A 286007-nucleotide genomic window follows, 5' to 3' on the forward strand; every position below is an offset into this window, starting at 1 on the left:
TATAATATTCAAAATATACGATTGCGCATAATTCTTATAATATAATTCGACGTCATTTGATACGCGGATGACATACCGGTAATATCCGATAAAAGAGGAGCGATCTTAAAAATGGAGAACGATTAACATCTTGTTTCTACATCAGATTTCGCAAGATCAATCTGCGAAGAAAAGTTAAGTGATCCATTGAACGTCGGCAACTTCACTGTAGGAGAGAACGAATCCCGGATCTTCCGGACTATTCCCAATAGCAATGATTTCAGTAATAAATCAACGACAATTCCCTCGTCATTACCTTCAATTCACGAAATTGATATGCACGTCAGAAAACATGTTCTTTCATTATTAAGAAATATATTTCTTTATTGAAAATTAAATGGATATAACGATTTTTTTATAGCAATGTGATTACGAACGATTATATTTATAAATAATAAAATTCATGCATCATTGGAGTTTGTGTTAAATGTGCGAACACAATAATTTTGGGGTACCGTTTGCGCGCGCGAGACGAATCGAACCCGATAACAGCAAGATTTAAAAAATTTCAATTCGAATAGTGTGCAAAATAAAATAAATCAAATAATTTTAAATATATAATTAATTCTAGATTAATTCTCTAGATTCTTGTTCTTATAATGTTTAAATTAATAATTTTTTTTCTTTTAATCAATATCTTGCTGATATAGGAGTACCCATTCGATTCGTCTCAAAATTTTTAAGTATTCGCACATTTTATGTAACATTCATGTATAATTTCGCGTATATATAATATATAATATTAATAAAAATTATAAAAATATTTTGGATACGTTAATTTGTGCATGTATTTTATTATACATATATATAACATGGTATATATCTAAAAACTAATATTCTAAAATGGCGATGGATGTCCAATACCTGCAAATAGTTTCTTAAAAGAAACTAATATTAATATCCCCAGTACCTAGAAATAATTAATAATTAATAATAAAATATATTCGTTCGTAATCATTTTTATCAAACAGTTAATAAAAACTATTACAATATGAAATTACTTGAAAAATAAAAATTTATACACAACGCTATATCCATATTTAATCTACTATTAAATTTTTCTGGCATTAGACAATAATAATACCAATCCTAATAATGACAGAACATTTTTAACGAGAAGAAAAAAATAGATGCATTTTCTCTCACATCTAAATATATATTATTTAAATTAATTCGACTTTAAAGAAGCGTATGGCGTTCGTCGTTGAATGACTACCGAAATCATTGCTGTCGGAAATTGCCAGGAAAACCTGGGATTAGTTCCAATCTTACAATAAAAATTCCCAATTTTTAACGGGGCACCGAACTAGACGTCGCGAATGGATCTTACAAAAACCAATAAGAAATAATTCTCCATGATGAAAATCGTTTCGACTCCTCGGTGGTACGAGCCACGCAACTTTCATTAACGTTTACCTAACGAAAAGAACAACGATAACTCTTTTATTAAAACGATAAAAACTCGTTTAAAAACGCGAAAAAAACGAGGGAAAAACACGGTGTTTTCGCAACCGTAATTTATTAATTTATTTATGAATATTTTCCGATACGAAATTCGTGAATACACAAATATAACCGAAGAAACAAATTATTAAATTTATAATAATTAACTCGCGATTCTATAATATCGAAGGTGATCGTTTAATTTTATGAAGCTAATATTTAATCGTTGACTTAACACATCGAATCTTCACACTCTTATTCCATGATTCTTTTATTTAATTAGCGCAATATTCAGGAATATTATTTCACGAAAGGGACAGCGATAAGTTCCTTTATTAAAATGGCAATTTCGTCTAAGAACGCGAAAAGAACGAGAGAAAAACACGGTGTTTTCGCAACCGTAATTTATTAATTTATTAATAAATATTTTCCGGCACGAAATTCGTAAATGTACCAATATAATAACTGAAAAAATAAATTATTAAATTCATAATAATTAACTCGCGATTCTATAATATCGAAGGCGATCGTTAAATTTTGTGAAGCTAATACTTAATCGCTAACTTAACATCGACTCTTTATACTCTTATTCGATATTTTTTTATTTTTAATTAGCAATATTTAAGAATATTATTTGAGAGGGGCAATAAGATCCTTTATTAAAACGGCAATCTCGTCTAAAAACGCGAAAAGAACGCGGAAAGAGCACGGTATTTTCACTATCATAATTTATTTCATGAATATTCAGTTCCGCGCGATATGGAATTCATAAATAGATAAATCTAACGAAAAGCGTATCATTAAATTTATAATAATTGAGCCGCGATTCTATAACGAAAGCGTTCGTCAAATTTTGTGAAACTTATATTTAATCATTAATTTAACATCGAATTTTTACATTTTTACATTTTTTTTTATTTAATACCGACACGAAAATTAGCAATATTTGTAAAGTTTCTAATCAAATATTTATGAAATTTGAAATATATAAAATTATACATATATATCTAAAATTTATATATAAAAATTTTTCGAATTTATTAATGACTCTTTGATATGAAAATACAAGCAGTTACTCTTTTATGATTATTTCAAAAAATATATAGAATCAAATATATTAATTTAATGAATTACTATTATATAATTATTATACGTATACTTTGGATCATTTTTCGTGTAATTTACACAAGAATTCATGTAAATATATTCATGTAATTTATAATTGTAAAATACAATTTCACGTAATATAATTATAGTTAAATTAATTATAGTTTAGTTTATAATTATATTGTATTTTACAATTATAATATCAATATTATAATTAAAATATAATTATAACTATTTACAATATAAATATGTTATGATATTTCTTAAATACTAATAATTATCCAGTTTTTTAATATTTCTGAAAAAAAATAAAAATAATTTTAATAATTTAAATTTCATTTTTAAAACGGTTTTAAATATAAGTTCAATTTAATTTCTTAAACTGAAATAAAGCCAAATTATAAATTTCTATATATTGTATTAGACTGCTAACACGGTCATATCTCATATGATAAAATGTAAAACAAAGGCAAACGTTTATAATTGGGCAGAATTTATGCCGAGTATTACAGAATTTAACATAACACTGTCACTTTCGAAAGATGCAATTGTAATTTATATGATTATTGCTTGTATATTTTATGCTTCTTATTTTAATAATTGCTGGTTATAGCTTATATTTATTTTAATACTATATTTTAATATTTTATAACTGCTTATATTTATTTTTAATTGAATTTATATTTATTTTTAATTTTGTCATTATCTTGTAGCAGTTCATATTTATTTTAATAAATGCCGGCAAATTGAAATATGACACAATATGTATATGTTAATCTAATCTGTATATCCTGCCCAATTGTAAATGATTATCCTGGCTTCAGCTATTAGCAGCCTAGTATAATATATAAAATTCTGATAATATAAAAGCCTCTGTCCAGATTACCAATAAAAATTGATTGATATTATAATAATATATATAAATAATAAATTTTTATAGTAATACATAATTTATAATAAAATATAAAATTAATATGTGTATAATATTAATCATATTATATTTATCATATTACAAGTTATTTCATAAATGATTCATTTGGCTTTATATTAAGCTTAAACAATATCTACAACAAATTCTATAATGAATGAGCTATAAGATATTAGAAATAAGATAAGTGAATAAGATAAATGCGTGTTATAAGAATAAATTAGAATCAGATGTAATTGATAAATTTTTAGTATTCTTTTCAATAAATTAGATAAAATTTATACAAAAATAATCTTTTCTCGATCTTCTTTCTTTATAATTAAAATACTGCAATATATTTTTTTCGCGATGGATGCAATATATTTCGAACGAATTTATTAAAAGTTATTTAATTTAATCTATTCTAACTCATCCATTTTAAGGCAACGGATTTATCTACAATCTCTATGAATCCGTCACTTTAAAATTAAATAAAAGTTTTTATTACTTACCGGAGCATTGATGTGCCACATCGGAGTTGTCATTATCGAAGCTACGTTGTCTGTAACATACAAATATAAAATTCATTTATAACAAAGCTCAAAATACATTCAATATTTAAAAAAATTATTATTGTGCGGAATTTCATATCCGGTGTGTAAAATAATAAGCAGATATAAACACGGGAAGATTTTATAAATTTTAAAATTACATTTTAAATAGAAATTTTTATATATGATTTTTATAAAAATCTTTCTCTCTAATTTTCTCTTTAATTCCTTTAAATTATAAGAATGAATTATTGTGCGTACGATTTATAACAATTGATATACAAATAATAAATATTCACCATCAGGTTGCTTCGCCGATGCAAGATGCCTCTCCCAGGCCTCCTCCTCCTCTCACAATAGTTTGTTGGTCTGTAACACACAAAGAAGATTCAAATTGTAGTCACGGTCAAAAAATTATTATTATATGCATTTAATTTTATATCCGACGCACATAAATAATAAGCAGATAAACAATTTTATAAATTTTGAAAAAAATTCTACAAATAAGTAATAATTTAATAATTCTATTAAAAGCTATTCGAACGTGGAAACTTTTAAATTACAGATTTTATGTAAAAATTTCTCTCTTTTTCTCTTGTTTAAGTCATGTATATAAAAAATCAAATTACGCGATTAATTACTTAATTTAAATCGCGCGTACGCAATTAATAAATAATTATATATAAGCGAAAATTTATTTACCATAGAGTTGCTTCACAGGTGCCTGATGCCTCTCCCAGGCCTCCTCCTCCTCTCATGTTGTTGACGCGCGATACTTTCAACGGCACTCCCGCACTCACGAGCGATATTTTTATATCGCTATTTTCGCTATTTTACGCGCGATACTTAACGATTTCCGCACTATTTCGATGCGATTAAAAATTTTATATTTGATCGCGCGATGTATATACTTAATATGTATACCTATACATTAGACGGCACTCCCGGTTTCGGTACGAGCGAAAATCCCATTTCACTTATGAGAATCAACTTCGAGTCAACCGGTCGGGATTGCAACGATACAACGAGTAAGGACTAAGCCCAAACCGGAAAGAAGACGAAACGATTGACGGAAACAGAGGAAAATGAAGTTCACCAATTCTTTTTCGCGCATAATTATCCTATCTCGTATCGAACCTGGACCCGCTAAGCACGATTTCAGGTGCTCCGCCCGGACATATTATGCCTCCCGCGGTTGCTATATGCTACACCAGGCTAGTAGACGGCAAAAGAAGAGGATACCCACATTTTTTAAATGCTTACATTCAGCAATTTAGAAAATGGGGAGGCAACCCCTTTTACCGAGCGAAAATCGTGCCTAGGGGAATCCACTCGACTCCTCGACAGGGTTAACACACGCAGTGCGTGTGGCTGTAGACGAGCAAAGAGAAGGGACCCATTCACGACCATTCCGAGCAATCGATCGAGTTCTAACTAATTCGGGCCGAATCACTTGACGAAGCACGAAGCAAGAGTGTACGTTGCATAGCAACGTGTGCAAACTCGAAACATCCCAGTTAGTTGGCATCGGAAGTAGAGACTCGTGACAATAAATGAAATTGGGATTTTATATGAAAAGTCCAATAGTTCCGCAAAAACGCGACGACGCGAGAATACTACAACGCGAAAACGCGGTAACGAAGTGCTTGCCGTTCGCGGCACGTTGACGGCACCGACGACGCGAAAGGGTACTTAGCTTCCCATTCAGGCACCTTAAGATTTATCATAAATAGAAAAATTTAAGAAAAACCTCAAGGCACCATCCAAGTACTAAGCCCTCCCACCGCGACAAGGTGTACCCCATGGGAGGGTTATATCATATATAATTTTATATATAATATAATATATAATTTATTTTGTAATATACTATTTGAATTTTAATTTGCAAATATAAACGATAAATAAAAATATAAAAGATAAGAGAAAATCTATTATATAAAACAATGTTCAAAATAATTGATTTTAAAACTAATTATTGCGCGCAATTAATTTTTATTTTTAAATAGATATATTTTAATGTTATAAATCGTAATTACAAAATAATTTATATTTCTTAGATATAAACTTTTAAAAATATGATAAATCAAAAAATTTCTATTTTTTTCTATTTTTTCTGCGTTACAATTTGAAATTACTATTGAATCACAATTAAAGAAATAAAACCAAACGAGAAATATATTTTAAATACTATTTATATACTATTGATAAATAATTTATATATTGTTGCGTCCGCGGAACGATATATATCGAACACGCGCGACACAATCGATCGGCACACGCTGACGATCGCGCAGTAAATAATAACGCGGTTTATATATAAGGTACACAAGAACTTTAATAAACCACGAGTAACATACAAGAATTCAGAATAATCGTAAAACGGATCACAAATAGACGCACGTCCGCACAACTTGACAGCTGGGCTTAGACTCTCTGACAGTCGTTGTTATAACAATATCTTGACAACGCGCGCGAAAACGATCTTCTTCGAAAGAATTCAACGGGTGACGAATACATTCAGCGGGACGGGACGCGGGGACGCAACAATATAATAAATAATGAATGTGATAAATAATTTATATTAATGACTTACATCATATCTTATTGATCCATCCACTTCCAAACCTTCTTTTTTCTTTTGCTTCCTTCGCTCTTTTCTCGTGGCACTTTAATCCTCGTTGCACTTACACTTATTCACGAAAAGTTCCTCGTTGCACTTGCAATTGTGTTTAGAGAAAGAATTTGATAATATATGAACCGTCTCACATCACTACTTCACTGCTCAAGAGCCACTGAGCGAATGATTGTAAGTCAAGAACATTACCGCGGTACTGTTTATATCGCCAGGGTCGACTATGTAACGAAAGAATTTGATAATATATGAAACGTCACTACTTTATTGCTCAAGGTTCCTGTGCGAATGATAATAAAGCCGTGTAACGTATTAACAATAGCGCGATACTGTTTATCAAGGTCGAACACGGTGTTATTGATAATTCTCTCGTTGCCGAAATATTTTCTATAATATAAAATATTCGTGCGCGGAATATTAAATTATAGAAGTATTTTAATTTATTGATTAAGATTAATTGATTATTTATTAAACTACTCGTCATGAAGTCTTTCGTTATTATAATTATTTGCATTTATAATTCGATTGTTTTATTTCGTGTTCCCTGATAATCCAAATTATGTTTAGATTGTCAAGTAAAATGATAAAGTAACACGGATGAAATATATTTGACTTTAAGTATTAAAATAATAATTATTGCCCGTAAAGATCGCAATAATCGAAATGATTATTTGATATTTTGGATTTGTATCACTTAATCGATTCTCGATTAAATTGTATACATCGTGAAATATGCATTTTGAGATCTATCGTCGCGACGTAATTTTACGTATTATTTAACATATATGAAATTAAGTGTTAACCATATCAAATTATTTTTCAATGTACTATTTTTCAATGTACTTATCAAATCAATCGCGTTTAGAAAAGGAATTTGACGGAGCTTCTCGCGTCATTTTTCTGCTCAAATATCATTGCGCGAATGATAAGAACCATAACACTTTTAAATATCAATGCATTATATGTTGCAAAGATCGAACGCGGTATTATTATTAATTTGTTGCAAAAATATTTTATATATTATGACATATATATCTACGCGATATATTAAACTAATGTAGAGAAGTATTTTAAATTATTAATTTATTATACGATTGATGTATCACGAATCTTTTTGTTAATTACTCGATCATGCGATTTCACTGTCGGGCTAAAGAAACGATAACGAAATAAATGCATTTAGTCAAGTTAATAATTTTTGATTAATAATTTTTTTCTGTGTATAATATATGTCTTAATTATTATATAAGATAAAAGATTAAAATGAATTTTTTTAAGGGTGAGAGAGAGAGAGAGAGAGGAAGAGAGAATTATATATTAAAATAATTTTAAGTACTGTATTATATAGTATCAATTACTAACAATATTTAGCCGTAAATTGAGCTTTGATGTTCATCAATTTTTTTAAATAATTAGATTTTAATTAGTAATGCATATATAGAATTTGTCAAAATGATTCTTCTGAGGTATCAGTGTATAAAGATCCAAAAATGCTCCAAAAATGCTCCAAAAATGCTCCAAAAATACAGACATTGCAAAATATCTCAAATGCTTTTTCCTTTATATAAGATTTGTTTTCGAAAGTTTCACTCTATATAGCAAACATGTTTTATAATATTTTACTATAGTTTCTATAATAGAAAAATATTACTAAATTATAAAATGTAACATAATTATAAAATATTATTATTAACGGATCGTATATAATTGCAAGCTGTTTTTTCGTTCTTACTGTGCATTTTTATCCAACGCATTCTCTTCTTTGAATCTTTAGATTGTTATGGATTGTTGCATTCTCAAGACCATAGGCACTTGTCGCGTTTCTTCCTTCTTATGATGTTTATCGTGATGATTTTTATCTTTTAGCCATTTATAGTCAGGAATGCTTAAAAAGTGTTCAAATCACACAAAAACTTTTTTCTACTTTCTCAATTGCTATTTCTTTTATTTCTGATTTATTTAAAAATATTATATATAATATATATGTATTTTTGTGTATCTCTCTTAGTCTGACTCTTCCCCTTCGACCTGTCCGGCTTGGATGACCCTACCGGTAACTACGGCCGATATTCATAATTCACTCTTATAATTAAGACCATCTTCAATAAGTTGGAAAATGTTGTACAACTATTTTAATAACTGAACGAAATCTTAAAACGCAATCTAAGAATATATTTAAAATGATATAATAAAATATATTTAAAATGATCTTAAATATGTATAAGAATAATCTATATGAATATCGGCGTACATTACCGCCGGCATAGGTCTCAGGTTCACGAGAGTACGCAAACCTCCTCACCCGGCAAATGCCTTCGTTAAGGTAGAGATACATCGAGGAGGAAAAATTTTTTTTATTTTTTTATTTTAATTTAATTTTAATTTAATTTTAATTTTCTTTTAATACAGAGTTTCCAAACAGAAAATATAATACATATATAAAATATATATTACATAATTATAATATATACAACGTAAATTACAATTAATTTGCAATTACATAAAAAACACATTACAAAATATTAAATTATTAACTAACATAAAAAATATTAACATAAACCTACTAACATACTAACATAAACATATTAAATTATTAATTAACATAAAAATACTTACATTACAAATATATGTATTACAAAATATATGACAAAATATAATACAAATTTAATATAAAATATAATTTGAAACTTAATACAAAATAAAATTTATTACACGAAAGTGTTCAAAGTATACGTCTAATATAAAATTTATTAAGAATTTTTACATAGACCAGACTAGACTGATTAGTGATGATTAATTACGCGATATTTATTATTAATAATCACATACAATAATAAAATTTAATTAGTTTTATATAAATAACGTATAAACGTAAATAATCATGATCAAAAAAAGTCATTAATAAAATTGATCGTTTCTTCGATTGTCAAAGAAAATATTTGAATTATTGGTGCATTTTGTGCAGACTATCTAAAAGAAATATTCAAAACGCATAAAGATAGAGCAAGCTTCGATGTAAATCAAAGATTAAATTAAATAATTTAATAAATTTAAGACAAAATAAATCACGATTTAAAATTTGCGAGAAAACACGACGAATAAATAAATCGACAATATTCGTTTGCGATTAATACACAATTTTATATAAATGTCGTGATTGAGAAAATACATATTGAAAATACATATTGTATTTCGCGTATGATTAGTTAAATAAAATAAAATAAATCTTAAAACTTTACAATTCTAAATATAATTAAAATATAATTAATATATAATTAAAAAATTGCATTATCGCCATGTTTAATAGAAAATAACGAATGATTTTATCAAAATCCCCCTAAAAATCGATATAATAATTACAGTTTAATAAAGTTTATATAATGTAAATAATTGCAATTAAAACAGTCATTATTAAAATTATCGATCGTCTTTTAAATAGTAAAAAAAATATTTGCATTACTATTAAAGACTAAAGCGCAGACTATTAAAGATAATATATTCGATTTATTCAAATATTTAATAACATAAATAATTTGATATTGAGATAGCATTAACACATTTGGATTTAATATTATTAAACTTAATACGCATATATTTTTAATTCTTGAAATAAAATATAACATGTTAAGATATAAACATTAATAATTATGCAATTTCTTTAATATTTCTGAAAATAATTTTAATAATTTAAATTTCATTTTTAAAACATTTTTATTTTTAAAACATCTTACAATTGTATTGTATTTCATAATGATAATATCAATATTAAATTATATTTAAGATACAATTATAACTATTTACAAGTTTATGATGCTATCAATATCAAATAAATATATTCAATTTATTCAAATGTTTAATAACATAAATAATTTGATATTGACAGCAGTAACATTTGGATTTAATATTATTTAACTTAATACACATATATTTTTAATATATTTTTAAAATAAAATATAACATGTTAAGATATTTCTTAAACATTAATAATTATGCAATTTCTTTAATATTCCTGAAAATTTTGAAAATTTAAATAATTTTATTTTTAAAACATTTTTATTTTTATTTTTAACATGTTATATTTATTTTTACAACATTTTTAAAAATAAATTCAATTTAATTTTTTAAAATAATTTTAATTTATACCTAGGATTATTGGAATATTAAAAGAATTGAAAGAAATAATGATCTTAACAACCTTATAAGTCCTAACAACCCTATGATCTTAACAACCCTATGAATCCTAACAACCCTACTTCCTGATTAACGAAAATTATTCGAGATTTGGGGAACCTATCTCTAATCATATATATTTTAATCAATACCCTAATTACATTCCCTAACCGCGTGCGAGCTTTTCTTCAGGCCAGTTGACCCTACCTTTCGTTGATCCTGACCACTTTCTCGCTCGATCTCTAATCAGAGATCGAAAAAGAAGATAAAAACTCCTTCTTTTGCCGGTTAATTACCGTAATAGCGTAAATGTTTCACGCTCATCGTAACGATCGTTCGATTTTACGATCGTTCGTATATTTAAATATAACTTTATTTTGACTAAAATAAAGCCAAAAAATTTCAATAACAAATTTCTATATATTATATGAAATTGCTAACACGGCTATATGGTAAGTTATTTATTATCATGTTACAAGTTATTTAATGAATTAATCATTTGGCTTTATATTAAGTTAAAGTAAAGTTTAAAACTAATAAAACAAATTCTACAAATTCTACAAACAAATTCTACGATGGATGAGCTAAGAAATTAGAATAAGTTAAATGCGCGTATAAAAATAAAGTAGCATCAGAAATTGATAAAATTGATAGAATTATTAATGCGTGTTTTTTATTTAATAAATTAGACAACATCTTTATAAAAAAACTTTTCTTGATCTTCTTTTTTTAATTAATACTTCAATATATTTTTGCAATAGATGCAAAGCATCTCGAAAGAACTTATTAAAAGTTATTTAATTTAATCTATCCTAGCTCATCCATTTTAAGGCAACGGATTTATCTACAATCTACATTCTACAATCTACAATCTATATCTACATCTACATCTACAATCTCTACAAATCCGTTACCTTAAAGTTAAATAAAAGTTTTTCTCACTCACCGGCACTGATGCGCAACAGCGGAGTTATCGAAGCTACGTTGTCTATAACATACAAATATAAAATTCATTTATAATAATGCTCAAAATGCAATCAATATTTAAAAAAAATTTTATTGTAAGGAATTTTATATCCGATGTGTAAAATAATAAGCAGAGATAAACACGTCTGGAAAAATTTTATAAATTTTGAAACTGTTTTTAAATAAAAACTTTTATATAATTTTTATAAAAATCATTCTCTCTCTAAGTTTTTCTTTAATTCATTTAAATAATAAGATCGGATTATTGTTCGTTTATAACAATTTATAACAATTGATATACAAATAATAGATACTCACCATCAGGTTGCTCCGCCGATGCAAGATGCCTCTCCCAGGCCTCCTCCTCCTCTCACAATAGTTCATTGATCTGTAACATACAAAGAAGATTCCAATTGTAGTCACGGTCAAAAAATTAACATTTCAAAAAATTATTATTATATGCATTTAATTTTATATCCGACTCATATAACAATAAGCAGATAAACAATTTTATAAATTTTGAAAAAGATTCTACTAAAGATTTAACTAATAATTTAATATTTCTATTAATAAGTTTATAATTATAATTCTATTAATAAATTATAATTCTTTTTAATAAGTTTAATGATTTAATAATTCTATTAAAAGCTATTCGAAAGTAAAAACTTTTAGATTACAGTTTTCATGTAAAAATTTCTCACTTTTTCTCTTGTTTAAGTCATGTAAATAAAAAGTTAAATTACGCGATTAATTACTTACTTTAAATCTCGCGTACGCAATTAATAAATTATATATAAGCGATAATTTATTTACCATAGAATTGCTTTACCGGTGCCTGATGTTTCTCCCAGGCCTCCTCCTTCTCTGATGTTGTTAACGCGCGATACTTTCAACGGCACTCCCGCACTCACGAGCGATATTTTTATATCGCTATTTTCGCTATTTTACGCGCGATACTTAACGGTGTCCGCACTATTTCGATGCGATTAAAAATTTTATATTTGATCGCGCGATGTATATACTTAATATGTATATACTTTGAACGGCACTCCCGGTTTCGGTACGAGCGAAAATCCCATTTCACTTACGAGATTCAGCTTCGAGTCAACAGGTCGGGAATGCAACGATACAACGAGCAAGGACTAGGCCCAAACCGGAAAGAAGACGAAACGATTGACGGAAATAGAGGAAAATGAAGTTCACCAGCTCTTTTTCGCGCATAATTATCCTATCTCGTATCGAACCTGGACCCGCTAAGCACGATTTCAGGTGACCCGCACGGATGCTATATCACTAGCGCAGTACACAAGGCTGGTAGACGGTAAAAGAAGAGGATACCCACATTTTTTAAATGCTAACATTCAGCAATTTAGAAAATGGGGAGGCAACCCCTTTTACCGAGCGAAAATCGTGCCTAGGGGAATCCACTCGACTCCTCGACAGGGTTAACACACGCTGGGCGTGTGGCTGTAGACGAGCAAAGAGAAGGGACCCATTAACGACCATTCCGAACAATCGATCGAGTCCTAGACAATTCGGGCCGAATCACTTGACGAAGTAGAGCGTGACCATCACTAAGCCGATCGAGCGCGAAGCTCGAACCCGCGCGCCCATGTACATTTTGTACTGGACATACGTTCTGCGCGGCCGGCATCACCAAGTGCCGCGATGCACAAGGCGCGAGTGTACGTTGCATAGCAACGTGTGCAAACTCGGTGAAACATCCCAGTTAATTGGCATCGGAAGTAGAGACTCGTGACAATAAATGAAATTGGGATTTTTATATGAAAAAGTCCAAAAGTTCCGCGAAAACGCGACGACGCGAGATACCTACTACAACGCGAAAACGCGACGCGTTGACGAAGCGCTTGCCGTCCGCGGCACGTTGACGGCACCGATGACGCGAAAGGGTACTTAGCTTCCCATTCAGGCACCTTAAGATTTATCATAAATAGAAAAATTTAAGATAAACCTCAAGGCACCATCCAAGTACTAAGCCCTCCCACCGCGACAAGGTGTACCCCATGGGAGGGTTATATCATATATAATTTTATATATAATATAATATATAATTTATTTTGTAATATACTATTTGAATTTTAATTTGCAAATATAAACGATAAATAAAAATATAAAAGATAAGAGAAAATCTATTATATAAAACAATGTTCAAAATAATTGATTTTAAAACTAATTATTGCGCGCAATTAATTTTTATTTTTAAATAGATATATTTTAATGTTATAAATCGTAATTACAAAATAATTTATATTTCTTAGATATAAACTTTTAAAAATATGATAAATCAAAAAATTTCTATTTTTTTCTATTTTTTCTGCGTTACAATTTAAAATTACTATTGAATCACAATTAAAGAAATAAAACCAAACGAGAAATATATTTTAAATACTATTTATATACTATTGATAAATAATTTATATATTGTTGCGTCCGCGGAACGATATATATCGAACACGCGCGACACAATCGATCGGCACACGCTGACGATCGCGCAGTAAATAATAACGCGGTTTATATATAAGGTACACAAGAACTTTAATAAACCACGAGTAACATACAAGAATTCAGAATAATCGTAAAACGGATCACAAATAGACGCACGTCCGCACAACTTGACAGCTGGGCTTAGACTCTCTGACAGTCGTTGTTATAACAATATCTTGACAACGCGCGCGAAAACGATCTTCTTCGAAAGAATTCAACGGGTGACGAATACATTCAGCGGGACGGGACGCGGGGACGCAACAATATAATAAATAATGAATGTGATAAATAATTTATATTAATGACTTACATCATATCTTATTGATCCATCCACTTCCAAACCTTCTTTTTTCTTTTGCTTCCTTCGCTCTTTTCTCGTGGCACTTTAATCCTCGTTGCACTTACACTTATTCACGAAAAGTTCCTCGTTGCACTTGCAATTGTGTTTAGAGAAAGAATTTGATAATATATGAACCGTCTCACATCACTACTTCACTGCTCAAGAGCCACTGAGCGAATGATTGTAAGTCAAGAACATTACCGCGGTACTGTTTATATCGCCAGGGTCGACTATGTAACGAAAGAATTTGATAATATATGAAACGTCACTACTTTATTGCTCAAGGTTCCTGTGCGAATGATAATAAAGCCGTGTAACGTATTAACAATAGCGCGATACTGTTTATCAAGGTCGAACACGGTGTTATTGATAATTCTCTCGTTGCCGAAATATTTTCTATAATATAAAATATTCGTGCGCGGAATATTAAATTATAGAAGTATTTTAATTTATTGATTAAGATTAATTGATTATTTATTAAACTACTCGTCATGAAGTCTTTCGTTATTATAATTATTTGCATTTATAATTCGATTGTTTTATTTCGTGTTCCCTGATAATCCAAATTATGTTTAGATTGTCAAGTAAAATGATAAAGTAACACGGATGAAATATATTTGACTTTAAGTATTAAAATAATAATTATTGCCCGTAAAGATCGCAATAATCGAAATGATTATTTGATATTTTGGATTTGTATCACTTAATCGATTCTCGATTAAATTGTATACATCGTGAAATATGCATTTTGAGATCTATCGTCGCGACGTAATTTTACGTATTATTTAACATATATGAAATTAAGTGTTAACCATATCAAATTATTTTTCAATGTACTATTTTTCAATGTACTTATCAAATCAATCGCGTTTAGAAAAGGAATTTGACGGAGCTTCTCGCGTCATTTTTCTGCTCAAATATCATTGCGCGAATGATAAGAACCATAACACTTTTAAATATCAATGCATTATATGTTGCAAAGATCGAACGCGGTATTATTATTAATTTGTTGCAAAAATATTTTATATATTATGACATATATATCTACGCGATATATTAAACTAATGTAGAGAAGTATTTTAAATTATTAATTTATTATACGATTGATGTATCACGAATCTTTTTGTTAATTACTCGATCATGCGATTTCACTGTCGGGCTAAAGAAACGATAACGAAATAAATGCATTTAGTCAAGTTAATAATTTTTGATTAATAATTTTTTTCTGTGTATAATATATGTCTTAATTATTATATAAGATAAAAGATTAAAATGAATTTTTTTAAGGGTGAGAGAGAGAGAGAGAGAGGAAGAGAGAATTATATATTAAAATAATTTTAAGTACTGTATTATATAGTATCAATTACTAACAATATTTAGCCGTAAATTGAGCTTTGATGTTCATCAATTTTTTTAAATAATTAGATTTTAATTAGTAATGCATATATAGAATTTGTCAAAATGATTCTTCTGAGGTATCAGTGTATAAAGATCCAAAAATGCTCCAAAAATGCTCCAAAAATGCTCCAAAAATACAGACATTGCAAAATATCTCAAATGCTTTTTCCTTTATATAAGATTTGTTTTCGAAAGTTTCACTCTATATAGCAAACATGTTTTATAATATTTTACTATAGTTTCTATAATAGAAAAATATTACTAAATTATAAAATGTAACATAATTATAAAATATTATTATTAACGGATCGTATATAATTGCAAGCTGTTTTTTCGTTCTTACTGTGCATTTTTATCCAACGCATTCTCTTCTTTGAATCTTTAGATTGTTATGGATTGTTGCATTCTCAAGACCATAGGCACTTGTCGCGTTTCTTCCTTCTTATGATGTTTATCGTGATGATTTTTATCTTTTAGCCATTTATAGTCAGGAATGCTTAAAAAGTGTTCAAATCACACAAAAACTTTTTTCTACTCTCTCAATTGCTATTTCTTTTATTTCTGATTTATTTAAAAATATTATATATAATATATATGTATTTTTGTGTATCTCTCTTAGTCTGACTCTTCCCCTTCGACCTGTCCGGCTTGGATGACCCTACCGGTAACTACGGCCGATATTCATAATTCACTCTTATAATTAAGACCATCTTCAATAAGTTGGAAAATGTTGTACAACTATTTTAATAACTGAACGAAATCTTAAAACGCAATCTAAGAATATATTTAAAATGATATAATAAAATATATTTAAAATGATCTTAAATATGTATAAGAATAATCTATATGAATATCGGCGTACATTACCGCCGGCATAGGTCTCAGGTTCACGAGAGTACGCAAACCTCCTCACCCGGCAAATGCCTTCGTTAAGGTAGAGATACATCGAGGAGGAAAAATTTTTTTTATTTTTTTATTTTAATTTAATTTTAATTTAATTTTAATTTTCTTTTAATACAGAGTTTCCAAACAGAAAATATAATACATATATAAAATATATATTACATAATTATAATATATACAACGTAAATTACAATTAATTTGCAATTACATAAAAAACACATTACAAAATATTAAATTATTAACTAACATAAAAAATATTAACATAAACCTACTAACATACTAACATAAACATATTAAATTATTAATTAACATAAAAATACTTACATTACAAATATATGTATTACAAAATATATGACAAAATATAATACAAATTTAATATAAAATATAATTTGAAACTTAATACAAAATAAAATTTATTACACGAAAGTGTTCAAAGTATACGTCTAATATAAAATTTATTAAGAATTTTTACATAGACCAGACTAGACTGATTAGTGATGATTAATTACGCGATATTTATTATTAATAATCACATACAATAATAAAATTTAATTAGTTTTATATAAATAACGTATAAACGTAAATAATCATGATCAAAAAAAGTCATTAATAAAATTGATCGTTTCTTCGATTGTCAAAGAAAATATTTGAATTATTGGTGCATTTTGTGCAGACTATCTAAAAGAAATATTCAAAACGCATAAAGATAGAGCAAGCTTCGATGTAAATCAAAGATTAAATTAAATAATTTAATAAATTTAAGACAAAATAAATCACGATTTAAAATTTGCGAGAAAACACGACGAATAAATAAATCGACAATATTCGTTTGCGATTAATACACAATTTTATATAAATGTCGTGATTGAGAAAATACATATTGAAAATACATATTGTATTTCGCGTATGATTAGTTAAATAAAATAAAATAAATCTTAAAACTTTACAATTCTAAATATAATTAAAATATAATTAATATATAATTAAAAAATTGCATTATCGCCATGTTTAATAGAAAATAACGAATGATTTTATCAAAATCCCCCTAAAAATCGATATAATAATTACAGTTTAATAAAGTTTATATAATGTAAATAATTGCAATTAAAACAGTCATTATTAAAATTATCGATCGTCTTTTAAATAGTAAAAAAAATATTTGCATTACTATTAAAGACTAAAGCGCAGACTATTAAAGATAATATATTCGATTTATTCAAATATTTAATAACATAAATAATTTGATATTGAGATAGCATTAACACATTTGGATTTAATATTATTAAACTTAATACGCATATATTTTTAATTCTTGAAATAAAATATAACATGTTAAGATATAAACATTAATAATTATGCAATTTCTTTAATATTTCTGAAAATAATTTTAATAATTTAAATTTCATTTTTAAAACATTTTTATTTTTAAAACATCTTACAATTGTATTGTATTTCATAATGATAATATCAATATTAAATTATATTTAAGATACAATTATAACTATTTACAAGTTTATGATGCTATCAATATCAAATAAATATATTCAATTTATTCAAATGTTTAATAACATAAATAATTTGATATTGACAGCAGTAACATTTGGATTTAATATTATTTAACTTAATACACATATATTTTTAATATATTTTTAAAATAAAATATAACATGTTAAGATATTTCTTAAACATTAATAATTATGCAATTTCTTTAATATTCCTGAAAATTTTGAAAATTTAAATAATTTTATTTTTAAAACATTTTTATTTTTATTTTTAACATGTTATATTTATTTTTACAACATTTTTAAAAATAAATTCAATTTAATTTTTTAAAATAATTTTAATTTATACCTAGGATTATTGGAATATTAAAAGAATTGAAAGAAATAATGATCTTAACAACCTTATAAGTCCTAACAACCCTATGATCTTAACAACCCTATGAATCCTAACAACCCTACTTCCTGATTAACGAAAATTATTCGAGATTTGGGGAACCTATCTCTAATCATATATATTTTAATCAATACCCTAATTACATTCCCTAACCGCGTGCGAGCTTTTCTTCAGGCCAGTTGACCCTACCTTTCGTTGATCCTGACCACTTTCTCGCTCGATCTCTAATCAGAGATCGAAAAAGAAGATAAAAACTCCTTCTTTTGCCGGTTAATTACCGTAATAGCGTAAATGTTTCACGCTCATCGTAACGATCGTTCGATTTTACGATCGTTCGTATATTTAAATATAACTTTATTTTGACTAAAATAAAGCCAAAAAATTTCAATAACAAATTTCTATATATTATATGAAATTGCTAACACGGCTATATGGTAAGTTATTTATTATCATGTTACAAGTTATTTAATGAATTAATCATTTGGCTTTATATTAAGTTAAAGTAAAGTTTAAAACTAATAAAACAAATTCTACAAATTCTACAAACAAATTCTACGATGGATGAGCTAAGAAATTAGAATAAGTTAAATGCGCGTATAAAAATAAAGTAGCATCAGAAATTGATAAAATTGATAGAATTATTAATGCGTGTTTTTTATTTAATAAATTAGACAACATCTTTATAAAAAAACTTTTCTTGATCTTCTTTTTTTAATTAATACTTCAATATATTTTTGCAATAGATGCAAAGCATCTCGAAAGAACTTATTAAAAGTTATTTAATTTAATCTATCCTAGCTCATCCATTTTAAGGCAACGGATTTATCTACAATCTACATTCTACAATCTACAATCTATATCTACATCTACATCTACAATCTCTACAAATCCGTTACCTTAAAGTTAAATAAAAGTTTTTCTCACTCACCGGCACTGATGCGCAACAGCGGAGTTATCGAAGCTACGTTGTCTATAACATACAAATATAAAATTCATTTATAATAATGCTCAAAATGCAATCAATATTTAAAAAAAATTTTATTGTAAGGAATTTTATATCCGATGTGTAAAATAATAAGCAGAGATAAACACGTCTGGAAAAATTTTATAAATTTTGAAACTGTTTTTAAATAAAAACTTTTATATAATTTTTATAAAAATCATTCTCTCTCTAAGTTTTTCTTTAATTCATTTAAATAATAAGATCGGATTATTGTTCGTTTATAACAATTTATAACAATTGATATACAAATAATAGATACTCACCATCAGGTTGCTCCGCCGATGCAAGATGCCTCTCCCAGGCCTCCTCCTCCTCTCACAATAGTTCATTGATCTGTAACATACAAAGAAGATTCCAATTGTAGTCACGGTCAAAAAATTAACATTTCAAAAAATTATTATTATATGCATTTAATTTTATATCCGACTCATATAACAATAAGCAGATAAACAATTTTATAAATTTTGAAAAAGATTCTACTAAAGATTTAACTAATAATTTAATATTTCTATTAATAAGTTTATAATTATAATTCTATTAATAAATTATAATTCTTTTTAATAAGTTTAATGATTTAATAATTCTATTAAAAGCTATTCGAAAGTAAAAACTTTTAGATTACAGTTTTCATGTAAAAATTTCTCACTTTTTCTCTTGTTTAAGTCATGTAAATAAAAAGTTAAATTACGCGATTAATTACTTACTTTAAATCTCGCGTACGCAATTAATAAATTATATATAAGCGATAATTTATTTACCATAGAATTGCTTTACCGGTGCCTGATGTTTCTCCCAGGCCTCCTCCTTCTCTGATGTTGTTAACGCGCGATACTTTCAACGGCACTCCCGCACTCACGAGCGATATTTTTATATCGCTATTTTCGCTATTTTACGCGCGATACTTAACGGTGTCCGCACTATTTCGATGCGATTAAAAATTTTATATTTGATCGCGCGATGTATATACTTAATATGTATATACTTTGAACGGCACTCCCGGTTTCGGTACGAGCGAAAATCCCATTTCACTTACGAGATTCAGCTTCGAGTCAACAGGTCGGGAATGCAACGATACAACGAGCAAGGACTAGGCCCAAACCGGAAAGAAGACGAAACGATTGACGGAAATAGAGGAAAATGAAGTTCACCAGCTCTTTTTCGCGCATAATTATCCTATCTCGTATCGAACCTGGACCCGCTAAGCACGATTTCAGGTGACCCGCACGGATGCTATATCACTAGCGCAGTACACAAGGCTGGTAGACGGTAAAAGAAGAGGATACCCACATTTTTTAAATGCTAACATTCAGCAATTTAGAAAATGGGGAGGCAACCCCTTTTACCGAGCGAAAATCGTGCCTAGGGGAATCCACTCGACTCCTCGACAGGGTTAACACACGCTGGGCGTGTGGCTGTAGACGAGCAAAGAGAAGGGACCCATTAACGACCATTCCGAACAATCGATCGAGTCCTAGACAATTCGGGCCGAATCACTTGACGAAGTAGAGCGTGACCATCACTAAGCCGATCGAGCGCGAAGCTCGAACCCGCGCGCCCATGTACATTTTGTACTGGACATACGTTCTGCGCGGCCGGCATCACCAAGTGCCGCGATGCACAAGGCGCGAGTGTACGTTGCATAGCAACGTGTGCAAACTCGGTGAAACATCCCAGTTAATTGGCATCGGAAGTAGAGACTCGTGACAATAAATGAAATTGGGATTTTTATATGAAAAAGTCCAAAAGTTCCGCGAAAACGCGACGACGCGAGATACCTACTACAACGCGAAAACGCGACGCGTTGACGAAGCGCTTGCCGTCCGCGGCACGTTGACGGCACCGATGACGCGAAAGGGTACTTAGCTTCCCATTCAGGCACCTTAAGATTTATCATAAATAGAAAAATTTAAGATAAACCTCAAGGCACCATCCAAGTACTAAGCCCTCCCACCGCGACAAGGTGTACCCCATGGGAGGGTTATATCATATATAATTTTATATATAATATAATATATAATTTATTTTGTAATATACTATTTGAATTTTAATTTGCAAATATAAACGATAAATAAAAATATAAAAGATAAGAGAAAATCTATTATATAAAACAATGTTCAAAATAATTGATTTTAAAACTAATTATTGCGCGCAATTAATTTTTATTTTTAAATAGATATATTTTAATGTTATAAATCGTAATTACAAAATAATTTATATTTCTTAGATATAAACTTTTAAAAATATGATAAATCAAAAAATTTCTATTTTTTTCTATTTTTTCTGCGTTACAATTTAAAATTACTATTGAATCACAATTAAAGAAATAAAACCAAACGAGAAATATATTTTAAATACTATTTATATACTATTGATAAATAATTTATATATTGTTGCGTCCGCGGAACGATATATATCGAACACGCGCGACACAATCGATCGGCACACGCTGACGATCGCGCAGTAAATAATAACGCGGTTTATATATAAGGTACACAAGAACTTTAATAAACCACGAGTAACATACAAGAATTCAGAATAATCGTAAAACGGATCACAAATAGACGCACGTCCGCACAACTTGACAGCTGGGCTTAGACTCTCTGACAGTCGTTGTTATAACAATATCTTGACAACGCGCGCGAAAACGATCTTCTTCGAAAGAATTCAACGGGTGACGAATACATTCAGCGGGACGGGACGCGGGGACGCAACAATATAATAAATAATGAATGTGATAAATAATTTATATTAATGACTTACATCATATCTTATTGATCCATCCACTTCCAAACCTTCTTTTTTCTTTTGCTTCCTTCGCTCTTTTCTCGTGGCACTTTAATCCTCGTTGCACTTACACTTATTCACGAAAAGTTCCTCGTTGCACTTGCAATTGTGTTTAGAGAAAGAATTTGATAATATATGAACCGTCTCACATCACTACTTCACTGCTCAAGAGCCACTGAGCGAATGATTGTAAGTCAAGAACATTACCGCGGTACTGTTTATATCGCCAGGGTCGACTATGTAACGAAAGAATTTGATAATATATGAAACGTCACTACTTTATTGCTCAAGGTTCCTGTGCGAATGATAATAAAGCCGTGTAACGTATTAACAATAGCGCGATACTGTTTATCAAGGTCGAACACGGTGTTATTGATAATTCTCTCGTTGCCGAAATATTTTCTATAATATAAAATATTCGTGCGCGGAATATTAAATTATAGAAGTATTTTAATTTATTGATTAAGATTAATTGATTATTTATTAAACTACTCGTCATGAAGTCTTTCGTTATTATAATTATTTGCATTTATAATTCGATTGTTTTATTTCGTGTTCCCTGATAATCCAAATTATGTTTAGATTGTCAAGTAAAATGATAAAGTAACACGGATGAAATATATTTGACTTTAAGTATTAAAATAATAATTATTGCCCGTAAAGATCGCAATAATCGAAATGATTATTTGATATTTTGGATTTGTATCACTTAATCGATTCTCGATTAAATTGTATACATCGTGAAATATGCATTTTGAGATCTATCGTCGCGACGTAATTTTACGTATTATTTAACATATATGAAATTAAGTGTTAACCATATCAAATTATTTTTCAATGTACTATTTTTCAATGTACTTATCAAATCAATCGCGTTTAGAAAAGGAATTTGACGGAGCTTCTCGCGTCATTTTTCTGCTCAAATATCATTGCGCGAATGATAAGAACCATAACACTTTTAAATATCAATGCATTATATGTTGCAAAGATCGAACGCGGTATTATTATTAATTTGTTGCAAAAATATTTTATATATTATGACATATATATCTACGCGATATATTAAACTAATGTAGAGAAGTATTTTAAATTATTAATTTATTATACGATTGATGTATCACGAATCTTTTTGTTAATTACTCGATCATGCGATTTCACTGTCGGGCTAAAGAAACGATAACGAAATAAATGCATTTAGTCAAGTTAATAATTTTTGATTAATAATTTTTTTCTGTGTATAATATATGTCTTAATTATTATATAAGATAAAAGATTAAAATGAATTTTTTTAAGGGTGAGAGAGAGAGAGAGAGAGGAAGAGAGAATTATATATTAAAATAATTTTAAGTACTGTATTATATAGTATCAATTACTAACAATATTTAGCCGTAAATTGAGCTTTGATGTTCATCAATTTTTTTAAATAATTAGATTTTAATTAGTAATGTATATATAGAATTTGTCAAAATGATTCTTCTGAGGTATCAGTGTATAAAGATCCAAAAATGCTCCAAAAATGCTCCAAAAATGCTCCAAAAATACAGACATTGCAAAATATCTCAAATGCTTTTTCCTTTATATAAGATTTGTTTTCGAAAGTTTCACTCTATATAGCAAACATGTTTTATAATATTTTACTATAGTTTCTATAATAGAAAAATATTACTAAATTATAAAATGTAACATAATTATAAAATATTATTATTAACGGATCGTATATAATTGCAAGCTGTTTTTTCGTTCTTACTGTGCATTTTTATCCAACGCATTCTCTTCTTTGAATCTTTAGATTGTTATGGATTGTTGCATTCTCAAGACCATAGGCACTTGTCGCGTTTCTTCCTTCTTATGATGTTTATCGTGATGATTTTTATCTTTTAGCCATTTATAGTCAGGAATGCTTAAAAAGTGTTCAAATCACACAAAAACTTTTTTCTACTCTCTCAATTGCTATTTCTTTTATTTCTGATTTATTTAAAAATATTATATATAATATATATGTATTTTTGTGTATCTCTCTTAGTCTGACTCTTCCCCTTCGACCTGTCCGGCTTGGATGACCCTACCGGTAACTACGGCCGATATTCATAATTCACTCTTATAATTAAGACCATCTTCAATAAGTTGGAAAATGTTGTACAACTATTTTAATAACTGAACGAAATCTTAAAACGCAATCTAAGAATATATTTAAAATGATATAATAAAATATATTTAAAATGATCTTAAATATGTATAAGAATAATCTATATGAATATCGGCGTACATTACCGCCGGCATAGGTCTCAGGTTCACGAGAGTACGCAAACCTCCTCACCCGGCAAATGCCTTCGTTAAGGTAGAGATACATCGAGGAGGAAAAATTTTTTTTATTTTTTTATTTTAATTTAATTTTAATTTAATTTTAATTTTCTTTTAATACAGAGTTTCCAAACAGAAAATATAATACATATATAAAATATATATTACATAATTATAATATATACAACGTAAATTACAATTAATTTGCAATTACATAAAAAACACATTACAAAATATTAAATTATTAACTAACATAAAAAATATTAACATAAACCTACTAACATACTAACATAAACATATTAAATTATTAATTAACATAAAAATACTTACATTACAAATATATGTATTACAAAATATATGACAAAATATAATACAAATTTAATATAAAATATAATTTGAAACTTAATACAAAATAAAATTTATTACACGAAAGTGTTCAAAGTATACGTCTAATATAAAATTTATTAAGAATTTTTACATAGACCAGACTAGACTGATTAGTGATGATTAATTACGCGATATTTATTATTAATAATCACATACAATAATAAAATTTAATTAGTTTTATATAAATAACGTATAAACGTAAATAATCATGATCAAAAAAAGTCATTAATAAAATTGATCGTTTCTTCGATTGTCAAAGAAAATATTTGAATTATTGGTGCATTTTGTGCAGACTATCTAAAAGAAATATTCAAAACGCATAAAGATAGAGCAAGCTTCGATGTAAATCAAAGATTAAATTAAATAATTTAATAAATTTAAGACAAAATAAATCACGATTTAAAATTTGCGAGAAAACACGACGAATAAATAAATCGACAATATTCGTTTGCGATTAATACACAATTTTATATAAATGTCGTGATTGAGAAAATACATATTGAAAATACATATTGTATTTCGCGTATGATTAGTTAAATAAAATAAAATAAATCTTAAAACTTTACAATTCTAAATACAATTAAAATATAATTAATATATAATTAAAAAATTGCATTATCGCCATGTTTAATAGAAAATAACGAATGATTTTATCAAAATCTCCCTAAAAATCGATATAATAATTACAGTTTAATAAAGTTTATATAATGTAAATAATTGCAATTAAAACAGTCATTATTAAAATTATCGATCGTCTTTTAAATAGTAAAAAAAATATTTGCATTACTATTAAAGACTAAAGCGCAGACTATTAAAGATAATATATTCGATTTATTCAAATATTTAATAACATAAATAATTTGATATTGAGATAGCATTAACACATTTGGATTTAATATTATTAAACTTAATACGCATATATTTTTAATTCTTGAAATAAAATATAACATGTTAAGATATAAACATTAATAATTATGCAATTTCTTTAATATTTCTGAAAATAATTTTAATAATTTAAATTTCATTTTTAAAACATTTTTATTTTTAAAACATCTTACAATTGTATTGTATTTCATAATGATAATATCAATATTAAATTATATTTAAGATACAATTATAACTATTTACAAGTTTATGATGCTGTCAATATCAAATAAATATATTCAATTTATTCAAATGTTTAATAACATAAATAATTTGATATTGACAGCAGTAACATTTGGATTTAATATTATTTAACTTAATACACATATATTTTTAATATATTTTTAAAATAAAATATAACATGTTAAGATATTTCTTAAACATTAATAATTATGCAATTTCTTTAATATTCCTGAAAATTTTGAAAATTTAAATAATTTTATTTTTAAAACATTTTTATTTTTATTTTTAACATGTTATATTTATTTTTACAACATTTTTAAAAATAAATTCAATTTAATTTTTTAAAATAATTTTAATTTATACCTAGGATTATTGGAATATTAAAAGAATTGAAAGAAATAATGATCTTAACAACCTTATAAGTCCTAACAACCCTATGATCTTAACAACCCTATGAATCCTAACAACCCTACTTCCTGATTAACGAAAATTATTCGAGATTTGGGGAACCTATCTCTAATCATATATATTTTAATCAATACCCTAATTACATTCCCTAACCGCGTGCGAGCTTTTCTTCAGGCCAGTTGACCCTACCTTTCGTTGATCCTGACCACTTTCTCGCTCGATCTCTAATCAGAGATCGAAAAAGAAGATAAAAACTCCTTCTTTTGCCGGTTAATTACCGTAATAGCGTAAATGTTTCACGCTCATCGTAACGATCGTTCGATTTTACGATCGTTCGTATATTTAAATATAACTTTATTTTGACTAAAATAAAGCCAAAAAATTTCAATAACAAATTTCTATATATTATATGAAATTGCTAACACGGCTATATGGTAAGTTATTTATTATCATGTTACAAGCTATTTAATGAATTAATCATTTGGCTTTATATTAAGTTAAAGTAAAGTTTAAAACTAATAAAACAAATTCTACAAATTCTACAAACAAATTCTACGATGGATGAGCTAAGAAATTAGAATAAGTTAAATGTGCGTATAAAAATAAAGTAGCATCAGAAATTGATAAAATTGATAGAATTATTAATGCGTGTTTTTTATTTAATAAATTAGACAACATCTTTATAAAAAAACTTTTCTTGATCTTCTTTTTTTAATTAATACTTCAATATATTTTTGCAATAGATGCAAAGCATCTCGAAAGAACTTATTAAAAGTTATTTAATTTAATCTATCCTAGCTCATCCATTTTAAGGCAACGGATTTATCTACAATCTACATTCTACAATCTACAATCTATATCTACATCTACATCTACAATCTCTACAAATCCGTTACCTTAAAGTTAAATAAAAGTTTTTCTCACTCACCGGCACTGATGCGCAACAGCGGAGTTATCGAAGCTACGTTGTCTATAACATACAAATATAAAATTCATTTATAATAATGCTCAAAATGCAATCAATATTTAAAAAAAATTTTATTGTAAGGAATTTTATATCCGATGTGTAAAATAATAAGCAGAGATAAACACGTCTGGAAAAATTTTATAAATTTTGAAACTGTTTTTAAATAAAAACTTTTATATAATTTTTATAAAAATCATTCTCTCTCTAAGTTTTTCTTTAATTCATTTAAATAATAAGATCGGATTATTGTTCGTTTATAACAATTTATAACAATTGATATACAAATAATAGATACTCACCATCAGGTTGCTCCGCCGATGCAAGATGCCTCTCCCAGGCCTCCTCCTCCTCTCACAATAGTTCATTGATCTGTAACATACAAAGAAGATTCCAATTGTAGTCACGGTCAAAAAATTAACATTTCAAAAAATTATTATTATATGCATTTAATTTTATATCCGACTCATATAACAATAAGCAGATAAACAATTTTATAAATTTTGAAAAAGATTCTACTAAAGATTTAACTAATAATTTAATATTTCTATTAATAAGTTTATAATTATAATTCTATTAATAAATTATAATTCTTTTTAATAAGTTTAATGATTTAATAATTCTATTAAAAGCTATTCGAAAGTAAAAACTTTTAGATTACAGTTTTCATGTAAAAATTTCTCACTTTTTCTCTTGTTTAAGTCATGTAAATAAAAAGTTAAATTACGCGATTAATTACTTACTTTAAATCTCGCGTACGCAATTAATAAATTATATATAAGCGATAATTTATTTACCATAGAATTGCTTTACCGGTGCCTGATGTTTCTCCCAGGCCTCCTCCTTCTCTGATGTTGTTAACGCGCGATACTTTCAACGGCACTCCCGCACTCACGAGCGATATTTTTATATCGCTATTTTCGCTATTTTACGCGCGATACTTAACGGTGTCCGCACTATTTCGATGCGATTAAAAATTTTATATTTGATCGCGCGATGTATATACTTAATATGTATATACTTTGAACGGCACTCCCGGTTTCGGTACGAGCGAAAATCCCATTTCACTTACGAGATTCAGCTTCGAGTCAACAGGTCGGGAATGCAACGATACAACGAGCAAGGACTAGGCCCAAACCGGAAAGAAGACGAAACGATTGACGGAAATAGAGGAAAATGAAGTTCACCAGCTCTTTTTCGCGCATAATTATCCTATCTCGTATCGAACCTGGACCCGCTAAGCACGATTTCAGGTGACCCGCACGGATGCTATATCACTAGCGCAGTACACAAGGCTGGTAGACGGTAAAAGAAGAGGATACCCACATTTTTTAAATGCTAACATTCAGCAATTTAGAAAATGGGGAGGCAACCCCTTTTACCGAGCGAAAATCGTGCCTAGGGGAATCCACTCGACTCCTCGACAGGGTTAACACACGCTGGGCGTGTGGCTGTAGACGAGCAAAGAGAAGGGACCCATTAACGACCATTCCGAACAATCGATCGAGTCCTAGACAATTCGGGCCGAATCACTTGACGAAGTAGAGCGTGACCATCACTAAGCCGATCGAGCGCGAAGCTCGAACCCGCGCGCCCATGTACATTTTGTACTGGACATACGTTCTGCGCGGCCGGCATCACCAAGTGCCGCGATGCACAAGGCGCGAGTGTACGTTGCATAGCAACGTGTGCAAACTCGGTGAAACATCCCAGTTAATTGGCATCGGAAGTAGAGACTCGTGACAATAAATGAAATTGGGATTTTTATATGAAAAAGTCCAAAAGTTCCGCGAAAACGCGACGACGCGAGATACCTACTACAACGCGAAAACGCGACGCGTTGACGAAGCGCTTGCCGTCCGCGGCACGTTGACGGCACCGATGACGCGAAAGGGTACTTAGCTTCCCATTCAGGCACCTTAAGATTTATCATAAATAGAAAAATTTAAGATAAACCTCAAGGCACCATCCAAGTACTAAGCCCTCCCACCGCGACAAGGTGTACCCCATGGGAGGGTTATATCATATATAATTTTATATATAATATAATATATAATTTATTTTGTAATATACTATTTGAATTTTAATTTGCAAATATAAACGATAAATAAAAATATAAAAGATAAGAGAAAATCTATTATATAAAACAATGTTCAAAATAATTGATTTTAAAACTAATTATTGCGCGCAATTAATTTTTATTTTTAAATAGATATATTTTAATGTTATAAATCGTAATTACAAAATAATTTATATTTCTTAGATATAAACTTTTAAAAATATGATAAATCAAAAAATTTCTATTTTTTTCTATTTTTTCTGCGTTACAATTTAAAATTACTATTGAATCACAATTAAAGAAATAAAACCAAACGAGAAATATATTTTAAATACTATTTATATACTATTGATAAATAATTTATATATTGTTGCGTCCGCGGAACGATATATATCGAACACGCGCGACACAATCGATCGGCACACGCTGACGATCGCGCAGTAAATAATAACGCGGTTTATATATAAGGTACACAAGAACTTTAATAAACCACGAGTAACATACAAGAATTCAGAATAATCGTAAAACGGATCACAAATAGACGCACGTCCGCACAACTTGACAGCTGGGCTTAGACTCTCTGACAGTCGTTGTTATAACAATATCTTGACAACGCGCGCGAAAACGATCTTCTTCGAAAGAATTCAACGGGTGACGAATACATTCAGCGGGACGGGACGCGGGGACGCAACAATATAATAAATAATGAATGTGATAAATAATTTATATTAATGACTTACATCATATCTTATTGATCCATCCACTTCCAAACCTTCTTTTTTCTTTTGCTTCCTTCGCTCTTTTCTCGTGGCACTTTAATCCTCGTTGCACTTACACTTATTCACGAAAAGTTCCTCGTTGCACTTGCAATTGTGTTTAGAGAAAGAATTTGATAATATATGAACCGTCTCACATCACTACTTCACTGCTCAAGAGCCACTGAGCGAATGATTGTAAGTCAAGAACATTACCGCGGTACTGTTTATATCGCCAGGGTCGACTATGTAACGAAAGAATTTGATAATATATGAAACGTCACTACTTTATTGCTCAAGGTTCCTGTGCGAATGATAATAAAGCCGTGTAACGTATTAACAATAGCGCGATACTGTTTATCAAGGTCGAACACGGTGTTATTGATAATTCTCTCGTTGCCGAAATATTTTCTATAATATAAAATATTCGTGCGCGGAATATTAAATTATAGAAGTATTTTAATTTATTGATTAAGATTAATTGATTATTTATTAAACTACTCGTCATGAAGTCTTTCGTTATTATAATTATTTGCATTTATAATTCGATTGTTTTATTTCGTGTTCCCTGATAATCCAAATTATGTTTAGATTGTCAAGTAAAATGATAAAGTAACACGGATGAAATATATTTGACTTTAAGTATTAAAATAATAATTATTGCCCGTAAAGATCGCAATAATCGAAATGATTATTTGATATTTTGGATTTGTATCACTTAATCGATTCTCGATTAAATTGTATACATCGTGAAATATGCATTTTGAGATCTATCGTCGCGACGTAATTTTACGTATTATTTAACATATATGAAATTAAGTGTTAACCATATCAAATTATTTTTCAATGTACTATTTTTCAATGTACTTATCAAATCAATCGCGTTTAGAAAAGGAATTTGACGGAGCTTCTCGCGTCATTTTTCTGCTCAAATATCATTGCGCGAATGATAAGAACCATAACACTTTTAAATATCAATGCATTATATGTTGCAAAGATCGAACGCGGTATTATTATTAATTTGTTGCAAAAATATTTTATATATTATGACATATATATCTACGCGATATATTAAACTAATGTAGAGAAGTATTTTAAATTATTAATTTATTATACGATTGATGTATCACGAATCTTTTTGTTAATTACTCGATCATGCGATTTCACTGTCGGGCTAAAGAAACGATAACGAAATAAATGCATTTAGTCAAGTTAATAATTTTTGATTAATAATTTTTTTCTGTGTATAATATATGTCTTAATTATTATATAAGATAAAAGATTAAAATGAATTTTTTTAAGGGTGAGAGAGAGAGAGAGAGAGGAAGAGAGAATTATATATTAAAATAATTTTAAGTACTGTATTATATAGTATCAATTACTAACAATATTTAGCCGTAAATTGAGCTTTGATGTTCATCAATTTTTTTAAATAATTAGATTTTAATTAGTAATGCATATATAGAATTTGTCAAAATGATTCTTCTGAGGTATCAGTGTATAAAGATCCAAAAATGCTCCAAAAATGCTCCAAAAATGCTCCAAAAATACAGACATTGCAAAATATCTCAAATGCTTTTTCCTTTATATAAGATTTGTTTTCGAAAGTTTCACTCTATATAGCAAACATGTTTTATAATATTTTACTATAGTTTCTATAATAGAAAAATATTACTAAATTATAAAATGTAACATAATTATAAAATATTATTATTAACGGATCGTATATAATTGCAAGCTGTTTTTTCGTTCTTACTGTGCATTTTTATCCAACGCATTCTCTTCTTTGAATCTTTAGATTGTTATGGATTGTTGCATTCTCAAGACCATAGGCACTTGTCGCGTTTCTTCCTTCTTATGATGTTTATCGTGATGATTTTTATCTTTTAGCCATTTATAGTCAGGAATGCTTAAAAAGTGTTCAAATCACACAAAAACTTTTTTCTACTCTCTCAATTGCTATTTCTTTTATTTCTGATTTATTTAAAAATATTATATATAATATATATGTATTTTTGTGTATCTCTCTTAGTCTGACTCTTCCCCTTCGACCTGTCCGGCTTGGATGACCCTACCGGTAACTACGGCCGATATTCATAATTCACTCTTATAATTAAGACCATCTTCAATAAGTTGGAAAATGTTGTACAACTATTTTAATAACTGAACGAAATCTTAAAACGCAATCTAAGAATATATTTAAAATGATATAATAAAATATATTTAAAATGATCTTAAATATGTATAAGAATAATCTATATGAATATCGGCGTACATTACCGCCGGCATAGGTCTCAGGTTCACGAGAGTACGCAAACCTCCTCACCCGGCAAATGCCTTCGTTAAGGTAGAGATACATCGAGGAGGAAAAATTTTTTTTATTTTTTTATTTTAATTTAATTTTAATTTAATTTTAATTTTCTTTTAATACAGAGTTTCCAAACAGAAAATATAATACATATATAAAATATATATTACATAATTATAATATATACAACGTAAATTACAATTAATTTGCAATTACATAAAAAACACATTACAAAATATTAAATTATTAACTAACATAAAAAATATTAACATAAACCTACTAACATACTAACATAAACATATTAAATTATTAATTAACATAAAAATACTTACATTACAAATATATGTATTACAAAATATATGACAAAATATAATACAAATTTAATATAAAATATAATTTGAAACTTAATACAAAATAAAATTTATTACACGAAAGTGTTCAAAGTATACGTCTAATATAAAATTTATTAAGAATTTTTACATAGACCAGACTAGACTGATTAGTGATGATTAATTACGCGATATTTATTATTAATAATCACATACAATAATAAAATTTAATTAGTTTTATATAAATAACGTATAAACGTAAATAATCATGATCAAAAAAAGTCATTAATAAAATTGATCGTTTCTTCGATTGTCAAAGAAAATATTTGAATTATTGGTGCATTTTGTGCAGACTATCTAAAAGAAATATTCAAAACGCATAAAGATAGAGCAAGCTTCGATGTAAATCAAAGATTAAATTAAATAATTTAATAAATTTAAGACAAAATAAATCACGATTTAAAATTTGCGAGAAAACACGACGAATAAATAAATCGACAATATTCGTTTGCGATTAATACACAATTTTATATAAATGTCGTGATTGAGAAAATACATATTGAAAATACATATTGTATTTCGCGTATGATTAGTTAAATAAAATAAAATAAATCTTAAAACTTTACAATTCTAAATATAATTAAAATATAATTAATATATAATTAAAAAATTGCATTATCGCCATGTTTAATAGAAAATAACGAATGATTTTATCAAAATCCCCCTAAAAATCGATATAATAATTACAGTTTAATAAAGTTTATATAATGTAAATAATTGCAATTAAAACAGTCATTATTAAAATTATCGATCGTCTTTTAAATAGTAAAAAAAATATTTGCATTACTATTAAAGACTAAAGCGCAGACTATTAAAGATAATATATTCGATTTATTCAAATATTTAATAACATAAATAATTTGATATTGAGATAGCATTAACACATTTGGATTTAATATTATTAAACTTAATACGCATATATTTTTAATTCTTGAAATAAAATATAACATGTTAAGATATAAACATTAATAATTATGCAATTTCTTTAATATTTCTGAAAATAATTTTAATAATTTAAATTTCATTTTTAAAACATTTTTATTTTTAAAACATCTTACAATTGTATTGTATTTCATAATGATAATATCAATATTAAATTATATTTAAGATACAATTATAACTATTTACAAGTTTATGATGCTATCAATATCAAATAAATATATTCAATTTATTCAAATGTTTAATAACATAAATAATTTGATATTGACAGCAGTAACATTTGGATTTAATATTATTTAACTTAATACACATATATTTTTAATATATTTTTAAAATAAAATATAACATGTTAAGATATTTCTTAAACATTAATAATTATGCAATTTCTTTAATATTCCTGAAAATTTTGAAAATTTAAATAATTTTATTTTTAAAACATTTTTATTTTTATTTTTAACATGTTATATTTATTTTTACAACATTTTTAAAAATAAATTCAATTTAATTTTTTAAAATAATTTTAATTTATACCTAGGATTATTGGAATATTAAAAGAATTGAAAGAAATAATGATCTTAACAACCTTATAAGTCCTAACAACCCTATGATCTTAACAACCCTATGAATCCTAACAACCCTACTTCCTGATTAACGAAAATTATTCGAGATTTGGGGAACCTATCTCTAATCATATATATTTTAATCAATACCCTAATTACATTCCCTAACCGCGTGCGAGCTTTTCTTCAGGCCAGTTGACCCTACCTTTCGTTGATCCTGACCACTTTCTCGCTCGATCTCTAATCAGAGATCGAAAAAGAAGATAAAAACTCCTTCTTTTGCCGGTTAATTACCGTAATAGCGTAAATGTTTCACGCTCATCGTAACGATCGTTCGATTTTACGATCGTTCGTATATTTAAATATAACTTTATTTTGACTAAAATAAAGCCAAAAAATTTCAATAACAAATTTCTATATATTATATGAAATTGCTAACACGGCTATATGGTAAGTTATTTATTATCATGTTACAAGTTATTTAATGAATTAATCATTTGGCTTTATATTAAGTTAAAGTAAAGTTTAAAACTAATAAAACAAATTCTACAAATTCTACAAACAAATTCTACGATGGATGAGCTAAGAAATTAGAATAAGTTAAATGCGCGTATAAAAATAAAGTAGCATCAGAAATTGATAAAATTGATAGAATTATTAATGCGTGTTTTTTATTTAATAAATTAGACAACATCTTTATAAAAAAACTTTTCTTGATCTTCTTTTTTTAATTAATACTTCAATATATTTTTGCAATAGATGCAAAGCATCTCGAAAGAACTTATTAAAAGTTATTTAATTTAATCTATCCTAGCTCATCCATTTTAAGGCAACGGATTTATCTACAATCTACATTCTACAATCTACAATCTATATCTACATCTACATCTACAATCTCTACAAATCCGTTACCTTAAAGTTAAATAAAAGTTTTTCTCACTCACCGGCACTGATGCGCAACAGCGGAGTTATCGAAGCTACGTTGTCTATAACATACAAATATAAAATTCATTTATAATAATGCTCAAAATGCAATCAATATTTAAAAAAAATTTTATTGTAAGGAATTTTATATCCGATGTGTAAAATAATAAGCAGAGATAAACACGTCTGGAAAAATTTTATAAATTTTGAAACTGTTTTTAAATAAAAACTTTTATATAATTTTTATAAAAATCATTCTCTCTCTAAGTTTTTCTTTAATTCATTTAAATAATAAGATCGGATTATTGTTCGTTTATAACAATTTATAACAATTGATATACAAATAATAGATACTCACCATCAGGTTGCTCCGCCGATGCAAGATGCCTCTCCCAGGCCTCCTCCTCCTCTCACAATAGTTCATTGATCTGTAACATACAAAGAAGATTCCAATTGTAGTCACGGTCAAAAAATTAACATTTCAAAAAATTATTATTATATGCATTTAATTTTATATCCGACTCATATAACAATAAGCAGATAAACAATTTTATAAATTTTGAAAAAGATTCTACTAAAGATTTAACTAATAATTTAATATTTCTATTAATAAGTTTATAATTATAATTCTATTAATAAATTATAATTCTTTTTAATAAGTTTAATGATTTAATAATTCTATTAAAAGCTATTCGAAAGTAAAAACTTTTAGATTACAGTTTTCATGTAAAAATTTCTCACTTTTTCTCTTGTTTAAGTCATGTAAATAAAAAGTTAAATTACGCGATTAATTACTTACTTTAAATCTCGCGTACGCAATTAATAAATTATATATAAGCGATAATTTATTTACCATAGAATTGCTTTACCGGTGCCTGATGTTTCTCCCAGGCCTCCTCCTTCTCTGATGTTGTTAACGCGCGATACTTTCAACGGCACTCCCGCACTCACGAGCGATATTTTTATATCGCTATTTTCGCTATTTTACGCGCGATACTTAACGGTGTCCGCACTATTTCGATGCGATTAAAAATTTTATATTTGATCGCGCGATGTATATACTTAATATGTATATACTTTGAACGGCACTCCCGGTTTCGGTACGAGCGAAAATCCCATTTCACTTACGAGATTCAGCTTCGAGTCAACAGGTCGGGAATGCAACGATACAACGAGCAAGGACTAGGCCCAAACCGGAAAGAAGACGAAACGATTGACGGAAATAGAGGAAAATGAAGTTCACCAGCTCTTTTTCGCGCATAATTATCCTATCTCGTATCGAACCTGGACCCGCTAAGCACGATTTCAGGTGACCCGCACGGATGCTATATCACTAGCGCAGTACACAAGGCTGGTAGACGGTAAAAGAAGAGGATACCCACATTTTTTAAATGCTAACATTCAGCAATTTAGAAAATGGGGAGGCAACCCCTTTTACCGAGCGAAAATCGTGCCTAGGGGAATCCACTCGACTCCTCGACAGGGTTAACACACGCTGGGCGTGTGGCTGTAGACGAGCAAAGAGAAGGGACCCATTAACGACCATTCCGAACAATCGATCGAGTCCTAGACAATTCGGGCCGAATCACTTGACGAAGTAGAGCGTGACCATCACTAAGCCGATCGAGCGCGAAGCTCGAACCCGCGCGCCCATGTACATTTTGTACTGGACATACGTTCTGCGCGGCCGGCATCACCAAGTGCCGCGATGCACAAGGCGCGAGTGTACGTTGCATAGCAACGTGTGCAAACTCGGTGAAACATCCCAGTTAATTGGCATCGGAAGTAGAGACTCGTGACAATAAATGAAATTGGGATTTTTATATGAAAAAGTCCAAAAGTTCCGCGAAAACGCGACGACGCGAGATACCTACTACAACGCGAAAACGCGACGCGTTGACGAAGCGCTTGCCGTCCGCGGCACGTTGACGGCACCGATGACGCGAAAGGGTACTTAGCTTCCCATTCAGGCACCTTAAGATTTATCATAAATAGAAAAATTTAAGATAAACCTCAAGGCACCATCCAAGTACTAAGCCCTCCCACCGCGACAAGGTGTACCCCATGGGAGGGTTATATCATATATAATTTTATATATAATATAATATATAATTTATTTTGTAATATACTATTTGAATTTTAATTTGCAAATATAAACGATAAATAAAAATATAAAAGATAAGAGAAAATCTATTATATAAAACAATGTTCAAAATAATTGATTTTAAAACTAATTATTGCGCGCAATTAATTTTTATTTTTAAATAGATATATTTTAATGTTATAAATCGTAATTACAAAATAATTTATATTTCTTAGATATAAACTTTTAAAAATATGATAAATCAAAAAATTTCTATTTTTTTCTATTTTTTCTGCGTTACAATTTAAAATTACTATTGAATCACAATTAAAGAAATAAAACCAAACGAGAAATATATTTTAAATACTATTTATATACTATTGATAAATAATTTATATATTGTTGCGTCCGCGGAACGATATATATCGAACACGCGCGACACAATCGATCGGCACACGCTGACGATCGCGCAGTAAATAATAACGCGGTTTATATATAAGGTACACAAGAACTTTAATAAACCACGAGTAACATACAAGAATTCAGAATAATCGTAAAACGGATCACAAATAGACGCACGTCCGCACAACTTGACAGCTGGGCTTAGACTCTCTGACAGTCGTTGTTATAACAATATCTTGACAACGCGCGCGAAAACGATCTTCTTCGAAAGAATTCAACGGGTGACGAATACATTCAGCGGGACGGGACGCGGGGACGCAACAATATAATAAATAATGAATGTGATAAATAATTTATATTAATGACTTACATCATATCTTATTGATCCATCCACTTCCAAACCTTCTTTTTTCTTTTGCTTCCTTCGCTCTTTTCTCGTGGCACTTTAATCCTCGTTGCACTTACACTTATTCACGAAAAGTTCCTCGTTGCACTTGCAATTGTGTTTAGAGAAAGAATTTGATAATATATGAACCGTCTCACATCACTACTTCACTGCTCAAGAGCCACTGAGCGAATGATTGTAAGTCAAGAACATTACCGCGGTACTGTTTATATCGCCAGGGTCGACTATGTAACGAAAGAATTTGATAATATATGAAACGTCACTACTTTATTGCTCAAGGTTCCTGTGCGAATGATAATAAAGCCGTGTAACGTATTAACAATAGCGCGATACTGTTTATCAAGGTCGAACACGGTGTTATTGATAATTCTCTCGTTGCCGAAATATTTTCTATAATATAAAATATTCGTGCGCGGAATATTAAATTATAGAAGTATTTTAATTTATTGATTAAGATTAATTGATTATTTATTAAACTACTCGTCATGAAGTCTTTCGTTATTATAATTATTTGCATTTATAATTCGATTGTTTTATTTCGTGTTCCCTGATAATCCAAATTATGTTTAGATTGTCAAGTAAAATGATAAAGTAACACGGATGAAATATATTTGACTTTAAGTATTAAAATAATAATTATTGCCCGTAAAGATCGCAATAATCGAAATGATTATTTGATATTTTGGATTTGTATCACTTAATCGATTCTCGATTAAATTGTATACATCGTGAAATATGCATTTTGAGATCTATCGTCGCGACGTAATTTTACGTATTATTTAACATATATGAAATTAAGTGTTAACCATATCAAATTATTTTTCAATGTACTATTTTTCAATGTACTTATCAAATCAATCGCGTTTAGAAAAGGAATTTGACGGAGCTTCTCGCGTCATTTTTCTGCTCAAATATCATTGCGCGAATGATAAGAACCATAACACTTTTAAATATCAATGCATTATATGTTGCAAAGATCGAACGCGGTATTATTATTAATTTGTTGCAAAAATATTTTATATATTATGACATATATATCTACGCGATATATTAAACTAATGTAGAGAAGTATTTTAAATTATTAATTTATTATACGATTGATGTATCACGAATCTTTTTGTTAATTACTCGATCATGCGATTTCACTGTCGGGCTAAAGAAACGATAACGAAATAAATGCATTTAGTCAAGTTAATAATTTTTGATTAATAATTTTTTTCTGTGTATAATATATGTCTTAATTATTATATAAGATAAAAGATTAAAATGAATTTTTTTAAGGGTGAGAGAGAGAGAGAGAGAGGAAGAGAGAATTATATATTAAAATAATTTTAAGTACTGTATTATATAGTATCAATTACTAACAATATTTAGCCGTAAATTGAGCTTTGATGTTCATCAATTTTTTTAAATAATTAGATTTTAATTAGTAATGCATATATAGAATTTGTCAAAATGATTCTTCTGAGGTATCAGTGTATAAAGATCCAAAAATGCTCCAAAAATGCTCCAAAAATGCTCCAAAAATACAGACATTGCAAAATATCTCAAATGCTTTTTCCTTTATATAAGATTTGTTTTCGAAAGTTTCACTCTATATAGCAAACATGTTTTATAATATTTTACTATAGTTTCTATAATAGAAAAATATTACTAAATTATAAAATGTAACATAATTATAAAATATTATTATTAACGGATCGTATATAATTGCAAGCTGTTTTTTCGTTCTTACTGTGCATTTTTATCCAACGCATTCTCTTCTTTGAATCTTTAGATTGTTATGGATTGTTGCATTCTCAAGACCATAGGCACTTGTCGCGTTTCTTCCTTCTTATGATGTTTATCGTGATGATTTTTATCTTTTAGCCATTTATAGTCAGGAATGCTTAAAAAGTGTTCAAATCACACAAAAACTTTTTTCTACTCTCTCAATTGCTATTTCTTTTATTTCTGATTTATTTAAAAATATTATATATAATATATATGTATTTTTGTGTATCTCTCTTAGTCTGACTCTTCCCCTTCGACCTGTCCGGCTTGGATGACCCTACCGGTAACTACGGCCGATATTCATAATTCACTCTTATAATTAAGACCATCTTCAATAAGTTGGAAAATGTTGTACAACTATTTTAATAACTGAACGAAATCTTAAAACGCAATCTAAGAATATATTTAAAATGATATAATAAAATATATTTAAAATGATCTTAAATATGTATAAGAATAATCTATATGAATATCGGCGTACATTACCGCCGGCATAGGTCTCAGGTTCACGAGAGTACGCAAACCTCCTCACCCGGCAAATGCCTTCGTTAAGGTAGAGATACATCGAGGAGGAAAAATTTTTTTTATTTTTTTATTTTAATTTAATTTTAATTTAATTTTAATTTTCTTTTAATACAGAGTTTCCAAACAGAAAATATAATACATATATAAAATATATATTACATAATTATAATATATACAACGTAAATTACAATTAATTTGCAATTACATAAAAAACACATTACAAAATATTAAATTATTAACTAACATAAAAAATATTAACATAAACCTACTAACATACTAACATAAACATATTAAATTATTAATTAACATAAAAATACTTACATTACAAATATATGTATTACAAAATATATGACAAAATATAATACAAATTTAATATAAAATATAATTTGAAACTTAATACAAAATAAAATTTATTACACGAAAGTGTTCAAAGTATACGTCTAATATAAAATTTATTAAGAATTTTTACATAGACCAGACTAGACTGATTAGTGATGATTAATTACGCGATATTTATTATTAATAATCACATACAATAATAAAATTTAATTAGTTTTATATAAATAACGTATAAACGTAAATAATCATGATCAAAAAAAGTCATTAATAAAATTGATCGTTTCTTCGATTGTCAAAGAAAATATTTGAATTATTGGTGCATTTTGTGCAGACTATCTAAAAGAAATATTCAAAACGCATAAAGATAGAGCAAGCTTCGATGTAAATCAAAGATTAAATTAAATAATTTAATAAATTTAAGACAAAATAAATCACGATTTAAAATTTGCGAGAAAACACGACGAATAAATAAATCGACAATATTCGTTTGCGATTAATACACAATTTTATATAAATGTCGTGATTGAGAAAATACATATTGAAAATACATATTGTATTTCGCGTATGATTAGTTAAATAAAATAAAATAAATCTTAAAACTTTACAATTCTAAATATAATTAAAATATAATTAATATATAATTAAAAAATTGCATTATCGCCATGTTTAATAGAAAATAACGAATGATTTTATCAAAATCCCCCTAAAAATCGATATAATAATTACAGTTTAATAAAGTTTATATAATGTAAATAATTGCAATTAAAACAGTCATTATTAAAATTATCGATCGTCTTTTAAATAGTAAAAAAAATATTTGCATTACTATTAAAGACTAAAGCGCAGACTATTAAAGATAATATATTCGATTTATTCAAATATTTAATAACATAAATAATTTGATATTGAGATAGCATTAACACATTTGGATTTAATATTATTAAACTTAATACGCATATATTTTTAATTCTTGAAATAAAATATAACATGTTAAGATATAAACATTAATAATTATGCAATTTCTTTAATATTTCTGAAAATAATTTTAATAATTTAAATTTCATTTTTAAAACATTTTTATTTTTAAAACATCTTACAATTGTATTGTATTTCATAATGATAATATCAATATTAAATTATATTTAAGATACAATTATAACTATTTACAAGTTTATGATGCTATCAATATCAAATAAATATATTCAATTTATTCAAATGTTTAATAACATAAATAATTTGATATTGACAGCAGTAACATTTGGATTTAATATTATTTAACTTAATACACATATATTTTTAATATATTTTTAAAATAAAATATAACATGTTAAGATATTTCTTAAACATTAATAATTATGCAATTTCTTTAATATTCCTGAAAATTTTGAAAATTTAAATAATTTTATTTTTAAAACATTTTTATTTTTATTTTTAACATGTTATATTTATTTTTACAACATTTTTAAAAATAAATTCAATTTAATTTTTTAAAATAATTTTAATTTATACCTAGGATTATTGGAATATTAAAAGAATTGAAAGAAATAATGATCTTAACAACCTTATAAGTCCTAACAACCCTATGATCTTAACAACCCTATGAATCCTAACAACCCTACTTCCTGATTAACGAAAATTATTCGAGATTTGGGGAACCTATCTCTAATCATATATATTTTAATCAATACCCTAATTACATTCCCTAACCGCGTGCGAGCTTTTCTTCAGGCCAGTTGACCCTACCTTTCGTTGATCCTGACCACTTTCTCGCTCGATCTCTAATCAGAGATCGAAAAAGAAGATAAAAACTCCTTCTTTTGCCGGTTAATTACCGTAATAGCGTAAATGTTTCACGCTCATCGTAACGATCGTTCGTATATTTAAATATAACTTTATTTTGACTAAAATAAAGCCAAAAAATTTCAATAACAAATTTCTATATATTATATGAAATTGCTAACACGGCTATATGGTAAGTTATTTATTATCATGTTACAAGTTATTTAATGAATTAATCATTTGGCTTTATATTAAGTTAAAGTAAAGTTTAAAACTAATAAAACAAATTCTACAAATTCTACAAACAAATTCTACGATGGATGAGCTAAGAAATTAGAATAAGTTAAATGCGCGTATAAAAATAAAGTAGCATCAGAAATTGATAAAATTGATAGAATTATTAATGCGTGTTTTTTATTTAATAAATTAGACAACATCTTTATAAAAAAACTTTTCTTGATCTTCTTTTTTTAATTAATACTTCAATATATTTTTGCAATAGATGCAAAGCATCTCGAAAGAACTTATTAAAAGTTATTTAATTTAATCTATCCTAGCTCATCCATTTTAAGGCAACGGATTTATCTACAATCTACATTCTACAATCTACAATCTATATCTACATCTACATCTACAATCTCTACAAATCCGTTACCTTAAAGTTAAATAAAAGTTTTTCTCACTCACCGGCACTGATGCGCAACAGCGGAGTTATCGAAGCTACGTTGTCTATAACATACAAATATAAAATTCATTTATAATAATGCTCAAAATGCAATCAATATTTAAAAAAAATTTTATTGTAAGGAATTTTATATCCGATGTGTAAAATAATAAGCAGAGATAAACACGTCTGGAAAAATTTTATAAATTTTGAAACTGTTTTTAAATAAAAACTTTTATATAATTTTTATAAAAATCATTCTCTCTCTAAGTTTTTCTTTAATTCATTTAAATAATAAGATCGGATTATTGTTCGTTTATAACAATTTATAACAATTGATATACAAATAATAGATACTCACCATCAGGTTGCTCCGCCGATGCAAGATGCCTCTCCCAGGCCTCCTCCTCCTCTCACAATAGTTCATTGATCTGTAACATACAAAGAAGATTCCAATTGTAGTCACGGTCAAAAAATTAACATTTCAAAAAATTATTATTATATGCATTTAATTTTATATCCGACTCATATAACAATAAGCAGATAAACAATTTTATAAATTTTGAAAAAGATTCTACTAAAGATTTAACTAATAATTTAATATTTCTATTAATAAGTTTATAATTATAATTCTATTAATAAATTATAATTCTTTTTAATAAGTTTAATGATTTAATAATTCTATTAAAAGCTATTCGAAAGTAAAAACTTTTAGATTACAGTTTTCATGTAAAAATTTCTCACTTTTTCTCTTGTTTAAGTCATGTAAATAAAAAGTTAAATTACGCGATTAATTACTTACTTTAAATCTCGCGTACGCAATTAATAAATTATATATAAGCGATAATTTATTTACCATAGAATTGCTTTACCGGTGCCTGATGTTTCTCCCAGGCCTCCTCCTTCTCTGATGTTGTTAACGCGCGATACTTTCAACGGCACTCCCGCACTCACGAGCGATATTTTTATATCGCTATTTTCGCTATTTTACGCGCGATACTTAACGGTGTCCGCACTATTTCGATGCGATTAAAAATTTTATATTTGATCGCGCGATGTATATACTTAATATGTATATACTTTGAACGGCACTCCCGGTTTCGGTACGAGCGAAAATCCCATTTCACTTACGAGATTCAGCTTCGAGTCAACAGGTCGGGAATGCAACGATACAACGAGCAAGGACTAGGCCCAAACCGGAAAGAAGACGAAACGATTGACGGAAATAGAGGAAAATGAAGTTCACCAGCTCTTTTTCGCGCATAATTATCCTATCTCGTATCGAACCTGGACCCGCTAAGCACGATTTCAGGTGACCCGCACGGATGCTATATCACTAGCGCAGTACACAAGGCTGGTAGACGGTAAAAGAAGAGGATACCCACATTTTTTAAATGCTAACATTCAGCAATTTAGAAAATGGGGAGGCAACCCCTTTTACCGAGCGAAAATCGTGCCTAGGGGAATCCACTCGACTCCTCGACAGGGTTAACACACGCTGGGCGTGTGGCTGTAGACGAGCAAAGAGAAGGGACCCATTAACGACCATTCCGAACAATCGATCGAGTCCTAGACAATTCGGGCCGAATCACTTGACGAAGTAGAGCGTGACCATCACTAAGCCGATCGAGCGCGAAGCTCGAACCCGCGCGCCCATGTACATTTTGTACTGGACATACGTTCTGCGCGGCCGGCATCACCAAGTGCCGCGATGCACAAGGCGCGAGTGTACGTTGCATAGCAACGTGTGCAAACTCGGTGAAACATCCCAGTTAATTGGCATCGGAAGTAGAGACTCGTGACAATAAATGAAATTGGGATTTTTATATGAAAAAGTCCAAAAGTTCCGCGAAAACGCGACGACGCGAGATACCTACTACAACGCGAAAACGCGACGCGTTGACGAAGCGCTTGCCGTCCGCGGCACGTTGACGGCACCGATGACGCGAAAGGGTACTTAGCTTCCCATTCAGGCACCTTAAGATTTATCATAAATAGAAAAATTTAAGATAAACCTCAAGGCACCATCCAAGTACTAAGCCCTCCCACCGCGACAAGGTGTACCCCATGGGAGGGTTATATCATATATAATTTTATATATAATATAATATATAATTTATTTTGTAATATACTATTTGAATTTTAATTTGCAAATATAAACGATAAATAAAAATATAAAAGATAAGAGAAAATCTATTATATAAAACAATGTTCAAAATAATTGATTTTAAAACTAATTATTGCGCGCAATTAATTTTTATTTTTAAATAGATATATTTTAATGTTATAAATCGTAATTACAAAATAATTTATATTTCTTAGATATAAACTTTTAAAAATATGATAAATCAAAAAATTTCTATTTTTTTCTATTTTTTCTGCGTTACAATTTAAAATTACTATTGAATCACAATTAAAGAAATAAAACCAAACGAGAAATATATTTTAAATACTATTTATATACTATTGATAAATAATTTATATATTGTTGCGTCCGCGGAACGATATATATCGAACACGCGCGACACAATCGATCGGCACACGCTGACGATCGCGCAGTAAATAATAACGCGGTTTATATATAAGGTACACAAGAACTTTAATAAACCACGAGTAACATACAAGAATTCAGAATAATCGTAAAACGGATCACGGATAGACGCGCGTTCGCATAGTTTGACAGCTGGGCTCAGACTCTCTGACAGTCGTTGTTTATAACAATATCTTGACAACGCGCGCGGAAACGATCTTCTTCGAAAGAATTCAACGGGTGACAAATACATTCAGCGGGACGGGACGCGGGGACGCAACAATATAATAAATAATGAATGTGATAAATAATTTATATTAATGACTTACATCATATCTTATTGATCCATCCACTTCCAAACCTTCTTTTTTCTTTTGCTTCCTTCGCTCTTTTCTCGTGGCACTTTAATCCTCGTTGCACTTACACTTATTCACGAAAAGTTCCTCGTTGCACTTGCAATTGTGTTTAGAGAAAGAATTTGATAATATATGAACCGTCTCACATCACTACTTCACTGCTCAAGAGCCACTGAGCGAATGATTGTAAGTCAAGAACATTACCGCGGTACTGTTTATATCGCCAGGGTCGACTATGTAACGAAAGAATTTGATAATATATGAAACGTCACTACTTTATTGCTCAAGGTTCCTGTGCGAATGATAATAAAGCCATGTAACGTATTAACAATAGCGCGATACTGTTTATCAAGGTCGAACACGGTGTTATTGATAATTCTCTCGTTGCCGAAATATTTTCTGTAATATAAAATATTCGCGCGCGGAATATTAAATTATAGAAGTATTTTAATTTATTGAAGATATTATAGAATACAGAATTATAGAATATAGAATATAGAATATATTATAGAATTATAGAAGTATTTAAATTGATTATTTTTTAACAATTTATCACGGAGCCTTTCGTTATGCTATTTATTTGCATCTATAATTCGATTGTTTTACTTTGTATTCTCTCATAATCCAAATTATTTTTAGATTTTCAAGTAGAACGATAAAGTAACACGGATGAAATATATTTGTGATTCTAGGTATTGAAATAATAATTATTGTCCGTAAAAATCGTAACGATCGAAGCAATTATTTAACATTTTGGATTCTTATCATTTAATCGATTCTCGATTAAATTGTACATTGTTTAATTAACAAGGATTGTTAAAATTTAAGGTATTGGATGAAATATAATTAATTCTAATATTGTTAATGAAATATAATAAGCATCAATGATCGAAAGTTCATAACATAATTAAGTCTCTTATCCCCTTTTATGTATATTTTGTTTCAATTTTTAATCACGGTAATGAATGATTGCGATTCGATAAAGATTTATAGTTGCGATACAGTTTCATGTCGTGAATTAATTTTTAATTAATTAATTTATATTAATATTCAAAGCAAATTATGTTTCGATACTAATCGTAATCGTGTTTAGTAAAAAAATTACAATACAATACGAAACGTTTCTCACCACTATCTTATTACTGGAGAGTCACCGTGCGAATGATGACAAAGCCGAAACATAGCGCGCTACTGTTTATATTTTATATTGCCAAAGTCGAACACCGTGTTATCAATAATTCGTTGCCAAAATATTTTATATATTATAAAATGTACATTAACGCGGAATATTAAATTAATGGAGTATTTTAATTTATTGATTAAAATTGATTATTTATTAAACAATTTATCCTTTCATTATGCTAATTATTTGCATCTATAATTCGATTGATTTACTTCGTGTTCTCTCACAATCCAAATTACATTTAGATTGTCAAATAGAACGATAAAGTAACACGGATGAAATATATTTGTGACTCTAAATATTATAATAATTATTATTGTCCGTAAAAATCGCAACGATTGAAGTAATTATTTAATATTTTGGATTTCTATCATTTAATCAATTTTCGATTAAATTGTATATTGTTTAATAAGAAGGATTGAGAAAATTTAAAGCATTGGTCAAAATATGGTTAATTCTAATATTAAAGCTTTAACATAGCGCGCTACTGTTTATTTTTTGTATTGCCAAAGTCGAACACCGTGTTATCGATAATTCGTTGCCGAAATATTTTATATATTATAAAATATACGCTAACGCGGAATATTAAATTATAGAAGTATTTTAATTTATTGATTAAAAGTGATTATTTATTAAACAATTTATCACGGAGCCTTTCGTTATGCTAATTATTTGCATCTGTAATTCGATTGTTTTATTTCGTGTTCTCTCATAATTCAAATTATATTTAGATTATCAAGTAGAACGAATAATACGGATAAAATATATTTGTAACTCTAAGTTTAATTTATGCCCGTATTTTAATTTGAAACATCGGATTTGAAATATACTTTACTCGAGCAAGTATTGTTAGAGAAACGATTATAATAAGGATCGATAATTGAAGGATTACAACGAAATTTATGGTTTCGTCCTCTTTACTTTAATTTTTATTTGTGATAATAAATGATTTCATAAAAATATATCGTCAGAATAGTTTCGTGTTGTTCAAGAGTTTAATAATCATTAATTATAATAATTAGGATATTAATTGTGTTTCCATATTAATTACAATCGCGTTTAGAAAAGAACCGCGAAGCGTTTGGCGTTATTATTTTAACTCTTCGAGTGTCTTCGTACGAATGACAGCGAGACGGTAAAATGTAAACAATAACGTGTTTCTGTTTAAGTTACCAAGGCTGAATATGTTAGTGGCAATTCGTTGCCGAAATATTCGACGTATTATAAAATATACACGCGAAATATTAAATTATAGAAGAATTTTAATTTATAGATTACTTAATTGATTATGTAAGAAACAATTAATTAATTAATTCATTATTTTGAAAATAATATATAAATATGATAAATAATTTTTATGAATTACTTTTAATTTCTGAAACAGAAGTTTGTATTTCTTGAAACATTCGATCTATTAATAATCTGTCAATTAATATTACGATTAGAATAGAAAGAAAAATGTCGAAACATTAAAGCATGAAAACGTTCACAATAAATATAATAAGAAATATTTTTATATAAATACAATTTTTACATATATAGTAATTTAAATTAAAATAACACTTTTTTATAACAATATAATATAAGAAATTTTGTACATATGAGTTTATACTTTTCGAATCAGATACATTAATCATTAATAAATAAAAGCTTTGCAAACGAGCAGTAGAGGGAATAAACTCCATAATTTAATTTTTTCTGCATTATTTTGATACCATTCGGCGAACAATGCTGAAACAAAATGAAAAATTCCTATTTTTACAAGGTACACTTTGCGCTTTTCTTGAATGGTATATTCAAGTATCATTAGATAAGTATTAATTTGATCGAACCTCTGTCATCGTGATTCGTGATCCAGCCGATCACAGGCTGCATCTTATTTTGTCGTTTTAACCACGCATTTAAAGGCTCAAAATATTTGAGCATGGCACCAGCGTCTATCCTATTTGCTCTACCTCTTGTCATTTGCCTGATAACATCTTGCCATGGTCTAGAAGATCCCATTGATAGAACATCTCTGTAAATATAGAAACATAGTTTTAGTGATAAAATATTTATTTCCAATAAAAATAATTTAATTGAAGCACTTTTGTAAACTTCACATACGATAATAATCGACCTGCTTCCCGGGATCTGTAAATATCACAGGTATGCAAGTCGCCTGTGTGGCCAGAAATCTCACACAGTGACTGGAACAATTGAAATTGTAAGGCAATGCTTACAAAATATCTAAAAATATAAAAGATATATTTTTCTCTAAATGCTAATTGCAATATAATAATAAACATTTATTATATATCTACTTGACGTAAAGACTGTCCGCTGGGATATGATACTTTGCTGCCGGATCGAAATTCCTTTCGGATCTAGGCATAGGTGGAACAATACCCTGATATTGCAATCTTAATTCCCACCAACGTGCTGTCATATCTTCCACACCATCGCTAAAAATGTGCCATCTCCACTTGAAAAAAATAAATGCATGCAATTTATATATGATTATATGTGAATTTTAAGTTACTTCTTTCTATATGATAAAAAAACATTTCTTGCTTAAAATATTATGTCATAAAAAACTTACGTAAACATAGAATGTAACTGTTATACATATGCAGATTATGCATTAAATCTAATTATTTATTTATTCGTTATTAGTTACCTGATCAACTATATAAGCAAACGGCATATAAGCCACTTTACGAAGAGCCATTAGCATCAAAAAATTTATACTGCTATCATAATCATCTGTTAAATTCTTGTACAATCCGATTTTATGCAAATGCTGTGGAGTAAAAACAGATAAACCAATCGCATCGCTAACAGCTTCGTAGAATCCTGATTAAAAAACAATTATAATTAGAACACAATATCAAGTTTCACAATATGTGTGAAAAAAAATATACCCGGCATTGCCTCGTTTCGGAATAATAATGGATGATCCTTATATTGCAAATAATATTGCAAATGTGTCATTTCGTAATGCGTCGATAACAAATCCTCCATTGTATCTCTGGTACATTGTTTTATTCTGCAATTACATAAGAAGTACAATTTAAAAAAAATTGCTAACTTTTTCATTTAATATAATATACACATATAATATACATATATGCATGTATATTATATATATACATATTATATATTACATAAACACACAGAAAGCTAACTCAAAATTGAATAAGAAATTAGCTTATGATAAAGAAAATTTGGAGCAATAACAAAAAAGAGACCTGTAATCGATTCTGTTGCAAAAGTCCCACGCACTGGGAGTGCATTTAACTTCTCTGTCAATGGGCTTTTCAAATATAGAAAATTTCCAAAATTCCGGCGGCATCGGTTTCATTCCAAGTGAAGTGAAAAACTCCTCCGCTATTTGGAACATCCTTTTTACCATAAAAACATTCTCTCATAACATTGTTCATTTTGCTTATACAAGGAAGTATGTATCGTGCGCTTCGAGAATATAATACCTCATTGGAGTGATACTCTGAATCATTATATCCACAGTCACATCGAGTTTTCTGCTCGCAGGAAAAGGTTGCACCAAATCGAACAGACTTTCCCAATTTTGAGCCCACATATTTCCCAAAACATGCGCCGGTAAAGGTCCGTCCTCTCGTATCCTGTCGCCGTATCTTTCAATCAGTTTTGATCGCACGTAAGTAAAAAGATTCTTGTATAGCGGAGAGATGGCTGACATCACTTCTGCTATATTTTGCTGGAAATATTCATCTTCGAACAACTCCCTCATCTGATCGCTAGCATCAGCAAAACCTAGAAAAACAAATTTCCGTGAACTACAAATATATTCTTATAGAAAGTAGTGTCTTATATACACGATCAAGCTACATTTTTGTAATCCAAGCCTGTTACCATTTAATTTAGCTGCTCGATTAGCTAATTGGACATATCTCAAATATTTATTTTGAAGTTGTGGACCAGTTGCTTCATGCCAAGCATGCCAATAATACAATAATTCGTCATAGTCTTTTGATTGTGCCATTATTTTATTAATATCTAAAAATAAATATAAAAGTTATATCTATTATATTATGTATATTTACCTCTCTGTAACACTTTAAAGTGAATGACAAACCGTAATCTAGATTCAAATTACATTCTCCATTCAATTCAATTTGTTTGTACGGACAAACTCTGGCTTTAATATAAATCTCTTTCATCTCGGTTATTAAACGGTGTATCTGGAAATTAAATAGACATATAATGCATAAATGAATGCGATTATATGAATAGAATCGCAAGAATATTCATTTAACTTATCATTTAATGTTTAACAGCAATTTAAATAAATTATATTAATTAATATTAAACATTTTTAAATAAAGTTATATCAATTAAAAAGTTAAAAAATAACATTTTTTAATATTTCAAGATATTTATTTACCTCATTAAATTTATCATCTGTCAAGGAATTCCGACCTTTTGTAACAATCATTTTAAGTTCCTTTCTTGCTAAAGGATCCGGTATTCGACTCCAAGCAAAAGTGATTGCTTTCCGCCAGGATGCTCTTTCAAATTTTAATTTTAATGTTTGTTCGTCTATCTAATAAAAATTATATATAAATGTTATAAAATACTTGTAAATTATTTCTTAATTATTAATATGTACTGTTATTTGTCACTTTAAAATTAAAAAAGTCTGTTACACCATTCTCTGATGATTTGCATCGGTAACGTTTGTCGCGAAATTCCATTGGGCCATCGTCACTCTCGTACACATTAATGAAGCTGCACTATCATATTCTCTCAAAAATAAAAGAGCATCTCCTAAGTTTACATTGAGACCCTTTAAGTGATACATAAAAAGGAGAAAAGAATATTTAGGAATAAAATATAATATTTGAATATAATGTGCTATAATTGCTTAAATTTATTAGTGTTATTTAAATGTGTGTGTATTATCTATTTATTTATAAAATAATCAAAGAAAATATGTACCCTCTTGACATAATGTAATTGAGGATAATTATGAATAAATGTATATTTCCAGTAACCTACATATTAAGCACATAGTGTAGCATAAAACGGCAATTACAATTGTAAATAAGTATGTAAATAAGTATAAGTTAATTGATGTGTTTTGGAGAACAATAGCTATGATTTTCCGAGCGTGACGGGAGATATAATTTTAAAAGATTGTAATCAATTCGGAACCTTACCTCCAAATATTTTCCATTCGCTTCGCTTCGTAATACAATAACCCAGAAAACAATGAGATTACGAATTCCCACTGTCACCATTCTTGATTGCAAGTTTATCGCTGCATTAACAAGTGACATAATGAGCTTTGTCGTATACGCGTTAAAATGTCTTTCATTCTCAAGAAGAATCTTGATCACAATGCAAACGAACAAGTACAATGATGACTTAACAATGCGCTCATAAATAATTATATTTTTAAATCGTATGTGTTAGTCGTTGTCGTTATATCGTTTTCTTGGTGAAGACTAAGCCATAATTCAAATCCAAGTCGGATAATGTCGTTAAAAATTTGAACGAAGTAGAATTATCATGAATGATATCCCATCATATATAAATCGACAATGTTCTTTAAATTTGTATACTTTAAAACTATCGATCACGTCGTCATCACTCGGCAACTGATTGAAGAACCAGCGGCTCGATGTCGTCGCGGCAAAACTGAATCATGGCAGAAAAAGAGACGGGTCTTTCCGGGACGGATATTCCACGGGCGAAAAGAGGAAGGGACAGGCACTATCGGTGCGTGAAGCGTAACCACCCAACGCATCGCGGCACACGCCAAAATCTTCCTACGTCGCTTTAATTTCGCAATTGCTCCATTAAATGTTTCGTAATGGTTAATTCATAAAAATCTTCGATATTTTATTTTTATAATCTCATATTTATTATATCGAAGCGAAGCAATATCTCTTGCATTTTCCTTCGTTAAACTTCATAGCTGTGTCTCGTTGAAAAGAGTTATATTTTATATATAAAAGAAATTTGTGCACTTTATTGTTTTTCTAAATATTAATTAAAAAAGGGGTTTATTAAAATGATGCATTTTATATGCAGAAAAGTATATAGCCGAACTTTTTCTTCATCCTGTGGACAAATACCGTAACTTTAATTATCCGGTGGCGTAACCAGTGACAGCATGATCATACGATAGATACTGTACAAGATTGTCTCTTATGCCTTAAGTAATATCAAATCTGATGCTTTTTACTCTTAATAAATAAATAATATAATATATTAAGAATAATCAAATCTATAAATTTTATCTATAATTTTATTAAGAATAATCAAATCTATAAATATTCTATATTGCACTAATATTTTGAATCAATTCTATTTTTATAATAAAAAAGTGAAACGATATATATTTTAAATTTATTCCTACATAATTCCAGCATAGCTCCAAATGCATAAATATAATTTTAGCATATTTACAATATAACCAACTATTAAATGGGGTTGAGAAATATATCTTTTCAATGTAAGCTCGCGAAACAAGTTACGATTCGCTGCTTATAAGTATCTATCCAGAACAACACATATTTCCTACAACGGTAAATCTATTTTCTACGGTAGGAAAACAGAGATACATTGTATCTTCGTGATTTCACATAACTATGTTCGCTATTACATACAATTTATATTGCATAATTGCGGATATTTTGATCCTCTTGAAATATAAAAGAATAGAAGAATCAAAAATTATCAAAATGTTTATGTCAAATAACATAAAACATAATTTTAACTTTTATATATTCTTAATAATTACATATAATATTGCCGTGAAATCTTGAGATACATCTTGTAATTATTATCTGTTAGAATTGAATTTTATTTGTTGAATATTTTTTTGCCTGCTTAATTGTTTGTGAATTTTACGTAATTCTTGGAGTTCTATACGCATTTTAATGAAATCTATGACATCAGGAACCTGCATTATAAAATCTTTTATGAAATAAGTAATTTTATAAGTTTATAAGTACATATATGTATACTTTCAACTTTTTAAGCCTTTAATATCTTATCGCAAAAAAATAAAACAATTGTAAAGAAAAATTATTTGTCAAATAAGTTTCCAATACGATAAAATATAAAAGTATTACATCAAAGTCATCCATTAATGCCATCACCGATTGAAGCTGTTTTTCCGCTTTCTTTATTTCAACCTGCATAGCTACTTTTTCCGATTGCAGTTTTACGATTTCCTGTTTTTTAAAAGCAATTTTACTTCTCATATCATTCACGATAGACATCAGGCTATTTAATTTTTCCTTGTGTTTAGTCAATGCAATGCTATGGCGACCTGCATCAAATGCAACGATTTATCTTTTTGCGAAGAAATCGCAGAATCTTTTTCTTACCCACGATTTTTTTCATTTCGAGCAGATACCGATTTTTCTTGTCGATTTCTCGTATGCAAACTTGATTCTCTATATTCAATTGTTCGAAATCTACAGGGCGTAGAGCCTCGCCGAGTTCTTTCCTGTGCTGCAACTGCAACTTGACTTTCCTTATCTGAGACTTTATGGTAGTCATCTTCAATCTGATTTGTTCTATTGTGGAATCGATTGTTTTCAACCATTCTTCTATAAACCTACACATCAAACTCGAATCTACTGTCGATTTAATATGCTTACACATAATGATCAATAATGTATAATCGAGATGTTTATTACACCTGATAAATTTCTCAGCCGCTATTTTTCCCGTAATGCTATCTATACCCTTCTCTACAACTTTCTCTTCAAATTCCTCCCTAGTTTTACAAGTTTCGCGAATGCCCATCTCATTTTCTTCCATTTGTGCTCGCATATATTTTTTTTTCTTCGTCGACGTTTGTTCGAGTTTTATTAATTCTTTCTGCAATTCCCGAATTTCAGTGTTCACCATTTCGATGCGACACGCATACGTGATTCTACGATTCGACAATTGACCGAAATATTCTATATAATCAAAGCCAGTAACAAAAGTTATGACACTCGACGGACTAACTTTGTTCCTACTCTTGGCGTTCTGCTTGTTAAGAGGCTTGGCGTGACGCGCTGACTTCCGGATTGGATGCTGACGACACTTTCTGTGTCTCCGTCGCGAACATTCATAAAACTTCCGCTTACGCTCATAACGGGTGACACGCGGCCATGAGGTTGAGGCGCAATTTTTTGTACGCGTTTAGCGGTTTCTAAGATTTGCGCTATTGCTGAGTAAAGTAATAAAAGCGTTAAAATAATCGAATTAAGATTAATATTTTTGTGAAAACATCAGTCTAAGCAATTTAAAAAAAATGGAATAAATATAAATTAAATGAGAAAATTACTTTGAAGATTTTCAGGATCTCGACGTGCGAGATATCGCTCGAAAACATCATTTTCTAACTTCAACAAGAGATTTGAACGAGCAATATTTTCGAGTGTCTGTTGTAATTCTGTTTCTGTCATATCTGAAAGACGAATTAATCTTTCTGTGATTTTTAAGAATATAATTCAATTATACAGATATAATAATAATTACATAACTTTACATCAATACAATTATTATATAGATTTCTCTTTACCTTCATAATAACACAAATCTTCTTGTTTAGAGGTTAACATAAGACTTCCGATACTAAAGGCACTTTTTCGTTGTCGCGCCATTTTTATTCTCCAAAAATTTAATGTTCTTCAACAGATTATTTAAAATTTTACACTCTATAGAGAATATATAATATTATACACAATATAATACGTGTATTTATACAATTATTTCATATTTCACATTTTACAACTTTTACATGTCATCTGAACAAGGATATGCATTCTTTCCAGCTATTTTCAAGTAATTCTCAACAAGTATTTTTAAGCGAGCCAAAGTAAATAAATTCACATCATATTGTGTGTGTGTGCATTCAATAATTTTATTACATTTATCATAGTTTTAAAAATATACACAAAATTGCATGGCACATTTAATTGATATTGATCAAATTGAACATTCCATAAGAACAGCTTTGTAAAAAATATGTGTCACATTTGTGTAATTATTTAATAATATAATTTATAACTAATAACAATGTATATTCAGTGTATAATAATTTAATGTTAAATGTAAAATTCGAATTATAAATAGATTGAAATACATTTTAATTAGGATAGTTTTTCCAATAGAACTTCTTGCTGTATTTCAATATTATCAATGTATAAACTGTACGCTATACCAATCTCTTTTTGTTCTGAACTGTATGATCTAATCGCAGCTTGTAAATCTCCAACAGAGAAAAGAATCTCTGCACCACCATCCATGAATTCGTTCTATGTACAGAATGTTGTCCAATTTATAATTTTTGATATAGTATAATTAAAATATGTTTAAAATCGTACAACATAATAAAATTTTATTATAAAGTTTGAATAATAATATGATATAATTGTTTAATAAAAATTTTATATTTACCTCAACTTCCACCTCTTGTCCATTTACCCAAACACTATGAGCTTGTTTATCTATAAAAGGCACAAAAAAGGAGTTAAGTATTCAATAAAAAAAGAATATATATATTGTTTTATTATAATTACCTAACACGATTCTATATTCCTCGTTCCCAACTTTAGCTAACCAAGTCTCTAATATCTTTGTTTGTGATTGAACAAATTGTTTGTAACTTTTTCCATTCACCCACAACGAGTAAGAATATTTCAGACCTATTCAAATAATTGTCATGATGAAATAATAAAACATTAATCGAAGATGCATAAAACGATGAGATTCTACCTGGCATCGGATCGACTCTAATCACGAACTTGGTGTTATTGAACATAAAGACTTCATCACCAACCAGACGAAACATCCAATCTCTGTGAACTATTTGTTCGCCATCGACTTTTACTATACGTCGGCCTGTTGCTGTACCATGTTCAAATTCCACTACATGATTCCCATCGCTCAAAGGAACGGTCCACTTGGCAGTAGGTTCATTTGCCGAACTTTCCAAATTATGTAAACTTCTGAAGAAATGTAAAAAAAATAAAAGTAATATAAAAAAGTATAAAAAATAAAACACAGAAATAATATTAAGAAAATAATGTAATATATTGCAGAACCTTTTTATATGAAACTTAATTAATACACAACGAAATTATATTATATAATAATTTTCAATTTATTTTCTTAAAATAAATTAGATAATAATGAGCAAACACAAACGTGTGTGCATATTAAAAAATGATAATACATTCCTTGTAATATTCTTCCATCTCTTTAATGAAACTAATTTTGATGTATACTTATAAATTCTTTTTAGCCAACAGTAGGCAGCCCACTTGATTGTCAAGCATATTGATTGCCTACTGTTGGCTATGAAGGCATTAATCAAAATTAATTTTATTAAAGATATGAAGATTTATGTATTTGCTCTTATTGTATTAAAATTATATTATTAAATAAATAGCAATAGTTCATATATCAATCAATATATCATTTTTGAAACTTTTAATTTGACAATAATTGAACATAATATTAAAAACGTAATAAAAGAAAAATGCATACACAACGTGCATATATAAATATTTAAATACGTAATACAACTAAAAAAAATAATTTTTATATATAATATTAAATATAATATTAATATATAATATTTATGATATAATAATTTATGATATGATAATTAAATTAATATTATATTCTTTAGTGTTGTAACGAAACCACTACTGTCCAGAAATGCAAGTTAAACTTACACAAATACATCTTGACATTACACTTGACACAATTCATATTTGTAGAAGTAAAATAACTACGATGGTAATTACGTGGTACTAATTAGTAACTATGGTAATGTGATTGAGTAATTTATATGCGTTGAGCAATCTTTTATAAATATTTTCCAAATATAATTTGACTCACCGAAGTAGAACACCTGCCATTTCTTCTGACTACACCTGTACTGGCTTCCTTATTGATCGCCCTTACTATGACTATTCTCTCGATCAATAATCAAATTATGTGTTTTACGTTATATCACACAATACTATTCATTTAAGCGCGTAGTAAATACCATTTAGTTTTAAATATAAGTCATTTTATATACATCACAAAACAACGTAAATTATTATAATTATAGTAATAAATATATAATTACTTAGCAATAAATAATTATTTTATAAGAATAATTAACTTTTTAGAGTAATAAATAATGCAATAGCAAAACATAATTTACATCTCCATTACAGTATTTTAATAGAGAACGTATTATTTAATATGCAAATACATAATATATATAAAATTGCATTTTATTAAATATTTATTCTTGTACAGTTTTAATCTACACATTATTTTTTCAAATCTCGCCCACAAAAAATTATAACAAAAGTATATAAGTAGTAAAAAATTACGTACTAAATTACGTACTCAATTGCAAATATAAGATATAAGAAAAAACAAAATATGTGTAAACTGTTTTATATATTAAGTTCACTCGGCGGTAATAATTTACCCGCACATGATCCGAAACCAATTTTATAGCCATCGCCGACGCAATAACCTTAAAAACAATACCTTTAAGAATCACGATTTATAATTGCAAATTTATAATAAGTAATTTATTTTTCTTACCACGAAGTATTACTTCATCACCATCTTGAAGGAATTTTCTTACGGTACCATCTTTTAATACAATGCTACGTGTGCCTTTCCAAGAAAATTCTAACAGACAACCGAGAGAGTCCGAAGTCTACAAAAAATGAATATCACATTAAATGAATATCATATTATCAAAATTGCATAATAAAATCATAATTTGCTTCTTGTAGGAAAAACAAATATAAGATCTTATAAAAATACAAATGTACAAAAAACATGACACTTAGCATTAAATAATAATTAAATTAAATAATATCTCCTAAAAACAGCGAAATTTTAAACGTACTTCTCCACTTATAGTGCCAGAGCCCATTAAATCACCAGGATTAATGTTACATCCAGTCACAGTATGATGCGCTAATTGCTGTCGCGGAGTCCAATACATATATTTGAAATTACTTCGGCATATAGTCGTGACCGTGTTAGCTGAAGCTACAAAAACATGTTGGTAAGTTGTAAACAACTGATATAAAAAATGATGTAAGAAGAAACACAAAAAAACTTATAAGAAAATATTAACTCACTTTTTAAGTCAACTTCTAATTTAATGTCAAAATTACAAGATTCGTCATGTTGTAAATACGGAAATGGTGTTGGATCCTGAATCATATTGGGTACCTTGAAAGGTTCTAGAGCTTCCATTGTAACTATCCATGGAGAAATGGAAGTTCCTAAATTTTTTGAACCGAATGGACCCAATGGCATATATTCCCACTTTTGGATATCACGTGCTACAAAAAAATGAAATAATTAAAATAAATATTTTTTATAACAATAATGATATATATTTTAACCATTTTAAAACTTGCAAGATATTAATTAATTATAATATTCTGTTTAATTATATTTAATCATACCACTCCAATCATTCATTAAGACAATTCCAAAGATATGATCGTAAGCCTTCGAAGCTGGGACGATATCACCGAGATTTGTAGGTGGTCCACCAACAAAGATACCAACTTCAAGCTCAAAATCCATTAATCTACTGGGGCCAAAGACTGGCGCTGCGTCCTCAACTGGAAGTGTTTGACCATGTGGTCGTCTTATATCCGTTCCCGACACGACGACGGAACTTGCTCTACCATGATAAGCGACTGGCAAATATTTCCTATAATCATATTATTTTACAGATATTTTTTAAATAATCCGCATACAATAATACATTTAAAAAATTACCAATTCGGCATCAATGGATTTTCCTTGCCACGAAACATGATGCCGACATTTGTCGCATGATTAAGAGATGAGTAAAAATCAGTGTAATCGCCAATCTTTGCTGGCAAGTGCATTATCGCATCCTTCTGTGCAACAAAAATTCTAAAAAAAGAGATTTTAAAAGATTATTCAAAAATCCTTACAACATTATATTTATAACAGTATATTTAAATATTAATGTTCATTTATTTGTTTCTCACTTTGAGCGGATTTCCGGATCTTGCAAAGTATGATTGCTGGCAGAAAGCAGTTCTTGAAGTTTCAATCTTGCTTCTAGCCATGCTGGTCTTCCAAGAGACATGAAATCATTTAGACAATCACGGCGGAATACATCTTGTTTATTCTTTAACAGTGGTCCATCGAAATAATTCGCGATAGCACTCAAGTCCAAAATGTCATCACCGATTGCTACGCCTATTCTTTTTTCTGGCTAAAATATTTTATACAAATATTCTTATATATATATATTACATTTATTATTATTCTAATATATTAATAAATATAAATAAAATTAATATGAGTCTCATGTTTTAATTTAATAAATCTGGCAATTTTTTAATATATATACTTTATTAGCGGAAATTTATAGACAAAATATATTGAATTATCGAATGATAGTAATGTACCAGTCGATGGTATCACTTATTAGAAAGAACTAGACGAAACTGCTTATATAATAAGATATTGGTGATAGATAAGTGCTAATCTATAAAGTAACGTAGGTAAATAATAATCTAAAAATATAATTCATTAATATTCTTAATCATATAATTCTTTAACATTCTTAAAATATTTTATAACAAATATATATACATAAACACAAAATATGTTACATTTTACCTGGATATAACTTATGATTCTCTAAATCACGTAAAATTAGATATGTCGATATATCTATCTATCTATATACAATTATTTTGAGATTAAATTATGGCGTGATATCTATGTTTGCGATATATTTTGTCTGACTCACCTTATTTTTAGTAGAAAATATCCCGTATGGCAAATTCTCGATCGGAAAATCACAATCTTCAGCCGAATACTTCACAAAGGATTTCATGATTACTGCTGTTACGAACGACTGTCTCCGTCGACTGGCGTCCCGCGAGTTACGACGATCTGATAGTATTCGTCCGCTATCTCACCAAGGTCTGACCGACAAGTTAATATATACACCTATTTACGATTCTCGACGCTGAGCCGAGCCTCTGGTTTAACTAGTTTCATATATTAATGCAATTAAAATTGTTCTTTATTTAGCTCTGTTTTCTTTGCTGTTATCTTGCTTTGAATGTTGATTATTTAAACTCGCCAGATAACAATGAAATGATTATTGTTACGTAATATATATCATAATTCATTATCAATTTTATTCCTATTTTCTTCTATTGAAAAAATCTTTGATGATAAATTAGAATAAATCTTTTAATAGAAACATTACATTTAATTTTTGAAATAAAAATTTTATGATCCAAAATTTATTCCATCTCCATCTTTTACGCAATAAATCTAAAAAAAAGTATTAATGACAAAATGCATACAAATTATATAAACTTATTAGTACATTATGACTATTTGAGGTAACAGCGCTTTATTAGACATTGATATACAGTGGATAATAAGGGTAATTAGGTGAGTAGGTGGTATTCGAACAACATGGTTACGTGTCAGCATACAATCATCCTTATCTCATCGCCGCATATTTTCTCAACTTTCACTTCTCATTCACGTATCAACGAAGTTTTACTCACACGCATATACATATATGTTTTCTCTATGTGTGCATTTATAAATGTATTTCTCATTAGTTACAGTATACAAGGACAGCTTTCTCCTCGAAGATGTTTCGAGGCTTTTTCGCTAAACACTAATCGATACTCTCATCGTTTGGAAGACTTGGGACTTTGTTGTTGCTTACCTTGCTTCGTTACCAACTTAGACTAATAATAAAGATTAATAATTAACGAGAATAAGATCAAGGATTTTCAAGGTGGACGCTATAAATTGTCAGTAAAGGAAATATTAATTGTATTAGTGACTCGAGAAGATGATTTCCTATTTCGTTAACATAATCGAAGTAAGAGATTTATTCGATTACATACACACGTATTTCTCGTCGATGTAGACTATCGAAGAAAGTAATAAATGTACTGATAAATGTTATTAGCGTAATGTGTTTAATGCAATAAGATGTCTAAAATTTAATATGCAACACGATGTGATAAATAATAACATTTGCAATAATGTTATAAATAATAGACAAAATACATAAGAGATAGTGCATAATAAGAATGCATTATACAAAAATGTGATTTGTGCAGTGCATTTTCGAAAATGTGCATGATACTTAGTAATGTATACATAATCGATTAGAATTAAATATAAAATTTATAAATCATATCACTTCATATTAGAAAATTTTATATTTAATTCCATTTCTTTTATATTTAATTTAATAAGTAAAGTATTCATACGCATTAAAGTGGTACTTTATATACAAACTTTTATAATACGGTTCACTAATTATCTACAAAAAAATTGGCATAACAGTTCTAAAAATTGTAATTATATAAATATTATATAATTTCTAATAAGTCGCTACATTTTTTAAAATATTAATGCTATGTTAGTTCTATTGCTAAGATTCGTCATGTTGGCCGCATATATGTAAAGATTCTTTACATTCTGAAGGAAAAAATATGCGGCATTGAACATCTCAATATATCTTTTAATTACACGCAAATTAAATAACCGGGAGTCTACAGGGACGAGTATACTCTTTCCATATAAATATATCACTCTTTCCTTTAAAAAACCATCATTTTACACGGGAATTAGTAAGATGTGTATAATCACGAGAGAGATTCGTTTATGAATAGCATTGATCGCTATGTTGGCAGTGCCAACGACTATGACTAAAAAAACTCGCAACGCCGATAGAATTATGAATAATAATTAACAACGGTTCGATAAAATGCCTCTTTGCAGGTATCGGTTTGCTGGTCAGATGAATTGTTTAATTCATTTTTCTTTCGAAAAATACATTTTGTCTCCCCTTTGACGCATATAATGATTACAAATAAATTGTTTTTGAACTCTGGATCAATAAATACTATTTGTTCTTGTGAATAATATTTCAAATTGGCATTTACGATATAAACTGGAAATCGTTTAAAAGCTGCTATATCAAAATATTTGATATTTTTTCCACGCGATTACGTAACAATATTATGATTTTAAAAAATGTGTGTCTCTTTGTCATTTCAAACAAATAAGAATAAAAGTTTTCATTGTAGTTTTTCATGTAAAAATATGAATAAAAATGAATATATTTTAAGAAGAATATGATATTCAAAAAAGTGTGAATATTTAATATTTTAAAGATATTACTTTCTCCTTAATAAATTATCTTTTCGTTTCTAATTTCTAGTTTTATTTGTCTCATTGATGCAGAGTTCAGCATATAACGCGCTCTATGTTTTATACATTACATACGTTTCATAGAATTGACATTGCCTGCTATAATCCGTCAGCCAAGCGCAGTCATTTAAATACGTACAATAAACATCTTTGGCATTAAATTACAAGATATATCGATATTCTCTACTTCGATTAATCTCCTCATTAATTTCCTGGCACTAATTGCGGCACCTCTTCTAAATGTATTCCTCTAAATATGACTTAAGCTATTTGTCACGACGGCATGGCAGTCGTCGACGGAGAAGAAACGCGCGATGAGTGCACCGAAGATGTACATAAATACACTCATATTTCTTTGTATACACCTAGGTATTTTATGTTATTTAGTATCTTTTTTTTTGTTATTTCGTATTGGCGAGTTGAGTGAGTTGAAATCTATAGAGTCGTTCGGTTGTATCGTCGAACAGATTGAAATATTTGTCATCATAGTGAGAAATTTACTGTATTTAGTAATACACATATGTTATGTATATATATAAAATTACTGAAATAAACTGAGCACAAACGTAAGATAAAGTGCATTAATCAATAATCAAAATTAGATCAAAAAATTATTTACAAGACATACTTTACCTTTTCTAGAAAATTATTACGAGATCTTTGATATTGAAAATTACGTTAATTCATTGTGACAAATCACTAATACAATCATTAACTACAATATTGTATTGATGAAAAATAAATAAAATTTTAATAGCATCGACGAATCAAGTGACAACCGTTCGCATCAATATTTGAAAAAGCATGTACTTTCATGGGTTTTTTGTGTTTTGTATTCTTAAAATCTCAACACTAAATATATATAATATATAATGCTTCATTATGTATATATATGTATACATATATATATATATATATATATATATATATATATATATATATATTAAATAGTATTCTTCGTTCGATTAAAACTGTTTAACAGTAAATTAATAATATACATATATTTTTGTGTATATATATAATAGATGCAGTCCATCTCATGTGTCAACGTTATCTTTGCAAACAATCGATAAATTATAAATTCAATACTTCAACAGAGAATAATGCACAGCATTAAATCTATTTTCTATAATGGAAAGAACAATGTCAATTTATGTTATGCATCTATAGCATCACGGCGATAGAAAATTTCTATTCCGAAGCTATTCGATGACAATTTGTTGCAATGCGTACAACAGAGATAGAATAACGCTTAGAATCAGAAAGTTGCTTTCTTACAAGTTACATTTTAGACATATTTTTACACTACTCGAAAATAGCGTTGCCTTCGTTCCAATGCGTTATGAAAAAAATCACAAAAATTCTGATTAAATTGCAATAAATATTTTCATTCGAATTTGTGGAGAATCTCTTGTTTTTGTATATAAATTTAATTTACTTTCACATAATTTATTTTTAAATAAAAACTTTAAACAATTTTAATTTCATAATTAAAATTATAAAGATTCACAGAGATAGTTTATCAATAGACAAGAAGAAGGATTAAGAAAAGTTAAAAATGTTAAAAATGTAAATGATTTATATAATCTTATCTAATAAACTATATAAAATCGCTAACAAATTGAATATATATATTTAATTTAATATATTTATAAATATGTAATTATTTACATAAATCGCGATATCTATATATAAATATTTCAAAATTAACTAAATAAAGATTTTATTCAAAATTAGTATATTTATAAAAATAATTAGTGAAGTATAAATTCTAAAGAACATTCTTTCGCAATCCATATTTCAAGATAAAAGATTTTATCCGAATATTTTGAAAAGCGAATATATATATAGGTATTAATATTGCTTTGATTAAGAGAGATTGATAGTTTTATAACACGCATGTATATTATCATGCATCGAGTAGTGAAAAATAACAAATCTGCATAATTTACGGCCGGAAGCATCTTTAACTCTGTAACTTTGTCCTTCGTTTCTCGGAGATATGCTGTGTGTTTCGTTTAAATCTAGAAAACTTATGTACTACTAATATATCTCTCTCTCTTTCTCTCCTCCTCTCTTTCGACATTTAGATTTCACTGCGAACTGGTCGCAGGATAAAGAAGCATTTAACTACACATTGACTTTTCATTAAAATTATCGTCTTTTTCATCCAATAAAAAAAAAACTCATGTTAAATTAAATTATTTCTCTGTTCATTCATGATTATATACATACATATATGTATATATCGATTGATTTAGATTGTTATGAAACGATGAAAAAATATAAAAAACAAAATTTTTCTCTAATCTTTTTTCTTCCCATTTAAAATTTAAACACAAAATTAATTAATCGGTATCGTTGCCACTAGTATTTAAAGAATAATATTAACATGTCTCAATGGAAAAGTTAATTAAACAAAATAAATGATACACATTACTAAAAAATAATGTAAATTCTCAAAAAATTACAACAATAAAATCAAGAATATGTTTAAAATCAAACATACCTTCGCATATTTTACATTTCATACTGATGATTTTGAATTTTGATCTGAGCTTCAAATTCATCGCATACATATCTTTCCTGAATATGTTGCGAAGAATATGTTGAGATAAATCATGCGGCAAATACGATTGCCGCCAATGTTAAAACGCTCAATCGTTTAACCACTGCATATTGTATGATTAATGCCTATGTGTGGACAGATTTCTTACAAGTCATGACCCAATCGGTCCATCTCGGCCAAGAGGAAATCGACATCAGCTTCCGTTACGGCGGCACTGGAGATAATATTCCTGAAGAAATTGGGCCGCCGATCGTCCGGCTGATAACCAACCATCAGTGTACCAGCTTGCATCATGCGGCCCTTCAAGATTGGACAAATCTAAAAGCATATTAATAGATTTCTTTAATTCCGAGATTTTTTAAAAAAGAAATCGGAAAATTATTATTTTATTATTAAAAAATCTAGAGCTAGATCTTTAGATGTGTCAGATATTGCTTGTATTTCTATAAAATGTCTTTGATTCATCAAACGCACCTCGGCTAAAATTTTTATTCTCTCCGCGGTATGTGGCATGTTTCGCACGCGCGTGGGCAGGTACCAAAAACAGACGTTCACCAATTCAGGCTCGAGAATCAGATAATATTTGTCAGGCATTTGTTTAATTCTTCTAACCATATACTCCGTCAGCTCCATCAACCGATCCATGTGTTTCTCGAAACCTTCTGTGCCCTGATAGTAAAATATTAAATTTATCTCAGTAAAAATTGATAAATCACCGTAGAATAATGCTGCTTATAATGTTCCTTGAGAGAGGAACAGAGTCGATGAATAACGAGGAAACATAAAGGCAGCTCTCTAACAATGTAATGGATTTTGTACCTTGGCGCGCCATTGCAACCAAAGCTTGAAAACGTCATTGTGACGTCCGCATTGAATGACCTTATCGCCAGTGTCGTACCTCACGTCGTATAACTTGTCTGTCATAAACAGGTATTCCGCGGACATTTGGTTACAGCTGATCAGTAGCCCCTGCAAAGTGAAAACAGCTCTCGCTTTCAAAATCGGTGAGAGACGGTTGCGTATTTTTCCGATAACGGAACGCTTCCAGAATTGTCTCGCGGTTTCCGATTGACAGGCCGTTGGAAGGAGGAGGAAGAGGGTGAGTCTGTCTGGGTCGATACGACATTTCAACACATGCGCACGAGGGAGAAAATTCAGGATATTGAATTTACAAAATGGCGGATATGCCACACTGATGTTGCGCTCTATTATTAGAGACCATTGTTTTCAAGTTTTAAGATTATCCTTTTTAAAATTTATTTCTTCAGACTTTAATATTTATAAATTTCTGCATCATATAGGAAAAGAACATGTAACATCGATTTTGATAACGCTGATGAATATTCCATTTTAAACTGAAAAAAAATTCTTTACGATTTAATTACCATTTATGTATTTTCAACAATTATTATTATTTTTAATATTAATATTTGACAAATTGTAAGAATTGGATATTTAATTACATATTATATGTAGCCAATAAATTAAAAATAGATTAGTATTTCTTCATAATTCTCAATTTGTAAATGTGTATTTAAAAAACAATACGATTGTCAATGTTAATGAAAACGTGGACATCGCTCTTCAACGTCAACAACAACGCGGCCTGACAAAAGCATGGCGCAGTCTCCCCCGGATATCTCGCGGCAGCCGGTGCACGGAATTTTAATATCCGAAGGGGAAGTACGGAGTTAGCAATAACTGAGTCGCGCGGGGGGATGAACCCTCCCTAGCGGCGTGCTGCAAGAGGGGGAACGGCAACATATGTTATCTCTTAGTTTAATTAAATTCCTGTAGTGCCGCGCACCCTGGCACGTAGATCTACCCCTTGGAATGCGGCTAGTTGTGTCGTTGGCCTTGCGCGATGCAGGAATTTCAGTATGTTCAGAAACAGGCAGGGGAACTTCCAAAAGTGTAATGTCTTGGACATATCGCAACGTCAACTTTTATTCGTCGAGGAATATTCTTTTTTCGAGATTTTTATTTGTCAGCGTTTTTTAATCGTGTTGAAATAAAATAGTCTAAAGTAAAAACGGATAAAATGTCATAACTCGGGTAAAACGTCACTCGAAAAGCAAAAACAATTAGTTTAAGAAAGACAATGTGATGAAATCTTTTCATTAATTTATCAATATTTTTATAATGTATAGATAGATTATATATATATATATATATATATATATATATAATGTATAGATAGATTTGTTTATGATAATGAAAATATATCTAATAATTAATCACACGCATATTTAATATAAATCATAACTTACGTCTTCCTTAAAGTGAATGGTGGAACATTGAAGCAGGGCTCCCATAAGTTTATGAGGATTCCATGTCACCGAGTCAGCCCTGAAAAATCATATGTTGTTAGAATTACATAAAAAATTTTAATTTGCTTCAAAACATAATTTCTAATTTTTAGGAAGTAATTAAAAAATAATTAGAAAGTAATTTAAAATTAATAAACAAATGAAGGTAAAGTATTTTGATTATTATTATTCCTACACAGAAGCATTATTAAATCTTTTTTGTAAAAAATTCTTTTTTCTCTATATATTATTATTAATTCTTATCCTGCATATTTTTTATGGATTAAAATTGTCTGCAGTAACATTGCATTTCATATAAACCAAAATCACTTTATAGATGATATGGAAGAATTATTCTTCCTCTTATCTTCTGTCTTATCAGTAACCTGTCGAAACGAACCGCATCGAGCCGCATCGAGCTGACTGAAAAAGCCAGCCGACCTCAGCTGGTCGTCAAACTCTTATCCACTCCCACGGGAACCAATAGGGGATAAAATATGAGTTATCTTTCTGCTGTGCCATGAGAAAAGGTCTATCAATTCAAGAGAAGAGCTATTAATACAGCCACAGGACCGGATTTAGCCCCCTGGTCCTCTGGGACTCACTCCGGTGATAAAAACCTTTAACCCTTCTTAATCCTTGAAGAAGTATTATGAAATGTGAGAATCTACGTTCACATTCTTCAACATAAATTTGTGGTGTATTTTAGATATTTTAGCAGTAAAATAACATTAAAAAAATTTTAAAAAAGAATAAAAAAAGAAGAAAACTAAATCTGATAAGACACAATAATAAATAGCAAAATGATATTGAGCGAATATAATAATTGTTAAAAATATTTATTTTTTTGTAAAATTACAATTTAATTGAAAATTGAAAAAGTTGCATGTTATTTTTTTTCTAATTGTAAAACTTCAGCTTTAAGTATATATACGTCGTGTGCTATATGATAAATGTTAGACTTGGCAAGTGACATGTTTATCGTGACACTGGTCCAGCGTGTCGGTTGAATGCTCCGTGGATGATACGAGGGTACTCTTGAAGCACCCTTGAAGCACGATTCGTGTCGTTAACAGATGCTATCCATTATTTAATCGTGTGCATCTTCCTCTATGTTGCAGATTGTCATTTTCATTTTACTCTAAATTTCGTGCAATATTTTTTTTTCATTCATAATATTCTATATATTAATTTTAATTTGCACTTATTTATTTTTGTGTTTTATAAAAATGGACAGCATATTATTTAAAATGTATTTATATAAAATTATCGATGTTTTTCAGTATATAAAATATTTTGGTGGACAAAATATTAGAGTTAAGACATTTTTTTATATTTAAACATATCGGTATATTAAATTTTAAAGTTGTCTAATCTATGCAAGAAAAAGATTGCATTTGCAATGCATTGCATTGCATTTGTTCAAATTATTTCATAATTTACCATAATTTATAATTAAAAATAGAATAGATAGAATTATATCTGCAATTTTACATTATCCTAAATTTTCCACGATAAATTTATGAATAATAATTTAATAAAGAAGTAAGATAGGAAATGTTCTTCGTACATAAGATTTCGCCAAGTTCGTATAGAGATTGTACTTGAAAAGCGTGTATAAAGTGCGAGTGATTAATGCGATTCGCAGCTGGAGCTGGCGCGCGTGGCACCCTTCCATACGCTTTTAAATTTATCCGAGGTGCCAACCTCAAAAGCCGCGCGATATATATTACAGGAAATGTTAATTACCCGCACCCTTAAGTGTGATATGCGTAGACTACGTGCAAAAGTTCTATAATGCGAACTTTACGCCTCTGACTCAGTAATGATAAAAAAAAAATGTTGATGGAGTTTAATTCCTATCGGGACATTATATGTTTTCGTATTGCAAAGATAGATTTTATATAGAAACCCAATCCCCCCTCCCCCCTCTCTCTCTTTCAAAGAATTTTTTTAAAGAATAGATTAAAAAATATCTTTGTAATAATAAGAATTAAATAACAATTAATTTCTTCGAGAAATTAATGATAAGATAAAAACTTATAATTAGGAACTTAAGGTTTCTCTGATTTGAAGAAAGTTGAGCAAGTGGTCTGATATCTCTTCCTAAATGAGTTGAACCGTACATTTCGAATTTCCCGTTATACTCGCGATTTTCAACAATTTTCCTTTTATATCGATCATTTTCGAACAATTTTAACCGAGAAGGTAAAATCACGGCATCCATTCTTGGTTTTACGCAATCCAAAACGGGAATGCGACGAGAACGGGGAGTAAAGAGGACCGTTCAGAGGATGAGGGAGGCAGTTCTCTTTGTACGAGTTTAATCCGGCATTGTCAAGGCACCGGCTTTTATTTCAGCCTTGCGGAGGGAAGACGCAGTGGTGGCACGACGTCGCTGTAAAAGGAGAATTCTGTTCCACAAATGTGCTCCAGGGAACTGATCCAGCTGTTGCTCGTGCGTCGGATCTTTCTCGGCGTGCCATTCGTTTGCCATTTTAATCAAGACTTCCAGGAAGGAAGTACCCATCGCGGTACAGTCCGCGTAAAAAAAATAAAAAAAATCGCGAATATGTACTATCTGTCATCGATATAATAGGAAAAATAATTCATTTTATGATAATTTTCAAATAAATTTTAAATATTCTTGTAAAATATACATTGGAAAAATTCCGTAAAATAAATAGAAGATGAGAAATGTTTTAATAATAAAATATAAAATTGTTACAATTTAAAAAACATCATAGCCATCTTCATATCCTTATTTATTATGAATAAAAAATGTATTTTATCTATTATTCATAATAAGATAAAATATATTTTTTTACTTATCAACGTCTTCGAAATATAGTGACGATTGATAGATGGCTTGCTATCTCTTTTTATACATAAATCATTCCCGAGAGACTTCTCGCACCGATTTTCAGGTCAGGGATTGTGTGTTGTCGAATCGAGGGAGCAGATGCGCCTGGATGCAAATCGTGGATTAATCTCGCCAACCCCATACGTGCCTCGTCCGTATCCCTGACCCCTATCACAGCTCGGAGGGTTCCATTGCGTTCGCGTTCATAGATATAGTAGGTGAATCAGAAATCGTGGATTTTCTCCCGCATAAATGTAGATTTTTGATGGAAAATTTAAAATTAATGTTTCTTATTCAAATATTCAATTGAATATTATATTGAATATCATATTTTTTTAAATTTTAATATTACAACTAAATTTCAAAAGTTATAATTCTATTTAAAATATTTTTATACATTTATAATATGTAAAAAGTACATGCTATTCGCTTTTCGATAATTGTTTAAAATTTTTGTATTGCTAATGCAAGAAATCATTCTAAAGCAATCTGGTGCCAGCCCCTAGTAGCATCCTAATCGCGGTTTATGCGAGCAATACATTACGGGCTGACTGCCTTCGACCATTCTCATGTAAAATCATTTTCAGCCCAGCGTTCGAATCGCAGTTACCTCGTAAAGGGACGTATTGATTTTATTCCACATATACAATATACATTGAGTAGAAGGCGTTTTTTAAAGAAGTCCATCATAACTAAGCCCAACTAAGCTCCCCGACAAACTATAAAATATACGAATTAAATCTCTTTCCCCCCTCCATATACGATATTCTGACTGAATCACGGAAGTAAATAGAATTACACATTACGTAATTACGATAATAATATATAAAAATACATTATAAGAACAATAAGCATATAAAACAATAACAATTTAATTTAATAGTAATGGAAAAACACTTTCATCAAAAAATTATTAACGGGATTTATAATTTTTTTTATAATAATTCAGTTGTCTCTCGCTCGGTATGCAAAGAAAATAAATCAAAATCAATTTTAATATTTATATTAACACTCACCGTTCGATGCCAGATAATCTCGGGTGCCTGTACTTTCTCGACAGAAGCAGTCCACCACCCCAAGCCGCCTGGAACAAAAATATAGAAAATTGAGAATGCAATATTTGATGATGAAATGCAAGCAAGCAATTAATTTGAAAGACAAGATAATAAATAAGCAAAATGCAGAATTTCGTGTTAAGCACTTCTTAATCTTTGACTTAGACTTTCCCTACAGTTTGCTGTTGTATTGGAACTTCTGCCGCTTCCCGCATTTATTATTTATGTTAAGGCTCTTACGCATTTGGCATTTACAGCTTAAACTGTGTTTGGATGGACTTGATTGCATAAGCGCATCTAATTTAAAAGGGATCTTAAGTGAGAATATCCCTTAAAACTATTTAAATATTCTCTCTCTTTTATTAATCATTATATTTATTATTTCATTCCAATTTTTAATTAAATCGGTATTTATTATTTTAGTTAAATATAAAAAAATTATATTACTTGATAATTATATTTTTATATATTAATGAGATTAATATGCAGGGAAAATTTGCTTATGATTTAAAATAAGTATTATTTACTTAAAAACTTTTTAATTGTCTAAAGGTATTAATGCTTAATATCTCCTGATATTAATGTTATTTAAATTTATATTTGATATTCAGCACATAAATATACATGTTTCCACATTTTTCGAAAAGAGCATTACTTACGTCGACATGCAGCCAGAGCTTATATTTTTGACAGATATCAGCGATTTCCGGGATCGGGTCGAATGCACCAATAACCGTTGTTCCCGCAGTGGCATTCACGAAGAACGGTATGTGACCTTTGGCCTTACGCTCGAGAATTGATTCTTCCAACTTCGATGGAATAATGCGACCGCGTTCGTCGCTAGGCACCATCACGCAGTTATCCGTTCCGAGGCCGCAAACGGAAGCGCATGATTTCACAGAATAATGGCACTGCAGACATTAATAATCCATGCAAATCGTAAACAACCTAATCAGTTTTTTGCTTCTCATGTATATAAATAATACAACTCTACTTACATTTAATAAAAATTAATTTAATTTCTCAACGAAAAATTTACAAGTTTGTAATTAATAATTTTAATACGATATATAACAATTTATATAATTCTATACTTTTTTAAATAATTTTTTCAATTTTTAGACAATAAAGTTCTTCTCCGAAAGTTGAATCTTATTAATTAAAAAATTAAAGAGTTCGCGAAAATAAAGCAGAATACAATTTTTATTAAACATTCTCTTAAATTTAACATACCTGATCGGACGTAAACATAACCAACTGCCCTCCAATAGCAGAGAGTCCTTTCTCTTTATAGTATGGGAACATTTTATGCCTGGCCGCAAGAAAGGCGTAAAGATTGCTAATAGATCCTCCTGGAGCGAGAATGGAATCGCCGCAATTCCAGCCTATAAGCTCGCGCATTTTTTGCAAAACGAAATGTTCCATCAGAATAAACACAGGAGCGATCTCGTAGGTAAACATGTTCGTGTTCGCTGTCGCGGTTAGCCATTCACCGGCCATGGATATTAAATCGAGGCCGCATGATAGTTGATTGAAGAAGTGTGGATGTCCTAAAAAATGAGAGAAAAAGATTTCCTTAAAGATGTTGTAGTCTGATTTTATAAAATTTCTGGCTTAACGAAAAATATATATGTATTCTTGTTAAAAATTATGCAAATGCAACGAAGAATTAATTACTGATTGGTCACTGACAATAATTAATAAATCATTCTGCCTCGAATGTGGCTACACTGATTGTTGACAAGTGGCTCTTAATAGCAAAGTAATTAATAACACTGACGTGGCACGTGTTCGAGTATTATTATGCCACACGCGACCTCGTCATAACGCGTAAGCCAAAGGCACGCTAGAGAAAAGGCGCCTAGAGAGAGAGTTTTAAGCTCTTCCAGAGTACGTTGTCATCCGCTCGGCTGAACATCGCGCGAGGATCAAGCCTAATGCTTCTGTTCGATGGGATCTCAGCCTTCTGATGCAACTAGGGGAGCGAGTATTTTATTTTCCCTCTCTTTCTGACATAAATGCGTAGCTATGTCAGCCTTCTAATCCGTTATTTGCGTTACGCATTAAACGTATTTACTTTAAATCAATATAAGTAGGTTCATAAAAAATTTTTTATATAAATTATAAAATACAAAGGAAATGATAAGGAAAGAATATGTGACCATCGAAATTTAAGAAGAACATTACTTCCCATGTTTCCTCCCATGTTTCATCCGGAAACAATCAATGAAACAGACAGGCACATAGAGGAACCCTTCGAAAGCACTAACACCTTTTGGGATATTGTAAATCTCTTGATCCTTGAAATATGATGGATTCACTTCATTGAATATCCGGTATCGAAAAGACTTTGACCCTTGTGCGTTCGATATATTCTTACACATTTTGCACAATATACCAACGTATCAAGTCATTGTACAAAAATAAGAAATAAAAAGATATAAAAAGGCTTTAAAAGATTTTTAATCTATATAAGAACTACTCGAAATTATTTCATATATATTTATCAAATATATTATATATATTTAAATAAGACGAGCAAAAATTTGTGTTATTTGATGTAGATTTAATGTACGATTTTGTTGCCTATAAATGTATTTTAATTATCTATTTTAAACAATTGGTACGTGGCATCAGTGTTCACCATAAAGTATGGAGTTTCCCTTCATCGACGGCTACTTTGAGCTTGGGATTTGCCATGTGGCAAAGTTGAATCAACGTTAAAAGCCTAGAAGGATAATCTTCGATTCTTGTTAAAGAACTCATGAACATGGACCATGTGTCTCCATTAAAAGAATTCCATTAATAGAGAATAAAATACTTAAGTAAAGTAGTAACAAATATTCTTCAACCTGGATTTTTATCATCACTAAAAATATTGCACATCATTGTGTCCATTAATATGTCCATTTAAATAAAAATAATCTTTAGAATACAAATATGATTTTGCTAATATATATTTTTTTCCATTTTAAAAAATTTGCATTGACTGGAAAAATATTTCAAATATTAGTTTCTCACATTCATCTTGAACAAAGCGTCGACTAATTTTCATAAATAATCATTTTGAATCATCAATTGACGCGAGTATCAATGAATCCGACGCGAAAACGATCTCAGACGCGATACCAGACAGTGATATTTGAGTCGTTTGTCGTACTGTTATTCGCAATTATCTCGGTCCGTGGATCATGGCACGCGTCCGGTCGAGGGGTGTGCGAAAAGACGATCTTTTCTCTTTTTCTCGTCTAGCAGGAGCGACAGAATCGCATTGCGACTAAGGGTGGAGCAGGATTCGATGGTCCGAAGCGCCCGCATTTTGCGCGTCACACGCGTCGCTGCTCGACTAGATTGTTTGCAGAGGCTCTCAAACGCATGCAGCGTCCAAGAAAAACAAACAAAGTGCAGCCAACTGATGCAAAATAAGCCGCTTTTCATTATGTAGATTTGTGTCGCGAGTTCGAAAATGCACGGGCATATTTGGCATTCTTTCGTAAGGCTGTTATTGTTTGTATTATTCTCATCTTGTGCTATCAGTTGATGTATACTTATTGTTTTCTTATTCTTGTAATTATCCATATTGAAAATAAATTTTTAAATGAATAAGATGAATAGTGATTTAAAAATGAATAAGATTAAATGAATAACGATTTTTAAAAATAAATAAAAATGAGAAAAATAGAACAAGAGTTAAGTCTTGTTTTAAATAGGACAAATCAACATTATAGATTTGATTAGATATTAATTTTGAAGAGATATTAACTTTTCAAAATTTTTAAATCTCTCCTTGACAACAACATCCAGAGATAATAAAGATAATTAAGTACGTTGATATATTATACTGCAATTAAAATGCGTTGATATTATAAATTATATTTTTTAGATTACATAATTTTTTATAGTTTCATAGTTTCATTTGATTTCTTATTTTTGCAATCGTATTTGTGCTTATTTAGCTACATGATCTCGACAAGATCTCGATTTTCAGCTGCAACAATAAATGATTTGTCTCAACCGCCAAACGTTCTTCATAGCTATCCAGAGAATCATTTTCCGACTAATTTGCTCCTGCCCTCGCGTAGTCGAGAGAAAGAGAGAATGCAAGGAGAACCTGCTCCAAGCAGGCTGCGGTGATATATTATAGGGCTCGGGATTTGTATGGAGCGAAGTGTGTAACTCGGGTTTAACATTAATACCACGCGATCAATCATACCACTCATAAGGAAGAAAACATTGTGCCTGGCATTGCTGTTATGTTACTCCTATAAAGAATTTTACAAAATTGTGTGTCATAATATGCTACTTTTATGTTATTTCATTTAAGATGTATTATATGATGGTCATTTTCTACATATTTTATTATATTAAAACATGCAAATATTATCTTTGAAAACTAGATACATTTCAGTTTTATTTAAAATATATTTGAAATAGGTACGAAAACATTATATGATTTTAATAAATCTTATAAAATTATTTCTTCCTTTCTTTACCGGATAGCTACCGGAAGTCGAGTGCAATATACTGTTTTATGCCGACAGGCAATCAAATCCGTTGAATGTTTTAAACGCCCGGTATGCTTGATCTTTTTCAACAGGAACTATCATCGCACGAATACCTACGTGATACGGCATTTTTCGCATTCCGTGACGAACCGATTTGCGCATTCCGCGACGAACTATCGATATCAATTTAAATTCCTCCGACGCCGTACCCCGATGCTTTTCCCGCGTTAAAGCTTCGCAAAATACCGCTGCCCCTATATCGCGTAGTATGTATCCTATACCACCCTTTACAGTTTTACTCCCTATTTACTGTTTCCCCTCGACCCTGCCGAGGAAAAATCGTGAAGAAATGGCTCTTAATTACACCAATCCTATTGAATTCGCTACTCACGCAGCAGTGCCACATACATACTTTAACATAGTAGCAAGATGCTTTTTATAATTATAGTTTATAATTATAGTTTATAGTAATTATAGTTTAAATTTGTTTAAATAAAACAATTATTTTTTTAGATTATAATAATTTAGAAAAATCTATTGAATAAATATACTGTATAAATGTGTATTGCTTATACAATAAATTTATAATCGTTTTACAATACAAATAATTGTAAAAGTAATTTAAATTTTAGATTTCTACCTATTATATCTTTTTCATTTCGAAATGTCACTTAAATCCATTATTATTGCGTAGCCGAAAATATTTTTATTTTTGATATGTATTATTGATATTTTTGATATTTATTAGTATAATATTATATTATAATAATATTATAATATTATATTAATATTATAATATTATATCACGACTTTTGTCGACATCTACCGATAGATTTTTCTTCATAATCAGTTTCGCTTCCGTTATTGATATCTTTCAACATACCTCTGATATGTGTCCGCCCTTTCAAAAGCGACTTCTATATCGATACACATCGATTGATATTCTTCAGAGACAGGAAATTTTTCCTGTGGCCGAGGGTAGATCATCCTCCCAAACCCGATACGCGAAGGGTTCTCGAATTTTGTGGCATATAATCTAATAACGAGTTTTTGTCGGCACGTATCGTGCACGCGCCCTTTGGTGACGAGGGGATGATCACGCGGCCCTCGGTTCCTTTTACGTGGACTGTAGACAGACCGGATTCCTCCTGGCCTAAGTTTAGTTAGGTTTGCTCCATTGTGCATTACCATCTATTCAAGCTGGTAATCGAATCCTACCGAGATAGCGAACTTTCGCACGCCGAAAGGGAGATTTGCGGTTGACTTTTGGTATTTCGCCAAGCCGCTATATCACAATCTAGCTGCTTCGACAGATTGACGTTATTACTGCAATATTTCTGCGAATTGAAACTCACCTCGATACCATGAATACATTTATTTTGCACATATATTTTCTCACATTTTATTAGAATGAAATGATTAAAGAGAATCTGAAGGTTTTATTGAATGTATGAATATTGAATATACTGTATACTTTATAGACTTTATGACAAGAAATTTGTGAAATTAATTAGAAAATTTAAATAAGAAAGAATTAAGTTATAAAAAGAATTCAGTTAGAAAAATATATAAATAATAAATATTAAATTATATTTTATATTAAGAAGAGTGATTTATTTCTTTGTATCAATTAATTTAAAATTTTATTAAATGGCGTACATCTCTCACGTTGACACTTGAAAATTAAAATCTTAAAAACTTATAAAATCTTACTTCAATATATTCAATCATCTTTTAAAATCAATTGTATGATGAAAATAACGCGAACGTAGCTTTATCTAAAAAGATGCCTTATAGTATTTCATCTTTAATGATACGAAACATGACATAGCACGTGGCGCAAAACGTGACGCGAAGATATCTTTCAGTTTTGTAGTTACTGCGTATACCCCGATTTATATTATAAATACCACGTCAGTGTGTTTATTTCGAGGGTCGGTCGAGCTCTATTGCCGATGTCTGTCGTCACCTTATCTTTGCTCCTCTGCGAGCGCGTATGCTAAATTGAATATGAAATTATGTGGCTTATCGCCCTCGGGGATAGGGACGCGCGATAGCGCAGTGTTAAAATGCTCCTCCTGACAGGGGTCTGCATTTTTGTAATATTTTTGTTCCACTACCTCAATAGCATTGTGCATCTCGCGTTTTATGTTGATGCGAGTTTTAAAATAATTCTGATTTACAAACTTTTTTGCATTAAAAAAGTGTTTAAAAAAGAATTTATGAAAAATATTTGAAAATATTTAAAATTCCATTACTTTGTATAAAACATTTAAAATTATTTATGATTGAATAAAATATACATCTCTTTTTGCATGAAATATAAATATAAAATTGTTTGAAAAATTACAGAAATAAGATTTCGATAGAAAGACTATATTGGAATGAAATACAATAAGAACTAGATCGATGACAGAATATAAATATTTATGTCGGTATATGTTTACTTCTGTGTAACGGCTGTTACTGAAGTATGTTTCAATTTCGAACCATTTCGAGATATTTCGAACGAATGAGAAGCTTTTCTATTATATGTTTGATATTTAAAATGCTTTATTAATATATAAAATCATGACTTAAAGTAATATAAAGTAATACCAAATTATCTCATAATACTTTTATTATTTTCGGATTTATAAATAGTCTCAAAATGTTAAGAAAAAGAAGAGAGAGAGAGAGAAGAGGAAGAAGAGAAAAATACTCTTTCAAATTTGCCGTTTTCTGTCCTGAGAATTTTGTTACAATTGTTTTTACAATTAGATTTTCGATTAATTTTAACAAGCTTTTCTTTTTTAAAATATATACATCTGATACGTCTTCATTTTACTATTAAAAATAAACTAAAAAGTATAAAAATAATTTATATATATATATATGTATTAGATTAACATCTACGATCTAACTCTTATTGGTTTTTTTCTATTATCGAAATAATTGGAAATTATTATTAATTTATACTTATAAGCATTCTCTCTATTTGTAATATTATTTTTGTTTTAAATACGTATACGTTACGCTTAATACTTGTAAAATATATATTAACAACTGTGACTTATTAGTTATAGAAATTGATTGATATGTAATCGAAAAATATTAGATTGAAATTGCGCATTATTTATTTTAGTATATATAGAAAACAATTCAAGCTCTGTACTTACCTGTTTTCACTTGATACTTTAAGGTCATGGAACAATCTAGTAAGAGCTGTTGAAGAGTCAATCCGGTATCAGGTATTTCAAGATCGAGTAGACGCATCATGTCGGCAGGATGATGAAAATCGAGGACCTTCGCATTTCTATCATTCGTTGCTTTGACGAAGTCTAGCAGGATATCCACTACCTTCATCAAGAACTCTCTAGTGGCCGGATAACCTTCTGCGTTGTTTGGCAGAATGTCTGCGAACAAAATAAGAATATACGAACACGAATCATATATACGAATCGTCTATTTGTTAGATGCTGCGGTATGCAATAATCATCAGTATAAAACATCTAAAAACATCTAAATATTTATACATTTATGTATAAATTTTGATTAGACTGTTTAGATTAATAAAAACATTAATAAGTTTCCAATGTTTCCGAAATAAATTGTGTATCGATATTGTCTTTATGATATCAAAATATCAAGATGTTTTTATATATTTCTTTTTCTTTTTCTTTTTAAGAAACTAATAATAATAATTCATGCACAATACGATACAATAGCTACAATAACTCTCTAATTGTTGGGATCAAGTGAAATCTCTTCTACAGCGATATCGAAAATTAAAATTGTATTGACAAGATTTCCTTTCGGCTGTCATTTCATCGACCTACCATCATGACTTTGACGTCATCCTCGAAGTAACGCGTAATTAGAATGATTTCACCTCATCAAACAATTGAAAGTATAGACCTATATTGACACACTCTCACTTGTTTGGTGGGATGACACCATCTTATTCTTCTTTCTTCTGCTCATAGCAAATTCTTCATGGTATCATAACGCTGTCTAACATTAGTATAATTCATTGCGTGCAAAAATCATGCATTATATAATTATATATATATGATATTCTACAAACATAAATTCAAAAACGAAACAACACACACACACACACACACACACACACACACACACACACATACATACAGGCAAAGATCTAAAAGATAACTTTACACATAAATATATATATAATATTTTATCGAATCTTATAGATACGATACAATGAAGACAGAACGAAGTCGTTACAGCAGAACATTTCAATGTACTCGTGGTAAATCCTTGGCAAATTGAACTGTCCTTCTATCGCGGAACGACCATAAAATACCCCATGGAGTAGACTACCCCTCGTCTCTCATTGCATTAAGGTGATCCCATGGATAAACAGCCAAGCTACTATAAGACTTCGCTTTCAAATTATTATTTAGCATTTTTAAGAAGGGGTACTGAAAACGATACTTCTTAAGAAGATATGAAATTGTCCTTATTTTTTTGTTTTTCTTTCTACATATATGTATTCCTCAGAAAAATACATCAAATATTATTATTTTAAATCACAAGTAACTTTCCCGAACAAAAAAAATATTGATTAAAAATTTGCAAGTTTTACAAACACGCTACTCTGTTATTCTTTAATTTAATAAATTTCCTATTAAATAATAGATATTTGAACGAAAGTATTTCGTGATAATTTAAAAAAATAGATCTGTTATCTGTTCAACAATAGTTTTTTTCCCAACAATTCTTTTTCAATGATCGTAAAGATCGTGCTAAATAAAATCCGAATAAAGAAGGAAGGGCGAAAACTTATAGTGAATCGCCTTGAGCCTACGGTTAGACAAGGGAAATCCCCGGTTCCTAACAGTCAGATCCAGCTAATCCAGCTCCATCAATCTAATGTCTAAAGACCTTCGCTTTCTTCTCAAGGTTTATAACACTTTTCGAGATACGAACAATTTCGAAGCTATTGCAAGATTTAATTACTTAAAATAAATATTATTTAATCTATGAATTATTCCTGTCCAAAATATGCTATGTACTGTAGTATAATATATATATTTCTAGCTAGATAAATAGTTAAATACCTTATTAAAATCTTATTAATTCAAATGTATTTTAATCTTTATGAAATATAAATTATTTCGCAGATTTTGCCGAGTTTATATTGTTCAGTTCGGACTCGATATATCCTGCGTATAGTCATTCGGCACCAGATGTGCCTAGGCCCTCGTATTTCGACTTTAATCAACGCGTCTTCTGGGGATTGTTATATGCGGCAATTAGTCACGCCGATTTATACGCCGGATTACAATCTTAATTTATAGTAATACTGCAGATTTCGCATTGCGATGCATTCTCTAATGAAATTTTTGTAAATGCCTGTATATATTATTTGTATATATTATTATCTTTTTTAAATCACTCGAAGTAAAGATCTATTAAAGTATTCTACGAGCAGCACGTGCATGTCGTTATCGCCCGCTAACACTTCCCAAACGGTGAAGATGACAAACCCTTCCGCATCCCTGCGGCGTGTAATCTGTCCTCAGCCACTCGGCGTCTACCAACCTCTTTGGAATAATTCTAAATCCTCTATTATTATGCACCCTTCCGACCCACAAGCCTCGCGAAATCAGGACAATATTGTGACGCTTGGATTTTGCCCTCGAAAAGCTAAGTCAACGCTTGCGTAATGTAAAATGTACCCATGATATAATTTGTTTTTTTTAAATTTCATATATCACAGCCGAGTGATTCTGATGCGGAAGATTATTATATAGATTATTGAATAATCAAAATTGTGAATAATCAAAGCAGCATCCATGCAGAACACAATCGTTAATTATGTTAAAGAAGCAAAATATTTTTTTTTATATTAAATTCTCTTACACATGCAGTACTCAAATGAAAACTGATTAATTTTAAATCTTTATAATCACTTACCCGAGTACTTCAAGTTGCAATGCTCCTTCGAGAGCGAATAGGTGTTTTCGGAACTCATTAGTCTGGTAGGTGAATGCGTTCGTGCGAAATTCTGAAATCCAAAATAATGAAAACTTTTTTTCTTAAGTTGTCTGCATTTGTATAATATTTGCATTAGTGAATTGATTTTTATAACGGCAAATATTAAAATCGAGTGTTTTATCGAAGACCTTTAATCAATCAACAGAAATTTAATTTTCTTATAAAAATATATAATCGTATTAAATAACATTATAAGTCAATAAATTGTCGCTTGTTGGAAATCAAGAAACTAACACAATTAATCTAAAAATTACTAAATGGAATTACATTAAAGTCATTGACGAAGATTTTGTCGACAATGTTTTCACCAACACTATCTTCGTAAATACTAAATATATTAACTGATATAATCATTCACTGACATATACATTCACCGATTTCTGCATATTATTCTACTCCAAATTTAAAAGAAAATATATATTTATAATTTAAAAATAAAATATTCGCAAAATGGAGAGAATTATTCCCTTAACACAATGATAAATTCATTGCTTACCTGACGAAGTATAAAATGAGGACACAATTAGCACATGTTACCAGAGTAACATTTATACTAATCAAATGAAAATATTTAATGAAGACATTGTCGATGCCGATCTCACTAAACGAACAGATGTAATGAATGATGTGCAATGTGGATGCCTTACATATAAGTATTCCTTGATCGCTGTGATTTTAGTGCCGATCATTTGCACATTGTCCATGTCTCTGCTTGTGTCCCTCGCCTCAACAGTCCCTACAACAATCAACAACAGATTTCCGCTTCAGTCACGACGTACTGCGGCGTCGAGTCTTTGGCGAATTTTAGCGAGATTGCGAAATTGTTAAGCGAGATTGCCATCGCCTTGGCAGCGCGATAGGCTGAGCGACCGAAGAAACATGGACAGAGAGCAGTTTTTCGTCGTCTTTCTTAAATTAATTTCTAAAACACAAAGCATTCTCACATACATTTCACATCTCACTAACATTGAAAAATTGCAAGTTTTTATTAATGTGAAACTAACTTTTTTCTCAATAAAATATGTAAGATTTAGTCATAATATAGAGCAATAATAGTAGTATTTATTAGCAACTTACACATACACAACACATGAAAAATAAATAGAAAATAAATTGTTAATATACAGATAAAAGAAACACGTAGAAAATAAACTGCTAATAAACAGAAAGTATCTAAAAAAACAAAGCATTACAAGATCTAAATCGTAATTAATAGAAAAATAACAAAAAGAAAAAAGAAAAAAGAATTTGGATTATAAAAATGAAAAAAAATATTCACATAAAGAAAAATCTAATTAATAGAAAGTTAAAAATGATAAATATTAACAGAGAATATAAAAAAATTAAGAAACAATAAAATATAAAATAATATATATTAGAAATATTAATAAAATAAGATCTAACACGCAACATACCGTCGAATGAACGACCCTATGCGTAGAAGATAATTAAAGAGACTGCTCTTCAACGTGCTAAAAGAAGTTTAGATTCGTGGCTGAAGGCCAGAAAAACACACGACTATACTTAATTATTTGACAATTATTGCGAGTGAAAATTGATAAGCTCACAAATAAATATAAATATTGCGAACATTAAACGAATAAAAAAAAGAAATTCACACACATACACATACATAGAGCCAGTAAAAGTTAAAAGGAGTTTTAAACTTGCTATTATCTCGCGTTTATAAGATTATATAATTGTAAAATAAGCAAATTTTTATAGATTATCGAACTATCAATCGCACTTTGTGTTCTAAGTAACCAAACAATAATCTTCATAATTTTCTTGAGCAATCGCATCGCTTTGCAGTTTGAGTCAGTAGGGAAATCCTGGGATATAAGAAGCTGAAGAAAACTTGAAAGACGTCCATCAATTGTACAATAATAAAACATGCAGAAGAAAGTATAGAAGAGAGATAGAATGATTATGAGAAACGTGCATGATTAATGAATGCATTCGAAGAAAATATGTTACATTGTGTTGAATGTTGTCATCATCCGCTTTATCAAATCAATGCGTCGAAACTCACGTGTGTAATCTATTTTGGGAGAAATAATTTATTAAAAGAAAAGAAACAGAGATATAGGCATAAAAAATATTGATTAAATAATTTTTGGAAGATTAGTTCAATATATTAACAATAGCATTTTGCATTTCAATTTCCTCTTATACATATGTTTCTCTTAAATATTTACAAATTAAATGATTTTTAACTTAAATTGTATTCAAGAAATTCTTTTTGATCATTTTAACAGCAGATTCAGTCTTCACTTTTCGGAATTTAAAAAAATTTTTCTAAATTTATAAAAATAAACGATTTTCTTCAGTCGTTATTTTTTAAATAAATGATATGTCCTTATATTAAAAAAAAGATATCATATCAAATAAAATACAAAACGAATGAAAATTATAAGATATACTATCATTATGTACTAATTATAGTAAAAATTATATACAAATAGAGTTATTTATAGCTAAAAGTTATTTAAGAATTAATTTTAGAGTTATTTATAGCTAAAACTATAAATTATTTAGAAAAAGTGAATAGATTGATTATCACATGCTAGAAGAAAGACAAAAATTATAAAGTCAGTTAAACATTGAGTTTTAATTATGATTATTTTGCTTCTATATGAATCACATATCCTAAAGTAATATTTTAACAAAATTTAAATTGTTTTATACATATTAAAATTTTGATTATCAACTAATTAAATTATATATTTTGTGATTCCAATCTCTTTAAGAATATTCATTCTATAAATCCTTTCCAAAAATTTACATATTTTAATTCCAATTTTTTTACCGTGACGATTTTTTAAAATACATAGAATTATCAAGTTTTAAGGCATTCTCTAAATATATAATACACATATCAAAAATCAATTTTGAATCGAAGAGAAATAATCTATACTGATACAACCTTCATCTCGTACTTACCTAATCCCGCTGCTTCTTCCGGGTTTTCTTCGTGGCCGGGTGGCTTGATTTGCGGTCTTAACAAGGGCTAGGTTTCGCTTCGGAGCGAGCGTAGGCTTTAAGGGTGGAATGCCGACGAAGTGGCGCAGCAACGACGGGCTTCAGGGTGGTTTCCAAGGGACTGCTTCGTGTCGAAAACGCCTGGACGATTCTCGAGCTTCGGCCTGACTCGGCCTGCCTCGAGTCTGCCTGACCCAGTTTCATTTCAGCACAACCTACGCAATCACCCTCTCCAATGGGGGTGCTTTTACGTAGGCGTGGCTGTATCCGGTCGCAACTGGTGGGAGTTATATAGGGGGATGAAATAGAAGGGTGAAATACAGTGGTGGATAGCAGGGCGTGTCGCTGTACCACCAATCCTGAAACGAACGTCACTTTTGACGTCAGAGAGAAAAAGAGGATGAAAGAAACAGTCAGAGAAAGAGAGAGAGAGAGAGAGAGAGAGAGAGAGAGAGAGAGCAGATATGCCAAATTCTCTTCTTGTTTGTTTTTATGTTTTTAGATTTCTTTTTGTTTATCCTAGCCGCGTATGATTTTCTTGGCAGAACGTATCCACTACCGACTTTTGTATGTTTATTCAATTCGCTATCTCAAAAGATTGTTGAGATAGAAGGAGTCTCTAGAGTTTCGGCGATTGGAAAACGAAAATCCTGGTATCTTTGATGCGCGGAGGTATAGAAAGAGATTGAAGTTTGAGAAAGTTCTAAAGAATGGGATGACACTCTCTCTCTCTGTTTGTAAATTTCAAGATATATATTGGCAAAAAATATATGATAGTTCTTTAGAATTTTTTGCGCTTGAAATGCTCGAAATATTAAACATATAGAATATATAAATGTGTACTAATGACTAAATCTTGTTGAATATTCGATTGCTATATGAAACGACACACAATTATAATACTGTTTCTCCTTATATATATATACACAGATTTATAATATTGAGACATAAACAGCAAATCACATCAGCTAGTTTAACAGCTTCAATCAAGTTCAGCTAACCATGTACATTATAATTTTCTAAAAAAGATAAGAAAAATACTAATCGTATGTAATTACAATTTATCTTTTTTATATAAATTAAAAGTAAACGCAAATGAAATACATCATCGATAAATATAAATAACAATCTTTTCTCGAAATCTTATTATAATATAAATCTAAAATAGTAATCTGCGATTTACATCGATTACGAAGAATGTTGTTAGTGTTAAATTCCAAAAAAATTTATATCATCAAAATATATCTAGAACAAAAACGAAACCCTCATTAGGCTGTGCAACGGGCTATTATAAAAGAATCTAATTGCTCTGACGGTCTCCGATTCTCTTTAGAGAAAAATGTCGCAACGCCTGCGTCGTCTTTCGCCGACTGTGGTGGTCGAGGGCGAAGAACGCGAACAGGTAGGTAAACAGAGACGAGAATATTGAAAGAGGAAAAGACGATTATGGCTACAACGACGGAGGGGTTGAAAGGACAAAATGGACGGCAGCCAATAGGGTGCAGGAACAAAATGGCCGTCGGTGAATTTAATCAATACCGTCCTCCGTCCTTCGTTGTAGGTGGAGGACAGGACGAGACCTAGAAAGGGTCAGGAACGTAACTAGTGTATACCGCACGTATCTCTCTCATTGAAGTCGATATAATCTTCGTCTCATGTAGGCGCGGTAAATCTTCTACGCGGGCGCACCTCTCCGTATAACATGAAGAATTTATTATTTCCGCCGTTGTACCATGCCGTGTCAATGCCTCGCGAACAACGAAAAGAAAAAGTAAAATCTAAAATTGATATCAAAGTTGGAGAGAGAGAGAGAGAGGGGGGGGGGCGGAAGAGGGAGAAAAAGAAAGAGAGAGAGAGAGAGAAAGACAGAATTACTATGTAATATTTCTCTATATTGCAAAGAATTTATATATTGTATTATATGTATTAGAACATTTATAAAAATAAATTGTTATACATTTTTATTTCAAAACTGAAAATTATCGTCCTAATTCAATTACAATTAATTGCATTATATTCGTGTGATTATTTCATCCTCCAAATAATAAATGTACACAGGAATCGCAAAATACATATTACTATTTCGTAACGTTCAAATTGAAAAAAGATTAATCATATTAAATGTATATAATCAGAGAAAATTTTTATTTATTATATAATTTTCACATTTCTTTGCATTGCTAAAATTTTAATTTAGATATTCGATTAACTACATCAATATGTATAAATTATATGATGTATCTAAGTTATCATTTATCTTAAATTAATTCTGATAATAGCTTCAGTTTACTAGCCTTAATATAATAAATGCACATGTTTGTCACAATAAAATTTTTCAATTTTCTAAAGTTTTTGGAGATTAAATGATCTCATTAAAATAATTCATCCAAATATTAAAAGAGATCACATTAAAATATTCATACATATAAAATTGATTCTACTAAATTATAACAAATAAAAATTTGGTCAATTTGGCTGTAAAAAAATTAAAAATTTTTTACGATAAATACTTATGTCTTAAAATTATTTTACGGTTTGCACAAACTCGGATTGTCATAACATATTAGGAAGAAGAGTGTTATCAATACTTATAAAGCTTTAGTATGAAGTTTCCCCGAGTTGTAACTATCAACTTGAGGTGACTGTTTTAAGGAGGTATCCAAGTTATTTTACCATAACTGAAAAAGAGAAAGAGGAGTAGGTCGGTCGATTTAATGGAACCACGGTTGGATAGCATCGATCCCGCATATACCCGTCCTTCCACTCTTCAAGAAAGATAACTCTAAGCTAAGAAGATGCTGACAAATTTCCCATTCTTCATCTTCTAAGAAACTTTAAATCGAATTGACATTTTGCACTCAAAAAGGGATTTGTTACGTGAACATATATTATTAATGAAAATTTGTCGACAATATTTTACTGATCATTACAGTATGTTTTGTTTTCCAATCATTATAGATCCTTCTTGCAGATGAAAATACATTCCAATCTCTGATGATTAATCATTAACGGCTTATATATGTACTAAATTTTATATTTTATAAAGTCTATTAAAAATAGACTTAAAAATTTTATAGTCAAAAATTAAATCCGTATTTTGTAATTAATCAATACCGCTGTTAATAATTTTTATTTTTTTTGCCATCACATGCATATAGGTATAAATCTTACGATATTCTATGTCGTACTTAATTTTACAATTTATTTATTTATAAGTTTACACAAACTCTAATTATATTATTATCATAGAGAATAAAAAGATACATGTGAGAAATATTATATTCTACATGAAATATTGTATTGATAGTATTTTAAGTTTTAAGAGATTATATATATTATATAATAAATGAATGTATTTCTTATACAATTAAACAACATTTACTTCATCATCTATTAAGAAATTTATTACTTGTGGAAATATTTGATAACCTATTAAATGCAAACAATCGAATTATTTTTAATTTATGCAATTTTATTATTATTAATTTATCATACTTGAATGAAAATAAAATGAAAATAAAAATCATATCTGTAGATAATAAATAATAAATATATAAATATATATAAAAATATGAAATATAGAATTTCGATATTTTATAAAATTAAATATAATAATATATATTACATAATATTGCCTTCAGATCTAAATACGTTATTTAATTTTCGAAATTTAATAACTTTTTCGTTACTTAATAATTTTCTTGAAAATTAAATTAAATTTGAAGAAATTTTTACAATAAAAATAAATTTAAGAGAAATCAATATTTTAATCATTATTATATATCATTATTATTTTCTTAAATCATTAATATCTATTACACACAAGCAAAACTAATTTGACAATTATACAATTCAAGCTCGAAGTAAGTATAATAATGATGAAAAAAAAATATGAGAATGAAACTTTGAAGAGATTAATTTTTCTGACATGTTTTAATCTGCATTTATTAAATGTGCTTACCCGGAATTATTTCGTTATTTATTTCTGTAAAATTGTGCATTGTAAGTATTTGTCAATCTCTATATATTGATGTCGAAATTTTTTCTGTACGATATGTACTTAAAATTATAAATCAAAATAAAGTTTAAGTTTTTTAATTTTTTAGATAATATTAAGTATATATTTATGAACTTTTATATATAAGATTCTCATTTTTCGCGTACCTATAATATAGTAGTAATATGATTATATATAATATATAATATATAATACATAATTTCTATTAATAGAAATATGATTATATAAAAATGTTATCACGTTTATACACGATAAGCATAATTTGATTATAATATGATTTATATTAACTAAATATAATTAGATAAGACTTTTTGCATTTAAATTGTATGATTAAAATGTATTATTACAACATAAATATTCAACAATCATTAATATAATCAACAAAATATGCCACAAAACAAATATACGGCACAAATTTAACGTTTAATTTTAAATTTGAATCGAGCGAGCGTGTTGTTGAATATCATATCCAAATAAAAGTGAGTTAGCGCTTTTCGAGCTGTAATATGTTTCTTCACAATTATAAAAAATGAAGATGATAACAAATAATTTATTATATAATAAAATATAATAATAATAGAACAATAATATAATAAATAACATAACTAAATAGACAATATAAATAAGTTATTAAAAATTTTTAAAAATCTGTTTTTTTTTAAATTTATTTTATCATTATCGATAAAATTAAATTGAAAATCAGTATATAAAATGAGGTATATGCATAGATAAAGATGATAAAATTATAGTAACAAGTTATACTATATATATAATTAATAACTAATAACGAAATGTTCCACTATTTCAGTTGAAACATTGTTATTGTCGTCTGATGAAAAATCATTAATTATTTCTACGAAATCATTAATATTATTTTACTGATTGATTAATTCGTACGTACACACTGCTGTAGTATCTTTTCGAATTATTTCCTTTCCGAATTATAAATACTTTTTGTCTATATTAGAGATTTCGATTACAATATTCTCTTTAGCAACTCTTTAAAAAGAGCTTTTAACGTTAAAAAGAAATATCTATTTTCTTTGTATAGAAAAAATGAAAAAGAGTCTTCAATGTAAAATATTAATAATTAGAAAAAGACCAATTATAACCATATGTGATGTAGTTCATAAATATTTTATACTTTCAAAAAATTGTTAATAGATCGTAGTTCTTTCAGACATGTAATAAACATTCTCTTTAAGATTTAATATTCTTTATAATTTCATTTGTCAACTAAACAAAAACTGAATCAAAATATTTAATATTTTTGCGATTATTATTTTAATAATTAATAATATAAAGAATTTAGCATTTTTGCAATTATTATTTCGTTTAACGTATCATTTAAGTATTTATATATCAACAATTCTATTCTATATTTGACTCTTCTCGATCTATCGACATTTTCTTTGTGTTAGCAAGCAATAACAGTACATGTTATGATCAGCCAAATCGAATTGATATCAGTAACGGTTTTTAGGGCTGTGCGAAATTATTCTCGTACTAGGCGCTAACTCAGGGGCGCCGAACTAAGCTAAGATTTTTCTAAAATAAAATAGTTGAATTATATATATCATATTCTATATCTTAATATTATGTAAATAAAATATGATGTATCCATTATTAAAATTTTATACCAATTTTTGTACAAAAATTTGCATCTATTAATTTCTATTTTCTATTAATATCTCAAAAATAATTAATCTTGTCTTGAACATATTATACATATAGTTAGAAAAAAGTATAATAAATTTACTGTTAAAATTATAAACAAATTCATTCAAGCAATTTCAATTTATATGATTTGAACAAAATACAAGTATACCAAAGATTCAGTTTTATTATTTGCATAAATGTTGAAAAGGAAAAAGCATTTTTTCAGTGATATAAGATACATTTCAATATAATTGTTCTTTGTATTTAGCAGCTTAATATTTATGCCATACATAGAAAAGTTAAACTATTGAATCTTAATTAGAAACAATTTGAAACTTTTTCCTCTTATTGGGTAAAGAATATATGTAAAAAAATTATTCGCTATAGATACAAATGTAAGAAGAAAATGCCATATATGTTTTGCGTCGGGTTCTATCAACACTAAAGACGGCACTATTTAACATTGAAACTATAAAAACCATCAACCTGTGTCGGAACAGATATTTGTGTTTCAGACGTCGATGTGAATTGTATATCTCTCTACAGAAGAAAGTCACTTTCAAGCCGAAATCAAGATAGTCTCAAGATCATTCTATTGTGAATATTGGGAATATTTTTTAAATATTTCTAAAATTCTGCTGCAAATAAGAGGCTTTAATTCGAGAAGAAGTTTTCCGGTTTTATCGTATTCCTCTTAATTTCAAGGTTAGTAAAATGCGTTATAAAATTTAGCAATTATATTTTAAAGATACTTATGTAAAACAATATTTATCGATTTTTCTCACACCAAAGAAGTGAAATTATTCTCTATTATAATAATATTTGCAAAATCAGGGAAGAGAGAAATGATCTCTATGTGAAATGAATCTCTAAATGAAATAATCTCTATACGAAATAATTCGATTCTAAAATTATACATTCGATACGCATGATATTCGTCGGCAAGCATTAATTACTCATCGAGAATCCTACAAAACTCTATCCGTCTCCTCGTCTTTATCCTACACAACGGCCTACTGAATCTTGTCTCAACCTCCTTGGATATATACGTGGGAGTGCGGTCAGACTCCAGGAATTCCTTCTTAGCCATGTATGCGCCTATTCCTCCCGACACGCTCGGAACGCAGAATCCTACATTCCCTTCAGAATATTGATTAGCCATCATTTTCAGATGACGCCTACGTTCTGTTGGGTGTTCCTGTTGGCGTTGGTGGGCCGCGCCGCGAGCATACCGCAGCCTCTCGTGGTGGACGCATGCGCCCTTCTCTGCAACCCCGGAGCAGAAACTGAGTCTGAACAAGCGCGGGATCCGGTCCTATATCCTCGATATCCCAAGGTGGACTGCAAGCTCCAGTCCGACTCCGAAGACGATCAGGCGTGGGTTATTTCCAGCCAATGCATGAAACTGTGCAATCGCGAGTTAACAACTACCTTGGAAGTTAATTGTTTCGCTCTGAGATCATCCCTCGGAGCGCACTTAGGATGTTTCTGTGAAGCTTTGACACCCTTGAGCCCGAACACTATGCGCCTTCACGAAAGTTGGAGGCTCAATTACTTAGTAAAGGAGCTGGCGCGTGACATCCTCAACGTAATCACCGACTCACCTCTCGATAAAATCATTCTATGTGAACTTCACAGAGAGTTTTTTAAAGATACTCAGTTGAAAAAAACGCCAAACGGAAAACTTGAGAGCTGCTTTTTGAATTTTACCTCTGAAGAAAAGGGAGAAGAGACCCCTAAACGAGGGACTCGTGATACAGAAAAAATAAAAGATTCCGACTCAATAGTGAATAATGATCTGGTGATCGATCCAGATCTATTAATACCAAGTATACCAAACCTTGGAGACAATGAGCACATTACCGAAATACCAATCGAAACCGAAAAACCAATCGAAACCACAACACTTCCCGCAATGGATATCGATCACAATGACGACAATGATGATATGGATGTTGAGAAAACTTTCTTTGCGGAGTTGCAGCAGGAGAAATTATCAAAGGAGAAAAAGGATTCCAAGCCATACATAGACCAATTATGTACAGATTGTCTAGAATACTGTGAAAGCTCTGGGGTACTGTCTAAAGGTGATTTTTCGAAAGGAAAACTTGGTAAAGACGACATGCCTATATTTTGTAGTAATTGTGAACTCATTAAAACTAGATGTAAGAGCACTTTGTTATATAAATTGAGTCAATAATTTAATATATATATTTCGCGTTAATCGAATCGCGGTAGTACATTATATAAAATCAATTCTAGTCGTAATTAGACCAATTTATAAGAAAAAATGATCATTTAATGCATTCGATTCTCTCTCTTTTCGTTACCTAAATTAAATTCCCTTTTGATGACTTAATATTTGTAAGTAATTCTGATAAGTTACATAAATTAATAAATTATTATTCAGTAATTGTAATCTATAATATTTTATGATATGTGTAATTTTTTAAAAGTTGCATAATTTGTTATTAAATGTTAACACACAATCTTATTCGGTAGCACTATGTAACAATATAATCAGGTCAAATATAATTGCTTCGTACATGTAATTATTTCGTTTTTGTTAAAGAAAGAGAGATTCGCTATTATTATTATTATATATATCTTTTACATTTGTTTTATTTTATATATATACAATTTGTACTTTTTTATTTTTAATATGTATTTATACTTTTATATGTATTTATATGTATTTATATGTATTTATATATTTTTACTATTATTTGCATATAATATATATACATATTAATTTGGATAAAATCAAAATAAAAAATATCTATCAGAAATATATGAGAGAGTAAAATAAATTATACATTACATAAAATCTAAAATAATAAATTGTGCTTATAGCACTCGATATGTTGTAAACTATAATTGTGAAATATTTAGTTAATAATTACCTATAATATGAAAGATAAGATTTCGCTTACTGTTTATCATGGATGTAATCGTTTTAGGCTTAAGAATTCTACACAAGGTTCAGTTCACACGATTCGCATTATGTTTTGTCCCGAAAATAAAAGTCAAATTTTCATCGTTTTCAGTTTCGATTTAAAAAGTGAATATTATACATATGTAATTAAACGCGTTTTATTTATATCTTTTATATATTCAAATTATAAAATGTTAATAAATAGTTAATAATGAAAATAATATAATTGCATTCAAAAAAAATATTACATTTTTTTATCACGTTAAAATACATTACATTCTTATTGTATTTTATATATATATATACACATATATTTTAAACAAAAAAAAGTGTATATTTTACTCATCTGTGAATAGATGATTTTTATAAATAATAAAGAATATGTGTCCGCACGTGATAAAGACTTAACTTATGAAAATTTATATATGTGTGTGTGTGTATATATATATATATATATATATATATATATATATATATATATACATCTTCATAAAATGATATATGTAAAATATATATGTATATGAGAATTAGTTTTTCGAGAGAATTAAATTACATTAGAACGTTACATTAGAAAGATTTGCGACGTGTGAACAGGACATCAATGTGTGATATGTGTATTATGCAATAAAATCTATTTATATGCGCGCACTTTATGCAACGTGCATTATCGCGCTAAATGTAGTTTGCCTAAAACAAATTCGGATAGCTTTTATACAAGAGTAAAATATATTAAATAAGCATATGAATGACGAAACAAAATCCACGTCTTCCATTTTTGTAGTCAAAACAATCTTTGGCGGCACAGTAGTCGCTTTATTTGTATTATATTATAAGCAGAGAGCGATACATATAAAATAATATTCGTTGATTAAATAATTATTAATTGTTTAGTGTAGTAAGTATTGGCATGAATACATCATCGATCGTCTCCGATTGTTTCTGATTAAGCAGCTATCAAATTGCGGGAGAGATTGTAATTAGGTTAATCGTATAGTGATTAATCGGCGATGTGTTTGTTTACATCATGCCGAAAGAAAAAGTTGTGACATGACAATAAGACGTAGATTTTAATATGCCTGTACGATGTTTTTGCAATCGTATCACGCTCTCGATTAACCATCGATATAAACATACAATCTGCATTGTAATTTTGTGGATTTTTTAATATAATATAATGTCTGAGAGTTACTTATTGAATGCTTAAAAAAACGTTGCAATTATAATGTCATTAATATGTATATATATGTATACACACACACACACACACAATAAATATAGGTGTATCTAAGCACAGATACACACATAACGTCGATCGAATATCGAGAGCGTGATTAAAATTTGGCTATAATAAATTTTACATTTATTATCTTACAGTAATATATAAATTATATTAATGTAATTAATATTATATATTTATATAATATTTATATAATCATTTAATTATGTGTAAATAAATATATCAATATAATATTACTATAAATATATATATATATATATATATATAATATACTAAAAATATAACATTTATAAAAATTAATCACTTTTATAGTTATAGCAACATAATAACACGAATAATTAAAAAAATTTTAAGACACAATATACAAGATATGTAAAAAGTTTTCTCATACATCTTAAAGATATATCGATATAAGGCATAGTTTAGCTCTTTTTAAAAATCATGATCTTTCTAATTGTATTTATACTCTATTTATGTTAAGAATATAAATTATGTACATATCATACACAAAAAGTTATACTTGATGCTTTATCACACATAAATAAAATATATAATAAAAACAATATTTATTGTAATAAAAATTTTAAGAATTCTATTATTTTAATATTACTATTTCATTACTAAAAATATTATTTCGTTAATAAAAAGTAAGATATTTTATGAAAATAATGATATAATAAATTTATACAATATTATCAATATTATAACGTTTGAGATCATATTTTCTAAAATATTTTGAAGATATTCGTTTTATCGTACCGTTCATTGAAAGTATAGCAAAATCTTTTATCAACTGATAGTAATGTAAGCATTCAGAGAAAATATAGCAGCAATAGATATATACTCTTTTGAAAAATAGCATTTGTTGGTAACATTTTTAAATAATGAAAAATAAACATTCATCTCATTATTTGTTTATTTAATTATTGTAACCTGTTGTAATAATAACTATTTATAATTTTGTTATCAAAAATAATTAAAAGATACTCCTTTAACTAATCACCTAAATAATATGCAATAAAAAGAGAAATGCTTTATATTCTTTTTTTTTTTATCTCAATATATTACATCTTTACAAGATATATGAGAAAATCGATGTAATAAATAAAATATTATTATGTTAATGGCAATCATTTAATAATTCTATTGTTACCTTCACATTATTTTCTCATAATAAGATAATAAAATGCAAGTCTCTTAATAACATAAACACAATATATTTTGTAGTCAATTATTTCAGTATAATTATTTAATAATCAATATTAAACAGATATTGATTTTATCCTATAATCAATTTTGTTACGATTTTCGCTGCATCTCTCCAAGCAATCTTTATTTCCCTGAAGTAAAAGGCAATCAAAAAGGTCGTCAATTACATTACACTTTCTGATAGCTTATTATCTTTTTTATATCACACACTGCATCTCTATAGCGCAAATATCCTCTTATAAAAGCCAAGCCAAACGTCGAAGCATCATCAGTCGAGTTCCATCCACTCTTCTTGGATACAACTCATTCATTCAGGTGAAAGCACAGACACGCTATTTTTAATTGTAGTAGCTATTGAGAAATACGTTATATCTTTTCTTTCTGTTTCCATATTATATATTTCCTATTTCCGTAGAATGTAAATTCGTGAGTGAACTTACTTATTCAGATTGTGAAAAATATTTTTAACTCCAATAAGTTTTTTTAAATTTTCTAAGTCTTTAATATACGACTTTACATAATTCTCTCGCGCAAACTGGTCACCATCATATATTACGAATTTTGGTATTTTACGACGAATCAATATCCTGTTGGATCAACTCCGTGACGTTATTTGCAAATAATGTAGGTTGACTGCGTTTGATGGAGACATTTGTCTTCGAGTCGTTTCCTCGAGTATAAAAGCTCGCAGCTTTTGCTTCGTTTTTAACATTTAGTGAGCAGCAATCGTCTAAGAATCAAGCAAGTTTCTTCATTCGCAAGTAAGCTTTTTATTTTATATATTATTTTATATACATTTTTTATTTTATAAACATTTATTAAGAATTTTTATGAAATTTGTTATCGCTTATCCTCAACTATAAAACAATAATTATTATTTTCATTACATAAATATATAAACGGAATAATAATTATAAAAGTTTTTATGATGATAATAATTATAAAAATTTACGGTGATAATATAAAATTATTAAAGTTTCCAGAATTATAAATTATCAATGAGAATTCTTTGCTTTTGTTATATTAGGTGGAAATAAATCAAACCGTCGTCATGGTTTCCATCCGTCTTACTTTCACTCTCGCTATTGTTGCGATAATCTTCGCCTTCAGCGTAGATGCTGCCTACAAAAAACCACCTTTTAATGGTAGCATATTCGGAAAACGGTCCAACACTATGACTGGTAAGCATAAATTTCACATTAACAATTCTGTCTTATTGTTAGTGAAATATTTTTGAAAAAATTTAATTTTATAAATTAAAATGTCCTTATAAATAATTTAACATATATTTAATATATATTGTAAAAAATATTATATGTATGTACATGGTTTGTGCAAAGCCAACTCCATCTATGGTTTGCATCCAATTAAGAAAATACCTACTGACAATTTTCTACTATATATTACACCATAAAAAATCTTTTAAGATATATCGGATCTTGTTCTTTAATTTTTTATTCACTGACCTTTGTAATTTTGAAATAAAAATAATAATTATTAAAAATCTCTTACTATTTTTATAATATATTTCTTTGTTTAAAATGATTACAATTTATTAATATCTTGCACTAATTAATTTTAGTATAGAAGTTTCTTGATGCTCAGTTTTTACAATATTTCTTAAAAAATAATAGAGCTCGTAATATTTTCAGATTACGAATTTACCAGCCGTGCTCTGTCAGCTATTTGTGAGGTCGCCAGCGAAACATGTACCGCTTGGATGTCTCGTCAAGAATCCAACTGAGGATGAGTAACCGACCGAGATGATTCACTACTTTCGCCGACTGATCGAATAATGAAATAAAATAATTAATTAAGCTCCTATGAAAGCATTTATAAGCGTGTGCTTGAAAGACATATTCCTCTTCTTTATCAGTTCTTTATCAGCGATAGTTGCATTACGCTCTCCCCCTATATCTAATTATAAATTTATATTTAAACAATATTGTAATTACATTTATGTTGTATTATATTTATTGTATTTACAATTTAAAATTCCATGATTTAGCTATGTTTACTAGAAAGCATTATAAATAAAATATGATGATTTCAGGAGCTAATTAGTATTATTTTAAATACTTTTCCCTTTGATTTTCTCCATTTTACCATTGTTTATGACGATCAATATTAATATTACTTTTTCTTTGATAGACAATAATATGTCCCGACAATTTTTTAATTATTATAAGATATTATCTGCCAGAGAAACAAATATTTAAGATAGAGAATCAAAACAATAATTTATTTAACAGAATCTTTGGTTTGCATAATTTACATCGTAAGAGTTCGTTGAAATCTTTTTAAATGTAGATTAAAAAATTTAGAATGGAAAGCACGTACTATTCACCTGTCTGGATAAGGGTTATTGTCTATTGTCTGTGGCCAAAAAAGACAGATCGACTGGAAAAGTATTGGCATATATTTTATTTAATTGTGCGTATGTTGTAATTTATAACACTTTCAATGTAAAATATACTTTATATTCATACATAAAAATAATCTTTAGTTATATTTACCTAACTGCAATAGTAAATTTTAAGAAAAATCTAGCTTTAATAATATATCTTGAAAATTTTTAATTATTTCATTAATTATTTGATATAGAAGTGTGTAATAATTATACTCAAAAGTAAATCAACATGTATCACATATTAAATGGAATAGAAAATATATAGAATTGTGTATTATTTCATGTACTACACTAAAATATCAGCCATTGAGGACGATAAATCTTCCGCTGATAAAAACAGATCGAGATATATTCTATCGAGGACTACAAGCGTGCGCGTTCATTTACAAGAAATACATGGATGAAATATTTAATTACTTTTTGATCAAGTATAAATATGTGGATCCCTTAATCGAGTTAGTTTAGTACGTCCAAATTATCTGACGGTAAGCAACATTATCCGCAATTATACACGCTAATCTATCTTTTTTATTCTTGTTTTTATAAGAGATCTGCTGATTTTCTAACATTATACCTACGACATTAAATTAGAATATCCGATATCTTTTTGATAGATTTTGAGGTAGAAGAGCAAATATCATATCTGAATATATTCTCTCTGTTATTTTACGAAAAATACTTCGGAAGTTATAATTGAAAAATAAATATTTTTATTCCTATAGTTTAGAACTAAAATAAAACCTGATATGTTATATATACACATATGAAATCATAATTATTTAAAAAAAAATTGTTTTCAAGTTCGAGAGACAATTTTAAAGAGTTTTATTTTTTCTCGCGTATTATCTCGTAACTTTTAACAAGATTGAATTTACATATATACATCAAACCATCTTAATTTCGCATCCAAGACGCATTATCAAGCATGCGTTAGTGATTCCGGAAATTCCGTGTTATTTACTCTTACCCATTCAATAACCGAATGCATCTCAGTATGTCAAACATTTCCCTTAACATCCCACGACATCCATTCTTTAGAATACATTTTACTTGCGACGCGCAGTTAAATATTCTCGCGCGTGTTCCATGCGAGGACAAACAGCGCAGCATGATTCAAATGCAATGAGGTTTCTCGACGTGCAAACTCCTTGTCGATTCTCCCTCGCCCACAATCCTCGAGGATCCACTCTTCACGGTAATGGAACAAGCCGTACATCTCGCGAAAAATCTCTCAGTGTTCACCGAACGCCCGCGAGACGTGCATCTTTCCCGCGGGATTCGGCAGAACTTCTATGGCAGTTGCTTACGCGTCGATTGTGATCGAGAATGCCACGTCGATTGGCACACGCTCATCTGTCGAAATAATTATCGTGATCGATTCTGAGGCGCGTAATCAGTGATGTGCTGTCGTAGGGCGAAGTTCCTTTTGAAGTCTAAACTAAGTTTGATTCATTGCAGGTACTGCAACTTTCTCAGGATGATGCTACGAGGATCTCATACTCGGCGGATCGAAGGTGTCTTCTTTCATGGTAAATTAATTAATATTGTTGTAAGTTCTTGGTTATAAATTTTCGTATATTCAATTCATAAAAATAAAATATTTTTCATTGTGCAATAAGCATAATATATCTAAAGAGTGATCGTTTTATATATTTTTTTCTGTTAAAATGTTTAACATTTTATTTTCGTATGTTTAGCTTCTCTTCTTGGAGTGATCATGATGTTGATTTGTCAAAATGTTGCCAAGGCGGACGAAGTACCAGCCTTTTTCCTCAAGATAGCCAAAATTCCGACACTGCCTAGAGTCGGACGTAGCGGAAGATTCGAAGATTTCTTTTATAAAGCCGAAAAGCATATACCTCGGATTGGTAGAAACATTCAAGTATGGAATCAGTTTCTTTCTTTTTATTAGAATTAATAAGATGATTAGAATCTTTTCTTTTCTGATACATCCTATATATCTTGAAGATTTCATTTAATAATTATATTAAATAATGCTTAATTTCTGCACAAATCAACTAATCATTTACCGCTGCAGGACCAGCAAGATATTCACTACGGTTTAAGTAAAAGACGCATAGATTATCCATTGAAAGGTTAGATCAATTGATTTTTCTTCCTATGTATAACGAATAATTTTTTCATGCATTAATTTTATTTTTAGCGGATGAATGGTCCTGGCAAAACTTTCCATTGGCAATTGAAGGTCCGAAAGAATTGTGGAGAACATTAGCCGGATATTCAAGGGATGGCGATGAGTAAGTTTGATTGTAGGATTATAGGAAATCCGCATTATACGAAAGAAAAATATATTTGATGTTTCTTCAATCGTCATGAGATTTATAATATTTTCAAGAATATTATAACTGTACAAAATATATCTCTTATTTAAAACCATTATTGAAAAAAGAAAATATATTTTTTATTTTATAAAATTATTTTAACACGTTTTGAACAATGTCAAACTAGGTAAACTTAATTATATTAGTATTATATTAATTATATTAGTTGTTTAATAATATTTAATTCATTCAAGTATTGAGAACGAAGTATGGCAGAGGAAGAAAAGAACTGGAACTGGAGCAATCACCAAGCAAGCAAAATAGCATAGATATAGCAATTCTTCATCGCTTTGGGAACGCTAAATGAAAATACTATCGTTATATAGCCTTTGCTAGGATATGTGGTGACGGGAAATAATCAAGAAAAATAAATACTTAAATATAAACTATAGTTTCGCTCTCATTTCTCTTTTTTTTGCGCCAAATTTAGAGAAAATTCATCTGAATAAACAACTAATCTTTTTAATTATGTCAATTTTTTTGGCAATATTGTATTGTAATAAAATATACACAATTTAAAAATTTGTAGAAAATAAATTAGAATTATTGTTTAAAATGCAGATTCTTAAATATGTTTCATATTCAAGCAAATTTATTCTTATCAATGTATAAATATTAGCTAATAATGATGAAATCTAAAAATTTTCTGAAAAATCTGACAATTCGTTTTTTTAATTATATAAATTTTTATTTCTGGCTTTCCTTAATCAAAAAATCCTAAGCTAAATTTCAGATTATGATTAATTTCATTACATATTATCATATATTACATACATATTAAAAAATATTATTTTGAACGCAATTGATACTTTTATTTTTATAATTTGATAAGAGATTATATGCCATTCGGAAAATTCGCAAGCAGCTTTTGCATATACAATTCATGTCTTGTAGTTAAAAGAAAAAAAATTCTAAACTGTTACAACAATATGATATTATATTGATATCCTAAGAAATCGAGAAATTGCAGTACGCAAAGTTATACTGGTTTGAATATTAAAGGAAATCGTTCATCTTTATTTTATTTTCAACTAACATGTTATACACGTTATTTATATATTTCAACTGTTTTATTATTTCAGTTATATTTATTTTATATTAATTATTATATTATTTATAAAGGATATAAAAATTAAAAAATTATAATTTTTTTCAGCAACATTTCTGTTATCAAATCTTTACAAAATTTTTATTTAATAGATGTTATACAGATTTCTAAACCATTCCTTATCAACTTGTGGATAATTTATATATTTTATTTTATATAAGAAAAAAATCTACAATTTCTATTATTTTCATAAGATTACCACTGCAATCGAACCGATACTTATGAGAGACTGGCATTTCGCTGCAAGGCATCTCTCGCGCGACAGTTGTTCGCTGAAATTACAGATGCGAATCCTTCTTCATCACATCGGTTATTACGTGACAAATAACAATTTGCAATAATATTAACGAAAACCGTAACAACTGAAAGAAAATCGATATAAGCGATAATTTAACGGAGTGTATATAATGGAATGTAACAGACAGGTTGGTGTGAGAGATATGGCAATCAATACTGTTCGAGTTAAATATTTCGAAAGCTATCTTTATTTTTTGTAACGTCGACAAACGACATTTGCGTAAAACCTGGTCTGGACACTTTCTTTCAAATGCACGCGACTTTTTGAAACAAAAACTACTGCATGCATGATCTTTTGAGCGATAAAAAGGATTTCTTGCATATTTAAATGAACGAATAAATGTGAAAATATTTTTTTTGCCACATACTTTTATTATATTTATTTATTTATTTATTATTAGCATAAATGTGTATTCATTATCCTTGCTTTTACAATTAAGAAAAAACATTTTTCTTTGTATATTAAATATTTCTTCAAATAACTCAATATATGTCATTATCATATTCAAACATTTATTTCACTATTTTCGATCAAGTATGACGTACAAAATATTGCTAGAATATTTCTGTAATTGATGTCATATATAAACTTTTAAATAACATGAAAAATTGCATATTGATGGAGCGATTGATAACATTTAGCTAATGCAAGAAATATAAATGTGTAATTCTGTATAAACGACGCTGTTCAAAACACATCACGAGATTTTATTTAATGTATACAAGATATTGACTGGGGTTGATGTATGCAACAACTAACATAGATAAATAAGAAAGTGGAAAGTGGATTTATAAGGACGAAACAATGAGGCGTTTTCGCATGAAAGCAAACGCGTGGCCTCCTCCGGTCATCACGATCGCTCCTTATTAGAGCCAACTTAGATCCCGTAAGGGATAGCAGCGGTTATGATAATAAAAGAGTAGAACCTTTCCCGATCATGTGATCATTTCTACCACATTACGATTTGCGCGTAGGTGGACTGAATTACAACGGAAGGTGGAAGATGAAAAAAAAGAGTCGTCCCACATCTCGACTCCCGCGAGATAAATGTTCCTCGCATCTGCCGTCGATAAATTTCCTTGCGGTTCTTGTATTACGAGAAAAATGACATTTTCAGCTTCAAATAAATCGATAGAATTCTCCTGGGAATTTCCGTCATTCTTTTCAGCGCGTCTTATGTGCTAGAAGGAAAAATTATTCTTTTTCTTTCTTTAATACGCGTGTTTTTTATTTATAATATTAAATTAATTGTAAATTTATAAAAAATGTACACTGTCCATATTCTTTTCAACTTTTAGTATTTTAATATTTAGAATTATCTCTAATGAACGTTTTCTCTTTTTAACATTTTTGTTTTACTCAAAATGAGCCAAGTGACATCATGCAAGATGTAAATAAGATAGTTATTATAAAACAGTTATTTCTTTATAATTTATAGTATCTTAAAATATATTTTTTTTTCAATTTTATGTAAAATATCGACATATAGAAATATATTGAGTAGAATGATTGCTAGATTGTCCAACGTTGAAGCCCAAGATGTCGCCAGTCAGATCTATTTGATGTACATATTTGAGGAAGGCATCACTAGGTTGCGCCATGGATCCATCAAATGTAAGCATTCTATACCGTTGGTTGTTTCTCGTAACAATAAATTGTTGTAATTACAATAATTCTTGCCTTTAAAGCGATGCTTTGTGTTTAAGTCCCGCCGCTGCAACCAGTAATTTTAATTCATTATGCGATAACCGCAAGACGATTCACTCTCTTGCCACGGTGACCTAAATCCCAACAAGATTATCGGAAACGGAATTTTTCTCCTCTTCATTCTTCATATCTTTTACAATCTGTCCCTATTGTGTAATGATTGAAAATATTCGCAAAAAAAAAAGAAAAAGAGATTATTGATTATCAATTAATTTCTATGAAAAATATAGACAAATAAACAGAAGCTTAGAGAATATATATATTGTAGATATAAGTATATATCTCTTATAGTTTCATTTTTTAGCTAAATATAGCAACATGTATAGCTCTGTTTACGTTTTAAGGCAAGTATAGCTCTTAACTTCAATTGTTTTGTGATTTGATACAACTATAGGTTCGATTATCTACAGGTAGTAGTTACTCGGTTGTAGAAAGATGTGGATTATTTTCTAGTATATTTCGACAAGTTTCATCAATGATTCGTGCAAAAGACATTTAATTTTTCGTAAAGGTTAATATATAAATAATGACAATGATATAAAAATTGATATGTATAAAAATGATAAATTCCTAAGCACAGTAACCTTTGCATAGGTACCTTCCCTCGCGATAAAGCATTACTCAATTGTAATAATTATTCTCTCCCTCGCTTATAATAGATATATAATTCCCGCGATATCCCTTCTCTCACTGCACGTTATAATTAAACTCGGTGCGCGTCAATAATTCCTTAAAACTGCGACATCGGCGCGCCGACTTTCCAAATAATTATCCCGCGTATTATTTAATTCAGCTAATTGCGCGCCGAGCGTACATTCGCGAGAGCACGAACCCTTTTTAGCGGAACATCCTCGCTCGTTCCCGTATTTTTAGCCAGCGCTTTTTGCACAGTAATCCCGCGCGATGCATAATTCGCACGTGCACGAAACGTCGTTTTCTCCGCCGCTTTCCTCGGCCACGTGCGGTTTCCGTGCGGCCATTTTTCCGCGCTCGCTTTCCCCCGCGGCGCTGCGTGCCTCCTATTTCGCGAGATGCGCATCTCTCGCGGATATACCTATACGATTCCGCCGACACGTCGACGAGTACGTATTATACGTCGTGCGCGACGCGGAGCGGCCGCGGGTTTGCACGTAGCAATTTACGGAAACCGCACGTAACGCGCGCTCCGAGCCGAGTCGAGCCAACACGAGCGAACGTTTCCACGGAGTGTTATGTAACGGATCGACGTTGGATCGACGGCCCGAGTAACTGTATTTTCGAAGAAGCGACCGAGCGAAATCATCGAGCCAAAAGACGATGGGACGATGGAGATATTGGTAGTTCTCATAAAATTATTTTATAAAATTTGTACGATACTTGGAGAATATTTTTTTTTCACTATTTCGGAAATACAAAAATTTTTTTGTTAATAATTAATGTTGTAATTTATTAAGTAAATATTGCAATTTGTCAAGATTCTGATTTGGCTTCCTTTGGCTATTAATATCATGGCCAATTTGATACAATTTAACGTGTTTTAGATTCATTTTCGACAGCGACCGGTAATTGATATATGTTCATGATAATCTAATCTGAATGCGCGTTGCATTATTAATGTAAATGTGTTAATGTTTATGCGTTACTAGAGCGCATATTTTAATAAAATAACAAAAATGTCACGTGGTGACAGTTTTTATATGCAAGTCATCGTTGACTTTAAATCAGCAGTTTGTACAATGTTGCGTGAGAGGCAATTTTCTTAGTCGTATTTAGTAATCTATTCAAATGACCGATTATTACATTTCGGCCTTGATGTTTTGCACCATTCGGGAATGAAAATGATATGTTGGAAACACGATCTTTGCAGGTGGCGAGTGAACGTTGCAGCTATTCTCTCGTTCTATCACATAATTATATTTATGAAAATAATTTATTATTTCGTGTATCATAAAAATGTGTTTCTTTTTGATCGAGAAATTTATTCATCAGTAATATAATAAAGGTTAATTCACGCATAATTATTAGCACTTAAAAGCTACGCAAACTTGCAAGAAGTGGTAGCGAGCATTTCTATTAAAAATTATAATATTTTAAAAGGAGATTAACATGTCAAAAATTAGTATCCTAAGATAGATTTCGCTTGTCTTAACACTCGACACTTTATCTCTACATTATAAATACATATTAATTAAGTAAACTGAATATGACCTTCCAAACGACTATGTCTTTGAAAAAACATTGCAGCACAGGAAGTATATAGAAAAAAATGGAGTTGGTCGCGGAGAAGCGAGTGCTGGCGGAAAAACGACGCGGGGCAAGGGGTCATGCTAGCAGGAAGGTCTTCGAGGCGGAAATTGCATGGCCAGCGCGAACAATGCATGTGTCCCGCGAACGGTCGTTTAATAACCCTGATTTGCCGTTTATACGGGAGGTCGGTGGAGGAGGTGGAGGTGGAGGTGGGCCGCGGGAGACATCGAGGAATGAAGAGAGGAGGCGGAGGGTGCTGATGATGGTACAAGAGGGTGAGCATCGGGATCGCGCGCAACAACCGTACATAATCACGTAATGCGGTTATCATGCCAATTGCGTAAATATTTGAGCCAATTTGTGGCATGCAACGGATTCGCTCTTCTCGATCCGTAGCTTCACGAGAGAGAGACCACCGCCCGATCGGAGCGACCCATTACGTCCAACTTGTTGGCGTTTGCCGACCCATCGTTCCCTCTTTTTCTATCTCGCAATTTTCCCTTATTCTCCATTTCCTTCCCGTTTCTTACTATCTCGCCCATCCGGATGCCGATAGAGGGACAAAGAAGCAACGAGCTGCCACGCGCAGAAACCGCGGCGGAAATGTTCCGCTTGCAGTAGCCTCTGATCGCGGCACTTTTAGTAATTATTTGTTGCATGCATTAAGATTCGAATATTGTAATATTTGAATGTTGCGTGCATTAATATTTGAATATTGGCTCAATTAATTTAATTTAACAGAGTAATGTGTGAAATATCTAAATAAAATTATTGTGCTTCCCGCGGTTTGATACGTGCATATGAACAAATCAAAAGATTTTATACAATCTATCTATTATTATAAATTATGTAACAAGCGTTGAATCGAAAATCTCAATTTTATAGGCTTTTCTGAATGAGACCGGTTTCATTTCCGACGGAATCAAGAGTAAAATACGAGAAAAATATGAGAGAAAGAGGGAAGGGATCGGACGAGAAAGGAACTGGCGCCTCTTCTAAAGCACGTAATCGTTATACGTGGTCGTACGTTGCCGACCAGCCACACAGCCAAGATCCAGTTCCTGGTACTTGGCTTCGACCGTAGATTCGGGCTTCCACTCTTGCGTGTATCCGTTTGTCCGCTAGTCCCTCTGTCCGCGTGCCGCCCTCTCATCCACGCAGGTAGAACAGGCGGGCAGCCGCGGATCAATTAGGCGAGTGCACAAGTCTGGACCTTGTAAGCGTGCAGGAACCGCCGACTTCCTTTCGGATAGACCTATGTGAAAGTCGGGCTGATTCAACGGCACTGTGAGATCCTCCGCTTGTAATCATTTGTACGTTGTGATAAGGGAATTTTATAACGTCCACACATGATAATCTCGTATACATTAAGAAAAGATATCAACTCTTTGAAGATTACATGGTTGCATCATTAATCGAGTATCCTGGATCCTCTTGATTCTTGGCGACTCATCGATTGACTCCAATAGAAACGCGTAAAGAAGGTCGGAAGGTCGCCGTTTCGTATACAGGGTGTCATCCTGCGACGATCATTATGCATCTCAACTGTTGTCTTCTCATCGGCATAACGCGTTCAGGAGCGTGTGAAGAAGACATGGCGCGAGAATAGGGAGCAGAAAAAGTGGCGAGAAGTTGAAGAGCAGGAACAGAGGCGCCTTGTCATGCCGTGTAATGACGGCGGAGATGCACGACGTCCCGTTGGGAGAGAGAGGCAGAAAGCCGATGAGAGAACGGGAAAAAGGAAAAGAATCACCGTCCTTTATCTTCTTGCTGAGATGAAGCCTCCTCAGTTGCAGAATCGAATACCCCTGCTACTGTCGATCTTGTTCTCTTATTGTTCGTACTTGCCGTACTATTATAGAAACATAAATTCCTTCCTTCCCTTTTCCTTCACAAGAGTATCGATTTATAAATATTTGAATATTATAGTTCAATATTTCTTAAATGTTATCAATTCCAATCTGTGAATATTTTTATTGTCTTATAGTTTATTAAAATAAAAAACTAAACAGATTATATAAAAATATAATATTTTATAAAATGTCTGGTAGAGCTCAGATATTTCTGTTACAATAATTTCTTTATCGTTGATTTTACGAGTCTCCGATATTGTACAATTTTTCTATTCTTTCAATTTTCTTCCTCTTTCTTCGAAGCTTTTTGAATCTAAAGATGGCCTTGAAAATGATGACCGAAAGAACGTTATCTGATATTATCGAGTGCGGGCAATTAATGGTTCCGTGAAAAACATGAATGGAAGAAACCAGCGCCTGACTCGGCACATTAGTCGGCAGGAAATGGCTTCGAAGATGACGTTTCCTTCGAGAGAAAAAAAGGAAGAATCTTCGAAAGTCGGTCCCTTTTCTTAAGAGTAATTATTTTGAAGAGGGAGTGGCAATTTAGCGTTGGGATCCTCTTAGAGTTTACTATCGATTTATGTCATTAATTTCGAATTCTCGATGAAAACGTTCGTCTCTCTTTCCAGATTTATTGAAAATTCCACTATCGAGAACCATTCAAAAAGTTTATTTTTTTTAATTCATTATTTATTTAATGATAATTATTTTTTTCAATTTCTTATGTAAAGCAAAAATATATTGTTTCCAAAATTTTATAAAAATAAAATCATAAATTATAATTTTTTCTCCTCAACATTTTATTTTCTTTATTATGATATATAAATCGTTTCTATTTAGAAGATCATAAAATGCTAAAGTATCTGCGTTTCCTAAACACAAGTCATTATCGTTAAAGTAATCGGTCCATCAATTCATAAATTCCTAGGGAGAATGAAGCAGTAGCCGAACTAATTTCTTAATATTACTGAATCTTTGGAAGGTCATATCGTAATTTTTCCAAACGCTTTAGAGTGTCAGATCGCACATTTCTATGATGTCTCTTTAAAGAAAAGGAAGAATATCATCTCACAGAATTTATATCGGGCCCAAATCGATAAAATGGACATTAATGAGGCCATCGAATCGGTTTTTCATTGCTGTGGCGAAAGGAACTATCGGTTGCACCTTTTTTCTTCTCGCTTCTCGTGAGAAATAGCATTCAGTCTTTGCAAGAGAACCGCCCAAAAAAGAATAAAGAGATTGTAGACTTTCAGAGTATGTACTATCTTCACGCCAACTGATCGTATTTTTTGAGTCAAACGAATAATTAAAGAAAGAAATCTAATTGTATTATAAAACAATTTAAAATAAATTATTACTTTTATGATAAAAGATTGCTATATAATTAATTGTATCACGTAAAATTAAATTAAATTAAATTAATTTTTCTTTTTTTTTTCTAAATTATGTCAAAATGAAATGTATTATTACCGTTTGACATTAAAACGTTTCGTATTATTTATCAGATATCGCAAAGAGTGCAATATTCAGCTTAAAAAGTAATAGCTAATTATTTAAAAAAAAAGAATATTTACCAAATTATTTTGAAAAAGAGAGAAAAATGACATTTATAAAAATATATCGAAAAAAATAGGTGATAACCAATGAAAAAAAATAACCGAACTTAGATGAGTACCATTCGATAAATAACCCCTCATAGTGAATGCACAAGATATAGGCATGGGCGTTAAATGAAATTAGCACGGTGTTTAGTTAAGTTAGTCGGTTCGTTTATATATATAGCCGATCCTTTGGGTTATAAATTATTCTGGAATGACTTGCACTGAAGCGAATAGGTGAGAAGGTAAGGAAGAAGAGAGAAACTCTGCTCTCGAATGAATGCCAAGCAAGAAAGAAAAAGACAATACGAGCGAAGACAGTAAAACAATGCAAAACTGTATATTAAGAAACATAATTTATTTCGTCACCCTAATATTTTTATTAATATCCAATACTTTAATCCAAAACTTCATACATATATTATGTATAATATTCTATAAAGTATTTATTTTAATGTATATGGAAGTAAAAAAAATATAAAAAAATAGTTGTTTAGAGGCTTAAAATTGAAGCTAACACGATTGTAAAATATTCGTACATATTTATAAAAACTTCAGCATTGTTTTAATTTACTAATCATTTGCAAAAATATGACTGTTTCGAATTGTATTACATTAACTTCTATTCTTTTGCAATAATTATTCAAACTAAAAAGCTTTACAACATCTAGAATTACAGAGAGTAGACCATCATAACTATAGCTTAAGGAACGAAAAAAAAACGACCGAGAAGGCGTGAAACATTGGCGCCTGGCGCTCGAAAGAGAAAAAGGGGTTCAACATCTCATAAAGGAAGGTAAGACAAGACTTTGAAAACTAAGGGAATCCGTCATTTCTTTGAAAATAAAAAACTAATGACCGAAAAATTTTAATTTCATGAACTTTACAGCAACAGTATCAATAATTTCTATCATTATTATATCAATAATTCGGCACAAAAAAATTCGACATGCAATATTATGGCATTAAAAACGTGATATAATCATACAATGATATACAAGAAAATGTTTATGTAAAAATTACAATAATATTAATAAAATATATAATTAAAAAAGCCTAGCTTTTATTAGATAAAGATTAAAATAGCATTAAAATCTATGATTTTTGCAAATAATTTTTCTTCGTGTGTCTTACCTGGCTCTTTGGCATCTTCTATCATGTAACGGCGATTCATCTTTGCCGAACAAGCGTAACGAAGCCGCGTGGACAGCGGCATCGAGAGCGATCCACCGAGAGGATATCACCGGTCCAAGAACCTCGAAAGCAATTATAACCGAATCCCTAAATACCCATCACCAAGCTACACGGGGTCTTTGTCTCGCGTACCTGTAAGCCGACTTGTTTCACAAACGAGGCTTGGTCGGACTACAAAGGTCGACCGCCGCGAAGAATCGGGGACCGGTTGACCCGCGCGGTGGTGGCTCGAGCTACGTTAAAGGTGGCCCAGGTCCGAGGACCCCGAAGGGAGACATGTTTTTTGTATCAAATATTTACACATTTTTATTGGGTGCTAAACCCATTCGGGATCATTACGTCGCACCCGGATCCTATCTCAAGAATCAGTTACTCGCTCATTAAGAGACTCGCTTGCCTCATTATTTGCCATATGATATTTTCCCTCATGATAGTTTACGACAACTTTCGATGCTCCTATCTATTTACAATATGCTTGTACAATGGTATCAAGAGAAATAAATCTGGATGAACACGCTCGGGCATAAAAATAATTACTAGAGTACTATACAAATATTGATATATACATACAAATAATTAAAAATATCTTGCAAAAAAAAATATTTGTAGTAACGATTCAGAGGAGCATCGTTTAAATTAAAATTTATATTCACGCGAATTTAAATGTACGCTTAAAAATGTATGACTTTTCATGTTACGTTTTATGAAAAAAATATTTAAAAAATTTTATTTTGCTATTATTAAAACTACAAAAAATTTACTCTGTTTAATATAAGTATTTGTATACATTTTCTCTACGTTATATTTTAATTTATATTATTATTATTTTTACTTGATATTTTATTTGATTTACTTGTGTGATATTTTAATTAATATTATTATTATTTATATACGTATAATTATTCATATATGTATATATATTATTCATATAGTAATATATATTGGACGATGTAAAATTATTAGCGCAGAGATAAGGAAACAATTAATATTTTACAAATCGCAAATAAATAAAAAAGATCGTAAATTACTCACCGACAGCTGCTCCTTGGACGATTATCCCCGGATCACCTCCTCTTCTCCTTATCCTTTGCTGCTCCTCGATATTCACTCGCGAAAAACACGATGGAAAAATTACGACGACGCGCATATTAATTATCATAATACGACAAATGCGCGGCACTTTCGAGGTTAATACGCAATACGATTCGAAAATCGTCTCGTTCATTATTCGTACGATAGATTTCGTTCGGATGAATCGTGTAAAGTCCGGCGATGTACAAACTTTTTTACTACGCGATTGACAAATGTGTCAAAATACAGAATTTTGATAAGTTCGTCGAATAACTTTAATATCTCACTTTAATGTTTCACACGCACTTTCACCAACACTAATGCCGTGTCTCCTCTCCAGGCAGTGACGAGAAGGCGCGCGCAGCCTATCCGCGACGCACTTCGCTCCGTATGTGTGTCTGTGACGTAAGCGAGGATACTTCGCGACTGGATATTTCTTTCCGCTCCGCTCCTCTCGCTTCGTGAAGAAATGATCGAGGCTCTATTGTAGTTAAGTATAATAATACGCATTCATTGAACACTATCGCATCGCTCGATTCAAATCTGATTCGCTTTGTACCCGATTAACACGATCAATGGTCGAAAATGGCATCGATAATCTCACTCTGCTATTGCGCGCGATCTGTGCGTCCGAAAATACATACATTCGGCTAGGTTAGATTCACTGCACGCGCGATACACTTCACGTAAGTACGAAATATATATTATTATCGTTAATTGTTGCTTGCAAAAATTGCTCGTAATGGAACGATAACCTATAATTTCTATCTGCCTATGGCTTTGATTTCTACTTGATACAAATTTATAAATTAGACGAAATCGGTATTTGCCTCGAAATAACACGTCTCAGTTTTCGTCACGTTTACGAATCGTACGTCACAAAAATTAAATAGTATCGCGTAGATTGATAATCTTTAAAGAATAATAATATATATATATAGAGAGAGAGAGACAGAGAAAGAGAGAGATAATACGATAATACGCGAAGCGTTCAAGGCATTGCGTAGTGACTGAATGCCGCCGCGCGAATGTCAACAAGGTAACCGCGTAATGTAAACATTAGAGAGCGCGCTACAATTCTATATACCCAAACATAAAAATTCCAAAATAATAGTGGCAGTAAACGCCGCGAAAGCGAATGGTTAACATCGTGTCGCGAAATGTTTTACGCGTTATAAAATTTATGTGGATTATTTCATTTTCTTTATATTTTACATTAATTATTAATAAACATTTAATGTATTACGACTTCTTATAATACTCGCGTCATGTTTTAAATCCGAAAATGATGACCAAGATTATAAATTAACATTATGATATCTCGCAGAAAACGACGACGTGATATGTGAAATTGTTTTTGATCGAGTGATTTGAGAAGTAAAAAGATGTGATATATCAATCGTTAAATAATAATAGATACATATTTTGTGGGACTCTTATATGTTCGAAATATATAAGAGCGTGTAAATTCGACGAATTGCGTCTCGTATAATCTGCAGTAACAATAAAATTATTAATATAATTTTCGATTTTTGATCATTAACCAGGTACAAAACAGATTCCGAATCGATCGTTATAATAGTGTTTATTTAACGTATTATTGTATCTAATTATGAAGTTTTACACGTTTGTCAACCGGGTAATAAAAAGTCAGTTTGTGATTCTCTTTAAAACACTTTACGTGATTTATTACATCGAAATATATCATATAAACAGTCAGCGATTTTCGAATCGTTAGTTCTTACGGGAAATATGTGAATATTAATATCGGGAGTGCCGTGCAAAGTATCGCGCGATTGTCGTACTCTGATAATTAATAAGTGCGCGATCGTTATTAATTATGTTTTCGCGAGTGAGTGTCATCAAGAAGCAGCAACGGATGGATAAGAGAAAAAGAGGAAATCCGGAGGGACACCAAGGGAATAACAATCTCAAGGTATGCAATTTATAACTTATTTATCTCATTATTATTACTTGTAAATTAATTACATACTTGTAATACTTTATTTTATAATTACATTGTGTAATATAATGTATTGGAATGGGGGATGATATGGAGTTTTTCATAGCCAAATTTATATATATATATTTTTTTTTCTATTTCATATGTAGAAAAAATAGAACATAGAAAAAAACTAAAAAAATTTCAAAGAAATTAATATATAAAATTCTATTCTAAATTTTATTGAAAAAAATTCTTAAAATATTTCAATATTTCAAATGTCGCTTTAATAGAATAGAATCTGTAATAGAGTTAGAGTTTTACGTCTTTGTCTTTTAAAAATTAAATATTATATAAGAGAGACAGGGAGAGGGAGAGAGAGAGAAAGAGAGAGCAATAGAAAGTATACAATATCTTTCATAACAGATTTTGATTTATTTAACGTAAAAAAATAATCAGTAAATAAATCCGTTTATATCGCAGTTTTATTCTAATTTTTTATAATCTATCTATTCATCGTAAATAATAATATTGAAACTAGCAATAAAAAAACTTAGTGGACATGTTTAAAATTTTTTTATAATAATGTACATTTCTACGTTATACTATACTACGGATCTCTCTGGTTTGTTTTTTGAATCGGCTTATAATTCAAACGCAAAAGTAGATCCGCGGGCTGATATTTCCGTGCTAGCCAGTTTACTGCCGGAGGGGGTTCGCGTGATCCTGGACGTATCCTAGCTCGACTAGTCAACCCCTCGAAGGGGCTCTGTTTCGAGGAGATCGAGGATGCTCGAGGATACACGGAGGCCCTATCCTGAAATCCGGGACACGCGAGCCTCGCGGGAAATTCTTGGTTTTATATCCGAGCTCTCTGCTTCTCGGTAAAGCAACTCGTAGCCACGAGCGTCGTATTCTCCTCTCGTGTCTCGTGTCCCTATCCAACCTCTCGCTTCTATCAATGGGGATCTTTGTTCGATACATTTAGGCTCATTAATTCCAAGTCGAAAGTTTTTTATTGTAAATCACCTGCTCGCGTTAAAAAAAATAATTTAAATGAAAAGTGATTGAAGTGATGAATGGAAAGTGATTGATTGGATCTCTTGAACTTGTATTTTTTTATTTAATGCAAAATTTTATTAGAACATAATTAAAGGCAGAAAGTTTAACCTGTTTGCATTATATAATTATAAATTCATATAACGTTTAATATTTTATGAAATTGTCTGCAAGGATGGAAATATTGATCCTAAATGATGAAGTTTAGATTCGATTTTTCAGTCAAACGACCCTCGTAAAGTCACATAGAAATGCAAGAGATTTAGATTCTTTTACGTTATTTCGTGATTATATAAGCTATAATCAATCATGTCGTGAGAAATCAGCACGCCGTCTGATTATATGATACACGCGAATTGCGCGTATTCTTGCAATTAAGTGGGCACATTGATTACCGCATAGTAATTAAGAACCTAGTATAATCAGAATTGCATAGGTCAGACATTTAAACAAGGTATAAGATAAATTGAGTAATTATATTCACATTATAAGCATCAGCATCATCGCATAGTTCCATCTATATCAGGTTCACTCGCGACCCATTAATTTTATTTATAAGGCACGATAGCTTCAAAATTTTTGCATACTTTCAAACGTTACTCCGTACTCGATACGCGCTAATATATCGCAGACGGTGGAAAATATAAAACGGTGAGAACGAATAATGTTCCATTTGCACGCAAACAAAGTCAGCGCATGTAATGTTGCAAAATCCCTCAGTTTACGCGATTAGCGGGGCGAGATATCAAAATATCGTTGAAATCTTACGAGAGACCCGGATGCTCGTGACAATGCGATCCGAATCATATCCGACTTGGAAATGCAACACGATGATCGTGGCGAACGTTACGGGGTAAACTTCGGCGGCATTGTAGCGAGCCGAGTGTGATGATAACACGTCTGGCGGTGCTACCGTGTAACTTCGCCCATCGTGTTACAATGCGCGGAAGGGCATGATCGGTGGAGAGTACAAAGATAGCGGGGCGCGCGTGGAGGGTGCGGAGTAAAGCAACCCCTCGAGGGGACACCGGTCGTCTGGCCGCGCGGTGATGTGTGACGTGGCCTGACACGATGTCGGATCCCGGTGGTCGTGTTGGGTACGTCGCGGTCGTACATGATGTATATGGTGCGCGGGAATAGGGGCGGAGCGGAGACAGATGGGCGTGCGGAGGATCCCTTTGAGGCTGCCGCGCGCGGCGCCAGTGCCTCTGCGCCCTGGAAGTTGCTCTTCTTCTTCTATCTCACCTTGTATCCCTTGCCTCCCCCCCTGCCTCCCGTCTTCCCTGCCATCCCGTGCCTCGCCTCTCCTGGACGGAGCTTCGCTTCTACGGCTACGCAATCAAGCCCAGAAGAAGTCGAAGAGCGCCCTCAATCCTTGCCCTGGCGCCACTCTCCAACACCGTCTAAATCATCTCCTTTCTACCGGCGTGAAACAAAAAAATTTTCCTCGAGAGCGAAGCTGCGAATTGTCTGCGATTCATGAAAATTCGATTCACGCTTCTCGCAACTTTTGCGCACTGAACAGTCTTCGTGCTGATCATACGGAATACGACTGTCGGAAGAATTTTCTCTTGAAAATGTTGCAAACAACTAGTGACGTTGTACCCTCTGTACTCGAGTGTCGTATATCGACTCTATAAATAATAGCATTAATCGTAAACTTAGAATGAAAATTATTCCATATGAAAAAAAAAAAATTATATAAAGATCCATAGCAAGAAGTATTCATGTGAATTTAAGATTTTTATGAATGAAGAATCTCTCGCCTCTCATTTTAAAGTATGAAATCTTATTCGCGCTTCGTTATAATTAATGGATTTTTAAGTGGCCAATTTATCAGTATCGCCAGAAGCGAGAATTGAGGTTCGCCGCGGTAAAATAGCGAATTGTGCAAGATCATGCGGTAACAATCGATCGAACGCATCGTTACGAAGGACTTTACGCTCGACTTCCCGGCTCGTTCCTAGGCCTTACAGCTTACTTAGCAGAGTGGGGTAACGGCGTTTAGCCTCCTGACTAATGAACCTGCGGGACCCGAGCACCCGGCAGATTGCCTGAGTTTCGTTTAAACTCCCGTGGAAAGGGTCAACCAGAGAGCTGAGGAAGATGGATGCGGTGATGCTTGGATTATAACGTCGGATTTGAGTATGATCTTCTTTCGACATGACTTTCACATCGCTAATCTAGAAAAAAACGGAGATATTTAGAATTATTACGCAAATATTACGCAATATGATTATTATAATTCTATATCACGCGCAAAAAAGTCACATCATGCGTAAATATCGCGCTTCTTGTTGTATGAAGAAAAGTTAGCGGTGATCATGATGGTCTTTGACCCGAATCGAATCCTTCTCGGAAATTAAAAAAAATAAATCCAAGTCGAGAGATGTCTTATAATTAATCAGGATCTAATTCTATACATTAAAAAAATTATAGCACGTGAAAGGTTTATCTCTTCCACCATCAAAGCGTCGAGAAATCATATCTTTTCTATTTTTATATAAGAGATGATTGCCTTCTCAATCTTTTATTGTACAAAAATAGATATTTTACCGCTTTGTTAAAAATTTAAAAATTAAAAGTTAAATTAAAAATTTAATTTAACAAATTAAAATCAATAAAAAAATACCATGTGCTACACAAATATTCTCTCGCATAAAATATTTGTTCTTTTGCAAAAGTTTTTATTCGACACAATTGATGATGTACGGAAAATGATGTTAGAAAACATCGCGTTCGAGAAGTTGCGCTTTTTATAAAACTGATAAATTTACAAGGAAATCTCTTCGGTGCGTCAGACGTCTTGATTGATTGGACAGTAACTAATGAACCGCGGTTAATTGCGCGCAGTAATATTCGCCAGCAAAAACCAAGCAAAGCATACATAGCTGACCCGTGACTTCCCTAAGATCACAGGACTCCCCACGCCGCTTCCTGGCCACGACCTTCCGCCCGACCTTCCCGATGCCTCCTGCTAATTATTTCGGCTACCCTCTCATCGACTCCGTTTCTGTCTCTTCCGACTGATTCTTCTTTGTTCTCTTGATCTATCTCCTTTGGCGCCCGGCATTCGTCTACAGCAAATCTCGATTGTCTTCGCGTATTGATTGAATCTATAAAGTAGTAAGATACGATCCATTAATCTACAAATTTCAAGATTAAAAAAAAGATTTATTTAATAACCGTGTCTTTGAGAGAAAGATAAAAAATTATTTAATTTATTATTTATTTTATTATCTTATTTAATTTATTATCTTACTTTATTTATTATTTAATTTATTATCTTTGCGACTAATAAAATGATATCAGGTCATTAGAAAGACACACGTTAAATAAATTATAAATTTCAGCATGTAAAGTAGAAATTTCGAGATAAATTTCTACATCACTATGGCTTCTTAAAACAATACGCGGTGATAATATAACTGACGTTAACGGGGATTGTACAAATTTATTGTGGCAAGTATGGGGGGCGCCATATAACGACGTACAGTCACGTTTGCGGCGATTGAGAGGCGAGGGACTTTTATTAGATCAGCAATAAACACCGGCCCCCAGGGTCCTCTGTCGAATATAAACGCCGCCGAAACAGGATTCGCCCACTGACTTCTAGAAATCCCTTCTGGCATCAGACTAGAAAGCAAAGGGGCCAATTACGTTGCGAGGGGGATGAGTGCCGTGTCAATTCTGGTTAGAGACGACGGTATTAATCCTCCACCGAGTCTTTTTAACCCTACAATCCACCGCGACGAATCCTCACGTTCTTCCTTTCTTCGGAAAGGACCACATCTAATTCAAGTAAAAAAGAATCGATAATATGCCGAACTAGACGAAACCGACATAATTTTATTGGCAAACAAACATGAAACCGATGGAAAAATGATCTGGCTATAATGTATGCTTGCATTTAACAAGACATTATATAATTACTAATAATTACAGCTAGTGAAATATTAAAATTAATAAATAATAAAATAATATAAAAATTTTTTTTGTAGAGAAAATTCGCACTTTGTTTTTCATTATTTTCTTAATATTTTTATACGTAATCATATTTTCTTCCAACTCTATTATAAAGATGTAATGAAAAATATTTTATACTTTAACTGAAACTTATCAATATAATTTATAATGTTTATAAATAATAATACTTATACATTTATTGGGATTATGAATCAAACTCTATATTCATAGTAATTACGTGATTTAAATATTTTTTATAAATGTTATCGACAATTTCGTTATATAATTAAACATCATTGTTTATGTTTTATATATTTTTTTAGTTTTCTTTAATAAGACAGTATACTTTCTCTTTAACGTACAAAGATATAACAGTCATCGGCAAAATGGATACATTGTAAGTTACAACCCTTTAACAACCCCTCTTGTAGAAAAAAAAATCAGACATGCTTGCAATAATTTTATACGCGAAATTCAATATGTCATATAAAAATATGTCGATCGCGATTCTGGTTGCGCATGATTGATAAATATAAGTGAAAAAATATGTAAAATATCCGCGTAAAATTAATCTCTCCTTTCGATTGCTCCTATGTCGAGAGAGAATCCAAAGAGACCTTCGTAAAAATTGGACGATGACGATCATAACTCGTCCGCCCTCATCATCGCGTATCGCTCATTCGCGTATCGCTCATTCGCGTATCGCTCATTCGCGTAAGATCGATCTGATTCTCACTCTCTCATGGCTCGCCGATGGCGTGACAGCCGGCTAGGCAGATGCGTGGCAACGAGTTGACATCGAGCGCTGCGGGCTAGCGTGGCTAGAGTTGCTCCTCGCAAACACGCACCCTGGCATTCTGGCGGAGCAAGGGGGCGCGAATAAAAACAAAGAGAGGAAACGAGAGAGAGAGATGACGCGAGAACAAAGAGAGAAGGAGAGAGAAGGAGAGAGATGAGGGGAGCTGGCGAGAGAGAGGCAGTGAAAAAATATAAAAGAAAAAAAACAGAGAGGCTCGCCGAGAGACTCGGACGTGCGCGTGCGCTCGTGCACGCACAGCACGGCCCGTCGCGGCGCAGGCACGCACGCACACTGGCCGGTTTTCTCGTTGCCTATACCCTGGGCCTGATGCGCGACGACGGCCCTCGTCGTCTACTACGACACATAGAATAGTAATGAGGGACAGAGATACAAGGCGGGTCTTCCCGCCGCCACGGGGGAAACCGAGCCGGCCGCGCGTCGTCACGCGAGAACGCAACCAGCTGACGTTCTCTCTCGCTACTCCCCTGCCTTCTCCCTCGCACTCTCTCCTCTCTCGCATAATCTAGTCTTCTTTCTCTCATGCCTGCGTTCTCCTTTTCCTTCTTCACCTCGCCAACTCTTTCGCGCGCATATTTGGATGTTTTCTCTTTTCCCCTTCTGATTGCTTGTGTGTGTCGCATCATTCTGTCTCTCTCTCTTCACCCTCTTGAACATCGATATATAATTCTATCATCAATAAGATAAAATTAGAAAAAATTTTCCTAATTTTAAAATGAAAGATCACTTGCGAGGATTTAATTTTCCGATTTTATCATTCTTTAGATACAAATATGTTTAATATAACTTCAACAAAAGCAACTAACAGTGAAGCGACAAATGTCATAGCTACATTATAAGTAAATGACACATGTGAATATATAAAAAATTATGATATAATTATTATATACGGTCTCCTGAATTTTCTAATATTCTATTTTCTTTTTCGTCGACGTCTTTTTATACAACTTCGATTTCTTCCTTTACATTATTCCCGCGTTGCGTTCTTCGATGATTTTACCCGCCTTCTTGTCTCCTTCCTCTCTCATCATCCATACACCTCGACGGTGATCGTGAACCACCCCTTTTGCAAGAAACCGAGGAACTCCTCGTACAGAGTTTCTTGCTCAATTCCACCCATGTACCCTTCGTGCGAACACTAAGTTCCTTTTATCAACAGTCCATCACGATCGTTTGAGAACTCCAGGTGTTCGTCGCATACATTCGCAATGTCGTGCGTGCGAGCGAGGCCTTTGTGGAAAGTCGCGGAAATTGCGGGCACTCGTGAGATTCGATTAGGTATAAGAAAGAGAATGGGAAACGCATTTATTCCCCTGCTTCTGGTAGTGATATTAGCTATTTTTATAATGGTGAATCAACAAACATTCGACTTTTCTCCTACGACTATAAATTGCTTTCGAATCAGACGGTGCGACAAAAAGTGCGACATTCGATTTTGACGCATTAAATGGAAAACAACATCAAATAATTGATATGCATAGGTGAAAGTAACATACCTTCATTTTTTTCCGCATTTAAATATGAATTCTTTCCTTAGTCATTTTAATCGTGCGCATTTAATTACTATTAATTATATAATATATGGTATTACATTAATCTCATAATATATGATATTAAGTAATTTTTAAATATAAGAAAATAATTCAAAATCTTGAAATAATAATATTTAATGATGGAATAATTTTTTGATGTATAGTGCATATAATATTGCAAGTAAAATTACTTGATGTTTTTTTTTCGATTATTTGATGTTTTCGACAAGATTCTTTTTGTGATGTTTTATTTAAGAGCACTCTTTTTTTCCTCGAATTGAAAATTAATATTTTTTTTTTCGAGAAAGAAGAAAGCGGCGCTCATAAAAAGAAATTGCTCTCTTTTATCGTAAATATACGAGAAAAATGCGCCTAAGAATGTCGCGCGATCGCACCGCGGATTGCACGCGACTGTTGCGTTTTTTTGCTCCTGACACTGACGACCCTTCTGTTATATTTTTCACGCGTGCAAATTGCTGTCTTCTCCATTTCAAAGCTTCACCCTTTTTACGCGGCTCACTGCTCTCAAACGATTATACCTCAAAGTCCCATTGGAGCAAAATTCTCTTCTCGTATGATTGCCGGTCGCGTGAAAAATCTATAACATGTGTGATAAAAAAAAAAGTCGCTTTCCATTTCGCACCTTCGTGAACAGAAAAAACTTAGTCATTTGCCACCTCAAATTGTCTCGGGAATTAAGTGCGATAATTACCGCGTAATAGTAATTTTTAATGCGTTCTGATGACATGCTCCTGATCTTTGCAACATGCTTTTAATTTTCGTTAACGCATGCATGTGTACAATGTTTCAATTCACCAATTTGCCGTCACTTTAACATTCTTACTATATAATTACGCGCATTTAATTTTACAACGTGTAATAAATGTTAAATATTTTACTCGTGATAATTTCATGATAAAAATCGCCTATTAATATGCATTACATATTGTATAATTACACTTTATCCTTAAATATATATAAATATATATATTAAATATATATCTAAAACTGGTCCCTATCAGCACTTGTTGAAACAATTATAGTACATTTACAGGAAGCATATACCGTATATATTTACAAATACGATCATTGTGACACGTATGACCATTAAAGAGCAAGTAGAGCTTCTCACGTAGAAACTTCGACTTTCAATCAAAACCGAAAAGACCGAATATCCGCCGGCGCTCGCAGTCTCTCATTGAAGGAGCTCCCGGTAGAGAACTCGCCACACCCCTCGCGGTCGCATCGTTCCCTCCCTTCCTTCCCTTCGTGTGCATCGCGGCATTCTTTTGTTTCGGGCGTTCATTCAAGCGAGGGCAACTACCTTGAAAGTTAGTTTTTCTTCCTCGTCTGCCTCAGGGAAAAAGACGAAGGGATGTATGGGAATAGGAGAACCAAGTAGACAAACGGTCATACTTAATTGTATGGGGGCGATTGTATGGATATTGTAGGGACCCCGTCGGGCGACACTTCGATGCTTATTTTTCTGGCCAATTTGAAAATGCACCGCGTCAAAAATTAGATACCTGGTGCTTTTGTGAAAATTAAAGCATGGGCTATTATTAGATTCTAACGTAATAACGTGTTTCTTTCATCAATGAGTTAAACTGCTGGATTTTACTCATTCATTCGTAAGAGAAAAAGTTATACTATTTATCACATTTTCAATATAATATTTTTATTCATCACATCGTGGAATAATAAGTTATTTTTAGCATATTAATTCAATCATCTATTGTAGTAAAAGACGTTAAATAATTTTTAGTTTATAAGAAAGAAAGTATAAAATAACAAACATAGTTCATTACTAGCTATTACACTTTGCATTAAAAACTGATCATAGAAAATTATTTGCACTCTTTTCATAATAGATTGAAAATATTATTATTAATATACTTATCAAAAATTGTCTCATAAATCACTAAAAAAAATTTCAGTAAATTAAATTATCATTTTAATAACGCGATTAAATTGTGACGAATTTTCTTCATCAATAATGCTAAAATTTTCTTTAATATATATATACAGTTTTCATATAAGCATTCATAATCCTGTCGTCATTATTCGGTATCTTATTTCGCGAATCCTCTCCCGATATACACGATAATCAATTTCACTACAATGGCGGGCAATTCGGCTTCTCCACAGCATCTCTCGCTCCACGTCGCTAGTAGCCCCATTCATCCGTCCTGAAGGAGCCGCGTCCTCGCCCTCTCGTTTTTCTCGTCGTGGTTCCTCGCTATTCCCTTTGCACGTCCACCTCCCCTTCGGTGTCTTTTTCTTCCTCCTCAGAGGTACTCGTGAAAGTCTCTTTGTTCGAACGACGGCCCGTCCTCGTTCGTCTCGTAAGTCGCCGACTCCTCGAAGGCTTTTGACTCTCGTGATCGAACGACTCACCGTGAGACTCACGAATTCGCTGTCTCTCCCGCCTTTCTAACGTTGCGTTCCTCCGAGCTGTTGCTGCGTGATGCACTTTTCTCAGGATATAAATATACGGTTTTACATTTAAGAAAGACAATTAATCTTGATGTATCAATTTTGAAAATTTATTACATGTATAAATATTTATCTGATTTTCCAATTATAATATAACTATAATATATAATTATAATATAATATAATTATAATCATTTCGTTAAAAAATGTCTAAAAGAATTTTTTTTAAATAGTGACTGAAAATGTTTTTCTATGTTAATAACAAAAATCGATTCAAATACAAACATAATTTTGGGTATTACTAGAATCATATTACGTACATTTACTTTCAATACACATCGATATTTTCGGTAATTATATACATTAGCGATTCCTCACCGATTTCAATGACCTTGAAATATGTTGTCGGGAGCATGATTCTGAACAACTTTTCCTTATACATGTTACCGCCGCTCGGCCTTAGTTTCCGAGATATTTATAAAAATATTTTATGGTTTTGCAATATTGTCATCATTATGAAATAACTTTTTTGCACCATGTATTCAGTTTTTGACAAAGTAATAATGTTTACCAAAAAGAGTTGTAAAGCGAGATCCTACCGGCGGGGTGGTTGCGGGAGGGGGGGCCGAAGGCCCCCCTCGCACCCCCCGCACGTGTGTGTGTGTGTGTGTGTGTACACATACATTTCTGATATTTTTTAATTGTATTAAATTGTATTAAATTCTATACAAATTAAAAAATATCAGAAATGTATGTGTACACACACACACGCGGGGGGTGCAAGGGGGGCCTTCGGCCCCCCCTCCCGCAACCACCCCGCCGGTAGGATCTCGCTTTACAACTCTTTTTGGTAAACATTATTACTTTGTCAAAAACTGAATACATGGTGCAAAAAAGTTATTTCATAATGGTGACAATATTGCAAAACCATAAACCATTTTTATAAATATCTCGGAAGCTAAGGCCGAGCGGCGGTAACATGTATAAGGAAAAGTTGTTCAGAATCATGCTCCCGACAACATATTTCAAGATCATTGAAATCGGTGAGGAATCGCTAATGTATATAATTACCATATTTTCTTGTAAAGTTACATGTGTGTAAGATAAAACTAATCTTTTTCCGGAAGACTTTAATAACAATCGTCGACACGATCGCTCTAGTATCTCCTCGAATTTCGCCATTTTTTCTTGAATAGTGGTACATTTCATCTGAAAAACTACGATACTTTTTTTCTCTCTCTATTACTATGTCATTAAATTCAATATCACTGAAACTCTAATGAGAAGTATGTTTCTGCAATCCTATACATTTGATCTATAATTTCGATATCCGCATAAGCGGATTTATATACATATGTAAAAATGTGTATCCGTAAATCATCGACGCCCAACGATATCGGATTAATGGAATCGATTTCGCGACAATCCTTAAAGTGTTTTCAGCGAAGTGATAGAGGCGCGGTAGATAGATTTCGTGGTCCGCGCACTAAAAATAAAGAATGTTTTCGGAGACGTTAGGAGGCACGGTAATACCGTGTAGAACACAATGTTTGCGGGCAACGCCCACCTATACTCGCTCTGGCTTTTACTGCCGGGCAGTAAAGTACGAAAATTACGATCCAAACTTGTCACTGCTTCGGGCATCTCGAGAAACTCGAAGACCTGCTGCTCTCGTGCTCTCTGTCTTACTTCCTTCTCTGTTTTTTTCCACATGTCATACGTGTTGTGTACCTTAAGCACCGATCACGTGGATATTAGACGTTAGATATGATGGAAAATGCATGATGCATATGAGCAAAGTGCAATGCGATACGCGTATAAAAATATTAAATTGTACAACGCCTGGTAATGAAAGCTTTTCACAGAATGCATGTCCTCATTGATAGTATTTTTCTAATGAAATATAAAAGAATGTGTTAATGATATATATAAATTATTAAATAATTTTTAAAAAGTATACCTATAGCAAATTTTAATAAGATATAATAATAAGGAGATATAGCAAATTTAAACAATTGTAAAATAAAAATTTTGAATGGCAACAAACAGCAACTTTCCGCGTGACAATAATATGTAGCTTCTGTATCCTCTAAATGTATTATTTCTCGCGCTCGGAATACCCTCTGTACTTAAAACGTGACAAGTATTCAAGCCGTCATTAACAGGCACATATAGGATGGTGAAAAAAGAACGCAAAAGTGCGGTATAAGCGGCGCACCGATCGACAGTCACGGAATCTGCGAAACTACGCGAGCGGGAGAAAGTTCTCGCGAGATGCAAGCGCAATTACAGCGAGTGATAAAAGTGCCACTTAGCACTATAATCTGCGAATATTTTTGCGTCCTTTTGATTTGACAGAGAAACGACGGGCAACGAGAAATCGAAATGCCACTTTGCGTCGCAATTTATCCATTCGTTTCCACACCGCGGCATTATTTCTTTTTTCTTTTACGTGTAAACTACTTGAGTTACGAACGCTTCTCTTTTTTCTCTCTCTCTGTCTCGCATTATGTGAAAAACAATTTTTGACGCCACGTGAAATATCGCGAATTCGGGGCAACGAGGTAGAATATATTTCCTTCGCTTATTTGTTAACGTCTTTTTAAATCTGTAGATCTTTTAAATATCTCCCTCATCAAATTCTTAAAATAAAATAAATCTTATTTTCTTACATATTTTAATATTAACAAATTGCTATTTTAAATTCTAAAATAAAATTAACACAAAAATAGTTTAGATAATTTTACCGCGTAAATAATAAATCAGCTGTTTCCTAATCGCATCGAAAACACCTTGTATAAGCGCAAGTACTTGAATTCACTATCGATTAAAATGAACCATTTTATCTAAGAGACCAGATGCATAATTTTTAAAGCGCGCATCTTTGCGCGGCGACGAATCATCCGCTTTAGGAAGACTCCGGCAAAGTGGAGAAAACAACATTGGCGGGTACCGCCAACGCGGTCTTCTCATCGTCTAATTGAATGGCATTTTATTTAGCACAGTTCCCCGCACTCTGGATAGCCGCCATTTACCTCAATTACGTAATTCACCGTACACAACCGACTGCGCAGCTATCCACCATAGGCATCGCATGGATGATGGCGCAGCCGATGGTAGTGGTGGTGGTGCGGTGATGGTGGTGGCGGTCGACTGATGACACGTGTTTGCGCTACTGCCGCCATGCAATTAGCCTCCAATGTAATTTCGCGCCTGTAAGAGCGTGCCACGCTCTTTTGGCCTAGTGCCGTTCCCGCGGGCGCATCGGTACACCGGTATTACGAAGAGGGAAGTGATTTTGTCCAGGACACGTAAGGAAATTCGAGCCTCGTGCCATTCTTGGTATTTTCGTGTCCGGCGCACTTTTGCATATCGCACGTATCGCGCGCCGCAACGTCACGTTTTTGCAATTCAAAGATTTAAAAGTCGTCTTCAAAATTAACACATCTCGTTATAAATAATATTTGTCATGCCAAATTTTGAAAAAAAAAAAGTAAAATTAAACCACGTAGAGTAAAATGAAAGTGCCAAATATGAGTGCTGAAAATAGCGTGAATAGATAAGGAAAAAAAATATCAATATTTATATATCGTGTGTCTTTCCTATTCAAACATATTATTTCAGGGATTATTGAGGGATATTACCGCGATGGGATAGTTTTCATGTGAGCGTACAATTGTAGTTGCATGCAACAAACCTATAGATATTTCAAATTTGACCATAAAACTCTCCGTTATATCTAAAGGGCTGTTATCATGTAACACAAAATAGAGTTTTGCGTATACTTTATTCTCGTACATTAAAAGTTTTATGTCACTCAATATATCTACGTGTTTTCTATTTTCGTTTATAGTTTTGCAGTTTTATTTCTTAAATAATCGGTAAAAATAGATTAAAATTATTGATAATTATTGCATATAAACTAAAGTCATATGCATTTTTCGAAATATCGAAAAAATATTCACGTCATCTTCACTATGACTGGACAATTATTTATCGGTAAAATTGTGTAATTAATATCACGTTTTTCTTAGCGTATCGAAAATAAGTGCTCGCGTAATTAAAACATCGAGTCCGTACACCGACGAAACGTGACGCAATGTTAATAGACGTGGTATTATCTAGCGACTAATATCATTGTAGACGATAACCACGCTCAAGACAGTAATTGTGCTCACTCTGACTGATTAAGTGTAATTATAATCCAGAAAGAAATGTCTCTAGGTCACTGTGCTAGGATGACAATCAACGAGTTCCTGTTTCAATTGTCCCGCGTCATATATATTTCTAAAGTTTTACCGAAATCTCAGAGGCAGATTTACTTCGCGTGTTGTGGAAAAAATTTTTGTTAGATTACATTTATTAGAATGTGAATAAAATTTATATTTAATATTAATAACAAAACGAACAGAATAAAATAGTTAAATATTTTCAAATTCGAATTAATAACATCGACGTATATAATTTTGTTGAAATTAAATTTAATCTATACGCACAACACGATATATTAATTAATATGAAGAAGAGAAAGAATAACTGCAATGAAAATTCATTAGCCAAAGTATATCAATTTTCATGGAAAATGTCGCTCTTACTCATTTATCATCAACCATTCGTAAAAAAAACCTTCAATCAAACGATGCATAATGAAAAGTTATTTATCACTCATCATTTAATTACGAATGTTAAAGAGATGATAGAATGATATATCCACTAATGAAAAAATTTAATTAAATTAATTACACTGATACGTATTACACGGTATTGATAGTCAATGAGTGCATAAGTACAGACGGTTGAGACTACCCATGAACAAGATCTAATCTATCTCTGCTCGTTCACCCGATTCCTAGATACTATCAGTAAAGAGTCTATCTCATTACAAACTGCACTTCATACTAAAGTTAAATATTCTTGCTACCGCTGCATACATTTACGACGCCAAATTGTCCGATAGAAATTCAATCACAAGATTAATGGAATGCAAGATAAATAATTTTTTTTTATGACCGAGTGTTATTTTTATATTGTTTATCTAAAGTTTTCATCGTACTCTTGTTATAATTTTATATTATATAAGTAACTAATAAGTAAATTGTGATATATAAAAGTAAAATTCTAGTTGCTGGATCATTTGAAAGTTAAAAATATAAAATAAATGACACAATAATATTTTCTTCCGGTTTTTATTTGTATGCAAATTTGTAAATCATAGTGTCAATCGACAAAGTGTTTATTACTCAAGCGTGTAATTATTGCGTCGCTAATCTTTGAGATTTAATTAGCAACAACAACACATCACATAACAATCACATTATCGAAACTGTTGCTGCTAAAAGCTATGGCCAATTTGATACAATTGCAACGGTTTATATAACAATAAAAGGAAAGAAAAAAAATTGCACCATTCGCATGACAACTTTGTCTTTATATCTTTACATTCATCGGCGATTCACTTTCTTCGTATCGAGTCGATAAACGGAGTTAAACACGTTTTTTTCAAAGATTGCAATAATATTCATGTGATCAATACTGATAATACAATTGCAAAAACTGTATAACTTGATAAAATGTAAATATCATTCTGGATGAATGACTCGATACAAAAGAATTGAATCATGTGACAGCTCAATAAATGTCACATGTTGCGAACTATAATATCTGGACATATAATATAACACATGATTCTTGTTTTGTCTTTTAACTTAAGCATTAACTTAATATATGTTCCATATTTTTTTATTTATCATTACATTCCCATTTTCAATAAATAATTAGAAATGTAAAAAGTATCACAATTCTTGAAAATAAATGCAATTTTTATGCAACTAATTATCGACAGCTGCCTGAAATTCAAATTGATATAAGAATAATGTGTATGCCGACATGATTTTGATGAGTATAATAATTATTCTTAATGTGTGTGTGACGGGATATAACTACATCATAAATTTAAAATAAACCAACAGATTTGATTATCGGATATAATAAATAAAATGTGTGATGCTTCTACTAAATTTTAATTTCATTAAAGTCTGCGAAGAGAATGCATAAAAAATAATATTTAGCGTATAAATTTGGAGAAACAAAAATTTTGGAGATTGAGAATATTGAAAAAGTCGGATAAAATTCTTTGAGAAATAAAAACCAAACGTTTATTAAAATACTATGTGTCGAGAGGAATATAAACACATGTTTTGCTTGATGATCTCTTAGATACAAAGTAGTTCACGTGAAGTAAATACTGTGTACAATATATAAGTACTAATATAGCTTCTTTCATAGTTTGTTGCCTATCTTTGAGTCAAGAGGACCTAAATAAAAATCGAAACTGACATGATCGAAATCAATATTTGTTAAAAAGAATGAGATAAAAATTACGAGTACTACATCTACTGCAATTATTTTATAGCACATATTATATTGTATCAATAATCAATAATTGGTGTTGCCCCATTTCATCGTTACTAAGATTAATTTATTTGAACAAAACAATCTGAAAGTTGCGATTTGGATCGTAATCTCTGTATTCTCGTGTTTCAGACTGTCAACCTTGGAAGATCGCCCACAAGTAATCCGTCCGAGCTGAACCGAACTCTCTCAAGAATCGAGACGCCGACGATTGGAATGTCACTCGTCCCTCACCTCGCGTCACCTGATAGCGCGCGACTTAACGAATGAATGAAACGAGCTCGCAAGAGAACAACAGACGCGATTCTGCGACGCGCTGGCCTCCTTGGAGTAATATCTCGGACGATATCAGCCGGACCTAATACGCCCGACGAACGAACGGACTTCCCCGGGCAGGCAGGTATACAGAGCACCTCGGCGCATCGTCGGTAGCCCCGAGGGCGACCGGGTAGACGTAGGCGCGGTTGTTCTTCAGCGACACCCATGTGGATACCATAATGGCCTCCGCAACTCCAATCGCCGTTGCAGAGTTTATATACGTTTGGTGGGGTAGAGCGCGACGCGCCAATCGCGAACGCGCCTGGCACCCTTCACAGGCTTCGCCTTGAGTAGCGCCGCTGCGGCGACTCTCGGAAACGGTGAACCAGGCTCCGGGGAGCGGCTCGGGCTTCATTATGTATCATTATACCGGTCCGCGTCGCGCGGTGTGCACTGCAGTTACTGGAACCAGACGCGCGTGTGTGCTCTTCTCTCCTCTTCTATACGCCCTGGTCATCGTCGTCTTCTTCTCTTACTTTCTTCGTCCAGGCGGTACGCGCGCGTATACGTCGGGCGCGCGCGATACGCTCGTCGGGCCAAGTGTAATCGCGGCGCGACGCGCGTAAAAAGCACACCGTCGCCGAGGAGGTGCGCGAGCGGGCGCGCGCGCGGGTCGCCTTGTACACGACGTGCAATTAAATCAAATCGGCGACGGGCGCGAGTGTCGAGTACACCTCGATCTTGGTCTCGGAGTCTATCGTTTTCGGTCATCGTCGATGTGATCGCGGACTGTACCCGAGTGAAGTTGTCGTCGAGCGATCGTTGACGTTTCGCGACTCGTCATCGCTCGTCGCGACGCGGAAGCGCGAGGGACCGATATGTCGACGGCCTGGTCGCGACGTCGCGACGCGTCTCCGTTTGGCAGCCGAGCGACCACGAGCTGACACGAGCACCGGACAGTAGCATCGACCCGGACCCTCTCTCTCTCTCTGCTGGAGAGGCTGGCTTTGTAACAGTGTTTCCGCGAGGATCAGTACGCGTGTGAAGTGGACAAGTGTGACAAGTGGTGTCGGAGCTGAGAAACAAAAACATCCGAGCGACGAGTGAGTGCGACGGCTCACGTGTAAACGAGACTCTGCCAGAAGTGAATATATTCTCTCGACAATCGCGCGCAGTGGAGCAAGGAACGCAACGTCGCGATAGTGCGCGACTCGAGGTGACCTAACCGAGTGCGAACAATCGAACTCCGTTTCTACAAGTGCGAGTTTGGAGGTTTGAAGGTTCAACGAAGCAGGCTACCCGACGGCGGCTGTCAGTCCAGACCGCGCGATCCGATGTCGGCTCGCCGCGCTTGCTCCAACACTCGGTCGTCCTGGTAGTCGTGCGTCCTTCGCTTACCTAGAGTGGCCCCAAGATTCGGGCCCCGTACGGAGGGCGGGCGGCGGCGACGACGTCGTCGGCGAGTCTAGCGAAGATCGTGGGCTGTGGCGGCGGCATCGACGTCGTGTCTAAGGTGGAGCGTCCGGGCAGCACGACGACGCTCAACTTCACGGACCTGGGGAGCCCATTCGGGGCGGGCGACCCCTGTCCGTCGAGTACCCCGACCCCGAATAGCATGTCGGGCGGCGGCGGACCGACCGGCGGCAGCGGCGGGGGCGGCGGGGGAGGCGGCGGCGGCGGCGCCGGTACCGGGGGCGCCAATTCCGACATGGAGCAGCATCTTCATCACGCCGGCCTCGGCTCGGTGACGCCCGGGCCGCCCGGCGGGAACGGCAGCGACAGCACGACGTCCAGCACGCCCGTCTCCCAGAGCGGCAAGTCCGCCTTCATCGAGCTCCAGCACAATAACCTGTACAATCCGGCGAGTCTACGGAGCGGTTACCCGGGCGGCCACAACGTCCCCGGCGCCCATCAGTTCTCGCATCAGGTCGGCTCGCTGGCGGCCCACCAGGGCTCCGGGCCCGGCAGCGGGAACCAGCAGCACGCGGACGCGGGCTTCCCCAGTCCTAGATCCGCGCTGGCCGGATATCCGTTCGCGCCCATGCACCAGCACAACGCCTACGGATATCACCTGGGATCGTACGCCCCCCAGTGCCCCTCGCCGCCCAAGGACGGTGAGTACCCCAACTGTATGTATTCGCAGCCTTTTTACATTTCTATTCTTAGCTCGTAGATCTAGTTTGTTAGATCGCGGATGGCTCTCCGTTCCGTGCGTCGGTGATGACGATGATGATGACGACGTAGCGAGATTAATTTCGTCGGTGTGTATCCTTACGATGGGTCCTACCCAGGTCGGTCAAGTCTTCGCGAGTGCAAAGTGTCGTCATGGAACGGAGATACCATCCCGAAGGGCTCAAGGCGAAAGTGCTTATGCGTAATTGACGACGCGCGCAGCAAAATTGATGATGCTAAGAATTTCTCCCGTTAATTACGATCGAGGAAACGCGTCACGCTCGTAAACAAATTTGCCTTCAATTCGATAATCAATAATCTAGCGTAATAAATCAAAGAGTCTCGTAATGTCATGTGTTCTCGAGAACAGATTGGAAATCACGCGCGCTCTGAATGTTAACTCGAATAGTCATCTTGGGCCTTACACTTTAGATATAGATAGATAAGAGGTTTCTTTTCGGAGTCGTCCATCATCGGTACGCTAATAACTGGACGACTTCAAGTTGCGAATATCGTGCCAGCATCGTAACATTTGTCAAGAATCACCTTGACACGAGGCAGAAATAAGACGGCGACAGGCGTTTCCGGTGGGTCACCTGTATCTCGCGAGCGTTTTGTTATATTACGACTTTATTGTACGGCCGCGGGGGGCGGGAGGGGAAGGGGGGAGGGTTCTTTTATCGTCCCCTCGCGCTCGGTGAACGTCTTAATCCGCGTTCGCGAATTTCCGCGCGACGACAAACGCGAAATGCTTACCTATTTCTTCGCGACGCAATCAGATGCTGCGTTTTGTTCGACGTAAAAAAGAAACTGGCTGCGTTTACCGCGACTCGCGATTCCGTCAGCCCGGTTTTACATCGCTCGTTACCCTTCCCCGTGCGACACTTTAGAAAGTTTACTTTGTATCCTCGCATTATCTTTATAATCTTTATCTCCATTCTATAACGGAGGTTATAAACTGTAAAAAACTCGAAGAAATTGGCCATGAAAGTTTTTTTTAAATAAATAACGGACACATCTCTCTACGTGTGACATTAAAATAGAAATTCGAAACTTTCTTTTTTTCATTTAAATTATATTTAATTTTTAAGTTTATTAATTTCTCACGAATGAGATGGTTAATTTACCGATTCAATTTTTACGTCGCAGGACGTAATTTAAAACGGAGATTCTCGAGGTAAAAATAAAGGTAGAGGAAACGCGGGGCACAAAAAAAATATATTTAGGGTAGCAGGTAGTAGTAGCCGGTCGATGCCCTAGCTATGTCACACGGCACAATGAGACGGAATAAGATATATGACTAAGAATCTTCGGGGCCCAAAAAGTCCCGCGAAGCGGCTAACGAACGAGACAAAAAGATTCGGGACCAAACGGGAGCAGTCACGGCTTCTCCTCTAAAAGTCCCTCGCTCTCGTAGGGGTTTCCTTCCGATCATCTAGTTTCTTCCCTCGTGTTTTTGCTTCTCCGAATCGCATTAGCGCGATGTAATCGCGATTTTTGTCTCGCGCGCGAAATCCCGAGTCACTTAATTGCGATTATTATCGGATTCGCCTCTGCTTTGTTGCGGATCGCGGAATCGCTCGAGACATTTACACGATGACACTACGATACACGAGTATCTTTGTAAATACATTGTCGTTGGAATTGGGAAAAAAATCAAGATAATCGTTCAAGATTCTCAGCGCGAGAAAATAATAACGGAACAGCCACAAATAGCGCAATTAATTGGAATCGCGCGTGTGTGGATAACGTTACAAGTAGTCTTATTGTATTTCATCGAAATTTTTCTCCCATTTGTACGTCTTTCATTTTATTTGTGTGTCACATGCATGGTATACCTTTGACGCATTTCTCCCGTAACATGAGCCTATTGTACACATCGGCATCGCGAAATCGCGTGATCGAGATAACTTATTTCGCTCGGAGAGAAAGTCCGCGTGCCGCGTAGCGACATTTGCGCCGGCTTCTCGGTTCGATTGCATTTTCAAATATAACCCGGGTTACCCTGTCTGGAAATATTCCGCCATAGTCGCAACATTCGGCGAATAATTTATCGCGCGATGTAGAGGGACTCCGTCGGCTCGCGCTCAGAGAAAAGGCCTCTTGCAGAGGCTCGGGAGGACTCGAGAAAGAGAGACCGGGTGGCGACGATAGTTTGCTACCCTCCGTTTACGCCCCATGAATTCGTAACGTCCATCGCAGGGCGATCTCTCTCTCTTTCTCCCTGAAAGTCCTCCCCGTGCATTTCTACGTAATCCTCCTCTCTCTCATGTGTGAGCAATTTTTGCGGCGCCCCTCTCGAAAATTGCTTCAGTGAGCTCTTCCCCAACGCGAAAGCGAGAATCGCGAAAGGGTTTTTCTGCGGAAAAACTTTCTTTTCCCACCGAGCCGGGAGGAATCCGCGAGCCGACGTCGCGGCACGATCGGACGCCGCGTCAGCTGATCGCTCGGCTGTCAGAGGGTTGAATTCTCACGCATGGGAGGGAAACTTGCGTTTCGCCTTTAAATTACCGGTCATTTTCCTCCGCAACTTACTCTCCGCGCGCGGCTCGCTTTTCATAAATCGTACGGTAACGAAACGCATTATTTCCCCGGTCCGCTCCGTAGAAATTTTATCGAAGGGTTCGCATAACTTTAGTATTTCTGCGACGGAAATTTCTCCAGTACAAGAGTACAAGACTCGTCGCATTTCTTCCTAGGTATTATGGGAGCAACGAAAGCGAACGAGCGCGTGATGCGACAATCATCGCCGAATAAATATCGTAGCCATTAACGAGATCGATCGCGCCGATTTAATCGATTGAATGATAAATGCAACATGACAATTGCGATCCGTCTAATTGCTAACGAGCACGCCATTTACTATTTGTGCATTTCGCTCGGACAATAAAAGCGATTCTGTCACTTGTCCATCTGATCACGACGCGCAAAGTTGCGATTATTACCGAGCGATTTTGATTATCCAATTGAAAGAAAGGTGACGCGGTAATTGCGCAAAGTTTACATGCGTATTGCATAATATTAAACGCGCATCCGCATGCGATCGATTCGCGGCACAATTAGTCGCGACACGTTTTTAACGTTGCAATTTGTCGTGTAATTGTGAAAAATTTAATCGAAAAATAGTTGTATGAATATTAAAATTGCTATTGGAAATGAAAATAGAGGCAAAGAAGCGAGGAAAATTTTTAGTATTTGGATTAACGTATTTTAATTAATCAAAGTAATCAATATCGTATTATCGCTCTATTTTGATATCGTATTTTCAATAGAAAAATGTTTGCGATATTTATTCCAATTTGCGAATGTGTCTTATGGTTTAATGATGATGTCTTGAATTTTCTAAATTAAATAATTAGCGCGCAAAGTCTTCGATCGATGAATGATTAATAATAATAATCATCGCGATTCAACAGAAAAACTATCTTTTGTGAAATACAGAGTTCGTGAGCACATCTCGCATCTTATTCGTGGCCCGGATTTTCTGAGAACTTCTAATCTCTCTCGCGCGCAGTCTCTAATTCCTAGAAAGGCACGCTCGACCGAGCATCGCTCGATTTCCGCGAACTCGGTTTGAGAGATAAGAGTTGAACCGAAATATACGATACTTTTGATACTTTTGTGCAACTTGTAGTGATTAAAGTATCGCATAAGAGATAATCGTTTATCCACATGTTCAAACTGTCATCGCATTTCTTATCGTATCGCGCATACGTGCGTTTCATGTCTCAATCTGGGTAACTCGCATAAGTTATTTCGTACATTTTAGTTACTCACATAAGCTCGCGATTATCTAACATCGATGTAATTAATTTTTTCAAAGTCAGTTTATTTTATATCGTCGTTTAGAGATGATGTCGGTTACTCTCGCAGTATTTTTCGATTTTAGAATCTTAATGAAATTAGATTAGATAAACTGAGAGAGGAAAAAAAGAACTGTCAGTGCATGTATGGCGAATATACTGGTGGTATTTTGCGAGTCGACGAATCTTATCGTTGCGTCAAGTGGATCAGCTTGTCATCGCATCCGCATCACGCCCATTGTCTTTTTCTCGAATGAACGAACAAACGTGGTTGAAGCTGGAATCCAATTAACGGGTGCTTCTCTCGTATCAGACAAGGCGCCCGTCGGTATCTCGCATCAGTCACCTGACTTGACGTCCGACTGCCGCCCGACTTAATCCGGAACGGTCGAAAGACAATGCTTACCCGGGCCCGAGTGATGGATTAGGTATTAAATGATTGTTTTCATAAGGATTAGGTAGAGATATACCTGGGGAGCACGCTTGGCACGGCTTGGCTTCTTTGAAATCCTGCCGAACTGTCGGATTTGTACAAGTGTTTTCGTCAGAGATACATTCTCGGATATTATACCTATCAGTTGTGTGCTTTCTTCACAACTTAGAAAATTTAAATAAATGAATCTCGTAGTAAACATGTCGTGGAAAAGCTCGAATAATGCGTATTTTGATGCGCGAATTATTGTCAAAAATAATAATAATTGGCGGCAGAAATCATGACTTGTATCAATATTCTTATTTAGATTAGTAAAAGATATTTTTCACGGATAAATACACAAATAATAAAGTAACTTATAATCACAAAATATCGCATAATAAAATTTATAAATTTTAAATAAATAAATTAAATAAATAAATAAATAAATAAAGCTTTATTAAAAAATGGCGAGTTAGTCCGATTCTAAGATATCTCTCATCTCTTAGACTGAAATACAGTCTTGATTATTTGTTGCGCGCAATGTGGTAGCGATGTAGAAATATAAAATGTCGGTTCGGAGCGACAATGTTGGACAAGTTGCGTTAAGTCCAGCCTAGGGCAGAGAGACGGACACCTTGTAATTTCAAGCTCTTTGGATTGAGAGCCGCGCGCTTACCGTGTGATTATCAACGTCGCATTAATCGCTCGGTGGGCTTATTATCATACGTTCGGTTGGGTTTGATTATGTGACTCTAAAAGAACCTTCCGCGATGCTAGGCGGCTGAATGCGCGCCAAAGTAACACTTTGCGGCGGTCTCTGCCGCTGCCGCGCACTTTGCATACGCCTCGCCGTTAACGACCATAGTCTATCCTCTCTATCGTACCCTTCTCGCGACTTCGTAAACTTTCAGCGAGCGGCGCGAGAGAGGAAAAAAAATGCATCCATAAAACAGTACCTCTCGCTCTTTTCACGTGCGCGTCCGCGTGAACAGGGATACTCCCGCCCCGGTCGACGTCGCGTCGCCTTAACCGGCTGTAATTAACAACGGGAGCTCGTAATCCCTGCTAACGCCTCTATAAAATTTATTGCGCACTACGTTATGTGGCGGTGATACGTCGCGACAATATTAACCGTTGCATCATGATAGGAAAAATATTGGGTGTTGATCGATTGTAAAAAGATATTTTTTCGATAGGAAAATTTATCAAGTACATAGTACTTTTCTAGTCTTTTTATCTCATAATTTTTTCAATCGATCTTACGCTACAATTTTAATTATTCCAACGAGATGTCAAATTTTAATTAATTAGAAAATGTATAAATGAAAAAATTGCAAATAGTTTATACATGAAATTTAATAATTTAGATTAATAATTTAATAATTTAAAATGCGTTTTAGGCGTGAATAATTAAAGAAAAGTATACATTATTTTTTTATAAGAAAAATAAAAGATTAGAATATTCCATTTGATTTACCTTTTGTCATCGCCTGAAGAAGATGTTTATATTATACTTGCATTGTAAAGATTGTACACGCCCGGTATCGTCTCTGAAAATTGCAACAGGGAAGATAAACACGAGCGTAAACACGCGATTGTATCGCCATGGCGAAACGTAAACCTCGCGGACAGAATTTATGGGGGATCATTATTGATCTCTTTTACGCACGATCAAAGTCTCCCTGTTGGCGCTCCATCGATCCCCTCTCGTTCATCGCGACACGCTCATATATAAATCACGTAGAATCACGCCTGCGAACTACACTCGGCGGCTCGCTTCGAGTAAATTATGCACTCTAATTAATACTCGCGTTAATTGTCGCGTCGATTGTGGAAGGGGAGGCCTCTCGCTTGAAATCATCGCGTCGCTTCGTCTCCGAGTCTCTCGACGTCGACGTTTCCCATTTACTCGCGACGTCAATCGCGCATCGGGCCACCCGGGTCGAGGCTTTCCTCTCCGCTCGTGATGAAAATCGGTCGACAAAACGCAGCTATCGTAATATAAAAAATGTCCATGGGGCTGCTCTCTCTCCTGGGAAGAACGTGCGCGCGCGATGAAAACACGCAACATCATAATCGCGATATAAAAATAATGAAACAGATTCCGCGCGAGATAGGCTGGCACGATGCGCGCCTCTATCGAGCTCTACGCTACTTCATTGCATCGCTTTAAGATTGATATATGGCTCCGTAATTAATTATCGCGCCGTTAACGCACCGCAGGGCTTTTTCTCTCGATGTTGCGGCGAGGCCACGCATTTTCTACACACTGTGCTAATTATCTCAATTCGTTGTACGGGAATTGAATAATGCATTTATTTTATCAGATAATTACCCGCGGCTTATCGAATCAAATATTCCGGCTGTGTTTACGCTATTGTTTTCCTTTCGTTCTTCTTTCGAAAAAAAGCGGCGCGTCATTTCCGTTAATTTCGAGTCTCGGTAAACGTCTCTTACTTTTTTTCGCGTATGAAAGTCTCTCAATCAGAAAAAATGTCTTGTGATTAATGCGATGCTTTCGTGTAAAAAACACATCTCGCGCGAGAGATTCATTAAATAATTTAAATTCTTAATTATAAGGTATCATTAATACTTTTTGGATTTTTTCACATCTATATCGACTTTCTATATCGCATTTCTCGATATTTTACGTCGGAATTTGTTTTAATACCGGAATAATTAATGTATATCGCGTTATTGGCTATTATAAATTATGCGGGTTAGGTTTTAGTTTAATTTTATTTTTAGTTTGTACGCAAGCAGTGACGAGGATTCTGAAAGTTGATGTTAGGGTGGTGCATGTTCGCAGACCTCTCGCCACTAGGTGATAAAGGCGGAAGTCTCGTCGACGAGCTGGGCGGCGGCGGCGGCGGTTCCCTGAGGAACGGCAAGGGCAAGAAGATGAGGAAACCGAGGACGATTTACAGCAGCCTGCAATTGCAGCAGCTCAACAGGCGGTTCCAGAGAACGCAGTACCTCGCGCTACCGGAAAGAGCGGAGCTCGCGGCCAGCCTCGGACTCACGCAAACACAGGTCAGTTCTATAGGCGTATTGAAGGAGACTAGAGCGCAAGCTTCCCACGACGCGGTAGCGGCAACGATAAACAGCTCTTATCTCGCGCTACTTGCCGCAAGATAGCGTAAACAAATTACGATAAACGTCGATGCAAAGTATAATATTCGCCGGGGAACTGTAGGGGTATTTTTCAAATATCGCGCATTTTTTTTCCCTTTATTTGTTTTAATTATTTACTTTGGGGTGCTAAAATTACGTTATTTATTTTAGTAGAGTACAGCAATAATTATTCAAGATTATTTAATAATTATTTTTAAATATGGAGAATTATTGCAAGCATTTGAATATTTATGATATAATAGCAAAAACACGTGTAATGCGCCTCTCGTGATGGAGAAATTTTGCTTGAAAATTATTAGTTTATTTATACACGTGACAGTTTTCACCAAGCGATAAAATATCCAGGACATATATTTCCGCGGGCGAAAACAGGTTTTTCACTTTGAGATAAGCATTATCAGGAAATGCTGTCGGAAAGGCCTCTCAAAATTGCGCAAACGAGGCAATTCTGTGAACAACGACACATCGTATCGAAGCCGGTTGTCGTCGGATTAATTACAGAGATCTCGCGTCACGACTGGAATTTTGAATTTTATCGAGACGGCAATACTCCTCCTTGCGATGGATGGATCCGGTTATATACGCGATCCACGGTAACGGGAGCCACCGATAAACGGCATCTGTCAGCATTATCGGCACAAATGACTTAGTAAATCACTGATTCGCCACGCCCTGGACATTGGGGATAGGGTTGCCGCCAGTGTCCAGTGTACCGAGGCAGGGAAAGAGAGCAAAGGAGACAAGTTTGCGAACTAACGAGGCGGCCATAAATTTTCCCCCGGCGATCGCGCGAGTTTTGCGCGAGCTTTCCATGCGGGCGAGCCTTTATGCTCTCGTCGCCCGGTTTCCAATTAACGATTTATTAGAAAGATCGAGCCGCATAATCGGAGAGAAGTTAATTAGGTCTGATCCTATCCGCGTGTATTATAGATTTCTCGAGCCGAAAATCCGAAGCTAATTAAAACGCTCTCGCGATAATTTGAATTTATTCGGATCGACTTGCGTGTCGTATCGGCAGTTTATTAGACAATTGATTAATTAGCCAACATCCTCGTGAATTATACCAGTGTCCTTTTCCTGCCGCGTTGCAATCTAACGAAATTACAAGTTTCTTGTCGCAGAATTATGCGTTTCATTGATCGATGCGAGATGGAGCAATTTTCGCGGTTGCTCTTTGTGCGTTCCTCAACCCTCGAAGAAGCGTGTACAATCGTCGCAATGCGTATGGCGCGGTGCGTAACTGCGTATCACGCGCGTAATCACGGGATAACTGGCTGTCGTAGTCGGTTGATGTCGTTGCAGGGGGTCCCGGACCGGATAATTTCATTAGACGGAGCACCGCGGGAGTTGTTCTCCCCCCTCGTGAGCGAATGAATCGAGCGCGACGCAGCCTGATGAGCGGTCGGCGTCAGGTTGTTTACCAAACATCGTGTGCTCTCTTGAAATCAGCGATGGCCGCGCGAAAGCGAAAGATTAAATTACGAAATCCTGTAAGAGATGATCCATTACACTTTCCGCAATGTTATTAAGACGCATCTGTTATTCAATCATGTTGAAGTGTCGCGAGAGCAAAATCATAAATCTTTTTCGCGCGACCGTAAAAATCTGCGTAGATAGAGCTAATTGGATTTCACGCGTCCAAGGTATTGCGCGCGAAAGTTTTCTCTCTCGCGAGATGGGGAGAGGATGACTTATATCTTTAGCAGAAACACCCGGCGTCTCTCTCGGCGTCGAGTTCGGGAAGAATGTTGGCCGCGCGCGATCGGCGCGGCTCCTCGGCAGGCACCGTGCATAATCCGTAATCGCCCAATCAAGGCGTTCGACCAAGCGCCTCTCTGCCTCTGCCTCTGCCTCTGCACTCTTGGCCCTGCTACCGTCGCGCGCTAGCTTTCTTGTCATCGCCACCAACATGGCGCCTTAGCCTTCGGTCTCTTCCATCTTCTCCTCTTTCCTCGTCTCCTTCCCTCTCCTCTTTGCGCCACGACAGCCGCGTCGTCCCCCCTCGCATTTCCCCACCGGCTTCTCCCCATTCTCTTCCTCCTCTTCCTCCTTTCCCCCTTTGCTCGAATGGCCAAGAGGGAAAGAGAGAGAGAGAAGAAGGGGGGAGGGCAGGAGCGAGATATCGAGGTGAGGCCACGCATCTCTTTTTCTCCGGGGCTTCAATTTGAGGACGTGGTAGCGTTCGTGCCGCCGGTGTACACGAGATACGCGAAGGGGGTGCGAAGGGGGCCCGAAGGAGGCCAGAGGGAAGGAGGGGGCGAGGTGAGGAGAGAGCAGGGAGTAGGGTATACTTGCTCACGCGAAGTACACGGGCAAAGCGCTCTCGCTCGCGTGGATGTATACGTTAGGGACGTGGACACCAGCACGCCTGTCTGCGTTCCTGCCACGTACCTTGGGCGTGGTGCTTCCTTTTTCTTCCTCCTCGCCACGACTAACGTGCCCGATCTCTCCTCATTGGCCCCGGGAATGCGAACACGTCGAAGCGAGATTCGAAAGTCGCGAGAGGGAAGCTCACGAGGACGCGACGTGAATTTCAAATTCCTCCCTGTCATCCCCGGTAGATGCGACGGGGTCAGGCATCTTTGTAGCTTTTGCGACTTTGGGAGGACGAAAACTTGCGAGGCGAGGTATAAGAAATAGATTGAGAGAATATCTCTGTTCATACTTTCGGTAAAAACACTATAAATATGCATCAGCATCTTATATTTGTCTTATATAGATCTTAAGATTTGGAGCAAAAGTGAAATAAATTTCCACAGAAATTTGCTATAAATACCGTAATATTCTGTTTTTAATTTTGTACACACGTTTTAGATCTTCCATTGCTATTGCTGTGAAGCCTTTATGCGAAAATTGTATAGAATTATGTTTAAATGCGGGATACGTGAATACGGATTTGTAAGAACAGACGTCTTTTTGCGGTCGAGCTTCTCTCATTAAATTTCCGAATAAACATAAATTATCGGATGGCTGGCGCGAATCGCGTCCAAGGTCCTCGGAAATCCCTGTCACGAAAACATGCGATACAGTTTTCGCGGAAAAACATCGCACACATCATCAAAAACACCGCTCGTGTAGTAGATGAATGCGCGGATAACTATTATTTATGCATGAATGCGCCTGCGAGAACACGACTACCGGTCGCTACTGTTCGTAGTTGTCTCGGTATGAAATATTTGCGCGAGAATCCACAGAAGTGAAAAAACTATTAGCATAAATGACAAAAAAGAAAACAAAAAACTACGCAATGCATAAATTACACGACAGATTTTCAGAGTGAAAGATTGTCATTAATTGTTCCACAGTTTACGTATCAGTTCAATTTAAATTTATCAGAGTCGATTTTTTTTAATGAGTTTATTTGCATCTTATACATATAATATTTTTCTAAAATATATAATTAAAAAATGTTATAAATATATATATTTGTAATATTTTTCTAAAAGATGTAATTAAAATATATCTTAGAGATACAAAATCATTAGTAGATTAATATTAATATATATCAATTGAAACGTTATTTTATAATTGACAGTTAAAAGAATCTAAATAATGTGTAAATATTTACGTAGAAACTGTCCATATAAATGTCGTTAATTACTTGAATTACAAGATATAAAACAGAAAAATCGAAGTTTGCGGATTTATTGATCCGCAAATATGTCTCGTAATTTAATAATGGTGTCCAAGATTTTTTGAATTAAAAAATAATCCATGCAAAGACAATAATCGTAGTCGCATTCTGATAATCTGATAGAAAAATCATCGCTTGGCAGATTCATTTTAATTCGCGAACACGTCTGACGTCTCAAATTTTCTAAGCTAAATAATAATAATTCACATGAAATCTTCAATGAATAATATTTCAGTCGCTCGATTCGCGATTCAACAAAAAATCGAGATTCACGACTCGTAAACACCTCGCGTCTTATTGATAGCTTGACATTTTTCTCAGAAAGAACTTCTAATCTTTCTCGCACAGTCTCTAATTTCTGGAAAGAAATGGCTCAGCTGAAGATGGTTCGGCTTTCGGAAACTCGATATGCACAGATAAAATTAAATCAAAATTCACTGACACTTTCGACACTTTTGTACGACTTTAAATGATTAAAGTGTTTCATAATCGATTAAAGTATAAGATAATCGTTTCTATCTATAATCTACATCCAAACTATCATCGAATTTCTTCGCGTATACGTGTTTAATGTTTTAATAACTCAAATTATCAAATATAATTATTTCGTAAATTTTAGTTACTCTCACAAGCTCACAATTATAATCGGTGCAATTATAAGCACTTTCTTAAAAGTCAGTTTACTGAAGACATGCTTAACGATCATGTTGGAATTATTGTAGTTGCTCACGGTGTCCTTAGATTTCAAAACTATGAATTCTGATGAAGATTTGACAATACAAATAGAAGCGATTAAATTGTAAAGAGAAAAATTGTTGACGTGGCTGGCCACAACAAATATATTTGACATGTTTTGTGTATCGATCACACTTTATCGTCACGATAAAATAAATCGGTTAAAATTAATCGGCTCGTCGATGCGTCTGTGTCATACCTGTTGTCCTTCTCTCAAACGAAATTATGCTAAATATAGAATCCAATTAGCGAATGTTTGTCTCGCATCGCAAATGATATCTATCGATATCTTGTGTCATCTAATTAGATTGTCATGTAATTAATCCGGAACAATCGAAAAAAAATACCTCGAGCCGGAATGATAAATTTGATATTAAATGACTATTTTTATAGTAATCCTGCCAAATTACTTTTCGGAAGTTGGTTATTAAGTTATATTTTCTTTGGAAAGGCATTTAAAAAGATAGACATATATTAATATCAATTGATATACAGGGTGAGTCAAAAGTATGTTTTAAAAATTTGTGAGCGTGTTCCTGGATAAAAAGGAAGAACAAATGTTCATATGAACATATGGTCGCAAATGCTTTGTTGTCGAGATAATGGACATAAATCAGCAGTATCAAATAATGCTTTATTTGAACGTTTACAATTTTTTTTTTTTTTTGGTTGGTAGTGTGGTTTGGTTTGGTTTTGGTCATGCGGACGTCGTGCTCAAGCATGTGTTGAAAATGATGGAGGACATGTAGAACATCTCTTATAAACAACAATAACAAAATTGTAAACGTTCAAATAAAGCATTATTTGATACTGCTGATTTATGTCCATTATCTCGACAACAAAGCATTTGCGACCATATGTTCATATGAACATTTGTTCTTCCTTTTTATCCAGAAACACGCTCACAAATTTTTAAAACATACTTTTGACTCACCCTGTATATTAGTTTCGATTTCTAAAATTGGAAATCAAGCTTTTCCATATCACAATTTCATTAAAATTAAATTAATCCATAATATATAAATTACAAGATTTCCCAAAGAGAGAAAGAATGTGACTGACTAATTCAATTTACACTTTTTTCAGTTAGATATAAATCTGTCAAACATTGATTTGAATCTTTGTATTTTTGTAATACATATATTATTGCATTCTTGATTAAAACAATTAATGTTTTCAGCGTAAAAAGTAAATGTTTATATATTATTCATGCCCTTTTAACTCTCAGCTATAAAACAATTGACATATAATATCAATTGATATATATTAATTCGATTTCTAGAATTGGAAATCAAGCTTTTCCATATCACTATTCACAATCATTCATTTTATTATTTATATTATTATATTATATTATATTATATTTATAATATTCATATCATTATTCACAATTTCATTAAAATTAAATTAATCCATAATAATTAAAAATAAAAAATTAATAAGAAATTAAAAAATATTAAAATTAGTTTATGACGTAATCAATTTTTAAATCGTTAAAGACGCTACAAATAGACGCTAAAAATAATGCGAATACACGAGATAAGAAACGACGTTAGATCGGATCCATTTCAAGAGAGCGAAAGAGCGGATTAGCCTAGATCAGTTCTTAAGATCCTATCCACTCTCTTGATTAGTTCTCCATATTTCCCTCTCTCTCTCTCTCGCTCCCGATTAAAATCATTACGCGGTTTTTCTCCCTTTTTCCGGCTACCGTCGTAATGTCGACTTGCGAAACGCTCCGTCGTCCTTGTCTTCTGTGGCAAACGTCGATCCACCGATAACCGGCCGTGTGTCTCCGTTTTGCACGTGTATTTCCACTTCTTCCCCTCGTCCACCTTTCCCGCGCATTTATCAGCGTCCATTTATCTGCCTATCATTGCGCTCGCTGTAGACACGTGTACGTATACACGCGCACACGCGCTGATGGCCTCTGTAAGCCTTTCGTTTCGTTATCAGACCAGATGTGTTAGATAGCGGGCACAGTTTCTCGCCGGAGAACAATGAATCGGATAATTAATCACGAATATATGGTGTATCACGGATCACGAGGGTCACTGCCGGCTCTGCAATAAATCGTTCGGTTTATGAAAGTGTTATTTATTGAATAAAATGTGGCAGACACGAGACTCCCGGGTAATTTCTTATGCAGCATGAAAGCAGTGACACCGATATCTTTCGATATACTTTAAATCTATCTCGTTTTCCTGCTACATTTTTGATCCAGTCGATAAACCAATAAATTTCGATTATCAGTCGAAACTTTCAATTCAAATTAGTATGTATCATATATTTGACTTCTCCGATATATAATTCTATATTTTAAAATTAATATATCAAGCACATATCTTTTATTGCATTTATAAAAAATAAAGAGGATGCTATATTTTAGATTGTTATATATCTCATAATTAATATAAATAAAACTATAAATTATCAAATAACTTCTAAATGAATTTGCATGTATAAAATACACGAAACGAGCAGAAAAGAAACGTGGTAGCTTCGTAAGAATTCATAAAGTTATCGATGATCTATAACAGCGTTCTTTCGCGTCGTTACTAGAGCAGATACAAAAGATAGTAGAATCAATTTCTCGTTGGGGAACAATGAGCAAAGTAGTAATTGATGACTTTGTGTGCACGACCGTATAAATCATCGAAAAGAAGGCAGCTTTGATGCCAAAACAATGTCGCGAGGCAATGCTCGAAAGCGTTCTTCAGGGTGCATACATCATGGGCGATCCCTCAGGGGCCGCGATTCGTGTCTGACTATAAATTAATTAGCTCCGTAATTAATTAACCGTTTTAATAAAGTAAGTGTCAACAAGTCTCGCGCATAAATGCGAAATCATTGAAGTCGCTTGGGAATTTAAGGGCTCGCGGGCAAGAATCGATATGAGCGGAGAACAACTTCGTTATTTTAATGACTTTTCGGAACTTGGGAAAATCCGGCAAAACGCATAACGTACTTCATATCACCGTGTAAAGTTTTTAATCGAGATTTACGAACTTCAGCGAAAGGTCTGACTGCGCGTGTTTGACGCGACGTGAAGTTCACTGTGAAAATCCCGACCGTTTTCAGTGAAGTTAATTAAAATACTTTTCTGTTTGCGCTTCGCACCTGTAAAGTTACTTGGAAGCCTAGACATATATATGTACGTATCCAGATTTACATATAGATAATAGATTTATATGAAAATGATAAGTAAATAATAATAATTAAATTCATTAGTGTTGCAATTTTTGTACAATTTTTGTTTAAAAACTATCGGTACATTTCTCTAATATATTTTTTATTTAATCCTCAGAAACAATATGCGACAAACTGTGTTAAAATGTTGCACCATATGTTTTATGGGCTTGTTAATGTTATTTTTTAGATTTCCTTTAGCTATACTTATTCTGACAGACCTCGATTAATAGAACAATAAATCTATTTCTTTTCTCGTGCGCCCTCTCTGCGATCTCTTCGTATTCCAATCGAGTAACCCCGGCATTGATCCCGCTTATCGCGATATCATCTCATCGGCCGACTCGTGCATGTCAAGATAGGGATGTGTCCATCGCGCGCGATCAGCCTCAGCTGTATGTCGCGCACGCTCGCGCTCACACGCGCTTACACCGACATCAGTCCACCCCCGTCATTATCGGCATATACAATGAGACGAATAAAAGTTCGACCGACATGTCGCTATCGGCTTGTATCTGTCAATCGCTAGTCTACCGTCTACGAATGAGAAAGTTTCGCGGCGCACGCGATCCTCGACTCGATACAACTTATTATGTATTCCGACGAGTCATGCGTATGCGTGTTTACGTGTGTACGTTACGATTTTAACAGATTTCTTCACGAATTTCCTCGCTAAAGACCATCCTGGGGTGGATCTTCCGCGTGTGACATCTGAAACAGGGGGACTCGCAATATTACTCGCAAATGCTTTTAAATATGCGTGTATGACGATAAATTTTTGTCCTTTGTTTTAACAAAGTTTCAGTTTTCTTGTGTCGCTCAAGATTTCACGACGGCTTTGCCGATAACAACCGATGGAACTTTCCCTCGTATCCGATGAACCTTGTTTGTAACGCGTCGTACGATTGACGTTTCCGTTGTTTAAGAGAAACGTGATGTATATCGAGTATATCGAGTATATCGTATCTCTGCACTTATGCCCTACACTTTCTTCTGTCACTAGCTAGCAGTATATATACATATCTGATTGCGACTCTGTATAAATCGCCAAAGAACGGTGATTATTCACATACATAGAGTTAAATCTCGTTATAATAAATTTTTAAAAAATTTGAAAATTTGCATTAAATTTGCTATAAAAAATAAAGTTTTTACAACAGTCTATTATACATAATTATATATGATTCATATAAAGAGATTACGGATTCAAATAATTTTATTGCAAATATATATTGACTCGCGAAAAATTATTCCATGCGGAGAAGTCATCGAATTCTGATTCACATTGTAACAAAAAATTGTTTATTGGCTCGCTTGATTGACCTGTTTTCTTGGAAAACACGTGTATTAATATTTTGCAATGGCATATCAAAGAATTTTTTTTCCGATGCAACATTTTAAGATTTATCGGCTTCGCGCGGCTATTTTTTTTTACTCATGCATGATCGATTCTTTGGATCGATATCGGAAATTTGGTGCTAATTTTTCTTTTTCTAAATTTGCACAAAATTTCTAATTAAATGTGTTTACACGTGTCATTCACGTCTGACGCAAGTGTAGCTCGCTATCAGCTGATTTCTTGCGCGATAATAATTAATAGTGTCAAACGCGGCGTGAACAGCAAGAATCCATTGAAAACGTATCGAATCACGATTACATCGACGAGAACACGTGCGACGTAAAGAAATGTTATCCTTGGATCACGTCCAGTAATTTCTATTAAATGAGCGGCCACATTGGCGTGCCTTTGCCCGCCCGACAGCAAGTTTTTGTAACTTTTATCATTTTCTGCGGTAGAGACGATGCGAGAGAGCGACAGGGCTTATTGATTATTTTTCTAATCTACCGGAGACAATGGAGAGGCAAGTCACGACTATGCCCAACAAAAGGCTGTGTCAACCTGTCAACGCGCGTTCATCGCGATCGCGATGCTGGCAGCCTCTTTTCCTCTGCGCGCTATAACTTGTTGCTAGCAATTATGAGACATGATGAGATTGATATTTAAGAGTTACGGGAATATAAAACAATGACCATATTAAAAGAGTCTCTCGTGACTACAAGAATCTGACGTATGATTGAAAAAATATATATAAAAATATTATTATTTTATCGTAAAGTATTTTCGTATTCAAGGTACAGATTCTAAATTCAATAAAACGCAAGTGCTAGGGAATGCTATTTTAACTCGTGGAAATCTCATGTGACAACGGGATATTATCCGCGGTGGAGAAAGGAAAGAAAACCGCGAGCGGAGTACCGGAAACTCGTTCCTTTTTTCCCTCGTCCGCGACATAGCGGCGTCTCATCTCGGCTCTGCCTTCTCGTGACGTTTCTCTGCCGTGCAAACGGAGGCTAATAATTATTTTCACGCACTGACTCGTGTACGTATCCACTTATTCGTGGGACGATGGCGTGCATCGCGATACCTCCCACGGCGCTTCAGATGCCAATAATTATACAGTTCGACGTTTGTAGAAACAACGCGGCGAGTCGCGATTCCGTTACACGTGGACACGAATGCGGATCGAAACGACCGCGTGGAAAAAAAGTCGGAGTCAAAGGGTTTCTCATAGATCGTGATTTCTTCGACACGATTTCTTCGCGCGCGTCTTTGCGGATTCGTGCTCTTTCTCGCCATCCGCTTTCTCCCGTGAAGCTGTGTAAGGATGCGCGTAATGGATCGTTGTGCATCTTAATGATACGTATTCCGTTGATTGTGACATTTAACATCGCACGCATTTAAACGCGACAGTCACGACATTAAATAAGTTATTAGCGGTGTGTGTATCAAAATAAAAATATTTTAAACAGCAGAAAATAGAGAGGATATTTAAATCGATATAATTCATGTCTATCATGTCAAGCATATCTCTATCTTTATAAAACTAAAGATAAATTTTTTACGAGAGAGAAAACAGTTACTATTAGTGCCGGGAAATATTTGAAACACTTGCGCCATAGCTAAGCGGAGAAAGATCGTCCTTGAGGAGAATCACGCGTCGGCAAGTTTCTCGAGAGGAGAACCACGGCCGAGTGTAGAAGAATTCGCGCAAAACAGGCTCGAGGGGTTTTCGAGCGGCGGCAGCAACGGCGGCCTTCCTGCCTCCCTCGTGCGAGGAATCCCTTCACGGCGTAGAGAGAACCCTCCGCCCCGCTCCCCGCACTTTCCTTCCCCCGCGTCGAGAGATCTTTCAGGAAGATCACCGGCGGCGCACGCTGCGCTTGCTTCGGCGCTCGCTCGCACCTGATTTTACCGCACTGACGCCGCGACCCGTATCGCGAATGATGCCGGTAACGTCGTTGTTGAATACCGTATGTCGGCGAGAGAGAAGGAAAGAGAGAGAGAGAGAGAGAGAGTGGGTGGTGAGGAAGAAATAAGGGTGAGAAGGAGGAAGGGGGGCAACAGGGCACCCTCCGCGGCCGATGGGAAGGGATCAGCTGAGAGAAAGGCAGCTCGTGAAGTGCACACATACACGCTCGCGCGCGCATCTACACACACACGCATGCATTATTTCAATGTTGGCAGTAATGCCTGTTATTAAGCGATGATAATGATTGGTATTATCGCGGGTTGGGAGCAGGACTGGTAGCAGCGGATATAAATCATCGTTACTTCCTCCTCGCGCTGGCATCGCCCGGGCTCGGCCGTGGCACCGCGCTCTCTCGCCTTCTCTTCATGCCAAGAAGTTGTAAATAATCCGGCGAGAGTCGCGTTGACGTTCGCACCCGCCGAGAGGCGATTCCGGGGTCTTCGGGCCGACGATTAGACCGTTCCGTTCGACGACACGACGCTCGCGCTGCCCCGGTTTTCCAGGACGAGGTACCAGGTTGCCACGTTGGCAACGGCTCCCAGCGGAAGCGTTGCCGCGGCTTCCGCTCCGAAACACGCACGTCGTTACCAGCCGTATATCGGTGAATAGTTTGACATGAAACGCCTGGTATCATGCTCGCGAGAAACGTGCCTGAAACGTCGCGGGCGATTCTCGGATTCTCTCCGTTTTCTTCCGTTTCTTCCTCCGCTGTAAATCACGGATCAACCGAGCGTAAAAAAAGTATCTCGAGATTCCCACAACGAGACCGCGAGCAATTCCATTACGACTCTTTCTCATCCCGCCGCAAAGTGTCACGCGATCTACCGGTACTCGCGATCGTCGCCGCGGAATTTCGCGCGCTCGTCGAAGGACGAGCAACGAGAATAAGCAACGATGATTCCCACGAATCTTTCACGCCGGCCGGACCCGCCGATTCGGTTTCCCTTCCTTCTCTTGCCTCTTTTTTTCCTCCACCTCGTTCCTTCCTTTTCGCCCGTAAATCATCGTTCGGCGCCAACGATCGAATTCACGATACTCGCGACCCTCGATTCCTAGAACGTGAGAGGAGCGCGAGGGAGGAAGGGGCGAGCGTCCGTCAGGATAAGCGTCTACGTCTGTGATCTTTCTCGATTCTCCACGCGAGTACGTGAGCCGCGTACGGTTCCTCTCGTCTAACTTTAGATTTAGATTTAGGTGGCTCGCTGGAAGGGCTTCTACGCGCGTACGTAAAGACCTAACGGTAAGGTCGACGCCGGAGAAGCAACGGGGTGCAGGAGGATGAAGGAAAGGGGAGGGAGGGGAATGCGGCGAGGCACGCCCATGCGTATCTCGATCTAATAAATTCAACATTTCGCCAGTAAATCCGAACCCTCTCGTACCAGTCGTGCACGGCCGAGGAGAGGAGATGGGGTGCCCAGGATGGGCCGCGGGAGGAAAGACGCGCGGCCGTCTCATCCGACAGTACCTTGTCGTGACGATCTTTAATTTTTGCCTCGGCCTATGGATTTTTTATTTCCGAGAGAACCCGGCTAATACGCGTGCGCCATCGCGAGGGATACTTTATCTATCCATCTAGCTATTCTACTAGAGTTTTATTTCCATACACGTCACGCTGCATCCGTCCGCTTTATCGCTCTTCTGTTATAAATAACCGCGAGTCTCTTGGTCGCGCGAAGAGATTTCGCGTCCTCATGAGAGCTCGAGGAACAGGTCTTTACGCCAGGCTAGGTTTCATCGCGAACGTTTCAATCGAACTTGCCGATGAGTGAACAACTATGGTAATTACCCTCCACTTTGAACTCTCTACACCGGAGCCCGGTGACTAGTTTATTATCCCATATCTTCTCTTTATGGTAGTCTCATCGCGAGCGATCTTCGAGGGAGAGAAACGCCACGCGGTTACCGTCACGACGCAATAAATTGGCTTTGCAATAATTACAACCTTTCGAGCGCGCGGCCGGCCGCAACAATGTCGTGGAGCTTTCTGTTTGCTTTAGCTGCGTCTTAAATACTGCGACAAACCGCGGCCTGCTGAGACCCACCAGGACGACTCGCTCGCTCCTTTCCAAGCGGAAACCCGAAGGAGAACCGGCACAATCGCGCTCTCTCGTGATACGAAAACTATAATTTGCCGGGATTTCTCTCTTCTCCGAAGAAAACCGAGAGGCCCGCCACGTTCGGGCTACTTTATACCCGCGATACGGATTCCGCGTAGCCGGTTACGAGCCGAGGCAGGACTCTGGCGAGGATCCAGAGGGTCCTGCGAGCGGATAACGAGGCGTCCCGCTTCGAAATTCTCGCGCTTTGCACGCGAACGTCCGGACGGGGAGTATCACTTCGCGTTTTGCTTCTACGACTTCGTGGAAACGCGATGAACAGAGGGAAAAGGCACGTGAATCGGAGGAGGCGCGAGAAGAAGCAGCTTCGTGCCGGGATCGGTGGGAACACCGCGAAGAAACCTTAACGACGGCGTAACGATCGAATTATGCGTTTCGCACGAACATACCCAGAAACACGCCCCATTTGTCCGGACATGGGAAAACGCGATGTGTACCCGTGCAAGAATCCCTCTTCTCAGACATGTTTCTTTCGATGAGATTTCTTTAAAGACTCGATCTTGCCCAAAGCTTCTATAAAGAACCCCTCTAGAGCTGTAGCGTCTTTATAAACAAAAGTTATTCGAGCTCTTGGGTGCATTTTAGAAAATAGGAAAATAGGATATGCATACAATTTTCTCATCACGTGATAACATGATTATATCACATTTATTTACTTTATATAGAGTTATCAAATTATCTTATGAAGCAACATGGAGATTTAACATATTATAATTCTGAATCATTTTATTTCAACTTTTAAATGTGAGGAAAATATATTAATATCGATTATCCATGAAACAATCAAAGATTCATCCTTATAAATAATAATGCACTCGGCGCATCCTGAGAGACGCTAAAGTTCTCGAGGTTACCGAACTTGAGCAAAAACTGTGGAATTTGCAAAAATGAACAATTATAGGAATCCAGGGTAGTCTCGTCCCGGATGCTTTCCCGCCGTTTTGCGTCTTTCTCTCGCGCTCTCTTTGTCCCTCTTTGCGTTGTACCGTCTACTCGGTCCTGGTCTACTTCGCCGACACAGGGAGGTATATAGGGAGAGGGGAGGACGCATGCGCGGGCCGTTTGAAGTGGCGGCGTCCCCGTGCTTTTGCTCCCTCGAGTTTCTTACCGTCGCCTTCCTCTTGCCTTCCTCCCTTCGCACCGCGACAGCCACGGCCGGCCCTTTCGGTATTCGTTTGTTTCATGGCGGCTCCCTTCGTGTCTGTTGACGATCCTTCTCCCTCTGCGTATCTCTCTCTCCTTCTCTCCCTTTCGCGAAGCGGCGATCTTCTTTCGCCTTCTCCGGACGAACCTTTCGCGCTCTCGTCTGCGCCTTCCTCTTTTCTCCATCGCGGCCCTACATACGGCATAGTTGCGGCATTGCTCCGAGTCTAGATATCGTTTTACAACCTTGTTCAGCCTTCGCTGGGAGGTACGGACCTCCGAAGGAGGTTCGTCTAGCCTTCCTCCACGAAGGATATTTTTAAAAAAATATTTCGTGTAACGTTTGTAGGGAGGTGTGCCCTTTCCAGATATTTTATTGTACAACTATCTCCCATCTATTACATGGATTTTAATTCTGAAGCTGATACGAGTTAATTTCTAGGAGTTGTAGAATTTATTCCTTCTATATATAGCGCTTGATGCATGCGTCTATTTATACAGATTGTTTGTTGCGACTGTTTGGTACATTGTAGATGGAGGACAGAGGATGGATTACGCAATTTTTCCGCATGACGTTGAATTTAACCGTGAGAATTTCCGCGAGGCGAGGCGAGACCTTGATTAACTAGCCGCATCGATCACTTGTATCAATGTCATGTTTATTCTCATTTTTTCGCGTAAAACGATATATCCGAGCAAATGAGAATTGAACTACGCAGTTGAACTCTTTGAGTTTGCGCCGTTAATCTTGTCGACCTCGACCTCGACCGGAAGGAATGAACGCAAGTCGAATGGATGGAAATCAAAATGCGATGTAAAACGACGAGAGAGTCGGATAAGAGAAAAGAAATCCAAGGAGACGATGCTCGGGGAAAAGAACTCTCTGGTAGACACGCAGTGGTCTCCAGGTAGACGAAGCGGTTCGATTGTGAAAACAGAGAGAGTGTCCTATCGATCTCTCTTTCTCGTTCATTCTCTTCCCAACATTTTTCGCATTCCTCGGAGAACGAAAGATGCAACAAGAATACACAGATCGACATGCTTACCGAGCACGAGATTCATTCAGTCGTACTTGGTGTTTTCAGACATTTCCAACAACCTTCGCGATTTTTTGCTTTGAGCATCTTGTGTAAAATCCACGATATATAAGGGAATATTTATCGGCTTTAATGTATCAAAGTATTTACATGAATTCCTACTTAAAGTTTCGATAAAAAAGATTTATAAATATAATTGGCATAATTTCTTCGCAGTTATCGTTTATAAAGTAAAATTTTAGCGGTAATAATTCGCGGAAATAAGCGGAATTAAGCGGAACGTTCTCATACGACATCTTGACGATGACAACTCAATATTTAGAACACACTAATGAACAAAAAAGATAGATAATTTATTGCATTGTAAAATCCTGCTCATGTTTCTGTCGATGCATTACATCTTGTCAGATTATCTGAAATGAAATATTTTATTGCGATTTAAATATATCAGCTTGTGCAAAGTTTTTACGCGATGATAAGGCTATTCTTCATCGTTACGAGACAAGTTGTTGAGTCGTTGCGGCGTGGATCTTTCCTTAGTGGAAGTCCCGAGGATTTCGTCGCCTCCGGCGAAGAGCGGGTCAGGTGAAGACGACGGGGGTTAGGCGAGGGTTAGCTCGCTATAAAAGTCGAGTGGAAGGCCGAAGATTCATTTCGTATTCCGGCTGCGCATGCGCCAGTTGTCACCGCTGACACATCGTACGTCAATCCGTTTCTGCACACAAAGCTGCGGAAGAATAAAAAGAAGGGTTTCCCTCAGGGACGTCTCAATCGGCATTGCCGATCGATCGCCGACGTCTTCTTCTACCTATTGCCTTCCAGATTCGCGCGGCCGGCTGTTCTCAAAGACGGAATTCGCCTCGCGCAAGCCATTTGTTATTGCTCACATTTGTTGCGCATCCGCGCGTGGGATCCTAAACAAGCCGATGTTGAATAATTCGCCGTGTGTTACAATAAGGCTTCCACAAGACGAATCGAAAGGGGTATATTAATAAGATATTCGCGTCATTAGATTATTAATAATCAACCATACATATTCTAGTTCGTTTCTGCACATCACATTTTTTATCGTAAATTTTGCCCCAGGGGATTCAAAGTTTTATTTATCTAATGCAATATCTGCTAATACGGTATGCAATGTACATATCTTTCTTCGTCGCGTATAGCTTTGTCGTCAATCATTACCGTACGATTAGTAATCATGATTACCCCGCGGCAATCGATACCGCGGCGTCTCCGGTTACAATTGCACGTACGAGAGGAATACCTCCGTGTCACTTTATCGTACATAGTTGCACCGTGATTATAACTCGAGACGCGAAAGAAAGGATTTTAATGCCACGTCAAAATCAGCCACGCTCAGCACAGTTTGCCGATGCTATCAACCAGCTGCCGCGCGAGTTGAGTATGTGCCCACCAAGCACGCACAGTTCCCGAGGCCCCCGCACACACGCACCGTTTTTCTTTTTTATTTATGTAATCTCTAACTCTCATTTGCTGTTTCATGAAAGATGTAACACGTTGATGCGCGCGCGCCTACTATATCTCTAAGTAAGAAGAAGGTGGAAGTCGGAGTGGATCGCCTTGGAGCCCGAAAGGCGCTCCGCCCACCGTCTCGTCTTTGCTCGGAGCCCTTTGCGTTTTGTACTCTTCCTCCAAAACCGTAGGACCGAGAGAGGGAGAGGGGGAGAGGGGCACGTTTAAGCCGGCCTCACACGTTGCCAAAATGCTCGTAAATTTTTATATCATTCTAAATTAATTAAATCTTGTTTCTCTCGGCGATTACAGAATCTCGAGTTTATAATTCACTACGTATATTTTTTAATTGCATGATTTTTCTGAATATCAAAGTTGACACCTGCGTCAGATATTGAAGATAATATAAATATTTTGTTTATATGCGACAAATGACGAAAAATTTTTCTTAATCTTAATTTTTACGACTAAAGTGATAAATAGAAATTATTATTTGACGTAAATTCCTAAGACAAAAAAAATAATGTCAGGTTAATAATTAATAACACGTTAAAATTTTTAAATAATCTCATTTAATTTTCTAAAGTGTTTCTTCTCGTTCTTATCGTATTATTAAAATTAACATGCGGGCAATACTGTGAGCCAGGCTTAAAGGTCTATAGCCTTACACCCCGGTATCATACTATTCGCGTTTGGTGCGCGCGTAAACCGCGCCACAAACCGACCGCGATCCATTCAGCGCAAGATCCTGCGGAGCCTATCAGATGCCCTTTGTCGATCGATCCTCTTTGTAAATCGGCCCGCGGCAGGTACTATCGTGTTACCTTACAAGAGGTACGCGCGGATACGATGACGGCAGAACGCATAGTCCTAATTTGTGTGCCCAAGACGCGGTAGTCTAAATATTACGAATTATGACGCGAAAATAATTACGGCGGTGAATTATTTATATTCATCGAGTCGATTGGCGAATTTGAAGCCTGAACAAAGTGCAGGGAATTCTGCCTCAGTAAATGCACATAAATTTTTTTATACATGACAATTTAAATAATATATAATATTTATACTTTTGTGATACGTCATCATATGACAAATCTTAATTATTGATTTTACAGTTGCTTGTCATTGGTATGTCACATTTTCCAATATAAAATAATTCAACACATTTTTATAATAATCGTTTAATTTCCGCAGCAATCTGTATCAACTGTAAAATGCCAAGTGTAGAGTAAATCGGAAAAATTATGGAACAACGTCCGCATTGGATATCGAGTTCAGTTAAAGCGGCATCGGTTTCACGGATCGTTAATATCGCCGTTACGACACGAGGCTGGTAATGATCGCGTGCAAAAACGTCTCACGGAGAGAATATTTAATTTAGCGTAATTCAACAGTGCTTTCGCGGGATATTGGACAGACGGGGGAAAAAAAGAGATTGGCGATACGACTCGATTGATGTTAAGATCACCTAATATCTTGTTAGGTGGTCTACATTTTCTTTTCTCTTGCGTTTTCTTTCGATTATCGTTATTAGTGGCACAGGCCTCGACGAATAACTCGTAACATTGCTTTCATATCATATCGCTTCGAGCATTATTATAGTATATATATAATATTTTATCGTTCCTCAAAGCGCACCTATTTGCAGCGTTACAAATATAGAAATATGAATAATGAAATATAATACTGCCAGTATTATTTCAGTTATATCGTTACACTCGTGTAACGTGATGTCAGACAGTATATGACGTCAGACGTATGTCGTATGTCTTTGACCGATGCAATTTGCGTTACCTTGTACGCCGGAGCTTGATACGCATTACTCCAGAAAATACTCGGGATGATAAAAATATCTCTAATTTATATTGCACCCCAAACGTAAATTTTATTCCGATCACATGTACTTCCTGTCATGCCTTGAGTGTGTGTGATACGCGTCTTTTCCTACTATAGTTTTATAACTTTTCCAATATTTCTCTGCGATCCTACACTCGCTATAGACGACTGGTATAACTTTTTCACTTCCACGAATTTTTTTCTGGATAGATAATAAATATCTCTGAAAAGTGTATTAAGGAGATTCGAATTTAATTTGATTGAAAAGTTAAAAATATGATTTAGAGATTTCTCGACTTGCTGGATGATCACACGACGAATCGTAAATTGCAACTGTACAAACTAGAGCACACAGATTTTTTTTTCTTCGTAAATTTCGGTTTTTTGTAAAACCGAAGGGGGAATTGAAATTTACCTCGGATCTTTTCTCAGGGAATGTGGGCATAGATACCTGCCTGCGAAGTTAATCGACGATTCAAATAGAAAGGTTTTGCCGAGGATCGATATCTCGGCGGTTGACGATTAGAACTTTCTTTCATTGCAACCCTTGCGTACCAACGTGGCGTGCGAAACGCGCGAGGCCCCAGATTCTTTGTTATTATTAACCCGTGCAATACCAGGTCGATACACCGACCATATCAGACTTTAAAAACCGCGTGCCGATCCTTTGTGATTGGTAATGGCGTGTACACGCAAATGTTTCTGCGTATAGAATTTTGCTTTTGCAAGGGAAACATATCTACTATTTTATTTTTACTTCATAATGTTTCACAAAATTGATCTAAATGTTTGCAAAATGTTTTAAGACAAAATATTAGATATTCAATCATTTAAAACATGTCTCGCAAACATGGCCATTTTACTTTCGGAAATATTTTTATCTAATAAATATTTCGCAGACACCCCTCTCTTCTGTGCAATTTTTGATCCGCATAATATTATTTACATACGTGCAATGAAATTGTCGATATGTAACAGCATCAACAACAGAAAAATACAGATGCAAAGAGAGAGAAAGAAAGAGGAGAAAAGAAGGACGCTCACAAAGGAAAGATGCCGCCGGCGTGCGGCCTACGTACAACACGATAGCCCAACTTGGCTTTCATATTTGCCCTCACCCGCACACTTGGCACCGACTCTCCTTGAACACGTACGTACGTCTATGCAATTGAACCTTTTTGCAACGCGCTCGAAAGGGTTGGACGAAGAGACAGAAATCCTCACGCATAGCTGTCTCCCTTCCTCCCTCGACTTTGCACAATACAGTATAATACTCGCGTACCTTGGTTGGTAAAGAGAAATACCACAGTTCTTGACCGTGGCGACCGCCGCAGCCGCCGTTAACCCCCGAGGTAATTTCGCTGTTTTGTCAAGACGACGGACACGACAGGTTGTACGCGGGGCCCTTCGAGGAATCTCCTTCCTTCCTCTTCTCGATGGTACCATGGCCGACCCCTCTTGGTCGGGGTTAGCCTAGCGGAACCGTAGAAACATACGGCGGCTGTGGGAAATAATGACAGGGGCCCCTCGCGCGCCCGCTCGTTCGCTCGTCCTCAACGGGCTTGACAAGCAGATCCGGAAGCGAGGCGAAAATTTTTCATCACGGAATCACCTCGTCTCTCTCTCTGCTAACGCACGGTCGCACGCCTCGCAGCCATTCGGGGGACCAGGCCCGTCGACTTCCTGTCGAGTCGGTCAAGAGTCGCCTGAAGACTGCGCCCAGCCGACTGAACCATGAAGTCGCGACTCGAAACGGCAGTGCGGGGTCTCTACGTGAGACAGAGAAAAAGAAGAGAGAGAGAGAGGGAGGGAGGATAAATGGGACCGGAAGAAATGAACTTTCTTTTTGGGGAACCGCTCACGATTCTCCGACTTGTGCGAATCGTTAGGAGCTCGCTTTCGTGAGAATCTTTTTGTTATCGAACTGTAGGTCGAGATGGCAAAGAGAGAGCATCGCGAAATTATCGCTCTCCATAATTTTGTCTTTGATATTTCCTCGCGACAATGGTTGTTTACGTGGAAACGAGATTCGCGAGGGATGGACATCTTCCTTCCGCCCCTGTTGAGGCGATCTGCGCGGTATTAGATTACAAACCGCATAAATATTCATAGGATACCGGACTCGGGGTGAATCCAAAAGGTGAGAGAGCGAGAGGAGAACGCGAGATCCGAAACAAGGGACCAGAAAGAGAGAGAGGGACGAAAGGAGCAACACGAGAGGAAGAATGGGCACGGCCGTGCGGTGGAATGGAGCTAGACATGAGAATGATAGAGCGAGAAGGAGGTGACGGGGGAGAAGAAAAGGGAGAGAGTAAGATTGAGAACGGGCGGGCAATATTAACGGGAAGTTTAATCGTCGGCCGGTCCGGTCTGTCAGCTCGGACGCGCGCCGGGTCAGTCGGGCCCCCGAGGTCAATTAGTGCTGCTCAACACTCTCCTCTCTCTCCGACCTCCGAAAACGAGGCGAGTCTAACGCGAGTCTCTGCTGACGACGCCGTCGATCTTTTCGCCCCGCAACCGCGGCAGGTGTCTCTGAATCGCGATCCCTGACGATACGATTCCCGAGGGAATCGAGGAGGCTTCTACCGAGATGTAGTTTCTCCTCAAATAAATTTAAACGTTGTTGATTTTTTGCTTTGAATTAGTTTTCTACTGGTAATGAAAAGGTCTCCTGCGATCTCAAATTATATGCAATTTTGCCATCACAGGTGTAATATTATCTCGCTAAAATATCATAATATTAATCCGCATCGATAACTAGTTATCAAGTGATCTGGCCCGATGACTTTATTATAAAATATTAATTATATGGCAGCTACCACCACATATTTCTTTTGTACTAGTCGAACGTGCATAAATCATAACGTGTCGCGACGTTATAGCCAGGAGTCTATTTTTCACGGTAAAAAGTGTGTGCCGCGAAAACTCGAGTATCGATAAGAAGCAAATGATCCGTCGCCTCGGCGCGGAAAGTACAGGCGTAATCTCGATGCTCAACGAGGCTTAACCGCGTTTCTCGCGTTGAACGAGAGGAGGATAGCTCGTGTGTCGCGATGTGTGCATCCGAGTTCCCTTTCTTTTCGATACACACGGCATCGTTTTCCCGGAATTTTTCGATGTGGAATCGTGATCGACGCGCTACGCCGAGGTTCGACGCAATTCTTTTTCCTTGGCCTCCATGGCGAATCACCGTTCCGTCTTTTCATGGGAAGAAAAAAACTCGCACGAGCGCGCACATTATGCGGTGCATTATGCAGATTCCTCGCGCTGTGCTCGAGGCACTATTTGATCGAATCTTTCGCGTTTCGCGCTGAATAAATAACATATCAATAGACTAATATATATAATATATCAATAGTAATATAATAGTAACATAATATAATATTTTTAATACCTGGACCGGTAGCAGAATATCGATAGAAATTTTATTACTACTAAAGAGCTTGCATCGAATATCTTTTTATTACACCATTTTAATAAAAATAAAAATAAAAATTCGAACTCTCTTTCTCTCATGATCTCTCGATATGGGGAACGTGGAGAGCATACGATGCTCGATCGATCGATTCATAATTACCGAGGCTTCGCAATACAGCGCGTCACGACACATTATCTTTCCGTGAGAAGAAAACTCTCTCGTAGAGGAGCGTGCGTAGACGCTGGGTGCGCGTATGCAACGCGCGACTGCACACACGTTGCATCGCCGTGGCCTTCGGGCGTCATTCACTTGCAGCGGCCGTGCCGCCGGTCGCCATCCACTTTCATTATGTGCGCGCTCGCGCTTGCGCGCGCGCGCGCCTTTAATTACATTTTTGCATCGCAACTGCCGAGAGAAAGAAAGACGGGTCGGGCGGAGAGGAGAAGGAGGAGGAGAAGGAGGAGGAAGAAGAAGAAGAGGGATACGCACACGGGCGATCCACCTGAGAAACTGTTGCGCGGGCATGACTGACGAAGAGTCCAGTCGGTGCAGGAAGATCGCGCGCTCTAATTTTATTACTTGGAAATCGCTGAGGTTGAACGGAGCGGTCGATCGCTCACGTTTTTCTTACCAGACTCCCGGGCTCTCCTCGTGTATAAACAGATCGTCGGTCGATGAACCGATTAATTGCGCCGCGATTATTTCATGTAATTTCCACGCCGCTCGGAAACTGTCGCTGAAGGAGGATATCGATATTAAAATGATGATTAATTCCTCTATCAGATTGCACGTGTCAGTATTGAACGATGAAAGTAAGTGATCGCAAATGCTAGATACGTATTTAATTAACGGCGATTGAGAGATTGGGAGAAGTAATCAGCGTACACCGTACAATGAAGATTTAATAAGACAACGGCAGCAAAACTGCTTGATTAGACTGTAGTCTAATGATATTTATAGATCCGCTCGAGTAATTGTAACTCGAGTTAAAGAACACAACACTATGGAAAAACGTGGAAAACCTGAAATTTCTTTATAAAATCAGAGAGAATTCTCATGTTATTTTATTAAAATTATAAGGAATTTTTCTAAGAAATCTTCTGATAATTTTATTCTTGTATTGTAAATAGTTGACACACAAGCCAAGTAAATTATATATTTAAAATATATTATAAATATATATCTATTTCTTTGTTTATATATTCAGTATCTTATTTGTTAAATAACAATAAAATACGGTAGATATTCTTTATTATATTACTTTTAATGATAAAGAAAATGAAAATTCTATGCAAATGAAAAATAGTTATTTTATGTGATTATTCAGGTTTTTTTCAGTACATTTATAAATCTAGAAACTTGAGAAGTTCTATATTTTTTTTCGTGTGAGTGAAAAACACACATTAGAAAATGCGATAAAAAATTTATTTTAAAAAATTGCACTATAATAAATATTTTTTAAAATATTTCCTCTACTTGGAATTTTGAACAAAATTACCTGGAAAATCAGGAATTTTTTAAAAATCAAATTTGCATAGATACTTCATAACATTTCTCAAACTTTGAAAGAGTATATAGTCCACTTTGGCGTATTACAAATTACGTTCTTGCAATTATTACGGAAATATTTGCAAACAAGCGCGGGACCCCCGTGTAAATGTGCTGTAATGATTAATCGTCCGCGGTAGCTGTTTGCGCCAGCTGTGCCAGGCGAGAAATTATCTTGAGCGATTCTTCGACAGTTCGTTAGTCCGTGCGGCTACTTCGCGGAATTGGCTGCTTTTACCTGGCGACTTCCTTTCTCTTTATGCTCCGAAGGCGAATGTGCAGCTTAATCGCATCGCGATGAGATCGCGCGCGATCCATGAAGCTACCACTCGAGATCGAGGCGATTCTTTCGCGGGAAAAATTCTACGAACCGCTTATCGGCTACCGATCGCGAGATCGATACACCGTTTACTACGTCGATATAAGATGCGACTTCCGTGTAACAGACGAAAATGATTAATGAACCGAGGCGGTCTTGTAGCGTTGATGAGATGGATTCCTTAGCCTGACTGATCTTTTAAACAATTTCTTTTAAACAATTTTTCTCTCGAATGTGTATGCATTTTTTACGTGCAATGCTACAAAAATGCTATAACAAGTCGAGATACTTGTAATATTTTAAGTTACATATATGAAATTCTTTCTAGAAATGAAATTTTAATTTTATTCAAAATACTTTGATGAAAATAAAACTTAAAGGGAAATTCTTTGCGATGCAAATGCATTCTAGTTGAATAATACGGATATTGTTAAATGAGTGAAAGGTAATCAACTTCCGGTGTGACCTATTGTTATTAGTGCATACATCCCTTTTTGGGACAGGATAATGCATCATTAGCCTTCATTAATGATCATGTACGCGTGCTTCTTTGTGTTAAATGCTTATTAACTCTAACTAGGCAGTACTGCAGAAACCAGTGTATTAATTCATGTAATTTGCAATCCTAGCGTGCCGTCAGGTTTGTTTGTGTCCGAGGTACAATGTTAGAAAGTGTTACGATCACTATAGGATTCCACCTCCGCAAAGTTCTTTCGTCATTTACTTAAGCTCGACGTGATAATAAAATCCAAAGCAAGAAATTAATATATGATTGAAGATTACCAATTAATATAATTATATGTATAAATTAATTGATAATTGATAAATAATGAATTGATCGAATAATTCTTAGACGAACTCACAGCTTCCTGCAAATACATCTCACAATTCAATAAAGCACTGGAAGTTACATGAAAATTTATTCTGCAAAAATAGTGTATTAATTTGCGAATTATTTTTTTAATTAATATCGTTTATTAATTAGAATTTATTTATTAGATTAATTGAATTATATTTTTAATTAATATTATTTTTTTAATTAATTATGACAGGAAACAGCAACAAAAGAGTGCGGACAAAATGTTGCTCAAAATTTTCTTAATTCGAGATTAACTTCATTAGCATTACCATTTAATTTTCACTCTTGTAAAAATTTTAATTTTCACCCTTACAAGAAATACTTATTTTATCAGCCATTTTCTTTAAAACGCTAATTTGGTTCCTCTGAAAACTTGCATATTCGTAATCTATGCGTTATAAACTTTATTTTAAGCTGAAAATAAACTTCAATCTCAATTGAGAAAATTTTGAATACTTGTCCACACTTTTTACGGAAAAAAATAGTCTCCTTCGCATGCTATGTTCAACTGTCAGTTCGCCCGAAGGTGCGAGATCGATCGATGCAAGTAATCAATAAAGTCATCAGCCGGGATCCGCACGACGCATTTTCCATCGATCGGCAATTCTCGTTCGCCAGATGCGATTCATGCTCGGCCGTTTGGAATATAAGTCGCGAATAAATCCTATAGCGAGCCCCCGATGGACGACGATCGCCGTTCCATTGATCGCTGTTTACATTCGACCGTAAACAAGCTATTATGTAATCCCTCCTCTCTTCCCCGTGAGTACATTCTCATACATAATTTACAAGCGCAGCTTCGCGTCCTTTCCCCACCAGCCGATGTGCTGCTCATATCCGCTCGCCCCTCCGCGCGATGCCACGGCGATTGCATTCTTCGCCGCGTGTCCTCGAACTGCCTGTACTACCCTTAAGGCGGTGTCACATCAGCCGAGACATCAAATGAAAAAAATTACTTTATGTATTTTTAATGTTTTTTTTTATTTATTTTTTAGATAAGAATTTTAAAAATTATCATTAAAAAATTAAATTTTTTTTTACTTACAAATGAAAGATAAAAGGATTTTAATTATTATCATAGTATATCGGTACTAGATTAATCGACAATAATGTAAATTTACGAATTTTCGGGGTAGTGGAACTGAATTGAGAGATAATTTTGCAAGGACGTTATCGTCGATTTGGCTTTGTGGCATTCTTGCTGGCACCGCTACCGAATGCGGCCGTGAGAAATGCAGCGTACGCGGTTGGACGAGATTGCGGCTCGTCGAAATACGCGGCGGCGCCGTTTGACCGACGATCTGTTTCAGTGAAAAGTAGCGAGCGGGGCCTCATTCGCGCGGCCCTGAAGTACTGCCCACCTGACGTCATGCACCTGTTCTCTCTTTCTCTCTTTCTCCCCGTGGTTCGTCCTGAGAACCCACCCGACCCATTATAAGGCACCGTAGGTTTTCTCTCGTCGCGGCGATTTCATGCCACGAGATTCGCGCCTCGTATAAGGCAGCTTCTCCTTCCTTCCTCGACCGAGATTCACCGAGATCGTGTGCCGGGCTCGTCCCGAAAGTAATCTCGATCGGTGCTGCCGATCGTGGATAAATGTGTCTGAGAAAATAACTTACAATTATAACACCGACTATCTTTCTTACACTCGCATTAATATCTTTAATGTGATTTACTTCTGCGTTACATTAAATTCCACATTTCAAGATCTCGGCTTTCCAGGATCTCTCTCGTAACCTCCTCCGTCCCCAAGAGAATACGAGACATAGTAATAACTACATATCGTTATTTGGCGTTAATAATATCTATTTATCGTGTTTCTCGACGCCGCGCGATGTATTGCTGAGTAATCGCCGTTCTTCGTACAACTGGATGACGATGACGAATACGACGACAACAACGACGACACTTGGAACAGACGACAGGCATGAAGGTAACAATAACGCGAAGCGAGAGAGGTGCCGCGTGCGAGCGTTGCGTAAGAGCGCAATTGCGGATGCGACGCGTCAGACGCTCCCTCGAGCGTGTCGGTCCATCTTAGCTCCGCAGGTAGATTTTTCGCGTAATCACACAGTGCCACCTACGTCTTCCACGGATTTTCCTCCTCGCAGCCTCCGCGGCCCTCGGAAGATACGCGGAGTCACGCCTGTCTTCCTTCGGCCTTCGGTCCTCCCTCCACCCGTCTCTCCTCGCTGCAAATTCTTCAAGTTGGGAAACTCGCGGAATTACCTCAGCCATTCGCTACATTGTTTCTCCTCAAATATATTTGTGATACGAGATCGATTGTACTTCATCTTGAGAAAAGTCATTTCTCAGAATTTATTATTATTATAATTAATAAATTAGTGATGTAATAATTTTACAGCCATGAAACTTCAAATAATGAAAACACAGAAACGCTATGGAAGCTTTACTCGAAGATTGACTGATAAGAGCGTCTATATTTATCTAACGCGTGTCAGATGCCGCAAATTCTTTTTTATAATATTGTAATATCCTTATTCGTGAGGTACAAAATGAGGGCATTATCTACCATCATTCATCAAACATACAGATGCCGATATCCTATAAAGTCGATCATGCCCGCAGCTTTGAAGATATTAAAACCGGAAAAGTCATTTTTTCTTTTATTAGCGCACGGCGGTCGGATATGATCGATCTTAAGGAATGAAGCGGTATATTGGTAGTTTGAACGGCAAAGATACAACGGTTGCACCTGCCGGAGTTGAACGATTCTCAAGCCAACGTAGTTGCGTTTTATTCGACACATTGAAAGCCGGTTCGACCAAGATAGACGGTGTTATCAGACTCAATAACGCGCGAGCAGGCGCGTTGTTATTAACGACATTGCGTGTCACGATGCCAGAGAACATGAACGGAGCATGTGGAAGGACTACCAGCAGCTACAGGTGGTTCTGGTTTTTAGAGCGTGTTACATCTCCGTCTCGGCTACCGAGATCGCGTTGCTTTTTTCTCTCATATACAAATTATTTCCCTGTATTTATATATATTTAAATATATATACATGTTACTACGTAAATTCGCCATTTTTTTGCTTTGGACAAATTGTTCGAAAATGAAATTAAAACAAGAGTGAGCGCAATGTTTGAATCCAGACATGATTAGCTTCGAGTGATGAGACAGAAAGAGATTAAAAAAACGCATATTAACATTGATGAATATTTATACTTAATTAATCCAACATATCGTCTAACACGACTCCCGTGCGAAAGGAAAAGATGTTTTAGCTCTTTGCAGTGTATCGATAGATCACTTTTTGCGCATACATTCTTATATGCCTTGGAATAATTGTAAGTGAGACTTGTAGAAGCGGGATTCTTCTGCGAGAATAACTCCCAGACGAGGTTTAAAAAACACAGAATAATGCGGCGGCATTGTATGTGGTATAAATTCCTGACTGGAATCCTGATACGGTCATCGGATTCACCGAATGATGGAAAGCTAAGAGAATCCGTACGTGTTCTTTTAAGAATCGCGTAGGATATGCTAGTCATATGCGGTAATTCTTGGTGATTCGAAACGTCAACGACTGATTAATGTATTGTCACTCTCATACGATTAAAGTCTCTCGCGCTATAAATTTCTTTACTTAATCATACTTGATATTCAGAGAATATACTCGTATTCTAAAACAAGTAGGCGTGAATTATTCCAAACAAACATATTGCGATATCGAATATAGCCAGCAGAAGTTCAATTACATACACTAAAATGTCTAGAATTAAAAAATAATTTTAATTAAATAAGGTATTTCTTATTATAAATATTTTTAAAAGAGAAATACACATTTTGCATACAAATGTCAGATATCAACTTTATAATATCTTCAAACTAAATCATTAGAATACAAGCATTTTAATTGTAGCTCTGCAAGAGGTATAATTAAAAAATATTCCGCTTATAAAAAATACTGGCGGTGTCTCTAGTAATCGACAGAGAGATCGCTTCCACATTTTGCTGTCCAAAATGACGTAATAAGTTCGTGGCATAAAAGCGGCGAACGCGTTAACGAAGCAGTTGTCAGATTTCTGCGAAATAATGGATCCGCAAAGAGTCATGCGTCTTCGGCGATACGCGCGTGTGCGTGCATCCTGCACGCGTGCATGCGTGTTGTACGCACACGAGCTCGCCCGGGCCGGAGAAGAAGAAATTACGTAAGTCCTAAGATCCCCGCTTCCACTACGATACGTAGTCTCTATTCCGTTCCGTCCTCTGCGGTTTCCTCGTCTTTCTATAGTCGACTCGTCCCTCGATTCGAATCGATGATACGCGAGCAAAGGCGTGCGATCGTGTGCGTGCGAACACGTTATATACGTTATATAGTTGCGTAAGGTCGCGAGCGAACGAAGCATCCGGTTCTTTCGACTCGTCGGATAGGAAGGACCGGAAGTCCTTTGACCGGATCGGTTGTTCGGAAAGGAGCGACTGATTAACGCGGCGGTAGTTTTGTCGATTCTAATTGATCCGATCGCAAGATCTGATTGCGGAACAATCGTGCGGATTTCATTTGGTTACCTAACCGAATAGACAAGTTATATCGATACGTTATATCCGGGGGAACCGTCAGACTCTTATTATTATTAAGTATGTTAATATTTTTTTGTGTAATGATAAATTGAAATTATTCATGGAAGCAGAGAAAGAACGCATATATCGAGAGGACTGCGTGCTACGCATAACGAATCGGCTTCTACGCGAATGCACGTGGGCAACGGTGCATTTGCGCGTCACTTCCTGAGAGTTCCCGCTCGATCCGCATCGGCACGCGGATTATCATTTATCTCGTCAGCATCTCGAGTTTATGCAGAGGGGGATGTTAAAGCGGATTTTAAATCACATCTTTCTAATCGTTTTAAAGTGTTAAAGCGATTTTTCTCGCTGTCTTTTCTATGACTTTTCAACATCCGTTGCCTGTTACGTCTGGCAATCTTGACATAAATCTCGACTGATTCCTCAGAGTCTGATATCAACCAGATGAACAAATAGTTTATCATACTTTATAGCGGAATCATTTATAGTAGATATAAAACGATTAAATCATGGCCCGATGAAACGTCAAAATTTTAATAACAGACATGACAAAGCTTGCTTTGAATAATATATTAAGCAGATATTTTTTTCATTATTTGATTATAAATTTATCAGAGTTGTCATTTAATGTCTTTTATAATAGAAATATTTTTGAGTATTTTCGAGATGATTATTTAAACACGCAACACGTCCAGCAACGCTTGCGTTCCGTTCGTTTATATTGAATTCAAATCATGATGAGACAAGAAAGTACATTACACGGAGTGAAGCATATATAATGTCGTGGATGAAAAACGCGTGGAATCAATCGCGCGCAGAAAAATGCGCATAATGAACGAATGCGGCGATCATCTATTGCTGATGCATCCGTCGCAATAAAGTGCACACACGTTGTTTATTACGTAAGTACTGAGTAAGTCGAGTCGCTACCTATTGATCTCGGCTCAGTTGTAATTAATGAGTGACATTCCACCGGGAATCTTTTTTTTTTTTTTCGTCTTTTTCTTGCCCGTCTTCTCGCAGACGGAAATTGGCACGATGTAAAATATGTGTGAGAGCGAAAAGTCTCCTAAGATTATTATGTATAATGTAATAGGATATTTATGCTTGACAAGAGATTAGTAAATGCAAGGTATTATGCAGATTCATATATAAGTCATGTAACTGACCCACAATTGACAGGCATGTGTTTAGCGTAGAGAAAAAAAACTGATTTTGAAACATCATCTCGTTTTCCTCGCGCATTTTTATGCGTGTTAGCTTTATTAATCATCAAAGTAATTGACGGATTTAGAGAAACTAATGTTTAATGGCAATATAATATCTGTGAATAATTGCACTTATTTTTTTTGCGCGAGATAAATGTTTGGATTAATGTGTAATTAAATTGTTTACGTGAAATTAGCAAAATTGCATTTTTTACAAATCGCAAATATGCTGTAACTTTTAAACCGTGCAATTACAAATTTTGAATCGATATATCAACCATTTTTTTATCATAAGGTAAATAATAATTTTTTTTTTCAAAATCAACTGTATTTTGTTATGACTTTAATAACGAAATTATTATTATTACGAATAATTAGAAATATTTTTATTTTTGTGTTGAAAACTTAATTTATTAAAAGTAGAGTGCCAAGTTCATAGAAGTTGCAGCATCCTCGGGCAGCTAATTAAACCATTGACTATCGCGATTAATCCATCGACGTTTCGGGTCACTGGTTTCTTCGTCTCGTGTCCTTCTCTCTTCCAAGTAAGATCCAATGTAACCGCGCTTCATTAACGAGAGCACACTCGAATAATTCATGGATGATTAAATGATAATTGCATAATAAACAATTATTATGATAATAGAGAACACGATGATTTCATGCGTGTCGCGTAGGAAAAGAGAGAACGAAGAGGAAGAGAGAAAGCGGAGCGAGAGCGGCTCGTATCGACTAGACGAGAGCTTAAAGTGTATATCCATGCGCGCGAGCCGCAGATATAGAGACGCAGAAGCGACTAGGAGGTAAGATCCTTCGTTGGTTTTCTACCGATGTGTTAGACACGCTTCTCTTGCACATGTGTTGCGCACGTCGAGCGTGAATATTTATGCCCGGCCTCTCTCTCTCTTTCTCTCTCTCGCGTTGCACCGCGATCGCTGCGAGCCAAGAAATCCGCCGCATTCTGGAAAAGAGATATGAATTGTTCTGATTTATAGTCGCGCGAATTCTCTCAACCAGTGCCGTTCAATTGGCCGGATACGCGCGCGATTTCCATCGATTATAATCGACAACCCAGAATGAATGCGATGAAATATGTGATAGGATGATGGAAAGAACTCAATAAATATTAATGTCTAATTCTCATCAAATTACAGAAATAGCAATGTGACGATGAATACTCTCTCATCTTTATTCGCTCGTATACGAAGCATTTGTAATTTTAAATACGCATTTGTTAAGTTCCATAGAACTCGCAAAAAATAGATAAAGTGTCTGACGATGAAATTTAGCATGATAATGCTTGAATAATGGGAAACATTTTTCACAAGAGCGCAGATTTGTTCCATCGGATGCTATCTGCATGCATGAATCACACATTTCGCTTCCAGTTATATGTCTGTATTTGTTCATTAACTAGTATATGCGAAATTATAGTTACCTCAATTTACATACTACATACATTCCATATTCGTATTCAATCCCGTAAACTGTAAAGTTATTCTCTCATTGTTTCTCAGAAATCGATTTCTCAGATATTTAATTAATATCAGATATTTAATTATTAGATTTAATGACAATAAGATAAAGATTTGTTCAATAATTTTTTTATAGCGCATTAAATTTTGCGATATGCTAATGTGATGATGAAAAAGTTGAATAATTGTGTTTAGTCATCAAAACATTGGAAACACGGATGATGTAATCATACACTTTTATTGGTTTGCACGCGGTATATTATTTTATAAAACTATATAAATTAGCGATCCATTAATATGTCGTTTGCTGTGATCATTTACGAGAACCACTTCAATATTACAAGAAGACGTAAAAATAGTTCTAATTAATGTATGCAATATAATATTTTATTTCGTAATCTCGTTTTTTATATAACTAAATAACCTGTATATTTAATAGAAAAAGAATACACATACACAGAGACGTTAATAATAGAAGAATAACATATTAAATAATCTTTTAGAATTGTACAAAGATATAATATAATATGCATTTATATACATACATGTGCGAGGGTGTATATGTAACTGCAATTGAGTTATCAAAGGAGATAGAGGAGGTTAATACACTTTGGTAAAACTACATTGCATCGGCATGAACAAAGGCGGACGGTGAAAATATGTTGCCGGTGTTGGTGTGCAAAGGAAACAAACTGCTGGCCTAATGTGTGTCGGGATACCGCTGATTTATACAAGCGAATCGATTGGAATCAGTGCCGCTCAATCGGCCGATACCTACCCTAATCCGCGTTTGATCGGCATCGGGTCAACTGCGATGCAATTTACACGTTTTTCCTACAACTCCTCCCCGTCTCTCTCTCGCATTCGCGTACTGTCCTTGTCTTTTATATAATTCGCACCGCCGGTTTTTCCTGCAACGCGTGGTGCTAAACCGGTACAAGCGTGAATTATAATTATGTTTTTAGCCAACTCGTTAAAACGCGATATTAATAATAATGATAGTAATATATATTAAGAGATTGAAAATTGCGCGGGGAGAGTTATTTGAATCGCGCGTACCAGGCAAACGTGTATCGAATGATACGAAACGATAGAACTTATTCGCGTTTTATAGAATACGTGTTATAATGAAAAATCTGGGCAGAATCTTGCAGGGTCGAAAAAGTGGCGCGCAGCTAAATGCCGTTAAATCATACAACGTTGAAACAGGAATTTCAAGTTCCAAGTGCCGCGAACGCATGCACTTGCGATACGTGGTAGAATGCGGCGCAAAATTATGCAAAAAAATGTAGGTTCTGACAGGTTTCGTTATCGTCCGCATTTTTCCGCTCCTAGCGTCTGTAGGCGCGTCGTCGTCGATCATTGAGTCTCGCTGAGTCGCGAATGACTCCGGCTCGCGGACACGCGCTCTATTTTGGTCACTGTAGAGGCACTCGCATTATCTTACTGCTAGGTGTATCTTTTGTTAAGTCCGTTGAATAAAGCATGGCCGTAGTGACGGAAGAGTATCGATTTAGTGTCGCGCGATAGCGTCCAGGCCGTGTACGTCGCAGGTCATATCGTTCCATTTGAAATACCGATTTTTATCCGGGGAAATAAAATTACGCTTTTATTTCGCCGCGCTGACAATAGTAACTATTCCAATATTATCATATTATCATACGCTTCTCTCCCCCCCCCGATGGTATTTATAAAATAAACCTATATTTCATTGATCCATCTTGTTCGATTTATATAAAACTCACTATTAAAATTATGCGCGAATAGTCAAAACAAGCGCGGCCGAAATAACTTTCGGGCACGCGAAATTCGGGTTTGCCTTAGCGAGAGAGCCGGCGATCTGATAGCGTTGCAGGAAATTATGCGGGAACGAGCGATGCGTCGTGCTCCTCTTTCGTTGGGTGAAAGCCACTCTGGTCCTCGAGAGGCGAAACACTTGGCGGCACGCCTACGTTCTCCGGGTTATACACGCGAGTTCCTTTTCTACTTGGTTGCGGTACTTCGTGCACGTTCGCATGCTTCCTTGTTTCGTCGCGGCCGGATATGAACTTTTACCGGGCGGAGAGTAAAAGCAGCGTGTCTCGTTCCCTGGTACGTGTCATGACGATTAAATCCTATAAATCCTTCGGCGAAACAAGGACTATCCACCTCGCGACAATCGTGTTATTAGAAAGTAGCGTACAAGCCCTCAATTGATCGCTCAGCGTCGACAACGATCTTTCTTGGAACGAGAGTTCCTATTATTGAACAAATAATGGAATATTGTAGTTTTCAGAAAATTGTTATTTTCTCCATAAGATGGAACAAAGAATCATAAATTTACTATAAAAGTAACTTTAAAAATAAGTTGCCCTGGATAAGTTTGCTCATTTTATGATGCCCATAATTTCTTTAATTAATAAACAAAATAATTTGCTTTCGTGATGAATTAATAGATACCTAGGATAAGAATGATTTCTTACATACATACACACATTTTAAAAATAAATTTTGCGACTTGGCGAAAGTCAAAAGCAATAATTGCCGAAGATTCGACATATCGCAATGAGTTTAACGAGCCGTTTATTAGACACTTGTTTAATTACGAGAGCTGCCAATATAACGCTACACATTAACGACTCAATACGCCGAGACTTTGTAGTTTTAGTTGATTCGCTACGAAATAGGCAACGCCGACCAGTACTGGTTTCCTAGATTAACTTTTTCTCTATACTCTAGGGAACGATCTGTAGCGATCATGCGTAAGCAAACCTTTCCGGGAATACGTTAATTCAATTCCAATATATCTCTCTTATAGAGTCGGGTAAAAGTAGCAAGACATACATTCTTTTCAATAATCGCTATTATTAATAATAAAATGCAAAACGTATATTTAAAAAATACGAAAAAATATATGTCTTGTGTATTAATGTAGCTAATCGGTTTGATGAAATTAAGACAGCGTAGAATGATAAAATTGTAAATTTTTCCTAATTTATAAGGTGTGATACAGGCGTAACGCATGTATTTTTTGGGTTGAACGGCGACGATATTCCTATTTTTATCACCTAATAACAGCGGTTTTTGCCACATTCACGTCCTAATAGAAAATTAGTATCGTCTTACTGCGGCAGTTTTGGGCACTGGCGAGGCCGCAGGACTGCGCCTAAGCACGAAAAGCGAATAGCAGTATATAATGTCTATAGGTATATGGGATGTACCAAGGTACGCCCACAATGGTCCTGCCAGTGTTTCTCAATTCGTGTCGACTTTGCATAGCTACGTTTTATTCCGTATATACGATTAAGTATATCGCTATCACATTGAATTTTTACTTTTGAATAATTTATTAGATTAGATTGTACAATTCTTTGCTCAGAAACAGCTGTTTTCCATTTGTGCTATTTTTCCTGGATCATATTTCTTTTAATTCTTGAATTATAAATCGTATTTTGATTTTAAATAATATTCCATTCACATTCTATAATATTAAAAATTTCCAAGTTAATTGATTTTATATTCGCAACTATAATAACTCAATTAATGTAAATACTCGTGTTTTTGTGTCTTGCTAATAATTGCTTAATTATCTACAATCTTTCACTAATTTCATTAATCATATGATAAAATAGAAGTATTGAAATATATATTATAGTCCGGAAATATTCAATTAACATTAAATTAATATTTTGTATTTTTTTGCATGTCAATAATTATCTCTTGTTGCATATGCAATCGATTGAAGTTTTTGCTACTCGAATTACAATCCAAGTTTAATATTCTTCAAGAACTTTTCTCATGACAGATTCATTTATATATCATTTTTAATCCATCCGTTATTTATTCGAAATATCATAGAATCTGTAGAAGTATATACCTTTGCATGCATATATACATGCAACTCACACATCATATATATATATATAATGTCTAAGACTAAAGACAACTTGTAGAATCCATGTGGACTGTGAAAATAGTATATTATGTCATATCGAAACCTTGGAGAAAGGCAATATGTCGGCGGCGAAGCAATTAATATAGGGAGAAAATTTGCGATTTCTCATCAGGCAAGTCAAATGCGTTAAGTACCACTGTGCTGCGCGAATTTACCGGACAGAGTCTTGATGCACAACCTGATTTTTGGCAAGAAGGGACCTCCTCCTTCGTCATCGGTACAAGTTTTAATGCGTTTTACGGTCCCGACTAAAAACCCATTAAGGGCCCGTCGGCGGGTGGGAGGACAAATGCCCCCTTCCTCAAGGACGCGTTGAAAATTATTTCCTCGCCCTCCCTGCGAGAGAATGAAACTTGGCGTTCGTAGGAGCCTGGCTCGTAGCGATCCAGCTGACGTTCCAAAGTCTCATCTCCCTCGTCTTCTTCGTTTTCCAGACGAAATAAAAGAAGAAATTTAAATTGCGACAGGCGGCTTTTAAAGACCTAACGAGTAAAACGTTACTTGCGCGAAATTTCTAATGAAGCTGCCGAAGCGATTACAGTCTCACATATAAGATGTACCAAAGGCCATTGCGTTCGCCTTTTCAGCTAAATCGTGCTGTTATTACCTTAAAATAATGATGTCTAATTTGTCGCCATTATTTATAAATATCTTAACCATTTAAACGGTCGATATTGCATTAAATTCCACGCGAATTAGAAGCGAATCGGACAATGGACGCCGATCAGCGTCATGGCGGATGTGCAGCTACAGTTATCGGCTTTTCATCGGCGGTGCCGGCTGATGCCCGCACTTTTCGTCCTCGTAAATTTCCGTGAAAATACCAGTTGCGTGTTCAGCCACGCAATTTGCACGCACGACATCAACGCCCTGTGAGTAATGATGCCTCGTATCGGAATACGATCATAATGATTCATAAAGATTCGCAACGCGAAGTGCGTCTCACTTGCATCGTATCAATTATAATTAAATACACATATATAACAATTCGAAGGCGCTATGAAATGGTGCGTTTTCATTAGCAAGAATGTAATGGGAAAAGTGAAACATATGCAAATATATCTTATTAATTTTCTAAATAACATGTTATTTAGAAAATTAATAAGATATATCTGCATATCAACAATATATTAAGTTATATAAATTCAAACGTGTACAACAAATGTAAATATTATTTTATTAATTGAATTATCGCAGATTTAATCTGTATATATTATTACATATCAATATATAATATCACAATTCTGACTAATATAATCTGTCTAATAAGATACTTAATTTGTTTTTTGCAGAAATGCATGCGATATACAATTCATACAGGAAACTTTTTATTCTAATGCAATTTGAATATTTGTCAGGACCATTATTATCATTCAAGCGCACAAATACTTCCATTTGTTGAGTACATTACTACTATTTCTACAAATATTGTGTGTATGTTAATTAAATATGTGAGTTATTAATTGTTTTGTATCTAAAAATAATTAGTATAACTTTTCGTTATTGGAGGATGGAACACGTCATATATAGCGCTAAATACATCATTCCTTTCCATGCTTATTAAATGTGTTATCGCGCGATAAACATCGATGCAATAACGTAAACCTGGGTACCTTGCATTTAACAACAAGTGTGTAAAGTAAACATTAAAAATCATCATTCCGATGATTGATGCCACCAGCGCGTCTACTCCAAGGAAACTGTCAAAAAGCGCGGCAAGAGAACCTCCTGTCGCCATTTGCATGAGATCGAACTCCTGACTATCGATTCTATTATCGTTAAGAATTACGTGCGCCTCTTGAATTATACATGGTCCCCCCTCCGCATCGCGCAACGCGATGCCGGACGGACGCATACGAGAGAGACGGGAGAGCAGGACGAGACGAGAGCAAAAAAAGCGAGGGGGGGAAGGGAGGGGGACAGATAGGAGAAGAAGTACGGGCACGATATTGATGCATAAAACGTGCATATTTACGAAGCCTGTTTTCACGGATGTGAACACCCGGTATGCGCGCGGTACACGGGAAAGAAGAGAGAGGCAGAGCGAGAGAAGGGAGAAGCGGGGGGGTGGGAAGGGATTCCGCGCGGAGAAGACCGCATCGCGCCGCGTAACGCTATTTATTTATTTTACCCCGGCGGATGGATGTAGAGAGAACTCGTTTGCGCGATACCTACTTAACGGGGGCACGTACATGCGATGCGGAAAGCGCAGATCCTCCTCGTCGTAATGAACGACGACGGCATCACCGCTGGCTTTAAGAGCCCTGGCCCGCCGCTACCGTTCGCCGATTTTTCCAGAAATGCACCCCGCGGAACACGCGAGATTACCAACCCCGGATCCGCGAAATTACGGAGGACGGCGATCGCACCGAGGCTAATTCGCCGAGTTTAAGGCGAGAGAACCGGGCAAGGGAATGCGGAGGAGGAGGAAAAGAGATTGTGCGGCAGGTTTACTACCGCAGGAAGACGTATTACGGAAAATGAATACTTTGTCGATGATAGCGTACGAGTAGTGTGCGCTGAAATTAATATCGGACTGCCCAAGTACCGAGAAGCTCGCGCCTCGGTTAATTATGCACGAGAGCTTAGTCTCTCGATTAGCTCCAGTCGCGATTAATTAAATCTTCCTTTATATTCTCTGTATTATGATTACACAATGCTAGTGCATTTCAAGAAAAAGTCGGAGATTTTTTAAACATTAATTTAAACATTTGTTAAGACATTAATTTTAAATTAAGACAAAAATTAAAAATTAAAAAGAAAACATATTCTTTTAATTGTTGTAATTATTATTATTATGGTGAAAAATTATTTAAATATTTTATTTTATATATTGTGTATAATGTATAAAATAAAATATCATTTTTAATATAATAATAATATAGATAACTTATATTGGGATAATAATATAGATAACTTGTATCGTTTGCGAGTCATTTAACACGAGAGAAGAAAATTTGCATTGCATTTCTAAGATAAAATCAAGGATTTTTTTGTTCTTTGCAAATAAATCTTGTTATGCTCGTGTGTGATAAGTGCTACAGTTGTGGATTAATTTATACAATATATTAATCTTTTCTTACGCAATAAGTTATATTTATACACAACGATACACGTGCTAATATTATTACATAAGTCATACTACAAGAATATATTATTCACATATATTTTACAATAATATTTGTAAATATATATATTTGTAGAAATTGATTATATAACAATCTACTTGATAAATTTTTTGGCATTTCAGAAAAAGATTCATATTTCCAGCAAGAAACATATATTTTTTCCTATTTTTCTTCGTCTTTTATATGTTAGAAATGATACCGATCGACAAGAGTGACTTCCTGCCGGAACATGCAATCTAAGGAACGGTGTATTGCGAAACCCCGACCTATCAAGAATCTAATAAAATAACAGTGGTATTATACCGAAATTTTATGCACGCGGGGACGCTGCGCTACGACCAGTATTGCATCCGCGCGGCTTGCTTTGAGATCCGTCTTCGTCTCGCGTGCGATAACTATTCATAAGCGACGTTACACCGAAAACGACGTTACATCAGCCCCGCGGTAACCGTGTTTCTGTCAAACAGTGTCGACAAGCCACTTAAAACGCGCGGAGGAACGCCCGGGCGAAACGGCGAGAGTAAACTAGATATTAATGCGGACGCGTCGGACGTCGGGAGGGGGAGCGGACCATTATGAATTACTCGCCCATGTATATGTATGAGAGTAGCCCTATGCATATTCATAAAATAATCCTCTTGACCCCGCGAGATCGGAGGCAGATTGTCGGGGTAACGCTGAAAGTGCTCCGAGGGCGGCGCGGCGGAGGGTCGGACGAGGCGGTGCGGTACAAATCAAGATGCAGCGTTGCATTGAAGGATGCGCGTTTCCTACGCCACGGTGGACGTGCACGATTCCGGGCGATGCATACCCTGCGAGTGCATCTGCGGTGGGCGGCAAGTGGGCATGAATGAAAAAAAGTCTCCGATAAAAGGAACACGAGCGAAAGACGATTGCAATAGTGAAAGGACGGAGATTTTATACGGGCGAGATTGGCGAGATGATATATTTCTGGGAAAAGAAATCCGTCATATGTCGTACATCTGCGCAACTTTGACGTAAAGTTCATTGCTGGCTGTAAGAAGTTTAAGGCCAAACTTTCCGGAGGACAAAACGGAAATGAAGCGAGCAATCTCGGAAAGCCAGGACTTTTTCCCGTTGTTTCGCGTTACAAATCGCTTTTCTTAACTCAATTACAATGCCCCTGCTTTTAATGACGCCCGTAATTACAGCGGCAATGTCAAAGTTAATTAAAGTTGTCGGATCGCTATCTTACTTTCATGTCGAGGCCCGCGTAGCGCAACGGCGTTTTCCAGTCATCATCGTGGCAGAAACTTTCAGTGGGCTACAAAGATGTTTGGCCCGTATATTAGAGGCCGAAATGACACGTGACTTGATACCCTACATAAATAAATTCAGAGATTAAGATTTGTTAAAGTGATGCTTTTATAACACGAATAAATATAAAATTCAATTTAAATATTTAATTAATTTACATAACTTAATTAATCAAATAAATCGCTGCAAATCTTGCAAATATCGTTGAGCCGCGATTCCCTGTGTATCGAGATAACCGAGTTACCTTTTTCTAATCCCCTCGATCTTGGTGGCGATACAAACATCAACGAGACATAACAGGTCGCTTCTCCTGGTCTCGCGACTTGCTCCAACTCGTTAGGCTTCATATAGCGTAGAATCTTTATGATTATATCCTGTTAGCGCACAGGATATTACATTGAGAATTTATGTTGTCCTTTTTCTAGATAGAGTGTTTAAAAATTGGATTTGATTCTCCCTTCCTTTCTCTTTCTTTGTCTCTCCATCAGAATGCAATATCTAATAATACGTTGAACTCGAGAGACACACTCACTCAATCAGAATGTATAATTCATCGATCGGAAGCGTAAAATAAAATAGGGTGATAATGATTTATATGAATGATAATAATATTAAGCATGAAAGGATAAAAATGAATATGACCGGAAGGACGGAGTTACATTCTAGTAATTTTCCGTCCGGCATTAACGCGAATACTCACCGCGCGGAATTCCATTAAGGCGATAATTACGCAACTCATAAATTTACCACGAGCCGGAACAAATCGCGACGGGTGTCATCCCGGCGGCCCTTCATAAATTAAGGATTAACGAGCTGCCGATGTTTGCGGATCGTAATGGTAGGATCCTCTAAACGACTTCGGTTACCGGCGCGCTGTATAATAATTCCGCCGCCCTCCTAGATTAAAGATCCTTGGCTGGTTAACGATCGCGTTAACGACTACGGTGAGATTCCCACGTTGACGAGCACGTCGCGACCGCCGCGGAAAAAATATACGTATATTTTTCTTCCGTGTCGCTTGCGGTATGCAATAGACAGATCGACTCGACCGGTTGCAAGCGAATAATTATCAGAGTCGCAAGGGCAATCGACTGCTAATGAGGCCGCCTCGTTGCAGATCTATCGATTAAAATCGTGATCTGTCATCTCGCGCCACGCACTCTAGTTGATCTGTATTCATCGATATCGCGCTCATTCGAGACCAGAAGAAAAAACGAATAAATTATGAGCTTACATTTTTCTGAGACATTGCTTATTCATTATCGTATCGACGAAAAAATTCCTTTTAAGAATTTTTGGGCAGTGGGCAAAAATATTAGATCCACCACAAGTTGTTTCATAAAAGTCTCAATCTATGTTTCATTTGAACCTAATATAATTATATTATATATATTAGAAAAGAAAAGGATAATTTGTAGGAAATATGGTGATAAAGAAATATTCAACAGAATGTCTGAGGGAAAAAATTGTGCATGATTTATCATAGTGGTTATTTAGATATAATAAATACCTTGGTGTACCGTGTATTTATTAGTGACGAAATGCACGGATGATGCGAATAAAAAGCGCGGAAAAGGAAATAGGAGTGCTTCGGTAAACGACAAAAGAAAGGCGAGGTGAGAAGCAAAAGGAAAAGGGCAGGGATCGCGAACGTGAGCAAAGAACTCGCTCTGTGCAATCGCCGTGAAGCCGCGAGGCGTAATATACCGGATCACCGTTGTATATATATCGCGGCATTTACGTGCTCCTGATAGATTCCAGTAGTGTCGTAAGACAGATTTATCACTCTCTTTTGCATTGTAGTTCCTAAACGACAGCGACGATGACAAGCATGTAATTTTCGCTTTGCTTTACTACTTTGACATTCGACGATGCCGTAGTTACTTCAATTGCCGTGTCAATGATTAAAGATAGGAATAGTTCGATAATGACTGTTTGCTACATCGATCATTACGCTGATAAGCGTAACGCTTTGTTTATTAGGTATCGATTTCAGGTCAAGACATTGATAATTGATAAGTACCATAATTACAAGAAGTTTTATTGATGAAGCTTGAACATAAAAATGTTGCAAAAGTATTAAAAACGTTATAATATCGTATTCATATACATGTACAAATGTATTAAATTTGACAAAAAATATTTTTAAAAATATTAATATAAAAAAACATTATTAGAGGAAAAATTGAAATATTTTAAAAATACATATTTTAAAGATATATCTATAATACTTTTTTCCATGTGAAAAAATAGCGTCAAGTCCTATATGTTACATATTTACTTTGTATACTATGTCTAAATTCTTCATTAATAAGTGTCATTTTTTTCACGATTATTATCATCCAAAGAGACATGGTACTTGTGCTGCAGGGAGTGCTCTCACATTGCGATAATCCTTCGCGAGAGGCATAAAAGGAATTCGAAAACAAGCTAGATGAGAAGCGAAAGAGGAAACATGGGGAGATTATGACAGATATAAAGAGACACGGAGTATTTTGTGGCGATGGGAGATATGGTTTTTCGTGTCACGATTTGACGTTTGACGGGCGCGTAAGCGCGCTTGTAAGGCCACTTTTCACAACCGCGGTATGGAAATCTAGGGTGCCTTTACTGCTTGTTACCGAGGCTAGCCAAGTTACAACGGGGACAAACTTTATAGTTTCTCTCCTCCGCAACTCGAACACGCGCAGCACCGCCCCGTTCCCGGCTCATAAGCTGCACCGGAGGAGGAAGACAGCTGATCGCCGTTATAGTAGCGGAGGCAGGCTGTCCGCGGGCGCGGCTCGTGAAAAGTGGCCTGAAACGAGCCTTACTCTCGGTATATCTGCATGGAATTAACGATCGCGGACTTGGAAATTGCGTATTTAATACGCAAGCATTCTCGCACCGAACTCGTGTCCAGAATTAGTTTCTGCTTGCGCCGTCATTTGACAAATGTCACCTAGCAAATATGTGATCTACTTATGTATCTTTTGAGATATATAAAAAGAAAATTAAGAAAAATATATAGATATTGCTGCAAAATGTTAAAGTTGGCATCGAAATTATACACATTTATCTCTATTTTAATTTCTTTTGATATTATCTGCCCAGTTATTTAAATGATAAAGGTGGTGATGAAATTTCAGATAGATAAAGAGAGATGCATACGTTATTTAAATTGACAGCCTGATTCGATCGCAAAAAAATGTCCATCATAATTCATATATATATGTATATACATATATTTAATTATAATATTATCGGATAAAGGGGGAAACGCAAACACCTGATCGTCATAACAGACAGGCTTCAGAACGTTAAACGCATCTCTTGAAACTTATCTTTTGCATCCACTGCGTGCATATTTTAATTATTGCGCAATTTGTTATTAAGATTATTCTATTAGGAAAAGTTACGATGCTTGACAATAGAAGAACATACATCACACGCGTAGAAAGTGTCGCGTTAAGGATCGAAGGATAGAACATTACATTGTGAAATTTTGAAAGAGTGCACTTCGCGAAAATAAGTGCGTTTACGCGAACATAAGAATGCCTGTAAATGTAAAATGTGTTTCCGCAGACGATTTACATGCGCTCGATTTATGGACCATTTTGATCGTACCATCGTGCGGGTTTTCGAGTGTTGAAAAGCGTAAAAGCTGCAGCCTATCGTCTGGTTGCTCCCAGACGATCGTACAGCTTCATTGGTCATGTCCTCTTTTTTTTCTACCACGTCATCCCTCCATGTTCCGATTGGCCGGTACCCGATACTCCCGTGTCACGGTAAAATTAAGCTTTCAGCACAGCCTCGTATTCGGGGAATCCCCTCGACCGTTGCTCGTCAGCTATCGATCCCCATCCAATACCAGAACCGCTAACCTATGACAAAAGAAATGTGGTGTGTGGCAAAAAATAATCTTCTTTTTTTGCTATAGCATTCCAGTCATGTAATTTTGATTCAATCCATTAGAGGAAATTTGATATAAAATGATGATAATTTAATTTAGGCACATTATGATAAATTTTGCTGATATCGCTATGAAATAATTATCCTTGATGACAAAAAGGTTCTCCAAAGATTATAAATGAAATAACAGACATGGAGAGAAAAAAAGAGCGTGCTATTTTTTTTTTTTTTTGAGACCGTATATTTGGAAATAGGAAATGGGAGAGTCAAAGAAGCGTAACGTTAGAACTACGATACAGACTAGAACGGACAAAATGATAGCGTATGCACGGTAGCCTATAAAAATGCGTCAAGGAAGAGCGATAAATTCTGCGGGGCAACGTGTGGACGAATAGCTGATCAGGATGGCAGAACGAATTTACCGCCGACACGCCGGCCGTCTCTCTCGGAAGACTAACTGCGTTTTGAAATAGTTTCGAGGGCCTACCCTTCCGGACGACAGACGACGAACGGACGGATCCACGGGCATTGATGCGTACGAAAAAGCGCGCGCATGTCCGTCCCGTCGACCAGACCGGCGGCATTAGGGAAATATTCAAATGGACCTGCGAGGCCTGCGGCATTGTTATTCTACCGTGAAAACGACTGACGTTGTTACCTTTTATTAGCGTAATTTGTCCTATTAACCGTTTCCCAACCACCACCTTGTAACGGCTTTCCCCTCCGACTCTCGCAGTCGCACGCCTGCAAGACCCGCGTCGCGTCGCACACGCGTTCTATAATTGTCTCCCGTGATTAATTGGTCTCTGATTAATGAAGATTTCTGACGACGCACGCGAATCTCCCCCGCGCACCCTCTCCATTTACTCGCAGAATAAAGTGCAGAGTTAAAATACAGAAAAGATATTCGCTCGCGATTGTTTTTTTAATCTTTTTTATTCAATCGCACATGTATTAATCGTTGATCAAACGATACGCGATTGAAAATACTCGCTGCGACGTTGCCATGTATGGCGTCGATGACTCGCCTTTAGACTCGCGTGTTAGCGAAATATTGCATGCTGAAGAATGGATCACTTGATAGATCTTCTTAGGAAGGCCCACGCCTCGATGAAAGTTCCTCTAGAGGCTGACTCACCGATCGAGATTAATGAGCATGCGCCTTAAAGGCGCCGGGAAAACAATGTCGAGCTTCCTAAGGTCGCATAATGTATTGTCTTGCGCGAAAACCGTGCCTTTAAGAGTACATTTAATAAGCACCGGGATGTTCGCGCTACATGAAGTGGTAATTAAAATGTACTCACGCGCCATGCGTAGCGCGCTTTAAGCAGACCAATTTTCCGATTAAGCCTTAACTATACCTACTATCGCGGTCTCTCTAAACGAAATAAATTGAGCTCGAGTTGTGTGATTTTTACAAAAAAAAATATTAAGTAAGTGGTTAACGAGTAATAATTAAAAAATGATTTTTTTCTTTTGTTACAGGTAAGACAAACATTCGCACTGTCGAGAAGCGAGAGCTGAGATTAACTTTTCACAAGATAAGTGAATAGAAAACAATTAACTTATTCTATTCATTATTAATTCTATCATTTGTCTTTACATTCTTCATTAAATATACATTTTGTAAATATATATATACGACTTATATCGCGACAATTCTACAGCTGTGCGAATAAGAATGAAACATATCGCTCTATCCAGCTATCATAATTATCGTATTCAATCGACGAACGACTCAGTCATGGAAGGTTTATTAAATAAACCGAACGCTTCACGCACCGATCGAGCATCCCGGAACAATCGAATTTTTGCAGCAGCAAAATGTCATTGCGACTGTAAATCGACTCTCACCGGTCGTTGAAGTTTCGCGACGCGTTCCACTTTTCCCCGCATTACTCGCTCGCTAGTGATTTATGCGCGACATTTGTATGGGACATCCATAAATCGAGTTCTCACGATCGCCGAAAAATTCGCTTCGCGTGATAGTCCACCGGAGACTGTCGATGAAGCAAGCGTATGTAAAATGTCGCATAATTTCGATGATTAAATTAAAAAAACAGAATATATCCCGAGATATAAAATATACTTTATTAAAGAAAAAATTATTATAACATATAGAAAATATTTTTATAATCGAGAGAAATTAATTTTACGCGACACTCAAGTTGATCGTTAAAAAAGCATTACGTTTCGAAGATGAAGTGGGCGATGGGACACGTTGTCTAAAAGCGGGACATGCAGTTGCTTAGTCATACTTAGGTCGGAATCGCGATACGCTCGCGATACCATCTTCGCTTCCCTTCGCTCTTCGTGTGTGCGTTGCGCAACCACCTCACCTTGCCGCGAAAACGCAGACAATGAGTCTCACGTGAGACGCGCAGCGCGCGAGATGCCGGAGATAAGCGATCTCTAGCTCCTGAAAAACACCGCCGCCACAGCCGAATATAGAGATCGCGCCTTGTTCCCTTGATACTCGCTAATGATTCACGCGGAATATAAGAAACGTGATATAACGAACGATCCGGAGATGACGAAAGACACATCTAATCGGCTTTCGCGGAAAAACAATTTTCCAGACCGGGATTCCCTCGGAAGGATTATTAACTCGACCATTATGTATTAATCCGCTCGATGCGATTGTAAGATTAATCAAAGTATGCGCCTAATGATTTTAACACTTTGCAGTGATCGATGCTATCGCCGACTTTTCCGGGAGAAAAAGAATCCAAACAGATGAAAAATGTATTTTTTCCGCTTTTAAATTAACATTATACGCTATCGGTTATTTTATCAAAATGATTTAAATTTTAAAAGTTAAATTTATGCAAGATTTAATATAAATATCCTACTGTATCTAAACTTAACGTCGAATATGAAATTTCTCTCTCGATAATTTCGTACATTTATTATTATTATAAAACGACCGATTTAAAATAAAGTGAAAAGTAATATCCTGTTAATAGTTCGTGTCGTAAAATTTATGATTTGCGACGTGAAAAGCATTGGCGATCGAGGCGCGAGAAAAATGTTTGCCAAGTAAGAAGGATAAAACATCTGTTATCGTGATACACTCACGTCTTCGAGGCTTGCATGTGCACGTGCACACGCATGTGTCACCGTCAAAGATCAATTGCGGAGGTGAAAAAAAGATGATAGAAAAACTGAATCAAGGAAACGGGGAGTAGCCGTGTTGCCGCTCCACATAAACATAATTGATATAGAAGTAAAAAGATTCGACATGTTGAAATCCGAACATATTCGTATCCTGTTCATAACAAGTATAAAAAAAATGTAGTTTTTCTTTCACAATCTCGCGGACGCCGATGCAGCCGATTGCCGCGAAATTAGTCACGGGATATGTAACCGTCATTACAGTGCGTTATCGACGTATAGAACAAAGTTGCGCCAAGTAAAATCGAAACGTGCCGATCGGTGAAAGTCGCTTTATGTGTAATCGGTCGTGCCGCGAAATAAATTAATCCTCCGATATATGTCGATATACTAGAGTTCGAGATTCGTATCCAATCGATACAACATTCATCACGATCTTCGTGATCGTTTCAGAGACATAAAAACCACTCAAAGTAATCTGACCCTAGATTATACAATTTCGCTCGTACAAAACGTAATGTAGCTTCAATTAAAATCGCTAGAGCGGATAAGAGACGTTAAAAGAGAGAGCCCAGTAACCCTTCCCCTCTTCCCCGAAGGAATCCAGGATTCAAATTCGCCCCGTCAGTCGAAAGAAAGCAAGGACAATCCGTCTGGCGCCCTGTAAACGATTATTCATTCGGCCTCTTCCTTCTCTCTTTCTCTCCTGCTATTGTTACCATCTCGTGTAGGCTCAATAGAATCAGCAAACAATTTATTACGCCTACTCCTTGGGGTGCATCTATGCGCTTATCAATGATCGCCCGGTGCTCCTTGAACGATCGCTTCTTCTAGTCGAGCCCCTAAGGAGTAAACAGCTGATTCTGGAATCCTCTCTTGCGTGAACTCGTCCGCGCTACTGCGTGCATTAGAAATGCTTTATTTTAATAAGATACATCAATATCTATATCTTTCTACGTTTACATCACACGTTTAATAACATAAATGTAACATTTAAAAAAAAAGTGTCGATATCTTTTCACTATTGGATACATAAAGAAAATGTGTATGTTTGAATAAGAATATTATTTATAATATTTATAATATAAGAATATTAATTATTTTAGAATAATTAATATTTAATCTTATATAAATATTTGCAAGCAATTATTTATATTGCTCACTGGAGATCTAATGTTTTTCTATCTAATCTTTTTTTTTCTTTCAAAAAGAATCGCTATTCGATACTATCTCTTTCAAGTATTAATATCAAACTATTATTCTTGCCTCGAGGAGGCAAGAATAGCAATTTAATGGTAATAATGAATTTAAACGATATCTTTTCTGTCTCAGCGATGATCGTATGCGTCGCACGCGAGTAAATACAAATCAGCTTTATGATTGGTGTGATTTTGTAAGCTTCTTCTTTCGCAAAACAAAAGCAAAAGCGCAAAGCGTGGAATTTATGTATGCATAAGTAACAAAACCAGTTTTAATTATCTTGACGATGTTACTTATACATGGGGAATATTTAACCGGGAAGAAAGGGCGGAATTTAGAATGAGGTGATTACAGCGATATAATGATCTCGCGTAATAATCCGCAATGAATATGCGGATCGTATTAAAAAGTGGAAGTATTTAGATACGTTCCTTTCGATAGCGTCCCTCCTTAAGCCGCATAAACAGTATCTCAAAATCGGAGAAATTTTGTCGCTCTCTTCCATTCAATCTTGTTTACAATTTAAATTAAAAGAGAAGAAAAACTTGATACATTAGAAATTGTAAAGAATGCCGTGAGACCCATGAATTTAAGGTCACCATAATTATGACAGTTGCGATAACCCCGTTTAGCGCTCGCATCCCTCCAACTGTCAATGTTAAGGATCGGATTGCTTAATTCTTAGAGGCTCACGCGTGTTCGCGATAAATCACAAACGCGCGCATTAATAAGTGAACAGTCGCGAATCTAGACCGACGATAAGTTCGCCCATCACGCACACGCACTTACGCACGCACGCACGTGTGTGTATACAACACCGGAAGATTTCTAGGGTGATAAAATCCCGAGCGAGCGAGAAACTCATGTCCCGTAACTATCTATCGGTACCGTCTGCGTTTTCGTGAACCAGCAGGCCTTTAAAGCGGGGACGGTGCGGGAAAGCACGGGGAGGAAAGGGGGGAGGACAGTAGCGATGGAGAGGAGAACTCGCAAACGGGTACGACATTTTCCACGAGAACGAGCTGCGTCTTGCTAACCTGCCCGAGTAAAAGCGTGAAATTACCGGCAACCGGGGTAAAATTACTCTCCTCTCCCTCCCGCCTCCTCTCGCGCATCTCCCTCGTCGTCGCCTCTTTCTTTCCCCAACATCCAGCTGGCAGAATCCGCTCGAAAATTGCATGTGCCCGCTATGCGAAGAGTACTTCGGATAATGCGGCTGTGGTTCACGAGTCCTGCTAGTGATTGTGCGTATGTGTGTATCCGTAAATATGCGCACACGTACTTGTGGATGCGCCTGGTTGATGGGAATTTATGCACGCTAGCACGAGAGCACAACGCTATGGGTTTTGTCCCGGAATACTTATAAATCTTTCATCTCTTAGAATCCAGTAATCGAGAATAAATCGTTAATCGATATAAAATTATATAGGAATTCGATACAATCATACGTCCTGCATAAAAAATGAAAATTGCGTGGTGACTATTGTTTTCTTTAGTTTACAAAAAGAATCAATCGCGAATGCGGAAACGCGCGTATGACGTGGATGTTTTTATTTGTTTTTCTTTTCACGTGTACATCTGTCAAAGCGTTAGGACGAAAAATACGGGACAGGTTTATAAGAAAGAACGCCCGCTGAAAGCTGTGTCGAACGCGAATGTATCCAGCGGTTATAGCGAGGATGTATCTGGAAAGTGCAGCGGTACATACGCGTCCAACACAATGTACCGTTTCATCATCTAACCGTAAGATCTTCCACGTGAAACCGCAACACGTCGCATGCGAATTTTTGCTTCATCATCATTTTATAACTTTATGGCGTCATGTCGCATCTCGCCAAACTCCAACTTAATCTCGCGCTTTAGCGAAATACAATCTCCACACACACGTACACACACATACACTCTTCTGGATTCAGCCATACTCTACCTATCCACCTCTCTTTAATTATTCCACGCGCGAAACGTGGTCCAGATTTCGCACGTACCTTGTATTCCCAGATCCTCGTACCTGGAAACGTAAATTTATCCGCAACGTTTGTGTAAAATGTAAATTCCTAGCCACGGCACACAACACCCATACAACGTACAACTTCCGGCCGGCCGTTTCCATCGATCGAGCGACTCGCGCAAACCGGGTTAGTATATCGTGATCCTCGCATTCGATCGAATGGAAACGTTCCATGCAGCGGCGTATGCTAATGATCGCCGGGATTTCCCGGCGGTGAGATCGCGGATCCCACGCGAGCGCTATACGTGCGGCGTGTCGGCGAGATAAGACTTTATCTCGCGCGGTGCGTCACACATTTACGACTTACGTTAGCGGTGCGCGTGCAGCCGCGTCGATGCGTGCGACGACGCTCGTATATGAGCGTGATATAACGCACATCCTCGCCGCGACGAAGAAGGGAATCTACTTCATCATCCTGCGGCCTCACGGTAGCGCGATGTCACTCGCTCGCCGAGTTTCCGCCCGTTTTCTTGTAACGTACCGCTGTAAACACGCGTCGCTCATCTACCGCCGTCGCTGTCGCTTTTTGCATACGCATTTGCATACGCATGCGCGGCGAGCGCGTATTAAAGGCAGTCGGACGCGCGCGATTCGCCGCTATCGATAAATCTTCACTGTCAATGGCGATTCGCTCTTCCGGTTTGCGAAACGTCAGAAACTCCTTGGACGACGAGAGACAAGCTCTGTCTCTTCCTCGTGTTTCTCTTTCTTTCGGGGCGTGATTTAATGACGCTTTGAACGCGCGCCGCATTCGCTTGCGCGAAGATTGATTATCGCGGAATTTTTATCCGCGATACGCGCACACATGCAGAGTTAATATCTTAATACGCGATTTAATATGCTCTGACAATCCCGCATGCGGTTGCGCTGGCATTATTTCGCGCCGGATCTCTCCTGACAAACGGAGGTGCAAAGTCCGTAATTACAAATTTTCGCTATCGTGGAGATAATTATTGTTTTTAATATTAATATGTCACACATAGTAGACCCCTTTATTTTGCTAAGAGTTTCACATTTTAAAGAGATAATTAAAATATTTTAAAAATAGTTTTAATTTTCTAAAAGATGTGTGTGTGTCTTTTAGAAAATTTATATTTTTTTAATTTTCTAAAAAAATATTTATATTTTTTTTTTAATTTGCTGGAAGAGATACATATACATCTTTTGAAAAATTAAAAAAAAAATACGTATTTTTTTTATATAAAAGCGCTATTTTTAAATGACCGGTACACGTTAATGAATAGGCGCGAATACATATGCGCAGACTAAACGCTTCGCGGTAACATTAGTTCCGCCGTTTCCTTGCGGCGCGTCTCACACCTGTTCGTTCGCGCTAGGCTCCTCTCCCGCGGTAGGCCGGAGCTTCTAGCTGCACGTGCACGGATTAAGATGTAAAGGACTCGCCTTAAGCGCAACCCGTCCGTGCACGACGATGCATCGTTGCGTTTGCTTTCGTAGAAGCGCTACGGTCCATTTAGGCGATCGGCGGAGAAGGCGGCCTCGCGTTTCCAGAGAGACTTTTACGGAAATCGGCAACTTGGCGGCACGTTGCGTGCCATGTACAGCGTACGATTTACTCGCCGGCGAACGACCCGGTCTAACCCGTCAAGTGTACACGCGCGTAAAGGACGGCCCGCTCTCTTTCTCTTTTTTTTTTTCGAATGTATCCGCGAGCCGTGCACGAAAAAAAAAAGAAGCGAGATTGAGATATCGACCCGCTCGGCGGAACGCTTGCGTTTCCTCTTCCGCGGCGCGATCGCGATCGCGAAAATACGAGCCCGGTAAGCCGAGCGATCGCATTAGCGACAAAGATGTGGAAGTGGACGCGTGTCGGGACCGTTACGGTCAGATCAGATGCGAGGAGCGGATAAGAAGGAACACGGCATGACGATGATACAAGCGGCTGAGATTTCGGAGCTCTCGTAGTGCGAGAATGTCTCAAGGTGTTGGAAAACGTGATTTCGAATTTTTGGATCTTTCCGGCTGATGATCCTTCATTGTTAAAGGTGCGAAAACTGCCCATCGATAGCATCTTTAAATTCTTTTATTTTTTTATTCAAATTATATAGGACAATTGTCTCTATTAATTCTCCCGATTATGCCGAGGTTGAAGATTTATGCGCGGTCCATTATTTCCCGCTCTTGTGATTTATGCGCGTAGCGGCGTATATTAATTCCTCCGCAATATTTTGCAGTACCGATCGGTTCTGCAGCCGCTCGGCAACCTGCTAACTCGCGCCAGGTGCGATTCGAAGCGCGAGACGCTCGCCGAAGCGAGACTCTTGGCGCGGCGCAACGATTTTATCGCGCGACGAGGACTACGTGTTCAGGAATACCGTAGATATTTCGCGCGGGAGCCACTCTAGTTGTTGCGTTTCGAGAGATAAATCGATATACGCTCGCATTGTGTCTCCCGCCTCGCAGTCGAAAGTCGCCTCATTGTTGCTTTAATGGAAGAAGCACACCGAGTGCCAAGTTTCGCTGAAACGCGAGCGTGAAAGGGATGGAATTTTCAGCATAATAGCGTAGTTGTCATGCAAATATGAGAGAAAGAGAAGTCGCGGAATTCGAATGAATTTTACCGTTGACTCGTGCAAAGGAAAAGGACACCGTTCTCCACTTTTTACATTCGTGAAGAAAATCCCTATTGACATTTTTTTTTTTTATTTAGCGACCCATATTTTACGGAGGTTGCGACGATCCTAAATCTACGAATGCATCCCACCGATGTAATTTATGGCACAACGCCGGGGAACCGGTCGCTTCACCGGAAGAACGGCGCAAATCCTGACGATCGCGTAAGATCGAGTAAGATTAACGTTGCCACATACGACAACGGTTTAGACGCGGTTGAAGCGACAACGTAAACGTGGCCGTGGTTTAGTGGGACGCTGACCACGGCGTAGGAACGACCCAGGGGACGAGGATCTACACCTCGATGAGCACAGCACGACATTCTCCTCGCCCCTCTCGCGTCCCCCCGGTATACACGGTGGTCCCTCGTGCTCTTCCTCCGCGGCCGCTACCAAGAAGAAGGTAGCGGCTTCTCTCTCGCTCCCTTTCTCTCCCTTTCCCTCGTCGTCTTTCTTCCGTTGTTTTCCCCGTTGCCCCTCCTCGCCCTCCGGTTTCCCCCCTCCGATTTATTCTTTTTCTCTCTCTTGTCCTGTCTCCGCTCATCGTCCTCGAGCGCGTCCACCACGATTGTCCGGTAAACCATGCTGCGAACCGCTCACCGTGACGAAGGTACCCACCTACAAACGAGGACTTATTCCGGCTCGTGGAAACTCGCGAGAATACGGACATGGGAATGTCCGTCGTGCTCATCGTGAAAATTGCGACGTGGATCCATCCGCGACCTCGACCAGCGCTTTCCCAAATGCTGCGAAGAAAGATCGGTTTGAGCCTACGTTACGTCGCTTTTCCAAGCTATCTGATGAAATCTCGACAGCATCATTTTTTATTATTCTCGTTATTTAATTCCGATTACGATTGAGAGATATATTTTTCTCCGATAATATACATTTCTCTATAAAATATGTCATAATTTTCACATAATAAGTCACGCATTTTTTTCTCGAACTTAGTAAAAATATACTCTTGATCAAGTAAAACTCGAGATTTTTTTGATCAGGGAGCGTAATTTCATCCTCAATTGAGAAGCCGCCTGCAAGTCGCTCAATCTCAATTAACGCAAGAAATAAACGGATGCTAATTAATTTTAATAGCCCTATGAAGCTAATAGCTCGTGTCGTAAAAATACTATCGCCTTATTAATCTTGACACGATAGGAAGATTGATAATCTCTTTTTGTGCCACCATGGAACTGCGAATGAACAATCGCTCTAAATCACGATTCTACGATCGATCGACAATTTCGCGAGATCGTTTTCGCGAGATGCGTTAACGTTCGTTCGCAGAGCTTCCGATCGAAGGTGTCTTTCGATTTTATAGACACGTTATATGTACACGTTTTGTTGCGAATTCTTTTGCGCCACGATGTTACACGGTAACGAGGTTGAGCGAGCAAGAAGGATGTATTCATCGGCAGAGAGGATAGAAGCGATGCGCAATATGACGGAGAAGTCAAGATCGGTTCCTACATATGCAATTGCACGCGGATGAATAGGGTCTTTGTGTCTTGCGAACGACAGCCGGCGCGATATACAATAACGGTGCCCCAAGATTTCTCACGTAGCGCAGGACCACAGGTTGCGGCTGCTGATCCTGCGTAAATGCATCTCGCGCTGCGCGTTTGAAGGAATAACCGAGACTTCATCGAGACTTACCTTGTATAATTCACGGTGCGAAAGATCTCCGATTTGATTAAGGATCTAGCATTGACTAAGAACATAATTGATAACGATAAGTTATTGGTGCCCGCGGGCAGGAAGCCGAAGAAACTTATGCTTCCTCTAAAAGGAAGAGCATTACTAATTATGGAAACGTAATTGAATTACTTACGCTTTCTTACAATGCACGCTTTCAGAAAGATTAACAGAAAGATTAACTGATTTTCAAACATTAATTGCATCTTGCATAATTCTATAAAGAGATGTAATGTTTCTTTGTTGGAGGGAAATTACAAAGTACGCACTAATTGGAGTCGTTTGGGTACAATCTTGGGATTCGTTCTTCGACGAGTGCGATTGTATTTGTAATATTTTTCGCACCAAGTTCCCCCGCAAATAAAAAAGCAAATAATGTATACATAAAACTAATATATAATTAATACTGAGCCTTCTTAAAAAGCGCTCGCCGCTGCAAAAAATCAGCGACTTGTTGCGCTCGCGATGCATTAATCGCACTTTAATTGCGACAGTACCATTTCTGCGTGGTCATTCCTCAAGACATAATAAATCCGCGCGAAACGCATCACCGGCGGACGTTGATGGATGACAATCACCGATTGGTATCCGCGGACGTGGAAACGGAAAGCAGAAAAAAATACCGAGAGGAGGAAAAAAGGATCGATGCTAGAGAGAGAGAGAAAAAGAATGCATCGGTACACGTCGGTGATGTAACGCCGTTATGAATATGTACAAAATAACAAACGGGCGACGTGGTGTACAAAAGGAACACTGACAGCCGGTGTTGTACCGTTCCGCGTGCGGCGCGTATTCCGCTCTCGTGTCACGGTGTCACCGTTGTTCGCGGCACGTGAGCCCACTACGGAATTGCGTTTCGATTTCAACCACTTTTCGCCTGTTCGCGCGACCTCGTGTCGGCGCGGACCTCGAGCGGACGCGGAATACGCGAGGCGGGTAATAATAACGATATCGCGATATAATCGCGCTTCCGATTAAGACTTCACCGGATTTCAAAGCTGGCACGCGCGCGGTTTTGTCAGTTTCGCAGATGAAACGACGGAGGCGATCGATATCGGTTCGCCTCGAAAAAAATGGCAAGAGTGCACGATGAGTAGGGGATAGGGAGACGAGTTGAATTATCGATCTTTGTTTTTGTCGTACTTTGTTAAAAGATGCGATCCCTCGAGTGATCGGGCAGACATCGTGTGAGCGCGGAACGATAGTGGATCAAGATCGTCCTTGGGATTACTTGGGACGTAACCCGCTGCGCAAGGAGAGTCGAGGAGCTTAGCTGAAATCTGAACGCGAATTCCATGAAACCTAACTATGCGAATCAGGCCGCTCGTGATAACATCTGCAATTCCTTTTGTATCATCGCCGGATTCCGACGCGTACGTTCCGCGGTCATACATATAAAAGGAACAACCGTGAATGAAACAAAAGCGAAGAGGACCGCTGCAACGTTGGGGAATTTCGTTGTTAAGGTGGCACTGCGCATCACCGATGCCAGGCAGGAAGTGGGAACCGCCGAGGCAGCGAGGGGCCCCGACGACGGAGGACGAGGGGGACGAGGGGGCGGGGGAGGCATTGCCGACGTTGCATTGTGGGAGTGAGCGGGCGAGCGAAATGAAAAAAAAAAAGGCATTATAGCATTATGCGAACGTATGGGGCCCTAGTGACGCATTTACACGGCTGTTATTATTCTCCCTGACCTCTTCCCCTCTCTCCCCTCCCTTCCCCTCTTCGTCCAGCCGATAGTTAGAAATGTAGGTGCTTATGATATCCGCCGCGTGTACGACTGTTCTTCTCGAAATATGCAACATATGCTGTCCAGCTGCGTCTATGTGTGTGATTTTGGATATAATGGAATGCGAGTTAACGGTTGGAGAAAAAATTGCGCTTTGTAAACGGGTGGTAAAATAAATTTGATATTTTTCAGTTTCGATTTTCAACGAGTAGCCAGGTCGATCGAACGTAAATCGTCAAGGTAAATCGGAACGTATCTTGATATATCACTCGAGAGAGAGCATTATCTCCTTCCTATCTCTTTCTTCCTCCTTTTCGTGCGAACAAGTGCGCTAACCAATTCGGCGCTATCAGATGCATGTTCATTGATCTATTTACTTAGACTGTACAAAGCACGAGGGGATACAGACGAGATGATATCATCGTGTATTCTCCTCTTTATCGCGCTCGTTGAAAATCCTCGGGCGAAATGCTCCGGCATCAGGAACTAATGACAGATTAGTTTGTTACGGCTTTCGTCCACAGGTAGACCGCATCGATATACGCGTGATTATTTATTGTGCGGACAGATTGGATCATTCAGAGCGCGCCGATGGGGGTCCCACATGTATGAAGGGGAATCGACCCCACCGCGAGAATAACTCGATTTGCGATATAACTTTCAATTTCGCGTAGATTTACGTCAGAAGTCGATATAATTTGCGTATCACCTAACTTTTGATGGAACATTCGATACGCAATTTTTAATATTTTCTCTAATTAATATTGTTTTGATTTAACAAAAATTTCCGGAATGAGAGACTAAAAAATATTTCTTATTATTTCGTGGAATAAATTAGACATTAATATCGGTGGAGCAACTTTTTATAGATACGGTTAATGATTGATTATTATCTCGTAAATTACGACGGAATGCTACAAATGTTACGGCTATGTGAACTATTTCACTGACTTCGTTTTGTATCATTAATCGCGCCGTCATCATCGCCGTCGTCGTAATTGCATTTAATTGTCCAGTCTCCGCTTCGATCAGACGAAGGATGAGTTACGATAAGGTCAACGATGAAGAACATATATCACACGTAATATAATTGCAGCTGAGTGACACTTGTTGACATAATTTGCCAAATTAAATTTTAACGTGTGTCATAATAGAATTATGACAAAATGTTTGACAAATGACTATTTAATTTAGTTGATTTTATAAACGAAATGAAATTGCATTTCCATACAATTTATTGATATCGAGCAGTGGTAGTTGACACAAGATATGATACTCGAAATAAATATTGTGCAAAAATAAATTATCGACATTGCATTATCGAGTCGAGAATTACATTTTTCGCTAATCGCGTTATATTTATGACAAGTGAATTTAGTCCGCTGGCCACACCACACGTACGTCATCTCGGCCAATATTGGCAAAGCAAACACTATCGATTCGAAATCGATCCACACAGGACCTTACCTAATCCACACAAAACAAGAAACAACAAATATGCAACTAAAGTCGCATTCTCAGAAAAGATACTCTTCATATTTACTTTATACATTTTCAAGTTATTAATATTTTATTAATACTCGTGGAACGCGATTATTATCGCCTTTATCGATGAATCTTCGAAACATTTCTTAGTAACGACCCAAAGTCTGACGTCACATCCGCAGTTCCAGCCATCCAAAAAGAAGGTCGCAACTTCTAACGACTCATCCTTCCGCAGTCCCCTCTTCCCTCCCCCTCCTCCTCCTTCATATTAGATATAGCGACTCCAAATCATCGAGCTGCATCGCGATCCAAGGATGCAGTCCCGACGCGGATCGAATTGCGGTGGGAGAACGTTTCCATTTATACAGAGATAATATTACTCCTAGAATGCCACTCATACATATTAAACAGCATCGCCTTCGATCCGCGGTGCATTTTTTCGTCTAAAATCTTACCTGTCCCCCTCGATTGCGAGCCTCCCCGCCACCTTCCTCCCGTCCCTGCCCATCGGCATCCTCTCCCGCCCCTCGGGCGACGATCCATCGCTCATTGAGTATGCATCGGCGATATCGACAGCGCGGACTGTTACCGAGTTCCTCGCTCGCGGCGACGTCGGAAGCCCGTTGCTGGTCGCGGCAGCAACAGCGTCCTCGTTTCTTTTTTTTTTCTTTCTTTTTTTTGCCCGCACGAGGCCAGGCCAGGCGAGGCGAAGAGCGACCACCGGCTGGCTGTTTCGCGCGTTGCAATTTTTGCTCGCCCGACGGCCAGAGAAGCCACGTAACGCGCGCGTTAGTCTAAGTCTGGTCGAGAGATATAACGACAGCTTGCCACCGTGGCCGGTGCCCGTCGGCGTCAGGATGCATTCGTATCCCTCGACTGTTCGTTCCCTCGGTTACGCTTCCTTTTCACCCGCGCGACGCGACGCAGTCCTTTGGTAGATTCCGCTCCCGTTGTTGAAACGTTGCTGGAGCAAAAGCGATTTTGATTACCACCTCGCCTCCGCTGCCAACAGACGGCTCTATAACTCACTCTCTCGGAGTGTGATTTGATTTATTTCTATAATTATCTTTAGCACCGGTGTGCGGCTTCTTTCTATATAGGTTGCGTGAAAACTTTCTCGAATCTTTCATGTAAAAATAAAATTCGTGTAAACTAAATGATATAATTTGTAAATTAATATTCATATAAACTAAATGATTTAATTGCTAAATTAATATTCATATAAACTAAATGATATAATTGCATAGAAATTAAATAGAGTCTAAAAATTATGCGGAGATAGAAATAATATTGCTACGCACATCCGTTTGAGGATACTTTAAATAGCATGTTAATAATTCTTATGAAATACTTTGCCGATATTAAATATATGTGGAACAAAATTAAATTAATTAATTAACATTAGGGATTTGCAGCTTTTGTTAGAGTGTTATATTTAGTATAAAAAACTGTCAATATATATGAATAATTAATTTCACATTTTTCTCATTTGTGCGGCACGCAAATTATGCGAAAGATTTAAGAGAAAGAATGCTAATAATGGAATGCAAGAAATAGTAAATCATTCAAGATCGAACTTGTCATCGTATCACTTTGTGAAAATAATCATTATCATTCCAAATACATTTTGCACAATTATGTTTTCACATAAGTGTTTCAATATCGCTTCGACTGGAATAAAATAAAATTGCACAGACTTATCTTATTCATATAACATAATAAACATATTGATACAGCAATGAATATACGTTAGAAAAATTGATGCAATATTAAATTATGATAAGTAATATTAAATTGTTTAGAGAAAATTAGAATTATTTTCAATATTAAAAAAGAAAAAGATAGAAAATAATTAAGACGAAAAAAGCGGATAAATGTACCCTATCTTTAGCTGCACCGCGCATGAAATACAATTATTATACGTGATCTTTTTCTTCAAGTACAATGATCGCGAGAGAAGAAAGAGGAGAGCGACCCAACATATTCGACGACACGTGGAAAAAAGATATTAATTAGAGCTTTACATCGACACGCGCAACTGCATCCCACATGTCGTTCCCGCGAGAGAGAGAGAGAAGCCGCCGACGACTCGAAAAAAGACACGAGCCCCTATATTATCCTCGCGAACGAAGGCGCATCCCTTAGCGTCGATGCGCGTCGTGCCCTGTCAACGTCAGCTGTAAATATCAATAAACAAACCGCGACGAGAGCGCGATCCGCTTCTTCCCGACTGGCCGGCTCGACCGGCCGGCCAAGCGAAATAAAGCACGTCGGGACCGGGTTTTAGCGCTGCTGGCCTTTGTCGGGCGCCATCTCGACTCGGCGCAACCGCGGCCGAGTTTTTCAACGAGCAATTAGAAAGAGATTTATCTGCGCCGACACGCTGGGCGCACGCTCGCCGGAGGAAGTTCACGTCGATGCTGCCGCGGCATATTTTTCGCGATGATATGTAGCACGCATGTACAGGGTGCCTCGGAACCCCTACACCGGACGCTTCGAGTCGCGACGCAGATACGATGGGTTTCATTAACTGTTTTTGCGCAATCGGTTCTCGTATCACGTACCTATTAAAATCCGTTCGGTTGCTTTACTCCGAAGAGAAATGTTGATGCGAGATTAATCTGTCGTTAAAATCGAAGACGAGGCTTCCGAGACACCCTGTATATCTCGTAGGTACGCGCGTGTATCTGTATCGGTCGAGGCGTTTCTTCTGGTAGCTCGTGCCATGATTTTAATGAAGAGGCCACGGCGGAGTGTGACGACGCGTGTTTCGCAAAACTGGAGCCACGGTTTATTCTTCTAGTTTCTTAGCTCTTATGTATAATGCAAGAGCGCCGTGCCGTACCTACCGATTAGTCTCGGCTTTTCGATCCGCCCTGGGTGCATCATTGTACATCGTTGTTGTGCGTATTAGGAAAATGAGTGGAAAGTGAAATCTGCATCAATATGACGCAACTGGTCGGCAGGTGCGTTACGTTTGATTACACGTTGCAAATATCTCTTATATCTTATTTGCAAGTCTCTCTCCATTCGAATAGTTAATCTATATGAGAGAGAAAAAGAGAGAGAGAGAGAGAGGCAGGTTTCTCGGTCAGTCTTTTTTTGCTCGATCTATAATTGCATAAATCAATTTCTTTGCCGTTAGTCATTTTATTTGGTACCTTTATCGAACAATCGTAATGCATTGTTTAATAAAGAGGCCTACCACTCACCTCGCCAACTCGTGATTCCTCCATTGCGCAAGGCTTTAAAGCAATATATGCACATACGTATATTCATGTCGTCAACTTTTTACACCTTGAACGTCAATCAAAAGCTGGACAGTACTTTAATTAACTAAGTCAATTCGCGTCCAGTCAAAAGCAAGATGCTAAAGAGGTAGGGAAGATAGGAGATGCATCGAGAGTAATGCAACATCATACGAGTTCATTAAAAATTAAGAGACTCATCTAATTGCAATAAAAAAAACCTGTTTACATATCGTTCTCTCACCTCTTATAAAAAAAAATGTTATTACCAGTCTATGCGTTGAATAAATTGATTAAATAAATGTTGTACTAATAAAGCAATAATAGAAAAGGGTCGTTCAATTTTTACTTCTTTCGCACAAGAATTTTTGTGAACAATTGCTTTGTCGTCTAATTAATAATTAATTCACCTCTTATAAAAAAAAATGTTATTACCAGTCTATGCGTTGAATAAATGGATTAAATAAATGTACTAATAAAGCAATAGTAGAAAAGGGTCGTTCAATTTTTACTCTTTTCGCATACGAATTTTTACGAAGAATTGCTTTGTCTAATTAATAATTAATTCACATATGTACGTCGGCACATGATTTATCTCATAATTTACATTCTTACCGCGTACATATGCCAAGGCATTGTTCGCCGGGGTTAAGATTGCCGTGAAAGGAAAGTAATCTTTAATTGTGAAAAAATCTCTCTCGTGTGTTTGGTGAATAGCTGCGCGCGTATTCGCTGTATTCATTTTGCGTTTCACGACCGCCGCGTTTGATCGACGTTGCGGTGGAATATCAGGTTGGATCGAGTAAGCCCGGATGGCTCGTAGCTGGATAGGCTCGTTAAAAAGTCATTAAGTCTAGCGCACTATTAATAAAAAGGCATATATCTCTCTGTTTTCGCCCGAGTCATCCGGCCGAATACCTCTATTACATCATGTGTGGGAGAATGACAGAGTCATGAGTATGTCAGGGGCAGAAAAACGAGCATATTGAAAGCTTCTAAAAATAATAATTGATCTCTTATTGACATGCATTGATACGAGAAACTTTATTCAACTTTTTCTCTTGTGGAAATTGGACAATCTATGGATTCAATAGATATATATGTATAAAATATGTGTAATATTGGTAATTTTAGGTGGAATGAAATGAAATATGCAGCTATTTTTACGGAATAGACAGAGGATGTCGTGTCATTGGGACGAGGCCAAGTAGAACGGAGTCTTTAAACAATAAATTTTGTTTCGTTTCGACGACTTGAACGCGGTTACATATCGAAACATATGTCATGCAAAACGCGAATATATACTTGGCATATTCCTGCAACACGTACACACACTCATGTTGGAGTTCCGCGACGGCGAGACAAGGGTTACGTAAGATTAAGCTAGCACGTCACGTGCATACGGCACATGTGTGCGGATGCTGAGACAAAAAAAAATACGGCATGTGCAATCCTAGTGGCCGCGCGTGTGCACTGGTATATCAGGACGACAAAGCTGCCTGCCGCTGTGCGGTTCTATGCATCGCACGGAGGAGGCAAAAGAAACGACGATTACGAAACGACGAGCGTTCGTTTTTTTTCTTAAATCTAACTCGTGGTGGTACGCGCAGAGCAATGATGCGAAGCATCGGATTAGATTCAGGCATACCTGCACATCATCGTACAGTTGCAAGGTGTATTTCCATGGTCGAATCGATAATCGGACGATGTATCTCGATGGAAAATGTAATTTTCGTAATTTTATTTTGATAATGATTTCGTGAATCGATTCTCGATGGTTTAAGAAAACCCGAGAAAATAATACATCGATAATTAACGTAATATTAACTATAATAATTATTAATGGTATAAATTATTATCTGATGAATTTCGATGACTATATGTTCAATGATTTATAAATATTATACAAAATTTATCATGTAAGAAACGAGACATTTCGTTAAAATTATGTTAATTAAAGACGTGTTTTTTATTCTGACACATGTTTTCTATTTACTTAATTCTATAGTTATAAATGTTTAACATATAAATTTTTAATATGCAAGAGTCTAGTTTTTTATAAATTAATTGTCGTTTTATTATGCAAATGTATGCATATAGACGATAACAATCTTTAAAAAATAATCTTGAAATATTGAATGCTAATACATGTTAATAAGTATTCAACATAATGTAATAATTTATTTATAGTATATTCTGTTTAATCACAATATTTTTTGCCCCCAGAGAGTCCTCTTTTATCTTTCTCATTCTCGCCATTTATTCTTTTCAATATCTTGGAAGATTGGAGGACAAAATTATTTTCATTATGATAAAATCAGAAACGACTCCATCATAATATTGACAAGGCTACTTACGTATATTTATTTCTGTTAGTATTTTAAAGCAATCTTAAGTTTTAGATAAGCGTGTAAGATATAGTAAAATTTCTGAATTTTATCTTCATTTTTTTTTCTTAAACATCCTATTTCAAAGATCTTGGTTTCCGCTTGCAGGTGAAAATCTGGTTCCAAAACAGAAGGAGTAAGTACAAGAAGATGATGAAGGCAGCGCAGCAGGGCGGGGGTGGCGGTGGTGGCCAGCATGGCAGCCTTCTAGCCGGTGGAACCGCTCTACCCGGAGGACCATCTCCTCAACCTGGTCAACCCGGAAGTCTCATGCAAGGTGGTGAGTCACTTTATAATTACATAAATAGAACGCAACGATGTAGATTAAAATCTAGAAAAATACGATTAAAAAATCTCTTATCGTGCACTTAATTGACGTTTCGGAAGAGCGTGCAGCTGATCGATCGAATCGCTTTCCCGATCGATCGATCTATTTCCGCGATCGCGATCGCTTATGCATCTTTAATCGAGCAAACGTTCACGGATGTTAATTGAATGTCACCGGTATAAACGTGTGCGATGATTGCACGGTTGACGAGGGGAGGGGGGAGGAGGGCTACTCCATCACTTATTATCGCATCATCGTCGCAATCTGCGCGCGAATGCGCCTCTCTTCTTCGTAATTACAATACTAATAATCCGATGCAATTTTCGCGAGCTGCGTTTACTATCGCGCGATATTTCGCTACCGCCCGGTTGTCTCTTTCTGCGGCTAACGGGTAATCTAGAATTTACCTCATGAGTGATTTATTCAGAAATGCGCTCTACGAAAGAGGCAGTCACCGTAATTAACCCCATCTTGAGAAATTTCTCCTGCCAGAAGTACATTCGACATAGCGAAATTTGTTATGCACTTCCCAATGCGTGTCATTATACTTCATTCTGCGATTTAGGTCAACGGTATAAATTCTATCTTTTTGCACATACACACGCACACATTGAGAGATTATTTTATTTTTTTATTATTTTATTTATATAAAAAAAATTCTACGTATCATATGTTTGTATTTTTTAATTATTTTTATTGCATCTGATGATTGATTTCGTTGCATTTTGGATCGATAGATTGTTTACAAGCGATTTTTATATAAAGTTAATGCATTAAATTAGTCTTACGCTAATATTTTTCTTGAAATAAACGTCGCAACAATTTAAGAGTACAGGTGAATGCGTGTACTTTATAATGTACTTCATTACTTACACTAATGAGTACAAAGCTCCAACCGTTTCGTGCTTAAGAATAGCATCAAGGTAACAAAGTTTCGGGAAAAGGATAAAAATCAGAGCGTTTCTAAACGGCGGAATGTCACGGAAGCGTGACGTATACACAGTCAGGGATGAACTATACACGTACACCTTGCATTCTCTCTTGGAACAGACCCTAACTTAGCTAGCCCGCGGAATCGAGGCACTCGCGCAACCATCGTGGAAACTCTTTCCCGTCTCGTGACAGCTACCAGATGCATTAGCGCACAATGCATCCCTCGCGCTATTAATACAATTTACAACGCTGGTCCCATTGAAGGCGCGCGCAGCTGCACGTGCAAGGGCGCGACTTGAATGCGACAGAGGCGAGAGACTCGCGAGAGAATCTGCGAGCGGGCCTGAAAACGGGGTTCCCCCGGTTTGTGTTGCAGGAGGCGGAAGTTCCGTGTCGGGCAGCCCGACGACGGGTTACTTGGGTGGCATGGGTGGCGGGGGCGGCGGTCACACCCCCGGCAGCTCGAGCCCCGGAAGCGAGATGTCGCCTCAGCACAACGAGAGCCCGCCGGCGCCGTCCTGGCCGGGCGAGATGAAGCACCATCCGCATCCGCACGCGCCGCCCCACACCCATCATCATCCGCACACGCCCGGGCATCATCCACCGCCACCGCCACCGCCGCCGCATCACGCAGGCTACATGCCGCAGTACTCCTGGTATCAGGCGGACCCCAATCCCGGGCTACTCACGTAAGTCGCTGCTTTTTCAAATCGCGAACAGATCGATATCGATGGAGGTTTGATGCATCGCTTCCCTTGAAAGCTGACGAGATTGTTGCGAGAAATTATTACATCTCTAAAAGTAGTAGTTTTCTTTGAAGATAAATTGAATGCGATTTGAGAAATTAAAGAGAAATATTGAAATTAAATAATTATGAAGAAATATTGGCTTTGGATATTTTAATATCCAAAATACGCATAAATTAATTAAGATACTCAATAAGACACTTTGTCTGTATAATAATAAATCTATTTTAGAAGATAAAGATGGTTATATGAGATAAATGAATATTGTTGTGCTCTATAGAAGCAATCTGTTGAATTTATGACGTGTAATGAGTAAACAGCATTTCCTAAATGTCTATGTTTAATAAAAGCTTTATCCGTATAGTCGCTATAACTCGGTATCGATGATTTTTATGCGAGCAGTGTTGAATAGTATTTCGATAATAGACATTTTCAATTTGAAATTAAAATGCGACGCGTCAATCAGTGCACCTCAATGCAAACTGGTACTGCCAGTCACATGTCCCCTTGGGACACGCTAGATGTTTCTTCTATTCACCAAGAACCAACATGACACGACAAATTTACCTCACTTGCCTTGCCGTAATATTCATCGCACTGTGATTCCGGAAGCTTCAAAGTTACCGCATATCTCTTTAATAATATAATAACAGCGAGAATCGACGTGAAGTGTGTATGTGGTAGCACAGGCATAACAAATATATTTTTTAAAACAGAGAAAGAAAGAACGAGATAAATGCATATCTGCAGATTTATATCAAAAGACATGATATATTTCTCTTTAATTCACCTGACTTAAAATTAATTATTGAAACATTTAATTAAATTTTTATTTATGGGCGATAAATATCAATTTGATAAAGAAGTTAGATAGATACAATAATTGAATCTTTGAAAATTTCGTGAAATATCTCTGGCGATGCTTCAATCCTCCCTAACGAAACGATCATCTGTGCGTTTTACAGGGTATGGCCAGCGGTTTAACGAAGACAACCCTCGAACTGAGTTCAGGTGAAGCACCTCTTCGTGGCACCGTGGACGTGCTCCAGCGGTCTCGCCCCAAAGTGTGAATATGTGTAGCGCCTCTCGTGAGGAAAATTGAATGTTAATATTGTTTCTAATTGTCTAACAAAATCCGCATGCCGGTATCCGTGCGGGCCGTCCGTCAAAGTGAGAACAGTACGAACAGTGCGGCATGGTGTGTGTGACACGCACGTACGCACGCGCCCTTTAGCGAAATATTAATAATAATAATATTAATGAGATGAGTAATATGTGCAACCACAAATGCCGGTCTTAGATCGACAATGACGCGCTGTCAAAGAATGTTTCCGACGAGACACTTCTAAGCTAACGAAGAGGACCGAATTTCCAGCCAACGTGGACTAGAGATGTCAACGGAGCAAATCATGAACGGTTCGTGTGCATCGTGTGCATGGCTTTTGACTGATAAGTGACATTGTTTCGGTGCGCGCTGTTCCGTTGGAAAGAAAAACGAGACGTTGTTTTCCCGGCATGAAATCAACGTTGGTTGGAAGAAGAAAGGAGCGACGTCGTATGGTGAAGTAAATATATAAAATGGGTGATAATATATAATGTCGATAGCAATGGTTTATGACATAAAATTGCCGAAAATTGACTCCGACGAATGACGTCGTTTTCGTTGATGGTCTCGATGTTCGATTTACGAGTTGGAGGGTACTTGTAACGCTTCGCGTATAATTGAGTGATTATCACGATTGTAACGCTTTTCGTGTTTGACAAGTAATCGTTGTCGCAAAAAAATATAAAAATCGCGAGAAATCTTTTTCCTGGGAAAGTAAAATGGCTTCTATATGTCTGTTCGTGTCGACCATCGCAATTACTTGCATCGGATCTAATTTGATTGCTACGGTTAATTATAAGCAAAGATTGCCTCCAAGTAATTGTTTCCATTGTGAAAATGTTGTCCATAATGTTTGTCAATTGCGTGAAATTGCGTACCGGTTTTAATCGCTACAATTAATTGTTAATTAAACCACAAGAGTTACGCGATACAATTATTTTCTATGAAAACATATTGAGTCGACGTTACCGCTGCAATTACCAAAACTAATCGAATTACGTGGAACACAATTAGATGTTAAATAATTGTATTTATATATATCAAAAGTCTCAAATCTGTAACCTGTAGAAAGATATCTCCTTTATCTTTCAATTGTCAAAATTAAATAATTTCTAATTTAACATTTCGATTTAATATTTCAACATTTTAAATATTGAGTTGCAGATTTTTTATTAGTATTATTAAAAATTACTTTCTCAAACTTAGTTGTCAGATATGATAAAGTATTTAAACTCGTTCAACTTTTTATTCTTAATTTTGACGAATCTCGATGATTATCGAAATACAATATTATAATGGCAATAAATATGACATCCACGATGAAAATATGAATACACGAATCAAATTTGAAATTCTACACCGGTGCTGGCTTCTGGTAATTACATTTATTTCCAGAACAAATCCTGTCAAATAGCAGGATCAGATCGAACAATCTTTTTATACGACTCGATCAACACGCGATTTTCGTCACTTTTCTGAATCTAGCACGATCGTGCATCTCTAAAGACCAATTTCTGTCTCATCGTAAATGTCAATTGCCGATGACGTTAGGCGGATCGATTCTTTGTGACAGTTGCCCAACAACCGAGAGCGCAACCGACCTACTTCGTGCCGTATTTCGCGCGGTAGAGATGGAGAGGAACGGCAAGATTGGCAGAACTTCTTTGAGAAGATAAACGTGGGATGAGGTAGGGGGAGGGAGAGAAGCGGAGGAAAAAGAGAGACAATGTTGCATAAACTCGTTGAGCAGTCGTTCCTCAAGGCAGTTGGAAGTAATGAAATCCTAATGACATTTTCGTGAGTCAAACGATCTCGGCAATCACGGTGGCTCGCTATAATCACCGGTCCCTTCTTCCCGGATGAGGCAACCGGCCGCGGCCTCCTCCTCCGAGGAAAGAAGCGCGCGAGAGATGAACGGACGTTGGGGGTTGAGTTGGAAGAAAAATCGTTATCTCGGCTAGCGAGTCGCCGAATTCATTAAGAACTTGGAAAATATAAAGAAGACGTTGCTTGAATTTTCGATTAGTTGCCTAGATTGTGATCTCTTTTGTAACTCAATTTAATACGCGATTTGCTAGATTTTTCAGTTGCAATATTTTACATAACGAACCGAGAATTCTTATTTTAAAAATAGCTAATTTCAAAAATATTTATTTATTTATAATCTTATTTACACGAGGAGTATGATTTTGTTTAATGTAAATTTTACAAATTAAGAAATCTCACAAGAATGAAAAAGAATAGTTTGCTGCTTCTCTTTTTTCTTCCATTATCGGACTGCGATCTATGCTCGAATTGAAATCTAGGCATCCAAATGCGCGACCTGTCGAGCTGCGGGCGAACAATGCGGCGGTCTGTTTTGCGCTGTTTCTTCTTCGTCGTCCTCCGTCAGCCATATTGGGTCACCCTTGCCATCTTGCGTCGTGCAATATCTAGCTTTCCAAGAGGCGACGCCAAACCGCAAAAACGACGGCTGTGGCTTGCAACCGCGGGAAACTGGGAGGGTCGGCGGGCCCCACCGCTGACCTAGATCCACTGTCTCGTCGGTGCAACAATGGTCGTCTCATGAGAACGCGTGGTCCCACACGGTCCCTTTCCTTCCTGATTCTGTCTTTTCCTTCGCTCTGATTGACGGTACCGTTCGGCACATGTCGCGATGCGCGCTGAAACGCGCCGAGTCTTGGTTTCGCACAAAAAAATTAACACCCACGCAAGACCTGGAAAGTTGACATATCTTCTAAACCTCTCCTAATGGATTAACAAAAATTTCAGCCTAAAAACTTTAATTCCTATAGACGCTTTATCACAACGTAACATCTTTTATGCATACGTTATCTCCGACCGGAATTTGATCGAACGCGATAATGTCCCGCGTAAGTACATTACGTAAGTGCAACCGGTAATTAGTAGTATTTACATGATCCAAAGTTGCATCGAATTCTCGAGACTGGACGAGAGGAATCCAGATACAAGACGGCAGTATACAAATTCGTGTTGCAGATTCATATAGAGGTATAATCACGTGTCTACAGCGAATTGTGGATGAAATAACTGTATCGAGTGTATTCTTTCGTTAAACCAGAACCATGCGTTTCCGAAGCCGCGTGTCAATAGAATCGACGGTGTATACGCGAGATCTCACGTATATGTAACGCACCCTAATAAATAAATTTCCCTTGAGAATCGACGCCGCGCGTCGCGGAAACTCGAGGCGGACTAGGCTGCCGGGCTTACCCCACGGTGCACAAAGAGAACAGTACAAAACTAGTTTTATGCCCTTCCGCTCGTGTCGACCGCGCTTGTGCTGTTGAATGCCACGCGATTACGTAGCCCGCGTAAAGGTTCCGCGGGTCGAGAGAAAGAGAGAAAGAGAGAGAAAGAGAGAGAGAGAGAAAAAAGGCGGGCTGGAAGGTAGGCTACGTTCCGGGGATCGATGTCGCTGCGCCGGGGCGACGCTGAATTCCTATCCATCGTGACGTGCATCGCGTCGTCGTCGTCGTCGGGATGATGCCGGATGCACGCGAAGGATGCACCGGCAACGACGATGACGGCGACGATGACGATGACGACGAGAGACGCGGCGATTCTCTCCCGTATATAATAATAAGTGCCGTTAGATTTAACCGCAAGCCGCGCTGCGGAGAACTAGGAGGCACGAGATGGCCTTCTCGGATGGGTTCTTGCGTTTTGATTCGGTGCAATAAGAAGGTGTATGCGTGTATAATTTAAGACGAAGCTCCCCTCAGTTCCTAAATTGCGTGTAAAGCCGGAAATGCGGAAAACAGCGTAAAACAATTGTGAGCGTGGTCCAAGTGATGACGCATACGTTGTTGTCATTGAATTTTCTGGAAAGCTGCATTTATTAGAAAAATATCTTTATATTGAGTCTTTTGTATAAATTTCAGTTCGAGCAACATTTTTCAAAATTTCAAAAAAGAGGATGATGTATAAAGACTTGTATCTCTTTATGAATTTTTATATAATTTCCAGGAAACTCTAAAATTAATTTTTGCGACGCAAAATTTATCGAACAGTTTCTGCGATGAGCAAGTCTGCGAAACCAGTCGTATAAACGTAGTTGCGGTTCACTTTTTCCACGCTTTTATCGAATACGCGGATTATGATCAGCGCCGCGTGCGAGAATGAAAGGCGAACTTAACACGATTCTCTCGTTAAAAAGAGAGAGAGAGCGAGAGGACGGGAAAGAGAGAGAGAGAATGGTAAACAGTATAAAAAGAGTCCATAGAATTTACTAGCGTTACTAGTCTCGGTGCAAACCATCGGAGATCGATCGGGCTCGGCGAGGCCGACAGATCGAACACCGAACATCTGTAAATATTGCACCGGGGCCCTCTAGCATGTAAGCCGTAAGTGAATCTGTGTAAAATACGATATTGTGATAAGAATGTAAAGAGAAATGAGACGAGAGCGAGATACAGAAGAAACAACTGAGGCCTAGAAAATCGTCTATATACATATAGAATATAACACGGCAGACCCCAATTTATCGATTTTACCGAGTACCCTTGTACGGATATAGAATATTACGAGGAACTAAAACACCTTAATTATGATTACTATTGTGTATAAAATATGAATAACTAATTAATTCAATTTAAAACATTTGCCTCGTGGTATTTCGTTTATACATTCCCGTCCCGCTATCCTTTATATATCTTATAGAATACATTTAATTATCGTATTTAACATCTTGTATTTTTAGAAAAGCAACAATATTTTTACCCAACTGCGGTAAGTTTCTGAAAATGCGGGCATTAACAAAAATATGCACAATTTGCTTTAATGAAAAAGAATTTTTTCTGTTCTTATAAACAGTCCATATAATTTAAAAAAGGAAGAAGTTGCTGTGCAAATATAGCCTTTTTGTGATAAGGCAAAAAGAGCGCATTGATAGCGAATTGACATGTCTCTCATGAATTATTACATGTATAATGAGCAATGATCAGTTCAATGATTCAATCATTTCCGAGTGAACGAGAACTCTCTCGCGCTGTCCCGATGGATGACGGCTCGCGTTCTTTTGCTTCTTCTCTCTTTATTCACCGGCAGCCACCTGCCGTTCTAGAGCCAACGTACGCATGCTCTACTTTTATGGATAACTGTACTCCTATCTCGCTCTCAAAGCCGAAGGCACGCTGTATCCTGCGTCTTCTCGCGAGATCTCTCGAAGAAGACGTTCCGCTCAGGGAAGCAGGTACAAAATATCCCGCGTATGTTCTTACATAATTTTGTAAATTTTTTATTGACAAAAAGGAGTCCTTGTATTCATGGGAATTTTTATTTCCGTGTTTTCTACAGGTTTATTCCTCGTAATCATATTTTTTCCCAAAATAAATATATAATAAATAATAATAAATAATAATAAATTTGAAAATTTTTGTCTAGAGGACCGACTGTGATACTTTAATTAAATCGATATGTCCGATGTCGGAGAGCTCGAGTGACTCGCTGAGAAAAATGTTCGGCAAAAACGGCTCCGTGGCAGAGTACATACTTTATTCCGAGATCCATCGTTCGCCACGCGCGACTAGACTCGTTCGTGCAGCAGAAAAAGGTATGCCGATGTTGGGATGAATACCGCGAGGCCTTGCGGCCTCGTGGTTTCCAAACGTAAACTTATACTTATGTACGGGGAAAAGGAAGAAGAAGGGACGATGAAAAAGGACCACCTCGGGACGACAATGCAAGTCTCGCGGGAGTCACGGGTAAAGAGGAAGAGGAGGGAGGGGGACAGACACAAAAACATATAATGGATACAATGTTCGATGAAGCATGCTCGAATTCTCGCAAGGTAGGTGCCTGCCACTCGACCCGGCGAGCCTTCGAAAAGATTACGTCGAGTGGATGTTTATTTGCTTTCGGCTACCTCGAAGACGAGCAACTCGTCATTGACGTCGAATTCAATTTACTATTACCGTGAGGAGATCGATCCCTACCTCGTAAAGATTGTTACACATCTCTTTCTCTCTTCATTTGGTTCTTCTCTTTCTATCGAAATATTATATTTAATATTATATTATATTAATTTAATTATATTATATTTAACTGATTAATAGTCTGCTTATATAAAAAAGCTTATTTTCATGAATGCTGTAAATCAGATTTATTCGAGGTTTTACTCCGCGATGTAAAATGGCTTCCTTTTCTTCATCGATTTGCTGAGGGGAAAAAAAATGATAAAAAGAACAAAATTAAAGTTCCATCATCGCGCATGTATGTACGTTCATTGCATCTATGCACTGCGATCAGTTAGATACTGTTACTATTAGGAAAAGTTATGGCAGCGCGAACGGTTACAGATGAAGATAAGAGATGACCCTTCACTCGATAGATGATAGGTCTGCTGTAAGTGCTCGCAGCTATCATAAATCGTTTGAAGAAAACATTCAATAGAAAATAAAAGATTCTCCGCGGAAGAGATTTAATGTAGTTAATGAGTAAAAATTGCATTTTAAATTTATTCATATAAATAATAATTTATTTATATTAATATTATATATTAATATTAATATCATATATTAATATTATATTATATATTAATATTATATTATATATTAATATTATATTATATATTAATATTATATTATATATTAATATTATATTATATTAATATTAATATCTCAATATATATTAATTTATCATTGATATTATTAGCATCCTAGAGATATAAAAGAATAATAATGTACACGTTAAAGGTTAACAAGTGCATAATTCAATTTTTTCATTGTTAAATAATCGTTAAAAATGGAAGGAACATACATATAAATATCAATTAATTTTAAGGCGTAAATAAATTCGCACTTTGGCAAATATTCGACTTTTCTTCGAAATAACTACGCAATTAAACGCATCTCGGAAAGAAATATACTCGCGGGACATCTTGTTTGGATTGCGACATCATTTGTTTATTCAAGAAAGTAGATGGAGGAGCCGTACGATCGATCCAGGGCACTTTCTAGTCAACGCACGGATTTCGATAAAGCTGGCGGATCTGGTCTAGCCAGTCTGTCACTCTAAAACTTGCGCTCTAAACGTCACATAATCGTATTATGCGAAGAAAATAGTGGAACACGCTATTTTCATCCGATCTGATAATTCTCCGCGTCTGTTTTTAAATCAATAATAAAATAATTAAACTATCGACGTCACGAAACTGTCAGATTGAAAAGAAAAATTTATGTTATTTATAATTATATCGCTCTTTATACATCTAATGAACTGTTGTGCATATTGGATTATTTTGCCATTCATATCAAATTAAATAACATTGTTTGCGCGAAATTGACTTCGTTCTCGGGGAGAAAAACACGATATTATTGCCACGTGGAGGTAAACAGTAAAATGCGGATATAGTTTCGATGCAATGAATAGAAAATTAAATACAATATCATCAAGAGCTGTAATTTCTGTCTTCGCGTCGTATCCGCGCGTGCAAGCTTAATAACTCGGTAAATATTTATGATACTAATGACACGTTCGAACGTAAGGTTTTCTCTGGAGATTCCATTTGCCGCGAATCATTCGTGTTGCTTACGAACCATTATTTCAGCACAATGAACGCGTGCTAATTTCGTAATATCGGTATATTTCCAGTATTGTGCGGGGGAGTACGTGTATTTTCTTTTTTCTTTCCCCAAGCGGCGATCGGGCTCGACAACGTGCAGCAACACGCAACTGTTACACGAAAGCTAAAAGTGCCCCAGAACTCTAGCACCGCATACACGATACTCTTAACCTTCCGAATGTAAGCGCGGATAAGAACGCACGGACTTCGTGTAGCCTGCTTTATCGCGGCCGCGGATCGTGCCACCCGAGGGATTCGCCGACTCGAGTTGCCCGACTTTGTGCAATTAGCATTTAACCCACATCGGATTTCTTGCTCGCTACTTCGCGAGCGAATCGTCCGCGAGACAATACGGCTCCCTCGTGGCCCGAGAGTTCGTGTTACGTCGACGACGTACGAGCCTTCGTGTGCGGAATGATTTTTATTCAGAGTAACGAATACCTCGTTTCTAATTGCGATAATCATTGATAATCGCAGCCGTGACCAGAGTATTTTCGCCTGAAACAAAATATTAAATATATTATAAAATTATAAGATGCCAAGGCCCTGTAAAAACAATTTATTATCTGTGGCGAAAATTCAATGGCAATTTAAATATATTTATATTTATTTATAATTTTATTATAATTTTATTTATGAAAAATATTACAGAAATAAAATGCTGCGTCTATTTATATCAGAACACATGCATAGAATGTATGATACAAGATAAAATTCTGTCATGAATTAGAGATAGACTACCTGAAAAGCTCAAGATAATAATTTCAAGATATATTATTACCAATAAAAACTTGTTTATAAAAATCCCCCGGAAAGATCTACACCTTTAATCGCTTATTAATTTATCACAGACTAGAATAACATATCTTTTTTCTATTTTACCCTATATTACTTTTTCGATACTTTCCTCAATTCATGTACAAACGGCATTACTGACATCATCAATCAGCCCGCGTACATGTAACGCCATGGAAGGAAATCATATTATCACATAAGGGTCAGAATAAAGACGAGAAGGCTCGGCCTCGTAAGATGGTCGACGATATCGAATAAACAAACGAACGAGTGGGAGGCAACGGAAGTGGCGAATATTAAGGTCTTCGTGACGGAACTTGGCTCGTATTATAGCGAGACAAGTGAGGTCTCCTCCGTCTGGCCGAACTAATTCTATTACTTCGTTCCCCTCTTCCTTCCACCATCAGTGACATTCCGCGTGCACGTGGCTGAAGATCATTATTCTAGTCGAACTGAATCGCGGATCGTGCTATGTAACTATCATAAGTTATACGGGTTGAAGTGAAACTTTACCCATAATTTTATTTTTAAAAATTATCAAAATTCAGCAACAAATGTTATACGCACAATTTTTATATCATACATTTAATTATCATGTATCGTTAATCTTGCAGATTTTAATATTCCATAAAAAATAATGCATTAAAAAAGTTGGCATAGATATATTGCTATTGTTCAAGTCATACACTTCTCTCTCGGAAGAGCAAAGAAAGTTTAGAATAAAGTTAAGAGCATGACAGGAAATAGAATTCGATGTGTAGAGGCTTTGTGAAAACTTTTTGTATTCTCCGGTGGAAAATGTGGGAAAAAAATAAACTGACATTAAAACTTTCAAAGACAAACGTTATTCAACGGCTCTAGCGATGAAAACTCGACCGTAGTACCTTCTGTAGTTCCAGGTGGTGGACTTGCACGGCGCAGATCACAAAGGTCGAAAGAAACCGGGCGCAGAACTCCGCCCAACGTATCGGTTGTCTCATAAGGGTTGCAGGCACGTGGCAGAAAGACGCACACAAATGCGCGTGTACAGTAACGAAACTCGAACAACTCCATAAATAGAGGGAAGGGTGAACTCACTTACATGTCTTGTTGACTGTCGATGCTCAAATACACGATTCGACACACAAATCTCGATATATTTTGATTACTAGAAATCGACAAAAGTTTGTAAATTTTACAAAAGTTAACTGAAAATGTTATTTTCCTGTTAAATATATTTAAAGAAAAGATATTTACATATAAGAATGCAAGATGACTTAAAATAAATATGATATCACTAGAAGATATATAAATTAATCCTTTTACGATTTCACTAAATATTTTTTACAACAAATTATAGTCATGATTGTAGTTAAGAAATCATGTGTCATTAACGCTCATTAGGAAGCCAGTGATAATTTCATTGAATATCTCCATGTTCTCTTTAACGCCTCGTTATCCCATCTGCATATTTTAGTTTTGTTTAAACAGTGTATTATTTTTTGCTGTCTAATAAAATGGTATATACGATTTTTAAAATATATCCTTTACATCAATAACTTCTTTTTGGCATAACTTGACATGTGAGTTGCATATTATTTGTATAATTTTTTCTAAGTAAAGTGAAAAATTTTATTGCGTAATATTATGCATTATTTATGCGAAACAATTAAGCAACAATCATCGCAATATTGCCTTGAAAGACAAAACGGCCGACTTTAAATTGAAAAAGTCAAGTGGCCGTACTTTTGAAGAGCTCCTCCCTTCTGAGCTCTCGACTCGACAATAAGAAAGGATCAAAGGATTAGCGCGCAAATCTCGAGGATGCCGCAAACTTTCTTGAGAGCGGGGCCGATGTCTTTCTCCGGCTGTCGATCGCACGAGGGTCGGTCCTTTCGAGGACCTACCTGTCGAGCGAACCCGCGCAAAATAAACAGATTTGCGGGAGGGTCGGCCCTCACTCGACAGTAGTCGTAAAGTAAAGCCGCGAGACGTAAAGCCCGACGGACGGCGAGCGCACGCCCGACCCTCTGACCCAGTCTCGTGCGAGTCGTTTTGAAAAAGGGCTAGTGACACTAATCTGACATTAACAGCATCGCCGTAATCTTAGATCTTATCTAGGGACATGTCTGAACACGAGGACGGATGAGTTGTCCGTCTGCGAGATCAAATCACGTCTATCAGATGAAGGAATAAATCTCTACGTAAAATGGAATGCTCTATTAAATATCAATCGCTCTCTTTCTACAAACTATACCTAAATTATTTATAATAAAATGCGAAAAAGTTAAAATGTTAAAATCTGTCTTTAACTTTGTTGTCTACAAAGTAATTTTAATCCAATTTTATTCGCACATGAAGGACAGATTATCTTGTAGATTTTTTGCCTCGACAATGTTATTCTATATCCCTTGATTAAGAAAAACTTTCCTATTTATCTCTAAAGTTGAAGCTATATCTTTCACGTAAGAGATAATTGAGATATAAACCTACGTGGGGCAAACAGAAAAGAGAAAACAAGCAAAGAGCGTATGGTGGATATCTGAATAAATTATTGGAAGTTAAGGTGAATTGCGTTTTTAGGGGAGAACAAACCGGCGGAAACGGCTAGTAATTTTTTTATTAGTAATTACTCGCGAAAGACCGCTATAAGATCAGAATATAAAGTATAATCGAATGGTTGCCATTCGTTAATTCATGTTTTGTCAGATTAAAGAAATCAGCGAAAAAATTATCGATTTTAAATCACTACGATGACGATGTTACTTATTATTCATAAATAATCGTATCACATCATTGTAAAAAAGACATAAATCGATTAAACAGTAAAAATGTCCTGAGTATAAGTTATAATTTATACGCATTTTTTATTCGCAATGTTGAATATTTATAAAGAAGTAGGCTTTACATAAGGTAATTAAATAGAATTTCATTTTACATATACTTGCAGCATTGAAATTTAATTCGTCAACTTTTTTTACATTTAATACCACTGTTTTCTTTCCAACTCTAAGGTATATTTTTTATAGATGAGTAAATAACTCAATATATTTGTCAAAAACTGTCCCTAGCGTGCGCCAGTTCCATCCATCCAGTCTTTACCAGCTGGATATCAGCATAAACTTTAACGGTTCCTTTCAGGACTCAACTTTGACGATGCTTGCAAATGCGAAAAACGCCTCGAGGTTACTCATGGCAGCCAGAGTTCACGCCCCCCGTGCCCCGAACACAATCGCGAGGGGGTCGCACCAGAAGGGAGAATAGTAAGAAAAAAAATTCACGGCGCATACTGCCGATAAAAAAGCCGTCCTGTAGCAGAGGGTGAATAGGGGTTACTTTACAATGTGGGAGGAAATCCACGTACGGCCGAAAGCATTTTTTCGCCCGGTCTGTCCTCTCCCCACGTCGCCCTCTTGTGTCTTTTCCTTACGCGCAAGTCGTATGCGATTCATTGTACCGGGCACTTCCGGTGTAACCGGATATAGCCGGGCGCATTGACATTAATTTATAAAATATTCGCGGCGACACCCGTCCGTTAATCCCCCATCTTTGAATCTCCCTCGAGAAAGCAACGAGATCAATGTTCCAGAGTTGTAAGAATGTTCTCCTTTTTTAGCATCTTTAAATCGAATGAACGAAACGATAGTTATTAATTTCAAGCAAATAATTTAATAAATTATAAATTAAAATAAAATTTTAATTTTTTTATTGTTAATGGATTATTTTTAACAAGACGTGCAATAGGGTTATCTTTGTATTAAAAGTAAATATTATTTTTCTACACAAAATATATTACACAAACAGATGATATGCGTCACTTTGACACGTATATAAGCTTTTGTGAGTAAAATCAAAAGCTCACGACCAAGCCACTCTATTCTATTGCTTAATAATTCATAGGAATGGTATCGGATCACAGTTTCAACCTATCATCACCTATTTCAAACGCCGAATGGCACGCGTTAACCCCCAAAGAAGTTGCGCCCTTAAGCCTTTGTTGTGCGCACACGTTGCGTGCTTCATTTTACATTCGGTCCCCCTAGGATAGTATCTTCGTATATAAGTTAACGAGATCAAAGCGAAAGAGCCACAGTATTAAGAAACATTAGAGCTGATAATATTATTATTTACTTGTGTTTATAAAAAAATATGGAAGAGAAATTGTACTTTTAAATAAATTGATAATTAATTTTTACTTTTAAATAAATTGATAATTAAATAAATTGAATAATAATTTATTTTCTAGATTTCTAGGTTTCATAAATTAAATATTTATAAAATAAAACATGAATGACATATTTTTAAACTTTAACTTTCTAAATAGATATTTATATTTGCATGATTTTATATAATGCACATAATCGTATTTATTAAATTTTTATTATAGAATATTAAGAAATATTATGGAATATTAAGAAAGTATCTTTGGCGACATATGTGTGTGTTTATGCATAGATGTATCTCATTATTCAAGAAATTAATTAATGAGCCATCCGTAGAGATACATGAAGTCCTGAAGCGAAAGGTCGTACTTTTTTATCCCTTAGATAATATAATCGTTGACATTCAACCGCACATATGCAAGCGGAATGCAGCGTTACGTAAACGACTGGTCACGTAGCGAAGAAGTATTAAAAGGAAATAGTTTCTCTCTGCATAACAGAGGAAAAACAGAGATACTTCATTTGAAAGCCATCTAAACTTATGGTGATTAATGTACACGTGAGTTTTGTTTGTATTATATTCAAGAGCAATTCGATTCGCATGAAAAGTTCACATCACATTTTTTCACGTGTGCGTTTTTCGATTCCTTTCTCTTCAATTAAATTTGCGTGTCATATTTACAATCCTAATGTATATAATCTTATGCAATATTCAAACTCGTAAAATTGTCTTTATTTTTCCCAAAACTGTAAAAGTCAAAGGTACAAAGAATATCGCGATGAGTCATTGTTCTAACGTTAATTAACAAAGTCTTCGGTTAAAGTATATCTATACACGTTCTCTGGTAGGAGCAGGGTGTGACGAGCCTTTTGGCTTCATTGAGATAAATCTTCTGCGAGAAAGAACGTCACACACTTGCGCAGATAGAAATATACATGCATAGATATATGTGCGCGCCGAAAGAGAAACACGCGACTCGAATTGACGCGTGGTTCCGTTTGCAGAAAGCTGGCCGAAGCCGAGTTGGGCTCGTTCATTCCGTAATACGCTTAATGAGGGCCCGTTAATTACGCTAATGAATCCCAGAATCCCTTCGGCTTATACCTGCCGCCGAGCGAAGAGCTGACGAGCGAAGAAACCTGCTACCTCATGGCCTTCAAACGGCGTTTTTTCCCCGAGATATATCACGGCATTCTACACTACTACCGATCGCTTTTACCTATTTGTGATGCGGAGACGCCGATTAAGGTATGACGAATGAGATTGGGATGCTTCGTTATCTTATAAATCAAATAATATTCGGATTGAGATTTTATTGACTTTATATAATCTCGAAACTGTTTGCAAATTTTAAACAACTTATTTTTAAGCTTATTTCTACACCTTTTCTGTAATACGCTTCGTGTATAATTAAACTATAATGAGATGCGATTTTCCACAGTACAGAAATAGAATTCTCAAGGTTTTATCGTGCTGCCAATGAAATTAGTGCGCGTCTCGTTACGGTATTGTATTTTTTTTTCTTTTCCTCGAACAAGCGTAATATCTAATAAATCATCCGATTGTATAAATTCATAGTTAATTATTATCTCAGTAGTCATTTAAGCAAACTGACATATAAGATTGAGGATGCAAGATAAATGTGAATTTTAAGACGCAGAATAAAATTTTTAGCAAAGTGAAACTTTGATTTAATAAAAAATATTTCGAAAAAAAGCGAGTATAAAATAAATCTTATAAAACTATATTCGCCATAAAGAAGATCATATGTTTTACTTATTTTCGGCCTTCTACCTCCATTTATTTTATACGAAAGACATTTTGAATATGGATTGAGCTTGACATCCGGATTACCGGCAATTCCGCAAAGTTAATAATACAGTGAGAAACTTCGCTTTTTTTTCTGACATTACGATATTCACAAAAGTGTTTCATGAACTCGCTTATCAACTATATCGAGTCTGCCTTCGTGACTGTACAGTTAAGCGTACGCCATTAGCGTTACTTACCGGCCACAGTCAGTCATTATTATATGTGCACTGCGCATATCATTTTAACGACAGGGAAAACGTTTTCTCTGATTCCTTTGAATAACAGTAAAAAAAAAAAAAGTAGAACGCCGCGACGAGCCTGAGCGCTTTGGTGTTTATTAGCGGGAAACATTCGAAAGTCATTACTACTTTCGTGCGAAATCCATCGCGGGAGCTTTCGATTTCTCGTTTTATCTCGTCTATCTAAACATGTATATACCTATATTTCTATGCAATAATTATAATTATAAAAATGTCCTTTCAAAATAAAATTTTATCGCGATTGCTCGAATTGCAAATATATTCGCTGATGCGAAGGCTACTCGTTGCATCAGAGGCTCAAATGTACGATTCGAATACGAGATTCTCACATTTCGTGCGAAAATGACAATAGCCGGATTACATCTGTGCGTGTCGCACACGGATTGCAAATCAACCTTGAAGTGTCCGCAGGTTTATTCGTTCAAGACGATCAAGATGAGCGAAGCAAGCTAAAGAATCGTGCACGTCGGTAGCGTTTTCTCGTATTCTCATTCTGCCTTCTTCGATCATTTTTTGCTCATCGAAGAGTTGTCGAATGTGAGAGAGAAGGGGACTCTTTTTTCGTCTGTATCGAGAGCCGAGGAAGTCATTGCCGTTATACGCGTCTTCTCAATAATGGAACGATAATTCCTATCGTGACAGGAGTTACGCAGGAGTTACGTCGTCTGTAATTTATTTCGTGCGCGGACTGAACGTTATACACGTCACCCCACATATGCGCGTGTATAGTTATTAGGGCCTAAAGAGCTCGAGCACTTACGCGAAATAATAATGCGGCTACTACATTTTCAAGATAAACTCTTCGAAGGCACTTGCGGTCTTTAGACTGTAATAACTGTGATAAAACTGAAAGTCGACGGCGAACAGTTATAATGGCAATACGTTATTTTATCTAGGATGTCTGTTTAACTTGTTTTCTAAGTAATATTTTCCTATATCATACACATAATTATAACAGAACTTGACCTATATTTATTAGATGACAAAATTTTTGGTCTTATTAAATATTTGTTTAACGAATGTTGATTGTAAGAAGGGATTTGTACTTCGATTTTTAATTCATCAGAAAAACTTTACTTCCGAATTCATGCGCGATTACACGTCTATTTCGCGAGGGATTTCATACAGAAATTAAAGCAACGAATCTTCGGCCTTTGCCGCGACGGCTTTAATTGCGAGTAATTGTTTCGAAGGTCGGAAGCGGCCTGTAAAGACACGAGCCTACGCAATTGACGGTCACACCACGCTATAATACAGGGTGATCGCGTAATAACGTTTCGTACGAGAAATTTTCCTCTCATTGTATTGAGCGTGATCTGGTCATAAATAATTAATGCGCATAAATCTATCGTAAACAAACGTAAGCGCGAGAAAAAAAGTCCAACTGCGTCAGTTTTCTTCATCGCTGAATGCGAGAGGAAGAGTTTGATAACTTGTAATCTTCGCGAGATCAGTTGCCTCTTTCAATTTATATTTAAATTTAGCACCGCGTGTGTCACGGAAGAGTAAGCACAACAGGAGTAATAAAAGACTGGCTTGAAAAATTTATCCCGCGTGTGCGCGCGCGGATAATAAAATATCATTATTACGTTATTGATTGATAATCAATAAACAGAGATAGGCATCGAAGGCAACTTTATACAATCATTTTATTAAGTGCCATATTATAATTGATCTTTGTCAGCTGCCGCGTCTTTTGACATACGCTATGTGCTGATCTCTCATAAAGCAGCTCGTAATTGCATTAATTTATTCACAAACGAACAGAAAAATCCCTGTGTCTTATTGCGCAAGTCATGAAATCTTGACAACGGTTTTTATCATTCATCCAGCTTTTTTGCCAATCGCACGTCAGCAAAGAAATCCGCTACTCGATCGACTTTTGACCGTCGTGGAAATAAATAATCATAAGAGATTACATATTTCTAATTAAACTGTGTCTCTCTCTCTCTTATTTGTAAAGTTAATCTTTTTTGCACGATTTTTTTTTCTGTCTCATACATGCAGATTTCCTTCAGCGTATTTTTTTTATATTTAAAGAAGAAATCATGTTCTATTCTGCTTCTAACATTCTGGATAGCTCGCAATGACAGCATCCCACGCTTCGCTTCTCGCCGGCTCGTTTCCTAAAAGGACTGTCATGCCATGTTGCGGTATGCATCAGTGAACGAGAGTGGCTTAAATGCGCAGAGGGTAAGATCGGTGTCATCCCTTTTACGAGGACAATGCCACCAAATCCGATTTCCGAAATGATCGCGTTAAACGCGGTCCTGGCATCCGCCAGCAGATTCGAAGGGCCTCTTGAATGGCCGATGTTTACCGGTCCCGATGGAAAGCGGATTATTCGCGTGCATATCCGTTGCACACGAAAGAAAATGTGTCCCGTCTCTCGGTATCCCGCGGGGAAAGGGTGGCTTTCGCGACGCAGAGTGGATGAGGCGTGATCTCATGGCGTTCTTACGATGTCCTTGACAATAAGATGAGGACGCCGGACCCGGAAACTGGGTCAGCAGCTGTCGTGCGATCGAGATGTGAAGGATCGTACAGGAAATTAAACGTCTTAGAATGTCCTTTTTCTGTCGAAGATTCTACTTGCTCTTAATAAATAGTCGATCTCGTAAATATATCGAAAATGCTTATATATAGTTTTTCTTTTAAATTCTTTATGTTTTTACTAACGACAACTAAAATACTGTAATTTTGTGCCATATTATCTAGAATAATTTTCAAGTTTAAACTATAATTATATACTTGTATATCAATAATTTCTCCATTGTTTTCAAGATAGTTTGTTAAAATATCGCGGCGTGAGCCATTGTTTTTAGTTTCGCGTTACGAGTGCGTGACTGAGGATGTCGGACAATAACGACGAGTGTAATGCGCAAGAGCCACTACGCTTTTCACCGATCCACCAAGACGTACCTCTCCGGAGCACTTTCGAAAATCTCGTGACTCTTCTCCATCATGAAGGCATCTCCTAGACAAGGAGAGTAAAAAAAAGAACGAGAGATGATTCTCGCAAAAAGAAAACGGAATCGAGGGTGAGCCGGAGCATGGCCATTTTGTCTGTTTAGTTCCACACGGAGACACCCGATGTATGGGTGCCGCGATGCGTATAATCGCTAATGTTGGAACCCCCTTATCCGACCGGCGGGGTGAGCAGGGGGTGAGCCCTCGCTAATCTACTAGGTACCTCTCGCTCTTTTCATCACCAGCTCCCGAATGGACCTCGTGAGATCTCGATACCGACGCTGCTCTCGTGCATACGCTATGAGATAAACGCCGATACGTGACGCGACGAAAGTCAGACTCATGTTTCCACGATGTATAACCAGTGCGTGTAAAAGCTCTCTATGTCACTGGTTGCTGACAATTTTAGAATAATATTTTAGAAATTATCCTATAGAAATTAATTAAAATTAATTAAATCTATTTTAAAATAATTCTAAAAATTATTTAATTTATAACAAATCAAAACATTAATTTTTTTTTTTTAATAAAAATATATAATAGTGCATATTAATCGTCATATTCTAGAATTCGCATGTATCTTTTAATCATCTTTATTCCATTGCCTTTTGTCCATGTCAAAGGACATTTCTAACGATCGATCCAAAATTGGCGTGATTGATATATTCGTGAATCTTGAGAGCCGTTTTATCGCACCCTTTTGCCAACAATCTTTAACCGCCCTCCGCTTTCATGCGATGCGCGCGTCCTTTTTGCGGTCTTTTGTGAGAAATCCGCTGCACGAAAACCCACTTGGTCCATGTCACCGGTTTTACGCTTGGGTGCATCGTGAGTTCCATGCTCATCGTCGTTCGCATGAGGCCGAGCTTGAAGAATGGATGGAATTGGCCTTTTCCATTTTCGCACAGAGTGCCAAGCCATAATACGTTCCAGCGAGCCATAGAGGAGCCTTACGTGAACATTCTCCTCATTGTTACTGTGGAAGTTTACCAGGGACATCGCCTACATTCGCGCAGAAATTAAAAAAGGCCTACCACATTAACGACATTGTTTTACACATCTTATTGTTAGTATACATATAATTCTTAATGCGTATATTTGACAGACACTGTTGAAAAATTATTATAATTTGTACACGATATTGTTTTACACACAATAATTTTTTACAAGCATCAATTATTCTATAAAAATTGCGATTATATTTTTACAAAATTAAACAGGCACATATTTTTCTCTAGTCTCGTTATTAATATTAAAAATGGAAAACTTAATGATATGATGTCTTTTAAAACGATACGATCTCTCGCTAGAGACCAGTTTCTCGTCTTCTGGGTGGAAAAGAGCCGAAGGCGAAATCCCTCAGTAGATCCGTTTAACCATCAGAAGAGTAGTAGGTACTCGTCTCTGGTCGCCGTCGGCCTCTGATTGTCCTTTATTGGGTTAAATTGAACTTCCTTCTCGTGATACGCGGCTCGCATCAACTCACTCGCTCTGAGTAGTTGCTTAGCTCTTAAACATCTGTGTAAGTACAGGGTGTGCTTAAAGTATCTTTGATTTGTCTTTGCCCGTTCTGCGTGTCGACTTCCGATCTCTGATTCAAGTACTTGCGATCTTAGTTTGTACGATGAATAATTACACGGTATAGTCGGAAACGTCTCGTTACATTTTATTATGTCACCTAAAAATTTCTGCAGTCTTGCTATTATTTCTTAAATATATTGAAGCATTTAATATACGCGTTGCTTTCTATGCATGTCTAGTGAAAAACGACCATTTAAATTATTCGTCAACGTAAAATTTCTTAAATTCATAAAACTGTTTTTTGTAAAATAGTAGATTACCCAGCAATTTCAGATCACCTTATATATCGTTGAGTTGGCGAGTCATGCGAGCTTAAGAGTTAAGAGTTTGGGTTTGCGCTACGCAACAATTCGCGAGGGGGCGAACCGCGGACTCAGGAATTCAGAACGGGTAAATACGGTGGGCGTCTTATTCCTACGTGGAGAACGCGTTCCGTACGACCTGTGAACCATGCTTAATGTATCATGTCATCGCGTTAAAACTGTCGCTTCTTTCGGTTAAAATGCGAGACTTTTGTTAACGTCTATGCAGATTTCTAATTTTATTGATGTAATTTCAAGGAAATTAGATATTTTATATTAATTTTCCTCCCTTCCTTTATTTTATAGAAGAAAATTCAGTTCCAAAAATAATGTGTGTAGTGTATTAATAATATTTATCAAAAATCTAATCTAATTGTTAGAGACTCAATAATATATATAATTTAAACGCAGCAATCTACTGGTTTTTATTCAATCCTGCGGGCTGTATTTGTACATACTTACATGCAGTAGATTATCATTTATAAATGTTGTAGATTTATTCATAGCAGATTTATTCATACATTAAGATTAATATCACACATCGATTAAATTATATCTGTAAACATGCACTTGTCAGGTGTTCAACGTTGTCGGTTGAGAATCCCTGCTTGAGGGAATCGTACTGATAAGAATGAATTATGCAGATGAATGTTGCGGCGATGTCGCCGATGTATCAAACCGCCTCAACTAGCTCATTCTCCTTCGTTATCTATTCATTGACGAGCCCGACGTGCGCGACGTGATCGTGGACCAGAAATCCGGACTGTTCCCATGTTCCACTTATGGCATTTGGTCCAATCGCACGCGTCTGACTTTAGACGACGTCTGATAGCCCCGGAGTCAACATTACGCGCGATAACAATCTCGCGCAAGCATTTCTATACTTGTACGTTGAAAGCTTTACAGGGAACTGCATATGTCCGCTTCTCTGGATTTGTCATCATTAATCGCGTCCGTCACGGTCTTTTTGCGATTTCTACAAATGTATTTTGCATCGTCCACTTAGATGCATCGAGTTGACGTGCATCAAACGTTCTTAAAGATACTTGCTGTACCGCTAAACGTTTATCAAGATGCATGTTTGTCACGCAAGATATTTAACAATCTCCAAAAAAATTATCTATTTAGTTGAAAAAATAATTAAAAATATATTTACTAGATTGTAAATTATAAATGCAATGTATCTTTAGTTCATACAAGATACATCTCCATTGGCAGAGACAATGAGATTTGAAGAGCTGTCGAAGCAAGGAACGGTGCCGAAAGAAGCGCGATTTCGACGGAGGTGACGATAGATCATTAAGCAGTTGATTTGATTTAAGCAACGAAGGCTAATCACCTAGAGTTAATAACCTTGCTGAGAATGGAAGCCGCGTAAGGTGGACCAGCTCGATGTTCGACATCATTCCTGTTAAGTTGCCAGCGAGGAAGCGTCGCTGGGTTTCGACGGTGAGCTAAGGCGAGGGGTACGCGGGAGAGGGGCGGCGAGCAACTTAATGACGCCGCATCCGGGAGTCGCCAGGACATTGTACCTCGCAAAAAAGGATCTTATAACACGTTCACACAGCTGGACCCGCATACTACGATCGTCCGTGTGTTCGAATGGGAGACCCCGATCCATTAACGGGCCGGCGCGAACATTAATAATCCGCGTCTTCTCGCCCGGATTGTCGGCGCGGACGCGCGAGCTGCAAGGTGGCGGCAACCTTGCCCAGGTGACGTAATGGTAGCCGATCCGCGGCCTATCGGCTTCCTGAAACGGGCTCGCGCGGTAGCTGCGTCTTTTGTACCACGTCAAGGCTAATCACACTTTGTGATTTACCCAGATGGCGTCGATAAATCAGATTCGGGAACGCAGCGCCAGATTGGGCTCAGTTTTTGTCGGGCCTTTGAGCGGCTGATGATGTGAAAAGGCGCACAAGTTCGAAGTTGATATGTATAGACATAATTAAAAGTGTACGAAAATTAAAAAGAAAATTGTGTCGAATCAATTAAATGAAAAAATTATTATTTTTAACTCTGTACAAAATGTGTGCTTTTGAATTGAATTATTTTTTCATATATATATTTAAAAAAAAACGTATATGAACGCTTGTACAACACCGAGAATGATTTAAGCTTCGAGTAATTTGCTTCAACGGACAAGTCAAGATTAATTATGGAAATTGCGATTGGCGGCGAGAATAAAAGGGAGCGCGTAAGCTTTTCGACAGTGTCGGAACGATATGTAAGTGATCTCGGCGTGTAGGTTCAGGGATCGGGCCTGGGTTGATCGGTTCGATTTCAAAAAAGCACCGCCCTCCCGCAGCGCGCATCGCCGTTCATCCATTCATCCAGCCGCGAGTTACGTTGTCTTCCGCCGCGTGCTGAAAGAAGAAGACGAGGTAGAGTGGAGAAGAACAAGAGGTAGAGGAGAATAGAGCGTACAATCACGATGAGTGGCGGTCCTGAGGTGCGAGCTGCGAGTGGAAAGGCTCCCGGGCTGCCAACCTAATAAAGCAATTTGTCACGGTTGTCGTCCGAATGCCAGCCATACATTAACACACAATCTCGCCTCCGAGAGAGCCAAGCCGTCGTCTTCTTCTTTCCTCGCTGGACAATCTCTCCTCTCCTGTCCTAGTCTCGTCGGTTCCTCCGCATCTACAACTTTCACTTTACACGTTCCCGATAGTTCAGAGGCATCAAAATTCATTATAACAAAATATTAGGAAATCGGAAATAATTGGAAGAAGAACAAAAATAATGAATAATATGCGAGATATTTAAGATAGCGATAAATATCGTTATTAAAACAATGAAGTGTTATATTTTTATATTTTTCTACAATGCTGTAATCTGACGATAAAATCCATTCGAATAACCGTCTATAGTATTAGAAGAAAATACACGGAAGCCATTTGTCAATACTCGGACAATCCAGCTGACTTTCTGGTAGACATCATGCATAGGTGACTGAGAACATGCGCGTACTGTTTTCTTCACGTCCGCCGAAGCACAATGCCTGCGGATTATTACGCACTTTTTGCACGTAGCGAGAGACCTTAGGACGATCAAGGTAAAGGATGAGGACCCGACTTCCTCGGCGACGCCGTTGTAAAGGCGAAGACGTTCTGCAGGTTCTTGCTACCGGCGAGAGGTGCGGGACATATGTGATTGATGGATCCTCTCTACGAGTGGTCCCTGGCGAACCAGATGAGACTCTTCTTCAACGTGTTCTACCTCCCTCTCATTCCTTTTCTCTCATCTTTGTTTTCTTCTTCTTCTTTCTTCCTCTTCGCAAACGCCTTCGCATCCGATGTGCCGCGCGATTCTCTAATCAAGAAATATTGGTCACACTCGGCTCCCGTAGCTTAGGAAGCTCAACGGACATGTACATTTCCGGCAAAATTGACAAGAGAAAGAAAGAGAGAGAGAGAGAGAGAGAGAGAGAGAGAGAGAGAGAGAAATGCCGAGAGGAAACAGGAAATTATTCATAATTTTTGTCGTTGAATCAAACCATAGATATGTACGATGCTGATGGGAAATTATAGGAGTAATAAAAATACAATATTAACCATTGAAAAAGAAAATGGATTAAGTGATCGTTAATCGTGAATAATTTTATGAAAGTAGAAAGATTATAAAATCATTTTTCTCCGCAAAACATTTTTCCACGTAAAATTTTAATTCTTATAAATATTCTCAGAATATTTCTACATGTCAAATTGATTCTAAAGAAAGCAAGTGTTTGTTGGAACCCCCTATATTTCTACAAAACAAATTACCAAATCATATTTATTTGATTTATCAAGAAAAGGTTATTCCTTAGGCAAATTATATGGGTTTGTTCACCGATTTGTCGTCTTCCCTTGAACGATGACTTCGAATCTTAAGCGGTGTGATGTACACGCGCAAACGCGTTCGCGTATGCATACACCGTGCTGCGTGCGTGTGCGCGAGCGTATTTGTGTGTCGTGGGGTTAATTGAATCAAGCAGCACGCAACCAGCTCTGTATACACTGCCGGGTCATCCGAGGTCAAATCGGTAATGGGCTGACCCTTAATTCACCATGTGGCCGACCGCTGAACGCCGATACATCGTCGCTCGTTCTTGGACATGCGACCCTCCTAAGCACTCGATGACCTTGAACTCGGAAGACCGGACGACAGAGATCTACGACAACTTGGACGGCACGAAACTACCCCGGTGAGGCGCGTCGTAGCTGTCTGATAGTCACTATTACTTCCGTGTATCTCTTCGCGTGCCATTTGAGGACGTAAAAGTGGTCGGTTTCATTGAAGGAACGGCCTCGGCACGATTATTAGTGGACTTTAGATAATTATGATTGAGAGCCGGCACTTAGCCGTGAATGCGCGACATGTAGATTTTCTTCTGGTGCGATGATTGATCCTCAGTTTTATGGTGGAATCGTGCAATGGCAGGGAATCGTGCGTTTATTACGCGGTGGAGTTGTGGGGTCAAACATATATCTCGAACAAATGTGTGGAGAAAGTTATTATTAAATGCTTAAACTAAAATATGCTTCTTTAACATAAAGAAAATAAATGAAATATAAAGAAAAAATTATGTAAGTAAAAGATAAATATTTTTTAAACTATAACGATACTTAAACTATAACATTTTTTATTAAGATATAAAAATATACCGAATAACATATTAAATAAATTAAATGTGAGAAAATGTATACATGTAAAGAAACATTTTACACATCGATTAAATGATTTATTGATTGGAATGGTATCATTAGCACGACCGAGTGCGAAACGGATTCAGAGGTCGGTCGTGGATCGATGAGCTTAAATCGCTCTCTCGTGTCTCGTCTGCAATTTGCGAGAGGACCTCTTAATTCGATGTGGTTTTCTGCGCTCACCAGGCCGCTCGGTAGGCACGAACAACGTGTAAATATGTAACGAGTTCATTAGGCTGCCGGTCCGGCAAACTTTCGTGGCCGCTATAACGATGATCGCTGCCGCTAATTACGGTTTCACTGAATTTCCTCGATTAACCGCGCTATCCCGGCTTCTTCTGGACATTCGTGCCTTTATAGTGAACATTGCATTAACAATCTGATTAATGAGAAATCACAAATTATACTTTATGGAGAGAAATCTAATTTAAAAACGTATTGTTAAATTAAAAGGAAGAAATTAAAAAGGAAGAGGAGTAAATATTATGTTTTGTTGCACAATCCATCATATATATCTCTCAGTAATTATGTTTATCTTAGGACTTTGAAAAATGGAATCCGTTCATATGTAAGATATACAAATGCATTACATATTCTCATGCGTTGTATATTATATGAATATACTTTCTATTAATTTTATCATAAATTAAATAATTAAAAGTGATAAAATAATTACAATTTTATGAAAGCTAATATCTTTTTTTTTTAAATTTAATAAACGTCTATTAAAAAAAATTTGTGATTGAATTTCGTGTTGCAACGATCGTGTTGAGCTTTGGATTTCCATCATTGAGGAAGGCAAACGAGCGGCTCTCCATCGAACGGTGCGGTGCTCTAGAAAGAACGCGTCCTACTGAATTTTTCATCAATCCAGCGCGACGCATTCTCCAAAATTACGGTCGATGGAACGGTACACGGTAACAAGAACAAAACCGCCACTTTATGACGGACGGTAGGCCTCGGACACGGGAGACGAATAGTGCAGAGCTCATCGCGTCTAACGAGTTCCCGCGACGCATTGAATCCCACACGGCGAAACCGCGACACACAAATCCCACGGAGACGCTTTATCCACCGCGACGCTCATCGACACGAGAAGACGAATTTAATCTATTCGACCTCGGGGCCCCCACACGCGCCTCGCGTGTCGATCCGTTCGCTATTGGGTCAGTCGCGTCGCGGAGATTCAAAAGGGACTTTCTCTCGCTAATTGTCTAATTGACGTGGCCGTTCGCCGCGGCTCCAAATGATCGAAGAAAGGAGAGTCCTACGAAGGGTCAGGTCTGAGACACTGATTGGGCAATCAGTATCGAATTTCCCTTCTCCCCTTTCCTTCCTTTCGTCATTGTTCTCAATTTTTTTTTCTATTCCACTGTGGACGTACAACAAACTGGCTCTCTCGACTTTTATCGCGTCAACGCATTTGATAAGAGCCGAGGTCAACCGGTAACCAGTCAACAGATGCGGCCAATTGGACGGCTTAATGCTCCTACGGCGCTTGGAGGGAGTGCGATTGTGCACTATGAATTTTTACATTAAAAGATAGTCTACGAATATTTAATTCTCTAGGTAATTGATTTATGATAACTATAGATATCTATAATACTATATATATTTCTTTAAAAAAAAACATGAAATTTATTTTAATTTAAATGTTATAAAATTTACAATTAATAGTAAGTAAAAAGATGATGTTTCCTCTCTTTTTCAACTGATATGCTGGTAACACAATTATAATATAAGTTTATACGTATGAAGATGTAGCCACGTGCAAAACAGCAGCTGCGATGCAATTTTTATAACATTACAATATTTGCATTTGGAGCTTATCTTTGAAAAATCCGATTTATAAAAACGGGTTGCGTGATCCATAAAACAACTCGTTTCCTAAGAGATCGAAAAAGATACTTTATCCATAATATATATCATACGGGTAAATAGAATAATAAAAAAATCTTGTTAGCGCAAAGTGCTGCGGGCAACATGATCATTAGACGCACATAAGCTGCATTAAAATCGCATTTATTTTATTTACTAAATTCAACAAATATATAAAAGCGCAATTGCAATTTTAATCTTTTGATTTTAGAATCTTAATATTTCAAGTAATTTGAAAAATATTTGAAAGATATATTCTTCTGTTTATATAACTTAATTTATAAAAAAGACACGTTTTTTAAACAATATTAGGGGAGTTATGAAACACGTGCACGCATTCTGACGAAAAATTTTTCCATAGCGCTTATATCATAAGTCTTGAGGCCTTTTATATCACTATTTCGATCTCAATCTTCTTAAATTAATTTTTTAAAACCGAATAAGATTTTGTTTTTTGTTTTTTATTGATCAAGAACCTGAAGTTTTTAGTCGTTCAAGTCAATGCTTTAACTTCGAAGCGCTTTTTTTTTTAATAAAATCTCGATCGAGCGAAAAAGCACGGGATTCTTGGGAGCCCTCGCATAGTGCTGCTGAAGACAATGAGCGCGACGGTTTCTTCATGGAGGACAATTTGGTGGCCGGGCACATTCAGGGCTCCGGTGGCTCTTACGGCGAGCTTCAGAAATCGCCGAGTCGACGGCAATCGCGAGACTCGGCCGAAGTTTTGATGTCACAAGTTTCTCCTGGATGCCGAGAGTGGTTGTTAAAAGTCGTGTCGTAATCATCGGTGCTGGTGAGCCACTGACGTGCGGCTGCGCCCGACTGCGCAACTTCTGCGTCTTTCCGTAATCTCTTACGAACATAGTATGTACTTTATATACAGCCAACGTGTACTTTTAACACGGCCGTGAGTACGCGAGCAAACGCATTATTGCCTATACCTGCAACTATAATTTCGTGTTTTACGGCCGGTTTAATGTTTAGTGGTCGTGTTGTTTTTCTGTTCACGTTCGCGGAATCCGTCGATCTCCGAGGATATATCGAGGATTGCCAATAAATTTCGCACTGAGGTTTCGAGCTAGTTTATTGACTAAAGGTGAAATAACTCAATGATCGAAATAAGCCTGATCTGCAGAATCTATCGCCGTAACTTTAGGCGTAAGTCGCGATTTATCTCAACAATTAAATGGTTCGTTGATTAACGTGCGAAACCCATCGAGTCTGTTCACGCTCGCGCGACTCGCGCCTTTTTTGTCCGCTTCAACGCGTGCGTCGATCCTCGAATCACCCGCGTTCAACAGGCTCTATTAAGCCACCCCTCGTTACATATATCGTAGGAAAGAAAAGGAGAGAACATGAGCGAGTTTAATGGGACATGTCTTTCACGTGGCTTATCTCAATGTACATTAAATATTTAATATATAGATATTATTGTGCAAGAAGGGAGAAAGACTGCTGACTCTTTGTCAATTTAAGTTCAATATATAATTTGTATAATTTTTTCTTGTGTCCCCCTTCTACTCGAGAGATGTTATATTTAAGTTAGATTATTATAGACAATTTTAATGTAACGTGTCTAATGTATAATTCTTACTGAGCGTAATTTATAAAACAAGTGCTAACATATGAGGGAGATAAAATCCCAGGTTGTGAACTTGCGTTATTAGCTGCTAATTGCGAGAAATTTACCACGAAGAATAGAGCGCATGGCTCGATCATTGGTATCCACGTTACTTTGTTTTTCGCGAGCTTGACGCGAATCAGCCGAGTGTTACAAGCAAGCTGGTGAGATTTTACCATTAAGAAACATCATTAGCATTACGATGATTAATTACGAGCGACGACTTCACGAGTCGTTAACCGCCAGGCGACGGGCTCTCTCGAATTCCCTCTCGACCGAGGAAACGATGAACGACTATGCGCCTCGATCTCGTTCGATATTCCAAGCCGTACCGACCGCAGTAATTTTTAAACTCGCTGCTGATTCTTACCGATTCAAAAAATTAAGATACTTGAGATTCCGTTATGTAAATTAAAATGCAGAAGAAGAGAGCAATCCTCTCTTATTACGATCTTTCGTAATGGTTATCGGTTCGTTAAACTCTTAAACAAGTACAGCGACCACAAAGACATTTTAACTTATTGTTAAAAAATTATTGGCACTAATGTTGTTTTTATCAATCACAGTAAAAAGTAATAATTAATAATATGGAAATATTGTGTAAATAAAAATCTTACTTTTTCTGTATTTATTACAAGAACCTTGCTTTATATATTAATAATTAGATTTTTTTTATACAAATTGGTAAATACATAAAAAATACAAATTGATTAATATGTGAAAAATATAATTTGTCAATAAATATAATTAAATCTAGTTCCTTAACTTAATATCAAAGAAAAGCAGAAACCAGACTTTTCGGAAATTTGTTAGAAGAGAAACTCGAATTCTCCCCATCTATTAGATCCAGTAAGAGCGCCTTATTAGCTCAATGTGCATAAGCTGTCAGTGGAGGCAGAGACAGAGAAACAGAGAGAGAGAGAGAGAGAGAGAGATAGAAACAGAGGACATCAGGGAGAGATTCGACGAGAAGAGGGTGAGCTTTGATTGGTCCATTGAGGACACGTGCTGGCAACCCCGACATGGTCCAGCCCTCTGGCTGTGCATCTCGTTACGAACTCATTCAGGAACTCCAACGTCGCCAATGACGGAATCAAGTGGAATTGTTAACGGGGGCACCGTAGGTGGCTGGGACGAGGAGAAGGTGATAGAGATCGAGCCCTAATGACAACGACAACGATATAATCTGATGGGATAATTCACTTTACATGATCGCGCTACGGAGTATCCACCACGGAGTCTCTCCAGCGTATCGATACTTATCGGACTCGACTCTAATGTTAATGGCCCTTTCTATAATACATTGCATATGCGGCAATAATGTAATGAATTTTACTAATTCTTAACAATGCGTCAATGTGCATTGCCAGGATGAATAAAATTTATTATGTTTTTTTTTTGTCAACAACCGCTTATTTGTTTAATGAGATGAGAGATATTGATGAACAGCAATTGATAGTAATATAGTATTACAACGTGCATATTATTTGCATTTATGAGTAACAACTCCGATGTCTAAACAAAGAGCGCAATGAGTATTAATGCTTTTAATCGGAAAGATAGCAATCAAACATAAATAACAATAATGCGAGATAATATTACACAGCAACTGTAGAAAAGTTACGAGATTTTTCAAGTTCTTAACAGATATTGTTAATCGATGAGAATGCATTTAATATAAGGAAGAATTTTTATTCATACAAGCATGCGGCATAAAAATAATTATCATTTTTTTCAATTATTAGCAATTGTAGCAATATTGTTTCTATTTAATTTAAGTACTTGTTTCTTATAAATATTGGAAAAAAATACAAGTGCTTCATTATAATTAATCCATCTCGACCCTATGAAAATTGCTATAGAAAAGAAGCTGATGATCAAGACCTATTTTTGTATGTAATATTCCAAGGTACACATCTTCTCATTATCTCAGTTTTTTTCATAGAATTTCTCAACATAAAAAATCAAAATAAAAATCGACAGCCAAATATGTAGATCACGTAGTGTTTTTTTTTCTTGAAAGAGATTACGACAGCCTCATTAGAGCCTCAGGACTTGCATCTACCCCGTGTAGATTTGTCGCCAAACTTCCGCTGAAGGAGGAATGCCGTTTTCAATGTCGACTTCGGTCGTCGGTAGGGCACAGGTAGGCTCCCATGTTGCGCGACTCGACGCTACTTGGCACGTTGCGAATTTCCAGGAGGGCTCTTCAGCATCTTTCAGCCGCGCGGCCGCGGTGGAGCACCCTCCGTCGACGGGGAATATCCCCGTAACCGCGGCGCGGCCACATGAAAACGTGTACGGAATATAATGGACCGAGTGAAGTGCGTCGTGGTCGGCTCTGCCGAAGTGGGCATTGTTGGCCCACATGCTCGCTCGAACAAACCAGGCTGATCGACCTCAGTGGTAGCACATGGGAACGTCGACGTGGGCCGCCTCGTATCCTTTCCTCTTCCCGCTCAGCGTTCCCTTTTCCTCTAATCTCGTCTTTCCTTACTCTCTTCCCCAATTACGGTGACGACCTTTAAGATCATTAGTCGCCGACAATGCTCCTGCATGACTTCCTCGTTTGTATACGCTTGGGATTCGTGGGTAATTTAGACGTTTGGTTAAACATGCGAACGCGCTTGTATGTCTTCATGCAAAACGTAAATGATACTAATGTATTAATCGATAAGACATTTATATTCTTACGTAAGTCTTGGGTCAGAAATGTTTTCATTAGACTATAATAATTTTATAAAAGAGATGTATAATATAACTTTTTATATCTTCTCTATAGATATTTCCTAGATTATCTGATTTAATTATAAAAAAAGTATTGTGCTTACTACATCGATACCAACCGGAACGATTATTATTATCAACGCTTGGAAGGCAAACGCTTATAGAATTTTGACTGCGCAAACAAATTCGTTCGTGCAACGCGTTTTATGGACGGGATAATTCTCTCCATTGAGAAATGGCATCGTTTAAGTATCCGCTACTGTTTCGCTGTCGATGCCCTGCGACGGACCCTCGAGCCCGCTCTCCTTCAGGCCGGTTAGAGGTGCGGGTACGGATGTGAAAGAGAAACGTACGTATGTACGTACGCCCCGGTACGCGAAGGGTGAAACAATAAGCGACGGACGACAATGAGGATTTAAGTGGCGACCTCAATGATATCAACTGCACGCCGGAATAGAATTCAATTGAATTGAAGGAACGACGAGAGGGGAGAGAGAGAGCCCTCCTCTATCGCTCTCGCGGCCGACGTTTTGTAACCACGTCGTTGTCGACTTTAGCAGTTCACGTGGGTCTCAGGCTACCCTCGTCTTGCGATCTGATCCGCTGATATCGATATAATTTTAGATATAATCGCAAGGCAAGTATATAAAAGAAATAATAATCTTATTATGCATTTTCGATGCAAGATACATGTATATCGAATCCATCAGTTGCAGTTTCTCAATCATACGAAATACAAATGGCACGTGTGAACTTTCATTGAATGCTCTTCGAGATAAATCCAGGAAAGAGCGAGATCAAAACAAGTATTTCTCGACAATATATACAACTACGCACGAGACTAATTACCTCGCAAACCGTGTAATTTCGTCCCTCCGATCTCGCACCCACGATCCAACACGCTTATTCTTTCGAGCGCCATGTCGTAATGCAGTTAACCGGTGCGTCAGTAATCATGATTAAGGTGCTTCCCATTAACCGGTGGCGTTAACTACTTCGTCGGCCCAATTTGCGCAAATCCGCGATCCCGCGAGCTCCGTTCTCGTCGTGTAATAGCGCCACATGCATAATTAATCGTCGCTGATATGTCGACGAGCTACAAATAGGGATAGCATGTGGTTAATTCGTCGTGTCGGGCGATTGCGATTTTATTGCGCGACGTTACACGCGCTTTATCACGCCGCAGATTATCGTTCGCGGTCGTTTAACCGAACTGTTATAGCACCTCCTCGCGAGCGGGATCGCGAAAATTGAAAATAAACAGACGGCTATTATACGCCCTCGCCTTAATGATTTATAGCTCGACTTTCGCTCGCGTTTCGCCGGACGCGTTAATTAATATTATCTTAATTGCCTGTCTCTACAGGTTCTCGTTATAATTTAGAAAAATGTCAAAATTATTCGCTCTTTCGTGAACGTTAACATTTGTATCGTTACGTTGTACATTTTTTATTATCATGATAGTGTATCTGCAAAAAGTGAAAGATTATGGGAAGATCTTCTTTTTTAGACGAACAGGTTGACTTGATGTATTGAAGATATTACATTCAACATAGTATTCTCCTGGTGGTGCCATCTCTTTAAGCAGTGAAGAACCAGACTCTCATGTATGTGAGAAGACGGTGGAGTGGTGCCTCTGGTTATAGGGTGTCTCGTAAATCAGGCACCAGAAGTGATCGCGTGCGAAACATTTCGCGCTCGGCTCTCATCCCGGTTAATTCGACTGAACTAAATCGCTTTGAAAAGTGCAGGAATAATTCGACCGATTTAAATTTGCTTATGGCTTCCTGATACATTCACGTTTCGCATTGTGGAGCTACATGTCGGATAAGATCAAATATTACATGTCTATAAATTCAATAAAAATTCAATTTAATTAAATACTTGTTTATAAACCTTGCTTATTATAAAATATAAAATATAAAAGATTTTCATTTTTTCCTCAACATTGAGAAGATGAAGCGGAATCCCTGATTTGATCATCAGTGACTTTTTAAAACATGATGAACTCATTTCGCTGCAATCAATCAATATATATTAATGTTACCGCTACACGATCCAGCATTCGTGCAGCAATTCAATATTTTTCTCTTCTTTTTTGAAGGACCAAAAGGACCAATGATCAATCGGGGCCTGTGGAAGAAGCCAATCGTACTACAGGAACGCTCGGTATCCAGGACTCTTGGTAAAAAGCATCAAACGAAGCCGCCGGCATTCACGGAAAGCGTTGGCTCTTCTGCACCCTCTCTCGAGCGTGTCCACGTCGCGTCCTTCCTTCGCAGCATCGACCGCATTTTTTCTCCATTGGCATCGATCGCGGCATCGCGCGAAAAAGATTGCCCGAGGAAGGGAAAGTTATCAAGAAGATACGTGTGCACGTGGTTAAAGACGCGCGGCCGCGGATGCATTGTCCTTTTACGGGTAACAGCAGCTTTTTTTGCGGGACATACGGGTAGGTGGGCATTTTGCCAGGAAGGGGACAGCTTTCGCGATTGGCTGGATAGCGTATCTCTCGTTTGCCTCGGGGACAATCGCGGATATATCGAGCGAGAAGCGAGAGCGAGATGCGAGTTCAATGCGTGAAAAAAAAAGGGAAAAAAATTACCGCGACATTATTTATGCATGTGTGTCACGCAGAATGAAAAACGAGGCCTTACACGATCGATGGACGCACATCCGTAACTTCTCCCGGCGATACGTCCAGGCGATACATGTCATGTCGCGCTTTCCATTTTCTCTTCTCGCGTTTTTATTTCCGCATTGCTCATTACTCGCGTATTACATTATTCGCGTATTATGCGTGTCGCGCTCTTTCCCGAGATGCCGGAACGTGCGCTCTTCGATGTCGGATCGATGGTGCATCGTCCACGGGATAGGGAAGAGGAGGCGAGGGAAACGTAAATTTCATTTATTTTTTCCTCGTCGAACGCATGCGCGATTTTCCGCGACACGGGAACGCACACACAAGTACAAGCCATACGCGTTCGCAATTATATTATGTAAGAATGTGCGGCTCGCGCGTTTTTCTTGTCGCGTCGACTGCATTCTTCCCGTCGCGCGCAAACCGCCTCGCGATACACTCGCGATAGAGAATGCAAGTAATACGATTACCAGCGAAGGTTAATGCGTCTTCCGCACGACGCATTATAGAATTTCCTTTTTACCCGTATAACGCTATTGCATGTAACTAATGACGCGATATACCGTATTACCAGCAAGAAAAATCGACATAAATCTTGCTATGCTCTTCGAGCCGCTATTAGGTTCTTCTCCATGGCACTTTTTACATCTAATCGAGTCGCTGCTTCGCAGTATATAAACTTCACACTTCGATAAATATATGCAGTAAGATAATATTTTAGAAATTTTAGAATATTTTAATTCAAAAATCAGAGCTTTTTAATATTTCTCATCAAAATTTTGATTAATTCTTTATATTTGTGCGTCGTACAAAGTCGGAGTAAAATGTGGACACGGATTGTGGGGTGTTTTTCGAAAAAAGAGTTGGGGGACTCTTAACTTTATATAGTCCACAGCGGACTGTCATTACGGGAAAACAAGTCGGACTTTAATGCTAGGGTTGCCCGAGCTGTTTCGATTCCAAAATTCCCGACGATGAAACAAAGAACAGTTGCGGCGAACATTAACACACCGGCAACGACAAAATGCAGATGGAACGCATTACGAAATGATGCTTAGAGCCACAAATTGCTGCAACGAGGAAATGAAGGTTCGGACTCGGATTAGATAGAGAGAACATACGCGCCATAAGTGACACACTATTATTTTATTACGACACTATTATTCTTTTTATGTATAAAATAAAAAGTAAGGATGACCGCCAAAAAATACGACATCAAGAATCATAAAAATAAAAAATTAATGAATATACATTCAGAATTTTATTCATAATTAAAAATAAATTGCATTAATTGAATTATATTTTACTGCCGCGTATGCGATATGATATAGGATTTGAAATGCTTTAAATTTAATGGAATTTAATTTTAAGTTGATATTCTTGTATTATTAATACAATTTGTACAAGAAAACATTGATACTTGCAAAGATACGTCGATTATAACGCGTTGTGCGAGAAAATTAAACACAATATTTTTCGTTAAATAACGAAGGTAAATACGGTCGACAAAATTATATAGCCATTGAAATCAAAGTTATAGTAAAAGGGACATTCGATGATAACATGCAGTTAGCTATTAGTGAATAGTAGAATGATTGTTAGCGTATTAACGTTAACCGGAGCGTTACTCATGTATTATGACAGTCGTTTGGGTGTAATGACCATTAATCCGCGGACTATTAATGTCACTGAGACCTGTCTTTTAAATATTACATGCCGATGTAACACTTATCCAATCCCGGTTCATATTAGACGTTTCATTGAGCGCCGTTAATTACACTGATCGTAATATTTAATCCATCTCATTCTAGAAAACGAATAATAAATACACGAGACATTAATGTCCTCGCTCTTATCAACTTTGCGCAATTAGCACGTGCGTATGCCAGCATGAAAATACTTTACATTTAATTAACGCGAAATGCAAAAGGTAGAATTTAACGCGTACTTATACATGAATATAAAACAAGAACCGCAAAGATTGTTTCATTTCGTAATTTCAACGGGTCGAAAATGTCTTTCGGGATGATGGCCCGTCAAAATTATAGTCCCGATAATGTACATGGAACGAGGCAAGGCATTCACTTAACGTTATTTACACGGCTGCACGTAATAAAAGTTGATTAGGCCGTCCTCGTAATTTTACCTTGAATTAACCGTAAACGTGAGCAATGTTTTCGCATGTCGATGACAATATCTCTGCAATCTCTGGTTGCATTTTGAACGTTTTCATGCCTACTTTTTGATCCTCTTCCACTATTAGCTATTTTTTATGTCATCTAGGACTCTCGCGCATCTTACAATTTAAACTAATGACTTATTTTTTTATATTGTTTGGACAGAGTAATTCAATTAAGTAAATAGATTAATGTAAAACTTTCACCACGAGAGTGAACTCTTGCAAACTTCTTTGAAAAAATGCGATAAGCAAATTATACGAAGATCCAAAGTGCATTTTAAACTTAATCGACGTTGTATAGCGGCGTGCACAGGTGAAAAATAGCGCACTGATAATGTCGCGATACAGCCTGTCATATCTTGTCACGCGTTATGCCCACCGGATATAAATAACTTGATGCACTTGGCTCGATTAATGATAGCTTATTTTTTATAATATCAGTATTGATGCATGAATTGCAATAGTTGTTAACTTAAGATCTACAATTTAAGATGAATTATTGATAATGTATAAAGTATCGCTCTGTCCTCCAATTTATTTGCGAATTTGCATGTGGCGTCAATTTATTCGTCACACATTAGATGATTCGTATAGAATCGTTATTGATAATTTTGATATCGATTATCGATAAGGATACAATGTTACGGTGCCGCAATTATGATAATGATAGGCGCAGATAATTGGTCTGTGGCGATAAGATACAAAGCACACATATCGAGTATAGGTGTAGTAGAAGAAACTGGAACATTTACAATGACCGTCCAGTTAATTATCGGGTGATTGTGACTTAACCGTGATAAGGCAGTCAAGAAGTCATTACTTCTCGATGTAAAGTGTGTGACGCCTGGAATATCCTGTATTTTTTGGCAATGACCTACGAGTAGCCAGAAATAATGAGGTCTTGTTACCGGTGCTAGGTCTTCGGGATCCTCGAGAATGAACGCGATGGATCATTAGGAGGCTTCCGGTTCCGCGGTGGGTCGGCGTAAGCAGGACAAAATACCATAAACCATATTAAGCAGCGGCCATAAACTTTTCCCCGCTGGGCGCCGCTTGATTTCAAAACCCTGCGAGGCCTCGTTATTCACTTTGATCCAAGCGCGGTGTGTGTCGTATATATTTATTGAGACAGTAAACCGCAATTATGTCCTCTATAACCGACTAACTAACCGCCTCATCGTCTTTATCGCATTTCGACTGGCCTTTTCGCATCGTCGGGCTTTCTCTCGCTCTACCTCGTTTTTTTGGCGTGATCAGAAAATAAAAAATCTATAGAAATGATTACTGGTGCTTTATGATCGCTAGTCGTTTCGCGACTAGTGGAAGAATTAATTGGGCGAATCCTGATAAATCAGAGAGATGAGAGATGTTTTTATTAAGAGAAGATATTCTTTAAAAATTATCATATTGATAAAATAAAAAAAACTTGTCGAGAAAAATCACGTTTTTCTATTAAAAATCGATGCAATTTTTATATGAAATAGATTTTTCAATTTATATTAATTTTTTGCCTATTGCTATCATTTACATTAATTTATTTTTTTGTACAATGTTCAAATTTTTTATTTATAATTTATAATATCAAGTATAAATCATTTATCTGCAGCACATTCCATAATCAGAATGAAAAGCAATGAATTTATCGTCACAGAAAAATAAATAAATATCCATAGGAAAAACTTGATTAGATAATATGACGCTAAAAGGATAAGATACTTCGAAAGACGCAAGACCCGCGACTCTGCCAGTCTTGTCCGGCGGATTTAATGATTATTACCAACCCGATGATTACATCATATAAAACAACATATTGCTGTACGTGGAACTCTCCGCGGCGATGAAACATCAGCTGACTCGTGCAATCTGTGGGCGATAATAGAGTTGTCCCGGTTTCCGGATATTCTGTATACTGCTTGTGGAGCGTGAAACCGCGTATCCGTCACGATGCGTCGACGATTCCATGAATCGAAATGTGGATCCGTTATTATATCAGCGTGCATTACATAACTCGCACTTGGATGCTGTGATCGATCGCTGTAATTCAAAGGGCCCTCGACACTTACCCAAGTTATCTCACTTTTTTGTTGTACGTCCCATGGCCGCACACATTCCCTCTCTTTACTGCCATTAATTAATTCCGCAGCGTACACGATTTTGAGAATGATGAGGAGCGGCATCCCCTGCGCTGTATCGCCGTTCTACAACATCCGTTCTGCATTAATTGAATACGTTCACGTTTACACGCGATATCCTGCCCGTGGCCTTCTCGCTCATGTGCAAGCTAGAATTTATTTTTCTAGAAAATTTCAAATTTATTCAATTCTTCATAATTCGCCGTGTTTGCGTGACGTGCAGGAATAACGAAGGGTCGAATACTGTAGAAAGAACCATATAGATCAAATGCGACTAAAAAATTAGTCAAATTATCTTATAATTAGATATTTATTTTTTTAAATATTTTATAATATGTTTTTGTTGAAAAGAAAAGCTATCATGCACATGAATATATTAAAATTTTTTATTGTTGATACCAAAGAAAAAGATATAACTCTTTATAAACTCAAACATCTGTCTGTCAAATTAACTAAATATATATATACTGTGGTTGTCGATTCAAAAATGTCCATTCAAATAATTTATAATATATTGTTTAAAAGAGAATTTTGACAATATAACAATTTATTATATGTAAATGCTATTTATTTTAACTTAAAAACAGTTTTATAATATTATTTATAAAAATAATTTTATTATAAATGATTTACACAAAATTACATTGATAAAAGTTTCCGAAATAACATTACATTGCCAAAAATCGCCAAAGATTTAAACCATTATAAACAATAGTATAAATATAACAAATATATAACAAATAATAAAAATTTTTACCATGAATTTTTCTTATATATAAATTACGTATAAATTAAATAAACTTAATTATAATTTGTATTATAAACTTTGAATCAATCGACGCAATCGCAGCAGCACGTCTAATCGTATTGAATCTATTAGTTTTTTCATATACTCTATTAATTTTTTCTATTCATCTTGAAATGATAATTTATTAAATCAGTTTTATTACGATGTTTTTAATGCCTACCGCGCTTGCTCTGATTTATTCAACATATGCTCTATGAGATTAAAATCAGGAGATTGTGATGGCCATTAGAGAATTTTATGGATAGCTAGTCAGTTCTTCAAGAGGCTTCGGATCATTATCGTGTTGAAATATTCAATGTGAAAGCACTTTTTTACAATAGTTTTTTTCTAATATATTTTCGTATTGAAATTTGTCTATTATACTTTCGAGCTCATTCAATGAATCAATGCCACATGTAGAAAACGCATCTCACATTATTACGCTACCGCTACCATTTTTGATTATTAAAATTTGAGATCGAAATGATATATATATATATTTTTTTTCTTTGCTCTATCGCTCTTAAATAATATAAATTTAAATTCAATAAATTCAATAAATTTAATAAATTTAAAAACAATATTTTTGGCCAATCTCTTTTTTATTCAAATGCGGTCAATAGTCCAACAGTTTAGTCGTCGTACTATCATTTTGTTATTAACATTAGCAGTATTTTTAACAGTTAATTTATGTACCATATCTATGATAGTTTAACAAACATTATTAACAGATGTCTTTTTTTAATGATGCGATCGATCTGAGCAATAGTTTGTCGTCAGTCACTTCTGAGAGATGAATGATAAACTTTTTTACCACATTTATATTTTCGTAGAAAATTATTGACCACCGATTTATTAATGTTTAATATCACAATAATTTCTCTGGATTTCTTTCCATTATTTGACATATTATGATTTCACGTAATTAAATGTTCGTATAAGACACAGTCTTAGTAACATATTTATCAATCAATTAAAGGTACATAGGTGAAGTATACATGAAATGCATACGTGAATTATGTAAATTTTGAAACTTTTGTCATAATATTTGTATTTCAAATTAACAAACATACTATTATTAAATATGTAAAGCTTTAATATTGTTGCTCTTGAAAAATCAATGCGTGCAAAATATATTTATTAAAATTACAATATTTATAATATACTTTTGAAAGAAAATAACATGAAAAATAATGATCGAAAATTTTTGACAGTCGCTGTATGTGTGTATATATATGTATCGAATAAAAATTCTTAGTTAGGTAATTCAAGTAGAATTGTCTTGAACGATTATCTTGAAAACTATTAAAACGTAGGATAACTCTCTTCGGTCGAATGTAATCTTGATATTAAAACAATCAGCACTGTCGCTCGCCTGCGAGTATTTGGCCAGTAAGGAAGACACGAATGCGGCCAGCCGTTCGATAAACAATGTCACCGAAGAACAAAAGTCAGAGGTAACGAAGGAGGAGCGATCCATCGCATGTTTAACGAAGCGCAACTGCCGGGGATTGTGGCGAACAAAGAGCGACAATATCACGGGAAGCTACGACGAGAGTAAAGGAACGAGAACGGACGGCGGCTAAAAAGGGCATCGCCGGTTGTAGAAACGGTCGCAGTGCCACAAGAAACTGACTAACTGGTAATTAGCATATTCTCGGAATATTTCGGAGGCACGCGATGTTCCCGGTCGCTCGTGTTCCGCAAAGTCTCGCGATTGCTCGGATTCCAATGAAAGAGAACTTTGTTAAATTCGGTAGATGCTGTTATACATATATGCGGTTTCCTGTATGCATTGCTTGTGAATTTCAATGGAATGACCAATCCAAAACGGAAAATAACTTTGAAAGAAATTATATGTTACAGAAATATACATGCATCATATGAAATAGTTAAATGAAAATTACTTACAATTTCAAGTGATCTTCAAGTGCTTTTCATCAACCTTTGCTTCTGATAATGTTTGCTTTGAGAGAAGTGAGAATTTACTTCGATTTATAATATCTCTCTTAAAATATAATTTTATAATTCTCGTATAATTCTTGTACATTATTCCAATCTTCTATACTCCCACATTGAGACTATTTAGCCATTAATTACCGACAAAATATGATCATAGATTCTTCTAAGAGTCTTTAGACTAACGCCTTCTTCCATCGCAGGATTGTCCCCTCTTTGTTTCGTCGATGTAAGCAATCTTGCAAAACCTGTCGCCCGTACTACTTTACTTCGGAGGATAAACCATCTTTCATCGACCGTAGCCGATTATCCGTGCGTGTAATTGGGCCTAATTGAACATTGATCGTACAATCTTCATGTCTGCGTTGTCCTGCGAGTATTTTGATCCATCACCATCGGGGCCAAACGGATTATTTGCGATGTCCGATTATTACGCGATTAATGACACGATGACTCAATTAAACGACAATGTGTCTACGGATTCAAATGCCTCAGAGTCGAATCCTACGCTTGCACATATCGCCTGCGACTTTATGTGGCCATTTCATAATCGATCTGATATAACTCATTGCGTTTTACATCAATTTCCAATTTCCAATGTTCCTTAGAGAGAGATTATTTATTGTCGCAAGATGGGATCGCGAATAGAATATTAATTTCAATTTTATTTATTCTTTAATTATCTAATACATTGAAAAAAATTATTTTATTGTTCTAATTAACAAAGATAAAAATCACTACATATATTGTCAGATTCTTTTCCAAAATACTTTATGCTATAAGCTATTAGAATAAATAGGGAAGCAAATAAAAAAAAGAAGAAAGAAAAATCCTTTTTATAAAAAAATACAAGTTTGCTTTAAAAATGTTATTTTAATAAAATAATTTTATCTTAAATATATAAATATAAACATTATCAATTTAACATTTAATTTGTATCATATCGCTGTTATTATATCATTATGCAAAAATTTATGCACAAGATTATTACCTAGTGTAATAATTGCCATTTGTACACGCGTAGGTGAAACAGACAACGCTTATTTTAAAAAGTTTGATTTTAAAGACATAAATGTAAACTTGCATTAATTGTAACATTTAATTTGTGTCACATCGCTGTTATAGCATATCATTATGCAAAAATTTATGCACAAGATTACTACCTAGTGTAATTGCCATTTGTACACGCGTAGGCGAAACGGACAACGCTCTTTCGCACGCGTGGAAGAGCATAGCTCGAATTTAACGAGCAAATACAGATTGTATCAGCCATTATGTCCGCCCTATTACGGTGATTAAGCTGTGCTCGCGTATAATCGTGCGAGTCACGGAGTATTGTCCGCGAAGTGTCGCCGTGCTATCTCATCTTTGTCGCTCTTAGGCGAAGGTGTGACATGTCTACAATCTCTCTTGAAAGCGTCTTATATGTAGATGCAGTCTAAATCTTTCTAAATAATTTATAATGAAATAGAAAGGTTCTCTCCCCTAATCATAATATTATGAGAAAGTCTCGCTCGCTTTAAACCTCTCTATTTAAAACATATATTTATTTAATTACATAATCTGATAATATTATAGATTAGAAGAATTAAATCAACAGAGTTATATTTTTTCTTCAATTATCATATAAATTTGATCAAATATTTTATTTCAAAGATAAAATTTTCTCGCTTAAAAATAAGTGACGAATAGTATTTAGCCCTAGATATGTATACACCTAAGGGCGGCTTGATAAATGGGGATTGCGTTCCTTACTCTCGATGTTTCGTGAACTCGATTCGCTACTGGATTATCGGACGATCGCTTATTTGTCGCAAAAGAAATAAGATTCTATGGTTCGGTTTACAAGCCGATAATTTTGTGGCTCGCGCTCTTCTGGGAAAAGCGTGGTGACTGATCGCTTTCACTCCGCGCCATTTACGATTGGTTCAAGATTCTCGTTTTCTTTCCTTTTTTCTGTCCCCTGCACCTGCAACACGGAAAGAACACGGAAACGTGATTACGATGCTGGGACTGCGCACGTCCAAACTCAATAAGAGAAGACGAAGCACGCAGAGAGCGTGAAAAAAGAATACAGGTGAAGGGAATCATAAGAATGACACTTATATAAAAATATACATACATATACGATCATCGACCTGGTTTATTTTGCAAAAAAATATAGTATTTACAATATATCTACCACATTTCCAAGAAAATCATATGCAATAAAGTGATTGCTAAAATGAAATACGACGTAAATGCGAAAAAATTAAAACTTTAAGTTGCGAGTATCTCATTGATAAATGTATCTGGCATAATTGTATATTTCTGCAGCACACGTATATCTGAGAAAAAAATTGCCATCATCGTATACCTAGCGCTGCGCATTCAATACAGTAATTAAGTCGCGGCCATGCGCAATTTTGCTTCGTAATTGCACATTTCTTTATCTTCGAGGCGCAGGGCGATTAATCAGCTCCTACGTCGCAGAATTAGTAATTTCGAAAAAAACTCCTTAGACGTTTACATACGGGGGAAAATTAACATACGCGCTCTCGAGCGCCCGCTCGGGGGCTCTCGTGCTGGCCGCGCGGCAAAAAGAAAATGCGACTTTGAGGAAAAAATGTCCGAGCCGATATGGTTTGCTGGAAAGGAAAGGTGGCAGGTGATATGGCACGCGATACGAAAATTACGGTGGCATCGATCAATACATGCAAAAATCGACAAAGGGGCAGCAGGGGCAACAGGCGCATCAATGACGATAGTGATGCTAATTTTCAGTGGCCGCTCGCTATTTCTCGTTTTACCGAGAAACCTTACCGTGCGTGCGTGTGTGTTAGCTCCCGAAAAAAAGATTCCGCGGCGAAGTAATTGAAACCTTGCGAGGATCGACCTAACCGCGTGCGTGTCTTTCTAATGTGTGCACCGCTTTTTTTCTTTTCTTTAGATTCATAATAATCGCTGATAAACGCGCTACTTTATTCCTTCGATTGGAATCGCAGTTACAATGTTCTAGCAGTAGGAGACGACACGCAAAGGTTGCATTTAATAATTAAACAAATTGTCTGTAGAATTTATGATACAGCCGCGTTAATGAATCAACTCTCCCTAATTTAGCTATTAATGAAGCGAGCTTTAATTTGTACCTCGATGTATAAACGATGACAGTACTTTCTGCATTTAATTTGCAATTGAAGTTTTCCGTACAAGAGAGACAAGAGAGCAAATTTGTTTGATAAAAAATCCTTTGCTACGAGATGCCTAAATAACGAAGTTTCGCAGTTACGCGGAAAAGATAAATCGCCAATTTAAAATGATGACGAAGAGCTAATAGAGACAGCATTTTATCTTCTCGTGTAGGGTTTACGATTAAACTCGCCGATGATAGACCGGGCGAAAATTGCAATATGATCGAATCGCGGGCACGCGAGCAATGCATTGTCACGAGATTGTTACTTGGCGGGTCCGCAAATCACACTATCTGCAACAAAAATCTGATGCTGATTTCTTTGCTTACATTACGTTGCACAAACAATCAATTAAAATTTGTATTATACATTTTAGTGCAAAGAAAACAACGCTGCATTAGAATTAACGAAGCGCTGGATATTATCTTTTTCGACAATTCAAGCTGATATTTTTTCTAAATCACAATGCACAATATAATCCTTGTAAATAATTTACGCGGCAAAGAATTCGTATCGAAGATCTAAATCGTTGAATCGTGCATCAAAACTCATGTGCAACCAAGTAGAAACTAGCGTGATGACTATTGTCGGACTTTAAACGAAAGATCGTCCAGCACCAGTACAACTCGACTTGAAATGCATCGACAACGCTCACCAGGTCTAACTACTACTGATCTAACATAAGTGTGTGGCAGCTTATTATATGAGGAATTACTACTGACCGAGGCGTATGCGATTTATCGGGGTGTCGGTGTGCGACGCTCTACTCGACTCTAGCGTGATCGTGTGTGCCACCCTCGCGAAGAAACCCCTTTTTCATCGTTCGCTGCGGTTATCCTATAGTCGCGTTGCCCGAACGGATTAACGGAAAAAAAGCTCGGCTGGCTTCTGTTAAGCGGCCGTTTAAAAATTTTAGCGAGCGGCAACAACGATCAATTATCGGGCACTGATATTGTCACGGCATTTTAATCATCATCTTAGCCTCCCCATTTCCTCTCTTCCATCAATATCGAATAAGAGTTTCGTAATTCCTCGCTGGAAAATTATGGGGTAAGCGAGAAGCAGAGAATCTCCTTGAAGACAGAGAAACTTTCCGATGGCATTCATGCATTGTTTGTTGCTAATTAATGATGATAATTAAAAGCTTGCATCATCTTGAAAAAAACTTGCTGTTTTCTAATACAAATCCGCCTAGGGAGGGGAGTAATCTATGCGAATTGCAGTTAATGATTTTGAAAAATTTGCACTATCAGAATTTTAATGTAATAATGATAATAATGTAATAACGATAATTTCGACGACCTTGACGTTTCTCATTAAGATTGTCTGTTTCGCTTCCTTGCAATTATCAATTTTTGTGGCCTTTTCAAGTTTCTTCTTTAATTTTTGCAAGAAAGCAATATGTTTATTAAAAAGAATCTAAAATTTTCAAGTTTGGTACCATCCATACAATAATTCTCACGTTTCCTACTTGATAGTTGGAGCCTCCTCTTCTGGAGTAGACTATGGACTTGGACGAGTGCAACAAAGATAAAGGCATTCGAATGCGAAAGACAGAAGAGAAAGAATATGCGGCGAAGCAGGAGGAGAAGGAGGAGGAGGAGAACGAGGAGAAAAAGGAAGAGGACAAGAAGGTGGTGGAAGAAGAAATACCTAACGCCGATCGAAGAGAGGGAACCCCACCTCTTGCGAGAGCAATGCCGTGTCGGGACAGGCCCGTCGAATGTTAAGGAGACGTGGGGAGCGAGCATAACCTCGTCGAACCCAACTTCACCTCCTCTCTCGGAGGCCGCTGCGCAGCCGGCGATCTCGTGTATGATTTCCAGCCGGTCTTCTATTGGTCGGGGGGTCCGTGCGCGGTTACCGCCTTCGTCATTAAACAAAACGTGCTGCGAGAAGAGGGATTAAATTAAAAATCGAAGGGGTTCGGGCCCGCTACAGCGTGTTTCTGGCCTTGCCGTGGCATTGTTGCGATTCGTATATGGTCCTTTTACAAGCATCTGCTTGTTTGTGCGACCCGTCAACCCGAATCGCACCTGCAATTACGTACGTATTTCCTATACGTGGGCTTTGAAGAAAATATTTTTGAGTCGTCGGATCGCGGAGATGACGTAACAAAACAAGATCGTGACAGCGACTCCAAAATATGGTGCTTTAGATATATTTTTAATTTTATTCCTCGATTACATTCGCGCTTTTCCAATTTCGTAATCCAACATCTCATTGTCAACTTGTAAATATCTTAGTTGCATTCATTATGCTAACTCTTACAGTAACCATCAATGGTAAAGCTACATCACCAGCTAATTCAAACATGCAGCTGTTTATGTCGTACGATATTAAAAGGAGAGTCGAGTCGATCGTGACCAACGTATTCGGAGCATAACGCGATTATAACTGCATACATCATAGCGCATCTTGAAAAATTCATATTGGCATTCATAGCACTACCTTCATTCATAATTTACTTAGTAATTTAAGTTGGAATTTCTGGGATCATATTTTCTCTTCAAGAATTTCAAAAGAAATTTTGTAAATGATTTATAATCATTTTATATTTATTATATATTTTTTATCTCCTCTTTTCAATATTTTTATCCTTACTTCTCTGAGATAAGGGTGCTTTCATTGACAAGTATAAATGGACCCAATAAATATCGAATTCTCACCGAAGATGATCAGGGGAGAACGCCACTGTTATCTGCGTCGAGGAAAGAGCGCGATACCGATATCTCTCAGGTTAAATCGTGGGGTTAACTCTGTTCCGTCCTCTTCCTTCTCCGCATACGATGCACAGGGAGGCGGCGGAGGAAGAGGGTCCAGCATTGTTCGCGGACAATGTAAGCATGTCCGGAACAAAGAGCGGTAATCGACCCGTGTAACATTTATAACGTAATGGGAGGGCCTCTCCAGCCTATAATAATATCAATTACTGGGCCCGGAGGAGCGAGGGAGACACCACGAGGACGGAAGACGTCGGAAAGAGAACCGGCGTCCGCGGGCGCGGGTGGAGGGCCTTAGATCGAGGGGAGCGGGTCGGCGACGCGGATTCGCGGATCTGTCGGGCAGAAAATTGACGACGGGACCCTCTTCTACCTCCTCAACTGGCCAGCTGTCTTCGAGAAAGAGGACGCCGTGACGCACTCGTTAGGCCTCGTAATCGGAGAGTAACAAGATTCGCGTGTGAAGCACGACGACTTCGTGATTCCCGATCGCTCGCACTGGTATCCTAATGGTTAGCTGCCTAGGATTTTTTCGATCCTGCTTAGGAATGTCTCTCTCGTACGATGTTCTCATTTTCTTAATAAGAACGCGAGTTGACTCGACCTTTCACTCAATCGGATTTGACGTTTATGTTTCTGTAATTGCGTATATCTTGTACTTTCTATTGCTGCCAATTATTTTGAGATGTTGATGGTTTTTATATGAAATTTTTGTACAATATTTTTACTCTGCAACTTTTAAGAAATTGCTATCTTCTATGGTAGATTATGTTAAGGAGCGCGCATTAATTAAGGCAGAAGTTTGGCGCCGATATTTTTCCACGTATCTCCCTGTAAAGGGCCGGGACAACGTGCGGAAATTAGAATACGATATTACGAAGATCAGGAGATGATGATCCGGCCATGATTATTGGCATTAGGCGCGTCTGTCGCGCCTACGAATTTTGTGCGGGATTATTTTTGGGGTTTCTGAGGTCGGCCGATGCTGTTCGAGGCAGGTGGGGAGCGCGATACCGGCCGGGTGTATCATAGTTTTATTCCTTCCACGGCCGGGGAAAAAATGTAATTGGCTTGACCGAAATCTATCGCCGAGGGTGGACGAGACGGCGCGCACGGGGGATGCATGGGGGATGTGAACGAGGGAGAAAAAGCGCGTGTGCGCAAGCGGGGCATCCTCCCGTAATAACAATGATTAGGACGACGAAACGGTCCGCGAAAAAACGAAGAGAAGAGAGGAGGAACAGCAAGCATCTTCCATCGCAAAATGGCGGCGGATAGAGCGAGTCGTGCCAAACATTGTTATAAAAGGGTGCGTTCTTCTTCAACAACAAAGAAGTTTGCTTTTTATTAGACCCGAAAATATATTTATATCGGTTATGTAGAATCGCATTATTCTGTACAATTTCATCTGTGTAATCAAGATATTGATTATTCAATCATCGATTATATATTTTTATCCAATCATCGATATATTTTGATTGGCTTGTGCATTAATATGTGCAGCTTTGTACTTAAAAATACATAAAAAATAAAAATAAAATATTTGAATTCACGGTAAAAAAGAGAGAGGAATTCTCGAAGTCCTCAACTAACAATGTTTCTGCGAAGACATGTACAGTCGTCGACGCATCAAGGCTTCTCTCGTCTGTCAAAACGGCGACGGTCAACTGTGTAACGAGTAGGATGCGTGTCCCATGGTCTCTCAGGCTTTCGTGCACATCGCGGTAAGTTCCCAAGAAAGTAGAGCATTCCTGCCCATAACACATGCACGCGATTTTCTGCTTCCCTTTTCGAGGATCGTTAAAAGTCCACTCCGCCGGCGCCAACATAATATTCGGGCTTTCCGCGAAACGCGCGTCGGGAAAAAAGCGCAGGCGAACGAGCGGCGCAGTTATGTCACTATTAAAAACGCATTAATCCCGAATTTTGCGGACCGGATCGCGGCCGACGTTTCATGCCGAGCGACACAAACGGCCTGCATCGGACTATCCGAGATTGTACAAAGCTCGCGGCACTATCACATATTTGCTCACCACACTCACATATTTGCTCGTGCATATGTTGCGAGGAAAGCAGCGCCGATTTCGACGAACGCATCATCGTATTATTAAGAAATCACAATGACTCATCGTATCATTTTTCGCGAATAAACAAGTGCAATGAATAAAATAAACAGAAAATAAATAAAGCAAATAAAAAAATATTTCAGAAACTACAGATATAAATTTATCGTATAATGAGCGATTATAATGCAACTTTAAACTATAATTGAAAGAAATTATTAAGAAAAAAATGATTGAAAAAAGTATAAACTACGATGACCTATCTAATCTATTATTTTATTAATATAAAAGGAATTTTATGCTATTTAATTTTAAAATTATTTGTAAAGACAGATCTTTCTTCCTTCCTCCCTCCCTTCAAAATATTAATTTTATCTCTTATATAATCTTAAAAAATAGATAAAATAGATACTTTGATAAATGAGAAATAACGCGAAGAATAAAATGCTTTATTTCGAGGATACATTTAGCGAGAGGAATCCGAGGAAAAGTTTGCATTTGTGCCATCGCGAGAATTGCAACAGCATTGTTCCGCACTTAAGATTAAAAGGCAACGATTCAACCCCGACGAAGGGCGGTGGATGAAATGGATGCAATATTACGAACGTCATTGACAACGAGAGAATAACGAGCTACGACCGATGTTGCTATATTCGAAAGTGCGACGAGAAAGCTCGGAGCTTCTAAAGCCGCGTTCGCCGCTAATGGCACTTCTTCGAGGGGGAGATTTTAAGCTCGTTTCACGGGAAAACTGTTGATTTTCCCCAAACGAGGAGTTACTTTTCTATCGCATCATCTCGAATCATCGATCAATCGACGAATATTTTACAATTTTTTAATATTTTGCAATTGAAAGAAGAATTAATCTATTTATTAATATCAAAAAATTATCAATATTTATAGATTGAGCTTTTTAATATCATATATACAATGTATATAACTTAATATTACTTGATTATTTAAATCTTTGAAGAGTACTATAAACTAACAAATATTAATTAATATAATAGAACTTTCTTACAAAATGCATCAAATTATACTAAAAATCGCCGAGCAGCTCCAAGTTCTACAAAGTATCACGAAGAACAAAGAGTAATATTAAATGTTGGACGTCGGTCGCTTCGCTGAATCATTTTTAATAAGATCGTAGTAAAAAATGCTTTAACGGTACAAATTTTCGTGGTCACCTCCCTCCTTTCCTTTCTCCATTTTTAATGACGCACGTAAAAAAAGTATCGTGATATCCACCAGGATTCGACGCAAGGAGGGCAAAAAGACGGAGCGTCGGCGGAGCGAAATCAAGAAGGAGCGCGACGAGAGACACCCTTCTGCCTAATTCGATCGAAGACTCATTATGATCTTAGAGCTCGTCTCAGCAAACCTAGCATTAGTATAAACACGGATCGGGAGTACCATTATCCTGGCCGCGGCGGTGGCCCGTTTTGAATACGAAAGGAGCAGAGATATTATGTTAATCGGCCGGGCGATATTACGATATGCGATCGACCGCGTTGCTCCTTTCTCTCACATGGGCCTTTTTCGGATTTTTCGCCCACGTGTAGCGTCGCGTATGCATATATGTATGCGTATCTCCCCGGGGCGGGAAAAAGCACGTCGTAACAAAAAAAAAAATAATTAATAAACGGAAGAGGAACGCAGGCGAGTCGCGCCGGCGATCGCTGTCTCCCATGAATATTTATTTAGGTCAGACTCAAACTTTGTTCAAGGTAGCTTTTGACGCTTCGTTAGGCACTCGACAAAGGAGCCTGACTGTGCCCTTTTTAACTCCTGTAGAGTAATTAGCACGAAGACGTTCTATCTAGCCGTCTAACTCGCGACATTTATTCTGATGGAGTCAGGCGTGAATACGTAACCGATGGGGCTATGGAATCGACGAGGGTAACCCCCCTGATACGAGAAAATCTCGCTTCGAATTCAACCTTTTGCGTTCGTCTTTGTAGATTAGGGCAATACAAAGGCAATGAAAGGGTTAATCGTTCTCTCGTCAGCGACGCTGGTTGAATGAAACATGACTCTCTATTTGATTAAGCATTTCTCAAAAATTATCATATATTAAACGTCAATTATCTTGATATTATTATAATTTTATTAATTTAAGCCCATACGATATTGTAATTCAAATTACTAACAATTGATCTGTTATTATTTATTGATGTCAAATCTTGCCATACTTTAATGTGAGATACTTTAAGTAAAATCAACAGATATCGAAATATAGTTACGTATCTTTTTCTATTTATTATTTTTCAATGTACAATTCGTATATTATTTTCTGAATTTTGCCGTGAGAATTCTTTTTTACAGTGGAAATACAGATTTTTTTAAATGGAAACAAAATTATGCAATCACACATGGGAATGATTATACACATTGAATTCTAAGAAGTGATTTGCGTCGCTTTCTATAGATCAACGCGTCTTCTCCCGCACAGAGCTATCAATTATTGAAGTAACTTTAATTGCAATCACGTACGTAACCGCCGCAGCAAATATATCCGCGATCTGTACTTACACTTACATCATGAATTGTATAGTTTATCCGTCGAGAGAGCTAACACGCGTAATTTTAGGTCTGGTTACTTATCTCTTTCATTGGTTATCTCTGAACATTATCAAAGTAGTAATCATTTCCAAATATTAGCGTGAAACAATTCCCGCGAATTAACGTTACAATAATATCGATAGAAAATTACTGGCATTTTCGATTGAGATCCAATAATCGAGAACAATTTTGTTTAACTTGAATTAATTCTGGTTTTCTCGATATAAATTTATCAAATAATCAAACTGATTTAAAAAATACATATCACTTATAAATATCAATCCATATGAATATTTCAAATGTTTAAAAATAATTAATTTATAATTTTGCCAGTAATATTATTTTTATATAAACTCAATCAAAATATTATTCTTGTTTAATACATTTTTATATTTCTCTTTCGCCAAATTAATTCTATCGTTAATTTTTGACAGACACATATCAAAATTTTTATTTTATTTCTCATGATACGTCGTGAAAGCGCATATCCTCTCGTGAAAATTGTGCAGTAGCTGTCTTCGAGTTCGAGCGGATTATAGGGGTGGCAGAGTTGAATGAAGGGTGTAGGAGGGTTCGGCTACTGAGGGATCGTTGTTGCCATGGTAACACCAGCCCCGTCCTCTGGTCGTTTGCCATCCCCCCGAGAGGGAATCCTCCGACTGTCAGGGAGGGCGCGATCCATATCTGCTAACGTGAAGTCACGTTTGAGTGGCCATTTTGTGTCTACATTTGTAGATTCTACAATGGTAGAAGAATAATTCCGCGTGTTGGCACGCTTACCACTGATCTCAAATAATTGCACAAATTTTTGTTTGTGTTATATATTTTATTTTATATTAAACATTTTTTGTCAATTTAAATGTCATCTAAAATTCTCTTTAAAATACTAATACATTATTAAAATATAGACAATCAATTTTATTCTCATTTCTTTCGCAAATTTCTATCAAATAAATTTCGAAGTTTCTCAGGATCTTTAATCAAAAGCGCTACAATAATTTATATTTTCGTGCGTATAAACAATTATATTATTTTTTATTTGTTAAAATGTTTCTTCAAAAGTATCAATAAAATAAACATTTAACTTATATAAACTTAATATAAGATAATAATAGAAATTACAGGGACATTTCTCGCGATTTGAAGAAATGTTTCTGTCTCGTGTATTGCAGTTATTTTCACCGAAGTAAAGGAGAGTAAATGAGAGAATGGTTCATATATGAAGGATAAATATATAGTGCGATAATAGTAGGTGCGACATAGCGCAAAAAGTTAAGCTTCACACATAAATGATGCATACAAAAGAGTCCGCGTGTCAAAGTTGGTTGGGAAAAATCCTGAAACAAAGAACGAGGAAGCAGTGATTAGAAACAATGTTGCATGCTGCTTCGTAATTACATGTTTTCCTATTTATGTAATCTGTACTGAGCTCCAACTTTGTGAATTTACACGGCGATGATACACATGGTCTCCGAATAATACTTGATGCACTTGATACACATCATGTTGCACGCTTTTTAATACCTGACATCGCACGACGGCAAGAAGAAAAAAGAATTAATATCTTCCACGTTTTAAGCTTAAAATTCCACAGCCATATGGTAACGGAAACGTTGAAAATTTACATTTACCGACGCTTTCGCCACGAAATTCCACTCGACATAAACGTTCGTACGTGCGATGCATGTCTCAATATCATTAATAAAAAGCAATAGTTCTTTGAAATCAATTTATATTATTGGAATTTGCAATTTTATACAATTTAATTTTAATGCACAAAAGAAATCTGTTTTATTCAAAATAAATTATTGTTCAATATCAATAAGATGTGACAAAAAAGTGAAAAATTAAAAAAATTATGTTAAATTACTCAAGAATTTGCTGAACACGTTCTACGATATTTAAAGAGACACAATGTTCTAGAGCGGTAGTTATTCATTAAGCTCGATGGCTATCATTCGTTGGTATCATTAAATGAACGCGACAGTGGCAGTTAGATCATCAACACCGATAATATCCCACGTGATTAATTATTCCGTAACATTAACACTTCTCGCGCGGGAAATCACACTCGCGTTGCAAGTAAACACTTCTCTCTCGATAATAAAAAAACAATAAATTACTTTCAGCGTATTAATTTGGAGCCTATATAGAACGGTGCATAGAGCTTTCAATGATATTTTTGAGGACTCTCCGAAACCACCCTACGTCCAATCCGGCGCTCTCTCGAAAATGCATAGGGGCGCACTGTCGCATTGTCTGCATTGGTTCTCGAGCATCAATTTTGAGAGTCATGCTCTTAACCTATTACAACGTTAAGAGGAAACAATCATGCAGAACGACAATTAACAGAAAGTGCATCCGGAATGTATATATCAATCTGCGCAAAAAGAGATGACTGTGTCATATTTATACCTCGCTTTTACGGACTACTTTGTATGTATTCAAAGTAATCAGATATTATTGTAATACTAATATTCTTATATTAATACATAATAAAAGTCTTGATCGTATATAACGTGTATAAAATTGCTATTAAATGAAGGCAAAAACACGTGTTCGCTTGAAGACACTTGACATGTTACGCATAATTGTTCGAGAATTAACATAAATCCTGACTAAAAATATCTTTCTTGAAGTTTAAGTGGGTGTTTCTTCACGGACAGAAATTTGCACCTTAATGCGGTCTTCTTTTGCATGCACATGTACCTAATTTCTTATTCATTCGCAAGTGCTGGGATATACGTTACCGTATCTGGCGCTCGATTACGCATGTAATAACCCGCGAGCGAAAAAAGCGAACGAAAAGCAAATCTATTCTCGGGCTCGATATTTCATTATCGTATACTTTGTATAAACGATACCATAGAAAATTAGTTATTTCACCTTGTAATATTATTATTCTTTACAAAAATAGGATTTTAATTCATTTCTCACGGACATATATTTTTCATGCATATATTATATCTTACTCTTTTATAGAAATATTTTTGATTTCTCTAAAAAGAGACAGTAATATATGTTACACGCGCACACATTGCATAGAATACTTATATTTAAAATTAAAATTAATTAATTAGTTAATTACAGAATTAGAGAAATTAAAGCTTTTCTTTGCACCAAAGTAACAAAACGGGAATGAAAATAAAGCTGTGGGAAAAATCTTAAATCTCATTCTCTGTCTAGCGGAAATTATAATATTCCGCAGATGACTCTACATATATCTTTACTATCTAATTATAGCCTCGTGCAAGGAATGAAAATTCCGATTAAATTATTTAGCCGCCCTCGAAGAATCGTCTCTCTGACGGGGAATAAACAGAGGGAAATATATATATATATATATATATATATATATATATATATATATGTCCGACATATACATATGTATATATATTCTTTCAAGTTGCTCGCAGGCTGCGTGGTGAAGGCCCATTTGCGTTGCAGGTAACTCCACACTCCTCTCGAGATATCTTCCACCTTCGACGGGCTGCTTCCTATATACGTGTGCGCGCGGCGGGCGATGCACATGCGGCAAACGCGGGCAGAACCTATCTGCCATGCACGATCTCTCGGTTGCATATAGGCCGAGACGCGCAGCACGTCATTACGCGTGGAAAGCAAAAAGACGAGTGCTTTGCGGTCGGCCAATCGCCGTTCTCGTGCTAATGAATCTGAACCAGCCCGACCAATGGTAGAGTCCGCATACACCGCTCCCGCTTGTATGCCCGATGTAACCCCCGCAGCTATGTCTCGCGGAACCGACCAAGGGTGTGGTGCCCTTCGATCGGGGGACCCGAGTATTGCGCGAGATCGGGGTTGAGCGCGAATTATCGGCTAATAATATTTGCTGTGACAATCTTCCATTGGGATCAAATTGTTGATGTAACGCCAATGAACGTAACATTGATTTATTGGATTAAAAAAACGGTTGAATTAAATTTAAATCGTATATTTAAAAAAAAAAAGAAAAGATGAGATACCGATACAACTCTTCAGGGGTAACATTGTAATACAAAGATCGTTTCTCTTTTCTTTTGTAATAATTAAACATGAAAATTTCTGTCACACGGAAGGGGCTTTACGCGAATAATGTGTAATACACGAGCAGTCGCTTAAAAATTAATTCGCATCATCAATAAATAACTACGCGTCGTCCCTGAGGCCACCCCAGAGGTGTACCTAGTGGGTTGATGTTGGAGAACTCACGCGACTGCATGCATTTTTTATTGCTTACCCCTATCCCGCGAACATTATGCTCGCCCGTCGGCAACATTATGTAACCAGTAAACTTAAATTTTATCTAATAAAACCCACATACATATCATGCGTAGCGCATATACAGATATTTTTTTTAAATAATAGTTATTAATATATTTTCTCTCTCTCTCTCTTCTGTCAAAATTCCTTATATATGTTGCAAATCGAGTTTACGAGAAATCAAAGAGTATCTCGTCCTTTGGAAAGCATCTCCTTGCATCTTCATCCTTTCAAAAATAAAAACGTAGAAATTCATTGAGGCATCCTCTTCGGAGCTATCGATCGTATTGTGCTCCATGATGGGATAGGGATGAAAAGAGCAAGATATCTGGAGCTGCGAAAATGCTGCGACGAGCGCGCATCGCCGGCGCGGCTTCGCGTGCATGTGTCTTCGGTGCATGTGCATACTTACGCGCGGCGTGCATTGCCGCGGCGGTTGTAGAGAACGGCGCAGCGGAGTCGGAGAGGCGCTCAGGGCTATCATTATGGCAGCAGTAGACACTCCCTCCTTATCGCCGGTTTCCAACACGAGTCCCAGACGAACGAACGAACGAACGAACGAACGCTCGCAGCTTCGCTCGCTCGCCATCATTATGTTTTCCGCGGCAAGCAAGAACGCACAACACGGAGAAACAGAGAGAGAGAGAGAGAACGGGTACTGCATTTCCGTATACATGTCTTGTGCATGTGCGTGTATAAGCGTACGCGCCGCGATGGAGATAGGAGCGCATGCACACGGGCGTGGAAAGTCTAACACGGCCAGCGCGTCGAGTCGCATGTATCTTCTGTTTTTTTTATGTTCGTGAATATACATCTCCGCCAACTCCTTGATACATTGTTGTCGATTCTTTGGAGAAAGGCCCCTAGATCTAGATGGAAAGCAAAATGGTAAAAGGGATGGAAAAAGAGAAGATTCGTAGAACGTAGTTTGTCTCGTCGCTATTTGAATTTCTTGGTCAAAAATGCTTTATTTTTTTTTTATCGAAAATGGTGCATTGCTGTGTTAAAATGTTTAAATTAAAAAAAATTAATTTAGTGCTAAGTATAAATCTAATCATAATGAGGCTTTAGTAAAACTAGTTAGTCTTTATTAATATTATCGAATATCTTAATAAATTATTAAATATCTTAATAACCTTAATTAACATTTTATTGTAATGTTAATAATAAAATTTTGAATAAAAAAATTAATATGAATTATGAATATATTTTATAATGAGAGATACAATCGCAACAAAATCAGAAAGAGGAAACCCTAAATTTTGTAGCGCTATCATATAATATATTAATATCTTTCATACCAAATACGAAAGAGCTTTTTTTTCACGATAATAAATTTATACTTCAAAGAAGCTTTATTTCTTATGTACATCGGTATCGATATAATTCTCAATTCTAGAAAATATGAAGCAGCAATCACTCACAACGGCAGAAAAACCGCTATTCCGTAAGAGTAATATAGCGGATAAGGAGGTACCGGTGATGTTAACGCAACGCACGAGATATGAATTAGATTCAGATGGGGCGGCTTATATATGTCGCTTTCTTAAACATTTTTTTTTCACGACAACAGAAATTACGGCCCATACACGAGCAGTAGCGGTGCACACACATGATCGCACCAATCATACACGGATATGGATCAAAACGCGGTCACCATATTGAGCCGTACGTTCTTTCATTTCCTTAAACACAGCTCGCCGAGTACAATTCTGATACTTTGTAATCGATAGTTGTGAGAAAGAGGTCTAAGCATGTAGTAGAAACTAGACTGACCGGAATGGTAGACCGTAGAAGCGCGGACGTCTGTCATTATTGCAAATAATAATAGTTGCGTAGTGTAGCGGTTTAATGTTAACGTTTGTGCTCCCTCCAGATTTAAAAAACACGGATTTTTCTAATATATCACTTTTTGGGTAAGAGGTTACTCTGATCCTAAATTTACATTAAAAAAAATTATATTCTACATATCATTTGAGCCAACAAAAATTCATTAAAAAAATATCAAATAAATTTCAAAGAAAATCATTTTGTTTCAATCGAAAGAGCAAAACAGTTTGCTTGCGTGTAAAAAAAACCGAATATTTTTATTATATTCTTTCTGAGAATTCTTTCTATGAAATTATCTTTCTTATTCTAACAGAAGGAAAAATTTCCCGTTGTAAAAATACACCAAACTACTATCTCATAAATTGTTAAAACATAATGTTTCGCGTCATGGCAACGTTTAATTGCACACATACTTTCGCGGAAATACTTGCTTCTTTCTTATTTTTAACGCATTTTTGTACTTTTTAGCATTCATTCTAGCGAGATTCAACCATCAAGTGTCGATCGTCTTCCGGAAGAAATTGCAGTTTCATCGAAAGGATCGAGATAATGCTCGATTTCGCAGCTGTAGCGATTAAATACAACGGGCGAGATCATTATAATCCTAGGATCAGATAAAATACTGAAAGTGATCGAATTCGCAGTGATTCGCTAGTGAAAATAATTGTTCGCCTAGTTTGTACTATCGTTTCCGTTATCACAACACGATCTAAAAGTTAATGCGCCAACAAGATTGATTCTAACGGCAATCGCTTTGCCAATTTTGTTCTCGAATGCATCCGCGAGATCAACAATACGTGGCAATTACTGTGATTTATTTAATATTTCATACAACATTGCGTCTAAGATTCAGTTCACTTATCAAATTATCAAGTGCTTTTCGTATTTATTTGAAATACAGTTAATCTATAATTATACATCCAATTACTGATCATGCGATCAGAGTTGATTATTTTTAAAATAAATACTTTTTTTATTATATCTTTAATATAATTATAATTGATACAATTATTGTACCGATAGCAAACAATAGCTTAAATAACTTTTTGTGTAATTTTCCTCATTCTCTTATTAACTTTAAAATTTAATTTATATATTTTATTTATTTATTTTTATTTATTAAAATCTGCCAAATATTCTTTTTATAGCGTAAGATATTTTCTATGACAAATTAATTTTGGTTTCGAAATTTCTGATTTAAAAAGCAAAGTCATTGTATTATAATCTACATAATAATTTTGAATATAAAGAGTTGAAACAAATTGATTGGATTCATGTGGCAAGTAGATATGCATACATGTGTGTGTATCTATGTACATTTTTCTTTTTTGTATATAAAAAAAATATAATTTTTACCTTCTGAATTTCTCTCGTGTAGTTTTTGCGAAATGATTTCTCAGAGTTATTTCTAAACTCAAAGATGTCCTTCGCAGTCAGGCAGAAATTCTCAGGTATCCACAAATGATTGGTTCTCGAGCGACAATTATTGTCTGACTCTCGAGTCGTAAATGTTGTAGCCTGTGGTCGGGTTTCCAAGTTTTGTGAGGCTCGGCGCGATGCCAGTATCTGTGACAGCTGAACCGAAATATCGAAGGCGATTATTATAGCTAATTGTATGTAGGATTTCGCGAATCGAAAACGTAAAGAGAATAAGAATTTTGCTGGATAATTCTGCTATTTAATTCTGCTATTTAATCAAGTCCGACTTGATATATTAGTATAACGATACATTAACAGAACATTTTAATTTACTAAATCAAGTTTTTAATTTCTAAAAAAAGAAAATATGTTATATTGTTTGATAAGAACAAAAAAATCAAGTATCTTTTTAGTCTCTCCAATAAAAAGCATGAAGAATGAATGATATTCGAGTAAGATTGACATTTAAGAGATACGATGCGGATTTCCTCTTCTTATGTAATCAAAGCGACATATTCTAACATCACACATAAATTCATACGTTACGTAATTGAATTGTGCATACTTTGTGCGCATCACTTTAATATTTTTTTATAAATGTGCAACGATAGAAAATCGATTGATATAATCACCTGGTAATAATCCTCCTCCTCGTCCAATTTGCGATATACAATCCCTTGATGAGAAGATATTCGTCGCTCGGCGTGGGCGTTTACGTAACCATCAATAACAACGTACATTCTCTTTATCGAAAGAGATATCATTTGATGTTTTTTCGATTTCTTTTTATGGTTTTTTTGATTTAAAAATTGTGTAAATTCATCATCATCTTATGCTCGCGCGATACGATTCGTCACTAAATGTGACTGCAACAGATGTGCATTGATTGGCAAACATAAACATCGAAAGAAATTCAGAGATCGACAAATGATCGATTTGCAGTTTGTTAGCTATGGCGGCACAAAAGCTTGTATCCAAAGCGACATGTGCGCCATGCAAGCCGCTATGTTTTTATCGTGCAATATGTAGAAGGAAGCTTTTTCACTGGAACTCATGGAGGACCAGTCTAAACAAAGGTACGGCAATATTACGTCGCGCATATCGATCAACGATACATCATGGCGATCGATTCACATATAAATCGTCAGAAAGGTAACTGGCATTCCTGTCCATTACGATGTTTGCCATGTAAACACCGAGATTAATATTCGGACATGCCGATTGTCGTTCAGATTTCTCTTCAACCAATCGAGGACCTTCCGTTCAATCGATCCGTCATTGATCAAGACGATAGATCACAAATTAAACGGCTTCACTATGCACTCCTGCTACGAAGAATGGATGGAAGAATTGCGAGAGAGGAACGGAAAAGCAAATGTCGCGATTCACTCTCGGGAAGTATCGCGATAACGTGATGCGGATGTTCCGGAAGTGCGGCCCCGATATGGCCTCAAGAAAGCGTAACTTTCTTTGCGACCGCTATTTTTTCCGTTCGTTCCCGACTGACTGACCGCCGTGTCACGGTCACTCACACCACGAATGAAAGTTCTCCACCGCAAAATCGAACCCGGAGGAAGTGCGAACGAAGAAGAGGAAACGCGCTCCGCCGTGCAAGCGGGAGCATGTGACAATCCGCTCGCATCGAGGACCGAGAAGAGACTCTATAAGGTGGTTTCCATCCCCCAATAGCGCGGCTGGCGCGCTGGCGGACCCGACGCTGCAATCATTCCCCGGTAATGATTGTCATTACCGGGCACGGGAGGGCGAGCGAGAGCGGGTGGACGAACCGAGCAGAGGGATTGGCCTGCATTGCGATTGCGTTTCTGTCTGGTCCCATTGGCCGACAAACTGCGACTACGGACGCGTCTGTTCCTCGACGGATGCCGGCGACCTGCATCGCCGAGGGTGGTGGTGGCTAAGTAATTCCCCTTTTTTGGACGATCTTCATTTGATAGGGATCGACCGTAATCGCGGGCTTCGATTGTTGAGCCGTAAGTACTTTTCAGGGAGGGATTCCAGTCGATGAAGATTGTGTTTATCGATTTTTGCTGCTCGCGAGGAGAAGATAGAGCCCGTGCTGAGTTTTTTGCGATCCACAGGCGGTAAATTTTGATTAAAGAGTCGAGAACTGATACTCGCAAAATGTTATCAATGTGGCTCTTTATAAAGAGATGAAAATATTTTAAGCTTGTGCTTTGAACAGAAATATATTTACAAGGGAAATATCTCGTAAATTAAGCTAAGTGCTAATTTACAAGATATTAAATTTTTATTAACTGTCATGATTGAGATATACTTTCAGATTGCAGATATATAATTTTAATATATAGCAAGGAATTATAAAATATGGTATAAATATTATGCAAATCGTGAGAAAAATTGTTAAGAAATATATAATTTCTATAATAAAATACTGCAAAAATATCTGATGGCGATCTAACAGATTACGACACCTAGAGATATGCACCATTCCAACCCTCATCGTCTCGTGCCCATTCATTACAGCGTCCGTAGCACTCACGTGTAGCCATTGAGCGGAATGCAAGTAGCGAATTAACCTGAAATGCCCGGCTAACTTTTCTGAATGGGAGATTACTGACTCGTGCGCTCGCAGAATCGTTCAGTATTTTTATTAATGTCCGCCTCGCGTTACGTCAGCATCTTCTATATCATCGATAATGATTGCGTGATTCAGTGAGTTTTATAGCAGTATATTCTAACGTTCTTTCCCACGATAAATGTTCTTTAGTTATGAGCGTCATAAGAAGAGATTACTTATGCCTCTATCAAACAATAATTTCGATCAACTGCCGCGAGAATCTCTATGGAACCTCTTCAATTTGTTGCAAATATCATAGCTTATCATGCTTGATTCTTTTTACAAATATAAATTTATTTTTTTTAATATTTTCTGCAGTTCGCAATCACTATGTTTCTTAAACAACAAACAGTTTTATATTTAAAATGACCAATCTTTTCAATATCGTATTAGTGATTATTGATTGCTGTTTCACAATGAACAATTAATAAATTTGCTGAATGAAATGTTATTAATCCAATAAATCGACCATGTGAAGTATCGACAAAAAGAATAAAAATCGACCGAGGGTGAGAGCCTAAGAGCGGAGGCACTAAGAGAGAACACATCAAAGCAACAGATATCATGGTAGGGACCTTTCATGGCAGCCATTATCGCGTTACTTCCGCGTGGCCGAACGTCATTTGCCTCACACTCTCGCGATGATTTGAGGGCAACCGAGCCACCGACCCAACCCCTTATGGACCGTTGAATCCATTATGCTGCAGCAGCGTCCATCCGTTGTCAAGTTCACTATTGGATCAATCTGACAATACGACGCTTCTAAATACACTCTGATAATTCAAAATTAATATATTACTTATATATCCTAGAAATATATGAAAAGAAAAATTCACAAATTATTCGTCAGCTGATTGTCATCTGATTATTAATCGTTCCATGGATATAAAAATATTGTAATTGAGATGATCATTCGCTTATCATTTAATTCTTGAAGACTCTTAGCTCTTCAATTTTTAATAATTCAAAGAAATTTATAAATAAATGAAAGAACAAAAAAAATTAGGAATGAACGAAATAAAGATACGATAAACTTGCGTGAAGTTTTCATCGCGTCGTCTTAAAAGCGTAACTTCCCGGCAAAAATATGCGGTGTGCACTCTCGAGGCGAGGTGGAAAATCGGTCCGTGTCGCTTCTAAAATCCGCGGGAGTAGAAAAATCGGCCGAGCGATCTCGGGCTCGATTATCTTCGCGGGTGACATTATCAAGCCATTAGGCTGCGTCGCGTTCGCCGATGATGCTTTCATTGCGACACCGACGATTCGTCATCGGACTCGAAGTTTTAGCGTGGGCGGGCGCGACGAAATGGCTCGTCTCTCCTCTGAGAGTCTCCTTTCCTCGTCCTCATCTCCTTGTCTTTTTCTCCTCTGCCGTCGCGAATCGCACCTCGTCGCGCGACGATTGCATTAAGCACTTTGCAGCGACAATTTGCGATACATTTGTCAGAAACGTGCGCGCATTCGTGTGACTTTGCGTTCCATCTCCCTGAGGAAAGTTTCCCGAAGAAGGATAGTGAAATTTTTCCTCTGTCGTCGATACATCTTAAATTCGCGACGTTCGCTCAGCGCGTTACTTTTTGCTCAGAAGTAAAACATGTACTTCTTTTTGTAGATATGAGTACCATTTATTGTACCGAAAAGATAATAAAACAATAGCCCAGCAATTTTGATAAGCGTATACGGCATAATAAATTTAGATATTGTTACAAGTTCTTACGAAAATCATCAATTTTACATATATTTCTATCAGAATTTTATAAATTTATTGTACTAATATATTAAATTCCATATTAAAGCATTTAAATGTGACTTTATTGGAAAATTCATTTATTCAATCGCAGTCTTTAAATATGATTGGTTTAGATCGGTTGTTCATAGCTTGTAACAGCAGACGATAATTGAACCTATTCTCAAAAAGCGCCTATCAACGCTCGGATTACAAAGCTGGTTTCCACGCGCGTGGCCGAGTAGGAACCCACGAAAGTTGTAACTCGAGCAACAAATACGCGCTCGTTGTTAATTAGGAATCCCAAGTTTGCGTGGTAATCAGGAATCGTATTTCACCGGTGTACCGATGTGCCGCGTACGAAGTCGATTCATCAGCGGGGCCAACGGTTGTCATGGGGATGCGACCCGCCCCTTATACCAACCCCATGCAAACCTGCGCGTTTCTCGAAAACTGCTTCCCTCGCCTTTCGAATGCACGCGAAAACGCAGTTCCTTCAGATATATGGCCGCGAAATTTCTCTTCGCACCGTTTGCTTTTCTAATTATGGCTTGCTATCTCTGGAAGAATATTTATTTGATGTTTAGGATGATAAATGCGGCAGAGAAGAATGCATTTAACAAATATAATGTATAATTTCTAAATGTGCTCATATATTAATGTTTAATTATTATATTATGAAAAAATAATAATAATATTTAATTTATTATTTAAAATTGACATATGACATACATATACATATATGTACACATCTAGTTCCAAGAATCATTGTATCGCATGCTAATGGCAGATTTTTAAAATGATTTTGAGATGATTTTTTCTTAACAGAAATGTTGAAAGAGATCATCATTTTTCGCAAGTTTCTAATTTTTCCCATCACATCTTTGTAAATTAAAATTGTATTAAAATAAATTCTATCTAAAATTAACTGAAGAATATAGTTTTGATCTTTTAATTCTCTCCAAGTTTGAGAAGAGTATTTCTTTTTGAACACTTATAACTTCAAAATTATTGATGTCTTGACATTTTTGCTGAGAAAAAAATCTCCAAATGATCCCAAGAATCTGCCATTAGCAGTAACCCTGGCACATTCTGTATATCGATTATTCAGATACACAATTGCAAAAGATGTCTTCTCTTTGAGAGATGTCAAAATAACGAAGGATTTCCAATTAAACGAGAAACAAAGACGATGCAGCTGAAACAACACGAGAGAAGAGCAAAAAACGGCTTCGTCACATCGCGGCATCTCAAGCACCTCGCTAGAAGAGTCTTAAAAGCTTCCCCGGCACATTTAAGGACTCGTAATAATCTCCCACGAAAGTCAGTGTCTGGGATAGTCATGGGGAAATCGTTTATCGAGTGCAACGATCTCGTTCGCACGAGGATTTTCCGAGATATCCATCTTTGTGAGTTAATGCACACTTAAGTAGACTATATATTTATTAAAGCTACTCCTATATATTGACAATTTCATTTTGAAAAACTTTTTAAATAATGTTATATTTATACGATGCAATATATGGCATATTTGCGACAATCAATCAAAGCAAGACTTGTCTATTTTAATTAATTTTTAAAAGAACTTATTGTTAGCAAATCTTTCTTTTTCTTTTTTCTGTCTAAAAGTTTGTCTGCAATTTAAATGCATATTATTATCTCAGTGCTTCAATGATTTTGTGTTGTTCAAGTCACAAGCTGGCGGTCAGCGGTCAATATAATTTATTGTCGCTTTTACGAGAGCGGTCATCCAGTTGGAAAGACATCTACGACAACGTTTCCTTTCGTCCACTAAGTATCTATGATTGTACAACAAGTACATGCTCGTAAAATTAATCACTTCCGGCGCCAGACAAGTCTATGGACTCCTGTTTTGGCGTTGAACAACCAAGATCCGCGCCTCGCCTACACAGGAAGATCATGTCGTTAATTTCGATCTTTTTTCTCTCTGACTTTACGCAATGCTCCCACGATTTGTGTAGGTGACACTCCTTGAAAAATATCTGTGGTATTTTTACTTAAGAGATCGTATGTTTTTTTCATAAGATTATTACTCGTGAAAAAAATTTAACGCATCTAATAATCGATATGCGAAAAGAAATTTATATAAATTTACGTAAACGTTAAATTAATAAAAATTAACGAATTTTGGAACGCATTTTACTCTATACTAAAGGGATTAATACGCCGCAATGCATCTTCCACCTGTCGTCACATCATGAGTTACATCGTCCCGATTACATTGCATCGCTTTCTTTTCTTCAGACTTATGGGGAGAGCCAATGTTGCTTCGCTGTTCGACTCAATACACCTGAATCACCGAGATGAGAAGAGCCCCCTGCTGTGTGTTGTCGGCTACCCGGCTACCTGCCGTCCTCTCCTGAGGTCCGCCTAAGGCTTCGCATTCATCATCGCGGACCACCTCCGGTGACACACCATGTATCGAGATTATCATAGCGTTCGCACGTCCGGCAGCTCCTTCTTATCGAAATTCCAGTGCGCTGCGCATCCTTCTTTCTTATCTATCCTATACCGGATCAATTATGTCGCGACATTAACGCATCCGTGAGAGCAAGTCATCGCAAACGTTTCCTACACATATACATTTGCACGCGTGATTTCAGATAATGTCAAGTCGTCGATTCCATAATTTACTCAATAGTAGAAAATTCGATTTCACCTCGTAATAAGGCGTGTCGAATAACAGTGATACTATCGAGATATTTCCCCTGAAAAGAATGTAACATTAATGCCCGAGAAAGAAACGAAGGCGGTTAATAACACTGTACGGTGAAGGGATTCACTGCGGAACCGGTCGGCGGAAAGAAGAAGCTCTCGCAGAGCGGAGATTGATGCACGACAACGTAGTTAATCCTTTTTTTCCCACCGCGATATCGTGTATCGCCCGATGTACTTACATATACGCGTAATCTCTAATATGCATAAACAAGATTGATGGGCACCACGTGCACCGCAAGATTTCGAACGGTGGACTTCCGTAAGAAGAGAGAGAAAACGTCCTTCGGCCCTGAGGACGCATCGAGACACGTCGATGCCGCGAGGCAGGGATTAATCCTTCTCCTGGTATTTTTCATTGTCGACACCGACTCGTTTCTGAACCCAATAATTACGCGCGCTCGATCGGCTCCGACCTCGGTGGCGAAGCGACAGGCGTTATGCCTCTTGCTACATTGCCTTTTCTACGCCGCGAAAGGATGCTTCGCGTAATGAGGGACCCGATAGCGGTCGCGCGATAATTCAGATAATTAGGAGAGACTCGGACGTAGTCGGAATACATGCGTGTCTCCCGCAAATACTGAAATGTTTGCAGAGGAGGACTTAATGAAAAACAAGTTGCGCGTCCTTCGTCTGAGGACATGCAACTTATGATAAATTATCGCGATATCGAACATATTGAACCGTGCTTCTTTTTAGGCCGATGGTAAATAGGACAGCGCAATTTCACGTTTGATTAATCGGAAGCGCTTGATATAATTCATGGCAATCGCGAATCTAGCATTATAAATATAATTTAATACTAAAATTAATATTAATTTTGTCCCAGAATTTAAGTAATTACCACACACACATCATCGTAATGTCATGTATAACATGAAGCTTATAAGGTACATCGCGTTTACAATGCCGAGCCTAACAAATAGCATCCCGTCTTGGAATTACACCGTACCAAAGAAGGGCCTCTGAATTTGATGCGCCCGTCATGCGACAATTCGATCTATCGATTCGATCTGTCGGGACAATCTTGGAAGATACATGATTCCTCGGTAATAAATGTAATTACAAATTTAACGCGTTCGACGCTACTACGACTCGATAGGCATGTACGAGTCTTCGAATGACGTACGCAGATGAAGCGTGTCGAATGATGGAAGAATCGAGCCTCGTTGCTCGAAAGAAATCGTAAGAGGTCGATGGCAAGCACGGCAGGACAAAGGGCGTGCGACTTAGTTCCGCATGGACCTTTGACGACCACCGTGCGTTGACGCTCGTCCCTCATCTTTCCTCGTCCTCTCCTCCTGCTCATCGTCGTCCTCCTTCTCATCCGCCGCCGCGTAGCCTCTTCGCTTCGCGTCTTCCATCTCGCGCTTCCGCCGCGAGCTAGACGGGTCCGCCGTAGCGGTGACGATGATTAATCGTCGCACCTTTGTCTCGCGATAATGAGATTTTGGTTTGCGCAACGCGTCCACCTGCGGGAGCTACTCCTTCACTCCTTCCCTCTCTTTCCTCGGATCGTTCGACGTTACCTTCTAGCTCCGGCGATGGACCGGCGATTTGCCGCCACGGAGACGCGATCCGTTCGCTATTAGGAATATCAAAGAGCCCGTAGTCGAGAAGGCTCGTAAATCACGAGATGCGAGAGTGTCATTAGAAATCGATCCTGTCTACAGAAGCCGGCCACGTGATCGGGCGGTTGTGAATTAACGAAGTGGGAAAAACTGTGTGTTCACACGTGCGGCGTGACCGCACATCTCATTTATTATGTTGAAATATAAATCTCGCGTCAGGAAATATAGTTTTTACCCCGCGGTTATATCTACGATATAAGCAGCGATGAAAAAATTGAGAATCGAATACGGTGAGAGCGCGAGGAAATGTTTAAGAGCACCTCGCTCCTTCTTCTTGGCGTAATCACCCAATTAAGTATAATGTATGAGAGTGAAACCATTTTTCTTCAAAGTTTATCGGGAGGCACGTGAAAGGAGCGAGAAAAGACTCTAATTGTGTACTGCCGCGTTACAAGCCACTGTTAAGGAAACGGGCATGTGCATAGATGCTTACGTTTCGTGCTTCGAGACGCGAACGCAGGGAAGCGTGGAACATTTGACTACGGGCTGTCAGAGTGTCAGCCAAGCCCATCCTCTTTCGCAACATAGGAAATATTGTAATTGCCCCGCGCGGAGTTTCCTCCGTGACATACGCCAGGAGTCGAGTCCCAAGAAAGAGGAGTTCTTCTTCTTGAGGTTCATAAACCTTCTGCCCTTGAAACCGATATCGCTTATTAAAATTCAGATATATCTCTACGATTGATGAATAGCAAAGTCTGAGATTCTATTCCATACAATCGCGCGTCAATAAATAAATACATAAACCTCTTCTAAATTTTTTATGAATAAATGTCTGTGAATATAAAGAACATTCACCTGTTATAATTCAGAATATCATTCACAATCAGTATTATTAACTGATGACGACTTGGAATAATTCTTCATATTGCAAGATTAATGATGCTCATAGAAAGAATCAAGCGCCCGCATTCTTAGGCACCTACTTCCGAATTTCGCAGATACGCTCTTTTCGTTTGTTCCCATAGATTTGGGTCCGCGAAGAGATAAATCACACGGTGACAAAGGAAGGAAGAGGAGCGGGAGGGTTGAGAAACACGATGCTTCGTTTGAACGAACATATCACAAGAACCGATTGTTCTCTTCTTTTGTTTCCTTTTCTTTTCCTAAAACAAGGCGCGTGTAGTTAAAAGATTCGTCAGCCAAGTCGGTCGGCGCCTGCAAAGCGATCCTTCTCGGACGACAATCGATTGTTCGATAATATCAGTCTCATTTGTCAACCGCGGCGAGCCGTTTAAATGCAAATAAAGCAAAGTGGTCAGGTTGATCATTGCGCGGCGTCGTAAAGTCTGCAACTGAAAGTCGGACGTGGTTCTCTTCGAGCACGACCTGTTTTCTCCGAATAGGAATTTCTCAATCTATGTCGTGACTTTGTGTGGATAACTTTGATGAAAATTTGCAAATAAAGCATGCTAATTGTAAGTATAAAATATATACAAAAAATATTTTACAAAAGAAACTGTAAATAAATAGAAGAAAAGAAATTAAAAGAAGAAAATGGCTCATTGTCATTATAACGAATTCTATCTCTTTTTCTTTTGGCTAAAAAAATAAAAGTAAATTAAAAAATAGAAGCAAATAAATAGAAAAAATTTGAAATTTTTTTAAATATAGGAGATACTAATTTAACCCTTCTGTTAATGTTTACTTTTTCACTTTTCCATCAATATATAATATCTAAATATTTTCTGCATGTTTTCAAAATTTTGTGACAATTTCTTTATAGCAGCTGCAGTGAACATTCTTTCCCGTTATATTTTAGGGGTTTCCTAATACAAAGGCTCTTTGTGTTTTATTTGGAGAACATTAATATAACATTAAAGTTGCTTTGGGTAGTCGGATACCTGTTCATTGACAGGAGGATTAATTTCTTTCAAATATCGAAATGTACAGTATTCTTTGCGCTCAATAAAAACAACCATGTCAATTTATATATAACTTCTTTGCTCTCTTCATTTTCTTTATACAAAAAAAAGGACAATGGAACTTTGTACAACGCCGACTAGTCATTTTTTTCTCTTTAAATAAACGAGGTTGATTGTGAATCAGAGGGAAAGAAAGAGAGTGAAAAAGAAAAAGAGAGAGAGGAAACAATATCCAGATCAACAGCATACTCAAAAAATAATAAATTAGCATATGCTTGTGCGTGGGGGGTTTCCTTCAAAGTAACGCCGCCATTATACTCAACTTGCAACGTGGCTACTGTTAATTATGGCGTGCCGGTGTATATCCTGACATATCGAATACAGCAGGTATTACTCGCCGCATCGATTCAGACGTTCAACCTGATAATCCCACGAAAAGAAAGCTGATGAATCCTTCGAAAAACCGACAAATAAGAAAAAAAACTTATTATTCTTTGTAACAAGATAAAATCCAAATTGCACAATTTTTTATAAAATTTAAATATTTTTTTAAATGTACTGTAAAATGCATTATATAATACAATTGTCTAATAATAGAAATAATATTAGAATTTATAAAGGTATTATATCACTCTGTTTCTCACAATTATTTTAATTTATTATAGAGATAATTTTGTTATGAGAAAGAATCTATTAAAATCTCTTAAAATTCGATTGCGAAGCATAAAAGAATACGGAACTTGAATGTGTCACTCTCTATGTCATTTAGCTCTTCCAGAAAAGGCGAGAAGAGAAAACGTAGAAATAATCCGATTCTTCCCGAAATTGGAAAAGTTAAAAGCGTGACTCTCTTACCGTCCGTTTGTCTCCGTCATTCATTTCTTTGACCCATCGTTTCATCGTGATCCGACACGGAGATCTAGGGAAAAGATCGTATAGTATGTAGATTTCTACCTGCCAACGTGTGGCGAATTTTTTAGCGTACATTATTTAAATACTACGCCTTGCTTGCATTCTTACTTCGCTCCTTATATATGCAAACTGTCGAATATATGAAAATTTAAAAATATATGCAGTATATATATTGATGAATCATTACGAAAATCATTGCAAAATTCATCATTTGTACAAACATAAAAAGAGAAGGAATTTTTACACGTAACGACATAAAATATTAATATGAATTTTCTTCCCGAGAAAATGAAAGGTAAGATTCAATATTATTAATGTGTGTAAATTCATGATTTAATAATATCATATAAAATATATGTGATTATTACTATAACATTTTATTTATAATATATAATTTATATCAACTGCAAACATTAGTATATTTCAATAAGTAAAGCAGCACATGTCTTTGATACTCATCAAAGTTCATTCTCTCAATATTATTCCCGTGCCTTCTGTACAAGTGGACGTCGATACTTAAACACTAGACAGTCAAAAGAAATAATCTACGTGTGCACGAGTACAATTCGTGTCATTAGTGGGAAAGCATCGAAGCCGAATGAGGGGAAGGTCGAAGGGGAGAGGCAATGGTGGCGGCTCGATTGATTGCGCAGCAAGAAGCTGACCAGGGATCTTGCCTTCCCGCTGATGCCATGGAACGGACAGATGGACGCGCGACTATATGTTACAGGTGCTACATGGAGAGAGTGAGACCTCTTTCTTCCCTGATCCTGCAGGAACGCGGGAATCAGAGTATCCTCGAAGATACGCTCTATGCGCGAGGGACTTTTTCTGCGTCTCACATTCCGACCACGTCGCTCATCGCGTAGGATTTTGCCTTCCGTCACTCCCTTGATCGATGTACAACACTAACCACCGTCAGAGTTTATTGCCCGCTCCGTTTCGGAGATTTCCTTGTTAGAGAACGATTTACTGCATCCACGCTAGGCGTGACATTTAAGAATGGTTTAATAATGAACAGTCTCTGAATCATTTAACTGAATCGGAATTAAAGATTCTGGAAATGTTGAAATATAAACGAAAATATGGATACAGAAAAAATCAGAAAATTAATATAATTATATATAATTTATATATTTCTTTTGTAATTGACAGAAATATCGATAAGATAATTAAAGATCGAAAAGATATTTCTATCTTCCATCTTTCTTTCTCTCGTGTACATCATTATAAATTTTATTATTTTTATCATCTAAAATAATTCACTTGTCTAACAATAAGATTTAAAAAACCGAATCTTTTTATCACATATTTATCTCTACATTTTTTAATTTCCTTGCTTTTATGTAGAATTTTTTGTTATTAAATTGAATATTATTATCACAAAACAGAAATATGTGCCGCATAATTCTTCCAACTAGGTCGTGTGTAAACTTAAATGAAAAAAAAAAAAAAAAACTTAAAATTAGAGTAACTAAAATCGTATAATTATAGGCATATAGAATACTAAATATCCTTCAAAACATAAAATTATGTTCATAACGTTATTTTGCCAGATTGATAGAGAAATTAGAAAACTAATCTTTCTACGAATTCAACACGCGGCTCGCCACTCGTCTAACCATTTCCGCCAGAATCACGAAATCTCTCGTGTCGCACGCAGAAGAACTAAAGCATCAGCAAGCTACCCCCTTGACTCGAGAGGAAAGTCCAACCTGTGTAAGAAGAAAGTAAAGTAAATAGTGGAATAAAGTTTACACACTGTATATACGCGTACATACATACAAAGAGAGAAAGAGAGAGAGAGGAAAGAACGAAAAAACAGAAAGGAGAGCATGTCGAGGGGAAAAAGATGACTGCGGTAAGACGGCGATCGAGAGCTACGTTAACGCAAAGAAGAGAGAAAGGGGAAGAGAGAGAAAAAGCGGAGCGCGAGAAACGTATATAAAGGTATTCGGGATGGCGAAAAGGCAGCGGAGCGGCGGCCACATCAAAGCGACCATCGACTGTCTGAGCTTCGCCTCGGACTTTCCGCGCGTGTACCCGCGGGTGCGTGTTGTACGTACACTCGTGCCCGTGAGAGCCCGCGCGGGCTCGAGAGATAGCGCTTTGATTCCGGTCGAACCGGTGCTGCGCGCGCTGCGCTGCGCTGCATTGCGTTGCATTGCGCTGCGCTGCGTTGCGCTGCGTGGACACGCACATATGCGTGCGTGTGTGGCGGCAACTTCCGAGGCCGCGCTCGCCATCGCGGTGCGCAACAGGAGAGATAACGTCGCGGCATCCTTCTCTCGACATCGATCCGCTGCCATTATTCCTTTTAACAGGCGTACGCGCGTGCATTTTGTATCCATAGATTTATATAGATAAACTGAAAATTGCTCTCCTATTTTTTTTTTGTTCGATTTTTGCCTCGCTTTGACAAGGAGCATATGATTCTCCATTGTTCCTTCTTATTAACGCTGTCTTCTTATCTCGAATACGCGCAGTCAATCTATGTAAGTCTATGCTTGTATCCTTGAATTTATTGTTAGCGAGAAGATGCGGAGGTTTCCCGCTATCGGGCCTTGAAATGGTCATTAATTATAGATAGATATATGTGTGTCAGGCTTTCATGTAGGTTTTTGAATGGTAGAATGGTTACATTAATGGTGAGACGGATCAAAGATTATAGATTGTTAAATGAATCATTGAGAAATTTTCCTGTGTCTTTGCAATATAATCGAGGATATGTTGAAAATACAGAATATGTCGTCTAAAAAGCATTCTTATTAATAGTTATAAGAAAAACAATTTAATAATATTGATACACATGTGGATGGTAGTTTTTCTAATGAATCATTACAAATAAATATGTTACTGATTAAAATAAAAGTAAAAAATATAACGATAAAGAAAGTATAAAATTATACTATAAAATTATAGAATAGAATTAATAAATTTTTTATAATTATTACACACACGGAATTATGTGAAATAGTGTAGCTGAAATCTGACTCATAATACGCTTCTGTTTTTAAATGAGCGACATATTTAATTCAATCTTGATAGAGATTGCAGATACGATAACACATGTAAGTATATGCTCATCGTCGCGATGTTGGCATGGCAATAAATAAAACGATAAATTTTCCTTTTTTATAGATTGATGCATAAAAGCAGCAAAAAATTGATGTTTGTTCAACAAATTAATTGCTTATAAGCAGCCGTGATTTATATTGCATAAAATTATATCATATCTTGTGAGAGCTTATTCATTTTACACTATTTATGACTAGGAATTTCTTCAATCCTGGATGAAATTATATCTGAAATAAGCGACTAAACGACTATGGCAGACAATTTGAACCCATTAATATTGTGACCTCCGTTTCTCTCTGGTTATCACCGGCCGTTGGAACCGCAGACCACACAGGATACACTATAAACCACACCTAATTTCAATTTCATTTCAATTGAATCGTACCGTGACGTGCAATGTGTCAAAAAGTTAACGGTAGTCTGCGGCAGAAACTCGCAACAATGGAAATTCAATGTAATAACTCATCTTGTATAGAAAGATTTCAAATAGCCCGTGTGGCCACACGATCTTCAGGAAGTATATAATATTTTTATAAAAAAATTATAACGTAGAATTATTATAACACAGTATTATTATTAATCTAACGCTGATTAGCCATTCGTACGTAAAGAAAATAAGAGTTTATTCGTAAAAAATGTACGAAAGAATATTTTATCCGCGTATTTTATAATTTTTTACTAAACTTTATGCGTCTTCCTTTGAATCGACTGGGTATAGAAACACGATAAAATGCAAATTACAATAGATACTATGCTATTCATAACGACCTACATATTGTCTTGTCTTTCTTGAGTCATATGTGACATTTGTCACCTACGAAATATCCATGGAAACGAATATATAATAATACGGTACTTTGCGCTGCTATCGATATAATAAAAATCGATACCCGAATATCGAAACGATATCGAATATTGAAGTGATACATTTGAATTCGATATACAATGAACTTTATACATAGCGTGGGGACAGATGCCGAAACAAATGTGCGCGATTTCTAATCCAGCTTAAAAGAATAAACAGGATTGGAAGGAGAACGAGAGATTCGCGGCTTCGGATCGACGGAGAAGACGAGAAGGACGCGATCCTGACCACTGCACCCGCGGTGGGTTACTCCCGATCGTAAAATAACCGAGGCGCAGAAACCCGACGAAACGTGCAATTGAAGTGTCGAGCCGAGCGTGATTACCGTCATCAGCGAAGTTCAAATACCGGTGTAAACGCTTCGCACTTTCGAGTCGCTCGGATATGCGATTGTACGAGAGATCGTGAGCGCGGCTCCGTACTTTGATCGGTAGACCTATATTACGGTGAGTCGCGGCGATTCCGTGAGCTGCAGGACGAGAAATTGAAATCGTTTCGAGTTGCAAAAGTTGGTGTCGTAAAAATCATACCTCGATGCACGATTTCGTTGTACCACTCATCCGCGAAAGTTTATTTCACGATATTAATACGTAATAATCGCATCATTCGCATCAGTTTATCTATCGTCATTAAAAAATGTAATTTTCTACCATTTAGATTTTTTTCTACCTCGAGTCACATTTTCCGGGCATATTCTACACAGATAACTTGTAATTAAGCTGTACTAGCAATTTTACATCTAAATGTTTCTCAGATTGCGCACAGAGTACCTAACTTTTAAATTGACAACAGGATTCCAGGATATATAATCATTTAAAACGATTAAAATATAATGTGTCTTAAGAGCTTAATTTTTTACATTATTATTTTCATTAATACAATAGATCTCGCTCTTCCATATATGTCCAATACAATTATATACATTGCAGCGTAACAGATAACTCTAGGTGGAAATAACATTGCAAGAATTTATTAAGAATTATAATTATAAGAATTATAACTTAAGAAGAGAGTAAGATAAATACACTAAATAATATAAAATATTTTGATATAATATATGTGTTTGTACTTTGAGCAAAAATAAAAAAAAAAATCATATCTCGTATAATAAATTACCTTATGGTTACGCTATGCTGACGCTGGAAGACGCCAATTGGTGTCACGTGGCCAACAATTTCCTCTTACGCCTTCATTTTTAACGGCAACATGATATCTATAGTTCGATATGAATATCTTTCGCAGGTACAGGGTGCAGTGTGTAATGGGAGCTGTTTTGCCCGCACCTATCGCCATAAAATTGCACACTTAGTCGCACAACTTAATTCTCCATTTACTTTGGTGTAATAGCTATGATAGCAGACGAAAGCGATAAGCTCGTCGTTACTTTGTTACACAAACGAGTTATGCGCGACATGTAATTAATCATTTAACCACTATGTTTTTTTTTTTCAATAATAAAAATAAGTTTCGCATATAAACGCGTTCACATCGAGCTCGCACTCTTATAAAATAATTTTTAATCCATATTTTAAAGTGTAATTAAGTAAAATATAATTATGTTAATTTTTTTACGTTAACTTTATTTCGAAAATTTAAGAAACAAAATATAAGATAAGAGAAGGGATTGATATATATTAGGTATTCGCAAATCTTCTGGAATTTTATGGTGTCAATATAAATGAATATTATACTACATATTTAATACTAATTTTTTTTTAAATACCAAATACTTGAATACTAAATACTTAACGATACTATCTACGCCATCTTGTGCTGCATCATACAGACTGCAATCGCATTCGCAAGATGTGGCGGCCTCTGCAAGAATGAGATGGAAGCACATATTGTTCCGCTTCCAAGAGAAATATTGACCCATTCTAAAACCAGCAACTTGACATACACTTACTTATATTTACCACTTATTTTATTACATAAATTTTAGAATCAAATATGCATAAATTATTTTTTTCTACACATAAACTTATTATATATTTACTATTTACTATTAAGTAATATAATTTTTAAATTCTTTATCGCGATAAAAATTTATTCGTGTGAGAATAATGTTATATCTTGATTATAATTTAAAAAAAATTAACTTTCTGATAGATATCTTACACATTTTTAATGTAATTAAGAATCATCGCGAGAATATCAAAAGCACTTTGCATTTCCTAAAGTGGCCTCGTTAACTGATCATTCTCTAATACTCAAGATGAAGTGTCGCGAAAAATAATAGTTTCGAACGATAAATCATAGATACTCGAGCTCTTCGAGCCGCGAAATCTTTTTATCGCCGAGCGCCTCTTCTTCACAACAATTTAACTCCGTCGAGTGCCGCGATCAATTTGCATGATCTATGATCCCGAACGCGATCGTACTCGGCTCTCAATTATTCACCTAAGCCGTTCGCGACGACGTTCCCCTTCTCGCCAGGCGTCGACGTCTCTCAAGACGATTCGCACGGAGCACGCAATTAGCGTCCGCAAGCTGCTTAATAATATAACGGTCAATTTGCCGCGATTAGTCGGCGTAATGATAGCTCCCTCGGATAATTTATTGTTAATTATTCCTGGCCGCGGCGCGCTCTCGCATACATATGTGTCAGTCAGGCGCCGACAACTAAATTGACAACTAATTGAAATATTGCTCGCGCCCGTAATCAGCGGAAAAATTATCTCATAATGTTAGAGCTCGCGCGAGTACTTAAACTCCCCCTTCCTCCCTGTGTCTTTTCCTACCCCAACCCTTCCTCAATCGCTGCCGATTCATAGAATGAATAGATTCTTCTCGCGGATGCCCGATATTACACGGTAATAATTAGATTATCGGGCCGATCATCACGCCGGCAAATTTGTTAATTGTTGTAAAATTTAGCGTCCGGCTAATGGAAAGATTAAGGCTCTTTAATCTCAACTCAATTATAGATTCTCGATCTTGCGCGATCCCTCGAGTCTGCGGGCTTCGTGTAATGAACCTTAATAACCAGAACAGAGCTTTAAATCGAGTACTTATTATTAAAAATAGTGGAAATTCGAAATGTGGTATTTATCAAAATATTGCCAGTTTCCTTTTATCAGTTAAAAAAAAATTAGAATCATAAATAAATTAGAATCATTTTGAGCAGCATACATACATGTTTTAAGAATCTAATTTACATAATACATAATCTACTTAAATAACGAATATATTTCGGCGGATTTAATAAACAAAAATAATTATGTAAATTAGATCTATCAAATCGAAAATATTTTTTACATTTTGATTTTTATGGGATTCATTCCTTTCAGCTGTAAATTTTTTCCAGCTATTTCTTAACTCTCGTCGCGAAATCCCGTCTATTCGAGTCACAAAAGTCGCCAATAATCCAGAGTTTTGCCATCCTTCTTTTACGAAGGCCATGCAGAAAGTTGGCGTCGGAGCTGGCATTACACAAGGTGCGCATAAAGTCTCATGAATTATCGCGTGGCTCGGCGCACTCGGCGAACGCGCCGGATTTACGTGTTCGTAGAAGCAATGCTTCTGGTATGGCCGCGGGATGGCTAGAGCTGCTGATGTAGCCTATACTTACCATCACTGAGATGATCTAGCCTTAGCCTAATCCCCACCATAATCCAAACGGCGAAGGAGAAGCCGCAAACTCTTGTGTCGGGACTCGCCGAGGCTCACCTTCCTATTCACTCGGCGAAATGTGTTTTGTCTTCAATTTGATATACCGTTCCTCTGGCTTGACTCTCGAACATACTTTCGACGCAAGTGACGACTTAGCATAGCTTGTTAGACGAAGACTTTAGACAACTCTGTTAATGTTTACAACACACTTGTATTCGTTTATAATAGCATTTAGAAGAGTTTAAAAAATTAATTTTCCTAGTTGATGAAAAAAAAATATTCTTATTCACTTCTTTTAATAGTATTTTGCTTCCTGTGTGGTCAGAAATTAACATATCTAGAATAATATGCTTTTAGAATGTTAAAACATATATAATTCTGTATTATAAGTATTTATATTTTTATTTATATGAGACATAAAGCAATATTAGCATTATTATAATTATTATCAATCAGTATTTTTTTTCAAGTCATTAACGACTCGAACGATTAAACATAGCTTCCAAATCATCATTTCAATAATTAGTATAACAATTGGTCACGCGAAACAATGCAATTCTTTGCTTTTTTGAAGTAGGCGGGATTATATTTTATTTCGTCCTAAGATTCACGGACACCCTATACAAACTTGATAATGATCTGGGCCTGTCGGTGTTGTGGTATTCCATGGGTAAAGACGCCTCGACCAATGGGATTGGAACGTGGGTGATTGCGATGGTGTGAGTCTTCTCCGTCGGTCGTGGGTTTGCGTGGGTTGCACGGCTTGCAGGATGCTGCATCTTTCAAAATGGTGGTTCTCCGAGACCGTATCTCTCGTAACCATGCTTTCGTACCGCGTGCACGCCATTTCACGAAATCGCAACAATACCGTGAGTGCTAAACACACGTGCACCACGTTACAACTTTTTTTTTCTTCTCTTTTTTTTACCTGTGTATCGCTTTCCGAGTATCAAGATACTCACGCTAGAAAATGATTTCCACAAAGAAATTTCCTCTTGCCATTCGCGCTTAATCGATAGACTTGCTCACCGATGCCGCAGAAACGTTGCGATACAAAGT

At 35.7% G+C, this 286007-nt stretch overlaps 10 protein-coding genes and 7 long non-coding RNA genes across 28 annotated transcripts; 5 read left to right on the forward strand and 12 right to left on the reverse strand.

Annotated features, from left to right (window-relative positions):
* Nucleotides 1-11671: 11671 nt before the first annotated feature.
* On the reverse strand, nt 11672-13141 carry LOC145971329 (uncharacterized). The gene is made up of 3 exons (XR_014438850.1): nt 12629-13141; nt 12134-12203; nt 11672-11837 (listed from the first exon to the last, which is right to left on the reverse strand). It is a non-coding gene; the product is annotated as an uncharacterized LOC145971329 (long non-coding RNA).
* Nucleotides 13142-19661: 6520 nt separating this feature from the next.
* LOC145971328 (uncharacterized) lies at nt 19662-21131 on the reverse strand. Its single transcript, XR_014438849.1, has 3 exons — nt 20619-21131; nt 20124-20193; nt 19662-19827 (listed from the first exon to the last, which is right to left on the reverse strand). It is a non-coding gene; the product is annotated as an uncharacterized LOC145971328 (long non-coding RNA).
* Nucleotides 21132-27651: 6520 nt separating this feature from the next.
* Nucleotides 27652-29121, reverse strand: LOC145971327 (uncharacterized). Its single transcript, XR_014438848.1, has 3 exons — nt 28609-29121; nt 28114-28183; nt 27652-27817 (listed from the first exon to the last, which is right to left on the reverse strand). It is a non-coding gene; the product is annotated as an uncharacterized LOC145971327 (long non-coding RNA).
* A 6520-nt stretch (nt 29122-35641) lies between these two features.
* On the reverse strand, nt 35642-37111 carry LOC145971326 (uncharacterized). The gene is made up of 3 exons (XR_014438847.1): nt 36599-37111; nt 36104-36173; nt 35642-35807 (listed from the first exon to the last, which is right to left on the reverse strand). It is a non-coding gene; the product is annotated as an uncharacterized LOC145971326 (long non-coding RNA).
* Nucleotides 37112-43615: 6504 nt separating this feature from the next.
* LOC145971325 (uncharacterized) lies at nt 43616-45085 on the reverse strand. The gene is made up of 3 exons (XR_014438846.1): nt 44573-45085; nt 44078-44147; nt 43616-43781 (listed from the first exon to the last, which is right to left on the reverse strand). It is a non-coding gene; the product is annotated as an uncharacterized LOC145971325 (long non-coding RNA).
* Nucleotides 45086-49395: 4310 nt separating this feature from the next.
* Nucleotides 49396-53591, reverse strand: LOC145969908 (angiotensin-converting enzyme). Of its 2 annotated transcripts, none has more exons than XM_083096233.1 (13): nt 52966-53591; nt 52455-52592; nt 52191-52349; nt 51882-51987; nt 51659-51802; nt 51256-51559; nt 51016-51168; nt 50689-50813; nt 50445-50620; nt 50089-50249; nt 49892-50014; nt 49618-49802; nt 49396-49516 (listed from the first exon to the last, which is right to left on the reverse strand). In XM_083096233.1, exons 1-13 carry the CDS (start codon nt 53083-53085, stop codon nt 49422-49424), a joined length of 1989 nt encoding a protein of 662 aa, XP_082952359.1. In that variant the 5' UTR covers nt 53086-53591; the 3' UTR covers nt 49396-49421. The 2 variants fall into 2 exon arrangements, with proteins under 2 accessions (XP_082952359.1, XP_082952358.1); XM_083096232.1 differs by having other exon boundaries at nt 49396-49537.
* Nucleotides 53592-54110: 519 nt separating this feature from the next.
* On the reverse strand, nt 54111-56600 carry LOC145970484 (cilia- and flagella-associated protein 263-like). Of its 2 annotated transcripts, XM_083097302.1 has the most exons (9): nt 56556-56600; nt 56337-56472; nt 56100-56222; nt 55778-55982; nt 55464-55700; nt 55147-55391; nt 54889-55088; nt 54555-54716; nt 54111-54455 (listed from the first exon to the last, which is right to left on the reverse strand). In XM_083097302.1, the coding sequence occupies exons 2-8, from the start codon at nt 56416-56418 to the stop codon at nt 54597-54599; spliced, it is 1212 nt and encodes a 403-aa protein (XP_082953428.1). In that variant the 5' UTR covers nt 56419-56472; nt 56556-56600; the 3' UTR covers nt 54111-54455; nt 54555-54596. The 2 variants fall into 2 exon arrangements, with proteins under 2 accessions (XP_082953428.1, XP_082953430.1); XM_083097304.1 differs by having other exon boundaries at nt 54112-54455; nt 55147-55379; nt 56337-56574.
* A 110-nt stretch (nt 56601-56710) lies between these two features.
* On the reverse strand, nt 56711-58828 carry LOC145970485 (fas apoptotic inhibitory molecule 1). The gene is made up of 5 exons (XM_083097305.1): nt 58664-58828; nt 57533-57765; nt 57337-57462; nt 57215-57264; nt 56711-57072 (listed from the first exon to the last, which is right to left on the reverse strand). Exons 1-5 carry the CDS (start codon nt 58681-58683, stop codon nt 56908-56910), a joined length of 594 nt encoding a protein of 197 aa, XP_082953431.1. The 5' UTR covers nt 58684-58828; the 3' UTR covers nt 56711-56907.
* A 205-nt stretch (nt 58829-59033) lies between these two features.
* On the reverse strand, nt 59034-61770 carry Faa (fumarylacetoacetate hydrolase). Its single transcript, XM_083097301.1, has 8 exons — nt 61590-61770; nt 60817-61046; nt 60578-60718; nt 60256-60509; nt 59923-60129; nt 59685-59830; nt 59372-59489; nt 59034-59300 (listed from the first exon to the last, which is right to left on the reverse strand). The coding sequence occupies exons 1-8, from the start codon at nt 61674-61676 to the stop codon at nt 59218-59220; spliced, it is 1266 nt and encodes a 421-aa protein (XP_082953427.1). The 5' UTR covers nt 61677-61770; the 3' UTR covers nt 59034-59217.
* A 397-nt stretch (nt 61771-62167) lies between these two features.
* Nucleotides 62168-86630, reverse strand: Gad1 (glutamate decarboxylase). Of its 3 annotated transcripts, XM_083096615.1 has the most exons (12): nt 86290-86630; nt 85324-85387; nt 83994-84082; nt 83266-83356; nt 80496-80732; nt 74066-74382; nt 73492-73743; nt 72794-72861; nt 68876-68954; nt 67425-67574; nt 67080-67274; nt 62168-66923 (listed from the first exon to the last, which is right to left on the reverse strand). In XM_083096615.1, exons 3-12 carry the CDS (start codon nt 84048-84050, stop codon nt 66750-66752), a joined length of 1620 nt encoding a protein of 539 aa, XP_082952741.1. In that variant the 5' UTR covers nt 84051-84082; nt 85324-85387; nt 86290-86630; the 3' UTR covers nt 62168-66749. The 3 variants fall into 3 exon arrangements, with proteins under 3 accessions (XP_082952741.1, XP_082952740.1, XP_082952742.1); XM_083096614.1 differs by lacking the exon at nt 85324-85387; XM_083096616.1 differs by lacking the exons at nt 83994-84082; nt 85324-85387 and having other exon boundaries at nt 62169-66923; nt 86290-86626.
* Nucleotides 86631-92510: 5880 nt separating this feature from the next.
* Nucleotides 92511-94795, forward strand: LOC145970518 (uncharacterized). Its single transcript, XM_083097362.1, has 2 exons — nt 92511-92710; nt 93177-94795. Exon 2 carries the CDS (start codon nt 93177-93179, stop codon nt 94203-94205), a length of 1029 nt encoding a protein of 342 aa, XP_082953488.1. The 5' UTR covers nt 92511-92710; the 3' UTR covers nt 94206-94795.
* Nucleotides 94796-97662: 2867 nt separating this feature from the next.
* On the forward strand, nt 97663-99441 carry Sifa (neuropeptide SIFamide). Of its 2 annotated transcripts, XM_083096329.1 has the most exons (4): nt 97663-97701; nt 98015-98147; nt 98414-98567; nt 99039-99441. In XM_083096329.1, exons 3-4 carry the CDS (start codon nt 98438-98440, stop codon nt 99128-99130), a joined length of 222 nt encoding a protein of 73 aa, XP_082952455.1. In that variant the 5' UTR covers nt 97663-97701; nt 98015-98147; nt 98414-98437; the 3' UTR covers nt 99131-99441. The 2 variants fall into 2 exon arrangements, with proteins under 2 accessions (XP_082952455.1, XP_082952454.1); XM_083096328.1 differs by lacking the exon at nt 98015-98147 and having other exon boundaries at nt 97669-97701.
* Nucleotides 99442-100265: 824 nt separating this feature from the next.
* Nucleotides 100266-102617, forward strand: Eth (ecdysis triggering hormone). 3 transcript variants are annotated; one of them, XM_083096865.1, is made up of 6 exons: nt 100266-100281; nt 101255-101325; nt 101494-101678; nt 101835-101892; nt 101961-102054; nt 102333-102617. In XM_083096865.1, the coding sequence occupies exons 2-6, from the start codon at nt 101274-101276 to the stop codon at nt 102400-102402; spliced, it is 459 nt and encodes a 152-aa protein (XP_082952991.1). In that variant the 5' UTR covers nt 100266-100281; nt 101255-101273; the 3' UTR covers nt 102403-102617. The 3 variants fall into 3 exon arrangements, with proteins under 3 accessions (XP_082952991.1, XP_082952993.1, XP_082952990.1); XM_083096867.1 differs by lacking the exon at nt 100266-100281 and adding an exon at nt 100974-100991; XM_083096864.1 differs by lacking the exon at nt 100266-100281 and adding an exon at nt 101044-101181.
* Nucleotides 102618-113619: 11002 nt separating this feature from the next.
* On the forward strand, nt 113620-211227 carry Dll (homeotic protein distal-less). Of its 3 annotated transcripts, none has more exons than XM_083095766.1 (7): nt 113620-113885; nt 114747-115135; nt 131495-133734; nt 140802-141043; nt 204837-205008; nt 206366-206678; nt 207701-211227. In XM_083095766.1, the coding sequence occupies exons 3-7, from the start codon at nt 133236-133238 to the stop codon at nt 207717-207719; spliced, it is 1245 nt and encodes a 414-aa protein (XP_082951892.1). In that variant the 5' UTR covers nt 113620-113885; nt 114747-115135; nt 131495-133235; the 3' UTR covers nt 207720-211227. The 3 variants fall into 3 exon arrangements, with proteins under 3 accessions (XP_082951892.1, XP_082951894.1, XP_082951893.1); XM_083095768.1 differs by having other exon boundaries at nt 113621-113885; nt 140820-141043; XM_083095767.1 differs by having other exon boundaries at nt 113622-113885; nt 131495-133749; nt 140820-141043.
* LOC145969659 (uncharacterized) lies at nt 183362-191811 on the reverse strand. The gene is made up of 2 exons (XR_014438218.1): nt 191532-191811; nt 183362-185204 (listed from the first exon to the last, which is right to left on the reverse strand). It is a non-coding gene; the product is annotated as an uncharacterized LOC145969659 (long non-coding RNA).
* Nucleotides 211228-211364: 137 nt separating the features above from the next.
* Nucleotides 211365-220849, forward strand: LOC145969658 (uncharacterized). Its single transcript, XR_014438217.1, has 3 exons — nt 211365-213415; nt 213501-213652; nt 220747-220849. It is a non-coding gene; the product is annotated as an uncharacterized LOC145969658 (long non-coding RNA).
* A 28036-nt stretch (nt 220850-248885) lies between these two features.
* Nucleotides 248886-267984, reverse strand: LOC145971151 (uncharacterized). 3 transcript variants are annotated; one of them, XM_083098504.1, is made up of 3 exons: nt 266560-267984; nt 265865-266083; nt 248886-249869 (listed from the first exon to the last, which is right to left on the reverse strand). In XM_083098504.1, the coding sequence occupies exons 1-3, from the start codon at nt 266689-266691 to the stop codon at nt 249804-249806; spliced, it is 417 nt and encodes a 138-aa protein (XP_082954630.1). In that variant the 5' UTR covers nt 266692-267984; the 3' UTR covers nt 248886-249803. The 3 variants fall into 3 exon arrangements, 2 of the variants coding, with proteins under 2 accessions (XP_082954630.1, XP_082954631.1); XR_014438779.1 differs by lacking the exon at nt 248886-249869 and adding an exon at nt 259406-259755 and having other exon boundaries at nt 266560-267980; XM_083098505.1 differs by lacking the exon at nt 248886-249869 and adding an exon at nt 263320-263547 and having other exon boundaries at nt 266560-267982.
* Between the last annotated feature and the right edge of the window lie 18023 nt (nt 267985-286007).

The sequence above is a fragment of the Camponotus vicinus genome, unplaced genomic scaffold (assembly GCF_025532165.1).
Source record: "Camponotus vicinus isolate PSW18456_S1 unplaced genomic scaffold, iyCamVici1.0 SCAF_4, whole genome shotgun sequence".
Lineage (NCBI taxonomy): Eukaryota > Metazoa > Arthropoda > Insecta > Hymenoptera > Formicidae > Camponotus > Camponotus vicinus.

Excerpts from the sequence above, each read along its gene's own strand:
- LOC145969908 (XM_083096232.1), bottom strand. The coding sequence starts at position 53,085 with ATGTCACTTGTTAATGCAGCGATAAACTTGCAATCAAGAATGGTGACA. Across the intron at positions 52,593-52,965 it reads CGAATGGAAAATATTTGGAG|GGTCTCAATGTAAACTTAGG; the intron begins GTAAGGTTCCGA and ends TATCACTTAAAG. Across the intron at positions 50,250-50,444 it reads TTGCTTATATAGTTGATCAG|TGGAGATGGCACATTTTTAG; the intron begins GTAACTAATAAC and ends ATTTTTTTCAAG.
- LOC145970484 (XM_083097302.1), bottom strand. The coding sequence starts at position 56,418 with ATGGCGCGACAACGAAAAAGTGCCTTTAGTATCGGAAGTCTTATGTTA. Across the intron at positions 56,223-56,336 it reads AGATTTGTGTTATTATGAAG|ATATGACAGAAACAGAATTA; the intron begins GTAAAGAGAAAT and ends TTCGTCTTTCAG. Across the intron at positions 55,701-55,777 it reads ACGCCAAGAGTAGGAACAAA|AATCACGTATGCGTGTCGCA; the intron begins GTTAGTCCGTCG and ends GTCGAATCGTAG.
- LOC145970485 (XM_083097305.1), bottom strand. The coding sequence starts at position 58,683 with ATGGCAGGTGTTCTACTTCG. Across the intron at positions 57,463-57,532 it reads TAGAGTCGATCCGATGCCAG|GTCTGAAATATTCTTACTCG; the intron begins GTAGAATCTCAT and ends TTATTTGAATAG. Across the intron at positions 57,073-57,214 it reads GACAAGAGGTGGAAGTTGAG|AACGAATTCATGGATGGTGG; the intron begins GTAAATATAAAA and ends TTCTGTACATAG.
- Faa (XM_083097301.1), bottom strand. The coding sequence starts at position 61,676 with ATGAAATCCTTTGTGAAGTATTCGGCTGAAGATTGTGATTTTCCGATC. Across the intron at positions 59,490-59,684 it reads CTGGCACTATAAGTGGAGAA|ACTTCGGACTCTCTCGGTTG; the intron begins GTACGTTTAAAA and ends CATTTTTTGTAG. Across the intron at positions 59,301-59,371 it reads TGATGAAGTAATACTTCGTG|GTTATTGCGTCGGCGATGGC; the intron begins GTAAGAAAAATA and ends ATTGTTTTTAAG.
- Gad1 (XM_083096614.1), bottom strand. The coding sequence starts at position 84,050 with ATGGACAATGTGCAAATGATCGGCACTAAAATCACAGCGATCAAGGAA. Across the intron at positions 74,383-80,495 it reads AAAGTATCAAGTGAAAACAG|GACATCCACACTTCTTCAAT; the intron begins GTAAGTACAGAG and ends CTCATTTTTTAG. Across the intron at positions 68,955-72,793 it reads AGATTATCTGGCATCGAACG|GGCTGACTCGGTGACATGGA; the intron begins GTGAGTGTTAAT and ends ATGATTTTTCAG.
- LOC145970518 (XM_083097362.1), top strand. The coding sequence starts at position 93,177 with ATGACGCCTACGTTCTGTTGGGTGTTCCTGTTGGCGTTGGTGGGCCGC.
- Sifa (XM_083096329.1), top strand. The coding sequence starts at position 98,438 with ATGGTTTCCATCCGTCTTACTTTCACTCTCGCTATTGTTGCGATAATC. Across the intron at positions 98,568-99,038 it reads ACGGTCCAACACTATGACTG|ATTACGAATTTACCAGCCGT; the intron begins GTAAGCATAAAT and ends TAATATTTTCAG.
- Eth (XM_083096865.1), top strand. The coding sequence starts at position 101,274 with ATGATGCTACGAGGATCTCATACTCGGCGGATCGAAGGTGTCTTCTTT. Across the intron at positions 101,893-101,960 it reads CATAGATTATCCATTGAAAG|CGGATGAATGGTCCTGGCAA; the intron begins GTTAGATCAATT and ends TTTTATTTTTAG. Across the intron at positions 102,055-102,332 it reads TATTCAAGGGATGGCGATGA|TATTGAGAACGAAGTATGGC; the intron begins GTAAGTTTGATT and ends AATTCATTCAAG.
- Dll (XM_083095766.1), top strand. The coding sequence starts at position 133,236 with ATGTCGGGCGGCGGCGGACCGACCGGCGGCAGCGGCGGGGGCGGCGGG. Across the intron at positions 133,735-140,801 it reads CCCCTCGCCGCCCAAGGACG|GGTGGTGCATGTTCGCAGAC; the intron begins GTGAGTACCCCA and ends AGTTGATGTTAG. Across the intron at positions 141,044-204,836 it reads TCGGACTCACGCAAACACAG|GTGAAAATCTGGTTCCAAAA; the intron begins GTCAGTTCTATA and ends TTCCGCTTGCAG.
- LOC145971151 (XM_083098504.1), bottom strand. The coding sequence starts at position 266,691 with ATGATATCTCTTTCGATAAAGAGAATGTACGTTGTTATTGATGGTTAC. Across the intron at positions 266,084-266,559 it reads AGGAGGAGGATTATTACCAG|CTGTCACAGATACTGGCATC; the intron begins GTGATTATATCA and ends ATTTCGGTTCAG. Across the intron at positions 249,870-265,864 it reads ACACGAGAGAAATTCAGAAG|GTGCAGGGGACAGAAAAAAG; the intron begins GTAAAAATTATA and ends TCCGTGTTGCAG.